The 275020-nt window shown below is 49.6% G+C and overlaps 1 protein-coding gene across 2 annotated transcripts; it reads right to left on the bottom strand.

The window, feature by feature from the left end:
- Positions 1 to 32958: 32958 nt before the first annotated feature.
- Positions 32959 to 273579, bottom strand: CHST11 (carbohydrate sulfotransferase 11; the record flags this gene model as incomplete). Of its 2 annotated transcripts, none has more annotated exons than XM_080662898.1 (3): positions 273035 to 273579; positions 147101 to 147186; positions 32959 to 33813 (listed from the first exon to the last, which is right to left on the bottom strand). In XM_080662898.1, the coding sequence occupies exons 1-3, from the start codon at positions 273150 to 273152 to the stop codon at positions 32959 to 32961; spliced, it is 1059 nt and encodes a 352-aa protein (XP_080519024.1). In that variant the 5' UTR covers positions 273153 to 273579. The 2 variants fall into 2 exon arrangements, with proteins under 2 accessions (XP_080519024.1, XP_080519025.1); XM_080662899.1 differs by having other exon boundaries at positions 273050 to 273577.
- Positions 273580 to 275020: the final 1441 nt, after the last annotated feature.

Genomic DNA, 275020 nt, shown 5'->3' with positions numbered 1-275020 from the left:
CCTGTGCCTTACCTGCCCTTGAGCAGCTGAATGAGGCTGGTGAAAAACAGACCTTTCCATTTATAACCTCAGACATCAAGTTAACCCTCAACTATCTAGCAGCCGACTGTATTTCTCTAATCCAGTGGTCGCCAACCTTTCGGACCTCACGGACCACCAGTTGGCTACCGCTGCTCTAACCACTTTGCTCTCTGAGATGTCAGGCTTTTGTCTCCGCCTCTCAACTGAAAGTATTCCTGTCACGGTCATCTCTAGTCTCCATGTTGGCGAATCCAGTGATCAATTCTCAGAATTCTCATCGGCCTTTTGCTTTATTTTCTACACCCCTGGAGGCCCCTTCTCTGTCTTGTGGTTGTTCCTCCTCAATCCCTAAATGTTGGAATGTTTTTATTACTTCTTTTCTACTTTTTCTCCCCAGGTGACCTAACCCATCTCATTGTGTCAAATATTCTCAAGTTTATTTCTCCACTCCAGGCCTCTCACCTGAGTTCCAGATGTGTATTTCCAAATGCTTGCTGGACAGCTCCACTTGAGTGACTACTAGGTATCAAACATTTGAACAATGCTGTCAACCACTTTGACCTAATTGATACATAGACTACCATATCCAGCAACTGCAGAATACACATTAAGGGCTAATCTTAATATGTAAAGAACTAATATAAATCAGGAAGAAAAAGGCCAATAACAAAATAATAAAATAGCCGAAGACAGATGGTTCATTAAAAAGAGAGAGAGATGCTCAGAACTACTCAGATGGAAAGAAATGCTAATTAAAATCACACTGAGATACCATTTCTCACTATCAAATTGGCAAAAATTCAAAATCGGATAAAACATTCTCTTGGCAAGGCTGTAGGGAATCAGATGCGATTGCTGGTGGTAAATGATAAATTTACCACGATAAGAGCTCTGTAGAGGGGAGTCTGTGCATATCTACCACAATTATAGGTGCATTTATCATTCGGTCCTGTAGTCCCACTATTAGCACCATTCGATCCGGGCAAGTGAAGCCTCTGCCCACGGCCCTCTGCCACATGCAATGGTTGGGATCCAGCCAGCGGGCCAAATCCATTTCACTGCCTGTTCCTGTAAATAACGTTTTATTAGAATGCAGCCATGCCTATTTGGTTACATATGTTGTTGGCTGCTTTCTTCTACAAAGGCAGAACTGAGAAAGAGACCACACAGCCTGCAAAGCCTAAAGTATCCACTGTCTGGCCCGTTGCACACAAAAAAGCTCACACACCTGTGAATTCTTCACATTTTATTTCTAAGTCTTCCTCGGGTACCTGGGACTAGAACCTGGATCAGCAGTGGCATGCAGGCAGGGTGCCCCAACCGGAAACTGATCCTGCATGGACTCCGTTTGCAAAAAGCAACTACCGTACCCGGTAGTTTTGTCCAATGCCTGGGACCAGCCAAGCAGATGGTGAGCCCAGTTCCTGTTTCTCTCCTCTAAATTAGGGGTCAGTCTTGTGTGGGGTCAACCAGATGCCTAGTACCTGTTTCTCCCCGTTAGGGGTCAGCCTTGTGTGGGGTCTAACAGATGCCCCCAGGAAGCCAGACTCCTGCCCGTGGGGTAGTCCCTGTACTTATGTCTGGCCCCAGTTCCCAGAAGGCAACACAGAAAGCCGATCATTCTCCCTGGTGAGAATACTCATAGGTTTCCTGAATGGTGCTGACATGTTGATTTGGAGTGATACATCAGACAGAGGACAAGTGTGGAGCTCTGGGCCACCGAATCCACAGCTAACCCCTGCTCTCCAGCCCCAGACTCTGTTGTCAGCGTTCTGACTGCGGCGTTGTCTCTGGTCTAGCATCCAAGTGTGGCAAGCATCCTTTCCCCTGTGCACCCTGTCAGTTTCACCAAGAAGGTCTCCCTACCCTCTTGCAGGCTCCATGCCACATGCCAGGCAGCCCTCGGGGCGGACGGCCACTTCTTCCTCCTTGGAAGGCTTAAGGACCACTCTTCTGTGATTGGCCCTCCCAGTTGGTATCCTCTCTTCCCTCCAGTTGGTATGGTGATGTCATGCTCTCCCAGGTCAGTCTTAAATTGCATTGGACAAGGAACAGCCATTCATTGTATGGACGGAACCATTCTTCTCACTATGCTCCTGGGCCCTCGCCCAGCCTCCCCACTGGTGACAGTGTGTGTGGCAGGCAGAGGTTGTTAAAGAAAAAAAATCAAGGACACTTGTTAAAGATGGTAAGGTGGACTTTATTCAGGACCGTCACGATAGGCATAGGGACCATTGCAATGGGATTTTGCAGTGGGGAGAGACATGGGGCTCAACTCCAAATACAGAACAGACAAGTGGGAATTATAGCCAAATATCGGAGTGGGGTGAGTGCATGGAAAATTACTATGAGGAAACATCAGAGGTAAAGGCCATTCTGGCTAAGTTGACCTAACAGCATTCTCAGCTAAAGACAGGCCAGGGTGATCAGACATGGCTTGGGGGTAGAGGATGAAGGAGATGATCAGATATTGAGGGTGTGCAGGTTCAAGGGTGGGGGTGCTGGTTCACCTGACTTAGGAGCATTCTTGCTATGAGTGGGTTTTACAGGGAAGTTTAAGGGACCTGACTAGCATTGGAATCTGTCAGCAGTCAACACTGAAAGAAATCACATCTGGAAATGCAGGAACCACAGCCTGGAAGTTCAAGAGGGGACATGGTTGCAATGTGTTAGTCTATATTTACACTGTAGAATTCCAAACAGTAAAGTTAACATGATCAGAAAAATTATCCTCCCTTTTCCTATACACTTTCGGGTAATATTAGCATTTTTGGCTCCCATAACAAAGCACAATAACAGCCTTTGAGAAAGTCATTGAAAGTCAGTATTCACGGGGGTGGGAGGGCGGGAAGTGGGGGGAGAAGGCTGGGAGTTGGGTGGGAGGGGGGTTTCGAGATGGATGATGTAACAAGAGCAACAATATATACAGTATTAATTAAGTGGTGTTAGGGAACTGCAGAGGCCAGAAAATCTATAGTTTCAATACAAATAGGTTCTGAAGAGCCAGGGCGTTGCAAGCCATCACAGTTCGGCCATCCTTATCCTAACAGCGGGAGAAATTAGCCGGGAATGGCGCATTTGACAATAACAGCCGACTGTGCTTGGGCACAAGGAAGAATCTTTGTTTGCATTTACTGGACAAGCAACCAATATATAAGTTCCTCTTTTCTACTCATCTCATTAAATCTTGCTTGGATATTAAAGGAAGACATTACCCAGAAGGCTGCCACGCTTGAAGCTGTTTGGGGAACAAAGAAAGAGAGACCCATACAGCTAGGTCCCTCAGTCAGCCAGCAATTCCAGCTCCTCCGGGCAGAAAATCTAACTGACTTATGTCAGGCCTGACATCCAATCAGCTGAGGCCAAGTAAGGGCAGGGACACATGGTAATTGGATCGTCTTCCTCTCACCAAGGGAAGTAGGCAGAGGGGATGATTGTCACCTCTGAGGTGACACCACCCCAGTCTGCACATCAGAGGGAAGGTGGCCCGAAAGGCCATTTTATCAGCTGCTAAGAATAGGCCAGAAAACAACCTTTGTCTCAGACTTTATGCGATACCGAAGGCAGGCACTTTCAGAAGTGAAGAAGACTTGGATGATTTTTTTCACTGGTAACTCTCCGGTGGCCTCTAGGTTGTTTAGGAAGCTGCATACGCTTAGATTGAGTTTGGCCAAATCTCTTTTCCCATCATATCAAAATGAGAGTTTTATTCAGTAAAACAGACTGGAAACAGCATCAGAACTCCTCCGGGGATTCAATCTAACTTGGTTGAGTTGTATTCCTGTAGCAACTCTGGGCCCAGGGCTGGGCAGATAGTAAAGTCCCACGTGGGTAAAACTATAGCCTTTAATGGTGATTTCTAAAGTTTTTCCACCCCAAGGCAGTGGTCAGGTAGCTTCGGGATCTAAGTATCCTTGGTCTTGGCAGTCTGCTTCTCTTGATGGCTCAGCAGTTGATTTTCATGTTATTGAGGCATTGCCATCACACATAGAATAAATGTGTGTGCGTTTGTGTGTGTGTGTGTGTGTGTGTGTGTGTGTGTGTGTGCCTTGTGCACAGGTACATGTATGCTGCTTGCACCTGGCTGTCAAGCCTGTGCTCAATGCTATGATTTGCATTTGATGGTGTATATCAGCACCAGGAGCCAGGGAGGGTAGTTTACGCCGGGTACTGCCTGCGGTTTGTTCAGCAGTTCCTCTTACAAGGACATTCTTTGAATAGGGGACTTGGTTGCTGGCGCTATGAGTCAACACGCATGATACATTCATTGCAAAGTGTTTTTTTTTAAAAAAAAACATTACTTGCGTTTTGATTCTCTAGTACCTTAATGGTCTCTGTTAATAGCATTTCAGAAATTGAATATAACAAAACACGAGATGCCTCTTTACAGAGTGAAGAGCTCATGGCGGGTGCTAATTGGACTTGGCACGATCTGATGATTTCATGTGGGTTAGTGTTAGACAGGTTTGATAGGCCCTAGTGAAAGCGGACCTGGGCCATGAGTGAGGTTCATCTGTGCAACCCCTTCTCTCAGCACGGAGGGGAGTTCAAAGGATGAAGCAAGGTCCTACAGCTCATGGCAAATGATCTGTGAGCGGGTCAGAGATTTAGGTCTGAGAAAACTCATAGCAGTTACTGATATGAGTAAAAACTGTAAAGCAACTAAATGTCCAACAATAGAGGGGTGGTTTAAAAAATTAGGATAGCCAAAACCGGTTTGGCTCAGTGGATAGAGCGTCAGCCTGCGGACTGAAAGGTCCCGGGTGCGATTCCGGTCAAGGGCATGTACCTTGGTTGCGGGCACATCCCCAGTGGGAGGTGTGCAGGAGGCAGCTGATCGATGTTTCTCTCTCATCGATGTTTCTAGCTCTCTATCCCTCTCCCTTCCTCTCTGTGAAATATCAATAAAATATATTTTTAAAAAAATAAAAAATTAGGATACATAATTTACAAAATATGTATAAAATACGTATCATTACATATAGTCCTACTTTCCAAAAATATTTAATGACATGGGGGAAATTCTCACAATAAATCGAAAAAAAAATCAGGATATATGCAGGGTGATCTCATTGTGGATTGCCTTCCACCACCCCCACCCAGGGATCAGGGAGAAACAAAGAAGCCACTTTATTAATTTTCCTGGGAAGTTAATGCAACGACACAAATGCAACCCAGGCAAGGAGGAGTACACGCCTCGGGAAGGAAAAGAACCCTCCCTGAGAGGTCAGGTCTGTAACTTCAGATCTCATTTTAGGAAAATGGCCTCAGAACTCCACTTTACCCATACCCCCATGGTCTCTGTCTCAACCCCCACACGCCCCAATCAGTGGTCACTGAGACCCGCGCTCACTGCTGCCCCTGATGGAGTCAACAGAAACTGCAACCCACCTGTAGCCCTCCTCGGGCTGTGAAATTTGCAAGGCGCAGGGGTGGGCAAACTTTTTGACTCGAGGGCCACAATGGGTTCTTAAACTGGACCGGAGGGCCGGAACAAAAGCATGGATGGAGTGTTTGTGTGAACTAATATAAATTCAAAGTAAAGGAGCAGAGGGGAGAGCAAGAGAACCCTCCGCTCTTTCGGCTCCGCGGGCCGGATAGAACAGCCAAACGGGCTGGATCCGGCCCGCGGGCCGTAGTTTGCCCACGGCTGGCTTAGAGGGCTTGTTATTTCTACAGGGAAGAGTGGCCGTGTGCTCAAGGGGAAAGGAGCAGGTTGGAGAGACCACGGGGAGAAGGGAGAAGTGGGAAGAATTCAGATGGAAGTGAGGTCCGCATGGCACTGCCCCGAAGGCCTAGCCAGCATGTCTCACTACCCCACATTCAAGTCCCCCGAGGGGCTATAAAAGCACTGACTCAGAGACCCTACTAATTGAGTCAGCTGTGGGGCCAGCCACCTCATGGTCCTAATGCAGAGCCAGGGATGCGGCTGATCAGCTCCCCGGCCCCTCCCCACGTCAGTGTGACTTTGCAACAACCACTGAATCACTCATCAGAGGGCTTCCGGTCTCCTTGGTGGAGTGTACACCTGGTTCAGAGAGAGGGTCATTGGAGACGCTGGCCTCCTGGCTACCTTGCGTGAACCGTGGCAGCCCCCTCACTGTGGACCGCTGAACATTGGGGGGCATCAAATAAAGGCCCAACTTTGCTCTTCCCTAAGGGTAGCTCAGACATGCTCTGGGCACAGGGAAGGGGCTTCCAGAGGACTCAGTGGCTTTGAGCTGGAGGAGAGAGAAGAAATATGTTGATGTATAACTATGCATTTTCAGAAGATTGGAAGGAAACACAGCAAAATAATAACCATCTTGAATGGTAAGGTTTTAGATGACTTTCTTTTCTCTTCATGCTTTGCTATTTTTCCTCAAATCTTCTGCAGCGAACATGTATTATTATGACTGTACTGTTTAAAGCTCTATAACCTACAAGAAAAAGCAAGCGAAGCCTTCCAAAAGCATGTGTTCCGAGTGGGGTTTTCCAATGAAATTTGCTGCTGAAGCATTCACGTGGCTCGAGAGGTTATGACAGAGGGTGTCTCTTTGTCGCCCAGGCTACCACCTGTCACTGCCTTTAGGGCTAACCCAGTGGTCGGCAAACTGCGGCTCGCGAGCCACATGCGGCTCTTTGGCCCCTTGAGTGTGGCTCTTCCACAAAATAGCACGGCCTGGGCGAGTCTATTTTGAAGCAGTGGCGTTAGAAGAAGTTCAAGTTTAAAAAATTTGGCTCTCAAAAGAAATTTCAATTGTTGTACTGTTGATATTTGGCTCTGTTGACTATAATGAGTTTGCCGACCACTGGGCTAACCTAAGGTTGATTGACATCATTGCAGGATTGTTATTTAAAGATTTCCCACATCTTCTTATGCTGAGCAAGTAATACTTTCTGTATGAAATGTCCAGGGCTCTGCATTGCTTCAAAACTCCTATCAAATATCTCTGTGGCAAAATATATTCTCACTTCTATTGAGTATTACACACTGCAGTATCTACTTAAGCCCTGGTGTGCAACCAAACATATTAAATACAACTTCGGTTGTTAATGTTCCATTCCCGATCAAGTAATTGGAGTGTGCCATCCTTTGGGTTCAACCATATCAGCCATGTCCATTAGGATGGCCATCAGAAGTAAGATGGTGCCCTCAAGTCTATTAATCATAGATGCCCACAAAAGCAAAGGGCTAAATATAGGAACATTTGGGGCCCATGTAGTATGGTAACCCGAGATGACTCGCTTAGCTGGAGAAGGTCTTGGCTCCTGAAACCACTAGCTCAGATGACAAATGTCCTTCTTCCAAAGGATCTGATGTGGGGGAAGCAAGCCTCTTCCCTTTTCTCTAGTGTCTATCTTTCAGACACCCTTGTGATGGGGAAACACTGGTAGGGGTGATTTTGAGGTTTAATTCAAAGACATTATGAAGCATTTCACATGAGGAAGAAATTTGGACTTCTTTGCTATTTATCCAGAGGCTGAATAATTTCAGGGCAAAGGCAAATGTGGTTAGTGGCCTCAAAGGAATCATCGCATTAAGCCATCCTGCAGGAATTCAAAACGGATTCTGTGTGGGTTAATGGATACAATTAACACCAAAGTGAGACACCATATGTAAGTAATTGAGACTGTTTAACACAGTTATTGACTATACACGTCTCTGGACCGTGGATTAGGCAGTCTCACAATTCATTGGAGGGTGTAATTAGCAACACTTGATTGGATTTTATTGTTGGCTCCGGAGCGGATTTGAATGGGAAGCACCTTGGTAGGTAGTTTTCCGAGAAGCATGCCCGAAGTGTCATCATTTCGATGTTTGCTTTAAACTGGGTCAATATGTACTCTTAGATAGATCCGGTTTACCAGAATTATGCTAATTCTCATCGTATCCCTCCCACCCCTCTCCCGTCTTCAGTGTTTCTCTTTCCCCTACTTCATTAAGGGGGCTTTCTGCCCAACCACCAAAGTCCTTCATGATTCTCCCCATCACTCATTTCGCTTTGACACAGGCCTGGCTGGCATCAGAGCTGGCCTCCTCATTCTCCTTTGATCAGCCGAGCTCACTTCTTACTTTCCTCCGTGGTTGCCTCCTGTCCATCACCGGACCAAGAGTCATTGATTGAGAAAAATGGAGCTAGAAGTAGGGGAGCCCGTGGAGAAGGGGTGAATATTTGAATCTGCAAGGGAGACAGTCGTGGTAAAAGCTTTCCTGAAATCTAATCAGATGAACCCTTTTGTGCAAAGGTTTTCAACGCCAGCGCCCAGCTGAGCATTAGAATCACCTGGGAGCTTTCAAAAAGGCCTGGTTCTCCACTGAGAGATTCTGACTTAACTGCTTGGAGGTGAGGCCCAGACATCCAAGTGCTTTCCCAGCTCTCCAGGTGATTCTAGAGGGCAGCCAGATTAAGAACTACGCCTTCAGAGCAGGGCTTCGCCAGTGCTGATGTGCATGTAAGTGGGGGGCGAGGGGGCGTAGGACCAAGATTCTGGTTGGGCGGGCGTGGCGTGAGGCCTGACATTTCGCATTCCTGAAAAGTTCCTAAGCAATGCATCAGGTTCCACCTGCAGTCTCTCTCCAGGCCCAGTCCATCTTCTTCGTCTTGGTAGAAGAGGAAGAATGTAAATTGGCTCCAAACTGGAGAAACTGCCTCCTGAAATTGAGTTTCTCACCCGAAGCACTTCCTGAAGCGAGATGGCCAGCGCTGACGGATGCGGGAGCCAGTGCTTCCAAATTTCACCAGGGTTGTGAGTGTGAGCATCACCCGTCTTGGATTCTTTCAAGATGCATCTGGAAATGAAAAGTCAAACACTATGGAGATAAAGTCTTGCTCCCCATTCCTTCCCGGCTGCTTATCGGTAAGCCCTTTGACTCATTTCCATCTCTAAGTCTTTTCCTGGCTACCTCCATAGCCCTAAACTCTAGGCACACCTCGGAGATACTGCGGGTTCCGTTCAGACCATTGCAATAAAGTGAGTCATAATCTTTTTTTCTGGTGGAGGTTCCCTGCCTTCAGTTTGTAAAAGCGCCACCCCTGGGAAGCGCAATAAAACCAGGTACGCCTGTATATGCTTATCCCGCTGCCTCAAGAGTTCTTGGTCTTAAGCAGTGTTTACTAATGACCCACATGAAACATTCAAAACTTAATTTACACCGTCTCCTCTGTGACACCTCCCTCCTCATCGTGTTGGTTATATTTTTTAATAACTGGCTGTTATTTTGGATACTTTTATAACTGTAAGTAATTTGTTTAAATGTCTTTTTTCTTGATCCTTAATTGTTGGATATTGTTCCATTACTTACCAATAGGCAAGATAAGAGAATTTGCACCCCTGCCTTTTCCTCCACTTCCTCCCCCTTCCCAAGTCCTGTTCACTGTGCTGTTACTAAATGGAAAACAGAGTTTAGCAAGTTATGTTTCAATAAACGATTCAATGAAGGGCCAGGGCAGGTTGGCTGGATGCTTAACTAGGAAACCTAGTCCTAAGGTGTTGCCGCTCACACTTGTGCCATCAAAGGGGAGAGTCAAAGTCAAAGTCAAATTGACTCTCTTCCCTTCAACTCCATCGAATACTCTGAATTGTTCTGTGGTTAGTTTGTGTTGCTTTTGGAATCAGTATTCTTGTACAGCTCCCCGCCCCCGGTGTTTTAAAATTATCTTCTTTCTTGTTGATAGTAAACAAATTTCTCTATCATTAATATCTTCCAGCTGTTTAATATATTTTGAGCACACTAATATACACTGACTTCCATTTGCATAGAAGTTATCCTGGGATTGCTTTTTGTTACATTTTTTAATTAGTTTAACTGTACTTGGAGCTGATGTTATTGTCTTTCTTGGATTTGTTTTTTCCTTTTGACACAGTAGATCCTTAAGTTACTTTTTCAGATAAAGAATATAGGTGTTTGCATGTCCGAAATATAGGTGTTTTTGCATATCTGAGCTTTTGCATGTCTGAAAATGTATTAAACTCCCCCCCACTACTGGGTTAATATTTTGGGTAATTCTACGTTCAAAATAATTTTCCTTCAGACATTTAAAGGCATTTCTCTACTACCTTTGAGAATTTGGTATTCTAATTTGGTATACTAAATTAATTTGGAAAAAGAAAAAAGAAAAAGCCGTGGGCAAGGGTACAAAGCCAGACTGTGGTTTGAATCCCAGTTCTGCCACCTGCTGGCCGTGTATCCGTGGGTACGTTCCTCAGTATTTTCACCTGAATAATTATAATAGTAAGTCATAGAACTATTGTGAAGATTAAATTAGTTAGTATGTAAAAAGGGATTAAAACATCTACTTGCACATAGTAAGCCCTATAAAATATTAGCTTTAAAAATTTAATCATCATTATCATCTTTATATTTATCCTGAGTGTTCTGAAATTTCATAATAGTATATAGCTATGTGGGCCTTTTTGCACTCAATGAACTTGGAATTTGAAAGACCTATCAAGTATTTTCCTTGAGTTCTGGGAATTAAAAATTAAAAAAAAAATTTATGCCTTCTATTTTACTTCCCCCCCCCCCACCCCCCTTGGATGTCTTGGTTAAATGTGGCCCTTTTGGATTGAGATCATATGTTTCTTATCTTTTTTATCTCAAATTTTCCACTTCTTTGTCTTTCAGTTTTATATTCTGAGAGTTTTTTCTCATCTACTTCTTCCACCTAACTTACTACATTCTTAATGTCTGTATTTATATCTTTATCACAAACTGTTCAGATTTGCTTTTGGTTAACAACTTGGAGTTTGAATGGATATAATCTCCATATCTCTTTGTGGCTCTTAGATTTGTTTTATGACTTCCAATTTCTGCTAAATTATCTCAGTTCTTTCCAGAATGTGATGAACAATAGTATTTATAGATGCCTCACATCTTTCAAACACACTCTCTCTCTTTTTCCACAATATGAATTCCACCCTCCCAACTCCATGTGACTAGGACATAGAATATGCTCCTTTGAGAACTTTGATTCTAAAGTTAGTTACTCGAGGAAACTGCTAGCCCTCCTGGCATCTCTCTTGCACTGGGGGAGGCAGAGGCAAACTTTCTCTGGGCCCACGGCTGATCCTTTACCAGAATAGTTCTGCAGGGTAGCTATGGGCAATGTTCCTGGAGACGTAGCCCAGGATTGATTCCTCCAGTCCTTTCAAAGATTGTCTCAGATGCCTAACATCCAATAATAAATACTTTTCTGATGATGACTTTCCAGCTGGATTTACCCCCCAAATGCCAGATTTTGTTCAGATTGCCCACATGACCTTGCCACATGGACATCCAGTGAGCGTGCCCACCTCTTGGTATTGATGCCCTTGTGTAATCTTCCTTCCTTGGGTGTGGGCAGGCTGGGCATATTGACTTGCTTCTGATGAGGAGAGTATGACAGACAGGATGGGATGTCACTTCAGTCTTGGTGCTTGCTCTCTCTACTTCTCTCTTGGATCATTCCTCCTGGGGAAAGCCAACCACCATGATGTCATAAGGCAGCCCTGCGGACAGGCCTAGGTGGTGAGAAAGTGAGGCAAAACACCATGGGAGCAGATTGAGGGAGCAGATCCCATCAATCTCAGCTGAGCTTTCAAATGAGACCGTTGCCCCAGCTGACAGCCCCACTGCTACCTCAAGAGAGACCTTGAGCCAGAGGCACCCAACTAAACTGTCCCCAAGTTCTGACTCACAGAAACTGTGAGAAAGTAAATGCTTGATGTTTTTCAGCCACTGAATTTTGGGATAATTTGTTATGCAGCAGTAGCTAACTGCAAATGTTCAAGTAATGTTCCTCCTTCATAGTCTTCCCCATCTTAATCAATGACTACCCTATCCTTCCACTTGCTGAGGCCAAAAACTTGGAGCCATCCTTAATTTCTCATTTACTTTTTTACAGAAACAAGAGGGGGTAAATTCAATTGCTCAATGATATGCCCCTTGGTGTGGTGTTTTTTGTTTTTAATTCATTGTACTTAACACATAGAATCCCTCCTTTACTTCTTGGGAAATGTCCACTATTATTTGATAATTTCCTACTCACTGTTCTATCTCCCTGGAATTCCTATTAGTTGGCAATTGTACCTCCTTGGGAGATTAACCTCCTGTCTCATCTTTCTTGTTTTCTATCTCTGTATTATTTTATTTTATTTTTTTACATCTCTTTGTGAGGTTTCTTTATCTCCCTGTCTTCGATTGAATTTATTTTGGCCATCCTGTTTTTAATTTCCAAGAGCTCTTTTCATTTCCTGTTCGTCCCTTGTTCTTGGCATTTCTTCCTTTATGAATACAGTATCTCTCTTACCTCTTGGAAGATACCAGCTCTACCTGGTACTTTTCATATTTGTTTTAATCTTCTCTATTTCCTCGGGATTTATTTTTTCTCTTTCCTTTGTGGGCTTTCTTTTGCTTTGGATGGGTTTCCCAAACATTTGGAGATTCCTAGGCTGTGTGCTTTGTTAAAAGATAAGGTGAGGCATATTAAAACTTTTAAGAGTTTATTTGACCAAAAATAAATTCGAATTGGGCAGCACCAAACCAGACATGGTTAGGGGTGCTCTGCCCATAGGAGTCAAGGGGAAGACTTACAGAGAGATGGCGCAGAAGCAAAGAAAGGAAGTTAGTTGACTGGGTACAGCTTCAAGCCTAGTTGGCTGTTTGCGATTGGTTGTCCTTGGCATTTTGATTTCATAACCTTGAGGCATTTACAGGCTTATATTTGGATTTGCTTGTGTAGGTTGCCAAGGTATTAGAGCCACTTCAGTCTAATGGCCTCCTTGTTTAATTAACTTAACAGCTTCTATTCAAGAGTAAGCCCATGCCTGGGTTTCATTTGTTGACTAATGGATTTCACTTTAGAATAATTAGGACAATTGAACATTTCTATGGAGATCATTTCTCTGGGATCCTGAGTGATATGTATATTGCAAGAGGCTTATTCTCACATTGGGAGGCAAAGAATAAGAGTCAATCATAGAATGGAAAATGTCAGCAATAACATATCATTGTCTAAACATGATTTCCATCCAAGATACCGAGCTATGCCCTTACCATATTTTGCTATTAATATCCTATAATCAGTGACCAATGTGAGGACACACACTGTTACTTATTCACCTGGATATTCCTCAGTGTCTCAATAAATGCATGTGGAATGAATGGATATGCTAAGCCCAGTGGGGATTTACTTAAAGCCTTGCCCAGCACCTCGAATAACACCAACCTAACACTGTTGGCTGGCTCACTGCTGGCTGGTCAGTGGTCCCTGCCCAGGCCCTGAGTGATCCGCTCCAAGTGAGGCAGTTCCGACCTCACGTGACCAAGATAAGGGTCTGCATGTGCCCAGGGCCCAGCAGGTGGGGAATGATCCCCCACTTTGCTGTGTCACTGGTCATTCTTACCACGAGGCTAAGTTCATGGTTGGATCCATTTTACCAAAACTCAGCATGAAGATAATGGCTTCCAACTATAGAGTGACCCCAAGCCCCCCTGTTGTCTATACGGTTTGGATAGTTTTCCCTTTTGTATTTTCCACATTCAAGTTCTATCCGCGTACGTCAGCCCTGTCACTTGGCCGTCCCACTAACCCGAAGAGCCATTTGTCATCTGAAAACGTGCCTTCCTTGAGACCAACACTGAACGTTATATAGTTTCCATCCAGGAAAAGAAACATTATCCCTCCTTACTTTTCCCTCTTTAAGTCAGGTTGTGTCACATTTTCCCAACGCTAGATAATTAACGTTTTTGTTGGCTTTCTTAAAACTTTTTGGAAGTATAAACAGATGATGCCTTTCCCAGTTAAGCACGTGTTATTCATTTGCATCATACTAAGTGCAATCGTGGATAAAGAGAAAAACATTCCCTTCAGAGTTGTACAGTCAAGAGGGGGAAGCCTACCAGAAGAACTAATATAAGTTTGGCAGGTATCATATTAGTTCTAACACCTCAGAAACAGTGTTCAGGGGATGGAGAATAAGCCAGTGGTCTCTCTGCGACCCTAGCTGGGTTTTTACATGACTTTCAGATATGTGAGTCACATTTAAAATCAGGAACATTACCTTGTGCTTTGCTTCTGTAACTCCCCACTCAGATTTGCAAATGAGCAAATGGATAAATTTAAAATCAGGACATTACCGTGTGCTTTGCTTTCATACCGCCCCATCCCGATTTGTAAATGAACAAATGGAAATCTGAAGTGACAGGCAGGTGGGAAAGAGAAACAGCTGCTTTAAGGAATAATATTGAAAATGCATAAAAGCTGTTAATAAATAAAAAGAAGCCCATATGCGTATTTTTAAAAATCCAAAAACACTTCTTTCCTGGCTTATTCATAATCTCTAAGTGTAAATAACCTTTAAAAATTTTTTTGCCCTCGCTGGTTTGGCTCAGTGGATAGAGTATCGGCTTGCAGACCGGAGGGTCCCAGGTTTGATTCCAGTCAAGGGCACATGCCTGGGTTTCGGGCTCGGTCTAACGTGCAGAAGGCAGCCAATCAATGATTCCCTCTCATCATTGATGTTTCTGTCTCTCTCTTCCTCTCTGAAATAAATAAAAATATATTTTAAAAAATTGTTTTAAACAAATCTGCCCAGATTTCCAAAGACCCTCAAGGAAGCATAAAGAATAAGATATGAGTTAATGTAAAAGGTTAAGAAATGATGGGTGTTGGAAAGGAAGGCGGAGCAAGCATGAGAGACAGAACTCTGGCTCACAGTGTCGCTGGGGGGACACTGAGGCGATGAGGGTGGACCCAGGAGAGCAGCTTGAGTAAAACTCCCTGGTGAAGGGATTCTGAGTGTTCCTGGGGGGCTGAGCCTCCACCACCACTGAAGACCAGAGCAGCTGTGGGGGTGTCTCTTTTTCAGACTGAACTTCTGCACAGGATTTTGTTAGAACCCGTTGTTTGGCAGTTCGTGCAAAGAGTAAAGGAAGGCTACTGATCTGGCACAAAGAGCCACTTAAGGGTGGGAGGTGCTTCTGTATGCAATCTAAGTCAAGACCCAATCACAAAAGCCGATGGTATAATACAAGCCAAACAGATGGAAGGCGCTTGATGAGCTAGATCAGGCCCCACAGGGTCTAGGGCTCCAGAGGAAAGGCCAGGGTAAATGGAAATCATTAAAGATCAGTATCCTAAACCGAATGGCAATCTCAGTTCAGTCATTGGGAGGGAAAGGCATAGAAACCCACCTAGGTGCAATGTTCCAAGAAAGAGTTTCTGAATTAAAGACAGGCTCTTTTAAGGAGTTCAGAAGAAGCATTGAGGCGTAATTACAAAACAAATTTGGAGTTTACTTATCCCTTAAACTATACGAAATAGAAAAAGAAGGCTTTGGGGAAAACTTGCACAAAGCTAAGAGAAATGGGGTTGTCAGTATTCATGGGGTTGTAGGGTTGGCCAGGTTAATCTTTGAAGGTCAAATTGACCTTTAACCTGACCTTTAGCATAGAATAATTTGCTTGCTCTTTTAGAAGCCAAAAGGAGCTTTATAATAATTGTGAGAATTGCCCTGGCTGCTGTGGCTCAGTTGGTTGGAGCGTCGTCCTGTACACCAAAAGGTTGTGGGTTCACTTCCTAGTCAGGGCACATATCTAGGTTGTGGGTTCAACCCCCAGGGGCACTCATGGAAGGCAACCAATTGATGTTTCTCTCTCTCTCTCTCTCCCCTCCCCCCTTCCTCTCTCTCTAAAAAAAATAAAATAAAACAACAACAAAAACACCTCCTGTGGTGAGGATGAAATAAATAAAAGAATAAAATCTAACCATCTGACCCTGGACAGTGTGGCTCAGTTGGTTGGGCATTGTCCTGTGCACCAAAAGGTTGCCAGTTCAATTCCTAGTCAGGGCACATGCCCAGGTTGCCAGGTCCATCCCTGGAAGGGGGCATGCAGAGGCAGCTGATCAACGTTTTGCTCTCACATCGATGTTTTTTTCTCTCTCTCCTTCTCCCTTCCTCTCTCTCTAAAAAAAATCAAAAATAAAAAAAAATCAATAGAAATATTTTTTAAAATCTACTTTAAAAAAATCTAACCATCTGTTACTTAAAGAGACATACTTAAGAATGAAAGTCATATGCAAACTCGTTGAGCTATGTGAAAAACACAACAGATAATAGCATACTGACCTACCAAATGTAATGAGGTTCTACAATCTAAATGCCATTCATTCCTCTTGCTACATCATCAAGGTTGATGAACAGATAGTTTATATACAAGAAAATCCAGATGTTTAATTGTCTTATGGGAAAATGCACAATTTTCCTAGCAATATAAGAAAAAAAATAATAAACGGAGCTATCTTCTAGGCACAATTACTCATGGCTTCAACTAATGAAAATAAATTAAAAAGAAAAAGCCCAATGCTGGTAACCAAGAGAAATATGTATTCATATTACAGTGCTATCCAGGGGCAATAAGAAACTGTTGCAACAAGAACTATAAAATTGTTCATATCCTTTGTTCTAGTAACTCTAATAAGTCTCAAGAAAATATCCTCTAGAGAAAATAAAAGGTTTTTTTTTTTATATAAACAATGTTCATATTGGCACTGTTTATAATTGCTTTAAAATTAGAGTTCTTAGTGTTAAGGGATTAACTAAATTCTCAGGGTTAAGGGATTAATGAAATAAGCCATGTTGAATTGACTTAGCTATAGCTTTTGAAACAATAAGCAGACTTCTGTATGGGACCGTGAAGGATAAACACAGTCCAGAATACTCCCCGCCACCCCCCAAAAAGGAAGCCCTAGAAAAATGGAAAAATATAGGAAACAACTATTTCAGACATCGGGCACCAGGATGAAACAGACTGTGATGCCTGAGAAAAGGGAACCGTTGAGGTGCGGCCTACCATGGCCAAGGCTTTCTGTCCGGAGGTAATTCCCAGACTCAGTCCATTCCTTCTGAGTTGAGGAGCAGACTGAAGTTCTGAGAGGCCAAGGTGTCTAAGATTGGCAGAGTAAGGTAACCTGAGTGAGAAGAGCTACAGGAAGAAAGAGCTTCAGAAATTTGGATAGAGGTCCTTTGACTGAATACCAGTGAGTGCCTGTATAGGGTAAAACCCCATCAGATGAGACAAGAACAACTTCTCAGGGAAGGACAATTGCTTAATTAGCTCTAGAAAAAAAGTCTACTCTAGACCCCTCATCCCTGTTATTTTCGTTGCTACTTCATAACTGTAATTTTGCTACTGTTATGAATCGTAATGTAAATATCTGTTTTCCATGGTCTTAGGCTCTACAGCAGCGGTTCTCAACCTGTGGGTCACGACCATCGGAAAACACAGATATTTACATTACGATTCATAACAGTAGCAAAATTACAGTTATGAAGTAGCAACGAAAATAATTTTATGGTTGGGGGTCACCACAACATGAGGAACTGTATTAAAGGGTCGCAGCATTAGAAAGGTTGAGAACCACTGCTTTAGACAAACAAAAGATGAGTGGACTTATTTCCAGTAGGCCCACAGTGCAAGAAAGGTTAAGGAATGTTTTAAGGTTGAAGGAAAATGAAACCCGATATTTAGAGTTATGCAAAGAAACAATGAGTGTCAGAAATGAGTTGAATATTACATTTTTTCTCATCTTTGGGTTCTGTAAAGAATAATTGACTGACAAAGCAAAAATAATAACAATATACCGCATAGTTTATAAAAAGGCAGGACAAAATGTATGACAGCAATAGCAAAAAGGAAAAGAAGTAATCTGTTGTGGGGTTCTTATACTAAATGTGCATATTGTATAATATTATTTTGAAGGTAGACTGTAATAAGTTTAAAAATGCACACTATACATTCTAAAGCAATCACTAAAATCAAACAAGCAAAAGAATAGCTAATAAGCCAAGATTGGAAAAATGGAATCATTAAAAAAAAAATAATCCAAGAAAACGAAGGGAAAGAGAAGAAAAAGTAAAAATGAAAGATACAGTAATAGAAAACAAATGACAAGATGGTAGATTCTTTTAGAAGTAGAAGGAACACTTCCTACGTCATGTTATTAGGCCTGCATTACCCTGACACCAGATGAAGACATGATAAGAAAAGAAAACGATAGGACAATATTTTCCATGAACATAGATTCAAAGTCCATACTAAAATAGTGAATTGGCCAGTTCAATTTATTGATAGAGGACATCTACAAAAGACCTACAGCTGCGTTCATACTGTATCATGAAAAACTAAATGCTTTCCTCCTAACTGCTTCTATTAAACCTGGTATTGCAATGTAAGAAAAAAAAATAAAGCATACTGGAGGAAATTACACTACATGATTTTAAGGCTTCCTGCAAAACTACAGTAATTAAGACAGTTGATGTCAACATGAGAATAGGCATGTAGATCAACAGAACAGAGAGTCCAGAACAACACCCACACATATGGGGTTGCTTGATTTTGTGTGTGTGGGGTCACTGATTTTTGACAAAGGCCCCAACATGGGAAAAGTACAATTCTTTCAACAAATGACACTTGAAAAACTGGATATCTGTATGGTCTTCACTATGGCCCTTACTTGATACCATATACAAAATCATTTCTAAATAAATGTAGACTTAAATGTAATTGTAAGAGCTAAACTATGACACCTCTCTGAGAAAACATTGGAGAAATGCTTGGAGACCTTAGTTGGGAAAATATTTCTGAATAAATGGGACACAACCTGCCATAAAATAAACATTGATAAATTGGACTTCATAAAAATTTCAAAATGATTGCTCTTTGAAAGATACTCTTAAGAAAATGAAAAGGCAAGCCACCAACTGGGAGAAAATATTTCAAACATTTCTGATAAAGTACTCCTATGCAAAATCTATAAAGAATTCTTATAATTCAACTAGAGGCCTGGTGCACGAAATTCATGCATGGAGGCGGGGAGGGGTTGTCCCCTCAGTCCAGCCTGCATCCTCTCCAATCCGGGATCCCTCTCACAATCCTGGACCACTGGCTCCTAATTGCCACTGCCTGCCTGCTTGGTTGCCCCAAACTGCCCCGCCCCACTGGCCTGGTCACTCCTTACTGCCCCCCCTGTCAGCCTGTTTGCCCCCAACTGCCCCCCTCTGCCAGCCTGTTTGCCCCTAACTGCCCCCCACCCCCATTGGCCTGGTCGCCCCCAACTGCTCCCCAGGCCCCTCCTCCCCCGCCCCCCGCCAACCTGGTCACCCCACGCAGCCTGCTTGTTCAGTTGTTTGCTTGTCCCTCACTAACCCCCTGCCAGCCTGGCCATAGGCAGCCATCTTGTGAGGGCGTGAGGGTTAATTTGTATATTACTTCTTTATTATATAGGATAATAAGACAAACCAATTTTTAAAATGGGCAAAATATTTGAATAAACACTTCTCCAGAGAAAATATCTAAATGTGTACATCAAATAATATAAAGTGATAAATACACTTAAATGTGTAATTCATGTGTACACAATGAATGGGAAGAATCAGAAATGAATCAGAAGATATTGTTGAGTTCAATATTCACTGAAGTATTTTTTTAATCTTTATTGTTGAAAGTATTACAGATGTCCCCATTTTACCCCCATTATCCCCTTCTAGCCTGCCCTCATCCCCACCCCAGGCCTTCACCACATTATTGTCTGTGTCCATGGGTTATGCATGTATTTTAGAGTTTGCAAAATTTCAGAGATGGCTCACTGACTCTTGTCTGACTGATAATTTCTAGCTCTGGGTTTATTTCTGCCAGGAGAATAAAATCTGTTCTTTGTTGAAGGAGCAGAGGAATCAGGAGCAAGCCCTGATTCTGAAGAGATGACAGAGCACACGGACGTCATTGGTTCTCCAAAGCACTCAAATGTCTTTTCAAGAAGGAATTGGCATTGGACCCCATCTGTGGAAGGAGAATAGCGCCCCAGAAGCCATCCCTGCTGGTTTGCCCGCGTTTGTTCCGTCTCGATCACAGGTACAATGAGCATTCGCTGCTTTCATTCCTTTGCAAGGCTGCTGGGATTCTGTCTGCCCAGGAGGCTGACGCTGATGGATGCTGCCATCACAGGGGGCCCGGCTTTGGGCTCAGTGCGGTCAGAACACTCAGAGGCGCCTGTCGAAATGGGAAGCTCAAGTGTAGGGACTGGCGTTGTGTTACGGGAGAGCCACACCAAAGGCAGGTCCTCGCGCCTCTGACACAGGCTTCTGTCTGAAAATATACATTGCCTGTGAGGAAAAGGCCTGGGCCATGGACTCATCAGCGTGTTTCTCAATGAGCTTTTTGAAAATGGTGGGATGCGGAAAGAGGTCAGGGTTTGAACCTTGGCTCTCTTGTATGCTTAACCTCTCTGAGCCTCAGTTTGCCCATTTGTAAAACTGGGGTAGGACACGTTCACAGCTCTTATCTGAAAGCCTTGGATCAGATGTGTTTTGGAACTCAGAATTTTTCACATTTTAGAAGAATAATGCTGTGCAAATAGCTTGTATTACCCAATACTCCAGGAGGGTGTGGGGCTGTCCCACCCTCAAGAAAACACATGAGTATTCCCTGCAGGAAACTGTATGAATGTTCACAGGAAGTGGGATAAGTGAAAACTATAATTAGTCGCATGTCAGCGAAGGCCAGCTTTTGCTGCCAAGTGGGCTTGCGGCAAGTCTACGAAAAAGCCTTTGGTTTTCAGGGTTTTCTAGATTTCAAAACTGCAAATGAGGGGACGTGGACCTGGGCTTTTGTGCAACTTAGAACAGTACACCTTCTGGGTGGTTGCAGCCCCCGTGCCCATTACTGACAAGCAGGGTAAGAAAAAATGAATCCCTTCCTTCAGGGTCAATGTCAAACGGCACCCTCACCCAGGTACCTTTGTGCCGCTCACTCCGTCCAACCGGACCCAGCGGCTCTCATCATACTCATGGGTCAGGGTGGCTGGAAGAACAGGCAATGATGGACAATGGCCCCTCTCCCCTTGGGACTATCTCTTGTGCATTAGACCAACGTTCCTCAGATGGGACCGTGCATATGAATCACCGGCTGCTTAAACTATAAGAGGGTTGGTGTAGGGCCTGAAACGCTGCCTTTCTAGCAAGCTCCCAAGTCGTATTCATGGCCGTGGTCCATGAACCACACTTTGAGCAGTGAGTTCTAGACCCACTGCCCATTCTATCCTTGGTCGGCCCACATGAACTTAGTTCAGCATGGCCTCCCCGGAACCCGCTCCTGATGACCTGACCTTCATGATGGCCCCAGTCTCCAGCCATCGTTTCCAAGATGGGAACATGCCAGTCCTCCTCGCTGCCCCCTTTTCCTCTCCGTCACCCGCACGTCCATTGGTTACTAAGAGCCACAGAGTGTACCCTCTTAATATTTCTCGGTCAGGGTTTCCCAGTCTCCGCATTTTTGAGCCAGACAAGTTTTTGTGGTAGAGATCTGTCCACCAGGGGGCAAAGTCACTCCCTGTTGAGAGCCACTACTCTAATCCAGGGACTTTCAAGGGCAGGATTTTTTAAAAGCCATGCAATACCTGACTCTTTAGTCAGGGGCACTGGCCTCTCTCCCCTTAGATTGTCAAATAAAAGAATGCCACCAGCCAACACAACAAGAGCCGTCCAGTGTGAATGAATCGAAATTATACCTACTTTTTTTTTTTTTTTGTCAGATCGGCAAAAGTATTTTTTGGTGTGGTGCAGAATTTTATTAATTAGTTTATGTGTGCTGTGAGATGAAAGAGGTTGAAAATTGCTGCTCTAATCCCTCACCTTCTGTTTCTCCAGTTTACTGACTTGGATTGCTTCTTTCCCAAGCAGAGTTTGGTGTTTCTTCCTCATATACACTGAGTGTCCAGATTATTATGATCTCTGAACGCATAATAATCTGGCCACTCAGTGTATGTATGTGTGTGTGTGTGTATGTGTGTGTGTGTGTGTGTGTGTGTGTGTATATATATATATATATATATATATATATATATATATATATATATTTTAGAGACCCGGTGCATGAATTCGTGCATGGGTGTGGTCCGGCCAGCCTGGCCAGGGGGAGGGGACATGGGCGGTTGGCCGGCCTGCCTGCTGGTCGAACTCCTGGTCGAGGGGACAATTTGCATATTAGCCTTTTATTATATAGGATATACACTGAGTGGCCAGATTATTATGTGTTCAGAGATCATAATAATCTGACCACTCAGTGTATATTTTGATTATCTGTTAACATTTCTGTGTTCTCCTCTTGATTATGAGTCCTCAGAACCCCCATATACTTGGCATCCTGTATGGGGTCTGAAACAGATGATTAACACACGCTTGAATGAATGAATGAATGAATGAACACATCCCCGGGCAGCTGCAGGTTCCTAGACGGGTGGGGAAGCCCAGCACTCAGCCCACAGGAGGTCTGCCCAGCGCCAGGTAACATCTGGCACATCTGCCGAGAGCCCAACCAAGCAGAGGGAGCCGTGGAGACCAGGGCCTGAGGGACATCCACAGCTGTCTGGGCCCCAGGATACTCCCGTCTGCCCTCCAGCCTTTCCCTCTTCACCTGTTGATCTCTGGCCTCTCCACCCTGTTGGAAGGTCACGCATCCCTCTGCCGTCACCCCAGGGCGCACTGTGCGGCGCTGCGATGGCAGCAGCTGCTGGAACACAGTGTCTTCACCCTGAACAGCCAGCCGCCTTTGAAATTCCGTTTGGGGCTAATGTGTGGCACCCAGGTTGGCCTGCTCTGTCCAGACTGTCAGAATACTCAGGGCTTATTCCATTCAGTGGGCTCAGCCTCGCCTGAGACCCCTAATTTAAACTTCACTTCTGCTATCTGGTTTTTATTTGAAGTTCAGCCTTTCTGAATCGTTTTTCCAAATGTATTGATTATGAGTCCAGTTGTTTTGGCAAGATACGTAATAGACAAGCGTGATCGTCTGGTTCCTGGCACAGAGCTCCCCAAACCGTTGTGATTCCGAAGTGATCAGAGCGCCAGAAGCCTCTGCTGTTACAATATTTGAGCTCTGCTGCTGACACGGAGCTCCTAAATCCCCTGGGATTTCCTGGGTGATAGCAGTGTCTTCTGTTCTAATAAGGTGATTCTTGGTGGGCTCCTGGAGCGGGCTGATCCCCAGAAAGACCAAACCATGACTGGAAGCTTGGATTTCAGCCCTGCCCCCATTACTCAGAGGGGGAGAGGGGCCAGAAATGGAGTTAATGCTCTTTCCTCATGCCTAAATGAGGAAAGCTCCATAGAATTCCCCCAAGTGTGGGTTCTGGAGAGCTTCCCGGCTGGTGAACACATGAAGGCTCTGGGATAGTGGAGGGCTGGGAAAGAGCATGGGCAGTCGGTACCCTTCCCACGTCCTGCGCCCTGTGCCTCTCCTCCGCCTGGAAGCTCATCTGTATCCTTCGTCATATCCTTTTATGATAAATAGTAAGAAAACTATTTTCCTGTGTGCTGTGAGCTGCTCTAGCGAATTCATCAAACCTGAGAAGGGGTTGTGGGAACCTCTGATTTATAGCCAGTGGGTCAGAAGCACAGGTGATTTGTGGTTGGCATCTGAATGGGCAGGAGGTCATCTTGTGGGACTGAGACCTAACCCGTGGGATCTGATGTTCTCCCACTGTAACTGTCAGTGGAAGCGAGTCTGGATGAGAACATCCCGTTTTAGTTTACTCCCCTTGGAGTAAGACAAATCCTTTCGTCAGTGACCAGCTTGTTGCGGGGTCTTATCCCCACCCCCACCCCCTCGCACATCTGGTGTCAGAGTGCTGAGTGTGACAATGTGGTGTGAGAGTAAAGGAGAAACACAGGGAGGGAACTGAGTTTTCCTATTTCAACCGCACAGGCAGAAACTTAATTTATTTAGATAGTCCTTTAGTTTTCTGTGACTATTGTAGTCTGACTCTACCCTTTCATTCTTCCAGCTTTTATTTTTAATTCTCTTAATATCTTTCAATTGTATTTAATCAGTCTTGGCCACTTTGGCTAAAGTGTTAATCTCTCTCCATGTCTGTCTGTAGCACCATCATCTGCAGATTTAGACACCTGTCCTCCGGGCTTGGCCTAAGTGACGCTGGTTCCCAGGGGCTGGGGAGTCAACCAGACTTGGTGTGAGTCCTGGCTGTCCCATAGGTGACAAAATCAGGGCAAGTTATTTAATGACTCATCACTTCTGCTCCCCTTTACCTGTAAAAGGATATAAGTACACCCAGCCAATGTGGCTCAGTGGTTGAGCATCAACCTGTAAACCAGGAGGTCACCGTTCAATTCCTGGTCAGGGCACATGCTTAGGTTGCAGGCTTGATCCCCAGTGTGGGGCATGCGGGAGGCAGGTGATCAATGATTTTCTCCCATTATTGATGTTCCTATCTCTCTCTCCTTTCCCCTCCCTCTCTAAAATCAATACAAATATATTTAAAAAAACAAAGGGTACAAGTATTTGGATGTTATGAGGAGTAAATGGAAAACATTTTATACATTACAAGGCACATTATAAACTACATGAGTTAATCAAAGTTAGCCACTCTTCTGGCCAACTTTCTTATGGAACTATATGTTTTTGGAAAAGATCACATTGGAAGTAAACATCTCCCAGCCACCTCCAGCTGACTTTGTGCTCATTGTGCAGCGACACTCGGCGTACAGGTGTCGTTCCTGTAGTGAGAGGTCCTTCTTTCATTTCCTCTTTAGGCATTTTCCTTCATCCTTTTGCCAGTTTGGTTCTAGCACCAAGTTGTTTCTGGCGTGATCTGTCGGGTAAAGGTCCAAGGCTGGACGCAGCCACAGAAGACCTCCCTCCCCAGCTGGCTTGCCCACAGCAGCGTGAAATCCAAGGCCCTTGCTATTCTCTCAGAGTGAGATGCTCTCTTATTGTTAAACACAAAAGCAGATGAATACAGAGTCTGTTTTTTTTGGTTGAGTCTCTTATATTTCAAATTAGAGAGGTTTTGTAGGACTCTGGAACCGCGTTTCCCTGGTAGATCATTCGGAAAGAGGAGTGTGAACTCTGCTTCCCATCTTGGATCCGGGTGTGAGCTGCTTGTTTCCTGCATCTGCCTTCAGCTTCTAATTTTTCTTTTTTCTAATCTCTTCTCTTCCATTGTAATCTCATTCCAATGCTGTTGCCTTAACTCCCTTCTTAAAGCAGTTTTTACCTCCAGGATACTAGTTGCTAAGGGGCCATTTTGGCGTAAAGCCACAGAGCGAGCCACAGAGGAAGATTTGGGTAGATCATTAGAGCATGTCAAAGCTTGGAAGGGCTCAGCAGTCATCTAACTTAGTGGTTCTCAAACTGTGTTCCTTAGAACCCTAGTGGTCCAGGGAATTCCATAGGACCTTTACAGGGAAAAGAGGCTCTGCTGGGCCTCACGCTATTCAGTCTCGACATCTCTGCTTCATTTGTTTTAGATATGAGGGTTCAGCACAAAACAATTTAAGGGGCTCATTTAAGAAAAATTAAAAATTCTTTTCATTTTGCCAATGAGGACATTGAGGCCCAAATGATTGCCTCTAGATTATGAACAACTCCTTGGTGGTTGAACTGAGGCTGGCAATCTCAAAGGCTCTTTTTTTTTTTTTTTTTTTTTCCTTTTCCTTTTTTTGTTGTTAATCCTCACCCGAAGTTATTTTTTCTATTGATTTTTAGGGAAAATGGAAGGGAGGAGGAGAGACAGAAACATTGATGTGAGAGAGACACATCCATTGGTTGCTTCCCACACGTGCCCCATCTGGGGCCAGGAATTGAGCCTGCAAGCGAGGTATGTGCTCTTGACCAGGATTGAACCTGTGACCCTTCAGTCTGAGAACCAATGCTCTAACCACTGAGCAAATGGGCTAGGGCTCAACGGTTCTTACTTATGTCAACTCTGGCATCATTCAGATGTTGCTGTTTTTCCTATGTCAGAGGAAGAGGCTGAGGTAGTATGTCTATGAACAGTTCTCAGCCAGCTACGTATTCGGAACCAACGGGCAACTTCCATCGACAGCTTGTTGTGATGTGGGACGAGGCTGGCGCTAGGAGAGGATTATGGAATGGGGGAAAGGTTGTTTGTTTTAGTCTCATGTCAGTTTTGCTAGAATGTCCCTTTTTTTTGTTTTATATTGGAAATGTCCATCACCCTGGACCCAAGATGTCTGATAAGCTCTCTATGGTGAATGAACATAGACCAGTCTTCAACTTCTTGTAAGTCACCCAGGACTTCAGGGATCCAAATGCGAGAGCAGGCACGTGGGTACCAGCTGTGCAAAGCTCAGAATTGCACCCCAGGAGGGATTTCCCTGGAATTCTGTTCTCCACCAAGCCCTCGAGTTTCTGCCCCTCACTTCATGACTCAAATGCATTCGTGGCCAATGGTTCCTAGTCTTTCTGGATGTCATGACTTTTTGAGAAAATGTTTGAAACGACTTTGGGGGCTGAGAATGGAATTGCCAACATTTTACTTTCTAATATAAATGAACATCTACCGTTATAAAAACGATTTGAACACCAAAAATGTAGGAAAAACGTCACTTGAGAAAGGAAAGCTCTTCCCAAGAAAGGACACCTTGGCACTGTATGCTAATCATTCTGCCAGGTGCAATTTTTGTTCATTTGGTGGTGGATCAATAGTGACCCACCCTGGCCTGGCCTGGCCATGGTCTAGGCCAGCAGTCGCCAACCTTTGGACCTCATGGACCACCAGTGGTCCGCAGACCACCGGTTGGTGACCGCTAATCTAGGCCACAGGTTCCGTGGTTTCTGTAGCTTCTATAGTGTCAGACAGCGGGCACCTGTGGCACTATTGAAATACCAACTGGTTAGCAGGCCTCTGACAAGAGGCCATTTGTCTGACCCCCAGGGGAGTAAACTAAAATTGGGGATGTTCTTAAGGCAGGGGCAGGGAATGACACAGTTCTGTCCACTTACTACATTAAAAAGGAAGTGCATTTTCCATTAATTTCAGACAACTAAGCTTCATGTCTAGACATTTCCCAACCTTATGGGATCAGAGCAAGGGCAGCGATGACACCAGGCATGGGTGGGAGCCAGGCCACTGGTGATGAGAACCATGTCTGGTAGGGCTGAAATATGAAATATACTTTTTAACCCAATAGTTTTGTGTTAAAATGTTTAGATAACACATTTGAAGAAAGTAAAATACAATACGACAGAGAAACAACTTTGAGTGATTTCTTCTTTAGCAAAATGTAAATAAATAAATCATTTTTTTAATCAATGAAGCTAAGAAATGTCCATCCATGGAGCAGAAAGAAGCTATATGAGAGTGCGGCATCAGAAAAGGAATGGATTTAGAGTTGGGCAATTGGAGATTGAAAGAGAGGACTTCTGGACGGTGGGACAGTCATTTAGAGAGGCATGTCGTTTAGTGCCCAAAGCAGGGGATTCTGAAGGTGCATCGACCCGGGTTCCTATATTGGCTGTCACCAATACCACTTAACCTTTTGGAGTCTCTGTTTCCTTATTATTAACAAGAGGCCTGGTGCACAAATTCGTGCACATTAAAAGGAAGTTAATTAGCCGAAACTGGTTTGGCTCAGTGGATAGAGCGTCGGCCTGCGGACTGAAGGGTCCCGGGTTCGATTCCGGTCAAGGGCATGTACCTTGGTTGCGGGCACATCCCCAGTAGGGGGTGTGCAGGAGGCAGCTGATCGATGCTTCTCTCTCATCGATGTTTCTAGCTCTCGATCCCTCTCCCTTCCTCTCTGTAAAATATCAATAAAATATATTTTAAAAAAAAAAAGAAAAAAAGAAAGTTAATTAGAAGGTGGCTGGTGGGGCGGGACTCAGTGAAACAGGCCATACACACCCTGGAGCCAACCTCCCATGGTCCCTCCCTGGCAGGCTGCACCTGGGGTGGTGCCGGGGCTCGAAGGGTGTCTGCAAAGTAAGCGTGGTCCCTCTAGCAGGTGGGGTCCCTCAGCCTGGCCTATAGGGATTGGGCTGAAATCGACAGTCCAACATCTCTTGAGGGGTTCCGGAGTGTGAGAGAGCACTCTGCAAAGTTGCTGTTGCTCAGCAGCTCCTGCATTGAGTGTCTGCCCCCTGGTGGTCAGTGCATGTCATACCTACTGGCTGGTTGGCTGGTTGCTTAGCCTTTTATATATATAGTTTATGGAATTTTAGACAGGAAAGGAGAAAGAGAAAGATTGATATGAGAGTGCAACATTGATCGGCTACCTCCTGCATGCCCCTTACTGGGGATCATGCCTGCAACCCAGGCATGTGCCCTGACCAGGAATTGACTGGTAACCTCCTAGTGCAGTGGTCGGCAAACTCATTAGTCAACAGAGCCAAATATCACAGTACGATTGAAATTTGAGAGCCAAATTTTTTAAACTTAAACTTCTTCTAACGCCACTTCTTCAAAATAGACTCGCCCAGGCCGTGGTATTTTGTGGAAGAGCCACACTCAAGGGGCCAAAGACCGCATGTGGCTCACAAGCCGCAGTTTGCCGACCACGGTCCTAGTGCACGGGATGACATCCAACCAACCGAGCCACAGCGGCCAGGGCTGTTTCCTTATTTTTCACGTGGCTGGTAGGACTACGTGGTCATGGTGGGTCTTCTATCACATGGTCTACAAAGCGTTTATAGACAAGACAGAGTGAAGAAAGCTCGCGTTCGTCCACTAAACAGGAAGGGTCTGGATCAACGGTGGGCTTCGCCTTGGCCAAGACGGGGTCTGCATCTTGGACTCTCTCCATCCTCTGCTGCACACCGGCAGGAGCCCCCACATGCTAAGGAACACAGCCCACCCCACCCCAACAGTCGTCTGTCAGTGAGCCATGAACAAACCATACACAGAGAGAAGCTCCTTTTTTTCTTCAATTTAATTGAAGTTACTTAGAAAAATAATCAGGCTTGAATGGCTTTTCCTGGAGGAAGGTTCAGGAACATTTCACGCTTTTGTTGGCAAAGTGGAATTCAGCTTTCTTGAACAGTACAGTAAGATACAGGGAGAGTTTTCTACAACAAGCCCTCTACTGCATACAGATATGTAAAAAAAAATCATACTCCACAGAGATGTTAAATTATATGTCCATATGCCCATACTGAACATGCTCCTAAGAAAATAGTACGGGCAGCCCCTTCCGTACCTGACAGAGTAGCAGACTGCAATGCGCCTGTTAACGGCCAACAGGCAAGCTGGCTGTAGAAGGTCCTATTGCCTGTTCATAGGGTCCAGTTGGTTGTGATGGGAAAAGGCTGGAGGAAATGTAGGAACATGGAGAGCGGTGAGGTCAGTCCTGCTGACATAGGAGTGGGCAAGGGAGGGATTCTGTTCCCCAGGACTGCACAGACTGTGTGTGTGCACGTGTGCGTGTGTGCGTGGGGAAGGACTGGGCTGAGAGATGTGCTCTGAGCACCACCCACTGGGACAGAGTCCCTCGGCTTCCTGCCAGGTTAGAACAGGGACTTTTGCAATCACCAGACCCCACCAGCTAAGTGTGCCAGGGACTGGCTTTGACCCCAGCACTAGTCCAGACCCCACCAGCTAAGTGTGCTAGGGACTGGCTTTGTTAGGGGAACCTTCTATGGGCAGGATTCAGACCCTGGGCTTCCAGGGCTTTGCCACCAGGACTGGTCTGACTGGAATTTCCACTGCCCACTGCTCTCCTGTGGCATCCAGGTCCTGAGCAAGCAGGACGGTGAAGCTCACCTGGTGGACAGGTAGGAAGGAAGGAAGGTCCCCTCTGAGACACCAGGGTCAGCAGAATGCCCTTTTTCCCAGACCAGCTGGGGAGGAGGGGGGCGGGGGGGGGGGTCCAGAGAAGATGCAGGGATTCCAACGCTGTGGCTAATAGGTCAGCAGGAATGTCCTTGTAAGTACTACCCTGACTGGACCTGGTTTTGAACACACGGCAGCACCCTTGAAAAGTGGCTCGGAGGTGGGACCCCTGCCTGTACTCTTCTCCAGCTAAGCACGCCACAGAAAGCATTTCAAACAGTTTTCTTTAACAAAACCCCACCAAGTTTTGTTTTCCAGGCACATTTTTAACCATGAATTCTTTTTAACCAAGGACACACTATTTTCTACATTCGGCAAAACAGTTGAATCAACTAAAAAAGTTTTATACCATTAGAAAATGAAACCTGAAAACAAAACACAAGGAGAAAGAGTCACTGCAGAACCATACGGATGTGTCATCCCCCCGAGGGACAATCTTTCTCACCGTAGAGAGAGAAAACGGATGACAGAAGGCGATCTGCACACAGCACCGAGCTCGCGCGCATAGCTGATCAAAGACAGGCACGGAAATGCAAAACTCAGGAAATCTAAGTGACTTTCCGTTTAAAACCCAAAGAACACACAGCGAACAATTCCACCCTATGGAACTGAAGAAGCACTCATCAAGAGTGGCGCTCACTCTGCTTGCATCGAGCAGCCTAAGGCTTGAGGCATAGGGGGACCACTGTGGCCTTACACCCGCCCACCCTTCTGTCCATAACACCCAAAACGTCCCTCCACTGGCCTGGGAGGGATGAAGTGTTGCCTGTGGTGGAATCCAGGATCAGAACCATTGCACATAAGGAAAAGTCGAATTCATTTGATAAGGTACCTCTGTTGCTTGGACACCGTGGTGCCGTTTGATTTTGTTTTTGGTTTCTGGAGAGGGGTTAAGAGAGGCAGTTTTTATCCTTGAAGAACTCAGATGGGCTAAATCAACCTAACCAAAGTATACTCTGCGGAACGCTAGCTCTGTGAGATGATCTGCAAAATGGAGTATTCTGGTCATGTAAGTTCAGGAAATGCTGCTGACGCAACGATCCTCTTGGGATTCACAATGCACAGCACACATTCAAGGCTCTGAAAAGTCCCGCAGAAAGGAAACGACTTAACTTCGTTTGCCAAGGATGTGTGACCACAAAGCTCTTATTTTGCATCACATGAACTTGACATCCCTGTGTTCTGTGGAGTGCATATTTTAAAATGCCGGACAACCTGTTTTATCAGCAGAAGCCCTGGTTCTGAGGAGAACAGTTTCCTTTGCCTGGAAATAGAGTTCAGAGTCCCACTTCCAGGGACAGCCGGAGACTGTCACTCTACGGGTAAAACATGTTGCATAAACCTCTATCCACCCAGGACAGAGTCGCTGTGCCCTTCACAAGGGGAGAGAGCATGGAAGGAGGTACACAGCGTTTATAAATAGCTCCAGCCACCTTCTTCCGGGCACACCTCACTCACATTCAATAAAATAATTTTCTCGGTGACATGTGGCAGCTGCTGCTCACCGAGCTGGCTCCGAGCTTTATCATACAATTTTAATAGTTTCTGTGAATAAATTATTCATTTTTTTGTTTGTTTGTTTTAGAATAGTCTTCTCACCCCTTGGCTATATACTGCATCAAAAACACAAAACAAAAAGCAAAATTTACCCACACCCCATCCCCCCCATCCCCTATTATTAGAACTATTATTATTATTATGTACAGTATCTGCTACCAACTCATTCACTAGCTGTAAGAGAGATGTGGCTCAAATTTCAACCAAGACGTGGGAAATGGCTGCCGGTGAGGAGCGTGAGCAGGTGTTCATTAGCAAAGAACAGGAAGTGGACATTTCCAGCCTGCCAGAGGAAAGGGGCACGAATTACCATCACGGAAGGCTGTCCTTGCTGCTCATGCGTGGCGATCACATAGCCGCTGATGGCCTCTTAGCCTTGGGAGGACTTGAGAGAGGGTGCGCATGTGCACGTGTGTACCAAGAGTCCACCCCTGACCTTCATGAGGGGTAGAAACGCCAGACCATTGCAAGTCCCCGAGCGTAGGAATCCTGCCACGGTATTATGTGGCAAGAGCAGAAGCAACATGGAAACGTGGGTGCTGGGCTAGAGATGACAGGAGGCGGCACTGGAAGCAGCTGAAGCTTCCCTTCTCTCACCCAAAGCAGACATCACTAATCGATCACCGCACTCTTCCAAGCAGTGCCTGGCAAATCTGTTCTGGGGTTAAAGGTGGACACTACCAATAAATTAGAGCAGGCACATGGTAGGAAATATTTTTGCCACCTATTGTGTGGGGCCTTGAGCTTGGATGATGCACCACATTCGGGGGCCTGCTCCAAGCATGTGGCTTTCAAATTTGGGTCATAGAAAAATGCAAATTTATAGGGGTCATGGACCTGCTTATAAACAGCCCAAGATATCGGAGGTTTGCAAATTGTCAAGCTGGATACTCGGTGTCCATGTAAAGCTTCTTGAGGGCCGAGACTACTGGTTTTGTTCAATGCTCTATCTGCAGGGCCTGGGACGAGGCCCAGCACATAGTAGTTGCTCAATAAATACTTGTTGACTATAAAGCAACAGCCATTTCGTCTTCATCACAACTGGCACTGCCAGTTAAAAATTTCTTTAGAAAAGCTTATTCTATCAGACTATTAACTCTGGTGGTGGTGGGTGAGGGTGGGGGGGGGAGCTACAATCAGCTCTCTCCTTGGGTTAAAAAAAAATCACATTTCTTTAGGGCAAGGGACTTTGGGGTTGATTGAAAATCGGTGTGGAATTAGTCCCTTGCAAAGGTGACTCTTTCCGTTTATTTCTGGCAGAATGTCAAGCACGGTGGCATCAACACACATCACAATGGTTCTTATCACACAGTGAGTCTATGAGCGGCGAGTGAGAACATTCACGCCCCCGAATGAGCGAGAGCAAGCGCAGAATGAAACACAGATTTCTTATGCTGCCACACAAAGAAATCTATACAGACACTATGTTTAAATAACTATAAATAACATTAATTAGAATTTATGGAATGCACAGTTCATGGAATTCACCGGAACACAAGGAAACCTTTGAGACAGTGTTGCAGTACTCAGGTCTAAAAACCAGGGACACCCAACCCTATTCCCCTGCAAAGCCAGCTGTCCTCCCCTACCAAGGATTTTAAATAATTCTCACTATGCTGCTCGCAGCATCATCCCCAAAGAAATATTACTTTACAAAATAACCCAATATTCATATAATTCTTTTGACAAATAAAAATCTTAAATTAAAAAGCATGATTCTCTCCCGCGTCCCCCCCTCCCCCTCCCCCAGCCCCCCCTCCCCCCCTCCCCTTTATTCCAATTTCAGGTAGCTTGGCACTGAGTAATTGAACATTAAAAAATCGAGTTTGTAGACTTCGTACAGCTGCGTTTGGTGCTCCGAGCTGATGTTCTGGAAGAACTCGGTGGTCATTTCGTCAGTAGTTCTTGTGGACTTGGCGTAGGTGGGGAACTTCAGGTAGCTGCCCACCCCCGCCAGCTGCAGGACGTAATTGGAATCCTCCTCCAGCGTCTCGTACTTGCCCACGAGGTCGTAGTGGATGTGGCACGGGTGGCAGAGGGAGTAGACGGTCTGCCAGTGCTCGTTGAAGGGCTCCTCGCGCTGGGTGTGCGGGTCGATGAGATACGCCACGAACTCCTCGAACTTGACGTCGTCGCCCTTGCGCAGGGCCTCCTGCGTGGCGTTCTTGCGCTGGCGCTTGATGATCTTGGTGCCGTAGCGCTTGTGGAAGGACGTGTTGTACTTCTGCGTGAACTTGTTGCGGTAGGCGGACACCAGCCTCTCGAAGGGCTCGCGGACGAACAGGAACTTCATGTAGCTTTTCAAGCGGTGGTTGATCTCGGGGATGCTGTACTGGTTGAGGGTCTTCAGGTTGGCCGAGACGTGCGCCTCGTTGGCCGGGATCTCCATGGGGTCGCTGTACTTGCCCCGCCCGGTCAGGACCATCATGAGGCGCTTCCAGTTGGTGCAGGCCACCTTGGGCACGTAGCAGTAGATGAGCTCGTGGTCCTCGTCCACCACCAGGTGCTTCAGGTCGTTGGGCGTCAGCACGCGCCGCTTGCGGCTCACGGCGCTGTTGGCCCGGCAGGTGTCGGTGACCTGGTCCCGCCGCATCTGGTGCAGGACTGCGGTGTTGGACAGCTCGAGCTGCAGAGGGGACACAAGAGGGATGAGAATTCAATACTCGGGCGGGATATTTGCACTTGGCCACATGCATCGCCGGGGTGGCCAGAGCAGGCCACTTAAGACAGCCAGCGGACCACTTAGTGGCCTACGTCTCCATCCCCTATTCTTGCTCTTTGTTCCACCATCCTTCCTTTGTGAAATAATAGAATGATCAACTCCATAACGTATGCATCACCCTCTCCATGCCTGGCATTTTGCTATAGCTACATAAATACAGTTTTTCTTTTTAAAATATATTTGTATTGATTTCAGAGAGAGGAAGGGAGCGGGGGAGAGAGTGAAACATCAATGATGAGAGAATCATTGATCTGCTGCCTCCTGCACGCACCCTACTGGGGATCGAGCCCACAACCCAGGCATGTGCCCTTGACTGGAATCAAACCTGGGACCCTTCGGTCCGCAGGCTAACACTCTATCCACTGAACCAAACTGGCTAAGGGCTATACAGTTTTTCTTTTCACTGTACAACAAATTTGAACCGTTGTTGATTTATTTAATACTAGAGGCCCAGTGCACGAAATTCATGCACTCAGGGGAGGGGGCCTCAGCCTGGATTGCGAGAGGGCTAAGGCCAGGTCAAGGGACCCCACTGGTGCAGGTTCAGGGCCGGGGAGGGACACGGGAGGTTGGCCAGCCAGGGAGGGATCGCAGGAGGGCTCCAGGGTGTGTCTGGCCCATCTCACTCAGTCCTGACTGGCAGGACCCCAGCAGCAAGCTAACCTACCGGTCAGAGCGTCTACCCCTTGGTGGTCAATGCACATCATAGCGAATGGTCAACTGGTTGACTGTCTGCCCCCTGGTGGTCAATGCACATCATAGTGAGCGGTTGAGCGACCTTAGCATATCATTAGCATATTACACTTTGATTGGTTGAATGGCCGACCGGACACTAAGCATATTAGGCTTTTATTATATAGGGTTACCAAGTACCTGCCATTGTGCCAGGCATCATGCTGCCAGGCCCTGCAGATACAGTAATAAAACAGTACACCCTGATGTCCAGCACCCCATCTGCTTGAAAGCAAGCAAGCACGGAGGGCTGACATTTGATTGCTCTATTTTGATGCAAGGGGGGGGGGTGGGCACTGTTCCTACAAGCCCGTCACTGTGGACATCTGTTGCTTGTTGCTTCCTCTGGCACCAGGGCCTCCATTTTCCTTTGGGAACCTGTTCTCCATTCTCAGTTCCCTTTTCTCTCAAGCTGCCGAGCTGTGTGGATGGCCCCTGGAGCGTGGCGACAGGGAGGGGCTGGGCTGGGAATGAAGGGCGCGGAGCAGAAAGACACAGGGATGTATCCCGGTGACATCATCTGAGTACCTAGGCCTGTACGTGGCTGAAACCAGACCCCTGACTCCTGGGCTTTTGTTATGTTAGTGAATACATTTGCTTTCCTGTGTAAGGCAGTTGGAGTCTGGATGATATTATTTGCAACAAAAACATTTGGGTAGCCAAAACCGGTTTGGCTCAGTGGATAGAGTGTCGGCCTGTGGACTGAAGGGTCCCGGGTTCGATTCCGGTCAAGGGCATGTACCTTGGTTGTGGGCACATCCCCAGTGGGAGGTGTGCAGGAGGCAGCTGATTGATGTTTCTCTCTCATCAATGTTTCTAGCTCTCTATCCCTCTCCCTTCCTCTCTGTAAAATATCAATAAAATATATTAAAAAAAAACAAAAAAACATTTGCGTATTTGCACGTGTTACCTCTGAGCTTTTCGTTTATGCCATATTCATCTATCCCGTCAGATGTGGGCAGATCTAACAGTGTACAAGGCCCTCCCTCTATTCTGCTCCGCTGGGAGATACGCCCTTTTCCTAAAGGGCTCACAGGCTAGGAGGCACCAGGCCAGAGAGCCGGCAGCCTCCATCGGGCCACAGGGAAGATGTGTGTGCTCCTCTACATTCTAGGAGCAAGAGTTCCTCCCCAAAAGGCCATTCGCTTCCAGGCTGAGCCAGTTCTCATGAACCACCTAGAACAGTGGTCGGCAAACTCATTAGTCAACAGAGCGGCAAACCGAATGTGGCTCGCGAGCCGCGGTTTGCCGACCACTGACCCAGAATAAGAGACAGGAGACCAGACCACCTTGGCGCGCCTGCAGCTTGGCCTCCAACACCCTATTGTTCAGCCCTAGGTCATGGAATTCACTGTTTATTTTGAACAGGAAAACGATGACCTTTGCATACCCTGACTTCTTAGCAGATCTACCCCTCACCTGAAGAACATTCATGCCATTAAAAACAAAACAACAGGTCGTCCTAAAGCCGCGGTTTGCCACGCTGTTGACTAATGAGTTTGCCGACCACTGTCCTAAAGGAAAGAGGAGGGCCAGGAAGGAAAAAGGGCCCATCAATTTTGCCCATTTGAATCGCGATGGGCAGTTTTGAAGGCAATAAATTATTCAAAGAGCAGAGAAACGGGGGATTCAGCATCCCTCCCACCCCGCCGCCTTGTTCCCCAGCTCTTTTCAGATGGAGACAATTCTCTGTGCCTTCTGCGTCCCCAGGGAGGTCGCATGTCAGTTAATACTGCATTCAGGACCACAAAGCCATGCAAAATAGAAAGGATAGCAGCGTATCACTTTACGTCCAATTGTAGAGACAGAAAATAACTCAGTGGGGCTTCGCAATGTGGTATCTGAGGTTTCTTTCTCTTCCATTTCCTCCTTCTCCGCGCCAGCTGGGGTGGCGAATGGCACACCTGTAGCAGCGAGGCACGCACCATTTCCCTGAGGACTCAGGCCAGAGAGAACAGCACGTTCTCGATCGCGAGACACAGCCAGGCCCCTTCGGGGGGAGGAAGTCCACCTGGGCCTCCAGTGTTGAATTTTTAGACAAACTGTTTTTTAAAACTTTTTATTTTAAAATAAATACAGACGGGTGTTGATTTAACTTATAAAAAATACAACGTTACTTAAAATATGCACAAATATAAAAGCAGGTATACGTGACCCACACAAATGTGAACATTGAAATGGACATATTAATTGATGGATGATACGCACACACACACTCTCTCTCTCTGAGTGGCCAGACTATTATGCGTTCAGAGATCATAATAATCTGGCCACTCAGTGTATGTCCGCCTTCTTGTTGCTCGTCACCTGGCTGTACCTTCCTCTTCTTACAAGGACACCAGTCCTACTGGATTAGGGTCTGCCCTAAGTGGACTCAATTTAATCACCCCTTTGAAGGCCCTGTCTCCAAATCCAGTTACATTAGAAGAGGCTGGGGGATGGGACTTCAACATGTGAATCTGGAGTTGTGGGGAGTTCATCCCACCAGGAGAGGTGGATGCTGCTGGCCCAGGAACCTGCGTTGAGAATCACGGCGTTGCACTATGAGGGAAGGACTGTGATGTGATATCCCTCGCCCAATCGTAGCTACTCCTAATTACAGAACACGGAACCCAGGTTCGTCGCCGGCTGCCAAGGGCGTCCCGGATCTGCCTCCAGTTCCAGCCCTGATTCCCCCCACCTCCCTTTCATCTCCCAAAAGTATAGATTAGGCCAGAGCGAGGGCTGGTTCTAGGAAACTGTGGCCACGGCTGCAGGCTCTGGGCGACCCTTCTCGTTTGGGTGCCTATTTTTAATTTGGACATTTAAAAAAAGGCATCTATAATCCGTTTAGGTACCACATTTAGGGACGGTTTGAAAAAGTCTTTCAAACTTTCTTGCGTTTCATCTTAAAAGGAAGAGAAGCTGGTTGCCCTTAAATTAAAACATCTTCTGTGGTATTTACATTTCTCTCACGCAGGAGGACCCAACCGAAGGAGCAGCAGCCTCCCGGAGAACAGTGGAATCCCAGAGAAAAAGGTAAATTTGGAGGCATCAGGTGAGGGGCGCTGAGCGAAATCTGCCATTAACAACCATTAGCTTGGGCCCAGCCTCGGTTTCTCCACTTGAAAATCCTAATACAAACCCCCCCCACCCCCAACACCTCATGCTCGACCATCAATCATCCTGTGGTGTTTAGGATGGGGGAGGGGCAGAGGAGACACTGACTGCCTGACTTGCTGTGATTCTATATTTCTTTCAGGTACAGAAATTCCTAAACTCTCATGAAAAGGGCAACTCATGAGGAATCACTAGTGAAACCACACCCACAGCAAAAAAGAGGCACACAGTATAAGTAAGCATACTAGCTACCATTTACTGAGCACTTACTATGTTCCAGCCCCTGTTAATCGTTAGCGTTCTAAATAAGATTAGTGTTCCCAATTTATGGATGGGAAAACGGAGGGGCAGGGAGAATAAGTAACTGGCTGACGATCAGGCAGCTAGACACTGGGGCTGGGGTTCAAATCCAGGCAGCCTGTGCTTTGAAACCACGGACTGTGCAGCCTCCCACGGTCCGTAGACTCACCTGGGGGTCACCAGCTCCAGAGCAGCCCTTAAATCATGGGTCTCAACCCTGGCTGCTCACTGGGACCACAGGGGAGCTTTAAACTCCAGTGAGGCCTGAGGCCCACCTCAGAGATCTGGTGTACCTGCTCTGGGTGTGCTCAGCTCTAGGGATGCTAAAGGTGCCCAGGCGGGGACCCCTGCCCAAGTGGCTTCAATGTCAGAAGCTGCAACCTAAAGCACAGACTGGACTCGAACAGGGACCTGCATGTGACCTCGGGCAAGTTGCACTTCCTGGTCCTCAGATCTAATGGAAATGGGCTTTGCACTCAATAGGGCCAGAGGTCAAAGGACTAGAGCCGTGGTCGGCAAACTGCGGCTCGCGAGCCACATGCGGCTCTTTGGCCCCTTGGGTGTGGCTCTTGCACAAAATACCACGGCCTGGGCGAGTCTATTTTGAAGAAGTGGCGTTAGAAGAAGTTTAAGTTTAAAAAATTTGGCTCTCCAAAGAAATTTCAGTCGTTGTACTGTTGATATTTGGCTCTGTTGACTAATGAGTTTGCCGACCACTGGTCTAGAGGGTCACGGGTCTCAGATGTCTTTGGGTGTGTCCATAGAGAACCGCTGGGAATTCTAGAATGCTTAAACTTCCATGTTTAGAAAAGAAAGGAGAAAAATATTGGGCCTTTAAAGAACCAATCTGGTCTGATCCTGCTGCAAAATGTAAAGGGTTTGGGAAAGAGGTGATTCCAGGTTAATTGACAGGAACATTGCCAGGGGAATTGGTTTCTTAGGATTTGAACCCATCACAAAGGGAAACACCTGTTTGATTGCAAGGATGGAAGAAAAGGTGCAATGGGTGGGAAGCCCTAGGAAATGAGGCGGGGGTGCATGAGACGTCTTGTGGGGTGACCCAGGGCTGGGCACTGACCAGGCTCACCTGACAAGGTAAGCCACAGCTCTGAGCTCCGGGGGCAGACACAAGCGAGTCCAGTAGAACCTCGCTCTAAGGGACTAATTCAGGCGAGGGGGTGTCTGGGAAAGCCAAAAGTACGTTATATAATAAGTAGGTTTTCCGAATGTGTTTGTTAAAAAATTGACAAATTAGTTAATTTGTTTTTTTACTAATGCCAGACACATGTGTGTAATTAAAGTTAAGTATGTATGAAAGGTTTAATTTCACAGAAAAGCTTTCTATACGTATTACAGTAATTTTAAATTTATACTGAATAGGCCTAGTAAATGCGTGCATTCACCAGTCACCATGAGTAAACGAATGCACACGGCCGGGGGCGTGGCTTAGGGGGCGTGGCCTAGCGCGTGTGGGAACATTGATGGCTGCAGAAAGTCAGGTCAGAGACAGCAGAACTGACTACCGCTTGCAATGTGGTGTGGTCACCGGCTAATCATTCCCCAACACTGTTCACGGGCGACACCTCTTGGGTTTAAATACGTAGACTTGAGTTGTAGATATGTAACATTTATTTATGTCGGCGAAATTACTACAGTGTGTTTTCCAACACATGGCCTATTCGCTAAAACTTATTAAAAATAACTCTGAATTAATAACGACAACAAAAAATAATCTGTTACTTTAAGCAAATCTTGGTTAAAAGCATTTTAAAATGAACAAGGTGTTGATTTCTGCGTATGACATACGGACCGGAAATTTTGTCCGTTAAATCTGAAGTCCGTGAAATCGAGGCCCACACCATGGAGGGTTTCCTGCAGAGCAGTGGTTCTCAACCTTTCTAAGGCCGCGACCCTTTAATACAGTTGCTCATGTTGTGGTGACCCCAACCATAAAATTATTTTCGTTGCTACTTCATAACTGTAATTTTGCTACTGTTAATGAATCGTAATGTAAATATCTGTGTTTTCCGATGGTCTTAGGCTCTACAGCAGCGGTTCTGACCCACAGGTTGAGAACCGCTAGCAGGGTCGCCTAAGACCATCGGAAAACACAGATATTTACATTACGATTCATAACAGTAGCAAAATTACAGTTATGAAGTAGCAACGAAAATAATTTTATGGTTGGGGATCACCACAACATGAGGAACTGTATTAAAGGGTCGCGGCCTTAGAAAGGCTGAGAACCACTGCTCTAGAGGGTCCTTTTAGGCTTGTGGGTAAGGCACTTCTTTTGTGTGCAGGGTTTGAATCCGGTGACCTCGGTTAGGGTCAGAAACTCCACTGGGAGGCGGGGGTATGCCACTTCAGCCTTACCCACGTGGTCATGAGGGAATGGGGACCCTGTCTTTGAAGGTCTTTCAGTTTCTGGAGAGCAGCCAGAAAACCAGACTGTATGTGTCATCCCTGCATTCTTTAATGTTAGCTACAATTGAAATAGTTTTGTTTTTTTCTTAAATGCCGTGGGCCAAACCGTACTTGTTGGGGCTGGGTTTGCCTGTGGGCCACCAGCTGGCGCCCTCACCCAGGCATTTGAGGTTGGGACCAGTGAGGAGGGCCCTTGTGGAGCCTCTGGCCCACCTGCCTCTCTCAGGGGGGGCAGTGCAGGGAGGGGAACCGGGTGGAATGGGCAGACTGCAGGAGCTCCAGAGTGCAACCGGGACGCTGACCGTCAGCAGCAGGTACTGAGAGAAACCAGTGGAAGCTCAGCTCTCTCAGCCCCCCCCTCTCTACCCGCCTCACCTGCCTCTGTAATGCTCACCGCAGTTTACACACTTATTCTGTGTGTCTCTCCCTTCTGGAATGCAAACTCTGAGGGGGCAGGTGGTTTCCGTTTTTAGTTCACTCTGTATCCCCAGTGTCGGCACATAGTAGGCCCTGAAAGCAGCAGTCGCCACCCTTTCAGACCTCACGGACCACCCGTGTCCATGGACCACTGGCTGGCGACCGCTGCCTTAAAGCTTTGTGGAGTGAATGAATGCATGCCGGAATGAATGACTGGGGGACGGCGGGGATTTTTAAGGCCACCAAATGCCTGATGAGGCTGCGCAGGCTTCCTGCCACTGCCCCTGCGGCCCCATCCCACCTTCCCACGGAGGGTTTCTGGCGCAGATCCTGCAGCCGAGCAAGAGCTCAGCCTCAGCCCAGCGGCTGGAGGCCAGGAGACAGGCAGCTGGGCTCTGGGTGTCGGGTGGAAATGGGCTCCGGTGACAGCAACAGCCTCTGCTGAGGGGGAAACTGGTACTTTCCACCCATCTGGCGAGGCCAGGAAACAGGAGGAGGGAAATGGTGAGAGGGGGTACGGGCCGCCAAGGGCTGCCCTGGGGTTTTGACGTGGGGAGCAAGCTGCCAGGGCTCCCCTCCAGCCCGGCCAGGTGCGACTTGAAGGCCTCCTTTCCATCTCGGATCAGCTGTTAGGGCTTCCGGAGGCCTGGGCAGGGGGCGGGAGGGGCACAGGAACAGGGATGGGGTGGCTGCCAAGCTGGACTGGCCTCCGATGAATGGTGGCCCGGAACAGGGACAATGGTGGGGAAGGGCTGCGGCTCCCCCACTGCTGGGGAGGCTGGGATTCCTGGGAAATCAGAAGTCAGAGGGCGGGCAGAGTGTGCACCTGCTGACGGAGCTGAATGCCGGCAGGAGAGAGGGAGGAGGGTTCCGCTGCGCAGCCTCAAACTGCTGAGGGCGCCCCAACCCAAGCGCCTCCCCAAGGGCAGTGCTATTCAGGGGCAGGGCGCTGTGACACCCCCAGCTTCTCCATCTGCTCTCTCCCTCCTTGGACCAATGGGCTCTGTTGACTCTTTCTGCTTCTCTTCCCAGACTCACTAGAATGTTCTACTACTCATCTTCTGTCCAAATCACTTGACCTTTTCAGGCTTGCTTTCCCATCTGTAAAATGGGGACAATTAAGAGTGTCTACTTCTCTGGGTTGCTTTGAGGGTTCAGTGAGCGCCCACCAGGAAAACACTAGCCTGGCACACAGAAGGCACGCAGTAAACAGTAATTCTCTTTATCACTGGGAGTATGTGAGGGTTGCTTCCTAAGGCCGGCAGGATAGCAGGCATATTGCTCTGCCTTCCTCTGCCTCATAGCAATTCTCAATCTTTAGTGTCGCTAAGAATCACAGCAGGTGTTTGGTACAATGGGGACTCCTGAGAAATTGTGACTCAGTGGGTCTGGGTGTCCTCGGTACCTGCTCCTGACCACGGCCCTGAGGGAGGGATCCTGTAAAGCTGCTGGCCCTGTGTCCCACTGAGAATTGCTGAGGCAGCATTTGCTTTTACAGGAGCGGGTCTGCAGTTAACCATCCAACACATTTGTCATCTGTGCGAAATGTCTGGCTCGCGGCCATTCAATATCTCGCTGACACAGACGACAGACAGAGGCAATGGGAGGCCACGTGGATTGGCAGCTGCTAAGCACATTGGTGCTCCGCAGAGCAATTTTCCCGGTATGTAGAGATTAGCTATTCATATGTATCAGCAGGCTCTACAGCGTGCATTGGAATTTCAGAGTGAACTATGGATGGAGAGATCCGAAAAGGTCAACTTACTTCTTAATCAAGTAGCACGTTTCAACAGTATCCCGTTTCCCTATTGTTCCAAAGGGACCCGCGAGACACTCTCTTGGGCTTTCATGGTGCATGTTTTGTGTTTCTTTCTTCCATAAAGAGGAGAGGCTGAGCCAACTCTGGAGATGGGGCCCCAAACCCTCCTCCCATCCCTGCCCGGGAGGCACTGCCCCCTCCTCCCCCACCCCCATCACCAACACAGCTGGGCCCCCATGGAGCCACCTTGACCTCTTAGTCTGAAGCTGCTCCACCCTGGTCAGAGTTATATCACCGAGAATGAAGGGCGTTTACCTCATTTCCCTCCTCCAGGGCCTCAGGACAGAGCCTGGGTATCTCTCCATCCAGGTGCCAAGCATTCAGGGCTTAGAAAAGGGCGAACAGCTTTGTGCCCACACATTAGTGCCTTTCCAGCGCGAAGATTTTTTGTCTGTCTCAGTCACTTCACTGCCTCTCCCTCTCCCAAGGATGGTCCACTTGGGAGCTTAATGGAAGGCCACCATCGAGCACTTCAGGGGCAAACACATCTAAATTCACGTGCTGTGTCCTGAGAAACGTACAGAACATTTTTTTTTTTAATCCTGGGCTGCCTCTCAGGTCATGTCTGGGGCATACAAATACACATAACATACACATAACACACCATACATGATGTCCTGGGCTTCAACCTGGGGCCCAGACATGAATAAGATGCCCTCAAGTTAAGGACATCAGAGTGCACACATCCTTGTCCCAGAGCTTTTGAGTGATTCACTCCCCTAGAGCAGCCGTGGGCAAACTACAGCCCACGGAGCCGAAAGAGCGGAGGGTTCTCTTGCTCTCCCCTCCGCTCCTTTACTTTGAATTTATATTAGTTCACACAAACACTCCATCCATGCTTTTGTTCCGGCCCTCCGGTCCAGTTTAAGAACCCATTGTGGCCCTCGAGTCAAAAAGTTTGCCCACCCCTGCCCTAGAGTCTTCGGAACACTGAGCTTTGAGTTGGAAAACACCTTGGCGATCACCTGATCCCATGTTCTGATGTGTAGGTGGCAGAACTGAGGCCCAGCGATGGGAACTCATCACCCACTCCTGGGAGGGGCAGCCCTAGGCCTGGACCCCGCCTTCCCTTGTGGGTTTGGCTGCTGTGTATAGAGAGAAGCATCTACTAGTATTGTGAAGAGAGGAATCTTCTCATTCCATCCACCTGGCAGCCCTGGTTGATGGCACAGAGATGAATTCAGGGACAGCGTGAGGGGTGGTGCCCAAGTGCCATCCACGTGGTGCTGAACCACCTCTGTGAGCTATAGAAGACGTCCCTGCTACCTGCTACCAACCTAAGGGGAGTGTTTTGGTGACACATGTGGGTCATATTCAGTGGGAATTCTAACACCAATTTTGTGTTTTAAAAAGAATAGTGACCTTGTTTGGGCCAGGGGAAGGAAATAAAAGAATTAATTTTAGGGTAGAATTTCTTTTTATCTTCACCAGAAGATATATTTATTGATTTGAGAGAGAGAGAGAGATCTATGTGCGAGGGAAACGTCCATCGGTTGCCTCCCATACATGCCCCGAGTGAGGATTGAACCTGAAACCTAGATATGTGCCCTGACCAGGAATCGAACTGTAACCTTTTGGTGTACAGGATGATGCTCCAACCAACGGAGCCATCAAGCCGGAGCCAGGATAGAATTTTTATAGAAAACTAGTGGCCCTGCACACGAATCCCTGCATGAGTAGCTCACTGCCACTTGCCTCAGCTGGCCGCCCAGCCCACTGCCGCCCCTAGCCCTCCGCTGCACGTAGCTCATTGCTTCACCCTCCTGTAGCTCTCTGCAGCTTGTAGCTCACTGCCCTGCCCTCCTCTAGCTCTCTGCGGCTTGTAGCTTGCTGCCCGCCCTTCTGCTGATGGGTGGTTACACGTCACATGTTACCTCTTTATTATAAGGATTAGTGTCTCCCTGAACCCATTAAATAGATACTGAGCAAATACTGAGAGCATTTGGTTTCTCACCCTGCCTAGAAGCCTGGGATTCTGCTGAGTTGACCTGACACAGGGGTCGGAGGTCAGATGCTGGAATCAGGCAGACATATCTGGATATGACTCCTGACAACACCCCTGACTAGCCACATGACCCATTTCCACTCTCCCAGCCTCAGTTTCCTCGTCTGTAAGGTAAGGGTTGATAGTAGCACATACATCACCAGCTGTCATGAGGTTTAAAGGAATAAGGTCTGCAAAGAATTAAGCATATCCCCTGGCATGCAGCCGTTCTTCATGCACAGGCAATTAATAATCAAAGTTAAAGCTTCTTTCCCATGAAAAATTGAGGTCTTCTTTCCTTGTATCTGTTTCCATCAAGCGGCAGAGTGGCGTAAAACACAGGCTCTGCAGCCAAGATTTACAGTAAAACCTGGCTCCACCACCTACCGGAGGTGGACCTTGGGTTACTTAACACGGGCCTCAGTATTCTCATCTGTAAAATGGGCATATAAGACAGCACTGACCTCCTAAGGTTCTATGTGATGCTGAAAACAGCTTCCTTTATGTTCCATGCACTGGGGTGTGTAGGTGATGGCACCGAAGGCATCACTCACCTTGCATTCAGGCCAATGTGGTTATGAAATGATAAAGAAGTCCCTTGCACTCACCTTCCTTAACTAGGCCTCCGTACCAACAAGGAGGGAGAGTGGCTGATGTCACCTGTCCTTTCACTTCCCCTGCCTTCCCAGGGTGGAGGCCAAATAGTGCTGAGTACAGGGTGGAGCGGGAGAGAAAGCCCAAGCCTGCATGTGCCCGCACGCCCAGGTCACACCTGGCCTCTGCTAGGCAGGCACACATCGTCCCTGGCCCCCAGCTGACCCAGCCTGCTGCCTGCAGGCCCACTGGGCCCCTCGGTGGGATTTGGATTGGTCAGCCTTCTCCCACTGGCCAGCGGGTCACTGACCTCCTGGTCTTATGCTCCATCCCTTGGGAGGTCACCTCAACCTGGCAGCTGCCCCCAACCTTTTCTTTACTCATCAACAAGTGCTGGGGGTGATAGTGAGAGGAGGCAAGGCAAAGCAAGGTAAGGGTTGTCTTCGGGGGACACTCTAACAGGTCACAGATGAGGAAAGGAAGGCTTTACAATGCAGTCCGGGTGGCAGCTGACAAGTGCTAACTCAGGGACTGGAGGTACCTGGTGTTGGACTCTGAGACCTTGCACTGGCTAGCCCAGAGGCCTGGGGCTTTCTTAACCTCCTCAAGTCTCTATTTCCCCATCTGCAAAATGGGCAAACAAGAGCCCCTGCCTCAAAGGTGGCTGAAAAGACCAGATGAGTTATAGTATTCACTCAGCATGTAAGTCAAGCATGTTAAACTCGCGGCCCGCGAATATTTTTGCGGCCCACCCCATATAACGGTATGTAAGAAACGTTTTAATAAAAATTTCGTAACTTAATTTTTACAATATCCTGTTATAGTAATTATTAATAACGAACTACAACGTTCGCTAATGACTGATTACTATAACTGTGTTGCATTCATTTCCCTTACGCGCAGGCGCACCATTTCTCTCCACTAATACTAGCCACAAATATTATAGCAGCCGATTGCCACATCATTAGTCTTGGACTGTCTTGTTTGGTGTGTGCAACAGGAAATATTTCGCTTTCGGAGAACAAGAAAAATAGGTTTATTCGCGTTACGCTTATTCATTTGTGCATTACGCTTATTCAGTGTCTGGTAAGATAATGTTCAAGAAAAAAGATTACTTTTTATTAAAATGTTCTATTATTTTATGTTAACGATGACTCATTTATTTCAGCCCTTTGTATTCAGCATGTTTCTATGAAAATTGAAGCCTTTGTTTTTTTGCGGCCCACAAAACCTTAACCTTGTTTATTTGGCCCGTGTGAGCCTTTGAGTTGGACATGCTTGGTGCAGGAGCTCATTATCTCACAGGCGGGTGTGAGGCTGGAGGAGGATCAGAGCTCAGGCCACGCCTTTCCTTGGCGGGGAATGATCTCCCCTAGAAAGGGCAGCTCCTGCGAGGCTGGGGAGGGAAGACGGAGCTGGGCTAGAGAAGGCCATGGAAGCAGGGGTGGGGCGGGGGAACAGGAGGCGCAGATGCAGCGTCAGAGACACCAGGGCACCTGTGGGTGGGGCTCGATGGCAGTCCCTGCACACGCTGTGCCCAAAGTGGCGGAGACAGGCCGACCTGCGAAGCTGCATGAGCTGCAGGGCCCCCGGAGGCTGCAGCACGCCAGGCCTTCCAGAAAGGAAGCTTCGCAGACATGATGACACCGTGGAGCGAGGGAATCTCTTTTTATACACTAAGTGGCATTCTCCGAGACAACGCAGCGAACAGTGAGGGTCAGAAAGCAAGTGGGTCAGGGTCTGGGGAGGGGAGCCGATTTCCATGAATGAATCTACTCCCTGTGCTGGCTGAATCCTGCATCCGAGGCCCTGCAGCTCCAGGGAACAAAGGCACCTGGGGACGGCGGGGGACAGGCCGCCAGCCTTCCCAGGGGAGAGCCATGGCCCACCCTGGCCACGGCTCACCTTCCCTTCCCCTGCTCCAGGCTGGGCCCTGGGAACAAAACCAGGGAGGAAAGGATTCCCTTGCCTCCATTTCTTCTGAAAAAATGTAAAAACTAGTCACTCCAAAGGAGGCAGGGATGTCTCCAGTCCCGCGCCTCCTGCACTGCTCTCAGGAAGCACTGGAAGGGTCAGTGTGAGGTCTGGAGTAAAACAGAATGATCTAGAAGAGTCTGGACCAACTGACCACTCATTAGCAAGTCCATGACCCCAAGGTGGCCCACAAAGTCTCCTGCAGGCTCAGGTGGAAGAAGGAAGAAAACCAGGTGTTGCATTGACTGAGGTCAATGTTTAGTGAGCACGCGCCATGTGGCAGGGGAGGGGCCGGGTCCTGTGGGGGATCACATATGGTGGGGGGTCAGGGATGGACCAGGACGACCCCAGGCTGGGAGATGGGGGCTCCGCGTGGAGGTGGACTCTTGCCTGGAGGTGGACCAAGCGGACTGAGAAATTAACTGGTACTTGAGGGGGCGCCTGCCTCTTTATTCCCGTGGGGGACTGTCCATCCTTCAATGGGGCTGTGGATAATCAGAGCCAGAGAGACAGCCAGAGGGCCAGCTGGCCAACATGGAGTGACATGATGCTGACGGCCACTCCCACAGCCCCAGACCCGTGCTGGCACGCACCTAACTCTGATTCTGATAACTCTGTCCGTGTACACTAACACCTCCGTTTTACAGATAAGGAAACCGAGGCCCAGAAAGTTAAGCAACTTTCCAAGGTCGTCGGCCTATCTTTGCTCTTTGACCCAGCTTAGCTGTCATATCATTTGCTTTGTTGAGAGCCACTGACATGCAAGAGTGGAAGCCCAGCTTCATGGTGTGAGAATTCTTGTCCCATACGGGGCTCCTCACAACACTCTCCGCTGTGCCTGCACGTTTTGTGCCTGAGCGCAGTCCGTGTCACACGGGAAGTGCTGGTGGGACCTGTCTGGGGAAGGGATGGGAAGGTACTGGGTGCCCACCATGGGCCAGGCATTTGCTAAGCACTTGGCAGGCACTGTGCCAATTCATTCTCACAATAACCTGAGAAGTGTTACCCCCACTTTACAGATGAATACACTGAGGCTCAGAGAGCTTACCCACAAATCTCAAGGCCCACGGCTTGTAAGAGGTGGGGCCTGGGTTTGGCCCTGGTGGTCCAGTTCCGGAGCATGGACCCTCAGTCTCACACCAGTGACCCCCAGGCTGACCTTTAGCTGCCTGCCTTTTTGACCTCATGCCCACCGGGAATAGCCTGGACCACACAGGCTGGTCCCAGCCCGGGTCCACCTCACAGGGGCAGGCAGGAATTCTGGGTGCATGGAGACATTCGGGCAATGATTACTGAACTAAACTCTTAGGAAGGGAACTCTGATTAAATACCCATCCCGGAGTTTTAAATTCCCATAACTAGTTAGCATGTCCCATAAAAATCATCTGTCAGTGGTGTTAAAGGGAAGTCACATTTTCTTCTCAAAGACACTACAGGTTTCGATGGTGTAAGCCTCGGGCATGGGTTCTGCCTTCTTTCCCCAGAGGCCATATTCTGTTTCCATCGAGATCCGAAATGAAGACGCCTCGCTCAGCAGAGGGACCCCTTTCTCCCTGGGTCTCACAATCAGATTTTCAGGGCGTCTCACACTGACTTCCAGCACATCCACAGCTTTGTTCAGGGAATTACAGGGGACCCTGTCTCCCACGGGCGCCTGGGTGGAGTTCAGAACTGAACCAGCCCCCAGAAGCCCAGGCGTGGCCAGCTCAGGGCAGAGCCATCCACGTGGGTGCCCTGGAGGTGGGGCCCGGGCCGCAGCCCACCTGCTCCCCTGGGCTCTGCCATAGCTCAGTTAGCCGGGGTGCTCTGCACACAGGCCAGGATCCAGAAGGGCGGGGCATTTTCTCTGAGTTTTATAGAATTTCTAACCAGAAACATCTGGAAATACATGGGACCAAGTCAGATGCCTCAGGACGAAGCTCCGGCTCAGCCAGGACGGGCATTTGCTGGGCGAGCCTGGGCCACTGGCCTCTTCCCAGCAGCCTCCTCTGCAAGATGGCCCTGCCTCTCTCCCTCCCCCTCCCTCCTTGTCTTCCAGGGAACACAGCACACTCAGTTCATCTGGGTGGTTGAACTTCCTGCCCTTCCACCTGGGATGCTCTCTGCCCAGACCTTTCAGAGCAGGAGGGCAATGAATGGTTTTGCAGGGAGGACTCTTCCCGGGGAAGGCAGAAAGTCTGGCCTCACCTCCCCGTTGGTCATCACCCAGTCATGTCCCATAGGAACCCCAAACTCCGAATACCTGAAAGCCCGTTGTCACCCGCCTCTTCCCAAGTCCTTGCCTTCGGGCATGGCACCGCTCTCTGCCCAGGTGCCCTGCCAGACCCCTGGACATCTGCTCCCACAGCCTGGCAGCCTGGGCACAAATCACACCACCTCTGGCCTGACTGCTGCCCCGGACCCTGGGGACCAGGTCAGTCCCTCTAAACCCAGCCTGGAGTCCATCATTCCTGCACTTTATGAAGCCACCACGAGTCTCTATGGCCTTCCACGGGGAGTTCAGACTCCTGAGCTTGGCACACAGGCCCCGCGTGCCCGGTCCAGTCTTTCCCTGGCTCCGTGCAGGGCTGCCCGGTGGGCACGCCCGACTGCCTGGGGTTTCCCCAGAAACGCTGGGTTTTCTATCTGGGGAGTGAGTGCTCCTCGGGGAAGGCCACCGTTTCACTGCAAAGCACGTTTTGGAATCATTACATGCAGGACAGGACTGGACAGGGAAGGGAGGGGAGGGGAGGAGAGGGAAGGAACCCAACATTCCAGAAACCTTTCCTTGGTGCTGGAAATCTGAGGAGGGGTTTCCTGAATCCCCTCAACCCCGAGAGGCGGATAAGCTCGTCTCTGACTCACAGAGGAGAATGCGCTCGGCGAGGTCTATGCTTGCTCCTGAGGCTCGGGGCTGCAGGGCCGGGGCCAGGCTGGTTTACACCAGTTCGCTTGCTCTTCTGTTACAAAATGTGGCCTCAGAGCCGCAGTTCGAAAGCCCATTTAGGGGATGGAAGATACCAGAGTCTGTCTTCTGCTCCCCATGCCCCCAAGATGGAACGAAGGGAAACCTTCTTTGGGGTATGTTCTCTGGAAACCTCCAAACCAAGCGGACCGAAGCCTCCAGTCCCAGTGTCGTACAGAGCCACCCACCGGCACACACGGGAGGAAATGAGCCTCTTTGGCTCACACATTTGGGCTTGGCTTTGCTTATGGACTGGACTTCCTGTTTGTTCGCTGGCGGCAGAGTAGCTGTTTGGGCTGCACCGGTGCTCAGGGCAGGGGTCACCCCTCCAAAGCCTTTGCGAGCAGCGAACCAGCCCTCCAAGCAGGTTCCGGTGAGTTTGTGCTCTTTGGCTTGGAATGCCGGAGGAGGTAGCCAAGGTCAAGGCACAGGTATAAACAGGGTGACGGCAGCCGGCCACGCTCAGGACGCAGACCAGCTGCTGCAGCTCCGTGGGGAAGAGGCTCGTCCTTGCACCGGCAGGGACACCGGGAGGCTGCAGAGGTGCTTCTGAGGCCCGCTACCTCTGCCGGCGGGGCCCCTTCCGGGCAGCTGCAGCCCAGGAGCCAGCAGAGCCCCTCCGCCTGCTCCCAGGTGGCCTTGGGCTCAGCTGTCGGCCTCCCAGGGAGAGGACGGGAGGCATAGCATGAGAAAGCTGAAGTTCAGAGCCGTTGGCTCACGGAGACAGAGCAAGTCGGGCAGGAGTCTGGTCTGTTACGGGCCATTCCAACCCTGTGTCTGTTTCCCTGCCAGCTTATCTCGGTCTGTTGCTCCCTTTTTTTCTCTCTCGCTATAACTCTTAAAACAATTCTAGAAACTAAAGGTCATGATTAGAGGTAAACAATAAAAGGAAAATAAAAATCCTCCAAGCTCCCATTAACTAGAGATAATTATGATGAATGCTTTGGTGTGTTTTCCCAGCTTTGTTCCCATGTTTTAATTGCTATTACACTCGTGTAAGCCGCATTTCCCCTTTCAACAATTAACCAGGGACACGGATGGTACTGCTTAACTGGCCCTTCGAGGCGGAGAGAGACACTGGCTGTCCCCCTTGTCCCTTTCTGCCCACTGCCTTCCTCAGTGGCCACTGCCCTTCCTTCTCCCCCTTCTCCTCCCCTCTAGCAACTGTAAGAGCCGCACCCGGGAGGACAGGGCTGGGGCCTCTGGATGTTCAAAACATTGAGGATGGGACTTCAGGGGTTCCCCCTGTTTTCTTTTTAAAAAATACTAGTAATTTTAAATATGTTTTTATTTATTTCAGAGCGAGAGGGAGAGGGAGAGAAACATCGATGAGAGAGAAACATCAATCAGCTGTTTCCTACACACCCCCTACTGGGGACCGAGGCTGAAACCCAGGCATGTGTCATGATCCGGAATAGAACCGGTGACCTGCTGGTGCATAGGTTGATGCTCAACCACGGAGCCACACCGGCCAGGCCCTCCCTGTTTTCTTGAGTTGAACCAGGGGGACCACAGCACCCTGTAGCCAGCACTTTTCACAGGGACATTGCAAAATGCAGAGCACTATTGGGAATTAGTTTAAAACCCAGGTCTGGGGCTTCTGAAATCCACCCTAACCTCAGCCGGGTGGGTGGCTCATGTCTGAGACTGCTACTCCAATTCCTTGCTTCTTAAGGAGAACAGACTCTCAGCTGATGCAGGCTGACCTCAGGACTCTTCTATTTCTTTCTTTTGTTCATTTTTTTTTTTTCTTAAGAGGAGTTTGGATTGAAGACTGTTTGATTATTCCAGATGCTTCTGAATCAGGACCAGGAAGCCCTGTGTGCTGCCTGTGGGCACACCTGACTTCCTCTTTTCTTTTCATCAGAAATCCAGCAGGTTCCTCAGGGCTTGATTTACATAAAGTCACAGCTTTGGGGAAGCTTGAAGGCCAAGCCTGAAGAGACTTGCAAATTAGTTCCTTGGAAGACTTCTGAATAGCAACTAATTACAATCTCTATTTCTGAAGGGACCTCTCACCCAATTAGAGCTGCAGCCTATGAAAAGGAAGTGAAAATTCTCTTGATGGAGAGCAGTGAGCAATTATTATTATTGTTGTTGTTGTTTTCTAAAATCATGCTATGCCCAGAGGACACCCACTCTTTCAATACTGAATTTTGCCCCAACACACTCTCTGTTGCCTGGGTCCACTTCTCCCTCCCCTTTGCTGATTTCTAGCTTACCTGTCAGGCCTCGGCTAAACAGCTGCTTCCCGGGAGGACTTTTCTGAGCAGGTTAGGGGCCCGTCCTCCTCCTTCACAGCCTTTCTCATGATACTATGACTATGTGCTTGTCCCCCCACCAGTCCATAAACTCTGTCGTCAAGGGTTTGCTTGTTGTGTTCACTGCTGTGTCCCCAGAACCTAGAATATTGCCTGGCACATACACTGAGTGGCCAGATTATGATGATCTCTGAACGCATAATAATCTGGCCACTCAGTGTATATCCTATATAATAAAAGGCTAATATGCAAATTGTCCCCTCGACCAGGAGTTCGACCAGCAGGCAGGCCGGCCAACCGCCCATGTCCCCTCCCCTGGCCAGGCTGGCTAAACCCTACCCATGCACAAATTCATGCTCCGGGCCTCTAATATATCTATCTATCTATCTATCTATCTATCTATCTATCTATCTATCTATATCTATCTATCTATACACACACACACATACACACACTGAGTGGCCAGATTATTATGCGTTCAGAGATCATAATGATCTGGCCACTCAGTGTAGTAGGTGCCCAATAAGTATCCATCGGATGAGACTAAATGAAAGACACTGGAGAAGAAACTTGTCTTCCTTGGGTCCTGAGTGTAGATTTACGTGTAAACTCGATTATAAAAGCACATTAACACATTCATTCATTCAACAGTTAGGAATGTTGGCCGTGTGTAGGATGGTGGGTTGGTTGGTCCAGTCTCATCACTTCCACCACCGCCATCCAAGAAACCACGCCAGGGTGTGGTTCTAGATCCCTAGAGACCCACCTGCTCACAATTATGCTGGTGACCTACGGCAGCTCAGTGGACCACACAAAACTGCCAAGTGGCCAAATTTATCCTTCCTAATTATTATGTTTATTGTGTAACCACTTGGCACGCCCTAGACTTGTCCCTAATACCGTCCCTATTCCATCTACCCAAAGTTATCCTGCCCCAGAGTTCTGCTAGACCCGTGGTTGGCAAACTGTGGCTCGCGAGCCACATGTGGCTCTTTGGCCCCTTGAGTGTGGCTCTTCCACAAAATACCACAGCCTGGGCGAGTCTATTTTGAAGAAGTGGCGTTAGAAGAAGTTTAAGTTTAAAAAATTTGGCTCTCAAAAGAAATTTCAATCGGTGTACTGTTGATATTTGGCTCTGTTGACTAATGAGTTTGCCGACCAATGTCAGCTAGACAGATGAGATTGTTCAGGTACAGTAAACCTTGCTGATGGGTTTATTAGGCAGCGTATTCTAATCACATACAGCAAAGCCCAGTTAGTTACAAAACATGTGTCTAAGAAATTCTTGAGAAATTACACTGTGATGTCTCAGCCCTCGTATCTTAGCACACCCCATCCTAATCCCTCCATCAATAACCAGGATCACCCTTTCTAGAAAATTCCACTCTGGAGCTGACCTCCTTTGCCCGGGGGCAGGGCCGGGGGTGTGGAGATGAGAGGGCAGATGCCTGCTGCCTCTCTTGTTTTCCGACTCCCGGCGGCCCCCCATCGCTGGGATCCTCCTGTCTGCCTTGTGGGAAGAGTCCATTTTTAGTTTGCCGTCGCAGGGACCAATCCCAGGCCTCTGGTTTCCACCACAGCCTTCTAATTACAAGTCCCCTAGGTTCGCACTGGGATCCAGCTGTCCTGGCTTTCCCTCACAGCACGCGGAGGGGCAGGTCCCGTGTCTCCTTCAGGCTCTGCACCGGGACCTACAACATGGTCCTCGCTGACCAGCGAGGACCACCCAGACCCAACTTCTAAACGGTCTGTCAGATAATGAAAAGGATAAAAACGCCTTTGAACTTCAAAGCTGGACCTCCAGCAAAGGAGTACGTCGTCTTTGGTTACGCATTTTGCTAAGGATTCTAGATGAGACACTGAGAACCCCTTACGAAATATGAAATCAATCTTCTCCCCGGTGCGCAAGGCGGCATATTTGTCCCCTGCCCTGCCCTCTGGATCGTTATGGGAGGCAGAGGAGGTGCACACGGGTCTAGAATACTCTAGAACAGGTGCTGTCGTTTTAAAAAGCCCCAGAGCAGTGTCCAACCAGCTAACACCCCACAGCTAACACCCTCCACTTCCTGTTTGTGTGACTTGTTCTGTTTCTTTCTTTTCTTTTTTGTTCAATTTAGCTCTCGTCTGCTCACGGAACCTCTCCAATTTGTTTTTCTTTTCTAATTAAAGAGCAAATCAAAAGGAAAGCGAAGGGAAGCTCGCGGTGTTCTCCCTCAAAGGCCAAGCGTCTGTCGGCTTTGTTCAGCCTTGGCGGCCACCCCGGCAAGTCATACTGTTGCTTCAGATTAGTAGCTGTGATGATTCATCTTCAGGGGACGTGGGTGCTAGATGGCTGTGGTCCTGGGGAGACCCCGAGGTGAGGGGTCTTGCCCAGACAATGGGGTGAGTGTGGCTGCAGCCCAGACCCTGGCCCCCCAGGTCCCACTGTCTGAGGCGCCTGCAGGACAAGGCTGGAAGGGGAGGCTGAGTCGTAGCCCTCAGGGCCAAGTGCAACACAGAACCAAAGGCAAACATACTTCCCCCAGAAAGGCAGGGACGGCTGCCCGAGCCCCCAGAAACCTGGATCAGGTGTTTGTCCGAGGTTGACATCATTAATCCAGACTCCGCCCCTCAGTATTACTAGGTTGTGGACAAGCTTACAGAACCTTCCGCGGTTCCTTCTTCCTCATCCGTGAAAAGGGGAAATGCACGGTACCCACCACCTGGGATTGTGGGGAGGGTAAAATCAGATGGTGTGGGTAACATGCTTGGCACACAGTAGGGCCTCGGGAAACAGGAGTTGGTCCAATATTCTGATGCCATCCTGCCTGCTCTGTGGGCACGTTTCAGGAGGAGGCATGTTTCCTGGGCCCCACATGCCTCCAGCAAAGCCCATGGAACCAGAGAGGTCCATTCATTCAATTTACAAAAAGCAGCAAGTTTGCAAGACCACACGGCCTCAGGCCCAAAGGTGTGGCGGAGCCTGGAAGGCAGGAAGGTCTGGAGGGCGGGGTGGGTGCCCATTCTCACACTCCAGGAACTGGGTGCAAGGCTGGGACCCGGACTGCCATGGAGGCGGTGGCTTGGGCCCATGGTTCTCGGGGCTTCGGGGGGAAGGGGAGCCTCAGGCCCGGCCACCCTCCCTGACCACCTCCAGGGGCTGACCACTTCTCCGGCCAGCTCATCCTCTGTGTCACACCCTGGGCCTGCGGGCCACCCGGTAGCTCTTCGTTCTGAAGAGCACTTAAAATAAATGAGGAGGTGCCGCTAAAGGGGGGTGTTTATAACTCAAAAAGTGCTGATATAACCACCAGCCATGCACCCTGAAGTAGGTATTAGCTAGAGCAGCATTTCTTAGAATTAAACAAGAACTATGAATAGACAGTGATGCTGTGTCTGCAGGCAGGGCCTCCGATTAATGGCAGGAAGCTTATATTCCTGTCGGACTGCAGCCAGCATGGTGTGTGTGTGTGTGTGTGTGTGTGTGTGTGTGTGTGTGTGTGTGTGTTTGTGTGTGTGTGTGTGTGTGTGTGAGAGAGAGAGAGAGAGAGAGAGAGAGGGAGAGAGAGAGAGAGAGAGGGAATGAGAATGAATGATGATGGTAAGGGGCCAGGGGAGGATATATTTGATCTCACAGTGTCATCCAGAGATGCAATGGACAGGAAAGGACAGGATTTCACACTATAAGCCAACACAGCATTTCATCGCCCACCCCTTTCATCCAGAAGGGGATGCTGACATCACTGCGAAGGGACATGGGGACCCCAGATCTCAACTCTGGCCCTCCCAGCCTGTATGCCAGCTGGGGAGGCAAGAGTCACAGGCCCAGGAGACAGTGCACTGGGGGTGATCTCGCACCGGGCTCCCCATTCTGGAACCACTGCAGCCCAGAATCCGGGGGCAGGGCACAGCCAGTCCTTCCCGGGCGGAGGAGGGAGAGGAGGAGGCTGGGGTCACGGCCTTGGTGGATGCTGATCCTCAAAGGAGAGAGGTGTTGGGGTTCCAGGCACCTTGGAAAGTCAGAGAGCCATTCCTGGCAGGAGCCTGCCTCCTCCAGCTCGCCCTTCAAGCCTTTAGTACCTTCTGCCTTTTTGGGGGAAACCTCCTTGCCTTCATTTAGACATGGGAAGCAACAGGATTAAAATTGTTCGTTATGCTTACTCTCAAGTGTGGTATCTGCTTGCTCATCGCAATCTACCGGCCACTGGCTAAAGGCAAGTCCTGGGGGCAGGGCGGAGACACCATGCAATTCTCCTAAAGAGCAGCCATCACCTATTGACCTACCAGGAGGAGGGGTGGGGGTAGGATTAAAAACAGCCAACACTCCTGACAGGGGCTGGAGGCAGGGGGGGCAAGAAGACTGTGAAAATATTTTTTGTAAAATTAATTCTTCACCAGTAACACGTGGTGAGGCAGCTTAAGAAAGAGCCTAAGCAGGGTATTTAGAAGCTGGGAAGGTTGGGCTGGCCCCACAATCATCTTGGCCTCAGTTTCCTAATCTGAGCAATGGGGATTAACAGGCCGTAGACACTCCAGAGCCACCCACCTTCAGGCCAGCACCTTGACTTTTATGTAGACATTCTCCCATGCTGCATCTAAAATGAGAGGGGGTGGGGACTAGCCCAAAGGGGGCGTAGGTGTGACTGCGACCCCCAGGTGTCCGTCTGGCCCAGAGGATGCCAAGTCCTCCTTTAAGCAGGTGCCTGGGACACTGGTTCTGTGGCTGAGGGTATGTGTGTGAAAGTCCATGCTAAGTAGGGTCATGGAGCCCTTGGCACCCCCTGTGGAAAACGAGCACCACCAGACCCATCGGAGCCTGGGGCCGGGGCTGCACCCCTCTCAGGGCTTGGCAGGGACCCCACGTCTGAGCCCGCGCGGAGCCGAGCCTGCCCACAGTCAACAGGCCTCTCTTGACTGTTCATTCTCAGCAAGCACAAGGCCGTCCATTTAAACACCGATCCAACGTCGCTATACGTTGGGTAAGCTCATCAAGATTCATAGGGTGATGCTCACTCGATGAGAGCCAGGCACGGCGCACATGAGCTCATTTATTCCAGCAGCAGCCTGCGTCCCAGACCCATTCATCCCTGAGCCATGTTCCCCGAGAGGAGGGGCATTGAGATGGCAGAGCTTCCTGCTGGGAGGGGAGGGGGGTGAGCCACAGGAGCCTAGGTGAGGGCAGGAGGGGCCGGTGGGCCTGCAGGCTACCGGGGAGCTGGCTTCCTTCCCTCCATCGACACCTTCCCCACGCTCCGCACCTCTTGGGCCCGGGTTTCCACAAAGATCATGTGAGGAACAAGCACAGTCTGCCTGGTGGGGTCAGGGAGGATTAGGTGAGACAAAAGGGAGTGTTTTGCTTGGCGGCTGGCACCTGATGGGCACAGACTCGGCGTGAGCTGCGATTATGCCATGCGTCCTGTTGAATCCTTCACAACGGCCCGGACAGAAGTGACCACGATGGTCTCCATCTCACAGACGAGGAGCTAAGACTGCCAGAGGGGCCAGAACTTGCCCATGGCTGCCCAGCAAGTCAAGGGCCTGGGCAGGATTCACGCCCGGGACTCACTGGGCTCTGCCTGTAGGTCAGGATTTGAACATGAGGCCTCGAGTTCCAGGCAGGCATAGGCAGCTGTCCCATGCCCGTGACCTGCCCTTCAAAACCCTTGTCGCAAATACTGTCCAGAGTATGGACGCTGCACTGCATACACCTGGAACGGGGGCCCCTGCCAGGGTTTGGGGGGTGTGCCCATCATGCTCAGAGTGGGCAAAGCCAGGCAGGCAGCCCTGCTCACAGGATGCTGTATTGGGCGGGGCGGGGGGGGGGGTTTCCATCTCCAATGTGCATGAGCCCACTGTCTCATCTTGGCTACAGGGTGTCGCAGGGAGCCGGGCCATGTCCAATCTCCAAGCAGAATAAATGCAGCTCAGCCAGGTCCTGGCATACCTGCTGGCACTCCGAGGAGGGCCTGGGCGGGACTAACCACAGCCTGGCTGTGTTTGAAGAGGCTGGGCTCCCAGCCTGGTGGACAAGGCAGGATTTGTCCTCTACAGCCACCAGGAGAACCACCGGAGCCCTGTGTCCTCACAGCCCGGCTGCGGGGCCGGGGGCTGGAGTCCCTCATTGAGGCATTTCCCTCTTTATCTTGGGGGTCCTGCAGGAGGAGGTTGGAAGAGGGGCTGGATGTGCTTGCACAGAACTACAGACGACTGTCCCCTGAAGTAACATCCCCCTGCTCCCAGCCAAGTAAGATAGGCTTTAAGAGGCGAGGGCCCGGGCCGAGGAGAACCGCCCAGCACACTGCTCAGAGCTCAGGCTGGCATCACCTCATAAATTGGGAGAAACGGCCCCCATCCGTTCAGCCCAGGAGAAAGGGCATTTATGCTGGCAAGGAGAGGGGGGAGGTTTGAGGAGTGGTGACGTCCGCTTGAAGAATTTACATGCGGTGTGGAGGGCCTGGGGAGGGAGACAGGCTCTGGCTAAACAGGCCTCCTCCTGGCTGGTAATTCTGAGGGGGAGCAGCCCATCCGTGTAGACGTGGCCGGCTGCCTTCACACCGAATGCTGTCTACAGGGCTCGGAGCCACTGAGAGGGTGGCTGATTGGGCTCTGAAACCAGGCAGACCTGAATTGTTATCTCAGCGCCACTGCCCTCGAGCTGTGTGACCTTGGACATGTTACCTAACCTCTCTGGTCCTAATTTCCTCCTCTGTGAAGGGAGGGCAGAGCTGGGAGGTGAGGTGGCTGTGAGGAGCATTATTTCAGGCACACAGAAAATGCACAGGCAGAACGAATCGTCCGTTCTTTCTGCTTCTGACCTCCACCAGGGGAGCTGAGGAGTGAATTCCAGGTTTTACCTCTCAGCTCAGCTCACGGCCTCAGTTTCCTCAGGTGCACAATGAGAGTAATAACAACAGTACTGACCGCAGAGATACCAAACGACACAATTTATAAAATGCTCACACAGAACCTCAGACACGGCGAGTGCTGGGGAAATGGTGGCTCTGTGTGACTTTTCCATCCTCACAGCTCATTCCTGACCTACCCAGCCCAGCCCTTTGCTGTCAGCCCATCAACACGTTTCCATGGAGACTCAGCTTTTCCAGAGACGATTTCTTTCCTACTTACGTCTGGTGCTCCCCACCGCGCGCCCCTCCCATAACGTTAATTTTGGGGGATCAGAAAAAGCACCGGGTGAGCCACGGCAGATGCGTCCGTTTGTGGTGGTTTCTCCTTTTCCTTCGCTGGCGAGAGACGGCAAATGTGTGAGGCACGGAGCCTAAGGTGGACTAGGAACCAAGCGGGGCGAGTCCACCAGGGCCCCGCGTTCTAGTTACGTCCTTTCCAAGTTGCTTTATGTTTTTAACAGTTTCCAAAAGCATCCCTCGTCTTCAAAGCGTCTGGCTGCCCAGTCGCCCGAGTCCTCTGAAGGCCCGTTTCATTCACCCCTGGAGACACTGCTTAGAAATGACACGGCATGTGGCCGCGAGGAGAATTCGCCCCTCACGCCCCACCCCCACAGCCCAAATTTGGATTCAATTAGAAATTGGCTGCCGCTGTCCTTGGGTCCTTCCCAAGATGAACAGAAAATCAACATTAAGGGCATAAAAAGAAGAAGAAGAAAAAAAAAAGCCTGGCTTTGCGTCAACAGAGGAAGGAAAGAAGGGCCGCTTCTCAATGCTCTTCTCTACCATCTTCTGGTGACGTCCCCACAGAGGCTTCAGGACAGGTGTGCCGGCAAGCAGACCAAAACCCGGTGGAACGCCGCCACGTCAACTTTCTTTGCGATTTTTTAAAGCCCTTGCTATTGATTTGGATACAGGAGCTATTCAAATGGTACGGGGGTGGGAGGGGGAGGGGGGAGAGGGGATGGGGGCAGTGGCAAGAGAATACCAGGCCCCCCACACGGTATGTAAATTCTTCAAATCAAAGCCATGTGGGCATTTCAGGCACTGGCTTAAAAGAGACGTCTTTATTTTATTTTTAAAAAATATATTTTTATTTATTTTAGAGAGGAAGGGAGAGGGAGAGAGAGATAGAAACATCCATGATGAGAGAGAATCATTGATTGGCTGCCTCCTGCACGCCCCACACTGGGGATTGAGCCTGCAACCCTGGCATGTGTCCAGACAGGGAATCAAACCGCTACCTCCTGACTCATAGGTTGATGCACAATCACCGAGACACACTGGCCAGACGAAAGGGATGTCTTTAAAAAGCATTCACAGGGCATCTCAGGAAACGCATTCAGTGGACAAGCCCATCCTGGCATGAATACGGTTTTATTGAGTATGACCCACTCCTCCAGGGAAGACACGGGAATCTGACCTCCCGTAAAATCTATATATATAAAAGCCTAAGCAACCATACAACCAAATGACCGAATGACCGGATGACCAAATGACTGGTCGCTATGACACGCACTGACCACCAGGGGGCAGACGCTCAACACACTGACCACAGTGGGAGCGCTGCTCAGCTGACTGATGGGTGCCAGATGCTGGACCAGGCCTCTAGTATTCTCTAATTGTATCAGGATATTAAAATGGGAGTTTCCGCTGAAGCATGAGGCTGTATCAGGAGGCTCGATCGAAGCAGGCACAGGACTACAGGAGGCTGTGAGGGAGGCACTAAAAACTGAGTTCCCCGACTCTCCACCCTGCCCCACAGTCCCACTCAACTTTGCCCACGTCCTCACAGAAGGCCAGGTTACTGCAGAGAGCTGCTCTAAAGCCACAGGCACCACCTGCCCACACGCCCAAGGCTGAGAGGTCTGCCTTTCACCTTAAATGGAGAGAGGGGCTTTGAAATCACCAAAGAATTGCATACGTGTGCCCCCTACCATGTGCCCCGTACAGTCACCTACTGTCTGAGGCTCGCACCTGCGACTCCCCAGCAGCTTTGAACGCCTGCTGAGCTACAGGGCAGACCCTCAGACCGCATCAGGAGAGGGATGGAGGTGGCTTCCCGGGGACCCGACGAGGGCCTCGCTCGGAGGAGGGCTGCCAAGGGTCATCCTTGGGCAGGTCCATGAGGGGCTTCTGCAGGGGGAGTGACTATGGGATCCCCAGGCCTTGGGGCTGCAGGGGCTGAGGAACCAGGTGGAAGCAACAAGCTGGAATAGTGTCTCATTAAGGAAACCGAAGGCCAGAGATCCAGGGCCGGGGAAGTGCCCAAGAACCCCCAAAGCGCCACGAAGGGAAGAGCCCGTCGGAGGTATGTGACCGGTGGAGAGAGAGCCGACAGCAACTCCAGACCGAGTCAGCGGTGCCAGACTTCTCTTGCATCTTTTCCACTCCTCCCACCTTCCTCACCTAGAAGGTGGAGGGAGGGTGGGGGAAGGAGGGAGGAAGAAGGGAGGAAGGGAGGGAGAGAGGGAGAGGAGAGGGGGGGGGAGAGAGAGAGAGAGAGAGAGAGAGAGAGAGAGAGAGAGAGAGGCTGACCCAGCTGCTTCCCAGCTGTGGGGACAGGCCAGCTGACAGAAGGGTAAGAGGACTCGACTTTAAATGAAAAATGTTAGAACCACTTTCTTTTTCTTTTTGAATATATTTTTATTGATTTCAGAGAGGAAGGGAGAGGGAGAGACAGATAGAAACATCAAGGATGAGAGAGGATCACTGATCGACTGCCCACACTGGGGTTGGAGCCCGCAACCGGGCATGTGCCCTGAGTGGGAATTGAACCCTGACCTCCTGGTTCATAGGTTGAAACCCAACCACTGAGCCACACCAGCTGGGCTAGAAGCACTTTCTTGAGATATAATTCACCCATTCAAAGCACACTATTCAATGCTTTTCAGTCTTTTCCCAGAGGGGGATGTCTATCATCACAATTAATTTGAGAACAATTGCATTACAGAAAGAAATTCTGTATCTATCACCCCCCCGCCCCGCCCTGCATCCTTAGCTATCACGCCCCATCCCCACCTCTTATCCACTTTCTGTCTCTGTGGGTTTGCCTCTTCTGGACAATTCCTAGCAATGGAAGCATACATGTAGTTGTCCGTGACCGGACGTCCCGGCTCTGCCCCTTCCTGGTCCCGGGCCTCCGCAGGCCCTTCCTCTAGGGCAGTGGTCGGCAAACTCATTAGTCAACAGAGCCAAATATCAACAGAACAACGATTGAAATTTCTTTTGAGAGCCAAATTTTTTAAACTTAAACTTCTTCTAACGCCACTTCTTCAAAATAGACTCGCCCAGGCCGTGGTATTTTGTGGAAGAGCCACACTCCAGGGGCCAAAGAGCCGCATGTGGCTCGCGAGCCGCAGTTTGCCCACCACGGCTCTAGGGGAAGTGGTAAGGATGAAACCAGATGTCCCCAGTTCACTGCCTCGTGCAATGGTGTCCTCTCCCCGCCCTGGCTCGCCCTGAGCTGGCGGTGAGACCCATCTCCCAGCACACCGGGGGCACAGCACGCTTGGCTGGCGTGGGTGTCGTGATTTGGATAAGGTCTGTCCTAGCACCAGGTGCAGACATCTGTGAGGGCCGTGTCTGTCCCCTGCGCTTTCCTGTCCCCCAAGGCTCCTGGCACACGCAGGCAAATACCGGAGCCTCAGTCAGCACTCATTCGCCGGCGGCTGAGGATGGAGGCAAGCAGAGGGCAGAGAGAAGGCCCTGCAGCTCACGGGGGTGGGTGAGTGTGTGGGCAGAGCAGCTCCTGGGCCTCCCTCATGGGGACGCCTCTTGGGAGGGCCAGGCGGCAGCGCCAGATGGCAGCCACTGTGTTGCTCTCTGGTTAGGTTTTCAGCGTCTCTGAGTTTCAGGTTCTTTGTCACTGACGTCCGCTGCTCTGTATGGTTCTGGAGGCCAAAGGTAACGCAGAGCATGTGGCAGGGATGCTTTGCTCCTTGCCCTTGGACCCGGGACGCCACCCCCACTCCCCACCCTGGTAGCCACTCTTGTCCTCTCCTTGTCTGTGAGCCACATGCCAGGAAACTCACAAGGTGAAACCGACACAATCTTTTCAACTGATGTGCGTTAGTGGAGCGGCCTCTGCCCCGACGCCTTATACCTGAGCCCCCTGAACATGGGGCTGGTCCTTATAATAACGCAGGAGCGAGAGAAGCAGGCATTTCAGAGGGACGTCTAAATGCCGAGACGGAGGTTCCCCAGGGGAGCCCAGCCTTCTGTGTGAGGACAGCGGGGGGTGGGGGGAGGTTAGGAGGGGGCCCACCGGGAAGATGCAGCCTTGGGGGACACAGCAGGTGACGGGCACCTCCCAAGCCTCGCCAGCCACTGTGCTGGCACCGCTCCTACTCAGCGTCCGGCCGGAGGTGTGACATCCCCATTTTATAAACAAGGCCCCCAGGGCCTGGGAGCCAGCCCATGTCACACAGCAAGAGAGGCACGTGGGTCCCGATGTTCCTTCTGGGACTTGTGTGCCCACAGCTCGTGCCCACAGCCAGCCGACGTGGAGGTAGGCGTGACCTCCAACACCCCAATGCCCAGGTGAGGAACAGGCTCCATGAAACGCGGTCACCTGACTGATGTCACTCAGCCAGGTGTAGAGATTCAAACCCACGTCTGCTGAACTGCCAAGCCTGTGGGCGTGCCCGGCCCAGCCACCCGACGCCGGTGAGGAGCCGGCTGTGCTCTGGGGCTCCCGGCCAGTGTGCAGACCGGAAATGGCCCGGGGGTCTCCACAGTGGGGGAGGGAGGTGACAACACACGAAATGAAAGAAATAAGGATGTTCTTGTGCACACACGTGTGCGTCTATGACTGTGTCTGTGTTGTTTCTGTGTCGATGTATACGTGTTTGTGAGTGTATCTGTGTGATATGTGCACATGTGTGTTTGTATGTAGATACATATATGGATCACTGTGTGTGTGCTGAGTGTGGATGTGTCTGTGTGCATCCATATGTGTCCATGTGCTTGTGTGCTGGCGGGTGTATGAATATGTATCTGTGTGTGTTTGTGTATACTTGTATGTGAGTGTGTAAATAACTCCACGCGTGTCAGTGGAGACTTATGAGGTTGGGTCCCCTCTACAGTGGAAAGTTTTTCATTCCTCCTCTCCCCGCAGTTAATGGGAAACAAAGGAATCTTTTCTTCGTTCTGCTTGGGCCCGGAATGTAAACTTTATGGGACTAGGTTTACAGTCTCGAAGGGGAGAGTGCTCCTTTTGAAGACCGGGCTTGAGAAAGCTCAGAATTCACTGTTGCGTTTCGCTGACTACTCCGCAGTGAGAAATAAAGTGCCATTCCATATACATAAAGAGAATATGTGGGTACGTGTATACCTAGTTCTGAAAAACAATACTTACTGTGTGTAAGGAGCTCTGATAGTTTGATTTCTTCTCTATTTCCTTTTTTTTAAATGCTATCTGTGGGTCACAAAACTGATGTCACAACCCACTAATGGGACATAACTTGCAGGTTGAGAAATACTGGTCTAAGGTGACCCCCCGCCCCCGGCCCCCGCTCTATATGAAGGGGTTTCATCCACTCTTTTAACCAAGAAACACTTGCAATAACCAATAAGCAGTTACTGTGTACCACCTACTCTCCTAGGTTCGTGGGAAACAAGTCTCCTGCCCTCCTGGCACTTTCACCCTAAAGTGGAAAATGAACCACAAACGCCAAACTACTTCAATAAGGTAATTTCAGGTGGTGATAAGGTCTCTGAAGGTAATTCTGTGGGCTGGTCAGGGAGAACTTCCCCGAGGAGGTGACATGGGTGCTGAGACCCAAATGATGAGAAGGCGCTGGCTACGCAAGGGGTTGGGGAGAGGACTGTGCAGTGTTTTGTCCTGTCTTCCCTGTCAAAGGTTAGAAACTGACTTTGATCCGGACACTGGCCGTGATCCTGTCCCCCCTCCCCAGGATCCTCCTCCCCCCTTTCAGCTACGTGCTGCCCCAAATATTCCACATTAACATTTGGCAGCCCTACAGTGGCACACATTCATTCTCTCCCTGGAACATTTAAAAATAACATTCGGTCCGATTAATTCCATTATTCAGACAAAACTCCTTGAAGACGCTGCAGGTCTTGTGCAGGGTGATTCCTTTGGTGAATAAGGCTTAGAAATGAAGGGGCAGACCAGCCGGTGTGGCTCAGTGTTGAGCATCATCGACCTATGAACCAGAAGGTCACGGGTTCGATTCCCGGTCAGGGCACATGCCCAGGTTGCGGACTCTGTCCCCAGTGTGGGACTTGCAGGAGGCAGCTGATCAATGATTCTCTCTCGTCATCAATGTTTCCATCTCTCTCTCCCTCTCCTTTCCTCTCTGAAGTCAATAAAAATATACTCAAAAAAAAAAAAAAGAAAGAAAGAAATGAAGGGGCAGAGGCCAGGCGATGGGGCCCCGGGGAGCCATGTCTTGAAAAGCCCTTGTCAAAAGATGCAAAGATGACGATGGCGGAGGGCGAGCATTCCCCTCGAGGCTGGTCCACGCTGGGCACGGCTTCTCCAGAGGACGGAGCACGTCACCCAGTATCTGCACAGCCAGCTCCCTGGCCACCTTCAGGTTCTTGCTCCATCGCCATCTACCAGTGAGCCTCCCCTGCCACGCTCTTCAGCCTGCACCCCGCCCACCTGACTTATCCGTTTTCCTGTTTACCTGGCTATCGTCTGGCTCTCCATCACAGCCGTGGGCAAACTACGGCCCGTGGGCTGGATCTGGCCCGTTCGGCTGTTCTATCCGGCCCGTGGAGCCGAAAGAGCGGAGGGTTCTCTTGCTCTCCCCTCCGCTCCTTTACTTTGAATTTATATTAGTTCACACAAACACTCCATCCATGCTATTGTTCTGGCCCTCCGATCCAGTTTAAGACCCCATTGTGGCCCTCGAGTCAAAAAGTTTGCCCACCCCTGATAGAACGTTTACTCCACAGGGGTAGGGGGGTTTGTCTGTGTTATTCTCCATCTGGTACACAGTTGGTGCTCCATAAAGAGCTGTTGCACGGAGCAATGAATAACAGCTCCCATTGGGGGACTGGGCGCAAAAAGGTGAAGGGGCTGAGAAGTACAGATCGGTAGTTACAAAACCGTCGTGGGGATGTAAAGTACAGGCTGGGGAATATAGTCAGTGATGTTGGAATAACCATGTATGGTGCCAGGTGGGCTCTGGAAATAGTGGGGGAAACACTTTGCAAAGTCTATGATTGTCTGAACACTATGCCGTTCGCCTGAAATCAACACAAAATAATACTGAATGTAAACTATCATCGAAACAGGAAACCGTAAGACGTGGACGAGAGAAATGGAAACACACACAAATAAACGGAAAGACATCCCGGCTCCTGTTTCCTGGGCACCTACGTGTTGGGCTCTTGCCATACACGGTCCCTAGTCCTCACCGAGACCCTGCGAGGCGGTGAGTCTCACTCCCACTTTATGGATGATACAATGAAGGCTCCCAGAGGTAAAGTGAAGGCAAAGAGTAAGCGATGCACTTGGAGCCGAAACCCGGGTCTCCCTGACGCCAAACCCACCAGGCCACGAGGTTTCCACTCACAAAACGACGTTGCATAAACCACACGACCTGAGCCAAGATCCTTCCCCAGCCAGCCCCAGCCAGCTTGGCGGGCACAGAGCAGGCTGCCCATCAGCGGGAGGCTTCCGGCCAGGCGGAGGGTCATCCCCTCGCAGTGGGGGGAAAGCTTCCCGTATTGCTGTTCCCGAGAAGTTTCCATGCCTTTGTTTTTCAACACACAGCGGCCCCCAGCACATAAACAGGCAGAAACTCTTGCCACTAGGCCGAAGGCTGAAACTGGGTGTGCTCCTCCCAGTGCCAGCGGGGCGTCCTGGGGGCCTTCGTCCCCTCCGTACATCAGGGATAAGCAGCTGAGGTCCAGTTAACCAGAAGAGGCCTCGAAGGCCGGGGTCCTGGACACCCACAGCCTGGCTTTGCTGGGGGACAGCAGCTGCTTCAGAGGATGAACTGCTCTACACGGAGAAGGACTCACGAGGTTTGCCAGCCCTGGAAGGAGACCCAGCCGCTCGGGCCACAGCCTTCATCTGCGAAAAGGCCTGAAGCAGTGACAGCAGGAATTCCTAGGTTGCCTGGGCGAAACCTGGGCGCCACAGGTGAGGTGCTAGACCCGGCCACCGGCGGCTCATCTCGGAGGGGAAGCTGCCCCATCCGGTGGCATCTCTCTCTCCCAGCCCAGCCACCCCACAAACCTGGTCAGGAGCTCAATTCCTACCGGGAGACCCTACCCCTGGCTTTCCCCACGTCCTGGAGCCTGGAGCCTGGAGCCGGGAAGCAATGGCTAAGCCCTCAGGAAGGGACCCAGGCTGGGTACTTCCCCAGTGGGCAGTGGGGACTGGCAGGAAACGTTGTCCCCAGAGGACGCAGAGAGGATGGGCTCTCATCTTTTTCTCAAACTGTGAAGTTCTGGTGGCCTGTCCCGAGCACGGCGTGTGTGCCTCTCGACATCTTCCTTTCAACAAACGTTTGGGTCCCCACTGGGTGCGGCATGGGCCAGGCCCTGGACGTGCAGTCCACGCACCAGCCTCAGTGTCCGCTATCCATTAGGCCCCAAGGATCCCTGATGAGAACACAGCAATAACTAACAGTTAGTGAGCCGACCAATGTTCTAAATGCTTTTCACGTGTTAATCCTTAATCCTCAGAGAATCCAAAGTGATTTCTAAGCAGAGGCCCCAAAGAAGTGAGGAAGGTAAACTAACCACGAGTGTATCTGGGGAAGCAAGACAAAGGCAGAATTTGGTGTGTCCCTGGCGTGTGCCCAGCATGTGCCCGGTGTGTGCAAGGAACCACAGTGAGCCTGGAATGGGGAGGACCCGGGCCTTCCTTCTGAAGCGGAGGGATGAGTGCAGGACAGACGTGATCCAACTTATGCTCTAGAACCGCTCTGACTGCAGCATGAGACTGTTCCGGGTGGCAAAGGGGGTGGAAGCTCAAAGAGTCCTGGAGACTGGGGGCAGGGGCAGCAGCGTGGTGGGGTGGGGTGGGGTAGGGTGGGGTAGAAGGGGAGGGGAGGGGAGGAGCCGCGGCACTCCTGGTCTGTGTTGAAGGTGGAGCTGAGGGGCTCTGCGTGTGGGCTGAAGGCCTGGCATGGAAAAGAGGGTGCTGAGAGGGGCTCTGAGGATTCTGTCCAGGCCAGTGGAAAGGGGGGAGGGGGTGCCCTTTGCTGAGCCGGGGATGTGAGAGGAACGACTTTCTTCACTTTCGGGCGTGTTACATTAGTAACGTCCAAAGCAGACCCCCAGCCAGCAGATGGGGCGAGGGGCCTGGAGTGCTAGCAGAACCCTACTATGAACCGGAATCTCAAACGCTTCATTCAACGAACCCTCTCCTGCGTGCCTGCGAGGCCAGCCCTGCCCAGGCCCAGCAGGCACAGCGGGGAAGAAAAAGGCATTCCCGGTCTCACGAATTCACACGAACCAGCAGGCATGGAGGTCATGAGGACAACTAGCGAGGTCAGGGCAGCCCCAGGGCCAGCGTTTCTCTTTATTAGTCCCAGAGGGGTGTGTGGGGGGGTGGTGAGGGGCCAGGAGGTCAGCCATGATCACTGCCTGCTGAGCGCTCCAGGCCGCCTCGGGGCCAAACTCCTTGGGTTGTGTGTGTGTGTGTGTGTGTGTGTGTGTGTGTGTGTGTGGTGTGTGTGTGTGTGTAGCACCCCACAGCTGCTAATGCATGAGGAGGATGAGGATGCCAGGCTTGCATGAGATCTGAACGGCGTCCAGTCTGCTGGAATCCATTATCGGCTCTGGCTGGCCTGCTGTCTGGCCTTGGAGAAAAGTCCAAACTATATCTGAGCCAACAGCAGCTAAGATGAACAGCAGGGCCAAGCTAATGTTTCCAACGTGCTTTAAGACACTGCCTGGGGGCGGGGGGGGGGGGGGAGACTGGGAAGGAGCTGAGGGAGCAGGGGAGGGAGAGATGACTGCCTCGGTGGGCTGGGGTCGGTCAGCCACCTGGGACAAAGGACTGTCTGCTCCCTTCCGGATGCCTCCTAAGGGACCTGAGGAATCACCTGGCCCAGTCCTCCAAGACCCCATAGGTCTGCGTCTTCATGTGCACAGTCAGAGCATGATCGGGGCCCCTCTCGCTAGATGCATGGCTTTGGGCAAAGGACTCGACCTCTCCATGCCTCCCTCAGTGTCAGCATCTATAAACCCAGGGCTCCTGCGAAATGTCACAGGTGGTTCGCGAACATGACCGAGCACAGAGCATGACCGAGAACAATGTCTGTCAAGTCACAGAGAAAGGACTTGCTCATGGTTAGGGTGGTTATTATTTAATGAGCACTTAGAATGTGGAGGCATTCAGGATTTCTCTGAAACGGGCAGTGGACAACTTGGAAGATGGCCAGGCGAATGAAACACTATTGAGAGTTGCCCGAGGCACATGAAGGGTCTCTGAAAATGGGAGGAGGCAGACTTCTCGGCCTGCTCGTCCAATGAAGACGGGCTTTCAGAATTCAAGGGGACCTTGGTGACCACGTGACCACACGCTTGCAGCAGTGCGTGGACCCGAGTCCTGCCCTCCCGGGCCCAGCGTGGCTGCCAGGTGTGAGAGCCTGCTGAGTCCAAACCCAGGTGAACTGGGCTTAGGGAACTACCAGAACCCGGGACTGGGTCACACTGTGTCCCTGCCATGTGCCAGCACCCAGGTGGGCATCAGGCTCCATCTTCTCTTCTCATCCCTCTGGAACTGAACACACTGACCAGCCTTGGGGGGCCCAGGTCCCAGCTTCCTCATTCCTGACTCCATCCTTCACTTCCCATCCGGAACTCTCACCTGGAGCAACCTCCCTGGTCCGCTCAATGCCGAACGTGCCAGAACGCTGCACCTCCAGCCTTGATTCTTGCAGGGTCAGGGAGCCCCCCACACCCAGGCAGCCCAGCCCACCATCCGGCTTTCATCATCACCTGATCCCCCGCCCCCGGCCCTTCGAGGACAGCCCACCCATGCAGCAAGCCCCCAGGGTACTCTCCCCAGCAAGCAGGGCCTCTGGTTTCAACCTCAGGGATTTGGTTTTGCCTGGTCTTCAACAATGTTGGGCAAGAAAGTGTTTTATTAAAGGAAAAGACTCTCAGACACATGGAAGGGATTGACCCCAGCACTTTCACAGAGAGAACTATGAGGCGGTAGAAAGAGCAGAGGCCTTGCCGGCTCGGGTTTGGGCTGGACCTCGCAGCACCAGGTTCACCCTGGACTCCGCCTCTCCGAGGCGCAGCTGCCACACCCGGGGCCAATAGCGTGGTTGTGAAGATGAAACGAGACCACGTGTGTGACGGACATGACCCAGCACTGGGACTGGACTACGGCAGGCATTTAGTATTATTGTTATGATTATATTTTGTCTAGTTCCTAGGACTTTTCCTTTCTGGATCTTATGGCTGCTTATACCCTTAATCCTTTCACTAGGCCATTTTTCATAAAAGCTGCTATCATGGGGGAAATTGCCCTTCTCAGGGATATTGGGTGATATACCTGGCATAAGGCTGAGTGCAGACTAAAGGTTTTTGAAACTGCCATCATAACATCATCAGTAATAATACCCATACGTTACCAGGTGCCAGGTACCATGCTAATTGCTTTAGATACATTATTCTCATGTAACTCTCTCCATCTTACATATGAGTTTATTACTAGCGTTATCCCCATTTTACAGATGAGGAAACTCAGGCACTGGGCTCATTTGCTCAAAGTCACATAACTAGCAATATGGGGATGGGATGTGAGCCCAGATGATCTGAGCTTGCCCTCTGTACACCATACTGCCTTGTGAATACATAACCTTCAGAGCAGCGTAGAAGGGTTTTGAAAAAAACAAACAATGATGTTTCATCTGGCACTTCTAGAGTTGAGTCAGGAGTTGGTAATGGGATAAAAATGAATAACAGACTCCAGAAGTTGTGTAGGTTCAGCTGCAAGAAAGATGGGCAACACAGCTCACAAGAGGGGGCGGGGCGATTCCTGGTTCCAAGGGAAACCAAGAGGTGCCCTGGGGAAGGGCTGCAGCAGCAGATGACAATACGGGGGGTTCCCAGGGAGGCCTCTGACCTCAGCACTCAGCAAGCGGGGGCGGCACCGTTTCCTGCCCCCACTCGGCAGTGTTTCTCAGTCGCTGTTAGTGGAGGTCTAAGACCCTTCCTCCTAATTCACTGGCCAGATCCTACCGGAAGCGGATAACAGGGCTCCGGTGACTCTGCCCATTTTACAGATGAAAAAACGGAGGCCCAGGGAAGTCAAACAGCTTGTCTCCAGGCCCACAGGAGGCAACAGGAAGTCATGTGTTACTGATCAACTGCATTCATTCATTCATTCATCCAACGGACACTTAGCGAACACCAACTATTGAAAATTCACCAGGAGATAAGCACCATGTTCTTAGTGACTCAACAATCCAGTGCCATCCCATGGAGATAAAATGCAAGTCACACTTGTAATTTAAAATGCTCTAGCAGCGCCTGGCTGATGTGGCTCAGTGGTTGAGCATCAATCTATGAATCAGGAGGTCATGGTTCGATTCCTGGTCAGGGCACATACCCTGGTTGAAGGCTGGATCCACAGTGGGGGGCATACAGGAGGCAGCCAATCAATGCTTCTCTCATCACTGATGTTTCTATCTCTCTCTCCTTTCCTTTATGAAATCAATAAAAACATATATAGGAAAAACGCTCTAGCAGCTATAATAAAAGAAGTTAAAAGTAACAGGTGAAAATGAATAATTTAGCTCAACAGATCCAAAATCTATTGTTTTAACAAGTCCTCAATATTTAACAAATATTAACAAGGTGTTTTACCTTGGGGAGCACTATGTCTTAGAAATCGGTGGTCTTTTTCACCTCCAGCACATCTCCATGTGGACTGACTGCATTTCAGGTGCCCAACAGCACATGTAATGAGTGGCTACCAGGCTGGGCCATGGTTCTACAGACCTAGGTCCATGGTTCTCACTCTCACTGTGAGATGGAGTCAAAGAGAGCTTGTTAAAAATGCAGATTTCTGGCCCCACCCAGGGAGTTGATTCATTAGCTTGAGGGCCAGGCCTGGGAATCTGCATGTTGACTAGTATTCCAGGAAATCCCCATGCAGCTGGAGCCAGTGAGCTGACAGACTGCAGCCCAGTCATCTAGTGCATGTAACAGACTGGCTGGCCAGCCAGGCAGGAAGGTCTCTTTCCCCAACTCTTACTGATTTGGAAGAGCTTGATCTTAATTAGCAAAATCCGAATTAAAGACGGTTGATTACATTCAGTTGAACTACTTTTATAAATAGAGAGTAAAATCAAGAGTTTTCAAGTAGAGCATGTTTGCTTTAGATAAGACTTCCTGATTAAAAATAAAGACTATTCATTCATCACTATGTTCAACTCTTTAAAAAACCAATTACTTTTCTTAAGATTAAACAAACCTTCAGTCATGTCTACAGCACTAATTTGCTCAACAGAAAAACTTCCTGAACAGATAACAGCCAGTCAGTTGGTCGTGCTGCCTCTGCTGACCTGGTAAGTGCAGCCGTAAAGGAGTTGGGAGATAGTCATCAAAAACTTTAATTAAGCCCTAACTGGTTTGGTTCAGTGGATAGAGCATTGGACTGTGGACTGGAAGGTCCTGGGTTCCATTCTGGTCAAGGGCACATGCTTGGGTTGTGGGCTTGATCCCCAGTAGGGGGCATGCAGGAGGCAGCCAATCAGTGATTCTCTTTCATCATAGACTAAGGCCCGGTGCATGAATTTGTGCATGGGTGGGGTCCCTCAGCCTGGCCAGCAATCGGGGCAGTAGGAGGTTGGCCGGTGGGAGTAGGGGTCACGGGAGGTTGGCTTTGGGAGCGCACTGACCACCAGGGGGCAGCTCTGTGTTGAGCGTCTGCCCCCTGGTGGTCAGTGCGTGTCACAGCGAGCGGTCAACCAGTTGTTCAGTCACTTAAGCTTTTATATATATATATATATATATATATATATATATATATATATATATATATATATATATATATAGATGTTTCTATCTCTCTCTCCCTCTTCCTTCCTGTCTGAAAATCAATAAAAAAATACATTAAAAAACAAACAAACCTTTAATTAAGCACCTTCTGCATGCCAGGCACAGTCCTCAGCCCCAAGGCTACAAAGGTGGCTGGTGAGACAGAAAATGACGCACCAAGCTCTAATGGAGCATAGAAAGGAAAAGGTGAGCTCCATCTTGGAGCATGGGGAAGGCTCCTTGAAAAGAACCACGCTGAGCCTCAAGTGACCACAAAGCCCTGAACAAGCACTGACCGGAACATTGGCGGAGGGAGCAAGAACATTGTCACCACGAGTTTGCAAAACTGAAGGCAAGGAGATTGGATGCTGGGGTGGAGAAGATGCTGGGGAAACGGTGGAGGTGGGATGGGGAAAGGCCTTGAAGGCCAGGCCAAGGCATCTGGATTTGCTCCAGCAGGTAATGAGGGGCCATAATACACAGATGCACATGGCAGGGCTTCCGTCGATGACGGATGAATAAATGGGCTGATCGATGATTGCGTGAAATGAATGGAAGCATTAAATGGGGGAAACTGAAGCCAGGAGGCCAGCGAGGATGAGGGGTGTCTGTCCAGGTGAGAGGTGGGGGGTGAGACTTGGACCACGTGCTGACCACAGACGGGAGATGCGGTACTGATGTTTTCAAATGACCCACAGTAGGAAAGTCAAGACTTGGTGAAATTGCTGTGGGGAGACGCCTTCACTTGGCCGGCGCCACGATGTGATGCTGCTGTGTGAGAGGCTGGAGTCCCAGGAAAGGGAGTGAGGAGCATACAGGAGTGGGGGGCAGGCTCCCCAGGAGCCTGGAGGCAGGAAGACGCTGAGCCCAGGGATTTACAAAGCATTCCTTCTCATCGCAAGGCTTTGCACACTTCTGTGCACGCTCCTCATTTTATTTTTTCTCATTCAAATGTGTGTGTGTGTTTTTTATAGGGACAAGTCATTCATTTGTTGAGAAATGCAAAACATCTGCCCAAATCGTTTGGCTAGGACCGTGGTCGGCAAACTGCGGCTCGCGAGCCACATGCGGCTCTTTGGCCCCTTGAGTGTGGCTCTTGCACAAAATACCACGGCCTGGGCGAGTCTATTTTGAAGAAGTGGTGTTAGAAGAAGTTTAAGTTTAAAAAATTTGGCTCTCAAAAGAAATTTCAATCGTTGTACTGTTGATATTTGGCTCTGTTGACTAATGAGTGTGCCGACCACTGGGCTAGACTACAGGGACACAGGTGCCCTCGCCCGCTGCCGGTGGGTGTTCTGACACACATATGGTAGGGAGTTCTTGCACGCGTGCATCCGGAGGTGGACACGCACCAGACGCTCCAATCAATGTTGTTTGTAGTGACCAAGACTGGGAAGCCACCTATGTGTCTGTTTACAGGGAGGTGGAAAGCGAAAACGTGGTACGGTCATAGGACGGAAACTGAGAGAGCGGCTAAAACAAACCGAGGGATCCACAAGGCTGGACCTCAAAACACAAGGAGGAGTGGAACAGGCTAACGACGATACTATATCCAAGGGGGCAGCCCCTGTGTGAATCAGGAAAACACAAACTGTACTGCTTATTGGTCACATACAGAGGAAGTGAATGGAAATACATCCGCTGGGATGCACAGGGCAGATCTGTACTAAGAGGCTGAGAGGAAGGGGATGGGGGAGTCAAAAGGGTTTCTACCCTGGGGATGGTTTATTTCTATTACCTGTACAGACTTATGAGAGAGTCGAAGCAAAGACACCAAGATGTTGTATTAATTTGGGACGGTGAGTAAAAGACTGCTTATTATGTCATTTGCTACACTCTTCTTCATCTTCAAACATTTCCTAAATTGAAAAGAAAGAAAGAGGAAAGGTAGAGGGGGAGGAGGCAAGCAGAAGGTGCGGGAACTGTTCCCCAGGCCTCTCGCACAGCAGGGCAGCAGGCAGACGGGCTCCGGGGTCCCCCTGGGATCTAAGGCTGCATCACGCACACTCAGAACTGCCTGGCAAAGGCCAAACGAACACATTTCCTGTGCTTCCCTCTCTCAGCCCTGCACCCCTGCCAACATGGGGTGGGGGTGTCACATCACTTGTTGACACCAGGTCCTCTCTTTACATCCTCCTCCAGTAACGTTATTCATCTGCTTGGCTCTGCCTGGGCGGTCCCACTGTTCCCACAGACCAGAACAGGTCATGTCCACGTTACCTCGGCATGTGGCACCAGGTGTGCATGAGAAGAGCGAGGGGCGGGATAAGCTAGCGCTGCTTCTACACAATGGATTCCTACCCCCAGCTCCTGCTGACCATGGGTCATTGCTCTGTGGTCACAGAATAAAAAAGTAAAAGGGATTTAATGGTAAGTTAAAGCACAGGATGGGGAGACTTGAGAGCAAGGAAGCATTCTTATCACCGGTTCTGAAACAAGAAAAATATCTGTCTGGAAGCTGCCTTCTCGCAGCCAGGAACTGTGACTTAGTCATCTTTATGTCCGGAGAGCTTTGCACAGAGTAGGTGCTCAGGAAATGCCTGTGCAGTAAGCGGAACCACAAGGCCACACACACACCCCCCACACACCATGCACCACACACACACACACACACACACACACACCACTCACCACACACACACACCATGCACCACACACACACACACACACACACACACACACCACACACACACCACTCACCACACACACACAAACACACACACACACACCACACACACACCCATACACACCATGCACCACACACACACACACACACACACACACCACACACCACTCACCACACACACACACATACACACCATGCACCACACACACACACACACACACACACACACCCCACACACCATGCACCACACACACACACACACACACACACACACCACTCACCACACACACACACCATGCACCACACACACACACACACACACACACACACCACACACACACCCATACACACCATGCACCACACACACACACACACACACACACACACCCCACACACCATGCACCACACACACACACACACACACACACACACCACTCACCACACACACACACCATGCACCACACACACCACTCACCACACACACACAAACACACACACACACACCACACACACACCCATACACACCATGCACCACACACACACACACACACACACACACACACCACACACCACTCACCACACACACACACATACACACCATGCACCACACACACACACACACACACACACCACTCACCACACACACACACACACCACACACACACCACTCACCACACACACACACCACTCACCACACACACACACATACACACACACACACACACCATGCACCACACACAGACACACACACACACACACACACACCACGCACACACACACATCCCTGCAGCCTCAGCTCTCACACTACACACTCAGCTTTGCCTGGTCCACTCCTAGTGACCCATCTGACTCAGCTTAGTTGTCCCTTCCTCCAGGAAGCCCTCTCTGATCCCCAGAGACCAAATCAGGGGCCCTCTCTGTGCTCCCATTTTCCCATAGTTCCTCAAACGCCCCCTCCCTGGCACCTGGCACAGTGCATTAGCACTGTCACTGCCTCCCACTCAATGGACTGCAGACACTACGAGGGCAGGCAGGCAGGCACCGTTCAGCTGGGGTCAAGAAGCAGGACAGCTTAGGTGACCAAACATCCTGGCGGCCCGAGCCAGTACCAGCCTATGCCCCTTGGTCCGCATAGATGTTAACGATGCTGCCCTTCACTTTCCAAGGTGGCCCCGTTGGGCGGGTAATTCCTATCGCCATCCACATATCGAACCGTAGCTTCACAGCATGAGCTCTGGGTTCAAATCTCAGTTCCCCCTCTTTCAGTGGGTGAGTCACTCTACCTCTCTGGGCCTCCATTTCCTCCTCTGTCAAATGGAAATACTAATAGTGCCTGCAACAGAGATTCGTGGTGAGGATTCAGTGAGTTCACATACAGGAAACTCTACCTGGCAAACTGCAAGGGCTATTTCATGGGCTGGCTAGTGGTGTTGCTCGCAGAGTCCCTGGTTCCTGACGCAATGTCCTGTACATGGGAGGCAGGCAGACACCCTGGCTGACTTCAGAGCGGGGACAAAGCCGCCCCCGAGGTCAGGCTGGCCAGAGCTGGTCAGCGCCGTCTCGGGAGCACCTTAGTGTGTGGGCTTCCCGCTCCGAGGACCGAGGCTCACGCCGTGGGTGTAACTGTCGCAGCTTCCCTCCTGGTCCCGGACCTTCCTACCTACAGCTGCTGATTTCAGTCGGATCAGAGTCCTCCCAGACTAGTTTCTACATGTTTGTACGCCTCTATCGTAAGCGAACCCACAGAAAATACGCTGCCAGTTTGAAGACAGACAGCCTTGTACTGAAAGTCTGTTTTAGCTACACGCCATTTTCCCTCAACAACAGGAGATGAATTTATTTTATTAGACTTAGGTCTACCTTGCTCTTCCTAATCGTTGCAGAGCACTTCATCGTCTGGAATAATACAATTTACGTGGCTAGCCAAACAATTCCCTAGTACAGTGGTCGGCAAACTCATTCGTCAGCAGAGCCAAATATCAACAGTACGACGATTGAAATTTCTTTTGAGAGCCAAATTTTTTAAACTTAAACTTCTTCTAAGGCCACTTCTTCAAAATAGACTCACCCAGGCCGTGGTATTTTGTGGAAGAGCCACACTCAATGGGGCCAAAGAGCCGCATGTGGCTCGCGAGCCGCAGTTTGCTGACCACGGCCCTAGTATAAACAGTGCCACAATGAGGATCTCTGTGGGGCCTCTTTATGCTCTAGAGAAATTCTCCAAAAGGGACTGCAGACAATGAATTCCTGTCCCATTCATTCATTCATTCATTCATTCATTCATTCATTCATTCATGGCTCCTTTAATGTGGGCCCTTTCTCACTGTTTTCTCTCGGCTGGCCAGAGGAAGGCCTCGGATGCTGGTTTTCATGCTTCCACTTTTCATATGAGCTGGAGTCAGAAATCACTTTTACTGCTACCCAGCAAGGAAATGAGCAAAGACAATTAAAACATCAAGTCACACCAATCTCGGCTAATTGAAAGGAGGAATAAAAATGAAACGATGCAACCCTCACAGCACAGACTCCTTCGGGAAGGCCCAAGTCCTCAGGGGCCCCCTGCAAACTCTCTTGAATGCAAGTCCTCCCCGCTACTCCCCTTGGTGGGAGCTGGTAACCAGGTTCCCACCTTATTACAGGTGCCACGTTATTTGAATGAAAATGAAATCCTGCTGGCTCTTTCTTTTCAATCCTTCCTCTGCCCAACTGATTTCCCGTGGCTGCATGGGACTAATTCCTATTTCAATCTCCTTGGTCCCAAGAGCCTTCGCCCACCTGACTGGGGAGACACTTGCTATTAGACAAATTTAAAAATACTCTCCAAATTGAGTCTACCCAGTTTTGATCTAAACTATGATTTTTGCACAGCGGTTTTAAATTAAAAAAAATATACACTAGCATTTTGTAAAAGAGGTGTGTGTGTGTGTGTGTGTGTGTGTGTGAGTGTGTGTGTGTAGGAGGGGGATAGGAAAGAGAAAAAGGGACAGAGAGATCACGGGAGAGAGGGCTGGGGAAAGGGCATGCGGGGGCAGAGCTGGTGTGGGGTGGGGGGCTGGGTTTTTCTCCTGAGATGCCTGTGTGTGTGCGTGAGGGGCGGGTGGGGGGCAGTAGGGGGTACTCTGCCTCTCCCAGGGCAGCCCTCACCTGTCCCCTGTGTTAAAGGCCAGGTGCCTCCCCCACCCAGTCTCTAGCCTTGGACAGGGACCCAGGACGTCTTGGGCACTATTGTAAGACAGCACCTAATACAGTGCCTGGCACAGGGACACATCAGATAAATGCAGTTACTACCATTCGTTATGTAAGTAATGACAGGGAGTGCTCAGTGAAAGGCTGTTGAATGAATGCATGAAAGAGAACCTTGACCAGGCTCTGCTCCCCTCCCCCAAGCATCAGCGCTGTGCAGGTGAGTGCTGCCTACTCTTACCCAGGGCACACCTCACACACTAGGGTCAGCTTCACAGGGGGCAGGAGGTCATTAGCCCTCACCCTGGGCGACGGAAAAGGCACCCAGTGTACGAGCCGAGGGAAGCAAGCTCCAGGGGAGGCAGCAGGTGATGGATGGCCCTGAGGCTGCAGGCTGGGCCCGAAGGGACAGGGGCCAAGTCCCTTGATCTCTCTGTCCCTTTTTCTCTTTCCTATCCACCCCCTCAGGATGAGAGCTCCAGGCATTTTCCTAAACCCACCTTTTCTAACAGCAAACTTTTCATCCAGAGTTAAAACCTAGTGGATCTGCCATCACCTGAATGCTTGCATCTCATCTGCTAAGTGTCAGGATGGGACCAGCAGGCCTCTAAGGTTCTCCTTCGCTGGGACAGCCTTAAAGCCCACAAAGGTCCCCAACTGCCATCTAAACTGTGATCTAAACTGGTTTTGCCCACCTGCGTCGTCCCCCCTTACCTCCACCCCCTCCCCCCGCCCTGCCCCGCAGTGCGTGAGAACTGCTCCTGCACAGCCTGCCGACACTTGGTATTGTCACTCGTTCCGACTTAGCTGTCTTGAAAGGGGAGCCATGGCCTCTCACTGTGGTGGTAATTACAGTTCTCTGACGGTGAACATTTTCCCATGTTTGTGTGCCACTTGCACATCGCCTTTAGTAAAATGACTGCTAATAGCATTTACTTATTTTTACATGGATATTGGCTGATATTTCCCTTTTGATGAATAAATAAAAGGCATTAGTCGAACGAAGACCCACGTTGGAACTTCAAAAACAAAAACCCACACCTTTACACGTTTGTATTTTCTCAGAATTTCAAGGCCCAGGTGAAGTCATGCTGGGAAGTGACGCACAGAAAACCACCACACCGTTGCCCAATTCAAGTGCGAACATTTACTCCCCCCCACGCTGGTGAAGAGCAGGAAGCAGAATGACAACGCTGCCTCCAACCAGAACGAAACGCGGTCAGGCCTGACAACAGCACTCCCATCGCAGGAGACCGCCTCTGGGCTGTTGCTCAGTAAGAACAGTTATGAAGCCCTAACCGGTTTGGCTCAGTGGATAGAGCATCGGCCTGTGGATTCAAGGGTCCCAGGTTCGATTCCGGCCAAGGGCATGTACTTGGTTGCGGGCACATCCCCAGTAGGGGGCATGCAGGAGGCAGCTGATCGATGTTTCTCTCTCATCGATGTTTCTAACTCTCTATCCCTCTCCCTTCCTCTCTGTATAAAATCAATAAAATATATTTTTTAAAAAAATAAAAAAAAGAACAGTTATGAAAATCGGAAGCTGTGGAAGCACTTTTCCTTTGCAGCTATCTGGGATATGATCATTCTGGGCAGAAAAGGCCATTTCTTTAAAAGGAAACTTGAACTAAGTTGACCTTGGCATCTTTCTTTCCATCTCAACGGGAAGTACCTGTTCACTTCCCCAAAGTTGTCCGAAGACCACGCTGGGGTCAAACCCTTGCCCCTGCTCTCCAGCTGTGACTGTGGGCAAGTTCGTAAGCTCTTTGGCCTCAGTTTCCTCATCTGCAAAATGGGGATTGTCACAGCATCTATTTAATGGGGTGGTTGGAGGGTGAAATAAGATAATCTGAGTAAAGCATTCATTCAGCATGGTGTAAGTACACAGTTAGTGCTCACTAAATGTGAGCCATTACTATTAGTTATTACCCCTGCTGTGCTGTGCTAAGATTTATATACATTTACTTAGTACCGCTAACGTGCCAAGGTGCTTTCAAGAATCCAGTCAACAGCCATGGGCTTGAAAACCCAAATGAGAGGAAGATCATGCCGAAGGCACGTGGATGCTAAACTGTTGACCCAGGAAGTGCTGGCGACCCCTGTGGGTTTCCCAGAGCAACTCCTGAAAACTGGGCCCATGGCAACCCTGCGTAGTACCTGGCAACGTCCAGAGAGGTTGCTGGGTTACCTGTGGGTTTGTGGCATTTACACAAGAGAAGGGCCACATGCCTTGCAAGTTGGGACCAATACAAACAACTTTCAAACCAAGCCCAGTCCAGAGAGACAGGAAAACTGATTCACAATATAAAACCTTAAAAAACAAAAACAAAAAAACCCACCAAGATCAACAATAACAAAAATAGCCCAAGCCTCCTTCCTTTTGATAGTGTCCACAGTGGCAAGCTTTGTCCAGAAAACCGCAAGTCCTGGGTCAAGAGCCCACGGAGAGTGGCACAGAGGAAATGCCTGTGCAGAATCAAGTCTCCTGCCCTCGCGGACAGCAATCATCAAGCGGCCACTGGTCTTGGTGTCCCCTGCACCCGGGAGAGCAGCGACATGCAGAGGATTGCCTTAGAGTGTGTCTGTCCCACGGTCTGCTGTCCGGGGACAGTCAGCCGAGCCCCGTGCCACAGCAAGAGAAGGTGAGTAGTGGCTGTCCACTTGCTGTCAGGAAAAGTCAGGTCAACCCTGTGAGTCACTATGCAGAAATGCTTTAAAGAATTTCTGGAACCATCAGAAAACCCGGGACTGTCTGCCAGAGATGCCCAGGCATATCACAAGAGAACGGTGTAAGACGATTCCTGTCTTGGGGGTGCACAGGCCGAGAGCAGGCACTCAGCACCCCCAGGGCCAGGAGCTGCTGCTGTCATCGAACTTGCCCCAGATAGGAGTCCAGGCCCAATCTCTCACACAGAATCCTTCATCGGCCCAACCACAGCGACAGTGCTACCTAATAGCATTCATTAAGTCCTTCTACGCCAGGCACTGCGCATACATGATCACATGTCATCGTCACAGTGGTCCTGCAGGCGGGGCTCACCTGGCGATGAAACTGGAGCTTAGGTAGCCCAGAGGTTTGCCTGAGGTCATACCGCTAAGGGGTATTTGAGTCCCTGGTCACTGACTCATACATTACGCCTTAATGATCAATCTTAAAAATGGAATAAAGCCTGGCCGGTGTGGCTCAGTGGTTGAGCGCCAACCTATGAACCAGGAGGTCACAGTTTAATTCCCAGTCAGGGCACAGTTCGATCCGCAGTGGGGGGCATGCAGGAGGCAGCCGATCAATGATTCTCTCTCATCATTGATGTTTCTACTAGTATTTCTCTCTCCCTCTCCCTTCCTCTCTGAAGTCAATACATACACACACACACACACACACACACACACACACACAGAGTTGACACAACAAAATAAATACGGAAAAAAAAGTCTTCATAATTTATCACTGGATGATAAATAATAGCTTAATTTTCCTCAGTACAAAGCAAGTCTGAGTCACAAGCATAGGCATTAAGAGTCATAAAGTTTAGGTAGTTTATACCAAACAAACTAGTTTGCTTACATATAAATATAAAGGGATAGAAAAGCAGCGTTTTCAAGCCGCAACTGATAAAAAGCGTGCGGTCACATGCCACCTCGGCCCTTTCAGGGGGCGATATATTAAGATTTTTAAAGAGCCTTACACCGAATGCTTCTGGAGCAATAAGACAGATGAGGCTTTGCAGATTCATCTTCGCATAAAATAATGCTAACCATGTGGATGGATAAGATAATCACACAGCCATAAAATCTTGGCATCCTCCAACGTAAGAAAGATTGCTTGGGAGCAGAGAGGAGAGAAAAAAATCCATGCAGTTTGCTGGAGGAATTCCAAAGTGACCGCAGCGTTTACTGAGATTTTGACTTACTCCCGCACTTTAATCATAACCTATTTGCCGCGTGGGGGCCCGCAGGCCGCCTTTGAGGGAAGCGGCGACACAGATAGTAATGCCTTACAGCTGCGGAGCACCTGGACTGAACCAAGGTGCCTGGCTTTTCTTCTGAGCTTCCCCGGGGCCCTGGGAGCTAGGGAGGGGCAGGGTTTATCATTCTCTTTTCCCAGACCATAGGACTGGGCTCCAAGCGGCAACAGGCTGAGGAGCTCTGACACGCGAGACCCGTGCTCTTTTCACTACCCCAGGCTGACGCCACACACCCGCCCACCCGTTCCCCTACCTGTTGGCACCCCCTGTACTTCCTACCAGTTCCTGTTTGGTCTGTAATCCCTCAAGGAAGAAAGCAAGGAAAGGCTCATTCCGGCAGGAGCCACCCCCAGGGGTCTGGGCACGGTTTTGCAGGAAGAGTCCTTCCTTGTCCATGATGCCCTCAGCGTGGGGCTGGGGAGCCCTGCCCTCCTCCTGGTTCTGCCACGTGTCCTTGCTCCTCCATCATTTCCATGCTCACTTCCTGGCTAGCTCTAGGAAGTTAGAGATTTCACATACATGAAATGAAATCGTATGATACGTGGCCTTTCGTAACGGGCTTCTCTCACTGAGCACAATGTTTTTGAGGGTCATCTACAGAGCGTAGCATGAATCAGGACCTCGTTCCTTTCTGTTGGTGATCTCCTGTTATGTACACTATGATTCAGATGGCAGCGTGCACAGCCACGTGGCCCCGGCTCCTCACTGGGGCTCAGGGGTGTGCTGCTAGAGTTCTATCCCTTTGCGTCCAAGGACTACATAACAGACCGGGAGTGAAGAAACCTGGAGAGTGGTCAAGCACTGAGCTTTGTGCTAGATGGTTCCATTTATTATCTCAATTAATCCTCACAGCAACCTTTCCAGGTAGATATTATCTATCCCCATGGTCACTGAGGTTCAGAAACCTTAAGGCTCTTGTCCAAGATCACACGGCCATTAAGTAGCAAGCTGGAGATTTGAACGTGGACTTGTCTGACCCTACCACCCACGCGCCTTCCACCCAAACCCTCGCCTTCATCAGGAACGTGGGCTGTGGCATGCAGAACTGGGAGCCCAGCATGCCCAGCCTTCCTCCGCTTGGAGAACACGGGGAGTGCGGGGTACATGAGTGGTCCGAGTGACTGAGAGACTTAAAAGTTAGCCTGGGTGAGCATGAACCAGAGCAGAGGGGAGAGGGAGGGGTTTAATGACATCCACACACATCCAAGGAGAGCTCCGTTCCCATCCTACCAGGTACAAGAGCCGGATCATTGCCTCCACAAGCAGAAATAAACCCTCTCAGGAGAGGGCACCAGTGGGAAGCTCCCCAGGGGTCCTCAAACTACGGCCCGTGGGCCACATGCGGCCCGCCGAGGACATATATCCGGCCCGCCGGGTGCCGCTGCCTGTCCTGCTTAGCAGCCGACGCGTCCCGGGCCCGCAGTGCGCATAGGAATTTGTTCATAGTTTTTTTTTTAAACTATAGTCCGGCCCTCCAACGGTCTGAGGGACAGTGAACTGGCCCCCTGTTTAAAAAGTTTGAGGACCCCTGCTCCATACTCCGCTCAGCGGTCAACAGCGATGGTGCTTCCTAGTAAACACATCCCTATTCCTGCGGCCTGACCAGGCCCCAGGGATTGGCCCCCGCCTGCCTGCCTGACCCCTCTCCCAGCCTTTCCCAGCATTCCCCACAGCAGAGCCGCACTCTGTTTTGGGTTCTTTACACCAAGAACCTGGCTTCCACCGGGGGTGGGGGGGCTTTCAACCTCTTCTCCCTTCCCTCTGCCTGAACATCTTCCCTGAATGTCCCCACAGCCGCTTCCTTCCTCCCATTCCCATCTCACAGCATAAACGTCCCTGCCCTCGTGAGGCTTTCCTCGACCCGCACCTCCCCCCCCCCCCCCCCCCCCCGCACCACGGCCCCATCACCTTTCTTTGCTTTATCGTTGCATTCTACTACCTGGCATTTTCCCATTAATCTGTTTGGCACCGCCTGTCTTCCCCGACTAGAATGTATCTGATGTGAGAACAAGGACCACAGTGGCACTGCGTACTCCTCTACCCCTGGGCCTGGCGCAAACCCGGCTCCTAGGAGGAGCCCAGCAATGCTGGGTGAGTGGATGAAGATGACCAAGATGCAAGTCATTCAAACAAAAGCAGGTGGTTTGGTGGGGCTTTACCAACTGTCATTGAATCCCTCACACTCCCAAGTGAGCCAGCAGCTAACTGTGATGGTGTGTGTGTGTGGGGGGGGGGGGATCACACACACAACAACACCACCACAACAGAGAGGTTGGGGCGAGCCCCGTGTCCTGCAGCCAGCGCTGTCTCGTGGAAGGAGCTGGTCATCGGGTGATGAGCCAACAATGATTCTGGCGGTACTTCTGGAAGCGAATTAAGATTTTCTAAGACTTTCCGCAGGGTGGGGCCGTTTCATCTTTTCCCCACTCGGTTGTGAAGTACACGAGTAATTTCCGAATGACAGACAGAGTGCCGCTGTCTCCGGGGCAGGGGTCCCTGAGCCTTCGGCCCGGCTGCCACACTCTGGTCAAGCCCGAATGCCTGGCAGGCCTGGCCTCACTGCCCGGGGAGGGCTTTGTTTGGAGGGTCTCTCTGTTCCCAGCCCCGCTCCCCCAGAGCCACGTGTAGGGCCGAGGCCAGAGCAGAGCACCCACTCCCGAGCCTCATTCAAAGGAGACCCGGCTGGTGAGGGATGTCCAGGGCGTGCGGCAGTTCTGGTCTTGAGAGAGTAGGGGTTCTGCCCCTCGAGGGGTTTACAAATACATATACCCTGCTCTCCCCTTGCCTCTCTCAGGGCCGGGGGGCGGGTGTGTCTAAATGTGCAGAAGACATTTGGGTCCAGACAGCATGGGCTCGAGAGGCGGGAATTGTCTGGGTTGGAATCTTGACTCATTTGCCAGCCAAGTGACCTTGAACCAAATCTCTCTAAATGTCAATGTCCTCATCTCTGAGCAGCGATGTCCACCCCCACAGCTTGGTGGGTGTCCTTCCTCCTTCACTCACTCAGCCAACGTTTCGGGAGAACCTCCTGTGCCCCAGGCACTCTCTGTCGGGTAGAGCCTTTTATCTGGAGAATCGCAGCAGAAATAAAAATGGAACTAAGATTCTGAGCCCAAGCACCTTCACCTCCCTCCATCTCTGCTTCCCACGCGGATGAAACCTCCATCTCTGCTTCCCACGCGGATGAAACCTCCATCTCTGCTTCCCACGCGGATGAAACGGGGCTGGTGCTGTACTTCTCAGGGCTGCTGTGAGTGTTTAAAAATAAATGTATCCAACTCTGGAGACTGAATCCCAGCAAAATATACGTCATAAATAAGAATAAAATAAAAGGTGGCAGAATGGCCTGGCACAGGATGGATGCTCGATGAGTCTTCATTGCGACTCTCTGAAAATATAAAATGCAGCCTTGCCTGGCCGACGTGGCTCAGTGGCTGGGCGTCAACCTATGAGCCAGGAGGTCACGGTTCGATTCCCGGTCAGGGCTCATGCCCAGGTTGCAGGCTCGATCCCCAGTAGGGGGAGTGCAGGAGGCAGCCGATCAAGGATGCTCTCTCATTATTGATGTTTCTATCTCTCTTCCCCTTTCCCTTCCTCTCTGAAATTAATATATATATATATTTAAATGCAGTCTCTATCTCCCACCCAGCAGAAACATTTTAAGAAAACCCACCTTGCTCTTTCTGCTCCTTGGCACCCTTGACAACTTGCATGAAGAAATAGGGTGTTTTTGTTACACAGAATGACTGTAGCAATCGACAACTGATATCGTTGCTAAATTAATTCAGCAATACCTCCAATATGTCTGACTAGTTTGGTAATGATTTTTTTTTCATGTATCTAACTATGCCTCGGTTTCCTCATCTGTCAAATGGATTCGTGGAGAGCAACCGAATGAAAGAATGCACGTAAGGCCCTTAGAACGGAATGTTGCACAAATACATTCTCGGTGTTAGTGATTCCTGTCACAAATGTCTCTACGTGCTAGGCCAAGTCCTGGTGCTGGGGCGATGGCAGTGGATAGGAGCCGAGGTCCCTGTTCCCTTAGAGACCCTGTTCCAGAAGTGGTGAGGGTGACACACCAGACGGACGAACACATGAGCAGCATCATTTCTGACGGTGGCAACTGCGATGAAGATACTAAAACTGAGCGATGCTACAGGAGTGACCGGGGGTGGGGCGGGGGTGCCCGAGACCTCTCGGGGAAGGTGCTTTCATCTGAGACTCGACAAGAAGGAGCCAACCACAGGAAGATCTGCGGGGAAGGACGATCCAGGGGCAAGAACAGCAAAGGCTCACGTCCCGTCGTGGGAACTACTTTGGCAGGCTTGACGAACGCAGGGCCAGAGGGCAGGGTGAGATGAGATGAGATGATGTTGGAGGGGGAAGCAGGGCCCCCTCAGGAAAGACGAATCATTTTCCCTTTGCCACCCAATCTCCAGCTGCCCATCTCAGCAACATGGTCCCTAAGGAGGGCATGCCCCACATCTGAACTGTGGTGACCGCTCAGAGGGATCAGTCATCCTCTCTCTCTCTCTCTCTCTCTCTCTCTCTCTCTCTCTCTCTCTCTCTCTCTCTCGTTCTCCGCTCCACTGCCCTCCAATCTCCACTGGTTTCTCCCACTTTCAAATGGGCAGCTTGAAAGATTTATGCCCAATTCCTCCTGGAAACATCATCTAACCTGTGAAAGGCTGATCAAACAGCGTTGCTATTTAGGTGCTGGGCCTCAATAGGGGCCATAAAATATCTTGTGCCTCTTAATATAAACGTGGTTCCAAAAGGCCGCCTTGATCCGCAGCCTTCACAATAAAATACTGTTTGACAAGCTAATCTGCGCTCCGCTTCCCTTCGGGTCCACACCTATCATCTGGTCAGCTGAATGCTGCCTTTGTTCCCCGCCGCGCCTGCCTGGGCCTGGCGGCTGGAACCAGGGTGGTGCTTTCTTCCCTGGACGGGCATTATTAGAAACCCCGCGACCTGCACGCAGAGACCCTTGTTCCTTTTCACCAAGACACTGGGCTCTGTTTGTTGTTACAGGAGCATTAAAAATAATTTAAAAGCAATCATCGTGGAGAAGAATGGTTCCCATTTTTGAGAGCCAATTAGGACCAGGCGCTCTGCACACATTACTTCATTTTGTGCGCCCGACAGCCCTGCAAAACGGGCACTGAAGCCTCTGTTCTTCTGATGAGGGAAGGAGAAAGCGGCGCTAAGATGTGAAATGCCTGGGGGCTGGGGGAGCTGAGACTGGGACTAAACCCGCCTGGCCCCAAAGCCAATGCCACGCCGCGCAACACCCCGAGAAATGAGCGCGTGGTCCGCGCCAAAGGGCGAATGTGCATCGGTGCTGGGCAGAATGACAGCCCCTGGGGGCCCATCCCAATCCCCGGAACCTGTGCCTGTGGGACCTTCCTTCCTCTGCAGAAGGGCACCTGGCAGGTTGGCAGGTGGGCGTAAGTGAAGGGTCTGGAGATGGGGAGATCCTCCTGGACCTGACTCAATTCATGTCTGTTATGGTTTCTTAATTAGACCTATTTCAATGGCAAATTATTAAATGATGATGCTCAGCCTCATCTATTTCTGGTTCAACTCTTTATAAAGTTTTCATTTGGCCAGAATATTTCAGTATTAGCGTGTTCTCCACTAAACACATGTGTAGTATTACAGTTATCTAACCTAGATTTATCTGAAGAAACGAAATGTAGTAAAAAAAAATTATATCTTGAGAGTTATACAGCACCTTTCTTTAGAAAAACACGAAGTATCTTATATTTTACTTTCCAAGTTACCATGTATTGAGACGTGCGACTGTGCCTGACACTTTATATACATGGGCACACTTAATGTGTGAAATGCTGTTAACCCCAGAAAAGTGAGGCTCAGAGAGGTGATATGGCTTGTCCAGGTCACAAAGCATCTGGGTTCGAAAGACCGTATTTTGATACCACGCACAGGTTAAGAAGATGAGGGCGTTATATCCTAGATGGGAAAACCAATAAGACAAAAATTTGCACTAGTTTTGTTACCACTGTTAGCTAATATTAATAAGAAGAAGAGCCCTAGCTGGTTTGGCTCAGTGGATAGAGCGCTGGCTTGTGGACCGAAGGGTACCGGGTTTGATTTCCAGTCAAGGGCATGTACCTTGGTTGCAGGCTCTTCCTCGGCCCAGGGTCCTGGTTGGGGCGCATACAGGAGGCAACCAATCCATGTGTTTCTCTCACATTAATAATATCCTCGGGTGAGGATTAAAAAATAAAATAAATGAATAAATAAACAGAAAAATGAATAAGAAGAAGAAGGAGGAGGAGGAGGAGGAGGAGAAGGAGAAAGAGAAGGAGGAGGAGAAAGAGAAGGAGGAGGAGAAAGAGAAGGAGGAGGAGGGGGAGAAGGAGGAGGAGGGGGAGGAGGGGGAGGAGGGGGAGGAGGGGGAGGAGGGGGAGGAGGAGGAGGAGGAGGAGGAGGAGGAGGAGGAGGAGGAGGAGGAGGAGGAGGAGAAGGAGAAGGAGAAGGAGAAGGAGAAGGAGAAGGAGAAGGAGAAGGAGAAGGAGAAGGAGAAGGAGAAGGAGAAGGAGAAGGAGAAGGAGAAGGAGAAGGAGAAGGAGAAGAAGAAGAAGAAGAAAGCAAAGGGAAGGCCAGACATTATAAGCATGGTCATCTGGGCAGCGTCACCAGGAAGCTAGAGCTTCACACCCCCAAGAAACCACCGGTCCACTCCCTGAAGATTACTGGGGGAAGGGATCAGACATAGGGGGAGATGGGCACATGTGTAGTAAAAGTCGGGGTGGCACAGGGGAGGCGCCTATCATTCTAGCCTGGGGAACAATGGATTGGCTAGGAGGCCGAAGCCACTGCAAGCGTGTGAAATCCTGAAAGGTTAAAAACCCCCAAACCAAGATTTCCCCCTCGCTTGCCTTCTGGTTCCCCTTTCCTGTCTCTCGCTCTGTGACCCTGCACTGGCCTGCCATGGGGCTTAAGACCCCACACGCAATGGACTGCAGCTGGGAACGCAAGCTAAGCCAGCCAGAAGCTGGCCTGGAGTGGACTTGAATATGAAGCCAACACTCTGGACACCGCTTTTCATTCTAGCCCTGCCGAAGACAAGATTGGACTTCTTCCAGGGTGGACAGACAGAGGTGGGACATTGAAGGGGAACCCCCTTAATTTTACATCATCAATAAAGCTTTCTTTGGAACCCCATCCTCCCCTGGGGGCCTCAGGGAATTCTTTTCCCAGCGGCACCCCAAGAACTCCACTTCCACTGACAACAGTCTCAACCAGGGGGCAAAGGAAACATCCTAATCTGCTAGCAAAGACGGACGTAGGTTCCTCAGTTAACAGGAAAAGCCATTCCACGTTCAATTAATTCCATAAAACGCTGGCAGGACCCTGTGCTTCCTAGAAATGGTTGCAGACATTACTGAGGGGCTGGATGGTGGCTCAGAACACAGCTGTGGAACTCCGATGCCCGGGTTCAAATCCACCTTTCAGGTGGTAAAGGGCAAGAAGCTGCTGGAACTCCCTGGGCCTCATTTCTTTCCTGGTTTGAGAGTGTAACAGGCCCTTCTTCACAGGGAGGAAACAGAAAGTGCTGAGAACAGCGCCTGGCAGGGAGTAAGCTCTCTGTAAGGGTGGCTATTGTTATAGAAATATTAGCTACCCCAGGACTTCTGATCCGGTCACTACCCACCATGACAGACCACCGAGGGAAACGATACAGCCTTTTAAGGAAAGGACAGGTGTTCTAAGCACACGGAGTTAGAATTTACCTGGGAACCTTTTAGCTAACTGCACAGCTACCGACTGATTAGATAGCTAACACACTTTCTCCCCAAACATATGCTCTGGGACTGCAATCTGGAATGCGCAGCCTTATCGGTTCCTGAAACGGAAGAAAAATTGGGCTCAGAGGTGGAAATTGACTAAAACTAACAGCAAGCCATTCACTACAGGCCGGGGAGAGCTGACAGCAGGGGAAGACCAAGCAGCCGTAAAGACACACGCGGAGAAGGAAGAGGCCACCAGGGTCTGCGGAATAGCAGCAGACTGTAACATGCTGTTTTCTCACGGTGCAGCCAATGGAGACTGATGTCAACCAGATGCCATATGACTGACCCCTTTTCATTTTTTTAGCAGTCCTTCCAGGCTCAGAGAGGTTAAGGAACTTGCCCAAGGTCACACAGCAACATATTCCAAGCTATATTTTGACTAAGCCAAGAAGTCGAGACATAAAAGGCCAGCACACTAAAAGAATACACTGAATGTAGGTGAGTGGTCCAGGCTCACAGATACAGAGGACAGACTGATGGTTGCCAGAGAGGAGGAAGTTCAGGGAACTGGGTGAAAAAGGTGAAGGAATTAAGAAGCACAAATTGGTGGTTACAAAATAGTCACAGGGATGTCAAGTACAGCATAGGGAATATCCTATATAACAAAAGCTTTAATATGCAAATTGTCCCCTCGACCAGGAGTTCGACTGGGAGTTCAACCAAGGGGTGGGGCCGGCCAGCCAACTGCCCGCAGCCCCTCCCCCCAGCCAGCCGCTGGGCGGTGCGGCGGTGGCAGGCAGCCGGGGGAAGGGAGGACCCAGCCAGCAGACACTAGAGACCCTACTCGTGCATGAATTTCATGCACTGGGCCTCTAGTAATGAATAATATTGTAATAACTATGTATGGTGCCAGGTGGGTACCTGAAATATCGGGGTGGGGGGGCATTTTGTAAAGTATATGACTGTCTAACCACTCTGCTGTACACCTGAAACTAATACAAAATAACATTGAATGCAAACTATAATTGAAAAAAGATAAAATTGTAAAAAATTGCAAAATACATAAATATACAAATGAGTGGTCTAGGAAAGTCTCGTTGTCTCGGGGTAGGTTCCAATGTGACTACGACACCATGATAACCACCATCAGAACAGCTAATATTTAAAGAAGGCTTGCTATGTGCCAGACAGTACTCAAGGCATTATTCCTTACGTGAATTTATTTAATCCTCACAGCAAGCCTATGTGTAGGTGCTATTATTACTATTCCTATTTACAGGTGCAAAGAGGTTAAGTAACTTATTACCAGATGTTTATTCTTGGGGAAATGCCTGAGGCTCCCCACGGAGAACCTCCTCCAGGCAGGGCTAATCCGTACAACTCATCTTGCCCATAAAAGGGGCCACGGGCTGAATGTGGCCCCCAAAGACACACCCACCTCCAAATTCCTAAGAACCTGTGAATGGCCCTTGGAAAAGGGTTTTTGCAGATGTGATTAAGGATCTTGCAATCAGCCTAATGACAAGTGTCTTTCTAAGAGACAGAAGACACAGAAGATGGAGCAGACAGCGGGGGACCCCAAGTCAGAGGCGCCCGCCACCACCAGGAGCTGGAAGAGGAACCGACGAACCCTTCCCTAGAGCCTCCAGAGGGAGCGCGAGCCCGCCCACACCCCGATTTCAGACCCTGGCTTCTCGAACGGTGAGAGAGCGATTTCTGTTGCTTTAAGGCGCCCAGCTTCCGGTCATTTGTTACGGCAGCCTCAGAAAAGTAATGGGGAAGGCATGGCCAGGATAGGAGTTCAGCGAACCTTCAGCCTGGCTGTCGGGGGGAGCGGTGGGTGGGACAGGGTGCCATGCGCGTGGCATGGGAAACCCGGGGGAGGTTCACCGTAGGAGGAAAACTCACAGTCCATACAAGGAGCCAGTTTCCAGCCAGGAGAGCCGCTCGCAGTGTGTGCGCTCCTGGTCATGCACTGAGCTGCCCGTCACGGGGACAATCTCGCCCAGCTGGCAGGGCGTTCCTCCCGTGGTCTCTCTGGAGGTGGGACTGGCATCGGAGGCCAATCACACACACACGTTCTAGCACTGAAGGACCAAGGCCGGGCGGTGGCCAGCTCTCAGGTCACAGGGCATCTCATCAAGCAGGTTTCCTGCAGAGTGTTTGGTTCAGCTGCAGTATTTCGGAGGAACCCGCCCGGAAGCAGAAAGCAGCATCCTCTTTATTCTCCAGGTCTGGCGCCGTCTGCTCCTTCCGCCCCTCTCTGTGTGCAGACACCGCAGTGGGCAGCTGGGACCGAGTGGACGCGTCCGTGTTACTCACACGAGCTACGATGCCACGTGCTAGAGCTGACCCTGGAGCAGGGCCATGCCGCCTTCCTCCTGCAGGTGCCGCCCCACTGTGCAGCCCCGCAGCCCCTGTGCACACCCCTAGCTTTCTCTGTGCTTCTAGAAACAGCCATCCTCGCACTTCCCTGGCATTCGCAGGCATGCCACAGTCAAGGATGAAACACCCGGGCTACCTGAATCATCTCAAACATAAAGTCGGAGCAGAAATGTCGGCGTTCTTTCCTTTGGGCTGATAAAGAAAATATTTTCTAACCGGTATGACGTGGCCACGGAGCAGTGATACCGAGGAAATGCTGGCAGCGACCCCAACCTACAGAGAGGAAATCGCTGTCACTCCCCAGTGTGCCAGCCTCACTGTACCCCTGGCACACACCTGCAGGGGGCTCCCACCGGGCTGTGGAAACTCTCCCCACTTTATGCAATATGGGCGGCGGGCGTGGGGGGGGGGGGAGAAAGCAAAAATTAAGTTTGGGTGAAATGTCTAAAAATATAACTTAAAGGGAGCCTTTGTATTAGTAAAAGATTCTTTTGTAAACAGAGTATCAGCTCGCTTATAACAGTGGCTTTGTCATCATTACAGTCCTCCTCCGAAGTTGAATGAGATACTGTTCTGATTTTTAAGGTGCTGCCAGACCCTTGAGGGTCTAATAAGTGCTTTGGTGACAAAAACAATAAAAGTAATAAACTCACAAAAATAATACTACAAGCAACAGTAATGATACGTGGCCAGCCAGTCTAAGCACTTTACGTGAAGCATCTCACTGAATATTCATAATGACCCCGTGAAATAGGGGCTAATACTGATCCCATTCTGCAGATGAGGAAATTAAGACGCAGCAAAGCCAATTTACTTGCAGAGTCAAGGTTTCAATCGAGCAGCCTGGCTCTGACCTGCTCGCCCACATCCCTGGGGAGTACAGAGCCATCGTGTCCAATCAGACTGGAGATCATGGGAGGCTTCCCGGAGGAGGGGGTGCAGGCCAGCAGACTAGATGTCAGCTAGCCAGAAAGATCACCTGCCCCCTCCACGCGGTCAGGAGGAAAGATAAAACTGGCCGTGTTTTCACTGAAGCCTTCCAATCTGGTGCTATCTTCTCATCTCCATACATGGTCGTGGGGCTTTCTGGTTTGCCCATCACCTTCAGAGGGGTGGGGCGGGAGGTATCCAAGAAGGAGGTTGCACAGGGAACATGGGGGAGATGAAAGGATTTCATGGAGGAACTTGGACAGAAAAGGGAGGAAGGGCCACTGGCCCAGGGGCGGTGCCGGGGCAGCGGTGCTTACAGATTCTGAGTGTGGGGATGTCTCTGCGGCAGGCCCCCTAAGGAGGGTCTCCCTTAGCCGGGCAAGGACAGAGGGAAGTCAGCAGACCAGGGGGTCGTCTGGCCAGGGTGCACCAGGGGATCCTTCTCCATCTCTCCCTATTAGGTCAGTAAGACCTTCAGCAAGCTGAGTGCAGAGCACAGATTCTTCAACATCTTGGCAAGCTCCCACCGCTGTCCAGCTATGGGCTTGTTCAGCCTTTAGGAAAGGAGGGAGCGGGGGGGGGAGTAATTTAGATTTGTCAAGTGCCTCTTGCCAAGGGAGGAGGGGTGTGTGTGTGTGTATGTGTGTGTGTGTGTGTATGTGTGTGTGTGTTATCTATCTATCTATCTATCTATCTATCTATCTATCTCATTAGCATCGGTTGCATTGAGCACATTCTATGTGCCGGCACTAGCACTTTAAATGCATTAACTCGGCCAGCCCTCTCACTCCCTTTTGAGAACTCCCTGTCCTTTTCAATGTAAAGATAACTCAGAAAACAGAGAAGTTAGGATCACAGAACAAGGAAATGGCAGAGCTGGGATGTGAACCCAGGTAGTCTGGCCTCCTGAGCAATAAGGAAGGAGCTGGGATTGCACCCATTTTACAGATGAAAAAGAGTTCTGGATTAACAGAGAACGGTGCCCCCATAGCTCATGGGCAGGGCATGGCCTGACCTCGGGGTGGGCCTTGCTCTCTGACCTCCACGTCTGCTGCCCCGCGTGTTGGAAACGCTCACAGCCAGGCGAGTGCAGGACGGGGAGCTGTCTGTACACAGGAGTCTGGCCTGGAACGGGGAGGCGCCTAATGAATGTTTATGGACAGCCTGAATGAAGAATGAACAAAACCTCAGCACAGGCACCCAGGTCTGGAGGCTGCACTCAGAGCCCGGCCTCAGGGGCAGCGGAGGGACCAGAGGCATCCTTTGCAGGGAGAGAATAATCATGTGCACCATTTCCGAAAGCTGCCGGGGGGGAGGGAGTTAGGAGGGGGCGGGGGGGGGGAGGGTGCAAAAACAAGCAAGGCTCCCCACACAGCGATAAATACCTTCAATTACCCAGCAAGTTTAAAAGCCTCCATGCTGCTCCCTTTCCCAGCAAGGAAACAGGCTCCTGATTGTGCCGCCCAGAATGGAACATTCAGGAGGGTGTGGAGCCAGCGGGGCAGGAGGTGGGGGAGGGAGGCCAGGGAAAGAGCTCGGTGCCCAGGAAGGCTCAGCCCAGCTGGCTGGCTGGAGACAGAGCGGGCGATTGTGCGGTCTGCTCCCGGAGGAGAGTGCAGGAGTGTGTGTGTCTAAGGCTCACTGGGGCTGGGGGCTTCCTTAGTTCCTGGGCCCTTTTCCTGGCCTGTAGGCATGGGGAGAGAGAGATGTCGGGGTGCGATGGCTGCCTGGGGCTTCTCTGTGTTCTTACAGGAAAACTACTGGGTCGATTCGAAAGAACGTGAAGTTTCTGGAGGATTGTGAGTCCCCAGAACCTAATTCCCTCTGAAAAGGGTTTGGGGTGAGTTTCTCTCTCTTCCTCCGTGACTCCAACATCTCTGGAGGCTGCTGTTTCTGAGGCATGAATTAGTGCCGTCCACCCCAGAGGAGCAATAAATGGTTACAGGCGAGACAGACAGAAGGACCCAGAATGCCTCTGTCCTCCTGCGCCACACAGCCGATCTCTAGCCCCAGATGAAATGAACATCATGTACAGAGCATGTATCCCGGGCCCACGTGTGTGGTCAGCTGCAGTCCACGGATGGGGCATCACTGGCAGCCTCGCTGGGCAGACCCCCTGACTCGTCGACACTCAGCTCAGCGCCGTGTTCTGTGCTCTGTGAAGGGAGGAGCATGGTGTCGCGGGGAGCGGGTTCACACGCCTGTGACCTCAGAGAAGTTACACGAATGCCCGTGTCTTTGTCTCTCAGAGTTAAAATGTGGAGGATGAGAGCACCTACAACCTCAGGCTGTTATGAAGATGAAATAAGTCACAAAATGCTTATCACGTATCGGAGGCTTACTCTGTGCCAGGCATTTATAAGACCCGACGTGTATTATCTTATTTAATCTCCATGTGACTCTATGAGAGGTGCTAATCTTGTCCTCATTTTCTTGTTGGGTAAACTGACTTCCAGGGGAGTTAAGTCATGGCTCGAGGTCAATGGTAAATGGCTGTGTGTGTGTGTGGCGGGCGGGGGGGGGGGGTGGGAGTGCTGGAGTTAGAACCCACGTATTCAGCTCCAGCTCCTATGGGTTGGTCATGCTGGTTACACTGCCTCCCAAAGAGAAGGCTCCGTGAATCCAGTTCCTTTACAATTAGTTTCAACCCTGGCTGAGCCTGCAATCCACCTCTGAGGATTTAAAACATAGGAACTCCTGGGCCCCTTATTTCTGATTCTGATCTCTGGGTCTGGGCATCTCAGGCCTTTGAAAAGGCCCCCAGATAACTCTGACTTGAGACACAATCACCTGGGCCCTCAGGCGGTGCTACGAAGCTGACAGGCCTGGTTCAATCCTCATGACCTTTCAGGGTAGGATCATTCCGGCCCTGCTTTACAGAGGAGCAAAGTGAGGCCCCCGGGAGTTCCTGGATGCCCAAGGTCAAAACTGAGTAGGAAGCAGAACTGGGGTGAATGCTGGAGTCTCTTCGAGTTCAAACACCCTGCTTTGGATGGAAACACAGATGGAGAACGAGGTCAGGGCCATTCACTCTTGCAACACTGCCTCTGTCTCCACTGGGCCCTTCCCAGCACAAGGCAAAACCCTGCTTCCAGAGACAGAGAAACATCAATCAGAACGTAAAACCTCAGGGAAGGTAGGGGACAGTGGGGGTAAGAGGGAGAGATCAACCAAAGGACTTATATGCATGCATATAAGCCTAATCAATGGACACAGACAACAGGGGGGTGGGGCATGAATGGGGGCTGGGCGGTAATGGGGGAATAAGGACACATATGTAATACCTTAATCAATAAAGAAATTTTTTTAAAAAAAACCCTGCTTCTAACTGAGAGGCACGCTAAGGCTGATACGAAACCCAAGGGCCAGAATTTCCAACAGTGTGTGTGTCATTACTGCATGACATTTACCTAGAGCCAGGCCCATGTTCTGGCAAACCCCGTGAAAGACAAGCCTTGGCAGGCCATCTGTGAGCCAGAGGACCCGGGAAAGATAGACCACCCAGTCCCTGGGCTGAGGCTGTATCACTAACATCTATATATATAAAAGCCTAATGCGCAAAGTGTCCCCTCGGGAGTTCGACCGACTGGGAGTTCGATCGCTCGCTATGATGTGCACTGACCACCAGGGGGCGGCATGGAATGAAGGAAGGCCCCAGCCAGCAGCCAGCAGCTGCTAGGAACCCTACCCGTGCATGAATTTTGTGCACCGGGCCTCTAGTTTTATTGTAAAAATAGTGGTCGGGGAGCAGGACACCTGTAGGTCTCCATGGTACCAAGATGCTATCAACCTCTTCTGAGGGGCTAGAAGAACCTTAATGTTTGCAGGCTAGGGTAGTCACCCTACCCCTGGCACGATTTTAGAGAACAAGATAATTTGTCGTTCTGGCTCTGTCCCGACCACAGCACATAGTGCTGGAGAACTGTGGACATGAGGTTATCAGATTCCTCCCCACGTCTCTGAAGGGACCTAGCCCCCAACCTGCCGTAACGTGGGACCCTTCCTCTCCCTGCCCCTCCCCCTCCTATCCTTTCCTTTCCTTCTTAGTTTAATCAAGAAACAATTGTTGGCCATCCATTGTATTTCAGAGCAAAATTTGTATTTCATGCATGTTGGGCCTTGAATACTGAATTTGAATACCAATGACTCAGGATGCTCATATTATTCCATCCCATTTTATTTGTCCATAATCACACCCTCTGGAATTGAACATGCAGACAGATGCAAATAAATTACAAAAGTGCAGCGTCCCAAGAACAACAGAAGGAAATTGAATAGTTTTATCTTAATAAAATCTGGCTTCGGCAAGGCAGAGGGGTGCAGAGGCTGCTCACGTTTCACAATAAACCCCTGATCTCCTGTACTGCATTTTGGGGGGAAAATAACCCAAACTTCCCTTATTAAATTTCTCTATTCTTGCCTCCACCCAAAGTTGAATTGCTTTGGAAACTTGGAGGAAAACAGTTCAGGTGTGATTTTTTGGGGGGAAAGAATCTATAATTGCCACAATTTCAAAGTATCCTATATAATAAAAGTGTAATATGCAAATTGACCAACAGAACAACCATCCAGACGACCATCTGGAAGACCATCCGGGACCACACTATGACACTCACTGGCACCAGGCCAGCCAAGGCAGGTGCAATGTGATTGGTTGGGGGCCCGGCCATCGCCCCGTGATTGCCCCGCAGAGGGAGGCCCAGGCCACTGGCTGGCGAGGCGATCAATTGGGGGGCTCCATGATTGCCCCAAAGAGGGAGGCCCAGGCCACTGATGGGCAGGCTGTGGCGGGTGGGCAGGGCCTCCCTCTGTGAGAAAAGCCTGGGTCCCGGGTGCCGGTGGCCAGAGGGAAGGCCTACTCTTGCATGAATTTCGTGCATTGGGCCTCTAGTTAAATATATCTTTTAATCCCTGTTCAAACTGATCTTGCAATTGACAGCTATTTAAATAAAGTAATCTGATGCCAATTCTATGTATGTTGTTTTAAATATGCTAAAAAAGAAGGAAGGGAGGAAAAAGGAAAGGAAAGACTAAATGGGTCTTTGTATCCAGAGAAAATTACAAATTTTTGTTTCAAATTTACATGCAAAGTCTTCGACAGGCACACAAAATAAAAAATTAGAAATACCACTACTCACCATTATTGAACATATATGTGCCAGACACTGCCTGGCATTTTAGATTGATTACCTATGTCAGCGATTTTCAAGCCATGTGCCACAAGAATTTTTAAAACATGCACCACTTGACTATTTAGTCAGGGGCACTGCCCTCTTTTCCCTTAGATTGTCAAATAAAAAAAGGACAACAGACAACACAACAAGAGCCGTCCCTTATGAATGAATCAAAATTATACCTATTATTTTTTTTGGTCATACTGGCAAAAAATATAACATGTTTTGGTGTGCCACAGAATTTTAGTAATTAGTGTCTGTGTGCCATGAGATGAAAGAGGGTGAAAATCGCTGACCTAAGTTAATCATCACAACATCCCCATGAGTAGTTGCTATTATTACCCCAAGTTTACAGGAGAAAAGGGAGGCACCCACCCTTGCCTAACACCCAGGCAGTGCGCCTGCAGACTCTTATTACAGTCCTCCTCCGAAGTTGAATGAGATACTGTTCTGTAACTTCTACCCTTGGCTGCCTCTACGGAGATGGCACAGTTTGACGTGAGACTTTCCAGACTATGACACATTTCTACAATTCTTTTTAAAAAAATATATTTTTATTGATTTCAGAGAGGAAGGGAGAGGGAGAGAGAGAGAGAGAAACATCAATGATGTGAGAAAATCATTGATTGCCTGCCTCCTGCATGCCCCCTACTGGGGATCGAGCCAGCAACCAGGGCATGTGCCCTTGACCAGAATCGAACCCGGGACCCTTCGGTCCAGGCCGACGCTTTATCTATTGAGCCAAACCAGCTAGGGCTGATACATTTTTAAATGATGGCAAAGGGGTGCTCTCTCTCTCTCTTTTCTTCCTATGCTTCCTTTTGTTCCCCTGCCAAAGCTCTATTTCCCCCCAAATCCCGAGATGAGTGTGATTATTATACCTGCCTTTTCCAGATGCAGAAATAAGCCCAGAGTAGGACAGTAACTTAACCGAAGCCACACAGCTAGCAAGAAACTGGGTAAATGGAATCAGACCTCAAGGCCTTTTGTTCTGAAATCTCCAGGCCGTCCCCATACACCTGCCACCCACCTAAGAGTGGCCAGACGACCCAGAGAGATGAAGGGGGGAGCGGATGAAGACGAGAGGGCTGTGGAGGCGGCCCCTGGGCCACACCATGTGGGAGGTGTGACTGCGGCACAGGAAGTGCGAGGAGCCCCTGTCTGTCTGTCCCTTCCTGAACAGCAGGAGCGTTGGCCACATTCGCTGTGATAATTAACCTCTGAGGTCTGCCTCGGGGTTGGGATTATTAAAAAATATTTTAGCCAAAACCGGTTTGGCTCAGTGGATAGAGCGTCGGCCTGCAGACTGAAGGGTCCCGAGTTCGATTCCGGTCAAGGGCATGTAACTTGGTTGCAGGCACATCCCCAGTAGGAGGTGTGCAGGAGGCAGCTGATCGATGTTTCTCTCTCATCGATGTTTCTGACTATCTATCCCTCTTCCTTCCTCTCTGTAAAAAATCAATAAAAATATATAAAAAAAAATATTTTAGTATCTTTAAAAACACACACCCACATATGGTGTCGTTCCATAAATGGAACGAACGGGCCCAAGTTGGTGACATGGAGAAATGTTTGCATGGGACGGTTCTAGCACCTCCGTCAGTGGCACACGTAAAGCTGTAGGATGTCACCAAGACCCGCTGGAGAAACTGTTTCCTTGTAAACTTACGGCAGCCTGGGGAAGTCGAAATGGCACGGTCAAAAAGAAACAACCGCATTTCCCTGGAAAAAGGGAAATGTTCTGTCTGAGGGGGTGGGGCTGCTCACACTTAGAACATTTTACAGTCACTGCTGCCGGCAGCCAGCGAGGGCTTCCTCCAGCGATGCTCCGCGCTGTATTTCCCCGGCAAACTAAATCGTACGTCTTCACACAAAGCCCCGCTTCTCTAGAACAAATCATGAGGGAGGGGAAATGCTGCTTGAACCTAGAGAGAACAGCCTTGCTGCCTCTCAAAAACCTGGGAAGACCACACCAAAAAAAAAAAAAAGCAAAAACAGCTAAAGTTATCAAGAAGTTTGTTGTCAGCGTCCCCATTCTTCTTTGATATAAGAGATACAGAATCGTGTTGAGAAAGAGCTTTTTAAAAATGTTGCTGCCGCCACTTCACCCTCTACTCGAATATTCAGTTCATCTTGTGGTCTCACGCAGCCCTGGGCTATGGTGTGTCGGCGTTTAGGGATTTATAACAGGGAAGTGATACAGTTTCTACCCTTGAGATGCCTCCATTGCAAAGGAGGAATTACCTGTCATACCCCTGGTTTTCTGCCAGGTAGCGGGCTGGAATGACGGATCCCAGGGTGGGGAACACAGATGGAGGTTACCATCTCATGCCCAGGGCAGATGGAGATTCTGGATGGAGATGGTTAACTCTTAGTGGGCAGGGGCTGCGTCATGTACCTCTGTATCCTTCCCTCCAAAAACAGGGCCTGACACAACCTAGTTGCTTAGCACATTGGATGGGTGGATGGGTAGATGGATGGATGGGTGTTTGGACGGAAAGAAGAACAGATGGACAATATGTTGAATGGACAGATGGATGGGTGGATGGATGGATAAAGGTTTGGGTTGAAGAAGGACAGAGAGTATGTTAGATGAATAAATGGAAGGATGCATGCATGCATGCATGAATGAATGGACAGAAGGAAGAAAGGAAGGGAACAAGAATTAATAAGTCATCCTCAGGAACTTGTTAAGAATACTACCTTAAGTGGACTAAAGAAAGGACAGGACGAGAGGCATCTATATTATGTCAGTGCCCTTGAAATGACATTGAAGGAGACCAAACAAAAATGCACAGCTGCAGGCAATGTCACCTCTCTGCCAGGTGTTATCTGCTCTTAGGGTTGGTCTGCCCACGCCCCTTTGGACATCAGCCATTGACTATTGTGGAGAAAAACTGCTCAAAAAAGATAAATGGATAAAACAAAACAAAACAAAAATATAGGCTATGTCCATTTAAAATTAAAAAAAAACAACCCACAAAGATGTATATCAGAGAAAAAAGTCTGGAAGGATATTTATCAAAATTGCTAACAACAGTTATCTCTAGATGGTGGGTTTGCTGGTGAATTCTAGTTCACTCATTTGATGTGTATATTTTATCTATTTTCTGTAATAAATATCTCTTTCATATCCGAGAGAAAAAAAAAAAGATGTCAGAAATTGCAAGCAATCTCTGATGGCACCAGAAAAGAAAAAGCAATATAGCCAAACAAACCCACTGAAATTGGCCCAGGCTACACCACAGACTCAAAAGTTAATCACAAGGTCACAGGAGACATGAGCGGGTTTCAACCCCAGCTGACGTCTGAGGGGAAGCGTGTGCAGAAGTCCCGCGGCTGCTCTGCATGGCGTGAGGGTGCCGTGCCCGCCGGTTCCCCCATCCAGGCAGGTGAACCTCACCGGAAGTGCACAGAGGTGAGGGCAGGGGGCAAGGGCTTGCCCGAATCTGGAGGAGGAAGCCCTGCCTTGGGGACTTAACCCCAACCAGCCCGCCAGCCCCGCCTGCTGCTCCCCCAAGGCCTTGCCCAGTCCCATGGGTACCCCGCCTGCTTTTTGAGGGGGGAACAGTCGATATTTGTTTTTCCTTTGACGGTGGTGAGAAACAGCTGCAGCACACAAATCACATGAAACGCGTGGCTCCAGAGAGGGCTCCGCGGCACCATTTCTAATTCATACAATGCCTCCAGTTTTGCTGTTTCAACTAAATCATGTATCAATCCCTTCAGGGATGTCAGTAAACCCCAGCATCTGGGGGCCTGTAAACATTAAAATAAGAAGCTATAAAAAATATTAGTAAACCAATTAAAAGCTCAAGCAGCAATAAACTCTACTTGCACATTACACCTACAAAACAAAAACAGGACCCCCCCCTCCTGACATTAAATAAACATTCGATATCAGCCATTTTTTCAAAGGGCTTTTTCTTTCTTCTCAAAAAGAGCTCCTGCTGTCCCATCTGGTGCCTCGGGGAGCTGGGGACCCCTTACGGATCAGGCAAGAAGGAATAAAGGAAGAAGGAAACCTAGGTCTCTGTTCCCGGGAAGCAAACGTGGTTGGTATTTGGTTGCAAGAGTTGGGAGGTGGCCTAGAAATTGTAGCATTCGAAAAAAAATCTAGGTTGAATCATAACTGGGAATTGACTAATGTTTACCCAAATCAAATAAAAAAGAGGCACAAAATTATTGTCATTAACCACAGCAATTAAGGATGGGGAGCTAATACTCTGTGTTTTGCCATTTGCAAAGCCCTTTCATTTCGGCATTCAATCTTCATGACCAATTTTTAAGATGAGAAATCCCTGGGACTCAGAGACGGAGAGTGGCTTGCTCAAGGGGTCACGGCTCACGAGAGACAACACTAACGCTCGAACCCGGGTCTAGGCCTCCAAGCTCTTTTCCTTTCTTCTACCACCTGCTTTAGGTATCATGCCAAGGACAAGGGACCAGCACACCCTGAGGTCCTACTGTGTGCCAGGTGCCGTGTTAGCAATGCGGACCTCTGAGTTTCATTAATAACCCCTGTGACCATCTGAGCTTATATGTCTATTAAAAATGACTTCCTGCTCCCCTTCTCCTCCACCCATATGGAGCTCATGGAATCATCCCCAAATGGGAAATGAGGCTCAGGATGTTTAATTAGAAGGAATATCTCCTCTTTGCCAACATTCCTTCTAATCCCGACACAAACAGGAAGAACAGGTGGCCCTGGAGAGCAATGCAGAAGGACTGGGACTCTCCGGCTTCCAGATTCCCTATCTGCACGGGAGAGAACTCTCCATCGAGTGTCATTAAATCGGGGTGAAAATCCTGTGTGTGCTGGAGACGGGCCACAGAGCCCAGCATCCCTGTGCTCACCTGTCCTGGTTAGAGCAAGGAAACCCCTCCCCTGCTGCCTACCCGTCTACCACGTTCTGGGCACTGCCTGCTGCCGCTCACATACGATCTCACTGAAGCCCAATGACGAGTCAGGCTGGCGCAACTACCCCCATTTCTACAGCGGGAGGAAAGGAGTCGCCGAGAGATGGTCACTTGCTCAAAGACACACGACTCAAGCAAAGCTACGTCGGGATTTGGGCAGAGGTGAATCCAGCAGCATCCCTCTCAGAGGGCGAGCGGGAGAGCCCAGGCCATCTGCAATGGACGCGAGGGGACAGTGGGCAGGTTAAGCTGTGTTCGTGGTCATCTGGGCTCCCGTCTCCTGCACGCTGAGCTCTCACCAGCAGCACGGATGTCTCGGGAAGGACGAGAACCACAGGAGGCCAAGAAGGAAGGGCCTGGACCCAGCTTTCTTTGACTGAAATTCCTACCCCGAGAGGCCTCACCTCGGGTTTTGTCAGGATTGCAGGTGAGGCTGGTCTGTTTCCATAAACCTGAGGCCAAGGGCTGGGTTTGGGGTTTGCTCTAGAGAAGAAGGGGGGAGGGGGGAGGAACGGAGGTAGACGGATGACATGTTTTATGTTCACAAGGCTCAGTGTGAGAAGCCACATCCAGAACAGGACCTCAGACTCGGTGGAAATTTCCTCGGGCCTTGCTCTCCTGCTCACCGCGCACAGTGATCCCTTTCATGGGCCTCCTGGGCCTCTGACGGGAGCTTCCGGGTCCTCTGTGCAAACTGGTTTCTCTAACTTGCTGAAAATAGAAGAGACACCCACGGCCGTGTTTTCCCGTGGGCTGACTCGCAGGGCAACCACAGGGGACCAAGGCCCAGCCATCAAACCCGGCCATTCAGGGGAGGCCAGTCTGAGCCAAGGCCAAGGGTAGTGACAACGCCACAGACCCAGAGAGCTGAAAACTCCCGTTTCCCGTTCCTGGCTTAGTAGTGCCCTAAAGACTTTTCTGGGTCTAAGAACAGAGCATCTGTATAATCAAAAGTACATCAACCGTATTTTTTTAAGTGTCTTTTATAAGGCTAGGTAGGGTCTGAGAGAGGTGCTGGGATAAAGCAGTGGACAAAACAGATGTGGTCCTTGGGGCTTCCAGTCTATAGTCTAGATCGGCACTGCCTAGTATGAGTTACACATGCCATCTTATTTATTTTATGTTAAAAAAATGTATTTTTATTGATTTCAGAGGGGAAGGGAGAGGTAGAGAGAGATGGAAACATCAATGATGAGAGAGAATCATTGATCAGCTGCCCACTGCACGTCCCCTACTGGGGATTGAGCCCGCAACCCAGGCATGTGCCCTAACATGGAATTGAACCGTGACCTCCTGGGTCATAGGTCAACACTCAACCACTGAGCCACACCAGCTGGGCTGCACATGCCATTTTAGATTTCCTAGTAGCCACATTTAAAAAAGTAAAACGAGACAAATTAATTGTAATTATATATTTTTGTTAACCCGGTATATCTAAAACATGATCACTTTAATATGTAACCAATATAAAAATTATTGAGATAATTTAGATTTTGTGATGCCATACCTTCAAATTATGGTGACTATTTAGCCCTTATAGCACATCTCAGTCATGCTAACCGTATTTCAAGGGCTCGGGGCTACCATCCCGGACAGTCTGCTCTGGACTGTGCCGACAGAGAATGAGGTGGACACAGGGATGGGGGATGGCTCTTTGAGGAAAATGGTGAAATAATGTTGCCACCAATAATAATATTTACTTAACAGTTACTGTGTGCTGGTCTCTCATGTGTCCTTCCCAAAATAACCTTGAGAATGTCATTCCCACTTCACAGATGAGAAAAAAAGTGAGGCACAGAGCGGTTCCATCACTTGCCCGAAGTCACACAGCTGATATAACCAAGGACGCACAGATGTGGAACCCAGAGCCTGTGCGCTTACCCCTTGCATCATCCCAATTCTTGAGCACGGAAGCTATGAAGGGCTTCACGCCAAATACTGAGTCTATTAACTAAGGAAGTAGTTTGTAATGTACCCCCCACAACCAGATGGCTTGGGTTCAAATCCTGGCTCTATCACTTATTAGCTGTGCGACCTCGGGCAAGTTACGTAGCCTTCCGGTGCCTCCGTTCCCTTGTCGGTACCATCAGAGCCTCTGTCAAGGGTCACTGAGAGGATGACATGCATAAAGGGCCTCGAACCTTGCTTGGTACCTCAGGAGCGACCAGTGAGGGGTAGCTCTATTTATTGTGGTAGAAACAGGTTCTGACGGTGTGTCTGAAAGCAGGAACGTGGAAGCAGAAGGCAGCGAAGGGCCAGTCACCAATCCGCTGTGAAGTGACCAAGTTATGGCCCCAGGGCTGCTTCCCCATCTCCCGATAAACGAGCTGGAACAGAAGGTACACGGTGCTGTGGGCTGAATGGTGTTCCCTCCCTCCCGCAAAGTTCCAGTGTCGGCGTCCGCAATCCCAGGACTTCAGCATATGACCACGTTTGGAGATGGGGTCTTTACCGCGGAAATCAAGTTAGGATGAGGTCACGAGGGTGGGCCCTCATCCATCATGGCTGGTGTCCATCTCGGAAGGGAAACTCTGCGCCCAGCCTGCTCCGTGGGGAGAAAGCCAGGGGAACATGAAGGTGACCATCTACAAGCCAAGGAGGGGGCCTGCAACAGCCCTGGGAAGGACCCAACCCTGCCCCCACCTTGGTCCTGGACTTCCAGCCTCCAGAACAGAGACAAGACATGTCTGTGGTTGAAGCCTCCCAGCGCGGGGGACTTCGTTCCGGCAGCTGGAGGACACGACTACGCCCGGGGACAAGCATCTTCCTCGGCCCCCTGGCCTAGGAGGTTGCAGGCGGGGCTTTGCAAAAGCGCCTGTCGGCCGCCCGGCCCCAGGGCACACAGCGCGCTTGGAAAATCTCCGGCGCCCGGGCCAGCTTGCCCGGGCAGGTCTGTCGCCGTGGAAAACTACCCGGGAAGGTGGGCTGTGTCCCTGAACACTGCGCACTCTGTTTCCCCTGCTACCTTCAAACCCCCTCTGCCAGCGGAAAGGGAAAGAAAGCCCGTCTTTATTGGGCACAGGCTCCCTTAGACACCACGCTCCGGAGCCCGAGCCAAGACAGACACAGTGGCTCATTGAGCAAGGCTCTCCCTCTGCGTGTTCCCCACACGCTGCCCCGGGGCCCTGGGACCCTCAAAAACACACGGACGCCCGTCCCGTCCCGGGCAGCAGCAACGGCGGGCACAGGCGGAAGCCGCTCAGGTCGCCAGCGCCGGGATGACCTGTTGATTCAAACACACGAGGCACTTGGGGGTTTACATTTTTCCCTTCCTTCCCAGACCACGGCGATCTGAGACAGCGATTGCTAATTTTCCAAGCTGGGAAATGCGACGTGCGTGCGTTACTTCTCACATGCTGATCGCAGACAGGGCTGGGAGGGGCGGGACCTGCGAACATGCCCAGGGGTTTCCCCTCATCTGCCACGGGAGGAGGAAGGTGCTGGGGTTCCCAGGTCAGCTCTCTGTTCCTGAGAACTGCGGTTCCTCCCATTCTCCCCGCACAGCTCCATGTCCCATTGTCCCACCGTTCCTCCAGGAGAATCAGCTAAATGTTGCATGTCTCCAATCATAAAATGCAGGACGCTGACAATGTAACATGTGGGCAAAGGGTCATTTCGGGTGAAGGACGGGAAACCTTTAAAGTTTATTCTCTGTTTCTCATCCAAAGACGAGAGAGACCTGCACGCTGTGAATTTTAGATGCTTCTAGAACAGGGAATCCGGTTCCACTGGGTTGTTATGTAACTGGGAAAGCATGCTGGTAGCCAGGCCTGACTGACAGCGTAGAGACCCAGCACTGAGGCTGCGCTCTGCAGCTGTGCAAGCTTTGTGGGCCTGAGTCACTCAATTTCCCCGAGCCAGTTACTTCCTTCCTTCATCAATTAAAAAAAAAAAAAAGATGAAATTTAAAGATATATATTTTTTCATTGATTTCAGAGAGGAAAGGAGAGGGAGAAAGAGACAAAAACATCAATGATGAAAGAGATTCATTGATCAGCTGCCTCCTGCACATCCCCCGCTCCAGATCAAGCCCACAACCCAGGCATGTACCCTGACCACTGAATGGAACCGTGACCTCCTGGTTCATAGGCTGATGCTCAACCACTGAGCCACGCCAGCCAGGCAGAAAGATGACCTCTGATTGGGCAAAGTCTAACGGTCTTTCCCAGAATGTCATCCTTTTGCAAAGAATTCCACAAAACACTGAAACTTCCGGAGTGTGAACCAGAGGCAGGGGCTTGGGCTGAGCACTTCCGCAGCCTCAGTACCTAGGAGGGGTCAGCAAAGGTGAACTCCGATTGGACCAGCTGACGCACAAGCGGCCCCAGCCAGCTTAGCTCACGGGCACTGGAATGTTCCCGCCAGTGAGAGAGAGAGAGAGAAACCATCTTCATAACCAGAGGGGGTTTGTTGGGATGGAGCAGGAGACAGCGGAGGAAAAAGGAAGGGCAAGACCTGATTTACTGTCTCTCTATCCAACAGGCTCTTGCTCCCCAAATACACAAACAAGAAGGCGGTTGTCCCTCCTCTCCCGCCTCAGGCTCCGCCCTTCACCTCCTGCTGGGGTTTCTGGGCAAAGGCTTGACAGACCTTCAGGGGAGTGAGGAGGCGAAGGGACCCACCCTCGCTGTCCAGCTGAGCCTGCTGAGGGTGGGGTGGCAGAGCTTCCTCCCATCGGCATCTCTTAAACCAGTGGTCGGCAAACTGCAGCTCGCGAGCCACCTGCGGCTCTTTGGCCCCTTGAGTGTGGCTCTTCCACAAAATACCACGTGCAGGCGCGCACGTACAGTGCGATTGAAACTTTGTGGCCCATGCGCAGAAGTCGGTTTTCGGCTCTCAAAAGAAATTCCCATTGCTGTACTGTTGATATTTGGCTCTGTTGACTAATGAGATTGCTGACCTTAAACCAACCAGGAAGTGTGACCAGAAAAGCCTGAAGTGTTCCCCACACGCTGCCCGCAGCCCAGCTCCAAGGTCGGGGGATCCGTACTGCGCGGCTGGAGGCCTGCTCTGAGCTCTGCAGTCGCTCCCGTCCACCACGAAAGCAGGGCATGCAGCTTTCCCCGTCCGCTCCACAGCTCCCCACCACGTCCACCTGCAGTTATTGGGCATGAATGAGCCCCCACCCTCCATTTCTGCGCATTTCCCAGAATTTCATGAAGGGCTAAGACAGGGAGAGACCCCAAACACACATGCCAGCGGCCAAAGGATGAGGAAAATCAGCTCCTGGCTCTCTGCCCAAAGCGTCACACACTTCACTCGGTCCTGCCAGCGCAGACACGACCACCTCCACTTAGGAGACGGGGAGCCTGCTGATCCACGGTGAGGTCCAGACTTCGGGGGAAGGGCAGGGAGAGTCAGGAGAACAGCGGGCTGTGGGGTTTTCCCAGTTCCCTCGCATCCATCCGGAGGTGACCCTGCATCACCCAGCTTCGGCAACGGGCGGGGCTGTCTGGCATGAGCCCCTTGCCCGTGCCGAGTGAACTGGCCTAAGCCTCGGGGCCTCGGGCTGGTGGCAGGGGTGCCCAGGAGGCATAAGCCCCCCGAGGAATATCGAAGGCGCTTTCCCACCAGGCGGACCCCTCCTCCCTGCTCTCCCTCTGTGCAGAGGGCCACCCCTAACAGGCATTCAGGGACCCAGGACAAGCCCCACCCCCCGCCTGGAGTGCCCTGTTATCTTCCCCTTCACGGCCCTCTCTGCACGTTCCCACGTCCTTGGCTATTTCCCACTGAGTCTGTGGGCGTCTTCCTCTTGCGCTCATCACCATGCTGTTATGACAACCACGCAGCTTCTCTCACACGCTCCCCATAAAGCCTTTCTAGAAAATTCTATGGGAGGAGCCCATGCAAAGTCTTTGGGCTCCACCAAGTGCTAGGATAAGCCCAGTGGATTCGGATGCTGGGGTTATTTGTCCCAAACTCCAGGGACTCAGGCAGCCAGGGAGCACCCCTCCTCCCCTGGCCATACTCTTCAAAGAGCTCCCCCTAGATAGCCGTGGGCAAACTTTTTGACTCGAGGGCCACAATGGGTTCTTAAACTGTACCGGAGGGCCGGAACAAAAGCATGGATGGAGTGTTTGTGTGAACTAACATAAATTCAAAGTAAAGGAGCGGAGGGGAGAGCAAGAGAACCCTCTGCTCTTTCGGCTCCATGGGCCGGATAGAACAGCCGAACGGGCCGGATCCGGCCCGCGGGCCGTAGTTTGCCCACGGCTGCCCTAGGATGTCAGGGCCTTGCCTTCCAGATCACCTTTGCACCCCCAGCACCTAGTGCATGTTAGGTGCTCACTAAATACTTATGAAATGAACCCTGTGAACCTGGCACCCCTGACCTTATCACGTGCAGACAGCAAGGGGCCACATGGGGTGCCCAGCACACTGGGCCTCCCTGGCCTCACACAGCACCCCATTACATTCTGCCAACTGGGAGGCTGCCTGCGCATCCAAGCTTTGCTCCAGCCTGGGGGTGGGGTGGCACAGGATCTGGGGCCCCCGCCCATGTAAGGGACACCGAGGTGTAAATACAGCGCCCTCCTGAGGTTTCTCCGTGGGTCCCTGCAGCTCCTATTGGGGAACAGGGGTGAGGACAAAGGGCTGGTGTCATTCATCAAGGCTACGTCATTCAGCAGGGAAATGCCTGGGAAGCTTTTTCAGGACACTCCTCAGTGCTTGGACCCGACTTTACGGTCTGACTCCCCATCTACTGCTTAGCCGTTACAAGCCCAGAGCCCGTCTGCCCCAGTTCTAATCCTGCTTCTGCCCCTCCCTGCTTTGTGACCTCAGGCATGCCACTCCATCTCTCTGAGCCTCTGTTTCCCCACTGGAGATCGTGGGAGCACCCACTCTATAGGGTGGCTGACATGACTAAATGAAATCATGGAAAATGATGGCATGAATACAGACCTCAGCCCAGGGCCTGGCACACTTTGGCACATGGAGTTGGGATGCTGGGGTAGCAGCGGACAGGGTACCTCCCCCGTAGTAAGTGCTCAGAACATATTTGTTTCAAAAGGGTAAATGCAGGTGGAAGCAGCCCAAATGGTCACTGATGGATGAAGAAAATGTGGCCCTAGCTTGTTAGCTCAGTGGTTAGTGTGTTGCCCTGCGGACTGAAGGGTCCCAGGTTCGATTCCCATACTTTGGTCGCAGGTTCCATCCCTGGCCTCAGTCTAGGCACGTGCGGGAGGCATTCAGTCCATGTGTCTCTCTCACATCGATGTTTTTCTCTCTCTGTCACTCCCCCTCCCTTCCATTATCTCTAAAAAAAAAAAAAAAAATCAATGGAAAAAATATCCTCAGGTGAGGATTAACAACAAAAATAATGTGGCATGTACATACAATGGAATATTACTCAGTCTTCTAAAGCAAGGACACCTGTCACATGCTACAACATGGATGGACCTGAAGGACATGAGGCTAAGTGAAAGAAGCCAGTCACCTAAAGATCAACACTGCCTGGTTTCACTTACAGGAAGCTCTAGAGTAGTCAGACTCATAGGAACAGGAAGTATTGTGAAGTTGGAGCCTGGGGGCGGGGAGGTGTTGTTTAGTGGGGACAGAATTTCATTGTGCAAGACAAAGACGCTCTGGAGATCTGTTGCACAACTGTGTGAATATACTGAACAACTGCACACGTAGAAGTGGTTAAGGTGGTAAGTTTTGTTATGTGTTAATTTTTTTAAAAAGCTTAAACACCACCCTAGACAGAAAGGGAGTGTGTGGGGGGGGGGGCATCCTCAGGCCCAGGGTAAACTGATGGCCCATGGCCTGGGCAGGGAGCATGGCCGGAGCAGGCCCTTGGGACCTGCCTCTGGGTGGGCACACACCGCTCAGGGTCAAAACCAAGGGTCGCCAATTCTTGGCCTCATTTCAACCTGGGGGGAGAGCGGGAGGCTCCCGGTCTAGGATTGTAAGTGCTGTCTTCTGTGTTGGCCTTAGGAATTTAACAGCTACCCTGCCAGAACTGGGCTGAGTTAACGATAGACGCAGCAGATGTAAAATATTTTCTAAATTAACCCAAATGCACGGGCTGTTCTGCAGAGGCGACCCGGCAAGATGCACACCAGTGATCATCATTTGCTGGCTCGTTGGAACCATTTCCCCCTGCAGACACGCTGAGCCCCTCCCCCTCCCCGTCCCCTCACCTGTCTTGTCCCTTCCAGTCCTTTGTAGCCACTGGGACATGGGACCCCGCCGTAGGCTGCTGCCTGGGGCTGGCCGGCAGGGCTCCCAGTGGCTGCCTTCCTTCGTGTAATTAGAGTATCCTGCCCGCAGTGACCGCCATTGCCCAGTGCCATGCTTACTTCATTGGTGGCTCTTCTCTCAATCAAACTGCAATTCGAGTGCACTGAGAATGTAAATGACTAAGAGACACTAACATATTTCTGTATTTTCTTTCTTTTCTAAAAAGCATGTCTCAAACTTTATCCCTAGAGTTAATTACTCTAAGTACCAAAGACATTTCTTAAAAAGTGAACCTTTGTTAATTGTGAAAGCTGGGGGATAAAAATATTTTTGCTTTATTTTTGGTACATTTGTGTGTGTGTGTGTGTGTGTGTATTTGTTCAATATTATTTTATTTTTTAAAATAATTGTTTATTGTTGAAAGTTATTACATATGTCCCCCTTTTTCCCCTCCATTGACCCCCTCCAGCCCACCCCCGTCCCCCTATTTCTGCATTTCCCATGACTCTCTGAGTTGGGGTGGGTGGGAAGGGTGAGGCCTGACATGGATTGGGGACTGTGTTGGGTATAGTCACACCTCCTTTATGGCCCACAGCCCAGCTAAGTGGGTATAGTTATACCTTCTCTACAGATACAGAAGCTGAGGCTCAGGAGCATTCCCTTCCTTGTCTAGTATCACCTAATCATCAATCTAGGGTTCAGCGTCAAGGCTCATGGAGAGGGGAAGGGGAGAGGGAGGGGGAAGGAAAGGGAAGGGAAGGAAAGGAAGGGGAAGGGAGGGGAAGGGAAGGGAAGGGAAGGGAAGGGAAGGGAAGGGAAGGGAAGGGAAGGGAAGGGAAGGGAAGGGAAGGGAAGGGAAGGGAAGGGAAAGGAAGGGAAGGAAGTGGAAGGGGGAAGGAAAGAGAAAGGGAGAGAAGGAGTGGGAAGATGGACGATACACTAAGAAATAAGGGCTCTTGGCTTTGTTTCCACAGAGCCTCCCTGATGGCCTTGGGTTGGTCACCTGTGGTCAGTTCTCCTACGGCACGAGCAGCAGTGACCAGGAGAGGCCAAGCCGGGGCACCCCACACATGACTGGCCCGAAGGTGAAAGGCTGGGTGCAAAGGGGGGGCTCTGGGCTTCTCCCACCTCTACCCCAAGCTGAAACCCTTCTCTTTCATCTGGGGTTCCAAGTTCATATTGTGTTTAAAGTGTTTTTCTCCTCAAAAACACCGGTGGGGGTGGGGTGTAACATGGCGAACAGCGGCGCCTCCAACAGAGTAGGTGTTCAATAATGTTAATTAAATGATATGCACCCGAACACCCTCCCGGGTGTCACATTCTTGGCTCCATCGAACTTTCCAGTGCAGATCGTGTCCACGTGAACGGACGCCAAATTGTAAGGCAGGGCTCCGACGTTGGTATTCTTTTCATGCAGGTAAGCAATGAGCACAAAGCTTTAGATTAATTTGGAAATTAATCTGATGGCGTTGTGCTGGATGGCTGTGAACCAGGAGAGGGGCTGACAGCTGGGCTCCTGAGAAAATCCAGCCATACAAGGCCACCTTAGCTATTTGGAAGAGGGGCTAAAAATTAGGAATAATAATAATGACTAACAGCCACCACGTGCCAACCTCTTCCCAAGTGCATTTAAGCCTTGTACAACCCCAGGGGGTAGGGCTATTGTCATGGTGACTCACCCATGATGGCAGAGGATGGGATGTAAAACCCAAGCCCTGTGGCTCCCAAGGCCTCCTTCTTAACCACCCCACACTGGCTAGGCTCTGAGCCATGCTGCCTGATAAAGTGCCTACTGTGTGCAGGACCCTAGGTCCATGTTCACCAAGCGCTACTGTACCTCCCACATGTTACGTTCAAGTAAAATGGTATTTCTTTTTAAAAAAAATATATTTTTTTATTGATTTCAGAGAGGTAGAGAGAGGGAAAGAGAGATAGAAACATGAATGATGAGAGAATCATTGATCGGCTGCCTCCTGCACGCCCTCTACTGGGGATTGATAATTTGCCAAGATCTGGAAGGTGTGCCCTGACTGGGAATTGAACCATGATCTCCTGGTTCATAGGTCGATGCTCAACCACTGTGCCACACCGGCTGGCAAAGGCTTGGATGGGAACCTGGTCCCTTCTTTTCTGCCCTGGAGACTTGGTGAACACATGGGGTGCCCACCCCCCCACTGTCATCTCCTCCCCCTGAGCCCTCCTACCCTTGTGCCTGCATCTCCAAGAGAATGACCGGGTAATAACCAGAGCATTTATGTATTTCAATCATGGCACCTAGAGTCTGGCGTATCCATAGAAGATTCTCTGCCCGGAGAGAATCTCTCAAATCCACTAGGCTTCTGGCTGCACAGGAAGCCCTTACCCAAGCCCCTCCTCCACCTAGGTGACCCCCCAGCCCCGCATGCTGTCATCAAGGCCACTGCCCCCTTGCAGGAAAAAGCTGAAGGATGTAATCAAATCAAACAGGAAAGTTCCTATGTTTTTGTTTTTTTTTTATCACATGTCCAGCACTGAAGACAGAGCGGGTCATTTCCATTATTGCGAAATGCTGAGTGCAAAGTAATGTCGTTACGTGGCGTCTCTCTCTCCTTCCCTCCCCCACCCCACTTCCCTCTAACCGCCCCCACATCCATCATATCATGTGCAGTGGGGGGGAAACTTTCCTTCTAGAACTGAGGACTTGACAGAGTGCCTCCTGGGTGCCCAGGGCTGCCAGGACACTGTTTTCAGGGGGTGCCAGCAAGCCTCGTCCATCAACAGCAGCCTCCGTACGATGCTTTGCTGAGATCTGGAAGGTGACCCCCGCTACGTCAGCTCACCGCTGGAAGCGCTGAGTTCCTCATTCCACTCTTCTACTCGTCTGCTTTGTATGCGCTGGCACAACACCCATAATTTGACAAACAGACGATACTCTGACTTCTGGGCAACTGTCCAGATGAGTTGGTGTGTTAAAGATTATATTCTTCTTCTTCTTTTTTTTTAAATTGCTCCATTGTAGGATAAGCTATTGAAGGCTTTTGCAGAAATCACGTCCGTCCAGCCCCTTGGGCTGGCCCGGGCGGCGTTGTGAGGAAAGCACCCGGAGTTAGAATAAAGCAGATTTGGGCTCCATCGAGCTCTGCTACTAATTTTGCAGCCCAGGCAGGAGCCTGAGCCTTTCCGAACCATTTTCCCTGCCTGGAAGAGGCTCACAAGAACACGTGCCTAACAGATTGGCTATAAAGATTGGAAGGAGTACGTGTAAAATGCCCTGTAATGTAATACATTGCCCTGTACATGGAAAATACTTAACACATTATAGCTAAACTGCTGTTAGGATTATTATTAATAATAAAATCGCCCCACATCTACAACATGGCAGGGGTTAGCTACCTCTGTTTCAATGCGTTATTTTGGGCCCTAATGATATGCCACAAATATTGACGGACAATGAGTTGGTTAGTCTTCGTTTTCTCTTCTGTCCCGCCTCCCGTTCATTCTCCACGGTTCTCTCTTCCTCGGGAGGTGACCCCACAGACCATACCAAATGGGGTCCATGCTGGCTGCTGCTTGACTTGTTTCAGTTGGCCAATAGGAGGAACCAGCGGAAAGGGAGAGAGGGAGGGAAGGGGGGCAGGGAGAGATGGAGGGAGGGAGAGGGAGAGACAGAGGCAAGGAAAGCAAGAAAGAGGGAGAGAGAGAGAAGGAGAGAGAAAGAAACAGGAAAACAGAGAGAGAAGAGTGGACAGAGGAGATCAGGGTGCACGCTCCCTGCTTCCACTGCTTTGGGGGTAGGGGGGTTCGGCTGCCCCACCCCTTCAGGCCTCAGGGTGGCAATGGCTTACTTCTTGCCCGTCTCAGGTGCCTCAAACCTTGTTGGCTTCCTCGTCCTCGCTCAAATCTCTAAGTGGTTTCTTCATTCGAGTCTCTGAGTTCAATTCTGCTTCCCGCTGCTAACCCACTGAATTCTACGGTGATCCCCTCAGGGGCTCGGCATAGGATGCTTAAGTGGATGATCTAAAGGGGGCTGGGAGCTGGGAGCTGGGGCGGCCCCAGATGCCTTTGCTCCTAGGTCCCAACTGAAACCTTCACTGGACTAAGTGAAACCAAATGCAGACCGGGCACTTGTACATCAGATGCCTAAGCCTTTCAGGAATGTACGTTCCATGTAATAGCTACACAGTGGAAACAAGATAGATGCTCAGCAGCAGTGGGCTGGTTAAGTGGGGGTTACAAATCAGGGTGGCATGGTAGCCAGCGCCATGGGGGCTCCGAATGATCCTCCCTCCTGGTGTTCCTGTCCTCCCACACTAAGGCTGGCTGGAGTGACAGACAGACGACTGCCCAAGTGACAGCGTGTGACCTCTGAGGCTACACCATAGAAGAGAAACAGCTCCAGCCTGATTCATTCCCCCCCCCCCCCTCTCTCTCTCTCTCTCTCTCTGACCATTCAACCCAGATCCCAGGTGCCATGTTGTGCGGACGCTCAAGCAGTCCCGTGGAAAGGCCACGAGGAAAAGTGCCACTAGCCAGCCATGTGCATTAACCACCTTGGAGGCAGGTCCCCCCCACCCCCTGCCTTCCAGTCCAGCCTTCAGAGGACTCCAGCCCAGCCCACACCTGGCTGCAACCCAAACCAGGGACCCCAAGGCAGAGCCGCCCAAGCAGGCCCCTCTCACATGCCGGACCCACAGACAGTGTGAGAAAGAACCGTTATTGTGGTTTCAAGCCCCTAAGCTTTAGGGCGATTTGTTATATCAATAAATAACATGTAAAGAGAAATATCACACAGTAGGTAAAAATCTCATTTGGGGATGATATTTAATAGAGTAAAAATGCTCACAATCTATTAAAGGAAAAGAATAAGATACAAGATGTGATCCCATTAAAAAATATGTATTTCTATATATTCATCAAAAAAACTAGAAGAATATAAATTTAAATGTTTATGATGATTATTTCTGGGTAGAGGAGTTAAAGTCCTTCTAATGTCATTGAAGTCTTCCTATGTTTTCCAAAATGATCGCTGGGTATAATGTGGAAAAGGTGTACTTTGAAAAATAGTTTTTCTGGCATATTTAGAAAACGGAAATTTATTTTATATAAAATGAACATGCTTGTCTCCAGCTTCTAGGGGGTGCCTGTTGAGATGACGCACTGTAGAACTGTACATCTGAAACCTATGTAATTTTATTAACCAACTAGAGGCCCAATGCACGAAATTCATGCAAGAGTAGGCCAGCCTTCCCCCGGCTGCCCGCACCGGCTTCCCTCTGGCACCCAGGACCTGGGCTTCCCTCCGGCCGCCAGCTTCGCCCAGAGGTCGTCCGGAAGGACGTCCGGAAGGACATCCAGTCTAATTAGCCTATTGCGCTTTTATTAGTATAGATGTCATCCCAATAAATTCAATGTAAAGAAAAGAGGGGCGTGCTGACCTCACCAGGAAAACATGAAGACGGTGTCTATCTTGCCCGCTGCCCTGGACTCCTGCTGACCTCATCTTGCTTCTTCTCCCCTAGGTCCAGCCTGGCTATGGCTTGACGGCTATACAGCAGCAGCCACACACAGAGCCCTGGTGGTGGTTCTGTCTGCAGGACTGGCTGGTGTAGGCAGGGGAAGCATATCAGGACCCCCAGCTCATGTCTGCTCCTGAAAGTGGGGTTGAGGCCAGCACACTACTGATCTGCTGTCAGCATAGCTCTGCATTCCCTAGAATGTCAGACAGATGGAATCGGACAGTTTGTAGTCCTTTGAGCCTGGCATCCTTCACTTTGCATAATCCTGCGATTCATCTTATCGCATGTAGCAACAGTGGTTCCTTTTTTATGGCTGCATAGTACTCCACTGTATAGATATACCACTTCTCAGGTACCCATTCACAAGTTTGTGGACATCTGGGTTGTGTCCAGTTTAGAGCCATTATGAATAAAGCTATGAACAGTCATATACGAATTCTGTGCTGTGACTGGCTGTTTTAAAATATTTTGTTATATTAATCTTCCACCTGTAATATACAAGTATACCCTATTATCATCCAAACCATGTCCACCAATTCTAAGAATGGCGATATAAAATATGACTAGCGACCTGAATTTCAAAGCACATGAATGAATGTTCTTGTCACTTGTCTGAAGTTACTGTCACTTGTCCCGTTGACTCCAGGATGGCACAAAATTCTAACAAAGGTCATGGGAAGCCAGATGGGAAGCCAGATGGGACTCTGAGAACCCCAGTCCCTGAGAGCTGCCAAGCCCAGGTGCATCCAGAGCAACGTGACAGGAAATGCACTTGACATTGACACTTCCGAGCTCCGAGTTCCCAGACTGACATCTCTAGCAACGTGCCAGGAGCAAGGCACGTGCCTAGCTCTCTGGATAAGAACCTGCCACGGGTTCTGGGATTTGTTAAACTCCCTGAAGATTGCTGGAGCCTTTCTGGTTTTAGGAGGCGGGGAGAGTGGAGCTGAGAACTAAAGGAACTGAAGTTAGAGCCACTAAAGGGAATTGCAGAACTGGGACCCATCCAGATATAGAAACCTTTCCCTCGCGGATTCGCTGGAGATGGCACACAGGAGAGGGACTGCAGACAAACGTCCCACAGCTCTTTCTTTCAGATGGCCAGGCCAATGGAAGGGGATTCCTAGCAGACACATAAGCTTGTTTTCTGTGTTACCCCAACCCCAACTTTGTACCATGCTCCCCCTCCTCCACCCCAGACCCCAAGAATTCCCTTTACCCTGAGAGTGGTGGGTGCTGGCGAGTCAAGCAATTGTTGGGTGCTAACCACCTTTTCCCATCCCACCTCCATAGGAAGGGCAGTAGTTTACCTGAGGACATATGGTGGACACTCACTCCACACCCACTGCTAATATCATTTTACAGAAGAAGAACTGAGGCACAGAGAGGTTAAGTGACTTACCCAAGGTCACACAGCTGCTAAGTGGCAGAGCCAAGATTCACATCCAGACCTTAAACACGATACAATGCCATTAAATAAATAAATGCACAAAACCCAGGTGTTAGGGAAAGAAAGAGGGTGGCCATGAAAGGTGTCATAGGGATGGAGGGTACAGAGCATGTCTAAAAGGCCACGGACTTTGAGGAACACCTCCAGCTGGCAGAGAGAACACGGAGAACAAATACACAGAATTTTGCAAAGGGTTAGAACCTGAAATATTTCCCTGGTCCCGCCTTCGCTCTCCAGGCCTCCACTGTCCTTCTCTGTAAAGTGAGGGGTGGACCATAATGTTTCTTCAAGTCAGAGAGTAACTCGGTCTGGCCAAAGTAGAAGATGGCAGAATTGGATGGGAAAGTGAGGCAGGATCCCTGAGAACACTGAACGTAGACATGAGGATATGAGATGGCCAATGACCTGGATTTGGATCCTGACTCCACCACTGCCCTAGCTCCCGAGACCTAGTGATCACATCTGTACAATGGGATCCATAGTAGACCCTTCATGTAAAGCTCTTAGCACATCATACATAATACACATTAGCTATATTGTTATTATTATTATTATTAAATTGTAATTGATCCAGCCCATCCAGCCTAGAATGAAAACCACATGGGGCCGAATGTGAATAATGTTCATTCAGCCTGTGTCATGCGTGTTGGCCTGGGAGCTGCTGAACAAAAGATGAGGGTCACTGGCAGCTGCTTCTCTGCTGAGTGATTACCCAATCATTCACCCCCCAAACCCCCCGCCGCAGCACACACACACATTTGCAACCAGCGGGCTCCCTAATTCACTTCTTCAGATGAAAGCAGCCCTGGCGAACTCCTCCCCCAGCAGAGTGAGAAATGGGGTTCATAGGACTCAGCTGAGAGCTGCGGCGGCAGCAGCTGTGCCATGGACGTATATCGTCAATCCACCAAGTGTCTGGGAACCGCCGAGCCATCAGCACGGCCATTTTCCGTCTTATTCAAACACGTTATCCAGCTGAATTGGATGTGCCAGGTGTTCATGCTGATGTTTGCCTCCTGAATTCTCTCCCTGACCCCCTGTGATAAGAGGACTGCTTGTAAGACAGCGGGCAATTACGGCCTTTTTAAGAGTCTGGGCATATATTAAAAGATGAGAAGCCTTGGACACGTGCCACCAGATGACCAGGTAGCATTTGCCATGGAAGGGGCCTTTAAATGATGACTTAAGGGTAAAAATGTATTTTTTCATTCCTAAAAATGTGGAGGTTCTGCCCCTCTCCCCCCCCCCCCCCCAGTGGTCTTTCACTGGCTTTGATATATACAAAGCACAGAAACGGTGGGGAGATCAGGAAAGGCTGTGTGGAGGCCCCTCCGCTTGCGACCCTGGGCTCACATCTGGCGGCCAGTTACCACCTAGTGAGAAGCTTTTGTGATCAATGAAATTTAAAAGGGGGGAGGGGCTGGCTATAGAGGCAGGGCCCGTCTTCACTTGCATTCTTGCTCCAGAGAGAAAGGCCTTCATACTCTCCCCTCTCTTCCTCCCTCCCAGGGCCAGGTCGCTGGCCTGCACTTGACCGCCAGACAGTGAATGCAGCTTAACCCAGGAGCCTTGCTTGCCTAACTCTAGTCCTGGCTTGCTCCATCCCTCCCTCCTCCCCTCCCTCACTTTATGAATGAATGGATAAATGAACGAGTGGTCAAATGAACAGTCCCACAAGATAAATGGAGCAAATACATCTCGTTGAGGAGGGTGATGATCTGTTTTTCAGCTGAGGGTGTGGGGTTCTTAGGAGGTTAATGACTCATCTAGACAAATCAGCAGGAAGCAGCCAGGCATGGGCTCAAACAAAGGTGGTGAAATAGACATTAACCAACCAACACCAACACAGAGGGGAGACCCGTCTTGACACCTGATGAAGTGGCCTCAGAGCAAGCAAAGGAGGCGGTCGCAATCACCCAGCAAATACATAGATGACAAAAAATAAAATGACCCCAAGAAATTGTAAGAGTAAAAATACCCAGAAGCTGAAATGAGGAGAGATCCACAAGAAGAGATTTGGAAATAGTGCAAGATTTGTGGGGCGCATCGCAGAGGATGGACAGAAAGCAGACCCGGGGGGGTTCTGGGAGACCTGCGGCTGAGCCGGCTCCTCCTCCCCCACATTCCCTCTCCTAGGCCCCAAGAAACTAATTCCACATAATGATACCTGGATTCCAGAGGAAGACACTGCCACCTCGGAGAGCCTCGGGGATCAAGCAGCCATCAGATCACAAGTCACCTTTCACCCCCTGAGAACCTGCTGTGCACCTACTATGTGCCAGAAATTCATGGTACTTGGCAGTGCCTTGGAGACTGGCCAACAAGGCCGATGTGGCTCTGCCTCATGAAGCTTCCAGGCTAGTGGGGAAGACATGCTAATAAACTAATTACCAAATAGTGATTTATCATCACACTCTCAATAAATGGAGAATACAGGCTCCCTGAGGACAGGGGTTTGTTCACTGAAGTGCCTCACCAGAGCTGGCCACACAGTAGGCGCTCAATAAATACTTGTGGAATGAAGTGCTGGAAAAGCAAAGCACAGGGAAGGGCTAGAGCACATGATGAGGGAACCCGAGCTAGTTGGGGGGCCAGAGAAAGCTTTCCTAAGGAAGCCCTCTCTCATGGAGCTGGGACCATGGACAGTGAGACAGGCAGAGGGAACAGGCAGGTGAGGGGAATGTCACAAGGACCAGAGGAAGTCTCCTTGGAAACAGGGCTCTGAGATGTGACCCAAGGCAGGTCGGGGTCGGACTTTGCAGACCACATTTAGGGATGCTTTTGAAGCCTGACCCCCCCACCCCTCCCACCACCACCACGAAAACAATTTAAAAAATCCAAATTACGACAGTAGGGGCAGAGAGGAATATGTGAAGCTCTCTCACTCTCTTCCCGCTTCCAACACGACGAAATAATTAAAAATCATTTGATTATCTATATTCAGAGAATAATGTGTGCCTTCGTTGGATTGCTTAATAAAAGACAGTGAGGAATTCATGAGTTATTGCCACAAATGGGATCTATGTCGAGGAAGAATCATGAGCCATGATCAGCGGGTGCTCACATTGAACTTGACATGCGGCTAACTAGTTCAGGCATTAACGAGTCGGCACAGCATGAAAGGAGAGGCGGCCCCTCCTCCTGCTTCCTGGCACAGCCCGGTGTTTTCAGGGCATTTATGCACTTATTCCCGGAAGGAAGAGCGATTATCCTCCCTGCCTGTGGCCTGATGTGAAAATGAGGGATGGCCTCAGCCTGACATCGTTGATGATAAAGAAAGAAGTGGTCCAGGGCCCGCGCAGAACCACACATTTCAATACCACCTCCCCCTCCCGCCCTCGCTGGGAGGACCACAGCCGGCGCCTGCATTTCCCAGCTTCTGGGGGTTTGGAGGAGGCGGTGGGGCCCAGTGCTTCATGGTTCTGGGAAGCTGGTGCTGGTCTGTGGGCTCCCTGGAGAGGGGCAGGAAGAAGTGAGCACCTTTGGCCCAGCACTGTCACCATCCAGGTCCGGGTGCAGCCGAAGGGCCACTTCATTCCAAGTAAGAGTCCACCAAACTTAGAAGAGGGTTTAACAATGTCCTCTGAGCAAACGGATGGGCTAGGCAGGGCTAGGGAACCAATCACAGGGGTGGTGTTCCAAAGGTTCCCTCCACCAAATCAACCCCAAGAGCTTGTCAATTTCTGAAATTCCACAATTAAAGAAATCTTTTCTTGATGTGAGTTTCTAAGATTCCTAACACCGAGTGGTAAATTCTTAGAAGACCAGACTCCACCCCCCACCCCCATCATCTCTTGTACTTCCTCTCACCCCCTTCAGCTCAACTTCCCTCGCACAGAACTTGACCAGAGCTGGTTTGTAAGTATCTCTGACGGGCCACTTGCGGGCAGGGACTTGGTCGTCTTAAATTCAGATCTTCTGCACTCAGCACACAGTAGACACCTGCTAAATAAACACAAGTCCCACCTCCACACCTTTGCTCATGATGTCCCTCCCACTCCTCTCCCACGCCATCAAGCCCAGTCCTCCCTGTCCATCATCGGGAATGCACACCAAGTTCCCAGGGCAGAAGAAAGAAGCCTGGCCTGGAACCCAGGAGCCATCACATGCTCACAGACAGCACTTCCTCCCACATGGCTTGCTGCAGGTACCTGCAGGATCAGGCTTTGCCTTGTGGTCAGACGTGTGATGTAATGATCGGTGCCTCCATCTGTCTTCCCTCGGCTCCTAGAGGGAAGGCTTGGTGCGTATGCATTTTAGAAGCCATCCAGAACAGAGCTCAGGACAAGAATTCACACACAATGACTTAATAAGGGGTGATCCCAGGAAAGTAGGGGGCGGGGAGGGCAGGCCAGTGCTGGCTTGGTAGGTGTGTGACCTGTGAAGTCACATGGGGCCTGCCAATCACACGGGGCCAGCCAATCAGAAGGCTCATGCTTGGTGTAACACTCTATTATCACTGTCTTGAGATTGCTAATTCTTAAGAACATTTTAACAAGGGGCTCTGCAAATTACATAGCCAGTCCTGGGAGCCGGATGGGAAATGAAGAAGCCCAGCAAGGATGTGATTTCAGGAGTTAAAGCGAGTTCTAAATCTGATCCCATGGGGAGCGTGGGAGCATGACTGGATTCCTCCAAGTTTGTCCCCCCTCGAGGTGAGGGAGCCGGGCTAAGTCAGAGCTGCCCAGGAAGCAGTAAATGCCTGGATTCTTGCCCTTCTCTGTGCACAAGAGGAAGCAACTCCAGGAGCCCAAATGCAGCCTCCGAAGCAAGTCCCAGGTTCGGCCGTTAGGTAAAAGCAGGTAGACACTGGTGGATGGGCGCCCAGAAACCACAGGGCACCCAGGGGGATCTGGGCAGAGCACCCATGGTGCCCACCACCACTGTCAATAACATGACTTGAGTTGAATTATCAGATGCAAAATATGAGGTGTGAAGTAGAGGGAATGACCTGCTCCAGGCGACCCCACTGAAAGGGATTTCCCTGACTCAGCTTCCTGCCAAAGACAGATGTGTCATCTTTCTCTCGCTGTCAGCTGGCGCACACAAACATGCCACCGTGAACTTGCTTCATTGACCCACCTCGCTGTCTCCCCACATTTGGTTAACAGTATCCCAGCCTGATCAACAAGTCGATGCTTAACACTCTCCAGCCAAATGCGTGCATCACGGAGCAAACTTCTAGGCAGACCTCCCTCCAGTCACATCGTACCCGCACTCACCTGGGTAACCAGGGACCCTTACCTTTTTTTTTTTTTTTAAATATGTTTTATTGATTTCAGAGAGGAAGGGAGAGGGAGAAAGTGATAAAAACATCAATGATGAGAGAGAATCACTAATTGGCTGCCTCCTGCAGGCCTCCCATGGGGGATCGAGCCCGCAACCTGGGCATATGCCCTGACTGGGAGTCGAATCGTGACCTCCCGGTTCATAGGTCGACGCTCAACCACTGAGTCACGTCGGTCAGGGGACCCTTATCTTTTTAAACTGAACCAACTGGGAGCCTTTCTTTAGGTCAGACCTATATTCTGGGGTGCATCTGCTTATAGAAGTTGCCCAAATATCCAATTATAATTAAAATGTCAATCTTGATTCAAATCCCTGACGTAGAGGATTTCTAAGCTTTCCGAAGAGATGACAACGTGACTCTTTGCCGTGGGATGTTTAGTGACCAGAACTGTAATGGGGGCACATGGTCCACTTAGATCCGATTAGCTTTGGTAATTTGACACAGCTTTCTGTCTGCCTCGCCCGTTTTCCAGCTGTGGAGGGGAAGCTGTCCTTCCTCTCTCAGATGGCCAGCTTACCAAGCTCACTGATACTCTCCTGCCTCTCCTTTCCCTTCATCCTGGCTTCTCAGATTTCATTATCCAGCCAGTTGGTGGGAGTGTGTTTCTAAGTGTCGATCCCACTGGCTGGGTTGGGATTCTCATCTTTATGGCTATAAAACAGCTAACATTTATTGAGTACTCACCACCTGCCAGGAATTGTTTTAAGCATTTAACATAAATGAACTCATGTAATCTTCACTACAAACTCCATGAAGTGAGAACTACTATTAGTCCTACTTTACAGATGAGGTAACAGTGGCACAGAGACGTGAAGCCACTTACCCAAGGCCACACAGCTAGCATTCTAAGATGGGGTGCCTGTGCGTGCTGCTCCCCTGGTGTACATGCCCTGTTTTATCCTCTTCCCTTGAGTGAAGGTAGCCACGGGTGGGCAAACTTTTTGACTCGAGGGCCACAATGGGTTCTTAAACTGGACCGGAGGGCCGGAACAAAAGCATGGATGGAGTGTTTGTGTGAACTAATATAAATTCAAAGTAAAGGAGCGGAGGGGAGAGCAAGAGAACCCTCCGCTCTTTCGGCTCCACAGGCCGGATAGAACAGCCGAGCGGGCCAGATCCGGCCCGCGGGCCGTAGTTTGCCCATGGCTGAGGTAGACCCTGGGAATATGATGGGACAGCACTCCCATGATGACTGCCGTGGAAGGCAATGGCAAACACATTTTGCAGAAGTAATTAAGGTCCTTAATCAGTTGACAGTATGTTCATTAAAAGGGAAGTTATCCTGGATGGGCCTGACCTAATCAGGGAAGTATCTTCAAGAGCCTGTCCTGCTGGCCTGGAAGAACCATGCTGCTGTGATTTCGATAGCTAAAAGGAAATGAATTCCCCCACTAACATGAGAGCTTGGAAATGGGACTGCAGCCTGGTGAGACCCAGCTGAGGCTGTGCAGAGTCCTGAACCATGGAAACTGAGGGCTAAGAAATATGTGTTATGGTACACTGCTAAGTTTGTGGTAATTGGTTACACGGCAAGAGAAATAGCTACAGCTAGTAAGAGGCCAGACTAGGATACAAACCCAGACAGCCTGGCTCTAGAGTTCTCACTCTTAACTGCCTTTCTATTTGCTCTTCTAGATCTGGAATCTGGATGGAAAAGAAATGGAGTAGATTGGTCAGAAGACTCAGCTGTTCTAAAACTGGAGGTGCCGCGTTCTCGCCCCATCCACTCAGCACTCGCCATGTTTCAGGAGCTACATTGGGCATAAAGCAGGCACAGAGGCAGCCATCCTGGGCCTTAGCATCCAATGGGGAAGATGGCACTACACAAGTAATAAAAAAATAAAATAAAACCATTATAATGGGCAAAGGGCTATAAAGGAGAGGAAAGGGTGCTAAGGAAACATGTAACAGATTCTAGGAAATGCTTGGCTGGAGGCTGAGCAATCATAAAGGCAAGGAAGGAAGAGAGCTTTCTAGGAAGTGGAAACAGCATGTGCAAAGGCCCAGTAGCAGGGAAAGCAAGTACAGCAGAGGAATTAACCCAGGCCCTGCGTGGCTGGAAGAGAAAGAAGGGCCCAAGATGAGACTAAAGAATGAGGGAGAGGCCAGCTCATTGGAAATGCTGCTGCTCGTTCTAGCTGATGCTGACCCTCTTCCACTAGAATAATTCAGTACCACCGTTGCCCTGGACAGTGGGAAACACATTTCACTGAGCATCAGTGGCCCAAAGTCAAAACTCCTTTCTGAGAAGGAAACTGGAAATGCTCCCAAACTTGACAAGCCTTTACCAGTATAGGCTCATGTTGTGACCCTGGCAGCTGAAGACCGAAATCTTCTGCCCTTTGTCTTCTCTTGAATGTAAAACACTGAACCTTAAAGAGACGGTCTGGACATGTGTGGTCAGTGGGCTCTGTGAGGTGAGGGGCCACCCGTCAGCAATTGTCAAGCTGGAAATAGGCCCCTAGAGGAAGCACAGGAAGAATGGGACGTTTGGGATTAAGCAAAAGACCTACAGTCTCCTGACCTCAGGCTTTACGGAGAATGTAGGGGCCCTGCCTGACACCCTCCACTCCGAGCCCGTTGAGTCACCGTAATGGGAGTAGCATGCATCCAAGGACTTAAGAGTCTTGGCAGATGGAGACTGTGCCAGGCAGCAGTGCGGGGTATAAGGGCATGAGATGGCTGGGGACTACATCCCGCTGTGATTACTTGCCAGCTGTGTGACCTAAGGCAAGTTATTAAACTCTCTGAGCCTTGGCATCATCATCTGTCAAACAGTTTCTACCTTTTAGGGTTATGATGACTGAAATAATGTGTGCAAAGCACCAGCATAGGGCCTGGTGCAGAGGAAGTGTGTAAGGAATGTTACCAACAACCATGACTACCGCTACTACCACCACCACTGCTATATCATCACCATCATCACCACCATCATCACCACCACCATCATCATCACGATCATCATCATTACTATCACCACGATCATCATCATTACTATCACCACGATCATCATCATTACTATCACCACCACCATCATCATTACTATCACCACGATCATCATCATTACTATCACCACCATCATCATTACTATCACCACCATCACCATCACCATCATCATCACCATCACCACCATCGTCCTACTAACTATAGAACTGACTTTATGCTGAGAAGACACTTTGGCAATAAGCCTTAAACTCCCATAATTGAGAGTTGGAGTTGAAGATACATTAAATACCCAGGAAGGAGAGAATAAGAAGTCCCGCCCCAAATACTTGAGTGTTCCATTCCAGTGGGCCATGGCTGTGGCAGAGAATTCCTCAAGTCCAAGGCTAAGGAACGTCTGTCTTTCTGTCTACCTTGCCAGTGCTCTGAACCTGGGCTCAGGAAATAACCCACTGATTGAAGTCTGGTCTCCAGAGCGGATGTGCTGATCTGCTAATGAGAACATTCCCATCCTTGTGGCAGTTCCAGTTTGATTTAAATTAATAAGTAGGCATCTCATTTATTTTTTCAAAAATCACATTGAAAAATTGCCCATTCCTGCCCTGACCGGTTTGGCTCAGTGGATAGAGCGTCGGCCTGCAGACTGAAGGGTCCCAGATTTGATTCTGGTCAAAGGGCATGTACCTTGGTTGCGGGCACATCCCCAGTAGGGGGAGTGCAAGAGGCAGCTGATCGATATTTCTCTCTATCCCTTTCTTTTCTTCTCTGTATAAGATCAATAAAATATATTTAAAAAATAAAAATAAAAATAAATAAAAAAGAAAAATAGTCCATTCCTAGGGAGTGTCCTAGGAAATGCTGCATTTGCATCCACAAATACATGTTGACCACTCCTGGGGGGCTGCCCAAGCCAGAGACGGCGGTGAAGAGAAGCATAAAGCATCTGTACACCCTCCCCAAAGGCACGGAACTCTTTCACCCGTGTTCTTCCACTCGCTCGGCCCCCGTCCTGCAAAGTACTACGCTTCTCCCTGCTTCTCGGGGTTCGGTGAATGCTGCTTTCAAGGTTAACATGAATAGACAAAAGTTCTGGTCCTTCAAAAAGAAGCTGTTGGTGACATAATTGTAAGAGGGAGTGCTGGTTAGAATGAATTGTACAGGAGGTTTTATGAAGTATTTATTATTATTAAATAACTATAAAACCGCACCAAAATAACTCAAACTACCTTGGGAGGAGGCCAGTCGTCATTAGTGGAAAACCTGAAATGCAGAATATTGTTTTTAAATGCACGTTTAATACTCCAAGTCCACATAGTAAAAAGCACCCACAGCCAATAAAGCGCCAGTGCCTCTCACAAACAAACAAGGCGCAGTGAATTAGGCTGGTGTCCGCAAGGAGGGTCAACAGTCCCACTGTGTGAGCTGGGAGGAGCCGCGATGTTTTCATTTGAAAAGAAACGAGCCACCAAGGGAACAGAAGGACGGGATCATCTCCAGGTGCCTCCCAGCTCCACAGGACTCGTCTTTCCTAATGATGCTCACACTGTTAACTTGCTTCACAGATTCCTGCTTCACGGTGGACGTGGAGGAAATGTTACATGTTCTAAATTAGCAGGGGCCACACTAATGAGCTTCTACTGTCTTCCAGGCAGATTTCGGAGATGAAAGGATAGAAAAAGAAACGCTACCCAGAAGCGCTCACGTTAAGTTCACGCGGCTGACTTCCACCCCCAAGGCATGTGTGTGAGGGAAGCTGGTAGAGGGAGAGTTCAGGGAATTTGCTTTTTTAGGGAAGAAAAAAAGCATTCGTGAGTTGCCTATATCTCTAACGGTGGAGAGTAAAAGGGTTGCCTCTGGGGTCTTTGGGGGAGCACGGGATTAGGTTCCCCACCCATGAAGGACACAGGTTCTTGTAAATCCGTCCAATTTCTGGAACACTCCCATCTCTCGTCCCAGGAAAGGGTTACTTCAGTGGTTTCAGAGGTTTTTGTGTAGCAGCTCAGTGATCAGGTTGGGCCTAATGATTCTTTAATTAGTTTTCCTTGAAAGTTTGATTCTTTACCAGTAAGTATTACAGACGGAATTGTGTCCTCCCCAAATTCCCACGTTGAAGCCCTGACTCCTATGTGGAGACAGGACCTTTAAGGAGGTAATTAAGTTGCAATGAGGCCCTATGGGTGGGGCCCTAACCCAATAGGACTTGTGTTCTTAGACGAAGAGGAAGACACCGAATCTCCTTCTTCCTCTCCTCCTCCCTCTGTTTCTTCTCACAGGGAGAAGAGGCGCCATGTAAGGGCCCAGCTAGAAGGCGGTGGTCTGCAAGCCATGAAGCAAGGCCTCCCCAGACAGCAACTCTACTAGCACCTTGATCTTGGACTTCCAACCTCCGGAGCTTAGAAAAGCAATGCCTATTGTTTAAGCCACCCAGTCAGGTATCTTGTTATGGCAGCCGAAGCTCACCAACGCACCTGAGAAGAACATACGGACAATGCTAGCTAAATATGAGTGTCTGCTAGTGTCAGGGACTGTGCTAAGGGTTTTGGGTGCATTAGTCCATTGAATTCTCACACCAGCCATACAAGGTAGGTACTGTTAGTATCCTCATTTTACATGGATTACTGGCTTATTCATTTGTTCATTCATTCATTCCCTTCTTCCTTCATTCACTTGCTTGACAAACAGGTGGCAAGCACCAATCATTCACTCATTAGACAAACGTGTCCCAAGCACCACACTGTAACTCCCTACAGAGCCAACTGCTTTGATTCTAAGAAGGCCTGTTCAGGGCACCACATGCACTGTCACGTGGCCTGCCTTTGACTCTGAGGCCACACACACTTAGTCCTGAGTGATCGGGGTGTCTGCCTCTTTATATCCCTGTCTCCTTGCTGCAACAACCATTGAATACCTATTGTTTCAAACCATCTCCCTTCTTTTTCTTCACCTGCCAATTATGCACTGACCCCTTTTCAAATCTCAAAATTGAGGTTTGCACATAATTGCTCTAACAATTCCCCTAGCACGAGAGGCCCAGACTGCGTGCATCTTAATGAGATGCGTAATTGCTCGGCACAATGCTTTTATTCGCCTCCATTCTGTGGTTCAGCTGGGCAATTCATTCACCACCCATCTTCCCTCCGCTGAAGCCTCCAGGTTTCACTTCTCCAGCCTGAGACGTGGGAGGGGGGGCACTATATTTCTCTGGAGCCGCCATTCATCACAATCATTTCGCTCCACTGCATTTTTCAGAATGGAGATCAATCTGGGCTCACCCATAGGCTTTGTTGCTGGATAAACCTCTCCTGGAAGTCAAGGGAAGCTTGGAGAGGCTGCTGTTTTTCTCCAGTCCCCCAAATAAGATGAATCAAGTACCCGTGCATTGCTTTATCGACGACAGGCAGCCCAGACCTCGACTGTACCTCGGCCCCAAGGGTTGCTGGCTCACAGCTTAGATTTGTTATGCGTTTTCACAGTACCTCAGTTTATGCTCTGTCCAAGGCGGTATCCCCACCAACATCATCAGTCTTCCCACTTTTCACACTTACCACGCTACAGCTAGAGTCACAGACCCAGCATCTCCCAGGCCTGCCTTGGACCCTGGACATGGGTGCTCATGGATTAGTTTCCTATTGCTACTGTAATAAAATCAGTGGCTTAAGACACAAATCTACTCTCTTACAGCCCTGGAGGTCACAGGTCCTAGAGTCAAGGTGTTAGCAATCCCTTCTGGGGGCTCTAAGGGAGAAACCATGTCTGTGCCTTTCCCAGCTTCCGGAGGCCACCTGCATTCCTTGGCTCATGGCCCCATCCTCACATCACCCTGACCTCTGCTTCCACCCATCATCCCATCTCCATCACTAACACTGATGCCGACCCTCTTGTCACCCTTGTTATTACACTGGACCTGCCCCGGATAATCCAGGATAATCTTCTCATCTTAAAATCCTTAACTTAGTCACATCTGCAAAGTCCCTTTTGCCATGCAAGGTGACATATTCACGGCCTCCAGGGACTAGGATGTGGATACCGTGGTTTTTTATTTATTTTTTTGTTTGTTTGTTTGTTTTTTGGGGGAGGGGGTCCATTCTGCCTATCCCAGTTTAGGAGGAGGCAAGTAACTGCAGGCCTTGGGCTTTGAATGACCCTGAGACAAGGGCCAAGTCAAGGGCAGCACCACAGAGGAAAAACAAGATGTCTGCTCTGGTTCCCTCATCTGGGTTTACCAGCTCCTGCCACAGGCCTTCACAAGGCTGGCTTTTATTCCCCAAACAGATCCTTTTCCTGGGCCTCGATGAAGGTGCCCCTCACTCAAACTGATGGCCACGGTCTGGGGGATCCCCCTGTATAAAGCTGGAGATAGAAGGCACCACCACCTTCCATGGTTTGGCCGGATTTGGACATTGCTCTTTAGCAGGTGAAATTAGAACAACTGAACTGATAAAGACCAGCAGGGCTACTTAGACTCAAGAAAGACTGCACCTCGTGCAATAATCAGATAAACGAATGGCAGCAATTTGCCAGGGGCTGTTTTTGGCAAGGCCTTATCTTAACAAGATACTTATCACTTCTTCCCCTCCGATGGAGTTACACCATAGTAGCCTGGGGGAAGGAGACTCAATTATCAATTGCAATTGACTCTCATTCTCCTAGCTCCTGGTTCTTTTTTCAAGATTATCTAGGCCTGAATCCCAATAATTTCTTTTTAGCAAAAAGAAAATCACAATGTCACATGTTATTCAGTGGTTAGACAATGAACAAACCAACCAACAAAATATGCTCATTTTGCTACTTGCTAAAAAAAGACACTTTAAATAATTTTTTAAAAAAGAATTTTGGTTCCTCTAGAATTGCTTCTCATTAAAATAGGGTTTGGCAAATTAGTCCTTCTTTACTGATCTCTCAGGACCTCGGTTTTGAAGAGAAGGGTGAGTCAGCCTATTTCTTGGCACTGGTTAAAGGCATGTTGAAAGAGAAGGCTATTGATTATCACGAGGTTTGGAGATGATCTGTGGATTTCTGTTTCTCATCTCATCCCTTTCCCCCATGACCGTGAATAATTGGATGTCAGCTGCTCGTGAACTTCCCTAGTATCTGCCAATTCCTTATAAAAGTCGCATTTCTTTTCAGACATCAGTGCATTTATCCTGTAAACTGAAGGAAAACCTACCGAGCGCGAGACTGAGACTCTAAACGGAGAGGAACTGAGAGAGACCCCACATAGCGAGTGGGAGAAAGCGGGGTTCCATCTGGGAGCCAGTCTATGGGGTGACTAAACACCTTTGAGGGGACATGTCCCAAGACAACCTCCTAATTTCCAAACGTCACTCTAGCATGCAATTTCCCTACAAAATGCGATGACCTTTTCAAGTAGCTCCATCAGTCCTGGGATAAAGGTTCCTTCGGGCATAGCAAGCACAGGATTCCGCAGCGGCTGGGCTGAGTGGATGGCGGGGCTCACTGATTAGCGGCAGGAGTCGCTTTCTCTGATTCGCACTTGTCCCTCTGCAAAGACGACCAGTTGCTCCTTGTTAGCGGACTTCTGGGTTGCTCTTGCAAAGTGGAACCCAGAATGCTCCGTCCGCAAAAACCAAGGGCTTAGTGTGAGTTTATTTAAAACCTTACCCCTAGGGATACGTGGGTGTGAGGGGTGAGTTGACCCTTTCCTATAATTAATTCCTTCTACCAGCGACTGCGGGCGGTCTGTGCAAGGCTGTAGAAGTAATACAGACCCAATAGACACCCAGTGGGTCTTCCTAGCAGTGCGGCCAACCCTCCCCAACGGGGCAGCCCTGCCCCGGCTTTACCCAGCTGCCTGTGCGAGGCTGGCTTCCACGGGCTCTGTGCTCCCTGTTACTGGGAAAGAGACCCAGATCACTGTGCTCCTGTCTGAACACTGATTCCTGGATGGCGATTTGGCAAGTGGATCAAAGATGACCATCTAATGGTGTCTCCATGGGTGGGTGGGGGGGGGGGATTAAGGAGAAAATTACAGATGGTCACTGTGCCTACTTAGGCAGGAAGAGCTCAACAACAGCACATCTAAAAGCAGCCTCCCCCCTCCTCAACCCACGGAGGACCTCCTGCCTCTTCCCTATGCCAGGAGCTGTCTCTGGCCTGAGCACCGTCGCTCTGGACTCAAGAATGCTCTGGCCTAACTCGTGAGGGGTCTGAGTGAGTTTCTGGGAGAGGTGAAGCCAGCAGACCTCAAACAAAGCAGTTTACTGGGGAGAGAATGGAACTGAGAGCCCTAAGTCCTGAATTCAAGTCCTGCTTCTTCCGCTTACTAGCAGTGGGATCTTGGGCAAGTATCTCAATCTCTTCGGGCTTCAGTTTTCTCACCCGGAAAGTAGGAATAATTTATTCAACTTTACCTAAAGAGGCCAGAGGTGCTGGTACACAGCAGGGGGAGACACACAGCCCAATGCTAATATCCCCTCGCTGAATCCTGCTCACTGGGAGAGAAGGGGCATCCTTCACCCAGGGGTGCCCGGAGCAGGCCTCGCCCGCGTTTCATTCCGGCTGGCGACCTACCAAGAGTGGGCACAGGGAGGAGGGGTTTCATCTCTACGAAGCACCAGCGAATGGAGACTCCAAGGAGTTCAGGTCCCCTTTTCTGCAAAGAATCTCGACACCAGCTGCGCTGGTGGAGGTGGCCTGGTGCCAAGAGCCACGGAACCTCGGCTCCGCAATTAACTTCCCGTCTGACTGTGACATTAAACGTCAAAACAACCTCTTTCCGTGCCTCAGTTTCCCCATCTGTAAAATGGGGAATGATGCGTTTGAAAAGCAAGGACGGGTTGCTTGAATGTGAGGGACTGTAAAAGTCACAGGGCAAAAGGAGTTTCTCTGAAGGGGCAGTTCCTACGACCCAAACTGTGAGTAACTCTCTCTCTCTCTCTCTCTCTCTCTCTCTCTCTCTCTTTTTTTAAGGATGAATAGTGGGAATTTTCAAAGATGAAAACATCAAGGTGAGAAAATAATCCTTGCTGACAAATTTGAGTGTGGACGATGCTGGCCACTATTCCAGGCCCTTAACACAAAGCAACTCATTAAATACTCATAACAATCCAAAGAGGGAGGCACTGCTGTTACGCCCACGTTGCAGATAAAGAAACAGAGGCACCCCGAGATTAGGTAACTGACACGTGGTTACCTGCCAGTAAATATGACTTGAATTCAGGCAGCTTGATTCCAAGTTTTAACTGCTACACTATGGGGCCTCTTTAGATAGAGCTGAATAAATTATTCCTACTTTCCGGGTGAGGAAACTGAAGCCCGAAGAGGTTGAGATACTTGCCCAAGATCCCACTGCTAGTAAGCGGAAGAAGCAGGACTTGAATTCAGGACTTGGGGCTCTCAGTTCCATTCTCTCCCCAGTAAACTGCTTTGTTTGAGGTCTGCTGCTCCTGGCATTTGGAAATGGGGGTGATGGGGGGGGGCGTAGTTAGAGGAGGAGAACGGCATTTACACATGTCATCTGGAGGTAGAGGCTGGAGTGAGGGTCGGGGAACGGAGGGCCTACCCTGGGGTCCTCCTTCCAGTTTCCTGACAGAGGTCAGGAACAGCCCAACGCATGGAGAGAACGAACTTGGACTATGACTGCCCGAGGGAGCCCAGTTGAGCTCCAAACCCTGTAAATCTGCTTCACTCCAGGACACGGCACCCAGGAAGGACGGGGCTGCCTTTAAAGGCACCGCCGTGGCCTCTGCTTCCAGGGCGCCCACTCGTGCCTCTGGAGGAGCGAGAGGCTGGCCGTCCCTCCAGCCCACCTCGGGACTCCAGCCCCCGGCCACTGACAAACACTGCATGCTGCATAAACACAGCTTCTATTTTCCGGTTTTTCAGAAAGCAGACGCGTGCCAGGCTCTGGGACAGGCGAGGGCTGCTTCTGGTTTCCCTGGCTCCCAAATCCACCACCTGTCTTGTTATCTAAGGCACCGGCCAGCTGCTTCTCCTCGGGGCCCCAGAGAGCGGCTGTTCCCCCAGGAGCCCTCTCCCGTTATCGCTGGTGCAGGCCACTTGCAACCCTGTTGAAATGCAGGTTCCCATCCAGCTGGCTGGGTGGGGGCCCAGGGTCTGCATTTCTAACAAGCACCCAGGTAGGCAGGGCCAAGGCTGCTGGTCCTCAGACCTCTCTGCGTAATAAATCCTAGAGCAGCAGTTCTCAAACTCAGCTGCACGGGGGAACCAACCGGAAACTTTCAAAAAGCACTGACGCCACAGGAATTCTAAATTAGGAAGCTGAAGGTGTGGCCCGAGCACTCGGATTTTTAAAAAATACATATTTTTATTGATTTCAGAGAGGAAGGGAGAGGGAGAGAGAGAGAGAGAAACATCAATGATGAGAGAGAATCATTGACTGGCTGCCTCCTACACACCATCTACTAGGGATCAAGCCAACAACCCAGGCATGTGCCCTGACTAGGAATCGAATCATGACCTCCTGGTTCATAGGTTGATGCTCAACCACGGAGCCACACCAGCTGGGCAAATTTCCCTTTAAAAAAAAAAAAATTCTGAAGTTCCCTTTTAACGGGTGGAAGATGATCGGGCTGTAGGGAGGCCTGTCTTCTGAGTGATCTGAACTTCAACATGCTCATCTGTCCTCGGGGATCACCTGCTCCTTCCCGGCCTTTGCGCCTGAATAATAATAACGGCAGGAACACTATGTTGGCCTCATTCAGTGCTAGACATCGCTCTAAGCGCTTCACGTGTCTGGATTCATTCAGTCCTCACAAGAACCCTATGAGGTAGGGGCTGGGATGGGCCTCATGTTACAGCTGAGGAAACTGAGCCACGGAGAAAGTAAGAAGTTGTCCCCAGCCACACAGCTGGCAGGTGTGGGCTCAGGGATTCCAGCCCAGGAGGGCCGGTCCCAGCCCCGTGCTCTGACCCCTTCTAGGCTGTGTGGCCTCAGACATTCCCCTTTCTCTCACAGCTTTTCCCCAAATGCTGGGACGGGATGGGAGGCCTGGGTCCCAGCAGGCACAGAGCCTGCCCGGCTCTCAGATGCCAAGCTCTGCTCCGGCAGGATGTCCTTATGTCCGTGGATATGTCTGTGGACAGGGCCTTCAGGGAACGCGCTGGAGACGGAACGCCGGTCAGACCGCTCTCTCCGGTATTCAGGATGACTGCCAGAACTGTGCGCTGGCCATTTGTGGCTTTAAACCCCTGATTTAAGACAAGGAGAAGGAAACTCTGCCGCAGGCCATTTTAGGCAGCACCAGAGTCCGTCTGGCCGTCACACCCTGTGGCATGTTCCAGACGGCCAGCTCCCTTCCAGGCCTGCCCAGCACCTGCCAAGGCTGGGGCAAGGCCAACCTGGCAGAGTCTCGCGGCGTGGTCACGTAGACGCTGGACCGCGGATCAGCGGGACTCGAGCTGCCGACCTCTCTAGCATTCAGGAGCTTCGGAGGCACTTGGTGCTCAAGCATCCTTGGCTTCTGTCCTAACCAGAGGGGCCCGGGACGATGCTCAGTCCCTTGACAGACAGGGCGTCCTGGCCCCTATGCCCAGGTTTGACTGTTCACGGGAGGGTGAAGTCCGCCATTCGGCCGTGTGCCATCTCTCCTGTGCCTTTGCTCAATGGAACGACTGTACACACATGAGCACACAGACACGCACACACTCCCACGTGCACACGCCGAGCCCAGGTAACAGTTCATCTCGACGCCCCTGCAGCAGCGTGCACTGACCGCACACAGCCTTCGTTTCGTAAGCGTTTACTGGCCCTTCGCTGCCATCGGAGTCTGAACTAACAGAGGGCCAGGCCTTCTTGCCTCCAGAACCCCAGCACCCAGCACCCAGCACAGTGCTCTGCACACAGCAAGTCTTAGGAGTTGCATGGTGTCCTCCCCCTGCCCCCAGCTCGTATGTTGCAATCCTGGCCCGAGGACCTCAAAATGGGACCTTGTTTGGACATAGGGTCACGGTGGCTGTAATTTGTTAAGATGAGGTCATACTGGAGTAGGGTGGGCCTCTAATCCAATGTGACCAGTGTGTCCTTATGAAAGGGGAGATTTGGACACAGACAGGCACCGGGAGAACGCCGTGTGCACACGAAGGCAGACACTGAGGTCACGCTTCCACGAGCCAAGGAACACCAACGATCACAAGCAAACCTCCAGAAGCTGGGAGAGAGGGGCAGCGAGGCCTCCGCACGGCGTCAGGAGGAAGCGACCCTGCCCGCACCTCGATCTCACTCAGGCTTCCAGCCTCCAGACCGCCAGGATCAAGTTCTGTTGTGGAAGCCCCAGCCTGTGGCCCTCTGTCACGGCAGCTCCGGAACCGAGTACAGGGGCTTCGCAAGCAGTGGGGGAGGGACGGAGGGTGCAAAGGAATTCCAGTTCCATGTCATTCAGGGCACGTGAATGAGCTCCTGCTTGTCTCTCCCGAGTCCCTTCAAGCATCCAACCCCCTGCACTGTTCTCTCAACCTCCCACCCCGCCCCGTGCTAGTCTCCAGAAAGAATCCTATAGAGCAGGGGTCCTCAAACTTTTTAAACAGGGAGCCAGTTCACTGTCCCTCAGACCGTTGGAGGGCCGGACTATAGTTTAAAAAACAACAACTATGAACAAATTCCTATGCACACTGCGGGCCCGGGACGCATCGGCTGCTAAGCAGGACAGGCAGCGGCACCTGGCGGGCCGGATAAATGTCCTCGGCAGGCCGCATGTGGCCCGCGGGCCGTAGTTTGAGGACCCCTGCTATAGAGTCTAACGACACCTCTCGAGGGGCAGCCCTTCCATGGGATTGGCACTTACACTTCAGGAAGGATGTTTTTCGGGGACCCATCAGGTCTCGGCCTGGAGCAGGGACGTACTCTCCACAGCAGGGACTTCACTGGGCCCCAGGAAACCTCCCTCCCACCTTGATGGTTGGCTGCCCCAGTGGCTCCAGGGGCCCAAAGCCCTGGTCACCTCCTCAGCACAAATCTCCACACGCCGGGCTTGCTGGAGGCACAGGAACAGGAGGTGCACTCAGAGCCCACACCTCCTGGGCTGGCTGGGTAGCCACGAGGTGCCCCAAGATGAATAAGACACAACCCCCGCCTTCAGGGGTGCAAAGCCTAGTAAAGACATGTTCAGGGCGTGAACCAGTGTCATGAACAAGGGGAACATGAGCATGGGGTGGGGATGAGGGACCCGCATGGGCCAAAGGACAGTCACCAGCCACATGTGGCTACTGAGCACGCGACATGTGGCCAGTCTAAACTGAGATGTGTTCATCAGAATTCAAAGGCTTAGAAAGAAAACAAGATATTAAAGTACCTTAATAATTCTTGTTGATTACCAGTACATGTAGAAAGGATCATGTTTTGGATAACACCGGGTTAAACAAAACATTATTAAAATGAATTTTACCTGTTTTCTTATTACTTTTTAAAATGCAGCTGCTAGAAAATTTCAAATTACATGTGTGGGTCGCATTATACTGTGAGTCGGCAGCACTGTTCTAGAAGGACATTTAACCTGAGTTTGGAGGGAAAAAATCAGGGAGCGCTTCCTGAAGGAGGTTTCATCGAAGTTAATAAAAGAAAATCGGAATTTACTGAGCAGCTCACCACATGCCTGCAACTTTCTATATATTTTCTAACTTTATCCTTAATAACGGAACTGCTGGTATTTTATTTCTATTTTACAACCAAGGTTTCCAGTTCTAGGAAAGGTTTAGCTCTTTGCCCCAGATTTCACTGTAATTAGCAGTAAAGGTAGAAAAAAAAACCCTTCTCCCCCAGATCTGCAGGCCGACTCTGCCACTGGGAAGAGATGGGGGACGGGAGGCAGGCAGAGAGGGCTTGTGCCGACACCCATCCCCAGCCAGGCTCCCCCACAGAAAACCCGAGAACAAGCTGGGGCTTTGTTTCAGCTCTAGCCATGCCAACAAGGTTAAACCCAATGGGCTGAGAAGCTTCTGGAATTATGTAATTTACAAAAATAAAATTAAAAAAAAATCAAATTATGTAGAGGCCTCTTATAATTGAGGGTAATTTAGGAAATAACTTCCGAACATGGCAGATTTTACAGCTGTGTTACCATTTGGAAATTGCCCAGGTCGTTTGGTCACCGAATGCCCTTCTCTCATTGAAACGTGCCAGATGATATTCACGCAGACGGACACGGAGCTTACTCTGCAGATTTGAATACACTGGGTCACATGAGGCTTCCTGACACAGAACAACTGCCTACAAAGACAGCCTGAATGAACGTGGATCCATCGATGAGATCAATGACATCACATTAACACGGCCCAGAGACGAGTCTTACTTAACAGCCATTACTCAGGCACTTAGCTAGGTGCTGGGGGTATGACAAACCAACCAGAGGAGGCCTTTAAAACTTAACAGCTGTCTCTGCCCATTTCCACACACACACACACACACGCACACGCACACGCACACGCACACGCACACGCACCCATGGCCTTATAAATCAGCGCATCAAGCTTACTAATAACAATCTACCAGACAGAAAGCATCAAGCAACGTTTTTAGGAAGTGCTCACAATGACTAGCTAGTAGCTTCCAGGCAAGAGGGAATCATCTATCTTATTATTTTTCAACAAAATTCCAAGTGCGCATCTGCAAAATGTCTGAGCCTGCGGTACAGGGCACAGCCTGGCCCCGACCTGGTAAGACAAGTCCCAGGTTACCAGACTCAGCTCCTTAACGGCGGCTGGTTAACACCACCTCTGCCCTTGGCACTGTCCTAGGTGCTTTTAGACATGATGTAGAATCTCACAAACCTGCAGGCCTGGCCTCTCTCTCCTATTTCACCGCTCAGGAAACCAAGGTTTGGGAGGCTAAGGAATTGCCCCAGGTCACACACCTGGGCTAGGTTCCCCCACTTCCTTTGAGCATCCAACCCTTTCCTCTGACCCAGATCATGCCTGACTCTGGAGTCCCCATCTGTCCTGGCTTGATTAGAAATCCGACCGGGTCACCTTCCCAGCTTCAAGAACAATGGAGCCACTGGCCACGGTGAAAGAGGCCGCTCACCGCCCTTGGTTTTTGAAATGGGCTTTGCTCGTCTATTGTAATTTGCAATTAATAATGAAGCATTTTCCCAAGTGCTGTGTGTAAGATCAAGTTAATGTAATATTTCATCTTTGCCAGCCAGCTGCCGTTCTGCCAGGCTGACAGTAAGTAATATCTCTGCATAGGGAGCCAGTCCACAACTAAATCAATTAATCCCTCTTCGGCTGGTAGGCAGCTGTTGGGTCAAAGCAAGATAATTAGACAGACTCGTCATTTACCAGGTGGTTGGTAATGAAGGGATTAATTGACCAGAGTTGGGGCTGGACAATGTCTGCGCTTTCTTGCCGTCCCCAGTGCATATGACCATTCAGCAGCGTTCTTCCTCAATGACAATTCAAAGGGCAGAGGGCCCTTCTTCCTTCTCAGAAGCGCCCATCAGACACCTGGCAGTCTGGGGCTTCTTCCTCACAGGACCATGAGCCGAGTGGCTCAAGTGTCTTCACGCAGGGATCCTCCCTGTCTGGGGCTCTCTGCTTGGGTTTGTCCACAAAACACTGACTCCCGTGCTCAGGGCGTTGACCCACACACCTTTCCCAATGTGATCCCCACCCTAGTGAACGAGGCCTACACACAAAACTGGCCTGGGGGCTTCCAGCAGAAATGGCCATGAACAACCTCAGGGCACGTGCCTTGAGCTGCTTTTCACGTAACGGGTTATGTGAGAATCAACCATTTCTAGAAGGGGAGGGGCCCTTTCAGCCATTCCCGTCCAGAGCTCCAGAACTCCGCTGCCCATCGGGATCTCCTAGGGAACTTGGAGAAATACTGACATCTGGTCCTATCCCAGGCCAACCAGTACAATCAGAACCTCTGGGGGAGGCCTGGGCTCTGACATTTGCTCAAGGCTCCCTGAGTGTCCTAATGTGCAGGGGGGTTGAGAACCACAATCTAGTCCACACCCTTCATCTTATAGACGAGGGCATGCAGGGGCCAGGGGGCACGGCCTGCCTTGGAGCAGCCCTGCGGTTAACAAGAGGCCGAGTCAGAAGCAGAAGCTGGTCCATAAGTTGCACACTCTCATCTGTGGGCTCCTTGGGGCCTCCAACCTGATGGCGGATAAAGACCAAACCTTCCGGAACGGTGGACAAGCCCTGTCCACCTGCACCGACCTCCTTTCTGGCCTCGTCTCCAGCCAGCTCCCAACTCCAGCCACAAACTCCGCACTGTTCTCTGAATGTGCCATGGGCTGTCCCCACGGCCGTCCTTGTGCCTGCTGTTCCTTCCCTCTGTGATGCTGTTCCCTCTTCTCTGTCAGGTGAAGTCTGATGTGTTTTCAAAGGCCTGGCTCAAATGCCACCTCCTCCATAGTGCCTCCCGCTGTGCCCTGCATCTCGAAGGGTTAACTGCTCACGCCTGATTGTCCCCTAACTTTGCTGAAAGCCTCTCACACAGCACGTATCATATCCTATTACCTAAGTGCCTCTCTTCCCCATGTCTTCTTCCTCTGTTTATTCTACAAATGCCTGTAGGAGGTGCATCTTTTGGCAAGTGTTGCTGAGAAACTATTTAGGTTGGGACGAGAAGAGTTCCCTAGCTTTTATCAATTTAAAACCTTTCAATGGATAGAGCATCGGCCTGCGGACTGAGGAGTCCCAGGTTCAATTCCAGTCAGGGGCACATGCCCGGGTTGCGGGCTTGGTCCCCAGAATGGGGCATGCAGGAGGCAGTCGATTGGTGATTCTCTCTCATCATTGAAGTTTCTATCTCTCTCTCCCCCCTCCCTTTCTCTCTGAAATCAATAAAAATATATTAAAAAACAAACAAAAAAAATTGCTTAAAACCTTCAACCGAATCAAAGACCTCGGCTTCCAAAGTTCACGAAGGTGTGCTGTCCCATAGCAGGGTTCTTGGGGGTGATGCCTGCTTAGTGTGGCTCCAGCCAGCAGACAAAGTTCTCTCCAAATATCAGGTTCAATAAGCAAAACACCAATTTGCAATTGTTTATTGGACGACATCCCATCCCATCCCATCCCATGAGCCTTGGCCCTGGCTTTGGGAATCTGCAACTATCCTGGGCACATCCCAGGTCTCAGCTTAGTCGGAGGCGGGGGGGGGGGGCGGGGGTTCAGGGTGAGTGCAGAAAGCGCCTCCAGGAAGCATTTTTGTCCACCCAGGAAAGATAGTGATCAGCTCTGACCTTCCTACAATCCCCCCAGGTTGGGTAGACCCAGCCTTACCATTTAGAAGCTGAGAGATCCTAGCAAATAACTCAGCCCTTCTGAGCCTCAGTTAACTTATCTGAAAATGGGGTTATCCGATACCTTCCCTTTAGGGTTGTTGTGAAAACTCAATGAGAGATGTATGAATAACGCCTAGAATAGTCACTGAGATGCTTTATCTATTCAATGAATAGTACCTTTCTCCCTCTCTTTTTTCTTTCGTCCCTACCTTCCTTCTCTCTCTCCCTCTTTCCATCTTTCCTCCTGGGGCCTACCTTATGGAGAAGTAAATTTACTTTAACACATTGAAGAATGGACCAGTAAGGGTCCGATTTTATTATTTTGTAATAAAACACTGACTGGTCCTCAGAGACCCCTAGCAACGCCTGTAGACCAGCGAGCCTCGTGCAAGCCTCCTGGCTCAGTGCTTATGAATTCCTGGTCAGCCCGGGGCTGTGCATCTGTCTTCCCGAACGTGGTAATCACAGAGCCAGTATAAATGCTAAAGAAAGAACCAGGCAGGGCAGGGCTGAACCACATGAGTGATGCTGTGAAGACTTCAGGGAACCCGCGAGAGGACCAGGAGGTGGGCGAGGCAGGAGGACAAGCTGTCTCGCCCTCGCTGGCATTTAGGGACAATTATGCCCTATTAATGGCTGACATCGGAGCTCTGCCCTGCAGCTGAGCTGAGCCAGGGCGGCCCACAGATGTGCGCGGCCCACAAATATGCACTTGGAAACTCCTGAACTTTCAGTGACTTGACGCCAGCTGATCCGATCGGCAATTACGTTTTATTTTTGGGGCCAGGGAGGCAGCAGAGAACCGGGAAAATTATAAGACATCAGAGTGCAGTTTTTCTAAGAATATCAACTACAAACATTTTTAACCGATTGTTGTTTCAATGGTTAGAGGCTTGCAAGGCACTAAAATAAGAAACCTTGGACACTAAAATCAGATTATAGCCAATTTTCCCGAGAGGTTTTCAGCTTTTGTCCAACAAAAATCTGCGTGCTTTTTTTTTTTTTTTTTGAGGGGACAAGGAATAATTCCTGCCAAGACAAGTTTGCTGGGGACAGTGAGCACAGCATAGAGATAAACAGATGTGTCGTTTGCTCTGGGTTTGAATCTTGACTCTGCTTCTTCCTCGCTCTGTGACCTTGGACACACTGTATGACCTTCCCGGCTCCAGTCCTCCCATGCATAAGATGAGGGTGTAATCCCTAGCTTGGGGCTTATTATAAGCACTGGATGAAATGTTCATAAGCATCTGGCCTATGGCATCAGTACACAGTAACAAGACGGTGCCTTCTTGCCGTAATGTTGGTTTCTTATCGTCTGAAATAAACGGTCCCTGTTCTCACCACCATCTGTCGAACGCAAATAACCAATCAGCATCAAAAGGGGACACGGGTCTCCAGGAGCAGTTTGGTTTCTAGCAATTGTGGGGGTTGTCCTCTGCCTCTGTGATAACATCAATCCAGGCTGAGCAACTCCAACCGCTTGGCTGGTAGGAAAATGCAAGAAACCAGCAACCGGGCCTGATCAGGTGCAAAGCTGCAAGTGCCTCGTGGACACAAAACCTAACTGAACTCAGCAGGAATGCTCACTCGCTTCTCTTCCCTTAGTGCCCCAGGGCAGCCCAAAGGAGCACCAACGGTTTCTCCAAGAAGCGCCATGGACTGACCTTGTGTGGGAATGGAACATAATTGCAGCTTGTAAAGGAAACCAGCCTAAGGAAAAACATCCCGGGACAACATCCCGAGGAAACAGGGCGATCTTCCTGCAGGGACACTTTCCTGGTTACCAGCAACAGGGGCCAGACAGCTTGCCCTTGGCATTCTTGATGGAGGGGGGTGACTCACCCACCTACGCCCTCACAGATGCTCCCAGAGCCGCCTCTCCAGCCCCATTTTCCCTCCCAGGTCCAGGGCTACGGCTGCTAAATGAGCATCTCACCCACACAACACTCCCAGCACCACCGACGTGAGAGATGGACGCTACCCAGGAGGATTCTCTCGCCTTTGATTGGTTTACTTGCCCGGCAACTCACTCATGTCAGCCTTGGGATGGAACCGGATGTGGAAGGCTAACCACACGCACTGCTCACCCTTTTGTGCCCAGCGCCTGGCACTGAGCTGCACAGAGTGGATACTTGTAAGAGCAGATGAAGGAGTGAGTGAGTGAATAAATCTGGGGATGAACAAACTCCGTAAGAGGCACCGAGGAAGGCATATCTTCTCATGTAAACCTGCAATGCTGGTATTTTTATTTTTAATATTTTTATTAATTTCAGAGAAGAAGGGAGAGGGAGAGAGAGAGAGAGAGAAACATCAATGATGAGAGAGAATCAGTGGTCGGCTGCCTCCTACACATCCCACACTGGGGATCGAGCCCACCACCCAGCCATGTGCCCTGATCAGAAATCAAACTGTGACCTCCTGGTTCATAGGGCGACACTCAACCACTGAGCCACACCGGCCGGGCAAGGTGGTATTTTGAGGACCATGTTATAAACGCAGGAAAGCGGCCTCAGAGGGGTAGGGTGTCTTGCCCACATTCACATAGCTAATAAGTGAGGAAACCATTCTTTGAACCTGGTCTGACTCTAAAGTCAAGACTTCCAACACGGAATCCATCCTCACGACCATGGCACTGATGAATCATATTTACACAGCCTCTGACACATCCGAGTTACTTCACCCTCCCGACATCCCAGGGAGACGGGAAAATGAGCCTAAAGGAGCACTCACTGTGCATCCAAGGTTGCACCACCAGTTGGTGAGGTAGGAACTTGAACCCGGACCTTCATTTTTCAATCACAGATATTTGGGGGCATCTGCTATAGGCCAGGCCCTGCGTTAGGGCTGGGGACACAGCAGTGAACAGCACAGACAAAGCCGTGGACTTCCTCTCCAGAGGAACATCTACTTCAGACAGAGGCTCTTCCCATGATACCATATGTTGCCCATAACATTTCCTCAGGAAAGCAGCAGTGCTCTGGCAGTTTGGTTTGAAGGTGGAATGATCTGAGAACAGAGGATGGCAACATAAAGAGGGGAGGGGCTTGCATCTCGGTTGCTTGTGCTGTTTTCAATGTGGCCGACCAGAAACCCTGCCCTTTGTCGAAGCTGGCTCTGCCTCTTCCTAAGAACAGAGAACGGACCAGGAGACGTGCCTGCTATACTCCAATTATTTGGGCACCAAACAAAACCCGAATATCAAGCTCCCAATAAAGGAAGCCCCCGTTTGCAGCGGCCTAGCCCACCTGGCCCGGTCCCACCGAGCTCCGAGGGGTTGGGAGGGAGGGGCTGACGGAGGAGGGCATTGACCTGGCTAGGCCACCTGTGATGATCAACCTCAGGAGCCCACTGTTCCAGAAGGAAGTGCAGGTGAGAGACAGGGAAGAGATGTGGGATCTGAACATCCACAGATCATCTCTTTGCAAAACTTCTGGAAGTCCAGTACCTTCGAGGACCAAGCAATGTTGGCCTCCACCAAACAACTTGGTCCACAGACACACTGAGTTAAGAATTTGATATAAAATAAAGCGCAGAGACTATGGCCAAAGCAGTAATTTTTTTTCCCTTTCGTAACAGCGATCGAAGGTCAGCGGACGGGCCACTAATTGTTCACTCAGCAGTTCTCAGCGTCAAGTGCTAATTAACGTTCCCACAAAAGGACCAGCCTCGGAGCCTCGTCAAGGCCCACGTGCATCATGGTGACCGGGACTCCTCCCTCTGCTCCCAGATCTCCACGAAGAACACTTCTCCGCGGTTGGAGCGTATTTTTGCTCAGAGGAACGCTTTTCATAATCAAGTCCAATTTATGCCGTGACAGTCACTTAGCAAAAGTCCCCCCCACACAGGGCGTCCTGCCAAAATGGCACAGTGAGGTGGAACTCTTGGGGCGTTCCTGGGCTTTAATAATCACGTTCACCCCCCATGTGTACCTTCTTTGGGGGTGCCAAAGGGGAGGCTGCACAGCCCGCCAGCTCTGCCATTTGAGTCCCACTGCCGGCACCCGTGCGGATCTCGGGGGCTCACTCCAGCACGACCCCATGGAAGTATCTAATTCTAACCATTGTACAGAGAATGGGTGACCCCGAAAGCAACCATTGAAGGTAAAACGCCAGGTAGTGCAAGGAAGTTTCAAATCCCCAAAAAGCATAAAATGTCAGAGCTTTTCATCGCGCCCCCCAACCCCTCCCCCCCCGCCCCCCAAATCGATGCACGGAGACAACAGGGAAGCTCCCAGGGCTTACCTGGGTCGGGTTGTAGAGTTCCTGCAGGGGGCTTCGAGACCCCTTCCGGCAACAGATGTCCACGCCAAAGGGGTTCCTCCGCATGACTGAGGAGAGAAAGTGAAGGCTCATCAGAAATGAGCAACGAACGTTTGTTGTCTGACAAAGGAAAAGGCACGGGGGAGGGAAGAAGAAACAGGTGGGAAGGAGGACAGATAAGCGACCCTAGCACAGCTGTACCTTCCATGGCACTGGGACCACCCTGCCTGCCTCCCCAACATCCAGGCACCTCCACACCCGCTGGGGCAGAGATAATGCTGCAAGTTCTTCCCAGCAAATATCAAGACAACGACACAGGCCTCGAAAACACTGAAATGAAGCTACTTACAAAAGACGCTGTGAAGGCTGTTCTAAGACAGTGAGTTATACCAGCACCAGCCTTGGTGACCACAGCCTCCTCCCTCAACAGTCAGCCAGAACCTCTTGCTCCTGGTCCCCAAGGCATCCGGTCCCCAGAACAGTACCGTGCCCCCCCCCCTCCGAACCCCCAGGAGGGCTCTTCCCACAGAATGTGTCAGGGGCCTGGCCTCCCCAAAGCCTCTGGTAAATGAGGTTGTTTTTTCGTGAAAATAGTGGCTGGAGGCAGAAAGGAAGAGCGTGTATGGTTCCAGGCAGACACGGGTGGCACGTACAATGAACAAAAGAGGGGAATTAAGTGAACTTCTCAAAAGCCCAACATCGAGAACTATTTTTTAAATGGAAAAGATGCTTTCTGGTTTCATTCTTCTTGTTCTCAAACACCCTCACTCGGTGCAGCCCCTCCTAGTTAGCCGTTTGATAATCATTTGTTGGAGGGAGGGCGGGAAATGAATGAATAAACAAGAGCCTTCTTCTCATGTAGGAGGCGATTTTCTTGTGCACGGACATGGTGGGGGCATGATGGGAACGAGCAAAGCAGGTCCTTTCACAGCCTAAACATTCCACCCCTACAGAGCGGCAGCAGGACATTCTCCGCAGCAGACAGCCTGGGTTTGGATCCTGGCTCTACCGCTCACCAGCTGTGTGACCTTAGGCAAGATGCCGAACCTTTCTGTGCTTCTGTTTCTTCGTCTGTAAAACGGGGATGAGAAAAGTGAAACCAGAAAAGTCGGCATACATGCTATCTGTCACTACCAGAACCAGTAAGTCAAGGCAAGGGTTGCATCTTTATGGGGGCTTTATTCAGGAGGCCGGTGATCTGAGAGGATGGTGGCATATGTACCCTAAAAGACTATCTTACATCTCATCTCAAGCCAACCCTTTTTATAAAGAGAAGGAAGATGTAGGGGAAGGGTTTGGAATTCAGGGGAAAAGGTTAATCAGATAAAAGCTACAATGGGGTGATTTTCCGAGCATCCCTTCATCAGCTGACCGGTGACTCTTTATCTGCATCCTGAGCACAATGGCTCAGACCCTGTCTTGGTCGCTGCAGTCTTCCTGGGGCACAAAGGTCGAATCCCTTGTGGGTCTCCTCAAGTCAGGCCAGGTCCAGTCAGACATTCCAGTCCCTGGAACAATAGCTTTCTACATGCACCAGTTCCCAAGCCTATTAACTACATCACTAAAGCTAACCATCTTTAACCGCTTGAGTTCTCCATCAAAGGGACGTGGCTCCCTGGGTCGGTTGTGAGGATTAAATGAGTTACTACTATATGCAGAATGCTTAAACTGGGTGGCGGCAAAAAAAGAAAAGTGTGTGTGTTAGAAATTTCTGAAGCTACTGGAGATCATAAACTAGATTTGTACATACTATATGACAAAAATCACTCCCCCTGTTCTTGGGAGGGGATGTGGGAACTTCTCCATGCTTGAGCCATCGAGTGAGCTGATGAGAAGTTACCAGACCTCAAGCCGGGCTCCGGATTCTCTGCCAGGAAAGCCACACAGGCCAACCTGAGGTCCACAAGGTGAGGGAAGCCATCTCCAGTAGCCGATTCCTTCTGGAAGGTCTCCGGGTGAACCCACTCCTCCTGCAATTCTCCTTGGACTTGCCACTTTGAGCCACATAGAAACCCCGAGGGTAAGCCATCAACTCCGGGACACTCCAAGCTGCCTTTTCTCTCTCCTCCCTTCCCTCCGAGAGCCAGGCCAGCAAATTTCTCTACTAAGGGCCAGACGATGTTTTGGCTTTGTGCCTTACGGTCTCTGTCGTCACTTCTCCACTGGGCCACGCAGAAATGAATGGGCGTGGCTGTGCGCCAGGACTTCATTGATGGACACTGAATTCCATCTCATTTGCTCATGTCAGGAAAGATGATTTTTCTTTTGATTTCTTTTAACCATTTCACAAAAGTAAGTGATGGGCCAGATGTGGCCCCCAGGCTGCAGTTTGCTGGCCCCTGCCCTAGAGAAGGCCCCTAGGTATTCTTGGGGTCAGCAGTGTGATCCCCAGCACACCGCCGTGGCCTACAGCCCTCTCTGGGCAGGAGGCGATCTGCACGCAACTGTCCGCACATAAAAGCCATTAGAATTTGATTAGGCTGATGGGGAAACACTGGTCCTTTGTTCCTCCACGGTTGCCTCGAGAAGAGGGGGGAAAAAATCCATGTTGTGTTTTTCTTTAATTTACTACTTCATTTTTCATTTCCACCCAAAACGAGGTAAACTGTTAAATGCACACGAGTTGCCCTTGGTGCACAATGACATAGCAACACTTCGGAGGAGAAAAAAACAGCCATAAAGCTTGTAAAATTATGCCCACGCCATGCAAGATTAAACTCTCCCCATGGCGGCAGACCGGCTGGCCGAGACCTGTGGCTGCGGGACCGCCACGGAGAGAACCCCAGCGTGCAATCCATTAAAAGTCAGCTTTTATGGGGGGCAGTATTATTTAATTGGTTTATTTTTCTAATACAAGGCCTTTAAAATGCTTTGACCGTGTGGGGCCTGCAACACGGGTCCTTTCCCGAGGCCGCCTGCCCTCGGCGGCTCCTGCAGCCCTGCCCAGACTTTGCCAGGCGCCGTGTGAAGCAGCTTTGGCACCCCAGGCCACAGAAGCCAAAGGGGCCCTGTGTGCTTTTTATGGGAATGATCACAATCCCACCATTTATGGGGCGCTCACTGTGTGCCGGGCAATTGGTGAAGCGTGACCCTTCACACAGTGAAGGAAGTACCTGCGTGTTACAGATCACCTCCTAAACTTCAGGAACTTGACCAAGATCAAGGCCACGTGGGTGGAAAGCTGCCAAGCTGAGACTCAAACCTGACTACGGGACTCTTCATATCCAATGACAGGACCTACTGCAGGCCCAGGAGACACAGGAAGGGCTGCCAGTTACGCACTTCGATGTGAGTCTATCGATCCTGCGTGTGTCTTAGGGAAAAAGGCATCTCAGGGGACTGAGCAACCAGTACACACAGACGGTGGCATTTAACACTCAGAGAGCGTTCAGGTCACACCAAGAAGTCACACATTTAATCAGCACAACAGTCCCATGGGGTGGGCACCACGACTGTCCCCACTTCACAGGTGGCAATACTGAGCCACTTAGGTAATGTGCCTAGATCTCAAGACGAGTAAGAGGGGAAGACAGGATTCTCGCACAGGCAGCCTCTGTTCTCAGGTGCGACACTGGACCAATGTCAAGTGCCCAGTCCACCACGTCTCAATAGTTTCTTCCTAGCCCAAGACCTGGTTGGCTGGCCACTTCTAGGACAGGTGATTTAAAAGGTAATCCAGTGTTATAGGATTCATCAAAATGAAGTGAGAGGACGGCCAAACTATTAGTTAATAGTTACTACACGCACTTATTCTTCGACTAATTCTTAACAAGCACCTACTATGTGCCAGGCACTAGGTATGGAGGGGGATACTGGTCCTCCCCATCTTATTCATGCTGTTTCTCTGGTGCTTGGCACACAGTAGGTACTCAAAGAAGTTTGTGAATGATCTAGGATGTAAGGCTTCCTTTACGCCCAGTGGACAGCTTGTTTCCTGCTATCTATCTATGGAGGAAACTTCCAGTCGCATGAGGATGCTGTTACTTTTTTCCCTTTGAAAATGAAAGGTTTGATGATCCAGAGCCCTAGGAAAGGAATCCCTGAGGACATTTAACGGTGTCCACCCACCACCACGAGTTCTATTTAGCAGCAACACTTGCTTTCTCCTTTTGAAACTCGACTCAATGAAATTCAAGACTGTTTTTGGAAGAGTCTAATTAGCTCCATTTACAGTATGATTTCTTGGAACCAGGAACAGTTGTGTGTATTTCAAACACAGACATGAAGCTAAATTTAAAATGAAGCCCCTCGTGTTTGTTTCACTATGGTGACGAGCACGTTGGTTTTAAGGAAACGCTTCACTCCCGGTGAGCTGAGAGCCCATGATGGAAAGTCCGCCGGAGACAACAGAGTGGGGCCCACTCATTCTGGGGGCGGCTCCCCATGACCCTGCCCGTGCTGCTGGGGCAGAAGGGAGCAGCGGCTGCACAGCTCATTCAGGTCTACAGACACAGAACGGAAATGCTGTGGGACTCAGGGTGGGAACTTGCCGTTGATACATTTCATAAAACCAATTCTGAGGGCTGGAACTCAGGTCTTTTTTTTTTAACTTAAAAAATCTTTATTGTTCAGATTATTACAATTGTTCCTCTTTCCCCCCCCCCATAGCTCCCCTCCACCTGGTTCCCACCCCGCCCTCTGCCCTTACCTCCCCCCACCCCCGTCCTCATCCATAGGTGTATGATTTTTGTTCAGTCTCTTCCCACACCCCCCACACCCCTTTTCCCCCCGAGAATTGTCAGTCCACTCCCTTTCTATGCCCCTGATTCTATTATATTCACCAGTTTATTCTGTTCATCAGATTTTTTATTCACTTGATTTTTAGATTCACTTGTTGATAGACATGTATTTGTTGTTCATAATTTTTATCTTTACCTTTTTCTTCTTCTTCCTCTTCTTAAAGAATACCTTTCAGCATTTCATATAATACTGGTTTGGCGGTGATGAATTCCTTTAGCTTTTTCTTATCTGTGAAGCTGTTTATCTGACTTTCAATTCTTAATGATAGCTTTGCTGGGTAGAGTAATCTTGGTTGTAGGTTCTTGCTATTCATCACTTTGAATATTTCTTGCCACTCCTGTCTGGCCTGCATAGTTTCTGTTGAGAAATCAGCTGACAATCGTAGGGGTGCTCCCTTGTAGGTAATTAACTGTTTTTCTCTTGCTGTTTTTAATATTCTCTCTTTCTCTTTTGCTCTTGGCATTTTAATTATGTGTCTTGGTGTGGTCCTCTTTGGATTCCTTTTGTTTGGGGTTCTCTGCGCTTTCTGGACTTCTAAGTCTATTTCTTTCACCAGGTGGGGGAAGTTTTTGGTCATTATTTCTTCAAATAGGTTTTCAGTATCTTGCTCTCTCTCTTCTTCTGGCACCCCCATAATTCGGATGTTGGTACACTTGAGGTTGTCCCAGAGGCTCCTTACACTATCTTCAAATTTTTGGATTCTTTTTTCTTTTTGCTTTTCTGGCTGAGTGTTTTTTGCTTCTTTGTATTTCAAATCTTTGACTTGATTCTTGCGTTCCTCTAGTCTGCAGTTGGGTCTCTGTATTGTATAATATTTTTTATTTCAGTCAGTATATGTTTAATTTCTAGTTGGTCCTTTTTCATATCCTAGAGAGTCTCGCTAAATTTATCAGCCTTTTCTAGGAAATTCTTGAAAAACCTTGTAACCGTGGTTTTGAACTCTATATCCAGTCGTTTGCTTTCCTCCATTTCTTTCATTTGTGATCTGTTTCTTTGTCTCCGCATTTTCGCTGCTTCCCTGAGTTGGTGGAGAAACTTTGTGTGGGAGGTGTCCTATAGGGCCCAGTGGGTTGGCCTCCCAGTTACCTGAGGTGGACACTCTTGGTGCACCCCTTTGTGGACTGTGTGCACAGCCTTGTTGTAGTTAAGTCTTGATTGTTGTTGGTATCACTGGGAGGAATTGACCTCCAAGCCAATTGGCTGTGAGGATCAGCTGTGTCTATGCTGGGAGAACTTCTGTGCTGGAGACACCCTTATGGGACAAGACTTGCAAAATTGCAAAAGCCTCTGTGCTCAGCTTGGATGGGACGGAGTTTCAGGGCGGAGCCGACAACCTTGGCTTCCCGTCAGCCCTGCCCTATGAGGCCCCTGGGTCTCAGTGTCCCTCGGTAATCGCTGCAAGCACCTCTGAGAGTTAGCCACCCTCAAGTTTCGCCCACTGCCAGACAGTCCAGTTTCTCCCCGAATGAGTCTGGGTTCCCAGAAACTCACCCGGAACTGGAGTTCAGCACAGTCAGGAGCTTCCGTCTCCCTCCCGCTTTAGAAAGCCAGCCACACACTCAGCCACCCGTGCACTCAGCCGCCCGAGCGCGCGTCTCTACCTCAGCCTTTTGCAGCTCCTCTGAGTCTCAACGTGCTTTCCTCTTTCCTTCTAGTTGCAGTATTTCCACTCAAACAGCTTTCCTGTGGTTCTGGATGGTGTCCATTTTGTCTTTTAGTTGTAGTTTTGAAATTGTTGTGCGAGGCAGCAGTTTAGGTGGTTACCTATGCCGCCATCTTGGTTTCTCTCCTGGATCTCAGGTCTTATAAAATACAGCAATTGTTAATAATAATCATCATGAGAAATACACATTGATTGAGAATTTACCATGTGCTTGAGATGCCTGACACAATGCTAAGCCTGCCTTTATTTTTCACATTGCTTCCTTTAATTCTCATAAAAATCCCGTTAGAAATAATGAATAATATCCCTTATCCCCACTTTATTTATGTACATATATATTTTTAAAATATCTTTATTGATTTTTTTTATAGAGAGAGTAAGGGAGAGGGCGAGAGAGAAATATTGATTTGAGAGAGAAACACTAATTGGTTGCCTCCTATACACACCCCGACCAGGGATCAAACCTGCAATCTTGGGTATGTGCCCTGACCGGGATCGAACCGGCAACCTTTCCATGCATGGGATGATGCTCAGTTAATTGAGCCACACCAGCCAGGGCTATTTATATTTTTGATGCTTCATTTTTTTATTTCCCCTCTGCCCTCTTACCCCCACTCCTGATGATGGTTGTACCCATTTGAGCACAAAAACTCCGAGAGATTAAGTTGCCCAAAATGACAGAGCCAGCAAATGGCAGAGAAAGAAGCAAATTCCAACCTAGGCCTATCTGTTTCTCAAATCAGTGATTCTTTTTTAAAAATATGTTTTTATTGATTTCAGAGAGGAAGGAAGACGGAGAGAGAGAGAAACATCAATGATGAGAGAGAATCATTGATCGGCTACCTCCTGCACGCCCTACACTGGGGATTGAGCCCACAACCCAGGCATGTGCCCTGACTGGGAATCGAACACGTGACCTCCTGGTTCATAGGTCAACGCTCAACCACTGAGCCATGCCGGCCGGGCTAGAATATCAGTGGTCTTGATGTTTTTTTCACTTAGCACTCCCACCACAAAAACCAGTGTTCTCACTTCCCTCAACATTCAAAGTGAAGCTGCCTGGACTGAGTCACACAGGTCCAAATGCTCTCCACCCCTGTCCCTGGCAAAACAGCTCTGACACCCAGCTGACTTCAGGCATTTCCAAGTCTGATTTCCTAACAGCCTGGCACGGGTCCCCCTCTTCCCCACGCTCTGAGAGTCCGGAGAGGCGCTGTAATTACAGAGATGTTTTCTCCAAATGCACAGACTCCTGCCGTCCAGCATAGTCTAGTCCATCTGTCACAGGGCGCTGAGATGGGCAGTGTCCCAGTCAAGCTCAGCAGGTTAGAAGAAGGGTGAGTCATACCCAGCTTGCTCCGAGGGAGCCACTTCTGTAAGGACAGGCCACTCGGCTTTGTAACCCTGGGACCACAGCCTGCCCCGAGAGGCACTGTGTCACAGCTCTCCCCACCCCCTCTGGAGGTCACCCTACTGAATGAAGCTAGAGTGGCCGACTGTCCTGGTTTGCCTGGCGCTGAGGACATTCCCAGGACGGGGCACTTTCAGGGCTGAAACCAGGAAAGTCCCAGGCAAACTGGGTCACCAGGCAGCGCCCTTTGGAATGAGAAGACGCAGGACTGAATTAACCTGGTTTCACTATTAACTCATCTTGGGACACTGAGTCAATGTCCAAATCGCTGAATGCAGTCATCATGCCTATATCGGAGGGTGGTTATGGGAATTCTATGGAAATGTAAAACAGCCTGATACATGGCACCCAAAACCGCCCATGTGAAATGTCACAGGCCTGGATCCTGCCCCCAGCTCCACCACCGAACCAAGAGCCTCACCCCGGGCCTTAGCTTTCTCCTTGGTCGGGCGAAGAGGTAAAACCAGGTGATCTCTAAGTCCCTTCCAACTCGAAATTCCTAATTCGTAAGCACAGAGCAGTGGCTCTCCCCCGAGAAACACGGATACACAGCCCTGGAGAAGCGCTGGGGGCGGGGCAGTTGAGTGTGAGGGGCCGGGGTGGGGGGTTGGGGCGGAGCAGTTAAGCAGTAACAGGGGAAGGAGGGAGAGAAGAGTGTAGGGCCCGAAGAGGATGTAAAAGGAAAGACAAATCCTGGCTGTGAAACAGATGTGCCATCCATGTCTCCCCAGCTTAACAATCCATGACCAAAGGCTGAAGGCCGGCATCCTGGTTGGAATGACTAGGGTTTTCATATGGAAAAAATGCCATCTATTTATAATAGTAATAACTATAGGGACTCCCTTCTCCCCCAAAAAACCTTATAGAAAGCAGAGCTGGTGGCCTCGAGCCCTTGGGGGAGCATGGGCCACAGGGGCCATTCTTGGAACAAAACCCCCTTGTCCCAGTCACCCAGGACTCCAGCCTGACATTCCATTGGAGGGGACGGGGTTAGAAGGTCTCAGAGGAGAAGAACCTCACCCTCCTATCTATCTATCTATCTATCTATCTATCTATCTATCTATCTACCTACCTACCTATCTATCTATTATTTTTAATCCTCACCAAAGGATATTTTTCCATTGATTTTTAGAGAGAGTGGAAGAGAGAGGGAAAGACAGAGAGAAATGTCAATGTAAGAGAAACACATCAATTGGTTGCCTCCTGCATGCCCGGGCTGGAGAGGAGCCAAGGAGGAACGTGCCCTTGATCGGAATCGAACCCAGGACCCTTCGGTCTGCAGGATCACGCTCTATCCACCGAGCCAAACCAGCTAGGGCTGGACCACCTTTTAAAAGCAACGGGAGAGTCTCCCTTTGAGTCACTACGGCTAGAACCTGAATTCTTTGTTCTGGCTCAACCTCTAGAAGGAACAGTCAGAAGAAGAAGAAAAAGGAGAGTGAAGGGAGGGGTCAGGAGGGGCGGGAGGGAGTGATGAAGTGCCAAGGGTTCTTCATGTCACCATAGGGCACAGAACTGGCCCAGTCCTACGTAGCTCTCATAAAGCTGAGTGGGAAAGAGAGGTAAGTCAGTCCTCAGAAACACTACGACATGTTAAGAAATGTTTTCAAGTACTCAGGAACCTGTACCTCTGGGAGATTTAGTCTTTTCCCCCCATTTTAAAAAAATTAAATGTATTGGGGTGACATTGGTTAATAGGAGATTTTCTTTTATTTAAGAAATCTGAGGCATTTTGGACCCAGTGTGTATGTGGGATGCTCTCATGTCTGGATAGGCCCAGGTTTTAGCTTTCCTCGTTTGCGCCTGCCCAGCAAAGAATAAAGAATCGAGACTCAGGTTTGGCCTTTGAAGGGTCCTCATCTCACATCTGACCACCGCCGCTCACTTTCAGAGGAGAAAACGTCCCCACATCAAGACAGAACACGCTTAGAAACGTTCCGTCGCCCCAGACTAAAGCATCTCTTGCCAAAGGGATGCGGCATGATTAAACTGCCAGCAGCGGCGGAATACTAAACTTTGCTTTTTTACTGTCTTGGAAGAGCTTTGCTCAAAGCTTCCCCTTAAGCCCTTCGCTTTTCTGGGGATAAAACGGAGCTAAGCACTCTCATTACTAGACATTTGGTGGGTTTTAATTTTTATTTTCTGGAGTAGATGTGAGAAATGTCAGACTTGAATGAGCAAGTAACACAAAGTACAAGCCCTTTTGCACACTTGGCGGCGGGGGGGGGGGGGGGGGGGGCGGGAAACACCAAAAACTGGGCCCGGGGAGGAGGCAGAATGGCCAAACGTCCCTAGCAGCTGAGCCCCCAGGCCTGTCTTGTGGGCCCCCCTTTCTGCCCTCTGCCTAAGCGCTTAGTGCATAGCAGGTACTCAGCACACTGGTGTCAAATGAATGAAAATAAAACAGGTCAAGTGACCTGAGGGTTTAACGGAAGATATTTTTTTCTGCTAAAGGGTATCAGGGCAAACCACATACTCACAGCAAAAGAACAAAGAAGTTGGCATGCTCTTTCCTATCAGACTTCCTCAAAATTATTCCAAGGGCCTTCTTAGTCAAAGGCGTTAAAACAAAAACATAAAGCAAAACAAACTGAGGCCTTCTTGTGGAACTGCCAGGTGCCTTAAACAACTCTCCATGCACTCGATAAACATTCATCTTTATTCGTGTCTCGCCTCTATTCCTCCCAACCACCTGGAAGTTGGAGGTATCACGCCCATTTTAAAGACAAGGAAACTGAGGCTCAGAGAGGTTGAAGAATTTCCCCAAGGACACAGCTTGTAAGTGGCAGAGCTGGGATCCAAACCCTGCACGCTTTCCACCACTGCTCTGAAAAGAGCCAAGTTTACTGCTTATTTCTAATGTTCAGGCCTGGAAGAGGCCAAGCAAAACGGCCGTGCTGAATGCTGACCCAGCATTCTCCAATTAACCCGGGCCTTTGGGTGCTTTCCGGACATTCACACATCGTGTTCCAGGTGACCTTTCAGGAGCCCCAAAGCACTGAGGTGGGGGCAGGTTCACCCTAAGCTTTCATTAATACCATGATCCAACTTCAATTTTCCAGCTTCCTATTCCTTCCTGCTCACGGTCCCCTGAGCAGGGACAGCCCAGAGCCATTCAAAACCATTTTCAGATAGTTTCTCCTTATTGGAGCCCCTAGAAGCAACGACTAAAGAATACTGAGGGATTTGAGGTTTTATTTCATTTGGGAATAATCTGAACCTAATTATAGCTAAGTTCCATGTCAGTCTCTCCTCCCACTGCAAGCTCCTCAGAGCTCCTGATGCCCAGCCTGGGCGGTGGTTGTAGAAAAAGCAAATTAAACTTTTGGCAGATGAAGGTCAAGGGTATAAATCTGCGAATTAGATGAATGCACTTGGTATAACTCGGGAAGAGAAAAGACACGGTTTCACCTTAAAGCCAGGCAATTTACTGCCACAGCAACCTGCCACGGGGGCGGGACTCTGATACTCAGCTTTGAAATATACTGTCTACATTACAACATTCACCTGCCGGAAAAGACCGGGCCACCAAATACACTCACCAAAACCAGGGCCTCTGCCATCAACGCACTTCCTCTTCTGGATGATTCTAGCAGCCCATCCGCAAAAGAACATGCCTGGAGCAGAGAGGGTGGTGCCTACTTCCAAAAAGCACAGGGTCTCTGCTCAAGTGCAAACCAGCTGTCACTCAGACAGGTGAGTGCAGAATCAGGTGCATCTCGGACAAGAAGGGTCTTTGGAGACAATCTGGTCCGATGCCTCTCACACAAGCAAAGAAAATGAGATGCCCTGTGGCCATTTTATGTAAGGCACTTGAGCATCCGCGGATTTCGGTACCTGGGGGCGGGGGTGTCCTAGAACCAATCCCATGTGGATACCAAGGCACGACTATATATGATTGAAGAAAAGTACGCTCAGAAATGGTTCTGATTAAGCAAGAAAAACGGCAGGATGCAAAACTGAAAAAATGGTCTTTCTGGCCAGTAGGGTTTGCAGGCCACCCCCTGAGAGAGCATGGAGAGGTGAAGGGCGGGTAGGTGCCAGGCATTCGAAGTTAAGGAACCCCAGTCCAATGGAACTCACTGTATAGGTGAAGACGTGGGCATCCAGGAGCTTAAGGGATTCATTCAAAGTCACAGCTGGTTAGAAGCAGAGCTGAAGCTAGAAAGAGGGTCCCCTGACTCCTATCCCTCTCCCCTTTGCACCCAGTTTACACATACTTATACATGTCAATTGAAACAGTTCTTATCTTTACTAGATGCGATGGACTGACATTGACATTTTCTGTTCGCTTCTATTTTTTAAATACTAGTCACAATTCCTTAAACTGATTTCGCAGCCCACCAATGGGGCTGTGACACTCGGTTTATAAACCCCTGACGTGGACATTTTGAAAGAGTCAAGGATAAATGGGTTCATTCAATTTGAGGGTTGTTTATGCGCTGAGTACATTGAATACTGATAAACAGAACTCAAGACTTCCACCCCTACAGTGTCTCCCCCCAGGGTTCCCCATTGTCGTGAATGCCACCCACTGTGCAGACCCAACTCCCAGCAGTCATTCTGGATTCCCGCTCCTTCACCTGCTGTGCTCCGCCCATCAGCACATCTCCGCCCTTCCCACCTGGTCCACGCCACCATCACCTGCCCCAGGGGTCAGGACACTGGTCTCCCTGCTGCCACCTTGGCCTCCCTACTCTACTCCCTATCGGCCGCTACAATAATAGGAAAATGTGAATCAGATCACAGCATCCTCCCTGCTCCAAAGCCCTCCCACCATCTTAAAACAAAATCCGAAGTCCTTTCATTGGTCTGGGAGGCCCCACCTGACCTAGGCCCTACCTGCCTTTAACCCCTCCTCCAGCCACACGGGTCATCTTGCTGTTCCTCAACAAGGCCAAGCGTGAGCCTCAGGGCCTTCGCACTCGCAGTTCCGTCAATCTGGAACACTCTTCCCTGATACCCACATGCCTGCTCTCTTCCTCCTTCTGGTCTCTGATCAGCTCCCTGGAGGGGCCTTCCCTGGCCACAGTATCTCACATAGCCCCTCTTCTCTTTCTATCCGCCCCTCCCCGGCTTTGTTTTTATTCTTCTTCAAGGCACTACCGGCTCCAGACTTTTTATTTTAAATGTTTTATGGACCACTGCCCATCGCTACCACAAGACTGTGCAGCATTGTGAGAAGAGGGACTTGGACTGCCTTGTCTACCATGATATCCTCAGTACCTCAAAGAGGGCCTGAATTCAGGGAATGAATGAATTAATAAGTGAATTAGAGCTCTTTTCACTAAAGATAGGAAACCAGACCATTTTTGAAATAGTTACCCTAATCCAACATCCTTTCAACTTTTCCCCTAAGAGTTACCTAAAGTGCTTGCAAAACAGGTAACATCCCAGCCTCCTCCCAGCCCCCCTGTATCCGATGCTCCCCGAGATCAGCCTGGGAAGCTGAGAGCTGAGCAAACAGCTGAGGGGGTGCAGATCTCAGAAGGGTCTGGGGAGGCTGGATCAGCCAGACAGGAGAAAGGTGGGGGTGGGAGGAGGGGCATAAAGGATGCATCTGCAGGGCAGTCTAAAGGGGAGGAGAGGGAGAAACTCGGTCCCACTGGGGCCAGCGAGCTCTGGGTACTGGGTGGAAGGGGTCAGAGAAAACGTCCTTACAGGGTCATGTAGAGCCCAGCTGTAGAGGGTGTCGGGAGCCTCTCCCACCTCTGTGGCAGCGCTAAGGATGTCCGACTGCCAGCTTAGGCCCACTCCCCCCGAGGGCTCCCAGACTGTGAGAGGGCACAGGCCAGGCTGAGGGGACCCCCCCCCCCCCAGTGCACAAATTTCATGCACCAGGCCTCTAATATATATATAATGAAATTTACCATTTTAGCAATCTTAGGTGTACAATTCAGTGACATGAAGTACATTCACACTGCTGTGCAACCAACACTGCCGTCCATCTCCAAACTTTTTTTTATATCATCCAAACTGAAAATGTATCCACTAACTCCCCAGTCCCCTCCCCTCAGCGCCTGGCACCCACCATTCTTTCTTTCTCTATGAATCTAACTACTCTCAGACCTCATAGAAGTGAAATCATACAGTATTTGTCCTCTTGTGTCTGGCTTATTTGACTTGGCTTATTTCACCTAGAAACTTCAAGTTTCGTTCAAATTATAGCCTGTGTCAGAATTTCACTCTTTTTAAGAGGGAATAATATTCCATTGTGTGCATAGACCACATTTTGCTTATCCAGTCATCTCTTTTGGCTACTGTGAATAATGCTGCCATGAGCACGGATCTGTAAATAAACACAGATCTATAAATCCCTGCTGGGGGTTGCTTTCTAAGCCGTCCTGCTGGGGAACGTGGAGTGGGAACAGGAGGCGGGGCCAAGAGGCTGCTGGGTGGGCGTGGCCGGTGGGCGTGGCCACTGGGCGAGCCTGTGAGGATGATGGATCTAGGCCACGTGGAGTGCTCAGTCAGCTCCCACTTCAGGCCTTGGAGCAGTGAGCCCAGCAGACAGGCAGGAAGTGGATGGGAGCCTTCTGAGTTAGGCAGGGAGGGCCTTGGGCCTAGATCATGGGTTCCAAGAGCCCAAATCAGAGGCGGAGCTTGGCTCCCCAGCTAGGGGTCAGATCATCAACTTCAGGCCACTGAGGCAGTTCCCCCAAAACTGCTGGGGACCCCAAAATTGTTTGAAATGGCAAAGTTGTTTTCTTAAAATCCCAACCCAGCATGATTTCAAGGTAAATACGGAAAATGTCCAAAACAGGCCAATCTACAGCCAGAAAGCAGGCTGGTGGTTGCCTAAGGCCTGGGGTTGGAATGGCGAGTGACGGTAAATAGACACAAAGCTTCTTTTTAAAGTGATGGAAATGTTCTAAAATTAGGTCGTGGCGATGGTTGTACAACTCCGTAAACATACTGAAATTCATTCAGTTCTATACTTAAAATAGGTGAATTTTATGTCTCCATATGGATATTTAAAAGAATAAGTACAGAAATGTTTAAGAAGAAAATCCTTAAGATTACTATATTTTAAGACTATTTAGACCTATTTGAGTAGGTCTACCTTGCAATAACAAAATGAAAGATTTAATTAAACAATTTATTTGCCTCCTGATTTTAAGTTGAAATCTAAGTTTACATGTAATGTTGGAGCCTTGAAAAAACTTAAGAGTCACTGTATTTCTAAGTTTGAGGTATTAGATTGACAGTATGTAAGTATTTCTTTGTCAATCAGACAACTGAAGTACTTAAAAAGGATATTAATACACTAAATTTTAAAAAAATTTTGTTAATCCTCACCTGAGGATATTTTTCCCATTGAATTTTAGAGTGGAAGGGAGAAGGAGAGACAGAGAGAGAGAAACATCAACATGAGAGAGACACATCGACTGGATGACTCTTGCACGCATCCCAACTGGGGCAGGGGGCGGGGCAGGGTTGAGCCTGCAACAGAGGTGCGTGTCTTTGATTGGAATTGAACCCACGACCCTTCAGTCTGCCAGCCAATGCTGGTTACACTGAACAAACCAGCTAGTGCAATATACTAAATTTTTTAATGCAATTTAAAATGTTAAAGAAAGTTAAGTTTATTAAAGGCTCAAATATGAACCAAATGCTACCCTATAGAGAATATAGTAAAAAATATTGTAATAACTCTGAGTGGTGTCAGATGGGTACAAGATTTACTGGGATGATCACCTCATCTACATATATAAAAGCCTAAGCAACCATTGCAACCGAACGGATGACTGAACAGGCTGTGTGGGGCAACCAGGCTGGCAGGGAGTGGTTAGTGAGGGGCAACCAAACGACTGAGCAGCAGGCTGCGTGGGGTGACCAGGCCAGTGCGGGGGGGGGGGGGGGGGGGTGGCAGTGAGGGGCGACCAGGCCGGCAGAGGGGGGCAGTGAGGAGTGACCAGGCTGGGCGGGGGGGGGGGGGGGGGCGGGCAGTTGGGGGAGACCAGGCCGGCAGGGTGGGGGGACAGTTGGGGGTGACAAGGCCAGCAGGGGGGCAGTTAGGGGCGATCAGGCAGGCAGGCAGGTGAGCAGTTATGCGCCAGTGGTCCCAGATTGTGAAAGGGATGTCCAACTGCCAGTTTAGGCCCAATCCCCAGGATCGGGCCTCAATTTGCAGTTGGACATCCTCGGAGGGGTCCTGGATTGGAGAGAGTGCAGGCTGGGCTGAGGGGGACCCCCCCACACACACGAATTTCATGCACTGGGCCTCTAGTAAGGTATATAAATGCCTAAGCACTGTGTTGTACACCTGAAACTGATGTGTACATCAACTATAATTGAAAAGTAAAATTGTTTACAACAGTTACCCTAAATGGAATTGTTAGCATTTTACTACATTTATAAATTGAAGAGTAAGATTCTTAACGTAAAGGCTAGCTTCCCATGATTTGCAGCTTTCGTCTTTTCAGAAGTCTTTTTTATACACAACTGTCACCTCAATGACATAAAAACGCTCACATTAACAGAGAATTAACAGGAATTGGCACCTTCAGGCTGGTCTAAGGGCAGAGGGTCTGAGTGTCTGGGGTGAAGGAGAACCCGCCTCAACCCCCAACCTCAGCGCAAATTCTGCCCTGAAAACCCTAACGGGGTAGACGGATTTTATTGTTGAGAAACGTAAGACCCTGTGGAAAAACAGTTCAAGGAACTGAAATTGGCAGTTAACCTAGGAAAGCCCTTATAAATTACGTTTTATGTTCCCTTAAATAAAACGAGAGAGACAGCCCGGCAGTCCAGATCCTGTTAATTACATTCCACACACTTTAAGTGAGTAACTATGGGCACTCAGTACTCACTTTCCCTGTACCCGCCCTTCCCCTTGGAGAATTTCACACGCTCCCCCCCCCGCCCCCCCCCCCCCGGGTTTCCCTGGAATGCTTATAAATTTATTTTGCAGTGATGCAGATAACATGCCAAAATACTGTCTTCTCTGTGGCTGCTGCTCCAAGTCTGACTTTATGACTTGGAGCCACTGAGGTCTGCCTCTGGGGTCCCCCACAGCTTCAGAGTCCCCCTGAAGAGCGCGGCTGCTTGTGAGGGGAGATATTCCAGGTAGCCTCAAGCGTGGCAGGGCATGAACCCCACACCTACCCTCTTCCCTCCACTACAGAAGGCTGGTCAGCTTGGAACCTCAGAATGGGGCCTTCTTCGGAATAGGGTCTCCGTAGATGTAATTAGTGAAATTAAGGTGAGGTCATATGGGACCAGGGTTGGCCCTCGGTCCAATGACTGTGCTCTGATGAGAAGAGGCGAGGACACATAGAAATACACAGAGAAGAAGGCTCTGGGAAGACAGAGGCTGAGCATGGAACGATGCGACTACAAGCCAAGGGCTGCTGGAGCCACCAGAAGCTAATAAGAGACAGAGGATTCTCCCCTACACCCTTCCGAGGGAGCAGAGCCCTGCCCACACCTGGCCTTCCGATTTCTAGCCTCCAGACGCTGAGAGAATACATCCTGCTGTTTTACGTCACCCATTGGTGGTGCTCTGCGGGGGCAGTCCAAGGAACCTAATACACATGGGTTCACATCCTATGTGACCTTGACAATATGCTCAACCGCCTGGCCTCGGTGATCTCATCTGTAAAATGGGGACAACATGCCTACTTAGTAAGGCTGTTGTGAGGACTAAATAAGTTAATTCGTGTCAAGTGTTTGGAGCAGCCGGGCCCAAGGTTAGCGCGCAGTAAGTTAAATTAGCTACTGTTCTGATGCCCACCCAGTCCCGTCTTTTTCTAATTATCCCCCAGAAGAGCACCTCAAAATCCTCTTCTATTCCAACCCCAAACCTCACTGTTATGGACATGATATATAGACACATAAGGTCACGAACCAGTCAGTGCACAGAAGGAGTTGGTGATGCACGAGGGAGGTCGAGCCATGTCAGCTTTGCTCAGGGAGAGAGGGAGGCAGCTCCCGCAGGCGGCCGTGCGGCTGCTGGACAGACAGTACCGTCTCTCCACAAGCAAGAGACAGCGCAACAGGGAAGGTCTCCCACGACGGAAGACATGCTCACGGCAGTGAGGAGCTAGAGCCTTGCAGGCAGCCACCCACCTGCCCACACCCGTATTTTCATCTCCATATGTATGTCCAGGTGAGTTAGAGATGGGAGTTACCTTCTTAACTGTCCACGTGTCTCAGTTTCTCCTGACATTTTGCTGGCCCAAGATGCTAACAGAGAACACGGAGTTTTAAAATATCCCCACACGCACTGCGTGGCTGGCGCTGTGAAGATGTTCACAGCTTTCACCTCCAGCGACTTCCCTCCTGGGAAATTACGCCCAGGCGGGATTTGAACAGAAGCTGAAAGATTTATGCACAAAGACGTTTACTATAATACTTCCCTTTCAATGGCCCAAAACTGTAAACATTCTCAGTGTCCACGATTAGAGGAAGAATTTCATACATCACAGTTCACTTAGGGACGTCGTTAGTAAATCACAGTATATTATGAACTACTCAGAACATGATAGTGTGGTTAAAGGTAACAACGGGAAGGCATGGAAAAGGGGTTGACGTTAAAGCCGCAGAATTCGAACGACCACGAGGATCGGGATCTCAGCTGTGTAAATATATACACGGTGTAAAAAGAAAAACAATGGTCAGAGTGGCTTTTTGCTGTTGTTGTTGTTAATCCTCACCGGAGGATATTTTTCCATTGATTTTTTAGAGAGTGTGGAAGGGAAGGGGAGCGACAGAGAGAGAGAGAAACATCGACGTGAAAGCGACACATCGATGGGTTGCCTCCAGTGCACACCCTGACCTGGGCTGGGGTTCGAGCCTGCAACTGAGGTCCGTACCCTTGACCCTTCAGTCCTCGGGCTGACGCTCTAACCACTGAACCAAACCAGCCAGGGCTAGAGTGGCTTTTATGCTTCTTTCATGTTGTATATTATTCCCCCCACTTAAAACGGATGGCTTCAATATAACACTAGATCCAAATCAACTCTACGAGTTAAAGATGCTGCTGAAAGCCAGGGAAGTTCTAAAGAGAGAGTTGAGGTTTTCAAAACCGAAGAAAGTCCCAGAATTATCTGTAGCCACTAATGCGGACGTTTTCCCTGACAGATCTCTGAAAATTGAGAGCACAATAGTGTGCCGACTTGCCTGTCCCAGAACATCACGTGCCTGAGTATCTCTTCAGTTGCTGCCATCGGGGTGAGGGAGATAAAGGTGCTGGAGAAGTGGGTGGGGAGCCCTGGGCTGGGGGGCAGAGAGGCACTCGGGGCCTTGGGGGGGGGCATGTGGCACCCCAGATGTTATTCTTCCTGAAGTGTGGTCAGAAGGAACGGCCATTGCAGCTGTAGCCTATTAACAGCCCACTCTCCCCATCTCTCCCCTCTCCTTCCCTTCCAGCGAGTCCAGATGCAACCCCGAACCTCACTCCACCGAGCCTCACCCCTCTGTCCCTCTGAGGCTGCGCAGTGGGCTGAGGATGAACCCAAGGAGGGAAAGGCAGAACCAACTCGGCTGCAGTGATTTTCCCAGGGAAATGTTGAGCATTTTCAGACTTATTTAAAAAAAAAACACACACACACACAAAACCACCTTTTGTGACAATATGGAGATGGCCCCATCTTTCTCCCAAAAGTAAGAAAGCCAGGCACAGACCCTTGTTATCGCAAGAAGCAGGAAGGCCTGGCGTCTCCGGGGCAGCGCCCACATTCAGGCGGGGTTTTGATTAAAAATCCCTTCAAAGTCAGCCTTTTTATGCTGTAAAATAATGGGGTGCTTGCCAGTGGTGACAGGTACAAGAGGATAAAGGTGGCCCCCTCTCTGTGTCTATGAGGAGTGGCCCGGGGCGTTAGGAAGGGGTCCGGTTCCGAGCCTGTGGCCACCTACCATCTGGGCGACCCAGGGCAGAGGGGAGAATAAGAACATGTTTGGAGCTTGGGTGCTATGCCAGGTTGAATGCCAGGCACTTCAGCAAACGCTATTTAGCCTTCCCTTTCTCAAGACCATCCTGAACACAAGCGTCATTCCCCTTTTACCGGTGAGCAAACAAGTGCAGAGAGGCAGCTGCCAGTCACACAGCCAGCAACGACAGGTTCTCTAGACTGAGACAGCGGGTAAATGGTCATTATCTCTGCATGTTATCAGTAGAGATCTACCTGATGTAGGCGAGGAGTGGGAGATGAGTGAACCTGAAACACACAGAAAGCAGCATTTCACAACTCTGGGTCCATCCCGAGAAAGAGCAGTCATGTGAAACCATGGAAAGGCGGTTTAAGTTACTTCGGGAAGGTCATGGAGCTCAGCGGGGTTAAAGTGGTGACATCAAAGTGTTCAGACGCACATATGAAGCGTAACACCAAGTTCACTGCTGGGGAGTGGAGCGAAGTGGCTAAGGGTGAGCCCTAGGGTGTCCTAGCCATCCACTAGCCGGCTAATGGATCTTCTACGCATTTCCTCGCCCATCTGTGTCTGTTTTCTCACCCGTAAGATGGGTGCCTTATAGGGTTATTAGGAGGGTTACAGCAGATGAAAGCACCGAGGATACGGCCAGCCACGATTCCTGGGTGCACATTATTTTCGTGTTTTTAACTTCTCTGAAATAGGGACGCACGTTACACTTGTAGCCTTCTTAGATTTGATCAAATAAGAAACGATGATGATGAAGAACATTCCTGACTCCCTTCACACGTCCAAGGACCTCCTCCACTCCCACCCCAGCCCTCATCTTAAAGCCCAAACCCCTGGAAGGATCTCTCTCTCTCTCCCCCCATCTCTCTCTCTCTCTCTCTCTTCCCCGCCCCCCCCCCCCAATTTAATGCTTCGTGCTCCAAGCCAATACAAATATCCTCAAGTCCAAGTGGCAAAGTGCCACAGCACCCAAATGCCCTTGCCCTCGGAGGGTGACACCAAAGAGAGGGCTCGTTCAGGTGCAGGCACACAGCTCCAGGATAACCCACCCCGTGACAGCCCCATGCCCAAGCCACGCATCACACCAAGGTCCCCGCCCCGGTGTCTTGAACGCAGTGGGTCTTCAGCAGCACCAAGGAAGACCCCCTATCATGAGCCCTAACCCTCCTCCAAAGAACAGCCCCAGCTCTTGCGGAGGCCAGAGCTCCCGGACAGTGCTCCTTTAAATCCTGGTTTCTAGTAAATCTCTCATCTTTGGTCACTAAATCAAGTAATAACCAGCTTTCTCAAAATCTGAGAAACCACACCACCCAAAATAAACAAAGAGGGATAACATTTTCTCCAAGATCAAGGTCACGCCTCGAGCAGGAGCGAAAGGAGCTCACATGCCTGGGAGCAGGACCCAACGTCCGTCCGTCTGTCCGTCCGTTGGAGTGAGGACGCAGGAAGCATCTGTTTACAGGAGGTTCTGCTCGGAAAAGGCTGGCAGGAGAAGTAGGCTCCTGGATGTCCAGGGTCCAGGGGGAGCGACTTTGCAGAGCGGGAAGCTGGGCCAGAACAGGGAGGGCCGCAGAAACAGCAGGGAGGGCACTTGTGTCCTTCACTTCCTTCCTATCTCAATACATGTCAACGCTCAGGGCTTTCCACAATCAGTACGTGGGAACCTAACATCCTGAGCAGTTCGCTCAAGAAAGTCACTAAGAAATAGGAAAACCCGCTTCCTTCCAACTGGAGCAGGAAGCGCAGGGGACTGGGTACCCCTTTCTTGACAAGCATCGTCTGGGCCCAGGTACATCGTAGAAGCAGAATAGAACAGGTATAAAGAGAGAGAAACTAGCCCTAACCGGTTTGGCTCAGTGGATAGAGCGTTGGTCTGTGTACTGAAAGGTCCCAGGTTCGATTCGGGTCAAGGGCATGTACCTGGGTTGCAGACACATCCCCAGTAGGTGGTGTGCAGGAGGCAGCTGATCGATGTTTCTTACTCTCTCTCCCTCTCTCTTCCTCTCTGTAAAAAATCAATAAAATACATATTTAAAAAAAAAAAAGAGAGAGAGAGAGAGAGAGAAACTGGGCTCCTTACACAGCCAGGAAGTTTTTAACAGGACACAATTCTGTCTCTGATGCAGAGGCTGAAGGCCCAGGTGCACATCTGTCTGCTGTTCTCTCACTGGATCTGACACTGAGCACTCATTCACTCACACTGCTCTCAATTACCTACCATCTCCATGTCTACGTGCAGAGGGTTTTAATTCCAACTCAAAATAAGAAATTGAGTCTCATGGTATTTAGACACAGGCAGCCTGACCTCTAACCTAATTTACATAACTAACCCCAACCCCTTTTTCAGGTCCTGAACTTTATTATTCCAGCCCGTACATAGAGTCAAAGCTTTTGGCTTTCCTGTGGTTGAACAGTATTGGAAACTTCCGTCAAATTCAGAAACCAATCTTTACTTTCTGTTTTCTTTTATCCTCTGACTTAGCCTGAAATCTTCTTTTCTTAACAGAAACCAAAAAAGGTGTTCTATCCCCCAAACCTATAATGTATTGGGGAAAGTGACAAATGATTTCTAACTTCAATCCCCAAATGAAACGACTGAAGGGTGGTGAGAGCAAAAAGCAAATGTGGTTTTTATTTTGGAAAAAAAATTTTTTTTATTGATTTCAGAGAAAGAAGGGGAGAGGGAGAGAAATATCAATGATGACAGAGAATCATTGATCAGTTGCCTCCTGCATGCCCTCCACTGGGGATCAAGCCTGCAACCTGGGCATGTGCCCTGACCAGGAATCGAACCCTCACCTCCTTGTTCATGGGTCGACACTCAACCAGTGAACAACACCAGCTGGGCAAAGCAAATGGTTTTATCCAAAGTTCGGGCCTTTTTCCTCAAATGTCTATCAGAAATAAAAGGGACCAGTTACTTAGGGCTGATCTTATGTGACCACTGTCCGTGGTGTTCGATGACAAACAACAGCTCCGTGTGCCTCTTGATGATCCATGCTGGTGAAGAGGGTGGTGAGCCAGGCCACCCAGAGGCAGCAGGTGACCCCAAACACGGCTCCTGGTCAGCTGGGACTGCCGAGCAGGATGCTTAACCAGTCCGCTTTCATCTCCAATATGCTCGGCCTAGAGAGTTATCCTGTGGGAATGGCTGGCTGGGACAGTCAGGCTGGGAACCCGAGGGCACAGCCCAGGGACACATCGACCCACTGGCAACCGGAAGTTGCCCACGTTGACGTGCTCGACTTATCGGGTGACCATTTTGTAAGTTATATACATTTTTTTTAAACCTTAAAAAGAGAGAGAGAGAGAGAGAGAAGCTACCCACATTGGAATAGAGTTGTTGTGGTTTTTTTTAAACCTCATACAAGATAAAGCAGTAAACAGCCCCTTCCTGACAGGGGAATGACGATAATGAATACCTGTTTAGCTGCCTGCCTGTCCCAATGGGCCTTCTACATGCATCTTCATAGCCTCTCAGTTTAAAAATGAGAAATGTGAGGTCAGAGAGGTTAAGTGACGTGCCTACGGTCCCAAGATGAATCAGCGCGTCTCCGTTTCATGGTGAGGGGCTGGGGGCTGGGGACCTGAGTGGCTTGTCCAGGGGCGCAGTCAAGGGGTGGAGGAGAGACTCAAACTCAATTGGACCCGAGTTCAATCTTACTCCCTCTACGGAACAGCTGTCATACAGTATTTGTCTTTCTCTGTCTGACTTATTTCACTTAGCGTAATACCCTCCCAGTCCACCCATGTGGCTGCAGATGGCAAGAGTTCATTCTTTTGTACTGCTGAGTTATACTCCCTTGTAGATATGTACCACATATCTTTATCCATTCATCCATCGATGGGCACCTGGGTTGCTTCCATGTATTGGCTATTGTACATAATGCTGCCATGAACACAGGGGTGCACATATCTTGCTGATTAGTATTTTTGTTTTCTTTGGAAAATTACCCACAAGTGGAACTGCTGGGTCATACAGTAGCTCTATTTTTAATTTTTTGAGGGCTCTCCATACTGTTTCCATAGCACCTCTCATTCTTTAAGGACAGCAAGGAAACAGAAACACGGCATGAAGCCCTTTCGTAGGTACCTGAGCGCCTACCCCATGCCTCTTCCTGTGTCCGAGGCCGTGTTAAATGTCTTTTTCTATCCCATGCTTTGAGTGAAGCCAGCACCAAATAGGTCCTCAATAAACACCCCGGAGTTAGTCAGTGAATGAATCCGACCTCGCAGCTGAGAGGCTGGCATGTCACACGAGCCCAGGACCTTCCTAGTTTTTGCTGGGAATGCGAGGGTCTGGCTGTCACCTTGGAATTCAGCCAGTTTCCAAGGCTTCGCCCAGAATCCGAATCACAGAAAGGCCTGTTGAGTCATTTCTGTTGCTTACATCCAAATCACTTCCCAGACTAAATAATATCAGATGGGACTTCAGACCTCCGAGAGAAGATAAGCCACGCCAGAAAGCCGATGACTCAATTTTCCACTTTTCAACCAGCTGTGCTGCCATCCTGGAGAGAGAGAGCCAACACAGCCAGGGGCCTCCTCAGAACTGAGGGGGAGGGGGCCCGGGGAGGGTGTCCAAAATGTAATCAAGAAGATAAAGATCTTGGGAAAGAAACTCAAATGGAAAGGTCTGCTCTGGAGCAAAGATGGATTCGACCCAACCACAGGAAAAGAAAACCAGGGAAGTCAGAAAGTCCACGAAGGAATTTGGCAAGACCTTTGGATTCAGGAACACCTCTATTGTGCTCCACCGAAGCCAGAGTTCAAGGTTCAGGAAGGTCTGAGGCACTGGAGAGTCAGAGGACTGAGACCCGGAAGCCAGCATTGGGCTGAGTTCCGATGAGTCCTGTGAACCTGGGAAAGGACCCACCCCCCTTTCTGGGTCTCAATATCATCTGGAAATTGGGGGGGGGGGGGGAGCGGGGAGGGGGAGGCGGGTACTCTGTATAAGATCCCTCCCAGCTGCAAAATTCAGTATTTCTGGAACTCTGCGTCCACCGGCTGATTCATGCCCTCCCCACACTGCCGTGAGCCTCACCAACATCCCACTGGCAACACGCTCCACCCCGGAACAGGCCAGCTTTTGTGGGCTCCTCAGAGCCTGGCAACCACAGAAATAAACCTGAATGCACCGAAAACACAAATGGGTCATGAGTGCTCTCGCACGTATGAAGTCAGCAGTGTGAAATGTCCAACAAAATCGTCTACAGCTCGTTTGTTGATACACGGTTAAAAAAAACATCTCCTCTTAAATACAAAAAGGCCCATTTGTTCGCTTCTCAACCAGGTCGGTCTGCAGGGGGCAGCACGGGAAACCTTAGTCCCAGTCATGACCGTGGGCTGCCTCTTACCGACCCACAAGCTGGGAGGAAACTTGGATTTTTTCACTGAGATCGCCTCCATTATGGGGAGGACTGGGGGAGGCAGGGGAAGTGGCCCTGGGCATTGACCAGACAATGAACTCATCATCCTGCCTGGCCCAGAAATAGAAAGTGGACGTTCAACATAGCTGGCCAGCCTCTCCTTCACCATCTCAGACTGAGGTTAAGTTGTTCCTAAGGAACTCAAAAGCGGGGATGCTTACTAAATGCATCATAATGTACCCTATCACCCCCCAATAATCCCCAGGGCTCCACTGTCATCCGAAAGCATTATTAAGCACCTGCTGTGTGCACAGCCCTTCCTTCCTTCCTAGGGTGTTGCCAAATGAGCCTTCTAAATTGGGCTGCATGCATAACAATGAGAATGTACTTAATGCCACTAAACTGAACACTAAAAATGGTTAAAATGGTAAATTTTATGTTATATACATTTTACTACAAAATTTTTTAAAGTTACCCAAAAAAAATGTTAGGCTGTAGCCCCCAGACACACCTAATCACACCGATACAAAACAGAAACACTGAGCCACTGAGCTATTTCCAGCACGTCCCCAAATGCCTGGGGCGGATGATATAAGAGCCTCTCCCTTGGCCAAAGTAACCACAGACCTGTGTCTAAGCATCAGATTGAACCTCAGAGTGAATCCACGGCCATTTCCACTCCTTGTGGAAATGTACTGAGTACTGAGGCCGAGACGGGTGGTTCTCTAACCTGAACACCTCTTAGGACTGCCTGGGGTGAGGTCAACGCAGATTCCAGGGCCTGGTGAGCAAGATCCTGATCCAACAGGCCTATCTGGAGGCCCAGGAAACAGCCCTTTTAAAAGTGGCTCAGGTGAGCTGGGGGGATCTGGGGTGCATGAGAGGTCCTGGGGACAACGGGCTGCACAGAACCGGGAAGATGAACCAGAGGCAGGCCTGGCATGGGCTTTAGAAATATCCAAAGGTGTGTGGCCGCAGGGATTGCTGCTCCTGCTCGCCAGGTAAAGGCTGCCTTCCCATTTCAAGGGGGGCCCTGAGTGTGAGTCCTTGAACAAGTCAGGGCAAGGCACACAGTAGACAATGCTACCACCTTTCCCATTGCTAGTAGACCATCAGCTGGAACCAGAACACCCGGATTCCAGGCCCAAATCTCTTCCACGCCCTTTTCATCACCACACCTCAGTCTTCTCCCTCTGTGAAATGGGCGCAATGATACTGGCCTGTTCTCCCAATTGTGTGTCCTTGGGCTCTTTACACTTCACCTCTCTTGACCTCAGCTTTCACATCTTGAAAGTGGGACTCCAACAGTCCTCGGCTCACAGAGTTGTCTAAGAGGCCTAACGCAACAGAAGCGCTCAACCCAATGAGGTGCACACAACGAGCACGTAAGTCACAGGGGTCCTCAAACTTTTTAAACGGGGGGCCAGTTCACTGTCCCTCAGACCGTTGGAGGGCCGGACTATAGTTTAAAAAAAAACAACTATGAACAAATTCCTATGCGCACTGCGGGCCCGGGACGAGTCGTCTGCTAACCAGGACAGGCAGCAGCACCCGGCGGGCCGGATAAATGTCCTCGGCGGGCCGCATGTGGCCCGCGGGCCATAGTTTGAGGACGCCTGAGTCGTAAGAAGTGTGACTGTCACCACTGCATGTGGATGTGCTTGGGAGGGGACAAACCTAAGAGACGGCAGTTTTCATACTTTTATCATTAAAAAAAGGCCAACAGGTATGCATTCATGCCATCCACCCTGTGGTCACAAATCATGGCCCTTTGGCTTAGAGGTGACCAGAGTGCCAACCCTTTTATTTCAAACATGAGTTTCTCCACCCTCCAGGCAAGCGGCCAAGGGATACCTCACTAAGGGATGAGGGAGCACGTCTCACCCCTGGGCTCACAGGGGGGCCCTTCCGGTAAAGGAGGCCCCAACCCTCTGCTTACAGAGCAGCCCCCTCGGAGGGAGCCACATGGTGTCCACCTCACCCCGCTGAATGTCACCCTTCAGCCGCAGAGAGCCACTCACAGATCTCAGAGCACACCCAGGAAACTCTGGTCCAACCCTCAAGCTGTTCCCGCTTCTAGAACTTTCTTTGCCTTCCGTTGCCTCAACCACACCCCTCTTCACCCAGATTATCACGTGGACTGCAGCTCAAGTGTCCCCGCTTGAGGGAGGCCTTCTGGGGCACCCTGTGATCCCACTCCCCTGCATGTTTTCCCAGAGCACTCACCCCAGCCTGAAGGGACCTACCTCATCACGGTCCCCTTGCCCTGAGCATCAAGCTCCGGGGGTCCCTCTGTCTGGCTCACTGCGACCACAGGGCCTGGAAATGCTGCTGACGGACTCATACATCCCATTTGGGGTGAACATAGAACCCAGGCCCCCGGGATCACCCCACGCCATGCCTGTGTGCTGCAGTCAGAGTCAGTCTCTCTCCCTTCCCCTCCAACATGTGGCTGGGTTGGGAACAAGTCTGGCACTGCTGTAACAGGGGCATAGGGCCCAGGGGGGAGGAGCCGGAAAGCTCTAGAATCATGCTTTATCAGTCCCAGGCTGTTACTCCCACCACGTGATTCCCGGCAAGTCCTGGCTTCCTGATAAAACCGTCCCCGTAGCATTTCATGGAGACCGAAAGACAGTGGGCGTAAGCACGTGGCACATAGTAGGCGGTCAATAACTGTTACTACTACCAATAATAATGGTTATAATATTGTTTGTCCTCTGAAGACAGACTGCCCGCCCCACCACCTGCTCGCTATGTAACCTGGGCCCACTGACGGATGCTCCGGGCCACTTTCTCATCGCTAACAGGAGGAGAAAATTCCCAAACTCTCAGGGCTGTGTGAGGACTGGATGGAACCATTCAGGGAAACCGGTGCCTTGCGCATTCTGAGCATTTGATAAACCGCATTTAGTAACATCCCTACTGTTGCCTTTCCTCCCAGATTCATGAGCCCCTTGAGGGCAAGAACGCTGTGTACTCACTTCTCTTCCCGACATGAAATGCCTGGCACATTTTTCCAGAAGGAAGGAACACTTTCTGAGGTCACCCCATGCCCAGCACCATCCAGCCTGATTCCTGGCGTGAGAAAGAGAGTAGAGGGGCACAGAGAAGGCGCGCGGAGCGGGCTGGGTGCACAGTGCCACGAAGTAGAGAGAGAATCTGCTGGGAGGGTAAAGGGTTCACAGATGGTAAAATCCAGCTGCTCACACACCTACTAAAGGGAGGGGGAGGCTTGTTAAATGTCAAAAATGAGTCAATTTTCTCTTCGAACAACAACCAAGAAGGTGATGGGAGAGGAATAAACAGGGTGTGGGCAGAGAAACGGGCACCTGAGCCCCCGGCTCTTAGGAAACTTAACCCTTTATGAGTAAGGGGGAGGGGCTGACTAACTTAGACCCTCCCAAAACAGACGTTCGTCTCATACTCCACGTACCCCACTGCTGTGGGGATCAAACACAGGGCGGGCGGTTTTGTAAGCTGTCAGATAAGTCAAGACCGTTAACTGTTTCTGAGTTTAGCAATTTGGCAGATGGCGGAGTGGGGCTGCTCAGATGGCCAAGAGCTTTGACTGCAAGGGGGGTCTCTTTCGCAACGTGACCTCTTCTGCCAACTGTAAACTAAGGCTATGAAGCCGAACAAGAGGGCTGCGCTGAGCGCAGGTCCTCAAAGGGAAAGCCAGGCGTTGGGGGCTCCCGGCACAGGGTGGTCCATGGTACCACCCAACACCACCTGTACCACCATCACCTCCTCTGCCTGCCCTCCCAAGACTGATCTCCTAGGGACCCCTGACGGGGACAGGTAGATAGACAGGCTGGGACAGCATAGAATTTGTACGGCAAATTCCCAGCCTGGGATCTCCCCAGTTCATTATGTCCTTCTACAGGAAAAAAACACTCCCAATTCCCAACAACCCAGCATGTTCGCTGTGATGTGCTCAGCCACAGCGCTATGGGGTAAGGAGATTACAAAACAGCCCAAGACAGCCTCTGAGCTCTTCGCTGAGTTTTCAAAGTAACTGCTCAGAACAGAAAGCTGAGAACATAAGGGATACTCAACTGTAGGTAAACTGTCCACACATTCTGGGGATTGCTGCTTTAAATGAATTCCACAGGTTGTATTTGTTATACACCTTTCATTTTCATTCTGAATATAAACACATTCTGAAAAATTTGAGGGGTCTCATAAATTGAGCTCTGACAACTAATATGGCGACTCCAAGAGTGTTCTCTGTGCCTAGAATTTCTTCCACCAAGAAGTTTGTCTTGTTTAGATTTATAAGCTAGTTTTATTTATGTGTGTGTCATCTGAAGCCACACTACTGGGTTCCAATACTGGCTCTGTCACATCCCAGCCCTGTCACCTTAGATGGGTTATGGAACTTCCCTATGCCTCAGTTTTCTCACCTATAAAATGGGAATAACAGTAACTTCTTTTTTCCGCTCAAGGTTGTTGTGAGATAAATAAGCTATTATGGGATCATTTAAAGTGTGTCTGGCATACCTTTAACTACTTACTTTATTAAGTAAATACTTAAAATGTAGCTTTATAGATAAGATAGCACTGACTTCAAGAGTTCATCTCCTACTTTCATTTTAAAGGTCTCCATGGGTGGATTTCTACTTTTATTTTAGAAGTAGAAAAGCAGTGTACAATACTGGTTAAGAGCACAGACTATAAAGCCACATTGCCTGGGATTGAATCCCAACTCTCCCTCTTGTTTGCTATGTGACCTTGGGCAAGTTACTTAACATCTCTGAGATTTAGTTTCCTCATAAATAAAATGGAAAATATTGCCTTCAGGCTTAAGTGAGTTAACAAATGTGAAACATATAGCAAGTAATAGCAAAGTATGACAGTTATGGCATTTCTAGGTCCCATCGGCAATGCCCATGGTCACATCCATAAAATGTCAAGGTGATGACCTTCCAAGTCTTAAGAAGCAACTAGGTAGCCAACCATGAGCCACTCTCACTCCATCTTAGCTCTGTTCCAAGTTGACTTACAGTTCATCAGTAAAGGTATAGCAAGTAGCATTCAATTACAATTGGCCCAGCGCACGGCTCCAGTCCCCTCTGTCCCACACTGTGGCAGGGCTGAGGGCTGACAGCGGGGCCGATGCACAGACAGTGGGAGAGAGGTCCACCGGTGCAGTACCTCTGGCTGTTGCATGGCCATGGTCGCAGCCAGCCAGGCAAATAGCAACAGACTGCAGTGACGGAGAGCCTGGCTCCTTCCCCATCAGAGCACCAAACCAAACCATCCAGGAGGCCAGAAGGCAAGGGGACCCCAGCCCTGATCAGCAGCCCGCCCACCCAGCCCAGCCCTCTGAATCCCGGTCTGGAAAGGCAACAGATACAGTGATCCTTCCCATGGTCACCGGTCCTGGGAAGCCACAGATGCATAGCGTGGCCTCTGAACCTTCTGCACAGCTCACGGAACGTCTCACCGGGGACAGAACATCACAAGGCAGTGTGTTTTAACAGCAGTGAGGCCAGGGGTGCTGCAGGCGCTCAGCAGAGGGGACGTGTCCTGGAGGAGGGCCTGGATCTTACAGGACACCAGGGGATGGAAGAGGAGGCGGGGAGAGAGTGGCAGTGACACAGCCCAGTGTACCACGGGAACACCTTTCTGTCCACAGAGAAACAAAGCATGTAAAAGAGAGCTTTTGCTGCCTTCTAAGAAAGAACTGAATTCCTGCCAGGTCTGAATAAACCTCAAAGGTATTCTGTAACTGCACTTCCGTGCCTACCTGAAAAGGTCCCGACTTGCCAGGCACCCTCCATCCCAGATGCATTTTACCAGTTCCAGGGGGTGTGGCCCGTCAGAGGCACGAGGCTCCATTTCCCAAAGATTCTTGCAACTTGGCCAGCTTAAGTGGCTCTGACATTTTCAAGGTGACTGTACACTGTGTTCTTTAGAGACATCGGCAAATTTCGCCTCTGGTGAACTTGTCCTGATGGAGAACCTCAGATTTAACGGTATGAGGGAAAACACACACACACACACACACACACACACACACACACAAATGTTATATATGTGTATATGAACATGTATGTGTATGCATGTATGTGTGTATATATAAACTATGTATGTGTTTGTGTGTATGTTCTAACTCCCTCTAGTAGCCTTGGCATTCTTCTAAGTCCAAGGGACACAGGGTGGATAAAACGCAGCCCCAAGTTCAATGTATTATGGTTTAATAGAGGGGTTTTCATGTAGGCCCAGCACCTTCTTTAGAATAGTGGTGACAGCTTGCAACAGGCTTCTTTATTCTTTATGGATAAACAGAACAGGGACATCAGCTTCAGATACTACGCTAATAGAAGTTAAATGACGAATCACTCAGGATCACTCAGTAAGTAGGGGAATTGAAACTAGATTCTTATCTTCTTCCAAGTTCAAGTCAGGCGTCTTTTCTGCTACCCAACTATAAAGCATCATCAATTACTAGTGTTGCCTGCTGGGCCATCACCATCACTGCCGCCTGTCTCAAGATGCTTTCCCCATGCTGATCCATGTTTGAATTCTAATTTACACCCCCCGCACACAAGACAGGGTTCCTAGAAGGCACCATGAACCCCACTATGGCTCAACCAAACCCTCCTATTGTTCCACCATGTTGAATTCCTAGGTTAACTCCAAAGCTGTGTCTCTCTATATATGGACAAGGGTAAACTGCAAGCAGAGTTGAGAAGAACAGTGTTAATATGATTGTCTTGTCTTTTTCCAGTTCAACTTCAGTTTCCTATAGGCCCTTGATGTGTATTAAGATCACTGTCAACCTGGATTAGAAATGATTAAACACCCAACCTTGACCTTTAAGGCCCTGCGTGATCTAACCCTCTTCCATCAGTGCCTTGGCTCAGGCCCTGCTCATCTCTCCTCCAGGCTGTTATATAAGACTCCTAATGGCACCCAGAGTCCCCTCTTGTCCCTGCCCCTTCCTCCCAAAGCTCACCAAGCCTGTCTGACCACCCATCCCCAATTCAGATCCTTCAACGTCCCCTCACCCCCCATTGCCTAGTCTAGGACTGAGTCCAAAGTTCTAAGCATGGTCTATAAGCCCTCCATGAGCTGGCTTCTCCAGCCTCCGGGGTCCTAGCTGTGAATGAGCCCTAACCCCCCCGCCCCCATTCCCACCTTACTGCCATGTCCAGTGTTGTGGGTTGAACTGTGTACCCCTGAAAAGATCTGTTCAAGCCTTAGCTGCTGGGAACCCGTGAATGTGACCTTATTTGGAAAGAAGGTCTTTGCAAATGTAATCGAGTTAAGATGAGGTCATACAGGAGTAGGGTGGGCCTTCATCCCATGACCGGTGTCCTTATAAGAGGGAAATGTGGACATAGAGACATTCAGAGAAGGAGATGATGTGAAGACAGAACACAAGGGAGAGCGTCGTATGAGGAAGGAGGCAGAAATTGGAGGGATGCCTCTATGAGCCAAGAACACCAAGATTGCCAGCAACCAGCGGAAGCTAGGAGAAAAGCACGGAACAGATTCTCCCTCGGAGCCTCCAGAAATAACCAAGCCTCGATTCCAGAATCCTAGCCTCCAGAACCATGACAGAATACATTTCTGTTGTATCAAGTCATCTAGTTTGTGGTCATTTGTTATGGCAGGCCCAGGACACCAACGCATCCACCCGGGCTCCAGATGGCCCCTCCTCCATCCCTATCATACTCTCTCAGCTGGTGCAACGGAAAAGGGAGGCTTGGAGCCAAACCTGGCTTCCAATCTTAGCTCCATAAATTCCCAGCCAAGTCACCTGCAACTGGTCCCTTGAGGTCTCTGAGCTTCCATTTCCCCTCTGGAACATGGAGGCTCTATGTGGTCTCAGGTATTATTGATAATATACATAACTAATTTGCACAGAATGGAAGCTAACTAAGCATCAGCTGCTATTACTACGACCTCTCTTTCTGGGAGGTCTTTCTTGTCCTTCCAAAGCTCATCCCAGGAACGTCCTCCACACACGTCACCCGGGATCCCAATGACTGAAGCCGCCTCTGCCAAGTGTCCCAGGGTCTGCCTGTGGGAGCATCTCTCCCATCTTCCCCCACCCCCCTGCTTTCTCAGTATCCCTTCTCCCTGGGGGCAGGGCTCCTTTCTGCCCACAGGCTGTGAGAGGGCCCTGGACCCCCTGCGCAGAGAGCAGCAGGGAGGCGACCTCCCTGGAGACTTCCTTTGTGAGCCTGCCAGCACCCAACCTGTTGCTTTTAAGGACAGGCCCTTTGCCAGCTCCATCTGCCTCAGGGACAAGCTGTTTAATGGAGCAGGAGTTGGCTCCAGGGAAGACAATAAATTTTAATGCTTCCGGACACAGCAGTCAGACAGAATCTAGGCATCCAGGCATGGCCAGGAGGGGCCCTGGAACCACATGAACCAACCCCCTCCTCTGCACTGGAGCTCAGGGTGGCAGGGTGACTTGTCCAAGGTCCCACAGCTGGTTCCTGGCAGTTAGTTCCAAAACTAGGACCAGCTGTCTCTGAGTTCCACAAAGAACAGCATCTTTTATAGAAGCTACAAATATGCAGCGACGAAGACAGCAAGTGAGGGGGGAAGAGGAAAAGGGAGAGAGTGTACCTCCAGTCTCAGCTATGAGCAGAAGATTTTTCTTCTGGGCCACTCCAGATGACTGGACTTTAACCCACAAGACTAGAGAGTGAAAACCCTATGACAAAAGTACATTTCCCTCTCCCATGCATCAAGTCCTCCTTACCCTGCTAATCTTCACTCCGCATTCTTCCCATAAAAGGGAGGGACAATGACCCTAATATAGTGATATCAAAGGAACAGGGCCCCCGGCCCTCCTCCAGAGAGCAAGTCACAAGTGAGCAGAATCTCGATTATCACCTGCCTCCTAACATGAGCGTCCTCTCCATCTGCTGTGCATTAACCAAGCACATCGGAGGTGAGCCTGAGGAGGCCCCACGATGACAATGAACGCCAGGAGTCCACGAGGCACTGAATGAATAAACAAGTCAATGACTGAGTGCGAGCAGGAGTGAGTGAAATTGACAGCTCTTCTAATGACAAGCTCAGAAACTGGGTTTTCTGATAACTCAGTAACCCACGTCCCCACCATCTCCACTGCAGCTTCAAGTCCCTCTCCCTCCTGCTTCTTCATGGGGAACACTATGCCAGTGGAATTGGCTGGCTCAGGGTCTAAGGTTCTGGTCTTGACTCAAGCTCATATGAATCCTAACAGAGCCCCGGGGGGCCAGCATAAGAGGGCCCTCCGAGAGCAACTAGTCCAGGCAGGCCCAACCTGTCGAGGCATGGAAGTCTCCATTAAAAGAAAACCTTGGACAAAAACAGATCCAGAGACAGAGAAACATCGATCAGACCATCAAACCTCAGAGGGAAGGTAGGGGAGGGTGGGGGTAAGGGGGAGAGATCAACCAAAGGACTTGTATGCATGCATATAAGCCTAACCAATGGACACAGACACCAGGGGGGTGAGGGCATGAGTGGAGGGGATGGGGGGGGGGGTAATGGGGGGATGAGGACACATATGTAATACCTTAATCAATAAAGAAATTTTTAAAAAAAAGAAAAAAAGAAATGCACAAAGTGCTGGTTTTCTCACAATCTTACTGAGATGTGATTAAATTTTTGAAATGTTAAAAAGAAAAAAAAAAGAAAACCTTGGGCAGAAAAGCCAGTATCGGACACAGGATGAAGCAGAGCTGCTCTGATGGGAAGGGAGGGGATGCTTACCTCCGCCCTCCTCGATTCTCCCCCGCAGCCCTGAGATTCCTCTGTGGAGCCCCAGGTTCCCTGGCACCTAAGTGACAATGCCTGATCCCATGTTATGCAGCACAGGAAATGGGAGGCTAACGCCAGGGGCATACGCTCAGTCATCGCCAGGAGCAGTGGTACCAGCGCCAGGGTCCACACATCCTTTGCTCCTGGACCATTCTCATCTCCAGTCAAACACTGGCCAGCTCTGCCCTCCAAGACAGGCATTTATTTCAATAGGACAGGGTCCCTCGTGCCTCTGTGCCCTTGCATATGCTGTTCCCTCTACCCGGCCTGCCCCCGCTTTCCCACCCTTGGTCCCTCTTGCTGCCTGTGGTGGACAGACTCTATAAAGCAGGATGACTGACAACTGTCAGCAGACCAGGAGAGGAGACCACCAGCCCACGTGAGGATCAAATCACCCAACAGCTGCCCACGCCCAAGTCTTTCGCAGCCTGGGCTCCCTGCACCCCTCACTGCATTCCCACCGCCTCCCCTGGAGCTCCAGATTCCATTACTAGTCCCTGAATGGCTATCAGACCCACACAGGTTGGTGTGAAATACTCTCCAAACCTGCTAGGTCTCCCCACCATTAAATCACCTTGAAGAATCTGACAGCCATAATTAACAAAATATGTAAATCCAGACTTTCCATAGAGACGTTTCACTGGTGCACAGCAAGCCAGAAAGGGGGTGAGGTGAGTCACTTCCTCCTGCAAGACCTACAAGGGATTGAAACTGGGTGCTTCCAGCAACAAGAGCAGGGCTTTCGTCGCTTGAAGCTGAACTACTTCTAATAACCTATAACCAACACATGCTTAGAGATCAACTGAAGACCAGGCGACTCCCCCCTGAGTCCGTGCTGTCACTGTTAGGAGGCCTAACACTGGGTCAACAAGGTGTCTGCCTGGCCCCAAACCTCCTCCGGCCTTAATGTGAAAATAGACTTGTGCAGTTGGCGACTGCGTGATCACTGTTCACCGGGGAAATCACGTTTGTACTAGTAAAACTGGAAACGAACTCTTCCCAGCCTGGGAGGAAAGGCTGGTGAGTCCCAACTCACACTTCAAGATGGTAGAAGGGGTCGCCTTTGAAATAAGACCAAACGCTGGAAAACTGCTGAGAAATAAGCTGTAAGATGTCTCCAATGGGGATCGTCAGCACGCACCCAATTTTCCTCTCTCTCCACACCGTTAGAAGGATGAAGGGAATAAGAGAAACAAGGCCTTAGCAAAGTCCTGGGGAGAAACTTAAACTGTGGTCACCTGCCAACCAACTCAAAACATGCCAACGCCATCTCAATGGACGTCCCAGGCGCTGCACCATCCAGACAAGAGCAGTGCTATCACTCAAGTGGCCAAAGACGTTCTCTGCCTCCTTCCACTGGGCTGGTGCATCACCGCCAATGGGAAAGGAGGGGTTCCACTGATCCCGTTTGGCTCCCCATTGGGATTCAGCTGGGGAAGGGTCTTGCAGCATTGACTTTGGCAATGCATTCGGATCCCAGACAGAAGTTTCCAGTCCATCTAAGACCCCTCACAGCTCCCGCTGGCCACTGTTGGGCCAAACCCGCCAGGCTGCCTGTTTTTGTAAAAATAGGTTCACGGGAAGAGAGCCATGACATCCTTCACTTACTAGTATCACCCGTGGACGCTCTCGCTCTGTAGCTACCCAGGTGAGAAGCTGTAACAGGCCGCACAGGGCCCTCAAAGCCTAAAATGTTTACCTCCTGACCCTTGAAGAACAAGTATGCCTTAGAAGAGAGAGGCCATATTCACCGCAAAGCAAAAGTACAAGGCATTTCGCATTCTGCTTAACGAAAGATCAAGGTATTTGGCTGATGACCAATTCCCCAAGATCCTGATCTCTAAACTTAAAAGTAATGTTGCCTTTTAAGACAACAGGAGGGACCAATCAGGTGGGAAGAGGCCAGATGACCGGGAAAAACACTATAAATAAATAACAAGGAACCCATCCTGGTCCTCTGCTATGGGTTGTTGGTTGTTTCCTTGGGAAAAGCCCCACCATGAAATCACACTCTTCTGACCAATGTTCCTTTGGACGTCCACTCTGCACGGCCGAGGGGGTGCCTCTGATTCAGTGCCCAAAGGGTGGTCACTTGGGGACTGACTCGGACTCCCAGGGTACAGTTTGCAGCCTGCTGAGAAGCGACGGCCCCTTTGAAACCCTGCTCTCCAGGCGTTGCTTCCAGCTGAAGGGAGTCCTCGTTTCAAAACCTGGTCTGGGTCGTCCAGCAGTTCATCCTTCTCCCCTTCAGCGGACAGGCAGCAGAGCTGGGGCTCGCCCGTCACGCCGCATCCTCTCAGCAAATCATTCATCTCCCACATCTCTTCCTTCGCTGCCTTTGCGCTCCCCCTCTGGGCCTCTGATGAGGTGGAACCAGTAAATAACTCACAATCTATTCTTTTTTTTAAGAAACTGACACCTGGATATAACATCTGTAAAAGTCCTGAAGATGATATAGAAATGTCCCTTAGCATAGTTCTTGCCTTTTTTTTACCCAACAATGGTCCCAACTTTGGTTTTTTCCTTTACCATATATTTTCCACCTGCCAGAGGGTGGTGTTAACTCCGGACTCCGAGGTGAGCAGTTTACAGGGAGAATATGTAAAGGAGGAAGTTGATTGGAAAGGAAGGACACCCCCAGTCACCTCGTTCTCTCCTCCTCACTCCCCACAGCCAGTCCTTCCCCCAAATGCAGGCAGGACCGCACAGCCCCCCACCTCCACCCCAAAAGGCCGTGAATCCTCACATGAGAGCCCTTGGTTTCTCTCCTGGGGGCGCTATTGCCCCCACGTTTTGGCGATCCGCATATATTTTCCTTTCTGCCCACCTGACTTATCACTCTAGTTGGAATCGGTCTGAGAAAACCAACCGTCCTGCTGGGAAGGACAAGGTCAGGTTATGACATCTGGGATGGTCTTCACGGAGAAGGAGGAAGGCGGGGAGCACGGTGCAATCTGGCTGATAATGGCACTAGTTAACTTTGCTGAAAAGGCAGTTTGGGAGTCTGAAAATGAACCCGTTCTACTTGGAAAGTCTTGCCCTTTTGGACGCTCTCGGTTGCCCTCCCACAGCCGTCTTCATCGCCGACGGGTGCCTGCCTGTGTTCAGAGAGGCAGGGGCCCAGCGGTAAGGGATGGCTGGCGAAGGGTCTAAGCTGGTGACAGCCCACTCACCACGCTCCCCTTGGTTCACTTTTCCTTGCCTCTCCTGCCGCTAGGAAAGGCCACGTGACCCAGTTTTCTGGACAAGGGGGCGTAAGAAGAGCACAGGGAGGGACTTGAAGCAGAACCTAGCCCAGCGTAAGTTCTCTATAAACTTTAGATATTGTTACTGTCATCATTATCACTAATAGTAATTTTAATAAAACCTTCCCTTCCCTTTCCTCTCCCCCTCCTTTCACCCTCTATCCTCCAGTGGTGAGCCGGGGCTGATTGGACCAACTCATAAGAGCTGAGTTCAGCATCATCTCCTCGTAGCTGGAACTCAGCCATGATGGGAATATTTACGCCCTGGAAATGGGCAAATGCCACAAATCCAGACTCTTCTCCCCAGAGAGACAACAGTTAAGCATTTACCAGCATACCACTTCTACCGGCCTCCCTCCCTCCTTCCTCTCTTTCCAACCATCCATCTTCCTGTCTTAAATCACTGAGTCCCTACTGTGTGCAGGGCATTATGTCAAGTTCTCTTTGAGAGCTCAAAGGTGGATAAATCATTGCCCTACCTTCAATGAGTTTACAGTATAGCAACCAATTCGTATCAATGATGGTGCATTTGGCTGCACACAGAAAACTTAACCAGCAGTGGTTCACTTTAAAAAGTCTGGAGGTAGGTAGGCATTGGCCTGGCCACCCAGCAGAATCATCAAGAATCCTGACAGTTCCACCCTTCTCAGCAGCCATCCTTTGTTTATCAACCACCCTCTCCCCCCCCCCCCCCCCCGCCCACCACCACCAGCACCACCACCAGCACACCTCCTGATCACTGTCTCATGGGCCCAGCAGAGCTGCTGCAGTTCCAGGCATTTAGACTGAATTCAAAAGCAGGAAGCAGGGACAAAGGCCCTTTTCTTTTTATCCAGGAGGACCATCATTTAATCCTCATAACAAATTCATGAGGTAGCTTCTATGACTGATCTCATTTTATAGGAAAAACTGAAGACCCCAAAGATGAAATAATTTGCTCCAGGCCACACAGCCTGAGCGGCTAGAATATAGACCCAAACATTCCGACTCCAGAGCCCTGCTTTATGTCAGATGTACCGCTCACCACAGATGCTCGAGCTTGGGAGCAAGACCATGCAGCCTGCTGCTTAATCACACTGTCTTCTTCTAGTCTCTACCGTTGCATGGTCTCATCTTCCGCCTAAGACTTCCTGCTGCTCAGGGGTGGGAATCCCGTTTGCGTGCTCTTCTATGACCCCTGCTCCCAATCATGGGCACAGCATCAGGTGTTTGTTAACTGACATGCACCCAGCTCAGCTCTAAGACGATCCTACCTGAAAGGGGAAATCTTGATGCTCCTGGCGCCAGCAGGCCTGCGCTTGGCTCCTTCCTGCTCTAATTACCCACTTGAAAACCTGAAGACTTGGGCTCCAGTCCACTTGGCAATCAAACCATCTGGCCCATCTGCCTGTAGCTGCACCCCGCCCCCTTTCTGGGGCTGCATTCCTTCTTTATTGTACCCAGTGCTTGAGAAGAGCTTAACAATTTGTACCATCCCAGTTACTCCCCTTCACAATAGAATTCAACCCTCCACAAACCGGTATTCCTCCCTGGAACCAGCAGGACAAACACGTCCGTATTTGTGAGAGTGGCCAAAAGACTTGAGTACTTTATGACTGATTTTTTTTTTTTTAAATAGAAAAGGTTAAGTTCTCTACTTGGTTTCTCTGGTGTTTCTGTGACATAGGCCCGAATAAGAAATACTGCTCTGACAGCAGGAAGTCACCCGGTTGGGAAACCTTAGTGCCCCCCAACGAGTGCTTTGGAGGACGAGGACCTGCTCCAAAAGGCACAGCCAGGGGCTGTGTTTGTCACGGCCGGTTTGGGCTCGCTCCCTGGGCAAGGGCCAACGGCCCAAGCGAACACGCTGGTCCTGCCCCCACTTCTCTCGCTTTTGGGCTTTTTGTTTGGCGTTGTTCAGGTTTTGTTCGGGAGGGACAAGGGTGAGGAGACTGAGGTCGCCGCCGAAACCGAAGCAGCCTGCCGTGATGGAGTCGTTCCCCACCCTGGAAACAAGGCCCGGTGCCACACTCGCCCTTTGGTGGGGCCGCACTTCGGTCCCTCTTCACTACGTGTGGACGCGGACGCGACCCCAGACCTTCCTCCACGGGTGCTCTGCGTTGCTCGGAGTATCCCTAGGAGGCCAGCTAAGAACAACTTGGGGAGCAGCGTTAAACCCTTTCCTATCCCTGATCGATCGGAAATATCGAGAAATAAAATCGGTCACTTATGGTTCCAGGACCTTGGGCAAGTCACTTTGGGGCTCCTCTTCTCAGGAGTAGTGGGTATGTCCATGCTTGGGCTCTGGAGCCAGAATATCTGGGTTCGAATCCTGACTCTGTCACTTACTAAATGAAATCTTGGGCGAGTTACTTAACCAGTTCTGTGTCTCAGTGTCATGAGTTGTTGTATCTACTTTTTTAAAAATATATATTCTATTCATTTTTTTTACAGAGAGGAAGGGAGATGGATAGAGAATCAGAAACATCGATGGGAGAGAAACATCGATCAGCCGCCTCCTGCACACCTCCTACTGGGGATGTGCCTGCAACCAAGGTACATGCCCTTGACCGGAATCGAACCTGGGACCTTTCAGTCCACAGGCCGATGCTCTATCCACTGAGCCAAACCGGTTAGGGCTCTACTTTTAGAGTACTGCTGAGAGGAGTAAGTCTGTCAACTTTACACATAAAATACTGAGAAGAGAGCCCGGCATATGTTTGTAATTAATGTTACTTATTATTATCATCTGCCTCACCAGATTTTGGGAGAATGACGGAAAATAACATATTTAGAACATAGAGTTTCCATTCAATAAATATTAGTTTCCCCTCTTTAAAAAACAGATTAAGTATCTTAATATCCATTTGTTCTATATTTAAGCCTAGGTTTCTAGATAGTCAATCAACCAAGCATGTGCCCGACGGCCAGAGACAAGGGCTGTTATTCTCAAAACCCTGACTCAGAGCGGTTTTTTCCCTCCATCCTCCATTGGAACACAGTCCACATTCATTCTCCGAAGGAAACCAGGACAGACTCCGAAAAGGAATGCCGGTCCGTCCCCAGGGTCCCAGCCCCCACCCCCCACCCCCAAGTTCAGCAAAGCCAGGAGGCCTCGGACCCTCAAGGGGCCACTCACTCGGTCCTTAAACCTCACGAGGACAGCAGGACAGAGAAGCTGAGAAGGCAATGAATTGATAGTTCCCCCACAATTTGTACCAAAACTCGCCTTTCTCACTTTCATTCTGCAGGGAACAGCAAGGATGCTCAGCCAGGACTTGTGCCTGTTTCTGGGGGTTTCTTGCTTCCCACAGAGACACCCCACACAGAAAGGACAGTGTACCCCTCACTCCCGGACGCCTCCCACTTCTCAGGACCAGGGTGCAGCAGGCTGGCTCTCATAAACGACACCTCCCCACTTCCCAGCCGCAGGGCAGCGTGACGGCATACTTGTAGACCATGCAGTCCTGTGCAAGGGCCAGCCTCCACCCAGTGCGCTCACTGCAGTGACTCAGATGGGGCTGACAATGACTTCATTATTACTGCGAGAAAGCACCTAATCCGTTACCTCCGGGGAAGGCTTGGGCCACCACAGCTCCTTATTGCAGCTCACACTCCTGATTTCCCACAACAGCCAAACGAATTTTCTCCTTTTCCCTCCCCTTGCCCCACCAACCTGGTCCTTTTTCTGTGCTGAACGGGGCGCAATCTCTAAAGTTTACACTGTCCTCAAATAGCCTTAACTCTGCTCATTCTTTTCTGAGCACTGTGTCTTTTTTTAAAAATATATATATCCTATCTAATAAAGAGGGAATATGCTAATTGACCATCACTCCATCATAAAGATGGTTGTACCCACAGCTGAGGCCAAGTTCCCATAAGGAGCCTTAACAAGCAATCAGCAGGGACCTGAGGCTACGCCCTCCCCCGCCCTCATGGGGCTTGACAGGTGACCTCAGGCCGCACCCCCCGCCCCAGTGCCAGGCCAGGGAACCTGAGGCCATGCCCCCCGCCTGGCGGGGCTTGACGGGGGACCTCAAGGTGCACTCCCAGTGCTGGGTCAGGGGAACTCAGGCTGTGCCCCCATCCAGCGGGGCTTGACGCGGGACCTGAGGCTGTGCCCCCTCCCGGTGCTGGGCTGGGGGACCTGAGGCTACGCCCCCTGCCCAGCAGGGCTTGACAAGGGTGGGACTGGCCAGGTCTGGATCTAGCCTAATGGGGAGGAGGGGCAGTGGCCAGGTCTGGGTCTCATGCGATTTTGAGGTGCATGTGGGTGGGCGGGGACTTGACTCTGGGTCCCGTGGTGTGCCCCAGACTCTGACAGGAGGAAGGTTTTCATATACATTTTACTAATTTTCTTTCATCTCTGACACTTTTATTATAGAGAAAGGGCAAATAGCAATATTAAATTATTTCCTCTAATTAATCCCCTTTTAATGTGCATGAATTTCGTGCACTGGGTCACTAGTTATTTATTGATTTTAGAGAGGAAGGGAGAGAAAGAGAGAGATAAAAACATCAATGATGAGAGAGAATCATTGATCGGCTGCCTCCTGCACGCCCCCTACTGGGGATCAAGTCACAACCTGGGCATGTGCCCTTGACTGGAATCGAACCTGGAACCCTTCAGTCCGCAGGCTCTATCCACTGAGCCAACCATCTAGGCCTCCGAGTACTGTCTTTACAACCAGGAAGGTTCTCTTCAGAAACCCTACGTCTGGACAGCAATCAGTTCTATTCATACTTCTAAACCGGTGCCCAAAGTCAACAAAGGGCAGAACATCAACAATCAGCCCTGCCCAGTGGAATCTGTGGGTTACTGGGGTGAGGGTGGGGGAGGGGGAAGCGAGGAAACTATGAAGTGACTTCAGTGACCGCCACCACCACCACCGTGTGCCTCATGATGCTGCTGATAAAGTACATCAGGCAGGATTCCACCACAGGTGTTCATTTCCCTGAACTTACACCTCCGGGCGCTTGTAAGACGGAGTCAAATCCAGGGCAGGGAGGTGGGGCAACTACCACATTCCTCTGCAGAAAAATTCACTAGGCATGTAAGGCCAGGGGACAGCACCACTCCCCCCTCCACCTCAGGAACAAATATGACATTGACAAAGGACTGGCCTGTCTTGCTCGTGTAAAAGCTGGAAACACACCACATGTCACCCTCCCTTTTCTAACCAACACCCCCCTTGGTCCTTGAGCACCTCCCAGAGACCCAGGGCAAGCACGTAACATAAAATGTACCATTTTAATCACCGTTAAGTATGGCGTTCAGGGCATTAAGAACATTCACATTATTGTGCAACCATCACCATCATCCATCTACAGAATTTTTTCATCTTTGCAAACCAAAGCTCCGTACCCATTAAATAACTCCCCATCCCCCCATTCCTCCGCACGCCGCCCCCCCCCCCCCCCCCGGCCCTGGCAACCACCATTCTACTTTTGTCTCTATTTGGACTATTCTAGGTACTTCATATAAGGGGGATCAGCCAGTATTTGTCCTTTTGTGACTGACAACTCCTTTATCATAACGTCTCCAAGGTTTATCCACGCTGTAGCACACATCAGCAATTCCTTTTTAAGGCTGAATAATATTTCCCTGTGTGGACAGACCCCCTGTGTTACCCATCCACTTCTCCATGGACATTTGAGTTGTTTCCACTATTTGGCGGCTGTTAGAGGGATATAAATACTGGTGCACAAATACCTGTTCGAGTTTCTGCTTTCAATTCTCTCAGGTATATACGCATACGTGAATGCCGCTGGTCACTCCACGTTCAAGTTCTGAAGAACCGCCAGGCTGTTTTCCGTGGCGGCTGCCTGTGGATTATTTCTCAAACCGTTGTCAGCATCTTCTCCACAATGTTCTTACTCTCCCATCTCAAGCACGCCTCACTTTTCTCAGTTGAGGAAAGATGAAATTACTTGTTCACCCCAACTTGATCCCTCACATCCAGGTGTTGCTAGAGGGCAAATGCGGGGTGTTCTTATCCAGTGACACGGAGATATACAAACACCGGCAGTCTGTCTGGTGGTCTTTGTGCCTGAGACACTGCCTCCCCTCCAGATGAGCGCTCCTGACATAACTTTCATGGCCCTTTCCTCAACTGTTTCCCCACACCCCCACCCCACCCCCACCGCAATGAAATGGAACGAAGAGCAAGGGTGTCCGTTAATATCAGACAAATGCATCCTGAGTAACCTGGCAACCACCATCCTTAGCCATGGGATTTGAAAGGAAGTGGTGATGATCAAAATTCTATTTCAGAACACCCACTGGGCCACCATGGAAGTGGAAGAAATGTTAAAGAGAACCACTTCGTACACATCGCTATCATTCTTTCTGTTGTAGTGAAAAGAACTGCGAGAGATGACAAATGACACGCAAGCTGAACACGGGCTACGTTTCATGAGAAGGGTCTTGTAGGCAGAGAAGAAACCCTCAGGAGGGACGTTAAGGCAGACTGCCATTTAGGACGTGAATTCTCAGAAAGGTGATGAGTCACTGTGGGCTGACACCATTCCGAGCAGGTCACCTTCGAGAATTTCACATCTCTGGCGCAAAGCCAAAGGCTGCCGGCTCATCACCTAAGGAGGAGAGCATGACCAGGGCAGATAAAAATGATGTGTGTGTCTGTGTGTGTGTGTGTGTGTGTGTGTGTCTGGGTAAAGAAGTTGCTGGATATAATCCCAGAGATTTTTCTTACTTTGAAAATATTTTGTGGGATAAAACTTGAAGCTGCATTTAAATCCTTGTTCTCAGAAGCCGGCACGTCGGCTGCGTCAGCGACTGGGGGCTTCTCCTGAAAGTCCCTCGGAAGTCCTGCCACTGGCCTTACGCTTCCGCCAACAAAATGCAGCAGATGAAAAAGTATTTTTCCTGACCTGACTTCAACCTTAACTCAAGGAGCGGAATCTTAGAGGGAAAGCTCAATTTCCACTCCACCTCTTCAATGCAACACACACCACGCGTGATTAGATAAGACCATGTTTCCAGAGTGAAGCCCCGGGCCGTGGCAGGGCATCGCAATCCTTCCTGGCTCACCGCGGGCCTCCGGAGCCTGCGCCTCCAGTTCTCATTAGCTTAGTAATTAGAGAGGAGGCAGCCCTGGCGTTCCCAGGCTGAGCACTGCGGTTTCACCCATTTGCAAGTTTCCCCAAAGGTCCTTGACATGTCATCAGTCGCGTCTGATTTTGCTGTGACACGAATCTGAGCCAAGAGCATCCAGAGGAGGGTAGAGGGGGACAGGAGAGGGGCCTGAGGTCACCAGAGGCCTGCCCTTTGGGCCCCATAGCTGCGATTCCCATCTCGCGCACGCTCACACACTCTCTTGCTTTCTTTGCAAAAATATGGCTTTCCCCAAAGAGCTGCCTGCCAGAGCTCCAGACAGAAGCTAAAATTACAAAGGCTGGGAATTGATGGTTATGGTTCTTAGCTAAAATGGTGACTCCCCCTAAATATGAGATGCTACCTATATTCTTCTTATGGATCCTAAATTACAAAACCGTTTTAAAACATAGGTCAATGTAATGGCAAATTTTATTTACTCCTGTTATTTATAACTTCGGCCGTTACATTTACATCATTAAGTCTGAAAAATAACCGAAGTTTTTCAGTTTATGCTTTACTACATATGCTACCATGCGTGACAATTTGGGGGACATGAGACGGTCCTGACATACCTCCCTCCTGAAGGGCCAGGGTCCTGACTTGTGACTTTTAGTCCCTTACACTATTGACCCCTCCCCACTCCACCTTCTTTCTGAGCATCATATAATTCCACTGTGTGGTCCTCCTACTTTGAGAAGATCATTCCTATTTTAAATATTTCATCTTTAGGTCCCCATACTGATGCTTAAAAGTTTTTCATCCATGTCTCCCTACTTTTAATTCAGAAAATATGGGCAGTTTTATTTGTAATATAAGATAAATATTAGGTTTGGTGCTTTCTACACATTATCTTACCAGAGCCTCTGATATTGTCACCTGCATTTTACAGATGCAGAGACAGAGAAGGGAAGTAACCTGCCAGAGGTCACACAGCGGGCAGGCGCTGGAGCCAGGAATAAACGCAGGGCGCTGCACTGTACGCCTAGATTCCGCTATCCCGGGAGGAAGGCGGTAAGTGGAGGCATCAGCTAGTGTGGGTAGCAGGGAGAAAGGTTAGCAAAGAGACATCACTCTTTGCTTTCCAAATTCTATTGCCCAGCTCTGCCAAGTACCACCTGTGCAAGCCTGGGCAACACTTCTCTGTGCGCTACAGTTCTCTGTGCCTCCGTTTCTCCCTCTGTAAAATGGGGATAATAACAGGACCTGCCTGATGAGGCTGCTGTATGCATTACATGAGCTAGCACGTGTTAAGTGTGAACACTAGTCTGGCACATGAGAAGTGTGAGCAGGTGTGAGCTTTCATTGTTACTGAACTTCTGAGGTCTCAATTACTCAAAAATCAACACTTCTCAAAATATGGGTAGGAAGTATTCCCCAAGGATGGATGCTGTCATACTGCATTACGGTGTGAACTGGAAATCGGGGGGCTGGTCCCAAAGGTCAACTTATTTGGCCAACTGACCTGTAATGTTTCCATAAGTAAGCCATGATTCTCTCCGTGAAGGGAAGAAATACAGTGGATTTTAATAAGATGCAGGATGTAGAAACTGCTGAATACAGGTGTGGGCCATTTTGTCTTTAATTCTCCTGAACACACCCCTATGGGCAGGCTGCAGATAATGACTTCCTCCCAAAGGGCACAGTATGGAAAGGGGGTGGGGGTGGGGGGGACAACTTTGCAATGGAGGAACTTGACAAGCCCTGCCCCACCCGGGGGCTCAAGACAACACCAACAGCCATAAATCCAGTTGAAAATATAGACCAGCCGTGGGCAAACTACGGCCCGCGGGCCGGATCCGGCTGTTCTATCCGGTTCTCTTGCTCTCCCCTCCGCTCCTTTACTTTGAATTTATATTAGTTCACACAAACACTCCATCCATGCTTTTGTTCCGGCCCTCCGGTCCAGTTTAAGAACCCATTGTGGCCCTCGAGTCAAAAAGTTTGCCCACCCCTGGTATAGACCCTTGCTATGCGGTGATGATAATGGCAATGGGCCTCTGGAGCCTTCCTCCCCAGATCCTGAAACCCCAGCCAATTCATGAGATAAACATCAGACAAATGCCAATGAAAAACATTCCACCAAATACCTGACCACTAGTCCTCCAAATGGTCAAGGTCACCAAAATCAAGGACTGTCTGAGAAACTAGCCCGGCCACATACCATTTTGAGTTTATTCTTGTGTAAAGAAGGTGGTCTAGTTTCTTTGTTTTTTCTTCACACATCTGTCCAACGTTTCCAGCACCATTTATTGAATAGACTAGCGTTACCCCATTGTATGTTCCAGCCTCAGAAAGAAGGTGGAGGGGTCAGTAATGTAAGGGACTAAAAGTCACGACATTTTAAATAACTTTTGCTGGGCTCGGGTCTGCAAGGGAAAGATCAAGCTGTACACCAAGGCTGGCCTCCACCAGTCTGAAGGGGGGCAGGTCAGCCAAAGGCCCAAGGCTCCCCAAGATCCCCTCCGTCTGCCTCCACCTGCCGGCTGCCTATGAGGCTCAGTCCCTGAAAGAGCCTTTGGTGGTACTTGGGTTGCATGAGGTAGGTTTTCACTGAGTCACCAGGTAGAGGCAAGTGGCGTTCACCAAAATGATACAGGTCCAAACACGGTGTCAGTGCTGGCTCTGAGGCCACGCAGCAAAAGTCCCCGAGTACACCAAGGCCGACTGGCAGCCACCAGGCGCCCGAAGACATGTGTGGTAGGGTGAGGCCTCAAGGAGTCATCAAGGCTGAGGCCAGCAGAGTTTATCAGATCAAAACTTACCAAGATTTGGTCATGTGAAGGGAGGGCTCTGTACCGGTCAAGTGTGCGAGGGGAAAATTACCCCCATCCTAGAGCCACACAACTCAGAATGTCCCAGATTCTACCGGGACCTCCTGGACAGCCTGAGTTCAGCAGGGTGGGGCCACCCGGAGTCAGGAGGGGGGGGTTAGTGGACCTTCTGTGAGAGGAAAGCGCAGGTCAGGCTGGGGTTAAGGTGGGGGGAATGGCCCCACCCCAGAGCCACACAATTCAATCACTAACATCCCTGAGTGTGCCTGGACCTCGACACCCCAAGGCCAGACAGCTGATTCCTCTGCAGGGCATGAGCTCCACAGCATAGGGCACAGGAAGTCCGGAGCACTGGCCTACTGCATTCCCCCAGGCTGATGCTGTAGGCTCCACCCAAGAAAGATGGCGTCTGCAGTGCAAGTGACTCAGCACTGAGCCCCCAGCAGCTCTTCCCTCAGCTCTCTCCCCCTCAGCCACAAACCCGTCTCTCCTCACATGATTCTAGTCTGCTCCACCACTCAGCCCAGGGTGAGTGGCTGCGAAAGAAATTTTGTGAGTTGGCCCTTTAAGAGGGCACCTGTGTGTGTCTCCAGCAGACGACCATCTCCCCTGGTAGACAGAACCCCTGATTTTCACAGCCAGACGTTAGGTGGCCACCTTTTCCTGGCTCTGGTGCTCTGGGCTCGGGAGCCTGGTGTGCGGTCGAAACCCCACGCTGCTCATGGGAAGCTTTCAGCTGAGCTATCCCTCCGGAATCTCAGCCACCGCCCAGGAGCCGGCCAGCCCTTTTCGCATCTTCGCCCTTCCTACCAGTCTCCATGTGGCTTCTTCTGTAAATCCTCGGTTATCTCTAAAGCTACTCTTGAATTAAAAACACATTAAAAAGATTTTTAACATTCCTATGGAACAGTCAACTCAAAACCTCAAGGACCAGGCAGGGCCTGGATTCACGTATGGTTTTCTTGGGAGTGGTGTGGTTCCGTGAGGTTCCGTAACTTGCCTGTGATCTGTCTGCTGGAAGAAGACTGAGCGGATATTTAGACACTAGCCATCGAACCGCAAAGCCCACCCAGTGAACACCTGGCCTCGTTGTCCCCTAGGGTGATGGGAAGCCCATGTGACTATCTCAAGAGCGGTGCTAGCTCAGTGCTGGGCGCCCACGAGGCCTGAGGTTAAAAGTCCCACCTGATGGATCGTGTGTCCATGGGGAAGCCCAGCCCACCTCCCTAGGATTTGCTGTTTTAGATCTTCTGTGTCTCACAACCACAGCCCATTCCAAGGTGACATCTTCGCCCGCTGATGGGCAATTCAAATCAATGTCAAATGCACCGGAGCTCGTCACTCTCCATCTCATTCCCAAGTGACACGGTGATGGAAACTGACCGGTGTTTTCTCAGCAACTACACCTTTTCGCTCCCCACACCTGTGTGCAACGTGGTCTGTTCCCCGAAGAGCAGCCGTGGACTTGCCCGAACCTGACAGCGAAGGAACAGCCTCACGAAAGGCTTCTAGAATGCTCCCCAAGGAGCTTAGCTTTTAGGGCTGCTGCCTCTGACTCACACTGAATCTTCCAAAGATCCAGGATTTCCAGCTTTAGATGCTACATCACCATCGACCACGTTCCAGGCACAGAGAAGGAGGGACGTGGAGGAAAACCAAGATGAAGCCGACCGGAAGGCTCTTTAAAGGCAGGTGCCATCAGCAGGGACATGCGTCACCAGCCTCACCATCCACATGCATAACCACCGTGTACTATCGGACTGGTTCTCGGAGAAGTGTTTTACAAATACCTCTTGCTGACTGCTTGAAAACCCCCTCTGAGCTGGGTGCTCTTATCTCACTTCACGGGTGAGAACAGCAAGGCAGAGAGCTACAACTTTCAAGCAGCAGAGCCACCACGAGCAGAGTCATGGCCCAAAACCTGGAACCCTCACTATCTCTGGGGAGGAAGCAAGAAAACGCGTCACGGGCTAATGTGGGTAACCAGGGAGAACGGTGAAGCCAAGTGCGGGGCAGATCCTACAAGGGCATCACCTGGGCAGGTGAGGCCCAAGACTCTGCATTTCTAACATCTAACAACAGTGACACCGATGATGCTGGTCCTCGGACCACACACGGAGGAGGAGCCCTGACCTCGTGACGAAGGCCCTCAACTCACAGCCGGTTTCACGTGAAGAAGAAGCTGGTCCCCTTAGACTTACACCCTGGGTCTGTGGACACCCACAGGAGGCTTAAGGGAAGTTACACAATCTGACTCTGCCCTGAAAGGGGGGGAGAAAGTGCTCACTCTCATTTCTCATGAACGCCAGCATCATTTCCCAGCCTTTCTGAACGCACATCCCTGAGATGCTTTCTTAGTCCATCTTGCCCCTGCTAGGCAGAAAGACTGGTCCAGTTTCCTACTCTCTGCATTTTACATAAAAAAAAAAACACCCTAACAAATTAAATTGATACACTTTATCAAATTACAGCCTCTCCCCGTTTCTAATGCACATCCCTTCTAAATGCTGCTGACCCGAAAAGAGCTGAATAGATGTCATGAAGGAAAGTTAATGTAATCTACCAATAAGGGTTCTCCTTCACAATCCAACTGTGCCCAGGACTCTAGAATGAATCCGCTTATTATTAACACCGAATCCAAAGCTGGGACCCCTGTCATGCTCTCTGCCTGTCTATGTAGACACACATTATAAACTGGAATTCCTATAGCATCATAAATGACTACAGGGTCCCGTCTGGGAAATAATGCCCTGGTTTGTAACTCTGAGGTTACCTCTGGGCAAATAAATGCCATCACAGACACACAGGCAGTGTGCTCTCGGGCCCCCAGGTCTCCCCATGTGCTCGGTGTACCCAGATGGATTTAATTTCAGTCGATACTGAACCACCTTGGCCAGAGGAGACAGGAAGATATTCTCGAATGCCTCTGTTCCACAGTGCGAGGTTTATGTTGCTGGAGGAAAACAACATTCCACATTGCTCCTGGAATGCAGCGCTGTCAAAGAGTCAGTGTGGGCTCTGGCCCTGAGGTCTAAGGACACGCCAACCTCCTCGGGATGAGCCGATTAGCGCACCCAGACACGGCGCAGTTGCCACCCCGGGCACGGCGACCCAGGGAGCACCCAGGACAGATTCTCCCAGAGACAACTGCCACCCGCACAGGAGACAGTCCCAGATGCCGGTGTCTTTTCATTCCACCCCCCCCACCCCCTTCCACCCTGAAATCCAGGAGGGTGAGGGAGTCTCCATGGCAACATCAAGGACCGAGCTCCTGACCTAGAACTCGGCCCACAGATCCCAAAAGGCAGTGAGGCCTCTGAAAAGAGAATGAGAAGGTACATGTCACATTTCCAAGTCTTCTTAGAACCAGAAGAAAAAGCTCCCGCCACGAATGTGGTTACAACCCAGTAGGACGTAGTCTTCTACCCAGAATCTTTGCCTCCCTCAGCAACTCTACAAAAATGCAAATGTGTTGGGCTTAACCATAATTAGCTACTTTTCGAAAAACGTATAATTCACGTTTTAAATTGCCTAATGAAGGTGGGGTGGCACAGCTAATCAGAATCCTGGCTTGTGTGAACTAAGAAAAATGGAGCTCCTTAATAAAATTAAGTAAATAAAAATGTGCCCTTATATTCTGATAACTAACAAACCAGTATGCAAATGAAAAGAATCCAATCAAAAAGCTCCCTGCAAAATCACTCCACACATCCATTAGTTCTTCAATCCAACAGCCTGGAGATTAGCAGAGCTTCTAGGTCCTGCATCTTTCATGGAAAGAACCACACATAGCCAACACGGGGTTACACACCGAATCCTCCCTCCATTCCTCCCTCCCTTCATTCCTTCCTGGGACCCTTATGTGGTGCTTTGTGGATGCTTAAGGCTTGTTGGAGAGAATGGCAATGCAGGAGCCCATAGCAAATGCTGATCAATAAGCAATGAGAAGAACATTCTGAGTCATCGATGTTCACAGCAAGTCACATATAACCTTTCCAGAATTGTCCTTTTTCTAGTGTTTGGTTTTTTTTTTAAGAGGATCGCCACTAACTCAAGACCTAACTTTATTATGGAGTAACTTTAATCCCAATAAAAGTATGGGGGGGGTAGGGGGGGAGAGAGTGGGGGCGGTAAATTAAGTTTCACTCTAAAAAGATGCCTTCATATTGCTTTGCTAAATACGTTTATTTACCCTTAAAACTTTATATCACTATTACATTAATAATTTTTAAGGAAAAAAGAGTCAGTTACTTCAAAACAAACCCTGCCAAATGCCAAGAAAACCACATTTTAGTTCTTTTTTTTCCTAATTAAAAAAAAAAAAAAAGGATCTTTACTAACTCAAGACCTAACTTTATTATGGAATAACTTTAATCCCAATTAAAGAATTGGGGGAGGGGGGAGGCAGTAAGTTTAAGTTTCACTCTAACACAATTTGGGAGGAAAAGTATGGAGAAGAATCCTTTTGTAATGCCAACAACCCTCCCCCTTCCTTTTTTACCTATTTATTCTGTTCTCTTAGGCGAGTCTAGATTAAAGGGGTGATGAGACACAGCCATCAAAACAGCATTGATGTTCCTATCTCTCTCTCTCCTTTCCTCATGGTCCCTACCGCTGGTGCTTCACAAAATACCAACACATTTATACTTGACTAGAGGCCCGGGGCACGAAATTGTGCATGGGTAGAGTCCCTAGGCCTGGCCTATCAGGTTCCCCACCTCCCCGCCTCCCCACCACCACCGCGCGGTTTCCTCCCACCCCCGCCTCCCCATCTCCTCCTTCCTTCACTCCCTCAGCACCCCACCACCACCGCTGCTCACCCACCATGTTCTGTGCCACCCTCTGGTGGTCAGCGCACGTCATAGCCAGCGATCGAACTCCCGGTCTCATGGTAGAACTCCCGAGGGGACACTTTGCATATTAGCCTTTGATATATATAGTTGCCAAAATGAGGTGCGACCACATGCAAAACAGCAAATGGATCTATAATGCTGGGAAAGCTGGACCGTGTCCAAGGGTTCATTCACCTTCTCTCAGTCCTTCGAACTCAGGGACCCTCAGCTTCCTCGATTCCTGGCCCTTAACCCAAGAGGGGCGGCCATGAAGTCCACCGCCAACTATGCCAGGACCAACGAGGACAGTAAAGGGAGGTGGTTTCAAAATCTGATGGACACTCATAAGAGAGCATCATTGAGTCTGTGGGTTGTAGGGTTCGAGTGATTTGTGGGGTGATCAAGAAACAAGCATGACCAAGAGAGACAGTAACACACAATGACTTCACTGAGGGATTGCGGGGGGTGGGGTGGGGGGAGGGGGAGCTTGGACAGGGCTGCAGGGAAGGGAAGTCCCTCCCTGCAGATCAACCACAGGCTTGGCTCAGGATCCTCCATTCAGAAGGGGAAGATGAGGGAAGTCCTGGGGGAGAGGGAAAATGGAGAGGAGGCGCACGTGTGTCTAAGTGACTTCTCTCCAAGCAGGGAGGGGAATCTGTTAGTCACAGAGCTCCAAAGGGCAGCAACAACTTGGAGTCTTATAACCATAGGTTCTGTCTTATGGCGGTAATACCGCTAGTACCTTATAACCATAGAGCTCTATCTCAGGGGTCCTGAAACTTTTCAAACAGGGGCTAGTTCACTGTCCCTCAGACCGTTGGAGGGCCGGACTATAGTTTAAAAAAAAACTATGAACAAATTCCTATGCGCACTGCGGGCCTGGGACGAGTCGGCTGCTAAGCAGGACAGGCAGCGGCACCCGGCGGGCTGGATAAATGTCCTCTGCGGGCCGCATGTGGCCCGCGGGCTGTAGTTTGAGGACGCCTGCTCTATCTTAAGGCTGTTATACCACTAGTATCTTATCCTATAACCATAAGGCTCTGTCTTACCAATGGCCTACATATGCTTGTAATTTCACAGGGAATACAAAGCAGGCAGATCCTAAAAAGCTAAAAATGTGTTTCTTTGAGCTGTTTTTTATTGTTGTTATTTTAACAATTGGATGTGTCGAAATTTGAGTTTGGCGCTGGCCTGTTTTTGAGCTAACGGTCTCGGCCTGCAGTAAAGAAATAAAAACCTGGGGGCCCATACCCTGTGGCCACCTCTGGCTCATATACATAACAGGAGAGGGAGGGGGGATCTTCCTAGAGGAGACTGTGAACTAGACCTTGAAGTAAGATGTTGCCAGCCAAAAAGGCAAGGGCAGGCACTCTTCCCTGCCGGCCAGCAGGAACCGCTAGGCAAAGGCACAGTGACGTGGACAACTCCCAGGTCTTGTGGTTCAAGGTGACAAGACAGGTGTGAAGCTGATTCGTGGGGCTGGAAGCCAGGGCATGAGGGAAGGAGGGGGCCGGAGAGGAGAAAGAAATGAGCCCAACACATGATGTGGTGCTTGACAGCACCGGTTCTGAGTCTCGCTGCCCCCGGGCCTATTCTGACCCCTCCACACTTTAGCAGGTGCCAGTGGGCAGGTAACTTAGTCTCTCCAGCCTCCACTCCTTCAGCTGTAAATGAGGGTTATACGTAATACCTACCACCACGCCAGCTCTTCTGCCTGTTATTAATTGTTAGCAGACACCCATAGTGATGGCCTGGCTTTGGACGCGATGCCAAGGCTGACTTCATACCAATGATCGCAATGGAAAGAACTGGTGACCTATAACCAAGACCTTGACTGTACAGATCTGTGCTGGGAGAACGTGCTTGGGATGAGGCAGAGGCAGGAGGCCAGGAGACTACTGCAACAGTCCTAGCAAGGAATGCTGAGGGCCCGAACCAGAACAATTATAAGGAATAAAGCGAAGAAGAGGAATCCCCCAGGGAGTTCTCAGGGAGCATCAACAGGGGCGAGGAGGAGGAGAGGATGAGGAAGAGAAGAAAAATGACGTCGACTTTAATGTTTCTTTCTGGGGATTTCCCAGTCCCTTTTCTCCATGGCCCCTGATCTTTAACGATAAATGCCTTGGTAGAAAGAAGCAAGGGCCGAAACCGGTTTGGCTCAGTGGATAGAGCATCGGCCTGTGGACTGGAGGGTCCCGGGTTCGATTCCGGTCAAGGGCATGTACCTTGGTTGCGGGCACATCCCCAGTGGGAGGTGTGCAGGAGGCGGCTGATCGATGTTTCTCTCTCATTGATGTTTCTAGCTCTCTATCCCTCTCCCTTCCTCTCTGTAAAAAATCAATAAAATATATTTTTTAAAAAAAAGAAAAAAAAAAAAAAAGAAAGAAGCAAGGCCATAATCCTGGAGTAACTTTTCCTTGGAGGAAGTGTCACTTTCTGACACCATATTTTTTAAAAGGCTAAGGGAGAAGACAAATGATGAAGCTAAAACTTGGCTCTGGGGTGCATGAAGGCTAGCTAGAGGTCCATTCAATTAGCCTCGCCGGGATTTATAGCAGAAAAGTGGCATCTGTCCCTTAACACTTCCATGAGTCCTAAGTCCACATGATTTCTCAATGAAGCATCTCCACCATGAAAGACTCTTGCAGAGCATTTAAATCATGAATAAGGGTCTATGGAAGAAACCCCTTCATTCATTCAACATGCGAGTAAAGTAGAAGGAACTCGGCTTCCACATCCTTCCGGGGCCAAGGACTTTGAACCTGTGTTTTGGAAACCCCAAAGGTGAGCCAGGAGGCTGGATAGCTAGACTAACACTTTGAGAAGAACTCCCTGGAGAGACGAGGCATCTTCAGTGGAGGCTCACAAACATGTGAGTAGAAGCAGTAAACGAAAACAAAACATTCTTAACCTACACTGAAAGGCGGTTAAACTGCTTTCTTCCCACACCAAATTTCCCTGCACGATTTCAATTAAGACTCTATCCAGGCATCCTCAAACTACGGCCCGCGGGCCACATGTGGCCCGCGGAGGACATTTATCCGGCCCGCCGGGTGCCGCTGCCTGTCCTGCTTAGCAGCCGACTCATCCCGGGCCCGCAGTGCACATAAGAATTTGTTCATAGTTTTTTTTTTAAACTATAGTCCGGCCCTCCAACGGTCTTGAGGGACAGTGAACTGGCCCCCTGTTTAAAAAGTTTGAGGACCCCTGCTAGTATGCGCTCGTCTCCCCTATTCCTAAATTGCCAGTGCCCTCACCAGCTTTCATCTTCCCTTCCGTCACGCAGGAGATTACAGGGCTGTGGTTACTTCCCAACCTCTAGGTCTACGAAGGTGCCAGAAGCACATGGATTTGGACCAAATAGTGCAAGAGAACAAAACACAAGCTAAAATGGAAAATAAGGGGACAAATTAGGCAGTGAGGAAGTGGAGCAATCTATAGGCTAAGATCAGGAATGATGATGACCATGACTACAATGATAATGATGCTGGTGGTGGTAATGGTGGTGGTGGTGAAAACTACCATTTATTGAGCATTTAACTCTTGAAGAGTCATTGCCAGTTGCCCCCTAATGTCCAATCTCTCCTTTTTTACATAGTGACAGAGCTTTAGTGGGACACCCATCTAAAACCTAAAACTTACTTTTGAATAATGTGGTCATATGACTAAGCTCTGGCCAATGAGATGTGGGCAACTTTCAGACCATGCCCTCCACTTCCCCTCCCCGCTTCCTGGCTGGTCCATGGCAATGAGGGCAGGAACGGAAGCAGCCATCGTGGGTCATGAGGTAGAAGGTGCATATTAAGGATGGCAAAGCAGCAAGGTAAAGGGAGCTGGGTCCCTTGTTACACAACCTCCATAGCAAGCCCTATGCTTATATACCCTGCCTATATGTAAGAGAATAGTTTCATCTTTTTGAAACCACTATTATTTTGAGCCTCTCTGTTAAAACAGATCCTAAGCTATCTACATACATTATCCCATTTCATCTCTATGCAGCCTATACAGCAAGGACTATGGTTATCTTCATTTTGCCACAGAGGATACCGGGGCAGGGAGAGCAAGTCACCTGGCTAAGTTCTCACAGTTAAGCAAATGGCAGGGCCAGACTGAATCAGGCAGCCAGATTCCAGGGGTTAGAATATGCCGCTTTCCTGCCATACAACCAGCTGACCTGACCCAATGAAGGAATCTGACCAACTTCCAATTGTTAGTTTTGGCTTAACGATCTCTCCAGCCAAGGCCAAGAGGGCAGGTCTCCTTGGCTGTCCTTAGCCATTCTGGTTTCCAGGCAATCCATTCGCCCTTCTCCTTCCTGAGATTCAGGGAAGCTCAGAGAGAGCCCCTTGCACCTGTCCATTGAAACCTCGTTTCCTCAGCAGTGTCTGCCTGGGCATTAAAGGTGGACTGGGAATAAGGCGGAAGGGCTGCAGACACAGCTGTTTCAGGGCCGCAGCTGGGTCTCCCAACCCCAGTCTGAGATCCTCTAAGCCCGGGACCTGCTGATTGCATTGCTACACTTCTTTAATCTTCCCATTCCCTCTGTGGATCCTGTGGGATGGCACAATTCAGAAAGAGCTGTGACATCAGTCCTGGGGACACTGCGCACGAGGAAATACTGTCACGTGTATCCAATCAGAAGCATCCAGTTCTCGCTCTTCTTGCTCAAGTGTTCAAAGTTGAAAACAACGGAAAAGCCCAAAAGTACCTGGAATGAGGAGTGAACTGAAAATTCTCTCTATCTGGGCACCACAGGGAAAGGAGCATAGAGTCTGGTTCACTCTCGAACTTTCCTTATGACCTGAGGGAGATTCAGAAATCCTCTCCAGGTCTCCGTCTCCATATCCAAAGAGTGGCAGGCACCCGGGGACAGCCCCTGGCCACCCAGCTCCCGAGCAGCAGGGCGCCCAGTGGATCCCGACGGTTCTAGTGACCAGAGTTGTTGCTGAAAGGGATTTCTTTCTATGTCTTCAGATGAAGAGGGAGTTAAAGGAGGTTTCATTCTTTTGCCAGTTTCACTGAAATTTTACTATGCGATTGGGCATCTTCAGGAAAACCTGCCTCGGGCGTTGGCCTGCGGGAAGGAGCTGGGGATAAAGAAGGCTTTCCCTTTGGTTCTTCTTACTCACTGCTAAGGCTGCACCATCTTCCAGGGAAACTGGGCTCAAGTTTACTAGTACCTTGAGGATACGCTCACCTGACAGCGTACTGTGATTCAATAAGCTTCATGCTCATCTGGCACGTAGAACGTGCTCAGTAAACACTACTAACCACAATTGCTGGTGCTATCGTTGTCACCTGTTAGCACTGTCACCTGAGGACACACCTGTGTGGCGCTATTAACTAACTCCCCATGGAGAATCAAGGTTTGTCATCTCTTCTAGTAGAGCACAGAATTGGGGGCGGGGTCCTAAGGAAACAGATCCGCAAAGTCCATCCACATTGACTAGCTACAAGGCTCAGAGCTAAGCGCCAGGGAGCAAAGATGAACAAAATCCCTACCCTCAGGGTTTCAGAGAGACAAAAGAACAAACAATTATAGGATGATTCATAAAGTTGTGATAGTGTAGTTTCAGGAGTATCCAGAGAAATATGCAAGCTCTGTGGGGAGGGGAGGGAACAAACAGGGTGGTCTAGGAGGGCCTCACAGAGCAAGTGGCCTTGAACTTAGCCTTGAAGGGTCTGTAGTTCATCAGGCAATGGAGGAAATATCTGCCCAAGGCCGGAAAGATAGACGGAAGTCAGAAAACAAGGGACCTCCTATGACATTCCTTGGGGTTGGAAATGTATCCCACAGGTCAAAGGTAGCCAAGCGTGTGAGTTTGCTGGAGCTGCCATAACAAAACACCACAGGCAGGGGAGCTTAAACAACAGAAAGTTATTTTCTCATGGTTCTGGAGGCTGGAAGCCCAAGATCTAGGTGTCAGCAGGGCTGGTTCCTTCCGAGCCTCTCTCCTTGGCTTGCTGCCTTCTCCCTATGTCCTCACAGGTCTTTTTGCACAAGCAAGTTTGTGTCCTAGTCATCTCTTCTCATAAAGACAGAGTCAGATGGGATGAGGGCCCATGCCTATTACCATTTTTATCTTGATCTCCTCTTCACAGCCTCTACCTCCAAATACAGTCGCTCTCTGAGGTCCCCGGGTTTAGGACTTCACGTGGGAATTCTGGGAGGTTACACCATTCTTCATGTTCTTTGAAGGAGGAGAGAGACATGAACAGGCTTTCATTTTAGAAAGAGCACTGGTGAGGAGAATAGGGTTTGGGAAGAAAGCGTACAGGCAGGGAGGCCACTGGTGAGATAATGCCATGAGCAGCCTTGGACACGTTGGGGAGCTTGGTGGTTTTGCTCAAGACACAAGCTCTCCGTTCCCGCGGCAAATTCCCTGCTGGAGTCTACCTGTCAGTGTGGCTTCTCAGAACTACTGTTCCAGCATATTCCTGGGCTGGGCCTGATCACCTACCACCAACACTGGCCAGGGTCTGGAACCTCCCGAAGCTAAACAGGAAGTGGTCTGTTGCGCAAGAATAAAACCAAGGCTGCGCTGAATTCCAAACACGAGTTGGGGACCTGGGACACAAGGTCTGAGAATCAACCTTCCTAGTGGACAAACAAGAACAAGAGCTCAGGGTCCCCTCTGGCCCATCAAGGCCCCTCTAACAAGCGCCCCTCACAAATAAAGCCCCAGCAGGAAGCCCGTTAACACCTCACAGGGGCCAACCTCAGGCCATGGCAGGAGAAACTTCAAAGACATCCCAGCAGCACAGAACACCAGAAATATCATCAATCAAGTGCACCATCCCAGGAAGTAGCCAGCTGAATGGGGAAAGGAGTCAAGCACATAAATTCAATGTCCCTGAGCCCCCATATGGCTCTCAATTTATTACCATGGAGGCCAACTGTGCTCCTTACGTTTAAAAAGGATCAAGGCCTCTATAAACAGTATAGAGAACTACCTCCCATGAAAAAACAAAACAAAACAAAACACCCAGAGAAACTCTCTCTTTTTAAAAGAAAATAATCCTTTTGTGAAAATAATTCCCACTAACACTGAACTCTTTGCCTCAAGCGTTAGCATAAAATCCAACCTGCTGGCCGGGCCTTTAGAAAAAATATATAATGTCAGTTACAATGAGCAATAACTGCTGTTTTGATTTGTTGAAATTAATTTCAGGATCAGATTTCCTCGGGAGTGGCTGGCCTGCCTGAGTGATATGCTAATCCTCAGGCGTGTCAGGTGAAAATCTATGGCTCCCCTTAGAGGTTTAAAACTCTCTCTCCTCCCACCTCTCTACGGACACAAACACTCACCACCCCTTAGCTGCAAAAACAGCTTGTTCACCATTCATCCCCGTCAAAGCAACGGTGAAAACAAAAACGGTATGAGAAGCACTGGTATCTCTCAGGGGATCCGCTAGTTGTGTAATCCCAAAGGCATCACCCCACATCTCATTCCACCACTGAAACTACAAGTTGCCAAGATTTTTCTTTTCTCTTTGGAGTCATACAATCCCTTTGCTCCTGATAAAAAATCAAAACAGCGAGATGTGACAGTGCAGTATGCCAGGCCTGCATTAAGCACTTTGCAAAATCTCTGATCTCACTCCGTCCTCATCATCCTTCCCCAGGTGAATATTGTCACTATCCCCGTTTTATAAGGAGGAGAACTGAGGCTCAGAGAGGTTAAGTCACTTGCCCAAGGTCACACGGGTAGAGAATGGCAAAATGAAGATACAAACCCAGGTTTGTCAGACTCCAAGCCTATGCGCTTAACCACTCGTTTTAATCCGATCCCTATGCTAATTTGAAAGATGGGATTCTCTGCCTCCCAAATGGCCTTCAAATAATAGATTTAGAAGTTCTGCACTGTAATTTACCCAAAGCTCAAAAAGGAATTTTGAATAATATATAGTCTGAGGCCTAAAAAAAAAACTTGAATTCCAATGGATACCTTAACACATGTTTGCACTCCTCTAAGATTGGATCTTTTTTTCAGGACCATGATTTCTCCCCTCTCTTCCTGTTGAATTATACAAGCACTGACTCTGTGTTTAGAGTTATGCAAAACCTGAAATCCAACTCTAGGACTGGGGTTTATGAAAACAAGTGAAAATGTCACAGAGGTCACATGCCGTGCTTTGTTCAAAAGAGATGGGAACGAAAACAAAATACAAATAGGGAGATGTCGGGTAAGAAGTTGACTTAAAATTTAGAAAAACATCCTGCATCTTAGACTGTTGGTTTCTTCAGGACAGGGACCCTGTCTTATTCGACTTTTGTGTCCCTACAGCCTAGCACAGAATTGGCACATAGTAGGTGCTTAATAACCACTTGCCAAAATGGATGGATGGACGAGTAGATAAATGGATGGATGAGTAGATAAATGGATGGATGAGTAGGTAAATGGATGAAGAGATGCTTATATCAATGGTTAAAATACTGAAATTATCTGTAAGGAACTTAATCTCTAGTGTTTCTATGTCTAAGATTGTTTTCTGGCCAGAAACACATTTTTCAACAGTGAATCCTACAATCAGATAAACGCACGACCTGGCTGCAGAGCCCACTAGCTCAGTGACGACAGGGCCACATGGGGGGCTGCTACTGAACTACGACCTTCCCCAAGGACAGGCAGACAGATGCCAGCAACGGCACACTCAGTAACTGCCCACTGAACAAACACGTGCTGAATGCAAATGATTTTTCTGGAAGGCAGCCCCATTTGTTGGCACCAAAACATATTTGCCGTCTTCTCCATGTGTCCTTCTCCTTCTTGAGTCGCTAGAGTAGGAAGCAAACACTGATCCACAGGAGGACACTCTGGGTTAGTCACCACTCCACAAACAGGTCCTTCTGTAGAGCCATTCGATTCCGATTGAGAAGCAAAGAAATACTAGGAGAATTGTCTGGCCTTGTGAAGAATTGTCTGGTCTTGTGAAGCCCAGAGCAGCTTCAGGCAGGCATCCTCTTCCCTCCCCAGCAAACACGGCCCGAGAGGGGGATCTTTCAAGACAGCGCCCGGGGTGGGGTGCGGGAATCCCACGTGAGATTCCAGAGAACATTTCTTCTAAGGGTGTGGGCGCTGCAGGTTCCCAGGGCACTAAAGACCCATAGGGAAAAAAAGAAAAAAAGGAAAAGGAAAGAAGGAAGGAAGAAACAAACATACAATTTGTTATGTTAAACATACAGAGAAATAACAGATAAATAACCAGCAAAAATGCTGAGTAGTATAACTAAATATTCCTTATACAGTGAGGTGACGCGGCTCTGTGGTTTATGAGAAACAATATTTCACCTGGGAAAGCTCAGCAAAGGCATGTGAACACCCCGTTTAACCACCAAGGGGACCACGGCTCACTCTGTGGGTTCAAAGACGTGTTTCGGGTCACAGAAGCAGGACGCGGAAAGGGACACGTGGCATCCTAGTCTGGTATATTTCTCATTGCTCAACAGAAACATTTCAGGCCTCACGCTGCGTGCCAGGTTGTGTGCAGGTAAATTCCTACGAGGCAACTGTTACCTTCCTGTGAAATTTCCAGCCATTTAAGGGTTGGAGCCAGAATTTCAGCTGGCTTGCCTGAGTCCACCAACACCACGGTTCTCCAGAAAGTGACTAGGTCGAGTTGTCCCAGTGCCAAGGCGGCAGAGGAGGGAGAGAAGGAGTTGGAGGGAGAGGGAGAGAGAAAGGAAACCCCTCCCACCCATCTGAAAGAAGGTAGGAAGCTGTGAGCTGCCTCTCACCGCTCCATCTTACAGCTATCTCAGAAACAAATCGGTGTCCAGGAAATAATCGCCTGAGTGGAGATAACTCGGTTGTCTTCAGGATTAAGACGAAGGCCTTTTTAAGGAGCAGAGTATCCATTTCTAGTTAGTGAAGCATCACAGCTTATCTTACTCGACAATTTGTAGTGGTCCCCTGTCCCACCCCAGCGGTCCCACCGCGTAGAAATAGCAGAGCCCAAACCATGCATGAAAAATGGCCAGAATATTTAAACCCTCCATGCATTTATACCACCCCACGGTGTTGCTTTAATCAAAGACGGTGAGAAAAAAGGAAAACCCATCCCGCAGACGTTCCCAAACATTGCTGGGGATCAGGAGAAGCATTAGGGAACCTTTTCAGATGGTAAGATGCTGGCCCTGGCTGGGTAGCTCAGTTGGTTAGAGCATCGTCCCGATACACCAAGGCTGTGGGTTCGATCCCCAGTCAGGGCACATACAAGAATGAACCGAGGAATGCATACATAAGTGGAACAACAAAAACTGATCTCTTGATCTCTCTCTGTCTCTTCCCCCCTTCCTCTCTCTCTCTAAAAAATCAATTTAAAAAAGAATTTATAAAATGGTGGGATAGTGGGCCCACTTCTGGATATTTGAATGAGTATGTGGTGCTGGTGTTTTTAATGGTGCTGGTGTTTTAAGAACCCCCGTCATTCTGACGATCAGCCTACTTGAGAACCCCCGCAACACACCTATATAGATCATTCCTGAGCGAGGCTGTCTGGACAGCACCCACCTCGATGTGCAGGCTCACCAAGTATCAAGCACTGAGGGAGGCCTATTCCACACACAATACAATCTCATGTCACCCTTACAACACCGTACTCAGTTACAGAGAAGAACACGGGCTCGGTGAGGTACACCAACTTGCCGGCAGGTTTGGATTCACGGGCTTTCCCAGGGACGCGGGCTCTGTCCTCCTACCGTGCGTAGAAACATCCCCTTCCGTGGAAGAGAGCCAGAGCGAGCACCGGAGCATAGAGACCCGAAGTGGATTGGAGAAGCTGGCGCTGGTTCAAGGACTGTCTTGATTGAATTTCCTATTATTGATAAATATAGCGGGGAAAGAAAAGCTGGTGGAGACAGACACCCGGTTTTATAAGCTCCAGAGGAGCCACATTTCCCGTGCGTAGGGAGACTGCTAACATCCTGCCTGGGATTTCACCGCCGAGCAGGAATTCGGACAAACAAGCTTACCCGGCAGCTCCCTGGTGCCCCGTGCAGCAGCCACGAGGGGGAGAGAGGCGGAAAGTGCCCACGGGCAGGGAAGAGGATACCATTCGCTCGGCTGGGCGAGGGGGACCCATTTCAACCAGACAGCGAAAAGGACCCAGATCCATTTCCCCTCAGTGCCCACGGAACCAAAGAGTCTCCAGGGCCCACCCCCCCAGGGGGGCAGGCACCTTATGCAGGACATCTCCCTCCAGGGTATCATCTCTGCCCGGGACACCCTGGGACAGAAGTCACAGCCTGCCCTCCTGGACTTAGGTCAGGGCTAGAAGGAGTCAGGAGATGTAGGTTTCCATCTAGTTGTCCCCTAAGTCAGTGTGTCACTTCACTTTGGGCCTGAGTTTCTACAACTCAGAGGTGGCCTGAGACCAGGTCTGAATTCCCTGCCAGCTCTGACAATCTTGAAAACCTAGACCCTCAGTAGCAACCAGGAGGCCAGGACAAGGTCTGCAGGGGGTTTCCCAAGCTGCTGCCCACGGAGAAGCCGCAGGAGGGAGGAGAGCCCACCTGCTCGTAGTCATGCTGCCCATGCTCATCTGCGGGGCTGTGCGCTGCAGAAATGCACTCGGAGAAGAAGCAAGCGGTTACATGGGAACATGAAAGGCTAGAAACCCAGAGGAAATGGGTGTTTGCCTCAAAGGTCCCCTGACTTGACTCTCATGGTGAATCTCCAAATCTTCCTCTGTAAATCTCCACGTCATTCATTCACGGAACAAATGTGTGTGAGCACCTGCACAGGAAGCTGGGGAAACTGAGGTCAACCATCACCACCACCACCACCATCATCATCATCATCATCATCATCATCATCATCATCATCATCATCACTATGATTCAGTTAAAGCAGCTGGGGAAAAAGACATGTCATCATCATCATCATCATCATCACTATGATTCAGTTAAAGCAGCTAGGGAAAAAGACATGTCTAATTAAGGAACGCTGGGATTCCCCTGACAGATGAAAAAAGTCCACCGGCAAGATTCAGAATGTGTCCAATTCTCTCTCCCTCAGCTCACATAGTCCAGAGGAAAAGCAGGCAGTCGACCTCAAAGCAAACCTCGAAGGCCAGAAAACGGAAGGGGTGAACGCAGGCACCTCGGGCCATGGCCTGTCTGACTTCCTGAGCAGAGACAGCAAAGGTCAAGGGCTCGCCAGGGAATTCAAACCTCCCCTTCTGATGCACAGGGCGCCGAGAGGCGTGACTCCACCCACAAACCCTTCACAGCACTGGCTGGACGCAGAGAGCATGTCCCTCCCACTGCCAGGCTCCGGCCCCAGGAAAAACCCGTAAGTGGACAGAATCAGTACATCCTAAGATCTTCAACAGGCGCTCTGGGATTTCAGGCGATGGAACCATCTGTCCTATAGTAAAACAGAGTAAAAAAAAGCAATGGGCTTAGTAGGAGCAGCCAGTACTAATTAGCCTTTTTTGCTACTAACAGCTACAACTACTATGCCTACCCTGCTAACTAGTAACTAACTGCTAAGCTATACTGCCTCTCATGGAATGACCCACACCTGTTCCTTTACGGCTTGTCGGTTATCTCACGGTCGTGGTCGGCAAACCGTGGCTCTTTGGCCCCTCGAGTGTGGCTCTTCCACAAAATACCATGGCCTGGGCGAGTCTAGTTAGAAGAAGTTTAAGTTTAAAAAATTTGGCTCTCAAAAGAAATTTCAATCGTTGTACTGTTGATATTTGGCTCTGTTGACTAATGAGTTTGCCGACCGGTGTGGTTCAGCGGTTAGAGTCTCAGCCCACGCACCAAAGGGTCTCAGGTTCGATCCCCAGTTAAGGGCATGTACCTGGATTGCAGGTTTGATCCCTAGCCTCGGTCAGGGCACATGTAGGAGGCAACCAATCAATGTGTCTCTCTCAGATTGATGTTTCTCTTTCTCTCCCTCCCCCTCCTTCCATTCTCTCTAAAAATAAAAAAATAAAAATCAACGGAAAAAATATCCTCCGGTGAGAATTAAAAATAAATAAATAAATAGAAAGAACCAACCCTGCGCCTGCAAGAGAAACTTCACTGCAACCAAGTGCGGAGGCTTTGCCGCACTCTCAGCACAGCTGTCCTGGTCCTGCGAGGGAGGGAACCTTCACGTTCTGGCAAACCCCACTGCAACCACGTCTCCACGCAGCAGCCTCAGACGAATGGAAACGTCCATCTGAGCCACGCAAATCCGACAGGCGATCATGCAAACTGCTGGTGTCAAATCAAACCGCACAACCAGTAATTACCCATCAAGCGAGGGCCGTAATAATGGCTCCTTGGGGTCACTCCACTGGAAGGCAGCCAGGCGGGTACTAAGGCAGGAGCTGGAACTGGATAAGTATGACAACAGCCGTAAGAGAGAAGCGTTCCCCTCGCCTTTCTGCTGACATCCCTACCGCAGCCCCACAAAACAAACCTCCTCTCTCAGGTCAAAACGCACTGCGGCCCTGGCCCGTTTGGCTCAGACAGAGCGTCGGCGTGGCCTGCGGACTGAAGGGTCCTGGGTTCGATTCCGGTCAAGGGCATGTACCTGTGTTGTAGCTCCTCCCTGGCCTGGGCCCTGGTCAGAGCGCATGCAGGAGGCAACCAATCGATGGGTTTCTCTCACATCGATGTATCTCTCTGTCTTTCCCTCCCTCTCCCACTCTCTCTAAAAATCAATAGAAAAATATCCTCTGGTGAGGAGCAAAAAAGAAAACTAAAAAAACACACGCACCGCGTAGCTGCCCCCAGGCACGGGTGAGTCTCGGGGTGCTAGGGCAGATTTCCACCAGGACACGGTGCCCCTCTAATTTTAAAGGAAGTCAGCTTTAGATAATGGTCTGAAAGGTGCTTCCTTTCAAAACTGCTGTAATTAAACTAGGAAAACATTAATTTGTACCCTCGTGGTAAGAGCACTTCCTGGAAATTCCTTAAAGGAAGTCTGTAATTGATAGTGTGTATACGTCATACACACACAGAAGGAGGGGGAAGGAGAGGGGGAGGGAGAGAGAGAGCTCAAGATTTGCAGCATTGGGCCTCAAATCTCCTTATATTAGCTCTGACTCTATAATTCGATTGAAGAGGGAAGAAAGCATTAAAATTTTTTTCTCAGGAAAACAATCTTTCTATTAAAATGCAAAACACCACCTTTCAAAAGATGAAAGGACTTAGCAGAAACACCATAAACCTCAGAATTACACAGTAAATTGCTTCTTTTATTTAAGGCAAATTAATATCAGATCACAGATTTTAAAAAATAAGCCCTCCCAACGCGCTCCAATGGACACTGCAAGGAATGAAGGGTTGGCTATAATCACCGTCCCAATCGTCCTCCAATCCTGTCTCGTTACCAGAGAGCTCTTCTTCCAAGTGACACACACATGGTTTTCTGGTCTCCAGTTTCTTCACAGGAGCCACCACACGCAGAAGCCACCACACACAAAGCGAGGGACAGGCTCGGGGCATATTAACAAGGGCGACTGCATCTGCCCAGGACCCTCCCTCCTGAACACCATGCTCAGGCCTCACAGGTCTGAGAGGGAAGTCCTTCTCGGGGACTTTGCAAGAGTCAAATTGAATCTGGTCAAAGGCCATGGACAAACCTCCTTCGTGTCCCTTCTTGGGCCTCCAAGAAGCTGAGTTCCTCAGAACCCAAATAACTAATGAAGGACACACTGCACTAAACCTGAACCTTCTCTCTGACCCAGCTCAGCCGTGGCAGTGCGAACGCAGCCACAGAAGATCCGTAAACCAATGAGTGTGGCTGAGTTCCAGGGAAACTTTATTTAAGAACACTGAAAATTTGAATTTCATGGAATTTTCATGTGACAGGGAATAATATTTTTTGATTTTTTTCTAGAGGCCTGGGGCACAAAGTTCGTGCAGGGGGGCGGGGGTTGTCCCTCAGCCCAGCCTGCACCCTCTCCAATCTGGGACCCCTCGAGGGATGTCTGACTGCCCGTTTAGGCCTGATCCATAATCCAGGACTGCTGGCTCCCAACTGCTCACCTGCCTGCCTGCCTGATTGCCCCTAACTGCTTCTGCCTACCAGCCTGATCACCCCCTAACCACTCCCCTGCCAGCCAGGTCACCCCCAACTGCCCTCCCCTGCAGGCCTGGTCGCCCCAACTGCCCTCCCCTGCAGGCCGGGTCGCTCCTAACTGCCCTCCCCTGCTGGCCTGATTGCCCACAACTGCGCTCCCCTGCAGGACATCTTGTGTCCACATGGGGGTGGCTATCTTTGACCACATGGGGGTGGCCATCTTGTGTGTTGGAGTGACAGTCAATTTGCATATTACTTCTTATTATATAGGATATGCAGAGATAGAAACATCAATGATGAGAAAGAATCGATTGGCTGCCTCCTGCACGCCCCACACTGGGGATCGAGCCCACAACCCAGGCATATGCTCTGACCAGGAATCGAATCCTGACCTCCTGGTTCATAGGTCAATGCTCAACCACTGAGCTACACTGGCTGTAACTTTATTCTTAGCTCACAGGCCATAGCACATCCCGAGATGGACTAGATCTGGCGCATGGGCCACAGTTTGCTCACCCTTGTTCTGGTCCTTCATGGATTTGGGCGACTCACTCAATAATAACATTACACCACATTAGAATGACCCGGAGTCCTTTCACGATCACCTCATTGATCCTCAAAACAACCGTGGGATGCGGATTTTCCACATCCTTATCTGCCTCAGTTTACCTCGGAAAAAACCAAGGCCTGACATGACTTATCCGAGGTCACGGCCTTGGCCTTCTCAGTCCACTGCTAGAATTCTGTCTGCACTTAAGAGCCTGCCACAAAACCTAGTTAATAATGGATAGGAAGCCCTTCATTCATCCATTATTGATTTCAGAGAATTAACCAGGAACATCCCAGTGAAGTGCACCTCGGAGTCAGCAAGGATTCCTGTATTAAAGCACAAACACCACGCCAACAGGAGGGCTATCACACATCATCCATCTCACAGCACACGCGGCAGTTCCACTTGCCTTGGAGAAAGAGAGCGCGGACACCAGCCGCCTCCTGCCCTTTGGTGCTACAGGGAAAAGTTAACGACACAGAAAATCGCTTGTGCTGCCCCGGATTGCAAATAGGAATTCCAAAAGTGAAGGCCTGGTCATGAACACACAGGGTGATGCTTTAATACCTAAGCCAGGCGTGACCACCTTAATTTCACAAATGGTCCCCGCATGGTCATACAGACACTCAAACCGAAGGCAGGCACTTGGGGGAAAACTCACATCCCTAAATTCAGGAAGTCTGAACGTACATTCCTTGTGATTACTGTCTCAGAAATAAACTCTGAACATGCATTCTTATCAACTTATAACACTTCCCTAGATCTACTGCAACCAATGTCCTCTCAGTGTGTGGGAGACGTGGAATCAAAAAGCAGAGGCCTCCAATGGCAATCACTATGTCAACGTTGAGCCCCCTGCCCACCCGCATCCCATAATCAGATCATTTTGAAGCACCCGTGGGAATGCAAAGTTGCCCGGAGCTTCACCCCATAGGGCATGTGCACCTAGAGTCAGCAAGGAAATGGACATAAAAACTAGGGTAATGACCCAGCTTCACATCTGAAGCAGTGACCCCCCCACCCTGGCTGCTTACTCCCCATATCCCTCTGCTAGAGAACTCTTACGGCAAAGATTAAAGCCTAATTGCTATGCCAGCCCAGAGGGCTCAGTGGTTGAGCGTTGACCTATAAACCAGGAGGTCATGGTTCGATTCCCGGTCAGGGTATATACCCAGGTTGTGGGCTCGTTCCCCAGTAGGGGGTGTTCAGGAGGCAGCCGATCAGTGATTCTCATCACTGATATTTCTATCTCTCTTTTCCTCTCTGAAATCAATAAATGTATACTTTTTTTAAAAAATCCTAATTGTTAGGATCTCGATGAAAACATCTGTGATGGGCTGATGGGTGAAACTGAAAAAAAAGCCTGGGTGCCGAGGCTGGTTCTTCCCCCTGCAATTCCAGATGGTGTCTCCAGTGGGGTTTCCGTCGATCACATAGGTGGTGCTTAGCCACCAAAACGCCTTCCCTCTGCCTCCTCCTCTCTGGTCCTACGCTGTCCATCTAGCCTGGACTCAACTCACTGAGGAATAATAGCTTTTTGTGAGCTCCTTCATGTGCAGAGAACTCCAACAGTCGTCTTCTCAATAAACCCCCTGTGTCTCAATAATCGACTCTATTGGCAATTGACAGATAATTGATTTCCCAAAACCAGGGCACCTCTGACTTCTGACATGAAAAAGGCACTGTTAGTAATTACTCCAGGACAAAAGGCATAAACCAGGACTATCTGGGGCAAAAGAGGGCACAAGGTCACCCCAACAATAAGGCCTTAGAGGAAGTGCCCTCTGTCTTACCTGTTAACTCTGTCCCACCTTTTTAATCAAACAGCTCCCAGCACAGTTCCTGGAACACCATAAGCTCTTGATGATAAGTATGTATGGAATTGAATCTGTAAATAACAAGAGCCCTGCATGGTACACAGGTAGCAGCTACCATGGATTTGCCCCCATGAAGGCTGCTGTAGATTAAAATAAAATCATACCAAAAAATCACTACTTCTGATCTCCTATTCATTTTACTTCCACCACGATGTTTTTATTTATTTTTCCTTTTTTTGGCTAATCCTCACCTGAGGATATTTTTTCCATTGATTTTTAGAGAGTGTGGAAAGAAGGGGAAGAGACAGAGCGAGAGAAACATAGATGTGAGAGAGACAAATTGATTGATTGCCTCCCACACACACCCCGACCAGGGCTGGGGATCGAGCCTGCAACCAAGGTACATGCCCTTGACCAGAATCAAACCCGGGACCCTTCAGTTCGCACCATGGAAGTTTTAAAATCTCTCATGGAGAGTGACTTTGTATGCAGCACTAATAATTAATAGCTGTCATCAGGCACTGGGGCCTGTGTGTGTTCGTTACAGTCGAGGAGCCTTGCGCACATTCTCCCGACAACCCTGACAAGAAAAGCTTAGCGTATACCTAGACAGTAAGTGAAGAAACCGAGGCTCAGCACGGAGAAATCGTTCACGTGAGGTCACAGACTCTGGCCAAGCGCACTCCCTTCCACTGACTAGGAAACTGACCAAGCAGAACATCTGTTCCAAAGGGTTACTTTTCAAACCATTTCATGACCAAGGCGGGTGGCATAACATTCAGCAAACCATGCAAAGCCGTGAAATTGGCCATGCATGGTCTGACTACACCACTGGCTGTTGGTGGTATTTACTACACACTGAGTGGCCAGATTATTATGATTTCTGAACGCATAATAATCTGGCCACTCAGTGTATATCCTATCTAATAAAAGCGTAATATGAACATTAACCATCACTCTGTTACATTCACAAAGCCACACCCACCAGCCAATCAGGAGTGAGTATGCAAATTAACCCAACCAAGATGGCTGCGGCCACAGAGAGAGCAGGAGGGAGGCTTGGGTTTCCCTGGCAATGGAGGAAGCCAGGCTTTCCGCACACCCTGGCCAGCCCAGGCCTGCACTCAGGCTACAAAGTTTCAATTATAGAAAATAAATAAATCCCAACAAAAATGGCAGCAGCCACGAAGCTGGAGAGAGCAGGAGGCTAGGCTTGCCCCCGGCAATGGAGGAAGCCAAGCTTCTGCAGCCCTGGCCTGCCTTGGCCTCCACTTAAGGCTACAAAGTTACAATTATAGAAGATACATAAACCCCAACAGAAATGGCTGCCGCCACAGAGGGAGCAGAAGGCTTGGCTCTGCTCCAGGCTAAAAAGTTTCAATTGTAGAAGATAAATAAATCCCAGATACCAGGGCCTCCGCTTGGGTTGCCGGGGGGCATGGCTGGCCTGCAAACCACCACAGGCCCCTCGCCCAGGCCGCCCCATGCCCCAAGGGAACCCCCACCCTGATCCGGGATACCCTTCAGGGCAAACCAGCTGGCCCCCACCTGTGCACTAGGCCTCTATCCTATCTAATCCTATCTAATAAAAGAATAATATGCAAATTAACCATCACTCCAACACACAAGATGGCTGCCCCATGTGGTCAAAGATGGCTGCCCCCATGTGGACACAAGATGGCCACCACAAGATGGCCAGCAAGGGAGGGCAGTTGGGAGGGACCAGGCCTTCAAGGGAGGGCAGTTGGGGGCAATCAAGCCTGCAGGGGAGGGCAGTTAGGGGTGACCAGGCCAGCAGAGGAGGGAAGTTGGGGGTGACCGGGCCTGCAGGGAAGGGCAGTTGGGGGGACCCAGGCCTGCAAGGGAGAGCAGTTAGGGGTGACCAGGCCTACAGGGGAGGGCAGTTAGGGGCAAACGGGCTGGCAGGGGAGAAGTTAGGCATCAATCAGGCTGGCAGGGGAGTGGTTAGGGGGTGATCAGGCTGGCAGGCAGAAGCGGTTAGGGGCAATCAGGAAGGCAACAGGTGAGCAGTTGGGAGCCAGCAGTCCTGGATTGTGAGAGGGATGTCCAACTGCCCGTTTAGGCCCTATCCTGGGATCAAGCCTAAACGGGCAGTCGGACCTCCCTCGAGGGGTCCCAGATTGGAGGGTGCAGGCTGGGCTGAGGGACACCCCCCCCACCCCGATGCACGAATTTCATGCACCCGGCCTCTAGTCCTATAACCTATATAATAAAAGGCTAATATGCAAATTGTCCCCTCGACCAGGAGTTTGATCAGCAGGCAGGCCGGCCAACCACCCATGTCCCCTCCCCCTGGCCAGGCTGGCCGGACCCCACCCATGCACAAATTCATGCATTGGGCCTCTAGTGTGTGTGTGTGTGTATATATATATATACATACATGTATATACACACACACACACACACACACACACACGCATACATACACACTCATACACTGAGTGGCCAGATTATTATGCGTTCAGAGATCATAATAATCTGGCCACTCAGTGTATAACGTCACATGGAGTCGAACTAAACGACAAAGAGAAGATGCGAAAGAATGCCGGCAGGACATGGGTAACATGCAGCACAGCCCTTCTTTGAGAGAAAGCAGGAAGGCAGGAACTGGCATGTGGATTTCTAGGTTCCAAATCAGTTTTGCTGGCCAGTCTCATGCACCAGACCCCCAAACAGAATTTCCTAAGTGATGGAAAGAAGTGAGCCACTGCTTTCCCGGGGGGTGGGGGGGGGGAGGAGGAGGGAACTCTGGGAGGAGGGGGAAGAGATTCTATTATAAACAAAACTGATGAAAGTTGCATTTACAGAGAGAAGGGGATTTAGGCTGTAAACTCCATGAGGGCGGAGACTGATTAAGCGAAAGGTTTGCCCCAAACTGTTCTGGCATTTTGTTCAGCTACTTTTTCTCAGTGAAATTCCACACAGTCTAGAAACTTCATCTCCCATGATGCTTTGATTTATGGCACTGAACACAAGAGGTTTGGGGCGGGGGGGGGGGGGGGGGGGAGGAGTTTAAAGTGAAATGTGCATATTTAAATCACCCCCTCTAGCAAGGCTGCTGTGGCTCAATGATTGATGTCTACCTATGAACCAGGAGGTCACAGCTCAATTCCCAGTCAGGGCACATGCCCAGGTTTTGGACTAGATCCCCAGTAGGAGGGCATGCAGGAGGCAGCCGATCAATGATTCTCTCTCACCACTGATGTTTCTGTCTCTCTCTCCCTCTCCCTTTCTGTCTCTGAAATAAAAACATTTTTAATTTAAAGTACCCTCTCTACCCTACCCATTTTAATGTTCATACAAACTTCCCAAATCTATAAAGCTAGGGGCTCTCCTGGGCACAGTCCTCATATTACAAGCTTTCAGCATCCTTTACAATAACACAGTGGGTTGTTGACTCCTCTGTAAAGAACTTCAAGAATCTCACATACACACTTACAAGAATCACAAGCTGGCTTCTCATCAATACACTCCCAGAGCATCTGAATCCTGACGAAGGGAACGCCTTGTCTGACACACAGACTCTCAGCATCAACGTCTCCCTTGTATTGATCATGGAAGGCAGGCTGTACAATGTTCCCACGACAAGGAGAAAAGAAGAAAAGTTTTGCTGCCGTCACTCAATTCAACAGTCCCCGACTCCACACAGATTAAATTCTGCTCCGGAAAGCACATTCAGCCATCATTGACCTCAAAGGCTTTAAACCAAGCAAGATGGGCACTGAGTTCCCTGCTGCTGGCAGCCAGCAGTACCTTATAAATATCTGCCTAAAAATCAACTGTGTTGTAAGAACAGCACAGTTAAGTAACAGTCTTATCTTCACCATGCAACAATTGTAAATAGCAGTCCATGTTCTCCAACTCCACCTGCCTGCTTCAAAGACCCCTGTTTGTCCCGGGCCTGCAGACTAGGACCCAACGTTACATGGAATCAAAATAGGGTTTGGTTAAGATTGGCTAAAAAGTAGAAAATCAGATATAAGTGGGGGAAAAAAAAAAGAATGTTGCACATCTCTTGCATAAACACCATTGTGTTAGGTCTGCCCCACTGAGACCAAGCTCTGGCCAGGGGAATGGGGGCAGAAGTGATGGGAGCCAATTCCAGGCCTGACTCAGTAAACCCAGTGTCTTCATCTAACTCTGGCTAGCTGGCAAAAAAAAAAAAAAAGGAAAAAAAAGTGACCTTCAGAGTGACCTTGGGAGCCTTGTGTTGAAAATAGCAGATCAACAAGATGGAAAGAGCCTGGGTCCCTGAAACACCAAGTGGAGATGAGCAGCTTAATCAAGAACTCCTGCTCTAGACAGTTGCATGAGTGAGAAATAAACTTTTCCTGTGTTCATTCACCAACATCTGGGGATTTATGATACAGAAGCTAGTGTCACCTTAAATAATGTGGGCAGTCATGACAAGGTCATTTATACATATCTAAGTGAGAGCACCTACTGAATCTGAGGCTTCCTGACATGTGCCATCCATGGAATCCAGTGTCCCAGGTCACTTGTGACTGAGACTCTAATTATGTGCCTCAGGGCTTCTCCTAGTCTTTGGTCTTAGAACAAGGGTATCCCAAGAGTGACGACAAACTCCCTTGTCAATAGTCCTCAACAGGTATTAATTGAGCACCCACTATAAGCCAGGTCCTGCTCTAGATACTAAGCTACAGGGACATGTTTTGCCCCCTTAGGGGGAGGCAAACAGGAGACCCATCAAGAAATACTGCACGCCAAACGCAGTGTGAGTTAACGGAAGCAGGTACAAGATACAAAACGTGGAGCGCTGGTTAGGAAAGGCCCCAGAAAAGGTGGAGGACGGTAGACGGTACCAGTAATTCTGGTTGTGCTGGAGGTGGGCTGGTCGTGGTGGTAATGGTGGTGGCTGTCCTGGTGGTGGTGGTGCCGGTAGTAAGGGTGGGTCAGCTATTAGAAGGACTGTCCCACCAAATAAATAACCACTCGTGATATTTCCCACCACCACCACCATCACACTGACTCACATGATTATCAAATCCACAAAAACACTCCCCGCATCTCACGTCGTAAGGATGATAACTGGGTGGGTGAGGGTTTACTCGTACCATAAAAACTGTGAGGTTCGTAATTGTGCTAAGTTACAAAAAGGGCCATCTCTTCACCCGTCCCTGACACACTCCTTTGGCAAGCAGCTTTGCATGCCAATCCCAGCAGGCACTGTGCCCCCTGCTCTGACTCTGAGCTCGGCCAAGTGACTTGCTCCGGTCAGTGGGATGTGAGCAGACCCTTGCACCTGTCACATCGGTGAGGACATACCTGGGCCCCCTGCCAGAGGAAGAGACACGTGAGGCAGAGTCAATACCTCAGTCATCCCGGCAAGGCTGTTCTGGATAAGTGACTCTCAGACACGTGCGCAAGGCCAGCCAAGATCACAGAGCCCTCTGACCACCCAGATGTGTGAACAACACTAGTTATCAGTGTGTTCCACGCAGGCCTCCTGGTGGTTTGCTCGGCAGCATTGTTGTGGCAATAACGGAGTGCTAAGTCACCATTCCCATTTTATGGACAGAGAAACCAACGCACAGAGGTAAAGTAACTCTGTCAGGGTTACCCAGCCGATGTGTGGCAAAGTTGGATCTTGAAAGCAAGCAGTGGCTCTATAGTCTTTGCTCTGATCCATTTCATTCACCGTAATGTCTCTCAATAAAGCAGTAGAGCTGAACCTCTATCAATAGGAGGCACAGTGTTCTCTGCCAGGGTTCCCAGATGGGGCCCTTCGGGCTGGGAGAAGGGAGCCTGGGTATCCTGCTAATTGGCGGCATTCACCCTCCTCTAGTCATTGATTTAGCGTTGGCAGTGACAGAGGCCATCTGCTCTGCCCGGGAGCTCTGCACAGACACTTGGGGGGATGCGGGGGGGGAGGGGGCTTGCACACCTGAGCTCTCCCTGCCTTTCCCTACACCGCACTCCACAGCTCAGACCCTTTTCCTCCAAAGATCCTCCTGGGGGCCAGCACCTGGAGCCCGACGGGCTTCCTCTCCACCCGCCCTCCTCCCGCGCACTCACCTCTCCCCACCCCCCTTGCTCTGTATCATCTTTTCACATTTGCCAGAAAACCCAGAAATGCTTGTGGCACCTGCCTCTGTTCTCTCCTCCCTCACTTCCACTTCTGACTTCCAGATTGCTTAAGCCGGCTCCAGGGTTATCCCGCCTGGAGGGCAGCTGTTCTGACAGCCAGCTGTGTACATCCTCTCCCCTCCCCAGCCCCTCCTCCCTCCGAGTAATGAATGATGGCTTGGCAAAGAAAGCAGAAGCCTCTGCCAAAATAAAAGGCCTGTCAGAACAACTCCCAGGAGCCAGGGTGTCCTCCTACCCCTCCGCCCGGCCAGGCTCCCATCTCTGCCGGACAACACGGTACCAGAGGTGACCTCTCCAACCTCAGCACTAGCAGTCCCAGAATCCCCTCAGGTGGTTCCTGAGCCCCACCCGGGCCCTAGCGACTGAGACCTGATGAAAGGCCTTCGAAGCTCTGTTCCTAACTTCCCAGTAAGTCTAAGGCACTAACCCTTGAAAGCGGGCTTCCGAGGGACAGCCCTCCAGTGCAGGCCTAGCACGACACTGGTCAGCGGTCAGCGGGTGACGGACACACTCATCTCCTGTCGGCCTCACTTCAACTCCAGAAGTAGGTGCTATTTTTCTCCCATTTTAGAGATGTGGAAACTGAGGCTTTGGGATGTGACGTAAGTCCCGGGTCACATGGCTAATACATGGCCATGCTGGGCTCTGAATACAGGCCGGCCCCATGTTCCACACCTGCTCTGAAATTCTCCTACACTAGACAGCAAATATTTCTGAATGCTGATGAAAATGGACATCTCGATTCACTTTTCATGCTTCTCCATTATCCTTAAAACCGCTGTAGAACGAAAACCCAGGAAAACCGGCCCTTTCTTTTTAGGAAATCCTCCCCACACTCCTCCGATGAGGGAGTGCAGTGTAACTGCTCTGATTCACGCACGTGATGAACTAGTCGATTTTATGCATCCTGCTCCAGCCTCGGTCCCCACCCAGTGCAGAAAGCGGGGTGACTTACGAGTGAAAATGATCCTAGCTATCTTTAAATTCACAGTCACAGAGATCATTTCTATCTCCTCCCCACGGATCCTATTTTAGCAAAGCATTTGGCACAGAGGAGGTAAATAATGAAACGCTGGACAAATAGAGCCAAATTGCTAAGCAAATAATAATCGTGGTGATGAAAGTAACAGCCACATTGTTGACTGCTCACCAAGGGCAAGTACCGCACTACGCTCTTTACAGATATTATCTCATTTAACCCTGGTACAGATATTATCTCATTTAACCCTGGTATTATTACCCCCATTTCACAGATGAAGAAACGTAAGTGTCTAGAGGTGAAGTGACTGGCCCAAGGTCACACAGCTAAGTTAAGTGGGAGAGCTGTGATTCCACACCAGGGTCACTCTGACATCGACTACTCTAGAAAACATTTGCTACAGGGAGTGTGGTCCCCGGAAGGGCAGCATTAACATCAAGCAGTGGCTTGTCAGGCGGCACCCCAGACCTACTAAACGAGGACCCAGTGCACAGTTAAGTCCAAGAAGCACTGGTCTAGGTCAGGGATTCTCTCCTCGGCACTAGAGACATTTGGGGCTGGATAATTCCTTGCAGGATGTTTAGCAGCTTCCCTGGTTTCCATCCGCTCGATGCCAGGAGCACCGCCCCTTCCTCCCCTAAGCGGGCCATGCTGGCACCCTGCCCCGACTTCCAGCCTCCAGACTTTGAGAAATCAATTTCTATTGTATCTAGTTACTCTGTCCATATTTGATTATAGCAACCCAAACAGACGAAGACACCACAGTCACACCCACCTAGGAAGTGACACAGGTGACGTTTAAACGCAGGCCACGCAATGCCACTCACCACCCTGAGGATGCGTGCACAGGTATGTTCATCCCAGGTGACAACAGCTCCTTCTCCCTGGAACTAACACCTTCAGTTACATTATCTGATCTACAGATTAATGCCCCATCTAAAGGTTACTTACCTAAGACCTCGCTACGCCGAGGGTGGGCCTCCGACCAGCAGCCTCGGCATCACTCAGGAGCCTGTCAGGAAGGCCGAATCCTGGGCCCTGCCCAGACCCACTGCATGCTGTTTCAGAAGCGCTGAGCAGATACTTATCTTGATGACTCAACAGAAGGAGCTGCCTCTGAATTCTCCTCTCCGGGGCCCTGGGCCTCAGGAGTTTCCAGACTCTAACAGAGCATTTATTCCCTGCGCTTCCTTCTCAAACTCTTTCCTGATGACTCCCCACAGCAGCCTCTTCCTTCTCCAACTCAGGTTGCACTTGATATTTGGAATCGCACAACGTCTACCAGCCGCCCAATTTAGCACTCTCGCTGTCTCCAGGCTGCCTCGCGTGTTAATTGTTTCTCACGTGCAGGGGTGGGGCTGAAAAGTTGAAAGGCAGATTGCAGAGGGGATGGAAATAAATTAGCACTCACAAGTCACCCCATCTCCCGCCATCCAGCAGCCTGGGGCGAGCACCTGAGCTCTGCTTCGGGTGGGGGTATGTTCTGTCCCACAGCAACCAACAGGTACTCCAACAAGTGTACATCTTAAAGATATTTTTTAATATATATTTGTATTGATTTCAAAGAGGAAGAGAGAGAGACATAGAAACATCAGTGATGAGAGAGAATCACTGATCGGCTATCTCCTTGAACGCCCCACTCTGGGGATAAAGCCCAAAACTCAGGCATATGACCTGACCGGGAATCGAACCATGACCTCCTGGTTCACCGAGCGATTCCAGCATCTTCACTAACTGAATTACCTGGCCAACGCAGACGGTTCTAAAAACCAAGCACTTAGAAGGACCAAGGAAAGAGCAGCTGAGGTCACGGATGTGCTGGGCCGGAGCCTCAATCCGCCAGCATGCTGTCCGGGAAAGAGAAAAAGGGCAGGTGTTTGCCCAAAGCTGTGCCTTACCCGAAAACCGGCAGGGGCCATGTGTCTGCTTAGCAATACCCACAGTGGCCGACACCAGCGTTTGTTGGAAGGCGCTTAAGATTCCGCCAACTACCTTCTGCACAGGCTCGGGGCCTCGCTGCGCCCCCAGCAGGAGGCTGGCTCCTTCCTCAGCATCTGGACTCACCTTCTCCAGGCTGACTTCATGCCCCGGCCCTGGGCTGAGCGCTTTACTTGCATTCGCTGATGCAAGCCTCAGAAATGCCCAGGAGGGCACCTAGCATGCCAGCATGAGCCCATTTTGCAGGTCAGCTGAGCACCTTCAAGCTTAGGTGACTGGCTCAAGGTCAAACATCGAGTGAAGTGGTTGGGTGAGGATCTGAACAGAGGATCTATGTGACCACCAGACGCCAGTCCACCATCCCCAAGAGGGAGAGCAGTGCTTCGCAGCCCATCACTTCCCATTTGGTGTCGCCTCAAGATTACCCACAAAATTAGGGTGTTTGCCTTCAGGGACTCAGAAGTGCCTTCTTGTCACTTCCTCGATCCCAGGACCCCACTGAGTATGCACCCAGGACACGCTCTGACACCTGTCCCTCCGCAGTAACTCCCAGGCAGCAGGCTTTAGAGTCAAGGGCCCAAGGACAGACCTGAGCTCATGGCCCAGCTGTGACTCCAGGAAGGGCCTCTGTCTCCAGCATCCTTCTCCACCTCTGGGCCTGTTCTTATCTCCTTTGCAGAATGCTCTGAGAAGCGGCTCCATCTCTGAGGCTGGGGAACTCGGGGCCCCTCCGGCCCCCAAGGACTGCGAGGGTAATGCAGTGTCCTTGACAGCAGGTCCTGTTTGCACTGAGTGCCAGCCCTGTGCTCGGGATGGAAACAAAGGGGTCCCTTCAGCCCCCTCGATCAAACCCGCCTTCCTGCGGGGCCTCCAGAGCTCTGAACCTGAGGAGCCTCCCCCAGTTTATGCCCTGGAGTCCCCAGGCGAATCCGCCATCCTGCTGTGCTCATCCGATTCCCCTTCTCCTTCCTTATTTCTCTCAGAGAATCAGAGGCCCCGAAGCTAAAACCCTGTAGGGGAGCCCCACACCAGCCAGGGCAAAAATGACTGACAGCTTCGTCATCCAACTGAAACCCCCCGAGGCCAGGGCTGGGAAACCCCTCCACTAAAACAGGCTATGGAGGGGAAAGCATAAGTGTAACTTCAACAGATCCAGCATCTGAACCATCGCGGCATTTTGTTCCTATACTCCTTTCCTGTTGAAGGTTTGAGCAATCCTTTCTACCCGGTTCACAGCGGAACACCAAGCTGAAAACAAATTTGTCTTGTATTGGTAAGCTATCAAATGGCAGAAGACCTCAGGAGTCCGTTTATCTTCTCCCTTTCTTGTTCCTTTCTGGTGTCCTTCGTTCATTTTGCTCCTGACTAGCCACATGGCTTCATTTTAAACCATTTAAAATTCTCTGTGCCACTTGTCACTAGGCTGGGACTGACAAATGCAAACCCTGACCTCCCAACATGAAAAGTGAGAGGTCAAACCCGTAGCAAGCCCCAGGCCCTCCGAAGGGGAGGCAATACTGCATGTTACAGAAATAAAAGGAAAGCTCAGATAGAAGCTGCCAGGTATTAATGCAAAGTAATAAACCAAGCAAAGGCCCCACAGCAATGTTTTATGGAGACAAAGCAAGAACTTCCCCCAACGAGGGGGGAGGCCAAGAACTAAGCTTCTAATCTAATAAACGAGAGCAGAAAAAAACAAACCATTAACAAGACCTGGCAAATGTACTCAAAAGGCAGCTTCAGGGAGAAACAGAAAGAGCTTAAGGGTGCTGGATTGAAAGTTCACCATCAAATATGGCAAAGCTGTATGAGTCTTATTTAGAGACACAGCAATACACTTATGGAGTGCATCCCCACCACCGGGCCTAGGCTGGCTGGGCCGGGTGCCCGGGGCTCAGAAAATGCCCTGGACCCTAGGATGGCAGCCCCAGGGCCACGGGGGACAATGTGGGGAAGCAAGAGAGCAGGCAGACAGAATGAGAGGAGCTGGCCCTGAGGGCCCGGCCGTGCAGGAGGCAGTCTGAAGCCAGGAGAGCCCACCCCATTTTTATAATTCCCCTTCCTGACTGGTTCTCCAATGTTGAGCTACCTCTGTCCAGACCAGCCTTGGGCAAACTACAGCCTGTGGGCCGGATCCGGCTGTTCTATCCGGTTCTCTTGCTCTCCCCTCCGCTCCTTTACTTTGAATTTATATTAGTTCACACAAACACTCCATCCATGCTTTTGTTCCGGCCCTCCGGTCCAGTTTAAGAACCCATTGTGGCCCTCGAGTCAAAAAGTTTGCCCACCCCTGGTCCAGACTGAAGAGTCTATTTGATTTACGTAATAATGACTTCTTTATAATCAAAGCTCTCATGACCACCAGGATGGATCTCTAGCCATTTGTCAGGACACATTTTCTTCCAGTGCCCTTGACTTTTTGGGGTTTTTTTTGTTTTGTTTGGCAGAAATGTAGAGTGTGGCCTAGAACTGCATAATGTTAATGGCCCAACAATCAATTCCTGCTTCTGGCTCCCAAAGAACAGCCCAGGACTTGAGTTCCCTAATTCATCCCTTCCCAGCCCATCCCGGCGGGGGACCAGAAGGAAGCTATAAGCATTTCTCCATCAATGGTTGGGGCTCCAATGGCTGGTCACAGGCCTCACCCCAACTCTGATCCAGGCCCAAAGACACGTGCCCACCCCTCACCCCCTTGCCCACCCCGACTGGCCTTTAGGGAAGGCCCGTGCACTAAAGAGTAAACCAAAACTAACCTCCGGCTTCTCAACAGCCTATAAAAAGAAGAAAAACCAAGCACCCCTTCCTTCTCCCAAAAAAGACCAACCAATAAGTATCTGCTGAATTCCTGCTCTATTCTTTGGGATCCATCAAATTGAAAAAAAAACCATGGTCCAGATAGGGAGGGCTAAACTAAAGTAGCCCTAGAATTGGGGGGGGTGGGGGGGAGGGAGGAGGTTGGGGGAGGAGGACTGGCAATAGTGAGCCACTGAAGGTTGCAGGAGAGTGAAGGCCATGTTGAGAGGGGTTTAAAAGATCAAGAAAAGATGAGAAGAAATTCAAAACTGAATAAGCACCTCTCTCTCTCTCTCTCCTTACTGCTAGAAAACAATATAAATAAAAAATAACTTTTCCCTCCAACCACCTAAAAACTCTTAAGTTTCCTAAAAGAAACCCTTAACAATGTTATCAGCTGCAAAAGATTATTGAAATCAGTGGTTAACTCAGGGACCCCAGGCGGCTCTCGGAGCCGCATCCTCCTGGAACGGGCTCTCAGAAATCTCGGAGTTACACAAACACCCAAGACCCCGCTGCCAAGCCAGATGAACCAGAAGTGAAAGTGCTGAATTCTTCGACGAAAAGGGTCTCTTCGGGAAGTTTCCCGTAAAAAAAAAAAGCCTCTTGGGCGGCGTGGCCCTCCTGTGAGCCCCATAGAGGATTGCTGTCACAAGGGTTAACACCGCCCCGTCCTCATGGGCCCATCCCTCTGTTCCTCTGGCTTTTCACCGCGTTGAAGGGAAGCCCACCCTGGCAGTTTAACATTCCCCTGAAATCGAATCACTCCCCGTTCTATCTGCCTGCGTCCCAGTAATGGTTGGCAATAAAGCCTTTAAAACAAAAGGGGCCCACGTGCTCAGGAAAGTGGAGATGCTGACATCTGACCCACGCACAGACCGGAGGAGAGAGGGGCGCCCCTCTCAAAGATGGAGACTCTGATGAAGATGGAAGGTGTGGCCCAGCATCCCGGGAGCCATAGGACCGAACAAGGAAGGGGACAGGAAGATGCCGGACAGCGGCCTAACAGTCCAGCGGTCCTCAGAGAGGGGGGGAGCAAGAAGACAGAAAACAGACAGAAAGGGTAGGCAAAAGCCAGTGAAGGCCACGAGACTTCGGCCCCTCATAGAAAAACTCAAAAAAACAACTGAAGGAGAAACTTCCAAGGTAACTATTTGCAGAGAAAAGGGAATGTGGACTTTTTCACACACAAGGTACTCAAGAAGTTGTAAAAGCACCAAAGGAATGGAAGGGTGGATGAGTTTGCTAGGGCTGCCATAACAAAACACCACGGACTGGAGGGCTTCCACAGCACGAAGTTCCTGTCTCACAGCCCTGGAGGGTGGAAGTCTGAGATCCAGGTGTCAGCAGGGTTGGTTTCTTCTGAGGCCTCTCTCCTTGGCTTATAGACGGCTGCCTTCTCTCTGTGTCCTCACATAGTCTGTCCTCTGTGAACATGTACCCCCGGGATGTCTTTACACGTCCAAATTTCCCCTTACAGAGGAGAAACCAAGATGGAGGCATAGGTAAGCACCTAAACTGCTGCCTCGCACAATTTCAAAACTACAACTAAAAGACAGAACGTCTATCACCCAGAACCACGGGAAAGCTGGCTGAGTGGAAGTTCTACAACTAGAAGGAAAGAGCAAACAGCATTGAGGGGTGCACAAGCACTGAAAAGCTGAGGTACGGAGACGTGCGAATCGGGAGCGCTGCTGTTTTCAACCCGAAGGGAGATAAGCTCCCGATTACTCCGAACTCGTTTCTGGGGAGACGCGGGGGACCCAAACTCCTACGGGGAGAAGCTGGACTGTCTGCCGTGGGGTCGGAAAGTGAGGGAGGCTTGCTTGCAGGGCTGCGCGCAGGAACAATTGTTTATTGTGCTGGGGCGCGGGACGCTGGGACATGGTCTGAGACGCAGAGCTGGCTTACTGGCAGCCATCGCTGTTTGCCACGCCCTAGCCTAGTCACGCCCTGAGACCCCACCCTGCACAATCTACGAACCCACCCAAGCTCCTAGCAGCGGCTTTAGCATATGAATGGCCTACCCTATCGCAGCTTAACCTAGCAAACTTGCAGCCCAGGTCAGACAGCTCCAAAACCTCCAAACTTCAAGCAAAGAGGAGAAAACTGTAGTTCTTGCTGTAGCTCCTGCTGGGTGGCCTCAGACAGTAGCTGACCTGCACCCCATTGGAGATCCAGAATTCAGTGTACCTAGTGGTCAGTGTGAGACACCAGATTTCAACTCCTCACATCCATAAGTGATACATTCAAGAGGCAGACTCAGTGAGCACCAAAGCCCCACTGAAACAAGTCCTGCACCATAAGCGTGTCTCCAGCACAGCAGTTCTTCCATTGTAGACACAGCGGTTCCTCACAGCCAATTGGCCTGGAGGTCAATTCCTCCCAGTGTACCAACAGCAATCAAGGCTTAACTACACCAAGACTTTGCACTCAGCCCACAAAGGGGTGTACCAAAGCCGTCCACCTCAGGTGATTGGGGAGGCTGAACTACTGGCCCCTATAGGTCACGTACCACACAAAGCCACTCCATCAACATAAGGAAGCAGCAAAATGCGGAGACAAAGAAACATGTCACGAATGAGAGAAATGGAGGAAAGCAAATTAATGGACGACATAGAGTTCAGAACCACATTTATAAGGTTACTCAAGAATCTTCTAAAAACCGCTGAGAAACTTGATGAGACCTCCGAGGAGCTTAGTGAGACCTTCAAGGACCTTAATGAGAATGCCAAAAAAATGGAAAAGGACCAGTCAGAAATTAAGCCTACACTGTCTGAAATAAAGAATATACAGAAACTCAACTGTAGATCAACGTACCCCAAGAATCAAACCAAAGATCTGAAATATGAGGAAACAAAAAACACCCAACCAGAAAAACAAAAAGAAAAAATCCAAAAATATGAAGATAGTGTAAGGAGCCTCTGGGACAACTTTAAGCGTACCAACATCTGAATTTTTGGGGTGCCAGAAGAAGAGAAAGAGCAAAATATTGAAAACCTATTAGAAGAAATAATGACAGAAAACTTTCCCTACCTGGTGAAAGAAATAGACTTACAAGTTCAGGAAGCACACAGAACCCCATACAAGAGGAATCCAAAGAGGACCACACCAAGACACATCATAATTAAAATGCCAAGGGCAAAAGACAAAGAGAGAATCTTGAAAGCAGCAAGAGAAAAACGGTTAGTTACCTACAAGGGAGCACCCATACGACTGTCAGCTGATTTCTTGGCAGAAACTATGCAGGCCAGAAGGGAGTGGCAAGAAATATTCAAAGTGATGAACAGCAAGAACCTACAACCAAGATTACTCTACCCAGCAAAGCTATCATTCAGAGTTGAAGGTCAGATAAAGAGCTTCACAGACAAGAAAAAGCTAAAGGAGTTCATCACCACCAAACCAGGATTACATGAAATGCTGAAGGGTGTTCTTTAAGAAGAGGAAGAAGAAGAAAAAGGTAAAGATAAAAACTATGAACAACAAAATGACATCAAATATATACCTACCAACAAGTGAATCTAAAAATCAAGTGAATAAAAAATCTGAAGAACAGAATGGACTGGTGAATATAATAGAATCAGGGACATAGAAAGGGAGTGGACTGACAATTCTCAGCGGGGAGGGGGTGTAAGGGGTGTGGGAAGAGACTGGACAAAAAGCTTACACCTATGGATGAAGACAGTGGCGGGGGGTAAGGGCATGGGGTGGGGTGGGGAATCAGGTGGAGGGGAGCTAGGGGGAAAAAAAGAGGAACACCTGTAATAATCTGAACAATAAAGATTTATTTTAAAAACAAACAAACAAACAAAAAAACAAATTTCCCCTTACAAAGACACCAGTCAGACCAGATGGCCTCACCCTAACTTAATCACTTCTTTAAAGACTCTATCTCCAAATATAGTCACAATCTGAGGTCACAGAGATGAGGGCTTCAACATACATATTTGGAGGGGACACAATTCAGCCCCTAACGAATGATAAGGACAGTAACTCTCCTCTAAGGCGTCCCCTGCCTTTTAAGCGACAATCATATTTTACCAGGTATTTGATGTACCTCAGCTTGTTAAATCTGTGCACAGGTCCCCCGAGGCAGGTACTGTCCTTCAGGAGTCGTAGATAAGGGTCCCAAGGGTCACACAGTTAGAAGGTGGCTAAGACATCCACAAGCATCACCACAGAGGTGGGTCTGAGCCCGGGAGGGGCTGAGTAGGCCTCCCTGCCCCCATCCAGTGGAAATGTGGAGTCTGGATGGCAAATTCTTCCAGACCCCCCCCCCCCCCCCCGCAGTTCCATGGTCCTCAAAACACACCAAACTCATCCTTCAAACTCTGTCCAGGATTTGGTGGCAGGAAATGACACGTCCGCTATTCAAATCTGTCTTTGTTTTAAAAATAAAAGTTTTAGGGCATTAGTCTGTGAGTCAAGTTTTCAATGGAGATTTCATTTTATGGTGCCAATGTAAGAAAAAGGTAAATAAAACATATCAAAGAGGGAGGAATGGCCCTGTAGATTTAATTGGCCCTGTTCGGTGGCCCTGTGCCATTATTTACAAATAGGATTAGCAGATGTGAGTGTGAAATTGCTCCCCTGACCTGGAATAACGTAATGTATTTTTCCTAATGTAATTCGAAGCACTTGTTAGACGACAATCCAACACAAACATGGGAACTGATATGGGGAATTACGGCGAGCAGCCACTTCCACCGCACCTACAGGGGACTGGACTACATTAGACCTAACCAAGAAACAAAAGTAAATAAGATGAAGATTAACAAAAATTAAACCAAATATTTGACATTTGTAATTTGACAGGCATTCCAGAGCTTCCATAGCTTTCCAGAAAGCCTGGGGGAATCTAAGAATGAACGTTCTAACTTATTAATTCAACGTCCTCCCCTCCTCACACACAGATACACACACACAGAGAATAGAAACCGAATTCAGGAATTGAATAGTGTCAAGGAAAATGTTCAAAATTAGGTGCCTCGTCCCTCACTTTCTGTATTAGTTACTCAAGAGTGATGGGAATTCGAACCAAAAACGTCGAGTCCTTTACAAGCTACGGGCTTAAAGAGACTTGGCCACTGTGAGGCCTGGCGATGGGCTGCTACGTGCAGCTTCGGTGACGATTGAGGCATGAACCTTATTCCAGAATCTTCTAATTCCTGAGCCCACCAAGAAACTATTCCCAAGGACGGATCTCGCTGTCTATACCTTTCTTGGCGTGGGTCAGCTCAGGACTTTACGTAGCTTAGTTCTTAGAAAGAGGGAGGAGGCTGGGGCTTCCCCAAAAGCCAGACAGCCCGGTTCAAATTCTCAGATGCTGGTTTTTGCTAGGTGTGACCTTGAGTAAGTTACTTCAATTTTCCAAGCCTCAATTTCCACATCTGTAAAATGGGGTAAAAATGGAACATTCCTCATAGAATTGAGGTGAGAATTGAGTCTTGCAGGGTGCATACAAGACTTAATAAACAATAAACAGCAGCAATTAACTTCTATTAGTGTGCTGGTTACATTATGCATTGATTCCATTTTGTATTGATTCCAACTTATGGACTGATTACAACATGAAGTAAAAAGTAATAAAACTGCATTGTTTAACCATAATGAGATACCACTTTATACCCATCAGGATGGCTACTATCAAGAAACAGAAAATAATTAGGTTTGGCAAGGATGTGCAGAAGCTGGAACCCTTATGCACAGTTGGTAGGAATATAAAATGGTGCCGAGGCTATGGCTAACAGTATGGCAGTTCCTTAAAATATTAAAAATAGAATTACCACGTGATCCAGTAATCCCACGTGTGGGTATACAGCCAAAAGAATTGAAAGCAGGGTCTCAAAGAGATACTTTCATATATCCTATCTAATGAAAGAGTAATATGCAAATTGACTGTCACTCCAACAGACAAGATGGTTGCCCCCATGTGGCCGCCACCAGATGGCCAGCAGGGGAGGGCAGTTGGGAGGGACCAGGCCTGTAGGGGAGGGCAGTTGTGGGCAATCAGGCAGCAGGGGAGGGCAGTTGGGAGGGACCAGGCCTACAAGGGAGGGCAGTTGGGGGCGATCAAGCCTGCAGGGGAGGGCAGTTAGGGGTGAACAAGCCGGCAGAGGAGGGAAGTTGGGGGCAACCTGGCCTGCAGGGAAGGGCAGTTGGGGGGGACCAGGCCTGCAGGGGAGGGCAGTTGGGGGGGACTAGGCCTGCAGGGGAGGTCAGTTAGGGGTGACCAGGCCTGCAGGGGAGGGCAGTTGGGGGTGACCAGGCCTGCAGGGGAAGGCATTTAGGGGCAACCAGGCTGGCAGGGGATCAGTTAGGCATCAATCAGGCTGGCAGGGGAGTGGTTAGGGGGTGATCAGGCTGGCAGGCAGAAGCAGTTAGGGGCAATCAGGAAGGCAGGCAGGCAAGCAGTTGGGAGCCAGCAGTCCTGGACTGTGAGAGGGATGTCCGACTGCCCGGGATCGGGCCTAAATGGGCAGTCGGACATCCCTCAAGGGGTCCCAGATTGGAGAGGGTGCAGGCTGGGCTGAGGGACACACACCCCTGTGCACGAATTTTATGCACCGGGCCTCTAGTATGTTCATAACACCTATTCAAAATAGCCAAGTGCTGGGAGCAACCCATGTGTCATCTCATCCATCACTGAATGAATGGACAAAGAAAGTGTGTTACATACATTACAGTGGAGTATTACTCAACTTTAAAAAGGAAAAATATCTGCCCAGCTGGTGTGGCTCAGTGGTTGAGCATCGACCTATGAACCAGGAGGTCAGGGTTTGATTCCCAGTCAGGGTTTGATTCCTGGTCAGGGCACATGCCCAGGTTGCAGGCTCGACCCCCAGTGGGGGGTTTGCTGGAGACAGCCAATCAATGATTCTCTATCTCTCTTTCCCTCTCCTTTCCTCTCTGAAATTAAGAAAAATATACAATAATAATAAAAAGGAAAAAGATCTGATACATACTATATACCATGGATGAACCTTGAGAACACTATGTTAAGTGAAATAGACCAATCAAAAAAAAAGACAAATACTATCTGATTCCACTTTATGAGGTATTAAGTAGTCAAATTCATAGAATCAGAAGGTAGAATGGTGGTTAACAGGGGCTGGGAGTAGGGGACATGAGGAATTGTTTAACAAATACAATTTGCAAGATAAAAAAAAAAGTTCTGGAGATCTGAACTGTGAATATACGTAATACTACTAAACTGTACACCTAAAATGGTTAAAATGGTAAATTTTATGTTATATGATTTTTATAGTTTTAAATTTTTTAATTGTTAAAAATCTCTTTAAAAAACACACCACCTGCCGGGTTTAAATGTTTCTTTAAATGAACTCTAAATGCCTCTAGTCAATCATCTAGTCCCCTACCCCCAATCCCAGCGTTACTATTCTAAATTCAAGGTGACTTACAGAACTAATACGCCTACAAAATTGCTGAAGTGGAGGTGAAGCATAGTAATGATCCCTCCTTTGGAAAAACTGCTGTTTGAAATTCTCTGCTATTTTTAGATAGTCCCTTGCTCTGTAAGTCAACTATGTTATTTTTAGATGGTCTCTTATTCTGTAAAAATAACTTTGTTTTTTAGCTTGAATAATAGAAAAGATAAACTTAACTGTCTAACCTTGTAAGCTAGCCATCTAAAGGGGCTGATACGCTGATACCGATAATAATTCCCATATTCTCATGCCAAGTGTTTGTTCATTATGTATTCAAGATTACAGGTGTCTGTATAGATATGGTATGTACTCAAGGTTACAAGTTGTCTGTATAGATATGAGAGGTGTTTGTTAAATATGATATATACTCAAGGTTACAAGCTGTCTGCAAAAATAACTTACACAAAGACCTAGAAGGATATAAAAAGAGAATACTCCTTCCTGTGGTTGTTCAGAATTTAACAGAGGTATTCTGCTCTGAACCCGCGAGCAATAAACGACTCTTAATTAACTGGCTTGTTAAGGTGTCTTAGATCTAGCCCACTGATTGACAATACAACAGAGGAACTCGTGGGGGATTGGAGGAGTTTAGAGAAGTTGAAAAGAAATATTGACTTAGAATGGATTCTATTTTAATGCTTTGAGACAAAGTCCTTCCCCTGGAAAACTGCCTCCAACTCACCACATCCTCAGAAGTGGAGACTGTGTTTGTCATTTCTGAGATGTTATCACTGAGCCCCTCGAAGAAGAGCCGTGATCAGGAACATTAACAGGATGGGATGGCTCCAAGCAGTGACAGCAAGTGGGGCAGGCTCTAGCTTTCATCTGGCATCCCTTCAGGAGGGGACCCTGTTGGAGATTTAGGAAATCGGCCCAATTCTATCCACCCAGCTGTAGCCCCAAGTCCTGGTGCACAGAAGGGTTTACAAATCACCAACAGCTCGCTTCCACCCTAGGCAGTATCGCACCAATGGATTCAGTGCTTCAGGAGGGATTGCCCTCCACAGACCTTCAACGGGTCTCCCTACATACAAGACCCTAGATGAGCCCTTCCCTTCGGACCAGGGTGAGTCACCTCCAGCATTTGCCTGAGCCAGAGTCCCAGGGCCATCAAATCACCCCTCCATGGCCCACCTGAAGCCTGCTTTTCTAGTACAAATCCCAGCAATTAACTAACGCCTTCACCATTTATGAAGCACTTGACACATATTTGCACATACATATTATTTCCACTTCCCTCACGTAGGACATGTCCAAAGCCACTTGATTACAAGCCATCATGTCTGTTTTATTCACCGGGTACCTCCCACCTAACGGGTATTCAGCAAATACCTGCTGAGGGAATGACTGGTGCACTCGAAAAACACCTGTCTGTCTACCAAAGAACAAATTAAATAGCCCAAGACCTACCTGGTTCCAGGCAACCACGTTCTCCTCCACATCCAATCTCAGATGAGCACCGGGATCAGAGCCCCGCCCTACCCCACGCCCCACGAATGTGATTGGTTTGAGCTACATATGTTCCGAGCAAACCGGGCCCCTAACACACCATTTCCATGACTGTTTGGTCCCACTTGCTGATCTTCCTTGGGTCAAGAAAATCTAACTTGGCTGAAAGTCAGTAAGAGAGTTATAGGTGAGTGTAGATATGAATTCAACTTGAAATTTTCCTCAGTTACTTCCTGGATTCTTGTGTTAAAAAAAAAAAAAAAAAAAAAAAAAAAAAAAAAAAAAAAACTTAGATCAACTGAGTTTTTTTAAAACAAGAGTTTTAAAAAAAAGTGTTTTTTTTTAAAACGGTGGTACCTCCAAGCTGAGTCTTGTTCCAGGATCACACGTCAACACGTTAAAAAGGAATTCCATTCTTAACTCACTGCTGCCCAAGGGCGTTAAAAGAGATTTATTCATTCCATGAGTCAACAATAATATTCACTGAGCTCTAACTCCGGGGCAGGCACTGGGGTAGTGACCGTGATACATAGGGAGGATGAACAGACAAAGGCTCTGCCCTCAGGCAGCCTCTATTCTGACTTGAGCAAATGGGTAATGCCAAAGGAAAAGCAGCTCATTTCAGCGAGTCAAACATGATTTGAAGAAAAAAGAAGGGTCTGGCCAGTGTGTCTTAGCGGTTGAGCATCAACCTATGAACCAGGAGGTCATGGCTCGATTCCTGTTGGGGACACATGCCCAGGTTATGGGCTTGATCCTTAGTAGGAGGCAGCCCGTCAATGATTATCTCTCATCATTGATGTTTCTCTCTCTCTCTCTCTCTCTCTCTCTCTCTCTCTCTCTCTCTCTCCTTCTCCCTTCCTCTCTGAAATCAATAAAAAAATATATATTTTTTAAAAGGGGTGATGTTATAAAGGGGTAATTTTTCAGAACAGATGGTCAGATTGATGGAAATCAGGCAATCTTCAAGAACAGCATTCCCAGTAGAGGGACCAGCAAGTGCAAAGGCCCTGAGGCAAATTCTGAAACAAAGAAGACTCACATGACTGGAGCACAGCAAGTGAGACCACAGGTAGCAGGAGACAATCATAAAGGTGGACAAGGCCTAGGTCTTGAAGAGCCTTGTAGACCCTATAAGTGGTGAAAACTTCGGCCCAAGTGCAATGGCAAGTTCTGGAACCCTCATTAAGGAGGGGACTAAAGGAAACTGACTTCTGTTTTTAAAAATCTCTTTAAGACTGCTATGGGAAGAACAGATCATGGGGGTTGGGGGCAACACTCCATTACGTAGATTTTACTTAAGGGCTCCTGCTAAATTCTCCTGTCTATCCTACCCCAGGTCATTCTCAGAAAAGTCTGCATCAAATGAAGTGGATGTGGTGGACTGGGGAGACAATTCTCTCTGATGGTTATGAAGGGAGGTACCTGGGAGAAATCTAACAAGATTTAATATGGACCTAGTGAGAGGCTACTTGTAGTGAGCTTAACACCATGCCTAAACACAACGGGCTCTCAGAAATATCTGTGGGATAAATGAGTAAGTGATTCAATATACTGTGTCCACGAGGCTGGATGCTTAAGAGATAAGATTAAAAAAAAAAAAAAAAAAAAAAAAAGCCCTCAGAGACCTCCCCTAGCATCAGGAGATCATAGTAGGGGCTGGCTCTCAACAAGTCACAGAAAGGAGTGAAATGTGAGCAAAGTGAAAAGCTTTGCCAAAGATCGCCCTGTATTTTCCCTCTTTCAACAATGGTCAATATTTTATTATTTCTCAAACCTTACTCCAGAATTTTGGAAACAGTTCAAAAATATGTACTCCTGAGTTCTACATGTCTCTTCAGACCCATCACACATACTAAACCATATTTTTTTTTTGAAATGTCAGTTCTTGTGATGTATCTATCCATCCTCTCTTTTCAAAGGGTGAAAACAGAAACTCAGTTTCTGCTTCTCTAATTCCCCTGGGCATGTTCAGCGAAAACCGTTTCAAGACTTAACATCTAATAAGAATGCAGCATCAGATCCAATCCCTCTCTTGATTTTGTTGAACGTTTCAAGACAGGAAATCACCATGTTCATACCTTGATCTGGGAATACTGCGGGCTCAGGGCTAAATGCTGATATGGTGAAGTTTTCTGACAAAATCTTATATTGTCTGCAATTTACCTTAAAATACGATAGGAGCAACTGGGTGACATAGCACATGTCCATTTGACACTAGGTGCAGCCAGGTAATATGTAAGGCCCCTAACAGGAAACACACACTGCCAGGGTGGTTAGTAACTGAAAGGTGACAATCGGGCCCTGGCTGAGTAGCTCAGTTAGTTAGAGCAGCGTCCCTATACGCCAAGGTTGCGGGTTCAATCCCTGGTCAGCGCACATACAAGAAGCAACCAATGAATGCACAAATAAGTGAAAGAACAAATTCTCTCTCTCTCTCTCTCTCTCTCTCTCTCTCTCTCTCTCTCTCTCTCTCTCTTTCTTCCCCTCTCTCTCTCTCTCTCTCTCCCTCTCCAACCAATAAATAATTTTAGATGGAAGGAAGGAAGGAAGGAAGGAAGGAAGGAAGGAGGGAGGGAGGGAGGGAGGGAGGGAGGGAGGGAGGGAGGGAGGGGAGGGAGGGAGGAAAGGAGGGAGGGAGGGAGGGGGGAAGGAGGGGGGGAGGAAGAAGGGAGGGAGTCAGAAGCCCACTCCCAATTGGCGGTCTAACAGCCCATCCACCATGTTTATCTCCCGTATACACCAGAAGGTGGGAAATTTAGCATCATGAATATTAGAAATAATTTCACAATGGTGAGGTGAGGATGTGTCGTTTGGCTAGACTTGTCTGCTTTTCCTTGACACCCTCTAGGCCAAGACTGACATCTGTCAGGATACGCTCTGGCCCAGAGTCCCGCCAGACATCTGCAAGGGATTCTGTTGCCTAATCCAACTAGCGAGCCGACTGCTGCCCCCAGAACTTTCTCACCTGCTGTGAGAGGAACTTCCACGCAAGGTGCTGTCAGACAGCCTGAGATCACACAACGGGCCTTCCTCGGGGTCCAAGCACACACTACAGTGAAGGTTGACATGGCTGGTTGCTCAAAAGTGTACATGAGGCAGGACTTGGTCTAAGGCCTGCTGTCATCTTAACATCCCCACGGTGGATAACATGGGGAGCCCAGTGGCCCTTGGCACCCGTGAAATGCTGGAGGCACTGATCCCTGTCCAAATATGCCGGGACACCAGCCCTTCAAAGAGGTGACTATGTAAAATAAGGCTGTGATGGTGGGTGCTAACCCAAACTGACTGGAGCCCTTACCAGAAGAAGAAATCTGGACACAAACAGACACACCAGGGATGCATGCACACAAAGGAAAGACCATGTGAGGACACAGCAATGGGCAGCCATCTGCAAGCCCAGGAGAGAGGCCCCAGAAGAAACCTCCCTGCCAACACTTTGATCTTGGGCTTCCAGCCTCCAAAGCTAAGAGAAAATAAATTCCCGTGGTTGAAGCCAGCCAGCCTGTGGCATCTGGTTAAGGCAGCCTGAGCTGACACAATGGTGAACAGCAAACAGGCGTAGGTGCACTTAGATACGGAGCGAATCCTCGGTCTCCACGGTGCCCCGAGCTGGACCCGCCTCCTTGGACAGAGCAAGCCTCTTTCTCCTCCTCCTTCCCCGAGACACTCATCCCCTGGGCGAAGGCCCGTTCCCAGAAGTCTTGGGCCCCTGACACATTAGCTTAATTAAAGAATTTTAAAAAATTAAGTTGTCAGGCATGTGTCTGTTTGGAAATTTTACCAGTATTTTAGGCATGCAAAGAATACATAGTAGAAAAACACAAATAATAAAATGATCTGTAAGATCTGTAACCCTACCTCCCACTGGGGAAAATTTAGCTCTTACTTTTTTTACAAAAGTGAGTCCACACTGTTTACAGGTGCATTGTAACGGGATTCTGAACCTGCAGGAGCCAGCAGTCTACGTTCGGCCGGTGACCTTGAGAGAAATGTTCTGCCTCTCCAAGTGCAACTTCCTCAGCTGTCACATAAGGACAAGGAGAACCTCTCCAAAGCCATTGTGTTACAAGACACTGTTTCTCAAGTGGCCAGCTTGACAGTCACGGGCACTCAAGAAGAGGCGCCACTGTTATTAGTCTAGTCATTGTTGGGAACAATGGGGTCATTTTAAGCATGAATTTCTGACAGAGTCAAGGATGGGGAGAAGGCTACAGGCAGGCAGGCCTACGATCACGCCCTGCTGTGTTCCTCATGTGTGAGGGGCCATGAAGCGACCCATGGAAAAATATCTCACACGGAGCCCAGCTGGCGTGGCTCAGTGGTTGAGCGTTAACCTATGAACCAGAAGGTCACAGTTCGATTCCCCGTCAGGGCACATGCCCGGGTTGAGGGCTCAATCCCCAGTGTGGGGCGTACAGGAAGCAGCCGATCCATGATTCTCTCTCATCATTGATGCTTCCATCTCTCTCTCTCCTTCTCCCTTCCTCTCTGAAATCAATAAAAATACATATTTTTTAATCTCACGCTGAAATGTGGCTTGCTTTTGTTTATTCTTCACTCTATCCAGATGAGCCTCTTTATGAAAACCCAGTTCTATGAGGCTGCTAAATTGGACTGTTCTGTATTTGCATAGTGAAAGTAGAAAGCCAGCAAGCTTCCCACCCCACCCCGTGCCTATAAACACACACACACACACACCTATAAACACCCCCGTATCAGAAACCCCTTTCAGCTATAACAGGAGTGCAGTTGGAGCTCCGAGTTGGGGGTCTCTCTACTCCCGGGAAGGTCTCTTCCCTCTAGTTTGCTGAGGGGCTCTTTCCAGCTCGGAGACGTCATGACCCTATGATTCAGTTTCTCCTGCGGGGCGGCCCTGGCAGGCTGGCCTCTCAGGTGTGGTCGTTAAACAGGCGCCATGGCTCAGCTGACTGAACCGTTCCCGGGACACAGCCTCCCCGTCCAGGAGAGGGGACCAGAACACGAAGCTCACGAACGTGGCCGGGCTGTCACACTCGCACACACGTGCAGGCTAATGAACCCCACAGTCCAGCCAGTGTTGCCAACAGGCAAAAAGCCAGACCCCCAAATAGCTGAAGTCATCACCTTCAAGAGCTGGGCGCCCCACGGGCCATCCTCAGACTCCCGCCTCGACAGCCAGGAGCCACGGCACGGTCTTCCCATCTGATCGTCGTTTCTATACTGAGGGCATGACATTCACACTAAAACTGCTCTCCCCCAGGGACGGGGAGTGAGGCGGGAAGACTGTGAGACATCGGCTTAAGGACACAGACGAATGATCATATTTTCCCTGCAGAGAACAATCTGAAGGTCAAGCAGGAATGACTAGTGGCATCATGCGTTGGACGTCACCCAGCAAAGGGAAACTCCGCGCAGGAAGCACTGAAGCCCAGGCAGAGAAGGCTGCGAGGGCGAGGAGGAGACAGACAGACACACACACACACACACACACACACACACACACACTCAGAGCTGTGCGATGATTTACACACACACACAGCTGTGCGATGATTTACACACACACACACAGCTGTGCAATGATTTACATACACACACACAGCTGTGCGATGATTTACACACACACACACACACAGCTGTGCGATGATTTACACACACACACAGCTGTGCGATGATTTACACACACACACACATACACAGCTGTGCGATGATTTACACACACACACACAGCTGTGCGATGATTTACACACACACACACAGCTGTGCGATGATTTACACACACACACAGCTGTGCGATGATTTACACACACACACAGCTGTGCGATGATTTACACACACACACAGCTGTGCGATGATTTACACACACACACACACAGCTGTGCGATGATTTACACACACACACACAGCTGTGCGATGATTTACACACACACACAGCTGTGCGATGATTTACACACACACACACAGCTGTGCGATGATTTATACACACACAGCTGTGCGATGATTTACACACACACACACATACACAGCTGTGCGATGATTTACACACACACAGCTGTGCGATGATTTACACACACACATACACACAGCTGTGCAATGATTTACACACACAGCTGTGCGATGATTTACACACACACAGCTGTGCGATGATTTACACACACACACACAGCTGTGCGATGATTTACACACACACACACAGCTGTGCGATGATTTACACACACACACACAGCTGTGCGATGATTTACACACACACACATACACAGCTGTGCGATGATTTACACACACACAGCTGTGCGATGATTTACACACACACACAGCTGTGCGATGATTTACACACACACACAGCTGTGCGATGATTTACACACACACAGCTGTGTGATGATTTACACACACACACATACACACAGCTGTGCGATGATTTACACACACACAGCTGTGCGATGATTTATACACACACAGCTGTGCGATGATTTACACACACACACACACCACCGTTTCCATTTTCAGCTCAAGGGTTCCCCATAAGCCCCACTGATCACAAAATCGCTGTAGATACTGCACATGAGAGATGCTTTGGATTGGAATTCAAGGTTCCCCACGACCCATTTCCCGAGTCTGACAATGGATGTGCATAGGCAGTTAGGCGGACAAGAGCAGAGGAAGGGCCATGGGTCAGGTACAGAAGGTCACCGGGGTGGAAAGCCCTGGGTGCCTAAAAACAGACAATTGTAGGGTGGGACCTCGCCGCAGGGTGACCTTTCCTCCCCTAGCATATCACTGGCCATTCGGTTTGGACCCCCTGACCTTTCCTCCCTACAGGTAACATCTAGGCCTCCGATGTATTTCACCTCCAGGCCCAGAAAAGCAGCAAGACCAGACCAGCAACCCCACGCTGACCTCAGGACCAGCTGCATTGGATGGTGACCCCCTTCCCTGGCCCCTACCCATCCATCACTGAAGACCCAGACCCTGAAAGGACACATCTGGAAAGCTGATGGATATTCTATTGAGATCATCCCCTGGGACCCCCCCCTAAAATCTCCACCCTTAAACCCTTAGGATGGAGGACCCAGCGCCTCCCCCTTCTGGGAGCACACCCCTGCCTTTCTCCTTCCTCCTCCTCCTTCCCCAGGGTATTACCATCACCTTCCTCACTCACAAGCTCCAAGGGCCCTTCCTTGGCCTCTATAACTGCTTCCTAAGCCCATTTCTTCTACAAAGTACTTCTTCTACCTCTGTGATTTTCCACATAAATGTTCTCTTATGGTTTGAGTCTTGGCTCTGAATTCTCTCCTAGCGGGAACTCAAGCACTGAGGTTGCTGAACCCAGGTCCAGCGTGACCCCACCGGTCTAACACGGGGGGCCGCTCCTGCCGCCTCCAACATGACGGTGCGTGACTTGGATTGTGTGTCAGGATCCCGGAGAAGCCACCCAGGACCACCTCGCAGACCTGGGTCAGGGTGAGGCACCAGCAGGGGCCCACAGTGCCCCACCAGCCTCTCTCGCTCCGCATCCGTGGCCTTGGGCAGGGTTTCTTGGAATCCCTGATCTAGGTGTTAAGATAAGAAGCTGACTTTCTCTGAGCTGATTGTTTTCTCTCTCTCTCTCTCTCTCTTTTTTTTTTTTTTTTTAAGGTTAAGGGTTGAGAGAACCGGACAGGAGAAAATCTGTCTGCGGCCCATGGCGACCCGGGGCCAAAGGCAGCCATGATGCCATATGTCCCTAAGTCATACGTGGAGTGAGCATGTTGAACATGTCACAGTGTTGTCTTATTTTTCAAGAAGATTTCAACAGCCAGTTTAAGGCTCTTATTTCAGTCACAAGATACGAGTTGGCAGCTCTTCCCTGAGCTCTTCAATCAAGGCACTGTGAACGTATAGGGTTCCACACCCCGGCTAGAATGCCTGCTCCCCGTTATTAGGCCGATGGATGCTCAGTGACCACTTTGGTTTTGCTAGAAGGTTCCTCCAATGCTCTCAACACAGGTCCAATGCCATTGGTCCAGCTCAACCCAAATACTGGGTGAATTCTGTCCAGCATCATATGCCCCATATTGGGTAAAGCACCCCCAGTTTGCTTGGGGAGCCATTCTCTCCTACACTCAGCACAGCTCTTGGACTGGGCATGTGACCCCAGCCACACCAATGAGATTCATTCATTCATTCACTCGCATATTTACTAAACACTTACAATATAAGCCAAGTACTGTTCCAAGGGCTAGGGAATGTCAGTAAACAAAATAGAAAAACCCTTGCCCTCATGAGTTTGCATACCAAAGCTTTTGTGGAAACTGCTGAGGGGGGGGGGGAGGTTGGGAGTAACTATTCTTTCTTTTTATTGATTTCTGGGAGGGTGGGATGGAGGCTGAAACTGTTGGCAGCCATCTTGCCACCAGGAGGAGAGAGATAAGGCATGAGAGATCAGATCCTAAGATCCTTGGACTCTTTCCGTTCCCTGCACACACACACATACCCCCCCCCCCCCAAAAAGTCCCCTTTCTGCTTAAAACCAATGTGAATGGAATTATGGGAAGGGATAATTTACATGTAAAAGATTCCTGGCCAATACCTTAAGACTTCCTCAGAAAAGTATTTGAGACAAGTCTGGAAATGCCAAATAAAGACAGGCAGATTTTCTGAAAACGGCCCATCCATCAGCATGCCTCACCCCAGGCCCTGTTTAACAGTTGTCATTTCCAGTAGTAAAAATACAACAACAGCTAAAACCCTCCCTCCTATAACCTCCTAGACCAGAGAGACAACTTCAGGGTCTCGCCCACGGTGCATGAAGAACCAAACCATAACCACAGCCCCCAGTGGCCCTCAATGAGATGTTCCCGGCTGCCTCCTGGAGCTCTTAAAATGGCCCGCGGCTGCTGAGGGCTCCTGGTGACGTCCCCTTTGTTTCCCACACGCCAAGCCACAGTGCCTCTCCTCAGGTAGCTTGTGGGCCCAGAGTTTCTGATAACATCTTCCAGTCCCAGGCAGGCCCCCCTGTGCTCCGGGCACACGGTGTGCTTACTGTTAGCCGAGTCTGAACGAGACATACAGATAACCGAAGTTAATTGACCACATCCTATTTAACAGGAAACCTAATAGCCAGCTATTTTAGACCCGTTCTCACTTCCCCTCCTCCGGTTCTACCACAGTGCTAAGTGGATGGGAGTCGGGGTATGCATAAAAGAGAATATGAGGCCCTGGCCAGTTTGGCTCAGTGGACAGAGTGTCAGCCTGTGGACCAAAGGGTCCCCCCGGTTCGATTCCAGTCAAGGGCATGTACTTGGTGGCAGGCAATGTCCCCAGCGCCTGGGCCCTGATCAGGGCTCATGCAAGAGGCAACCAATGGATGTGCTTCTCTCTGTGTTTCCCTCTCTCTTCCACTCTTCCTAAAAATCGATGGGAAAATATACCTGGGAGAGGATTTTCAAAAGAGAGAGAGAGAATATGAGGAGAGGGACAGTGACAATTCTAAAACTCTGATACAAAAAGGCTTATGGGAGAGACCACCAGGTAGGACAGAGGCGCTAGGCACTGCATTTGCATAAAAGACACTGCATTTCTCCTAAGTGTGTCTTTGGGGTGGGTTAGTGTGGGTTGGTGGAAATTGGGGGGACCTAAAGTTTCCCCCAAGCCACCCCTGGGTGCTGCCGCTAGAGTGGTGGGCAGCCAGTCTCACTCTGATATCAAGAAAAATGATTTTCCATGACTGCTTCAAAGCAATGACATAAATCTCAAAGATTGCTGTGTAAGAATGTTTATCATGGCATTTTTTAAAGAGAAAATCTTGTAAAATGTTCAAGAAGAGAGAATGATGAAATATATCCAGGCGTCCCCTCTGGAGGCCCCGGCAACAGAGATGTCACACAGAAGCCCCATCTGCTGGGCACACACGCGTGTGTACGTGTGTGTATTTGTATTTGTGTGTGTGTGTGTGTGTGTGTGTGTGTGTGTGTGTGTGTAACTATCTTTCACTTTTGCAAAAGAAAAAACACAGTCATGGGCTGGGTTTTGTTTTGCTTTTCTCACCCCCGCTTCCTGTTTAGGGGAACCTGAGAGCTTCATCGAGAAGCAGTTTCCCGGAGAGGTTTCATTCTCGGGGCACTGCTAACCACCACCCTTCTGAAAGTGGTAGGACGCATGGAAGGATCGATGCCACGGCCCTGGCCCGGTAGCTCAGTTGGTTAGAGCATCATCCTGATATGCCAAGGTTTCGGGTTTGATCCCCAGTCAGGACACATATAAGAAGCAACCAATGAAAGCATAAATAAGTGGAATAAAGAATCAATGTTCTCTCTCTTCCTCACCTTTCTTTCTCTCCCACGCCCCCCCCCCCCCCCGCTCTCTCACTCTCTCTCTATCGATAAATGGGGGGGGGGGGGAAAGAATCGGTGCCACAGTATCTTAGTCCTTGTCACTATATGAACTCCCTCGCATCCGAATCCCTTCCCCACACCTGCCGAGGACCACTGGGTGCACAATGCCTCCTAGAGCTATTCTCAGGCCCTGTTAGCAATTGTCCATTTGCCTTCCAGCTCATGGATCATCCTGCTACTCCAGCTCAGGGCTCATCCCACTACACATTTTCCCTCTCAATCACAGAAGGAGAATTTCACACAGACTCTACCCCGTGATCTGCACTCAGAGGTAAGATCTTAGTAAAGCATCTGAAGTCCGACAGACTTGGGAATCCCAGCTCTACTGCTTACCAGCAGTGTGTCTTAGTCTGTTCTGGCTGCTATAACAAAACACCACAGACTGGGTGGCTTAAAAAAACAACAACACAGAAACTGATTTCTCTCAGTTCTGAAGGCTAGAGTCCAAGATGAGGGTGCCAACATGGTCCGGTGAGGGCCCTCTTCCCGGTTCACAGATGGCTGTCTCTCATCCTGTTCATGAGGGTCTAGTCTCATGAGCTAAGCACCTCCCAAGTTCCTACCTCCTAATACCATCCCACTGGCGATTCCAGCATATGAATTGGGGGGCGGGGGTTGGGGGAGGAGACACAAACATGTAGACCACAGCTCTGTGTTATCTTAAATGAATTACAAAACTTCTGAGTCCCACCTACACATGAGGATGAAGAGAGTGCCTCCCGGGTCAGGCTGCTGAGAAGACTAAATGGTACCCAGAGAGAAAGCACTCAAGACATATCTTTGCTTTGAACTTCAGCCCTGAGGATGGTCTATCTGCAGGCCTTGGACATGCGCTGAGCTGGTGGAGGTGGCTTCCAGACAAGCACTTGTCTGTAGATGGGCTTCCCTTCCCCTGAAAGTCCCTTGATAAGGTGGCTTTGGGACAAGGACAGAAATTCTATTTTCTTCCCACTGAAACTGCCCCGTTCTCCTTCGCTCATTCATTCGGACATACAAACACGTACTTAACAAACACGTATTTCATGGCAAGTCTGTGATAGGGCAGGCGCTGGGGACATTGTCTGTAACCCAGTGTGAACCAAAAACCAAGTAGGCCCGATGCAGGCTGAGAGTGAGGTAGGCTCTTAGGCATCCAGACCACAGCTACATCAGGCTGGCTCAATCACACATTTATATACCCCGCTGGTTGGAACATAAACGGATACAACCTTCCAGAGAACAATGTGGCCATGCCTCTCATACGCCCTCAACAGTCTGCAGCCCGTGCATTCTCCCTCTGAAAATTTATTTCAAAGAAACGTAAAGAAACTCAGGCAAAGATTAATGTACAAAACGGTGCATCATGGTAATGTTTTAAAAAGGAAAAAGTCTTTTTCAAAATTGTTCAACAAAAGAGAATGACCACATGAGGGACTATTATGACTTCTATACGATGGAAGGTTGTGGTGTCTTCAGAGAAAATTGGATGACATGAAAAAATACCCATGATGCAGCACTAGGTGGCAAAAGCAAGACACACGGTAATACATGCACAGCGACTGCACCTTTGTAAATATGTATATACATTCATAGATAAACAAACTGAGGTTAACAGAGATTCTTCCCGGGTGGCAGGGGTCCGGGGTGACATTTTTAGAAGTAGGTTCCTTTCTTCAAAATTCTCTATGCTACACCTGGGTTAACTCTGTAATCAGAAATATAAATAAATACACATGTGAACATTGCTTTACTCTGACATCGCATGGGGGACGGGGGGACGAGGGGAGATATAATGGTGGAGAAGGAGCCAGCGGTAGCCTGGCCAACCTTGCCGCTTGGTAAACTGGCTGCCACGCATGTCAGATCCACCGAAACAGGAATCATCGTCTGTTTTGTTCCCTGCTGTTTCCGTAGCATTTGGACCGGTCCTGGCCCACACGGTAGGCTTGCTGAGTCACTGAATGAATGGCCGGGGTCCTGCTCAAATGTCCTTCCTCGGTGAAGCTCCCTGACCTCCCCTAAACTAATTACGCCCTCTTTTTTCCAGCTGCCCACAGCCATTATCCCAAAGCGCAGCAGCTCACCACGATGGGTCTGTCACCACTCGCTAAATTGCAAGTTATCCAAATGCAGGAACTAAGTCGCCTTTCGATATGTCTCTCGAGTCAGATAAAGGTTTGGTCAATAAAGGTTTCAGTGATGGATGGAGGGGTGGGTCGATGTCTGTTCCTACTGTATTAGCAGAAATTCTTCACGTTAATGATGCTTTACCCTTAACTGTAAGTGTGTGTCAATTTGGAGAACTGTTAACAGAAGGAGATCTGCTTGGGGGAAATAATCTTAGAAACAGTGAGCAGTCAACTGCCAAGTTGTTGATGGCTTTGGCCTTGAAACACGTGCTTTTAGCACATTTTTACTCAGAAACCCAAAACAGACAACAGCGAGGCTGGGAGGCACTCTGATAAGGGTGGGCTTCCTGAAACCCTCCTGGACCAGAAATGACCTGCTTTGGCGTGAAGGAGCAACGTGGACATTTGTTAGTGACACGTGAGAAGGTTCCCAGAACCGAGTAGAAGAACCAGGACCAGAACACAAGTCTCCTGTCCTCCACCCCAGCGCCTTTGCTATCCCTGCACCGCCTCTTCCTATCCGGGTCACCGTGTTTTGTAAAAGAATCAAACACTTGGCGACACAGCGAAGGCTTCTGGGCTCCGAGCTCGTTGCTCTTAATCCATCGCTCGTTGATTTCCTACGACAATAAAGGAGGAATGTCCTGCGACCCTCCAATGACAACATCCTCACGTCCACTGGAATTCCATTTTCAAGAAGGCACTTGCTCTCAGATCTGTATTTGTTTTTTTTAGATCTCAATTTGCTTTTACAGATGCAGGGAACAAAGCCTGTGGAAACCTCAAAAGAATTCTCTCCCCAGTCCCGAGCCACTCCCCGCCTGAATTAAAGGGATTCGCCCAACAGGAGCAGGGCCGCTGTGACTAGTTCCTATTTTTAAGCGCATAATTGTCTTTCATCTGATGGCTCACGCTCTCCCAACAAAAGCTGCTGCATAACAAGTGACTAAAAGACTGCCTGCTCAGTTTCTGATTTCGAACCGGCACTTCCATTTTTAAAGAGCAAAACTGCACAGAAAGCTCTACAATAAACCCCGAGGTCTTAGAGGATCCCCTATCCAATGCTTCCATTTTCAAAAGGACCTCCATTCCAATACTTGTGTAAAGACGTCCAATAACAATTACTGCCTTAATGAGACCTTCCAACCCCTAATCCCTAAATCCTTACAAGTTTACAAGTGTAAATCCAGGACCCTCTGGAGTTTGTATGGCCACACGCTCCCTTGAAAAACGCTGCACATCTATAATGACATTATATTACTTTTTGTTTTTAATGAAGCCTCGGGGAGAATTCTCCCTGTGTGTTTTTGTTTTAATGGGGAAAAAGGATAGGAGGGGGATCAAAGCTGGTGAGATGCCCTATGAGGAAACCAGCCCTGGGATATTTATCAACAGCTGCCAGGCAGCACAGGCTAGCAGAGGAATGAAGGGGGGCCTCCGTTTTGTACAAGCACGATGCCCCCCAGGAATTATCTGAAAGCCAGAGACGCCTTTTTTCTTTTCTTTTATTAAATCCTCACCCAAGGATATTTTTCTGTTGATTTTCAGAGAGAGTAGAGGATAGAGGAAAGACAGAGGGAAATATTGATGTGAGAGAAACACATCCATTGGTTGCCTCCTGCATATGCCCTGACCAGGGCCCGGACCAGGGAGGAGCCTGCAACCAAGGCACATCCCCTTGACCGGAATCGAACCTGGAACACTTCTGTCCACAGGCCGATGCTCTATCCACTGAGCCAAACTGGCTAGGGCCAGAGATGCGTTTTTATGTCATGTGTGAGCGCCACAATTCACCCACCCTCCCTCCCGCAGCCCGGGATTGGGGCCCTCAAAGGAGGTGGCCTTTTGGTACAAAGATGACAGGGCAGCACCTTTCAGACGGACGACGAGATCGGATCCCACACACAACGCACAGGGTGGGTGTCTTCGGGGGGCTCCCAGGGAGAAGTGGGTGACTTTGGGCCAGTCCCCAGCCGCACCCTGACCCCAGGCCGCCCATGAGCTCACACCGAAGTGAGAAATTCTCCCAGTATCTATGGACACATTTTCCCCTGCTCCTGCCACGGCCGCTCGGGACTCAGCAGGTGACCCAGGGCACCCTGAGCCACCGAGACACTGAAACTCAGCCTACCATTTGGGCACAAGCAATGCAAACAGTGGAGTTTCAAATCCCACTGGAGTGCTTTTGAGCTATTTCTTACTCGGCACATTAGACATTCATGAAGAAGCTTATCTCCCATCAAATGATAACAATAGCAACTATTTCAAAATGACCAGAGTTCATTTTGAGAAAGTGAGTTGAAAATGTCTGACCTTGCCGAAACCGGTTTGGCTCAGTGGATAGAGCGTCGGCCTGCGGACTGAAGGGTCCTGGGTTCGATTCCGGTCAAGGGCATGTACCTTGGTTGCGGGCACATCCCCAGTAGGGGGTGTGCAGGAGGCAGCTGATCGATGTTTCTCTCTCATCGATGTTTCTAGCTCTCTATCCCTCTCCCTTCCTCTCTGTAAAATATCAATAAAATATATTAAAAAAAAAAAAAAGAAAACATCTGACCTTCCAGTGAAACCAACGTTTCATTAAACCGAGTTTAGTTTCATCACCTGTAAAACAGCAGACCTACAGCTCTCTGGCCCCAAGAATAAAAACACTCAAACTCCAGAGCTTACAGGGGCCTCCAGGTCCACTGCCAACCACGTGCCCGCCCTGAGCCCACTCTCCCTCCCATCTCACCCTGCTCAGGCGGGTGCCCTCACCTGGAATGTCTGTCCTCCCCTTCTCCCATTTCCCCCTAGCAAATCTCTCCTCCTCCCCCAGGGCCCAGTGCAACATCACCTCTCCCAGGAAGTCCTCCTCAGCACCCCACTCTCATTCAATCTCCCCCTCCCCTCCCCCAGCAATCTGTCTCTCTGTGTAGCCCCGATCACATTTGGCCCATAAGACAGTTCATCACAGGTGCTTCTGTCCACCCGACGGAATGGATGTTCCCTGGGCTGGTCTTGACAGGCCAACATTTGTGTGAGACCATTTTAAGCCTAATTGAAGCCATTTCCTGAACCCCTCTGAGTTTCACTGCCTCGGGGCTGGCGACTGATTAACCAGAAGGCTTTGAAGGTATCTACCTTAGGGGCCTGAAATACCTTAGCTAGACCGGTAGGACTCCACAGCTAATCTCTCTGATTGAACACCGAAGTCTAAGAGGGTCAACAGTCTTCCCAAAGGGTGTAGCTTAAAGCCAGGAATGAAAACCTGCCCTTAAATAAAGGGGTAGGGGCAAAAAAAAAAAAAAAAAAGGCAAGCATAAAACTGCAATCCAATGCATAAAAAGTTCTCTAGTACTTCAGAGATGCAGTACCCAATACGGCAGATAGCCATTAGCCAGAGGTGGCCACTGAGCACTAGTCTGCACTGAGGTGTGTTATAAATATACAGTACACACTGGACTTCGGAGGACTTAGGTACAAAAAATTGTGAAATATCTCAATAGTTTTTTAATGCTGATTGCCTGTGAAAATGGAAACATTTTAGACATTAATTTCACCTGTTTCTTTCCTTTTTTCACTGTGGCTACTAGGAAACATAGTTGCACATGTAGCTGACAGAACATTTCGATTGGACAGGGCTGGCCCGGAGGAGTCTTGCTGCAGACCCTCCCTCCGAGCTGAGTGAGCAGGACCCTTCCTGGGACACCCTGTCACTCTCGGGGGACAGCACAGAAGCACCACATCTTGCTCGTTGTTTGGTTTCTGGCTGTGTCTACCTCTAGCCGTGGTGTTAGATTTGTGATGATTTGTCCTTTGCGCTCTCCCATAGCAGCTAACTCACTGTAGCATCAAACTGAAAATCAAAGCGGCGAGGAACGTGGCTGAGAATTCCCTAAGGGCCATCCCAGTCCACGGGCCTTCCTGCTTGGCCGCCAATCACCAGCAGTGCAGTGGTTCGTTCAACAAATAGTCACTGAGTGGCTACTGCTATGGTCTGAACGTTTGCGTCTCCACCCAAACTCATCCATTGGGAATATAGTCAATAATATTGTAATAACTACGCATGTTGTCAGATGGGTACTAGTGGGGTGCTCACTTCATAAGGTATATAAATGGCTAATCACTATGTTGTATACCTGAAACTAATATGATAGTGTATGTCAACTGTAATTGGGGAAAATGTTGTTTAATTTTTAAATAAATAAAAAGAACATACAGTGAAATTTTCCAAGCAATCTATAATAATAAAAGCATAATATGCTAATTAGACCGGACAGCCGAACGACCTTCCAGATGAAGCCACGGCTGCAAGGGCCAAGCCTCTTGCACGAATTTCGTGCATCGGGCCTCTAGTCCTACTATAAAATAAAATTTATCGCTAGTAACTATTTCAAAAATAAGAAAACCTGATGTCTAAGGCAATAATATGAAGAGGTAGGGTCTTTGGGTCATGATGGTGGGGCCCCCAGGAATGGGATTAGTGACCTTATAAAAGAGACTCCAGAGATACAACAAAACTCTGTGTCCCAGAAGAGAGCTCTCACCCACTGTGCCGGTACTCTGATCTCAGACTTCCAGCCTCCAGAACTGTGAGGGGAAAACTGTTGTGCATAAGCCACCTCGCCTGTGGTTTTGCTGCAGCACCCCCAAAAAGGCAACTACTATGCACCAGGCTCTACTCCCGATGTTGGGACACTGGGGCAAGCAAGTCATGGCCTGCCCTTAATGAGCCAGCATGCCAGAGTGTGTAATAACGGAAGTGTGCACACACCAAGTACCACGGGACGCTGAGGAAGACATCCATCCCCTCCGTCTGTCTAAGAGGGGGTGAAGGTTTCACACAGATGTAACATTTGATCTTAAGACACATCCAAGTTGAAGAGAAGAATGAGTGTCATCTGAATACAGGTGATAGCACTGGCCCTCTGGGGATGAGCTCACCCAGGATAGAGTGCAGGGTAAGGAGAGAAGGGGCTATCACTGAATGTCCCACGTAGAGCCTGCGGCAAGGTTAAGGCTCTTGTAAAATAATTGCCTCTTGACCTAATTAGCTGAGACCAAGAACATGCACATGGGGTATACTGGTGAGGTATAGAGTGTAGCCTTTGTGTCCGTCAGACCTGAGCCAGGATCCTGTTCCAGCTTTCCAGTTCTGGGACCTTAGGCAAGCTCCTTGACCTCTCTAGCCTCAGTTTCCTCGTCTGTGCAATGGGACTGGTAATGCTCACCTGACAAGGTTGTGGTGAAGATTAAATGTTATGATTCAAGGACAGCAATTCCCAAGAAGTGAGCACTGTTAGTGTTATTTTTAGTGACGCATCACAAAAATATTGTACCTAAACGAGGGTTCCCTATTGGTATTCTGCCCGGGATTATTCTTACTGAGGGGAGGGAGGGCTGTCCTGTGCATTGTGGGATGGTGAGCCGTATCCGGGGCCTCTGCCCAGTAGATGCCAATGGGACTCCCTTCCCCAAGGGTAACAACCAAACTGTCTCCAGTCCTTGCCAAATGCCCCCTGCAGGTAGGGAGAGAAGGGAGCAAAATGGTTCCCAATTGAGAACCACTGTTATAAACCCATAATGAGTTGAGGCAGAAAGTTCACTGGAGGGTCAAGTGCCCAAGAAGAAAGAGACCTTTTCAACGTGTAAAAAACCCTAAGCACTGACAGACCCCTCTCCCTCGGTGAAGTACCAAGTTCAGCAGGGACTGGCTCTGAGGGGCGAGGGGCAGAGCAGGGAAGACCATCGACTATGCCCACAGCCTCAGGTTGAAGAACCCTGGGCCTCACCCACATCAGCATTACAGTCTTTTAACTCCGTTTCAGTACCTGCTCTGATGACAATGGGCAGAAATGGGCCTCTGCCATTCCCCAGAGCAGCGATTGTGAACAGGTGTGTGTGCCTCAAGACTGTTTAAAACATGCAATGCCTGACCATTTAGGCAGGGGCACTGACCTCTTCTCCTTTATGTTGTCAAATAAAAAAACGACAACGGCCAACACAACAATAGCCGTCCAGTGTGAATGAATCTAAATTATACCTTTTTTTCCTTTGTCTGATTGGCAAAAAAATAGAACACCTTTTTTGGTGTGCCGCAGAATTTCAGTCATTAGCTTATGTGTGCCATGAGATGAGGAAGGTTGGATATCCCTGCACCAGAGGAAGCTGCGCCGAGCGTGCAGTTAAGAATGGGGGCCCTACCCGGTTTGGCTCAGTGGCTAGAGCATTGGCCTGCAGAATGAAGGGTACCCAGTTCAATTCCGGCCAAGGGCACGTGCCTCAGTTGCAGGCTGGATCCCCAGTCGGGGGCATGCAGGAGGCAACTGATCGATGATTCTCTCTCATCATTAATGTTTCTATCAATCTCTCTCTCTCCCTTCCTCTCTAAAATCAATAAAAATATACACTGAGTGGCCAGATTATGATGATCTCTGAACGCATAATAATCTGGCCACTCAGTGTATATGCTATATAATAAAAGGCTAATATGCAAATTGTCTCCTCGACCAGGAGTTCAACCAGCTGGCAGGCCGGCCAACCACCCATGTCCCCTCCCCCTGGCCAGGCTGGCCGGACCCCACCCATGCATAAATTCATGCACCGGGCCTCTAATATAGATAGATAGATAGATAGATAGATAGATAGATAGATAGATAGATAGATAGATAGATGATAGATAGAGATAGATATAGATATAGATATAGATATAGATATAGATATAGATATAGATATATCCTATCTAATAAAAGAGTAACATGCAAATTAACCATCACTCTGCTACAAAAATGGCGGCGCCCATAGCCACAAGATGGCGGCACGCAGTGCTCTCAGCCCTGCCAGAGTCCCCCAGTCCAGCTGGGAGGCAATCGCGCCCCCATGCACCGATCCCCGCTGCCAGCGGAGGCAGCCCGGGGTGTGTGGCTGGGAGGCGGCCAGGGCCCCACGCACCGATCCCCGCCACCAGTGGAGGCAGCCCGGGGTGTGCGGCTGGGAAGTGGCCAGGCCCCCACACACCGATCCCCGCCACCAGTGGAGGCAGCCCGGGGTGTCCAGCTGGGAGGCACCTGGGGTGTCCTGCCCGGGGTCGTGTGGGATGTGCCCACTCAGGTAGCGGATAAAGCCTGGCTGCTCTGCGGCCTCTGGAGTGTCTGGGGCTGAGCAGCGAGGCTGCAGTGTTTAGGCCTATGGGCCGGGTCAGGGGTCGTGGGGACCAAGTGGACGGGCGGGATCCGCCCACTCCAGTGGCAGATCCAGCCTCACTGCTCCCCAGCCTCTGGCATGTCTGGGCCTGTCAGCCCCTCCATGAGGCTGGATGTTGTGTCCAGGGGACACGCGAGTGGGCGGGGAGTTGACTCTGGGTCTTCTGGCGCAGGGGGACTTGATGCTGTGTCCCAGTTTGTGCTGGCCCAGACTCTGACAGCAGGGAGGAGGAAGTCCCACCCCCACAGAATCAGCCAGAATCAGCCATTGGTCAGACAGCTCTCAGTGGCCTGACAGCCATCTGACAGCAGGGAGGAGGAAGTCCCACCCCTAGAGGATTGGCCGTTGGTCAGACAGCTCCCTGCCACCTGACAGCCAGGACTCTCATTCACCTGACAGCAGGGAGGTGGGACTAATGTCTAAACATCTACTATTGATACAAGGTAACTCTGCAGCTGAAAGAAGCTGGCATTATCAACAGAAAATGTCTGAAGACCAACGTGCTTCTGATCTTGAGAGAAGGCGGCACCTGCGACAGAATGTGTCTGAAGAGCAGCTATTGGGAAAACGTCGCTCGGAAGCTGAAAGAAGCCGGCGTCATCGACAGAAAACGTCTAAAGATCAACGTGCCTCTGAACTTGAAAGAAGGCGGCAGTGTCGACAGAATATGTCCAAAGAACAGTCATCAACAAGTACTACCAATACTGGTAGGAACTGCCTTCTCATCGAAAATGGAGTGCATGAGGATGCAATTCTCGAACATAGTTGTGGTGGAATGACTGTTAGATGTCAATTTTGCCTATCACTAAAAATCTCCGATGAAAAACCATCTGATGGAAAATCTACTCCATGTTGTAGCAAAGGTAAAGTCTGTCCAAACGATATACATTTTCCAGAATACCCAGCATATTTAAAAAGATTAATGACAAACGAAGATTCTGACAGTAAAAATTTCATGGAAAATATTCATTCCATAAATAGTTCTTTTGCTTTTGCTTCCATGAGTACAAATATTGCATCGCCATCAGGGTATGGGCCACACTGTTTTAGAATACACGGACAAGTTTATCACCGCACTGGAACTTCACATCCTTCGGATGTTGTTTCTCAGAAGTTTGCTCAACTCTATATGTCAGATACGGCCGAAGCGACAAGTAAAAGATTAGCAATGCCAGAAAACCAGGGCTGCTCAGAACGACTCAGGATCAACATCAACAACCTCATGCATGAAATAAATGAATTAACAAAATCGTACAAGATGCGACATGAGGTAGAAAAGGAAGCCCAATCCGAAGCAGCAGCAAAAGGTATAGCTCCCACGGAAGTAACTATGGCGATTAAATAGGATCGTAACAGTGACCCAGGGAGATATAATTCTCCCCGTGTAACTGAGGTTGCTGTCATATTCAGAAATGAAGATGGAGAACCTCCTTTTGAAAGGGACTTGCTCATTCACTGTAAACCAGATCCCAATAATCCGAATGCCACTAAAATGAAACAAATCAGTATCCTGTTTCCTACATTAGATGCAATGACATATCCTATTCTTTCTCCACACGGTGAAAAAGGCTGGGGAACAGATATTGCATTAAGACTCAGAGACGACAGTGTACTCAACAATAATACTAGACAAAACGTAAGGACATGAATCACACAAATGCAGTATTATGGATTTCATCTTTCTGTGAAGGACACGTTCAATCCTATTTTAAATGCAGGAAAGTTAACTCAACAGTTTATTATGGATTCATATTAAAAAATGGAGGCCAATCGGATAAATTTCATTAAAGCAAACCAATCTAAGTTGAGAGTTGAAAAATACAGTGGTTTGATGGATTATCTCAAATCTAGATCTGAAAGTGACAATGTGCCGATTGGTAAAATGATAATACTTCCAACATCTTTCGAGGGTAGTCCCAGAAATATGCAGCAGCGATATCAGGATGCTATGGCAATTGTAACGAAGTATGGCAAGCCCGATTTATTCATAACCATGACATGCAACCCCAAATGGGCAGATATTACAAACAATTTACAACGCTGGCAAAAAGTTGAAAACAGACCTGACTTGGTAGCCAGAGTTTTTCATATTAAGCTGAATGTTCTTTTAAATGATATATGTAAGTTCCATTTATTTGGCAAAGTAATAGCTAAAATTCATGTCATTGAATTTCAGAAACATGGACTGCCTCACGCTCACATATTATTGATATTAGATAGTGAGTCCAAATTACGAATGGAAGATGACATTGACCATATAGTTAAGGCAGAAATTCCAGATGAAGACCAGTATCCTCGACTTTTTCAAATTGTAAAATCAAATATGGTACATGGACCATGTGGAATACAAAATCCAAATAGTCCATGTATGGAAAATGGAAAATGTTCAAAGGGATACCCAAAAGAATTTCAAAATGCGACCATTGGAAATATTGATGGATATCCCAAATACAAACGAAGATCTGGTAGCACCATGTCTATTGGAAATAAAGTTGTCGATAACTTTGGATTGTCCCTTATAACCCATATTTGTGCCTTAAATATAACTGTCATATAAATGTTGAAGTCTGTGCATCAATTAAAAGTGTGAAATAACCTATCTAATAAAAGAGTAATATGCAAATTGACCATCACTCCAACACACAAGATGGCTGCCCCCATGTGGTCAAAGATGGTTGCCCCCATGTGGACACAAGATGACTGCCACAAGATGGCCAGCAGGGGAGGGCAGTTGGGGGGGGACCAGGCCTACAAAAGGGAGGGCAGTTGGGGGTGATCAAGCCTGCAGGGGAGGGCAGTTAGGGGTGACCAGGATGGCAGAGGAAGGAAGTTGGGGGCAAACAGGCTGGCAGGGGAGCAGTTAGGCATCAGTCAGGCTGGCAGGGAGTGGTTAGGGGGTGATCAGGCTGGCAGGCAGAAGCTGTTAGGGGCAATCAGGAAGGCAGGCAGGCGAGCAGTTGGGAGCCAGCAGTCCTAGGATTGTGAGAGGAATGTCCGACTGCCCGGGTAGGTGAGATTGGGCCTACACGGGCAGTTGGACATCCCTCGACGGGTCCCAGATTGGAGAGGGTGCAGGCTTGGCTGAGGGACACACACACACACACACACACACACACACACCCCTGTGCACGAATTTCGTGCACCGGGCCTCTAGTATATATGTGTATACACACACACACACACACACACACACACACACACACACAGAGTGGCCAGATTATTATGCGTTCAGAGATCGTAATAATCTGGCCACTCAGTGTATATTTTTTACAAAGAGTGGACGTGACTGGCCCCTGGGCAAGATGACTTTATGGGTAGAATCCCCCTCTGCATACAACAGGCCCGAATGTGCTGTCCTGTGCCATGAGCCACCCTCAGCCTCGCACCACTGCTCTGTAAGGGCGGCTGCTACACGGCTATTTTCCCGAACGGACTTTTCCTCCTCCTCGGAGCTCAGCTTCAGAAATGGGCACCCCATGTTGTTTTATTTTTCAAGTGTCACTTTCTCAAGCTAATGGGAACCTGAGGGGTAATTACGTGTATAATTGGGGGCGGGGAGCTATGGCCTTTGCATTTGGCATGAAACCACAAGGCTGACTTTTCACCAAATAAACTCTGCTTTCGCAAAACGCTGCACAAGGCAGAGCGAAGCCCGGCCTGGGCCGGGAGGCGCGCCAGCTCAGCAGAGGGTGGTACGCTCTGAAAGAAGACATTCGCAGGAGTCCAGAAGCGACCCGTAGTAACCCTTACCGCGTGGGGCACACGCAGGAGAAGGATAAGCACTTGCCGTGTTTCCAATAGGACAAAATAAAACAGCACTTTGTACACATGAAGATTAACCTCTGAGAAGGAGGCTCCACGGTGCACTTGTTGTAAGAACAGTACATACGCTGTTTCTGCACCTTTTCCATGCACTTTCACACCGATTTTCTCACTTTTCTCATTCAGTCCTCACCGCCACGTCAGAGAGGTAATCTTACTACCGTCGCCTGGCAAATGAAGGGACCAAATCTCTGAGTCGGTGACTTTCACTCCGTCAATCAATTATTAAGACCCTACAATGTGCCAGGCACTTGCCCAAGTCCTGGGGCGTAAACAGGTACCGTGCCAGATGCTGCTGGAGGTTATTTCTCAAGGAGGAACATGTTGGCACTTGGGCGGATGATTCCTGGATGGGCAGAAAGATCCCACCCTTTGCAGGATGTCTATCATCCGGGGCCCTCCCCACTGAACTGATGCCTTCAATCCTTGAGACGGTCAAGAGCATCCCCACGCATTTCCAAATGTGGGGGTGGGGTAACCCCCAATGGACAGCCCCCACCAGACATCCAGAACAGGCCTTAAGTCAGACCCATGGTTTAATTCCAGTTGCATCAATTCCTCTCCCGTGGGACTTCAGACAAGTGACATTTTCTATGCCTCCGTTTCTCCCGTATAAAACGGTGATAAGAACAGTGTGTGCTTTATAAGACGCCTGTGAGGAATAATATACACTAAACACCTGACCCATGTCAACCTTCAGGAAGTAATACCTGTGTTATTTCACCAGCTCATCCCCTATACAGTCTCATCTCCTGGATCTTTAAAGCCACTGCCACCGGGAGCCTTCCCTCACCACCCTGTTTAAAATTGCCGCCCTCGCTGCTTACATTGCACAGCCTCCTTCTTGCTTTATTTTTTCTCCGAAGCACGTGTCACCATCCGGCATACTCTGTATTTTAAACATGCATTTGTTTATTGTGTCTCCGCCAGTTGCATGTACCATGAGGACACAGATTTTGGTCTCTTTTGGTCCCCGCTGTGTCATTAGCACCTACAGCACAGCCTACCTCGTAGGAAGCATTCAACGGAAATATCGTGAGCGATGTTGAATGGATATGGGGGTGCAGAAAGCGGGTCTCTGGACTGCAAATTCTGGGCTCTTCTCACTATGGCGAGTGGCCACGTATGCGATGATATTAAAGGTAAAATACGTCAACCATTAAGAAGGGCAAAGTGTTCCATTACAACACGGCCTTCGAGGGGCCTTTGTGTTGTCCTTCTTTGGGATCCTTTGAAGTTAACAGCATCTAACCGAAGCCCAGCCGCCCGCCTCTTTCACTGGAGTTGCCTTTGTGGTGTGTTTTGTTCTTTCCCAGAGCTTTTAAGATAATCACTCAAGCCAGAGATTGATAAGGACTTAAACACTTACATTACTGGGTTTCCTTATCTCTATCCACAGGCACCTGAGTTAGAACTGAACTCGCTCCTCCCCATACTATTTATCTAAAGCCAACTCGGACTCCCCAGGGCTAGCACCAGCCCCGGTTAATACCGGACTTTCGCTCAAAGTTGACTATGACGGGTCTGACAATCACCAATTCCATTCATGACAGGTCTAGATCTGGGGTTCCAAAGTCGAGTGGACATGCTCCCCGCCACCAAGGCGCCTAGGAAGAAGACACCAGGCCTTCCATTGTATTTACTGTTAAAAAAAAAAAACGAACTCATGTTAAAAACAGGAAGTGAGCCCAGTCGGTGTGGCTCAGTGGTTGAGTGTTGACCTATGCTCACGGTTCCATTCCCAGTCAGGGCACATGCCTGGGTTGCGGGCTCAATCCCCAGTGGGGGTTGTGCAGGAGGCAGATGATCAATGATTCTCTCTCATCATTGATGTTTATATATCTCTCTTCCTCTCCCTTTCTCTCTGAAATCAATAAACATATATTTTTTAAAGAGAAATTAATGTTGCTCTAGCCAGTTTGGCTCAGCAGATAAGAGGGTCGACCTGTGGACTGAAGGGTCCCAGGTTCGATTCTGGTCAAGGGCACGTACCCGGGTTGCAGGCTCGATCCCCAGTTGGGGGCATGCAGGAGGCAGCTGATCAATGATTCTCTCTCTATCTCACTGATGTTTCTCTCCCTCTCTCCCTCTCCCTTCCTCTCTGAAATCAATAAAAATATTTTTTTAAAAGGAATTAATGTTAAATACGAATTGATACAAACACTCCCACCTAACCCACCATATCAAGTTACAAGCCATTTATGAAACTTGTGAAAAAGGAGCTGGAAGGCCACACTTAAAGGCACTCTAGTGGCCGCCTCAATAATCCCACTGCTCTGAGCACATTTCAATGGATCCCCATTTACAACTGAATCATAAATAGGCTTACAGGCTACATTATCTACTTCCACCTAAAGTAATCCTCACAAAATGGAATGGGGATTTAAGGAGATCCCAGCCAGGAAACCAGGGTTGGGAAATAATACTCACACGCACACAAGAAAGTGACGTTCCACTCTCCCCAAAGCATCGTGTGCCACATGGCAAGGTAAGAAGGGATGATAGCATCAGAGCTGACACGGAGTCAGCCAACAGAACTATCCAGATGAGAATAAATGTGTGGATTTGCAATCACTTACTGTTAGAAAGTTAGAAATACCCTTATCCTAGACACTTAGCTCCTGGTAGCAAATATGCATAAATATCTAGAAACAAAGTATGCTGAGGATGACCGCTCCAGTACGTTTCACCAACAGGGTGTGGTGAGAACTGCGGATGTTTCATCACCCATTCCACCCGCTCCTATACGGGTAAGGCCTTCCCATACCGGAGAGGTTGGTCATGTAAAAGCCGTATTTCCCAGGCTGCCTTGAAGCCAGTTTTTGGATGTGAATATGGTTCCCCAAAACAGAAGCACTCACTCAAGATCCAGAAAGCATGAGCGAGAGGCCAGCTCCCTGCCTTCTGGGTTGTTTGCTGCTGGCAAAGGTGGTGATGGGGACATGAGGGTTTTTGGCTACAGCTTAACAGGGTCCGCTCTCCCGTTTTCTGGGTATCCACAGGCAGCTGCAGTGGGTAAATGTCCCAATTCTGACATGAGGATTTCTGATGTGTCATCAATTTGTTCTTGAACTCGGAAGTTCCAGGGGGCAGTCTCGAAGGTAGCAGAACCCCTGTTGGACCAGTTTTAAGCAGCCATACCAATACATGTGGGTTTCTAAATTATTACATATACTACGATTAACTGCAACTCATTCCTGAAGGCCCAGCGAGATTCTGCGCCTCCAGACCCTCCCACCAATTCTATAAGCACCAGAGTCTCTGCATGAAATACTTTCCTGCTTTAAATGCCTAGACTGCTTCCTATTCCTGCCCTGAGTCCTGACTGACTCCAAGCAGACCAGGAGCAAAGAGGTCTGGGGACGAGTGGGATCAACCACACAAGCAGCAGTCTGGATGTGAGAGGCCAGCCAAGCTCTGTGCATATTGGTGAGGTGGGGACAGGCGCGAAGAGGTGTCTCTGAGAACCACTTACACTCAAGGATGGACCACTTACACGACTGCGGTCCCATCTATAATAATAAAAGCGCAATATGCTAATTAGACCAGGTATCCTTCCAGACGATCTTCCGAACGAAGCCAGGGCTGCGAGGGAAGCCCGGGTCCCGGGTGCCAGAGGGAAGCCGGTGCCGGTAGTGGGGGGGGGGGAGGGGGGAGGCCTACTCTTGCACGAATTTCGTGCATCGGGCCTCTAGTAAGATTATAATGGAGCTGAAAAATTCCTCCGGCCCAGTGACATGACAGTATTGTAACCCTGTAGCACAATGCCTTATACCCCTGTCTGTATATCCAAGTATAGCACGTGCAATGATGTACAATACATACTTGATATTAAACCACTATGTTACTGGTTTATATATTGTACTATACTTTTTTATTATTATTATTATTATTATTATTATTATTATTATTCTAGAGTGTGCTCTTTCTACTTATAAAACAAAGTTTTGCTATAAAACAGCATGCTGTTCTACACCAGCAGCAGCTTCATATATCTCGTTTACACTGTGTCTCTGGACTGTACGTTTTCTTGCTTTCATCTTGCGTTGCTTTATAAATTCAGTGTGGCCTGAAGTGGGTACACTATGAAGTCTGCAGCAGTGCGCAGGAGTGCCTTCGGCCCTGTGCATGCACTCACCACTCACTCACTGACTCAGCCGGAGCAACTGCCAGTCCTGCAAGCTCCATTCGTGGTAGGTGCCCTGCACAGGTGAAGCATCTTTCTCTTTTATAACCTTATTTTTACCGCACCTTTTCTATGTTTACATGTGTTTACATACACAAATACTTACCATTATGTCGCAGTTGCCCACAGTATTCAGTACAGGAACAGGCTATACAGGCTTGTAGGCTAGGAGCAATAGGCTAGACCCGTGGTCGGCAAACTGCGGCTCGCAAGCCACATGCGGCTCTTTGGCCCCTTGAGTGTGGCTCTTCCACAAAATACCACGGCCTGGGCGAGTCTATTTTGAAGCAGTGGCGTTAGAAGAAGTTTAAGTTTAAAAAATGTGGCTCTCAAAAGTAATTTCAATCGTTGTACTGTTGGTATTTGGCTCTGCTGACTAATGAGTTTGCCGACCACTGGGCTAGACTACTGTAGACCATACAGCCTGTGTTGAGTATGCTGTCCCACCCAGGTTTGTGTGAGTGCCCTCTGTGAGGTTCGCACAGGATGAAACGGCCTGAAGACACATTTCTCAGAGCATTTCTCAGAGCATACTCAGAACACATCCGTCCTCACGGGCTCGACCGCGCATGACTGGATTTACTCTCTAAATGCCTCTGAAACACCTCTGGGCCCAGCTCAGAGGCAGAACCTCCCCCGCTGCTGAATCCGAAAGGAAAAAGCACAAGAAAACAAACAACCACAACACATTTCTAAAGGGCAAGGAGAGCTCAGGGGCAGCGGCAGGAAAGGACCTAAAATCCACCCTGCGATCCTTTCCCCAAGAAATGTCCCTGTCGACCTCCATTTGGACTTCCAGGCTCAAGCCCCAAGTTAAAGAACTTCCCCTCCCTTCCCAGTCTCTTCCCAACCTCATCAGCTCCTCAGAGAGACTCTGAGGCTCTGAAAACAGGTGCCGATTTCCTGGTCAGGCTGAGCAGAAAAGCCTTCATAAGGGCCTGGCCTGGCCTGCAGAGGGCAAAGGTGGGGCCAAGCGGAGAGGAAGCAAGGGGCCATGGCCTACCCGGTCCTTCCTGGGTCGGAGCCCGCGGTCTTGCTCTCCAGGGAATGCCTCCCCCCACCTTCCCACAATTATGGGAAGGGCGTCAGGACTCACACAGGTGCCGCTCTGCATTCCCCTGAAAGAGAAACACCTGCCCACCAGAGGACAGCCGTGCTGAGACGCCACCAGTGACAGCACGGCCAGGTCTCACGGGCCCGAACACGAGAAAACGAGTGTCTTACAGAAATTCACGGGGTTCGGAAGTGGGGGACCCCCACGCTAGGACCCGGGTCTTCCGCTCCCAAATCACCAGTGCATTCCATCTCTGCCTTTTCATTAGTGATGAATGCCATTTCCCAGATCCCGCTCGGTGGAACATTGTCTCAAGTCTCTTTTCCTGATTTGCACATGACTGCTTTCCAGCGGGAGCAGAGGGCTGTCTAACACGGGGCGGGGTTGGGATTTACGTGGCGACCACTTCATCAAGTGCACTCAGCTCAAAGGTACAAGCGGCTGTCCTGGCTGGTTCAGCAAGGAGCCACATGAGGCTCTTTGGCCCCTTGAGTGTGGCTCTTCCACAAAATACCACGGCCTGGGCGAGTCTATTTTGAAGAAGTGGCGTTAGAAGAAGTTTAAGTTTAAAAATTTTGGCTCTCAAAAGAAATTTCAATCGTTGTACTGTTGATATTTGGCTCTGTTGACTAAGGAGTTTGCCGACCACTGGCACTAGTGGATAGAGCAACGGCCTGCGGACTGAAGGGTCCCAGTTTCGATTCAGGTCAAGGGCACATGCCTGGGTTTCGGGCTGAATCCCCAGTGGGGGGTGTGCAGGAAGCAGCCGATCAATGATTCTCTCTCATCATTGATGTTTCTCTCTCTCTCTTCCTCTTTGAAATCAATAAAAACATGTATTTGTAAAAAAAAAAAAAAAAAAGTGCAAGCAGCTTCCACCCCTGTCCCATGCCCCTCCTGCCAGTGTCCCTGCTCTAACCCCACCAGAGCTTCCCGTCCCAAACTCAGTCAAGGCCAAGACCAAGGCCAAGGCCCACACAGTCTCTTCCCAGCTCATAACCTGTGGCTGCTCCCTCCCTCAGTGCTGCGGGCCCTGCATGTTCCCACCTGAGGGACACCCCCTTCCCCTGCCCCCCCCCCCCCGCCCCCGCCGCCAACACACACACACACACACCGTGCTGCTCTCTGTCCGGGACATTCCTCCTGGGACAGACAGCTGGCCGCTTCTTCGCCTCCTTCAGGTCTCCAATATCATCTGATCAGTGGCATTCCCTAATCACCTCTTTGGAATTGCAATCCCTGCCTCTCACCCCCCTCGCCCATCTTCTCTGCTTCGTTTCTCTCTCTTCACACGTCTGACAGGCCACACATTTTTATTTCTGCATTTGCTTCGAGTCTGGCTACCCCACTAGAATGAAAGTTCCTTGAGGACAGAAATGAAAGTATGTGCTGTATCCCCAGTGCCTAGAACAGTATCTGGCACCAAGCAGAAGAGAGAGACAGAGAGATGGAGAGAACTTGATCTAAAATGAGTCAAATTACAAATTCCAGGAATTTTTGATGGACAGATCAGATTATCCAATAATCCCATCCAATAATCTCATCGGAAGATCTGCCTCTTGCTTCCCCTGTGATAAAGATGAGGTCTCAACAATTCAACTGAGGAAAAACTACAAAGAGAAAATGAGTCAGCATAACAACTTCCCGTCTATTCTCAGAATCTGACCTTACCAGCGGCCTGCCGGCTGTGACTTTCAAGGGAGCCCTTTTCATTACCCTCCCCAGAGTAAGAGGTTCGTCCTTTTGCTGGATTTAAAAAGGGAAAGGGTGGTGCCTTTGATTTCCTGTTTCTAAAAGGCTGTGCTAATAGAGCTGGTACTAAACAAAACGATGTTTCAACCAGATAAACATAAACAGAAGCGGCCTCGGCTGAGGATGGCTTCCCTGGACCCATGCCCCCAAGAAACCCCCCAACCACCCTTTCTCCGGGGCCTGATCACCACTTTTATCTCCAGAGGCAATGAGAGAGAACTCCTCAGCAATGGCTAGAGCTGTCTCAGGAAATTGCCCAAGTGCATCTGTCTTATCTGAATGCAGCTGTGAACACGCCCCATTGAGGCGCAAACACTTAAACTGCCAAGGGGCCACCCCACACTGGAAACGGCTCATCCGTCAGTTATTTAACGCTGTTTCAGTGTTCATAACAGTCCTTGGTTAGACCTTTTCAAAGGAAGTCGTAGATAGAGAACATAAGAACAGCCCCTGCAACTCCAAGACTCATTTCATGAATAAGGTTCTTTAATTTAAAATTAAATGTGTATAGTAAAAGAAAAAGAATATTAGACTGCTATCTTGCAATGGAAGTGGGGGGAGGGTAGCGGTACGTGCAAGTCTATAGATTGAAAAGGCTGTGGTTAAACTTTCGGTCTTTAAACTTAATAGTCACCATAATGTGTGTATTTGTATCCAACGGGGTACAAAATGCATGATGTGTTGGCAACTATTTTTTAAATTAAAAAAAATATATATATATATCATAATATATAGAAAAAAGTACCAGTTGCCCATGGGTGCTGGAATAAGGAAGGATTGTTTCTCTTCTGTACTTCCTAAGTTTTCTAAAATGAGCACATATTGTTTATAAGTAGATTAAAGTTGCAATGCAAAAGTGTTTGAAATCTCATCAAGCGAAACTACAAAGGGGTAACTCAAGAAGTCTTTAAATAAAGAGTATAGCCTTTCAATACATTCAGCCAAAGCAATCCCAGGCCACAGTGAAAGTAAACATGTTGCAAAAGGGAAGAAGGGTTGCAATGAGAGGAAGGGATCGAGGCAAAGGGCTTTCTCCTCTGCAGGTGGCTATGAACAGGGGCCTTCACACAAAAGCACAGACCTTGGGAGGAACACAAATGGAAGATGCAAGGAGCTGGGCACGGGGTACGCAGGCAGCCTGGGCGCCCTCAGCTCTGCCTGGCACCACGCAGCTCCCTTAGAGACCAGAAAGGCAGGGATGCGTTCACACCGGATAGAGCCAGCCTGACGGACCAGGCCTGCTTGGCAAGGCTTGACACGCATCCCTGGACACCGGAGAAGCCAGTCTTCTAGAGTTTAGCCACTTCATGCATTCATCCAGCACATGTTTTATTGAGAACCTACTATGTGTTGACATCAGGATTGGAATGGGGTCTAAAACCTGGGCTCTGCCCGAAAAGATATTCTTAACAAAGACCGTTGACTCTGAGCGTCAGAGATCTAGAGAAAACTACCCTACTGACAAGGACCACTTCTGCTGACCCTTCCAACCAAATTAAAGCTCAAACACTCAAGTGTACAAATTACTCAAGTTTATGAAAGACGATGGAACCCAGATCAAATTCAGAGTAAGAGACACCCCACCATCACCGAGTATCTCCTTTTACTCTTTCTCTCCCACCTCAAAGGCTCCAGGTATTCTCCAGACACCAATGAATCCATGTCACTCAGAATACTATTTTTCTATCTCAGATACAGGTACTCGGAACTCCTGGCAGAGGGCTCCAAATTTTTAGCAACACAATCTGTGCCACGCTGTGCCTTCTGCCTCTTGCACGGTGATCTGGAGAGACTAAAGCGGAAGCGCCAGGGGAAAGGGTCTGTTATCATTGCCCTAAATCCTTCAGGGAAGCAAAGATCAGCTGACTTTCAAAGAAAATCAAAGCGGTAGGTCAAAGATTTAGCATCCGCTGTCATCAACAGAGCAGTTTTTTAAAAATGGAGAAGAAAGAAAATGTTTCATATGGATTTCAAAGCATATATGTATGTCCCATGTAACAATACATCATTGACACGGAGTTTTTGTAGAACCAAATGTAATTCAAAATAAGGAAGACTTTTTAGTCGAGCTAGCCACCGTTCTTTTCTACATTCCATAGGATGTACTGAACGTAGTGTTTGCTATGGACTGGGGAAGAAAATATCAGGACAGCACACTCATACAGATGAGACTAACAAACAAATGCCATTTCTTAGGAGGAAATGGAACCAGGAAGGGAAGCAAAGGCTGAGAGCAGAGGGTCAAGGACAGAGGACCTTGACCAGGAGAGCCTTCGAGAGCATCCTCCCGCTGGTCCCAAAGGCCCAGACTGACAAGGGCTGGTGCCACTTTCCATTCGGCTTCCGATTCTTCACTAGAACTGGAAATGTTAGCCAAGTGCCCATTACAAGCTGGAAGTTTCTTCCTGGTATCTCTGGCTAGAAAGTTACTTCCTAATTCTCACGCAGGAAAAGAAAAAGCCCGGTCTGTATGGAAACCAGGGGTGATAGTGGTAGCAGGATTATTACTATGTCACTGGACAGCTAACAGGTACAGAGAAGTTAAAGGGCATTCTTGCTCAAGGTTGGCATTTCCCCCTGTCCCAGGCATTTCTGCAGAGAATTACCTGGCCTGTCAGTCCTGGCAAAACTTTAAGTGGCCTAAACACATCTCCAGAGTCTAGAGCAGAGCATTCAATCCTTTGTTTAAATTGTTTGAGCCTCCGTGTATGTGCACACCGCCCAGTCCTCCAGCCCTCGGGGTGGAGCCTGGCCTGGCCTCCAAGATGCCGCTGTCTGTCTGGTCCTGCCCCTGCAACCACCGGCGGACTGCGGGCGATGCAAAAGCGAGGTCCATTTTTAAATTCCCTTAGAAGTTTCACAACCACCAGTTTGGGTGAGGTGACAAACCCTGCTGTCCTTTGCTGACAGGAAACTAAAAATACCCAACGGCAAACAAAAGCCATCTTTTACAAGGCTGGCTCGCTCAGATGTCCTGAGGTTACCAGGGATGGTGTCAGACCATGTCCCTGGCAGCGTGGCCGCCTTAACAACTGCTCCTCCTGCGGGGCCAGGGGCCATTCTGTCCCCGCGCTGTCAAGGAACCTTGCAGTCCGCAGCCTGCCTATGTGATGGAAAGAACAGCTTTATTCCTCTGCCATTGACCCAAACGCAGGCTAGGTGAATCCGGGTCTGCTGAAAGTGTTAGATACACGCAGAATGGAGAAGACGGAGGCAACAAGAAAAAAGCAAAAAAAAGCAATCCCGTTTCCCTGGAAGGAAACGTGTTTCCAGCTCCCTCCTCCTTAAAATTATAAAAGCAAATTCCTGCTGCGACTATGCTGAGAAAGACAACTCACAGGCGTGAAAAATGGATTTCAGAGTCAGTACTGGGAGCGGGGGCACCCTTGGTGGGGCGGGGAGACCAGTTACCCCGGAAGCCTGCTCTGAAGGTTCTTTCTACCTGTTGGGCTTCAGAGGCGAGCTGGGGACCCCGGGCCGCCGCTCTCCAGGGCGCCCGACCCTTCCAGGTCCCAAACTTGCGCTCGCGCCCTTCGGAAGGGGGAGCCTTGGCTCTCCCCCTCCAGATTTCAGAGGTGAGAGCACCTAAGCCCCCGGGATCTGGGAGGAGGGGACTCATTTCCACGCGGCCCTGGGCCTCCAGGTGCTCGGAGCCCAGGAAGGGGGGATGCAACCTGATGGTCAGCCCAGGTCCCAGCAGAAGTTTCCTCCAAAACTGCGGTGGCCAAGGTGTGACCCAGGAGCGCCGGGTTCCCGGACGCAGGGTGGGGATTGGGGTGCGCGAGGCTGGTAGAGGGGGTAGAGGGTAGGGGGTAAGGGGTAAGGGGGCAGGGGGCAGGGGGCAGGAAGCAGCGGGCAGTAGACAGGGGGCACGGCAGCTGGGGCAGGCCCAACGGAACCAGCCGCAAGGTCAATGCGGATCCGGACCCCGGGGGCAAACAGCCAGTGCGAGGCCCCTTCCCCTGCCTGCGGAGCGGCAGCGCCGGGCACCCAACCTCTCCCCACACCTGCTCGGCGCGGCGCCCAGGCCCGGACACGTGGAGCCCACCCCCGGGCTCCAGGGCTCGCGGCAGGGACTCTCGACCTCCCCCGAGCCGGCACCCTTCGCCCCTGGCACCCCCACCAGGAAGGGGCAGAGTGCCCGGGCGTAGCGCGGCCGGCTCCCGGCGCCTCTTTCATCCTCCGACTTCGGCCGGAATGGGGAGGAAGTTTCGTTTTCTTCAAACCGACACCTCCGCTTCCCAGCAGCTTCCCACAGCCTCTACCTTTCCCAGCTACCTCGCAGACGGACAGACAGGAGACACAAAGAAAAAAAACTACCGCCCCTCCTGGTCCCATCCTCCAGCCCGGAGCCGGGAGGAAGCCGAGGAGGGAGCACATCTTCCCTCCGCTTCCCCATCCCGACGCGGTGACCCCGGCCGAACTGGGCAGCAAGGGGCCCGCGAGGTGGCCGAGGGAGAGGAGGTAAGGGTGGAAGAGGCAGAAGCCAGGCGGAGCGGCCGAGAGCGCGAGAGAGAAGAAAATATCCAACAAAACCACGCTAACGCGCCCCCTACCTGGGTGCAACATACTTTGGAAATAGAAGATGACCAGGATAAAGGATCCCAAGCAAGTGGCCAGCACCATCCGGCAAATTCTGTTCATCCTCATCACTTCCAGCAGCGCCGGCTTCATGGCTTTGTCCTGCCTGCGGGGACCGGGTGTCCGGGAGGCGCGCCCGGGGCGCAGGAGCGGGGACCCCGCTGCGCGGAGTGGAGCTCGGGAGGCGCAGGGCAGGGCTGGGAAGGCTCGAGAAGAGGCTCGGGCTGGTTTTGCGGCCGCTCTCGGAGCCCCTAGCCCCGGGCTGGGGTGTGGAAGACGCCGGAGTTGCTCTGGAAGTGCCAAGATGCGTGGACCCGCCGGCTGCGCGCTCGGATCCTCCTGCTCCTCCTCGTCTCACCACCGCCGCCGCCTCCGCTCCCGCCGGCGGCCGCCGCTGCCTCCTCGCGGGCCGGGCGGCTCGGGTGCGAGCGGTGATGGTGGTGCTGCCGCCGCTGCCGCTGCCGCTGCGCTGGCCGCTGTGGCTGTCGGACCGGCACCCTCCCTCCTCTCCAAACCCTACTTCATTGCGCTCCAATGATCTATATATTCCGGGGCTGGGTTTTACCAAATGCAACTCGCAACCCCCGGCGAGGGGAGGGCGCCCGCGGAGAGCCGGGCGGAGGGAGGGCCCCGAGCGCAGGGGCGGAGCGTCGGGGTCCCCCCGCCCCTGCCCGGGACTTGGTCGCGTCCAGCTGTTTCCCGGGGAGTGCGGAGTGCGCGCCGCGCTCCCGCAGGGTCCCAAAAGCCCTCAGTCCCCGGCCGACTGGGCCGCTGTCTGGAGGTTGTGTCAGCGTTTCCATGACAAAACCCGGAGGAAAAAAATACGCATAAAATCGCCTCGGTGCTGCCACCCACTCGTGCCGGCGTTTGTACAGAGAAGTGGCGGGAGCCGGTGGGGCATAGGGAGCGTGCAGGGGTCTAATGGGATGCGATGATTTAAAATCCCAGGACAGAGGAGGTAGCCGGGAACTTGTCCCTGCCCCCCCAGGGAGCGAGTACCCTTTCCCGACTCCCAGAACCAGGTGGTTTTTTGTTTTTGTTTTTGTTTTTTTCTTTCAAACGACAGCCCAGCTTGAGCGAAGTTTTGGAAAGGGGTTAAAGAGGCTGACTTCAGGTCAAGGTTAGGGAAGCTGCACCACCCGCAGGGTCAGGCGAAGGCTGAGCTTTCCGCGGGATGTATGCAGAGCCTCTGACACCCACCCCCTCCACAGGCTAAGGGGGGGGGGCTGTGGGTTTTAAAGCTCTGGCTTCCTAAGGGGAGGGCTCCCTGAGTCTCACTCAGCCTCTTGGGTGTATGTGAGTGTGAGGATGCCCGATGAAGTCACTCTCCTCCAAATCCAAGAACAGCTGGGAAGACCAAGCCTGGCTGACTACCCCAAGGTAAATGGAAAGATGGGGTTGCTTTCTTTTATCGTGTGAAGTGATTCAAAATGTCCCGTTCCATGCCTTTCGATTCTTTCGCAATCAATAAAGTGGATGCAGGCAAATACTGTGATCACCGGCTCCCCAACCCAGCCCACCTATCTACCACCCGGAACCCAAGACCTTATTCTTCTGCCCTTTGGGGTTTCTGTAAGCAGACTCAGGCACTGTCCTCTCCTATGTTCCTTATAAATGTACGCAGTATTTTTAAAAGTTCAAACATTATTTAAATTCTAACAATAATATATACCAGGAAAAATATTATTGTAAAGACTCTCTGACTTTTGTGCCGTGTTATCAAGTCGCTTGCTACTATAACTTAATGATGAAACAAGATAATGTGTCTTTCAATGCTTCTCCCATAATAGGCATTTGACGAATACTGATTGAGTCTCAATGTAATGGGCCTCGTCCTCTCAATACATCAGAGACACAACTCGCAAACAGATACAGGCGGCAGACGCCACTGCTGTAACCTCAGTTCCCTTCCCCCAGAGTCTTTCTCCAGCAGGCACAATGTGGGGGGACGCAGCGGAGTC

Source organism: Plecotus auritus, assembly GCF_963455305.1.
Source record: "Plecotus auritus genome assembly, chromosome: 3".
Taxonomy (NCBI): domain Eukaryota; kingdom Metazoa; phylum Chordata; class Mammalia; order Chiroptera; family Vespertilionidae; genus Plecotus; species Plecotus auritus.
Note: the sequence above shows the minus strand (reverse complement) of the source record. Positions and strands in the feature narration are given on the sequence as shown.